Source organism: Loxodonta africana, chromosome 12, assembly GCF_030014295.1.
Source record: "Loxodonta africana isolate mLoxAfr1 chromosome 12, mLoxAfr1.hap2, whole genome shotgun sequence".
Taxonomy (NCBI): domain Eukaryota; kingdom Metazoa; phylum Chordata; class Mammalia; order Proboscidea; family Elephantidae; genus Loxodonta; species Loxodonta africana.
In genome coordinates this window covers 87,780,233-88,062,245 of record NC_087353.1, presented here as the reverse complement: position 1 = coordinate 88,062,245, position 282,013 = coordinate 87,780,233, and the positions used below count along the sequence as shown (strand labels likewise).

General features: G+C 45.3%; 13 protein-coding genes and 1 pseudogene across 44 annotated transcripts; 7 read left to right on the top strand and 7 right to left on the bottom strand.

Moving 5' to 3' along the window:
- Window positions 1–26,576: 26,576 nt before the first annotated feature.
- On the bottom strand, window positions 26,577–42,907 carry NYAP1 (neuronal tyrosine phosphorylated phosphoinositide-3-kinase adaptor 1). Of its 6 annotated transcripts, XM_064295876.1 has the most exons (7): window positions 42,799–42,907; window positions 41,490–41,641; window positions 39,608–39,963; window positions 37,647–39,170; window positions 36,429–36,794; window positions 36,221–36,330; window positions 26,577–35,687 (listed from the first exon to the last, which is right to left on the bottom strand). In XM_064295876.1, exons 2-7 carry the CDS (start codon window positions 41,555–41,557, stop codon window positions 35,418–35,420), a joined length of 2,694 nt encoding a protein of 897 aa, XP_064151946.1. In that variant the 5' UTR covers window positions 41,558–41,641; window positions 42,799–42,907; the 3' UTR covers window positions 26,577–35,417. The 6 variants fall into 6 exon arrangements, with proteins under 6 accessions (XP_064151946.1, XP_023397518.2, XP_023397521.2 ...); XM_023541750.2 differs by lacking the exon at window positions 42,799–42,907 and having other exon boundaries at window positions 41,490–42,742; XM_023541753.2 differs by lacking the exon at window positions 42,799–42,907 and having other exon boundaries at window positions 36,576–36,794; window positions 41,490–42,741.
- A 5,065-nt stretch (window positions 42,908–47,972) lies between these two features.
- TSC22D4 (TSC22 domain family member 4) lies at window positions 47,973–58,932 on the top strand. Its single transcript, XM_064295875.1, has 5 exons — window positions 47,973–48,648; window positions 49,120–50,143; window positions 52,365–52,531; window positions 57,761–57,809; window positions 58,228–58,932. Exons 2-5 carry the CDS (start codon window positions 49,382–49,384, stop codon window positions 58,435–58,437), a joined length of 1,188 nt encoding a protein of 395 aa, XP_064151945.1. The 5' UTR covers window positions 47,973–48,648; window positions 49,120–49,381; the 3' UTR covers window positions 58,438–58,932.
- A 124-nt stretch (window positions 58,933–59,056) lies between these two features.
- SPACDR (sperm acrosome developmental regulator) lies at window positions 59,057–64,690 on the top strand. Its single transcript, XM_023541731.2, has 3 exons — window positions 59,057–60,402; window positions 60,677–61,087; window positions 63,275–64,690. Exons 1-3 carry the CDS (start codon window positions 60,349–60,351, stop codon window positions 63,506–63,508), a joined length of 699 nt encoding a protein of 232 aa, XP_023397499.1. The 5' UTR covers window positions 59,057–60,348; the 3' UTR covers window positions 63,509–64,690.
- Window positions 64,691–80,833: 16,143 nt separating this feature from the next.
- PPP1R35 (protein phosphatase 1 regulatory subunit 35) lies at window positions 80,834–82,419 on the top strand. Its single transcript, XM_003422515.4, has 4 exons — window positions 80,834–81,486; window positions 81,576–81,834; window positions 81,913–82,049; window positions 82,158–82,419. The coding sequence occupies exons 1-4, from the start codon at window positions 81,262–81,264 to the stop codon at window positions 82,329–82,331; spliced, it is 795 nt and encodes a 264-aa protein (XP_003422563.1). The 5' UTR covers window positions 80,834–81,261; the 3' UTR covers window positions 82,332–82,419.
- A 1,106-nt stretch (window positions 82,420–83,525) lies between these two features.
- Window positions 83,526–89,377, bottom strand: MEPCE (methylphosphate capping enzyme). The gene is made up of 4 exons (XM_003422496.4): window positions 86,645–89,377; window positions 84,552–84,770; window positions 84,240–84,366; window positions 83,526–84,113 (listed from the first exon to the last, which is right to left on the bottom strand). The coding sequence occupies exons 1-4, from the start codon at window positions 88,328–88,330 to the stop codon at window positions 84,061–84,063; spliced, it is 2,085 nt and encodes a 694-aa protein (XP_003422544.1). The 5' UTR covers window positions 88,331–89,377; the 3' UTR covers window positions 83,526–84,060.
- An 893-nt stretch (window positions 89,378–90,270) lies between these two features.
- Window positions 90,271–114,027, top strand: ZCWPW1 (zinc finger CW-type and PWWP domain containing 1). Its single transcript, XM_023541745.2, has 16 exons — window positions 90,271–96,524; window positions 97,362–97,618; window positions 98,235–98,313; window positions 100,283–100,394; window positions 100,714–100,871; window positions 101,082–101,204; window positions 101,930–102,046; window positions 102,786–102,906; window positions 103,516–103,591; window positions 104,047–104,151; window positions 104,962–105,045; window positions 105,654–105,720; window positions 106,129–106,220; window positions 111,778–111,841; window positions 112,283–112,429; window positions 112,976–114,027. The coding sequence occupies exons 1-16, from the start codon at window positions 96,500–96,502 to the stop codon at window positions 113,293–113,295; spliced, it is 1,947 nt and encodes a 648-aa protein (XP_023397513.2). The 5' UTR covers window positions 90,271–96,499; the 3' UTR covers window positions 113,296–114,027.
- PILRA (paired immunoglobin like type 2 receptor alpha) lies at window positions 90,906–139,473 on the bottom strand. Of its 16 annotated transcripts, XR_010323667.1 has the most exons (13): window positions 139,044–139,473; window positions 138,336–138,695; window positions 120,142–120,330; window positions 119,932–119,950; window positions 115,967–116,095; window positions 114,825–114,874; window positions 114,548–114,600; window positions 114,199–114,399; window positions 106,110–106,162; window positions 100,731–104,734; window positions 98,252–98,320; window positions 94,660–94,747; window positions 90,906–91,093 (listed from the first exon to the last, which is right to left on the bottom strand). XR_010323667.1 is itself a non-coding variant. In XM_064295867.1 (8 exons), exons 1-8 carry the CDS (start codon window positions 139,093–139,095, stop codon window positions 114,025–114,027), a joined length of 1,227 nt encoding a protein of 408 aa, XP_064151937.1. In that variant the 5' UTR covers window positions 139,096–139,471; the 3' UTR covers window positions 113,683–114,024. The 16 variants fall into 16 exon arrangements, 11 of the variants coding, with proteins under 11 accessions (XP_064151937.1, XP_064151939.1, XP_064151938.1 ...); XR_010323668.1 differs by lacking the exon at window positions 106,110–106,162 and having other exon boundaries at window positions 100,731–100,820; XR_010323669.1 differs by having other exon boundaries at window positions 100,731–108,157; window positions 139,044–139,472.
- Window positions 139,474–140,004: 531 nt separating this feature from the next.
- PVRIG (PVR related immunoglobulin domain containing) lies at window positions 140,005–180,975 on the bottom strand. 4 transcript variants are annotated; one of them, XR_010323672.1, is made up of 8 exons: window positions 180,659–180,975; window positions 180,170–180,520; window positions 179,777–179,834; window positions 158,340–158,436; window positions 153,060–153,190; window positions 147,746–149,319; window positions 146,273–146,934; window positions 140,005–140,193 (listed from the first exon to the last, which is right to left on the bottom strand). XR_010323672.1 is itself a non-coding variant. In XM_010601842.3 (5 exons), the coding sequence occupies exons 1-5, from the start codon at window positions 180,777–180,779 to the stop codon at window positions 179,346–179,348; spliced, it is 975 nt and encodes a 324-aa protein (XP_010600144.2). In that variant the 5' UTR covers window positions 180,780–180,909; the 3' UTR covers window positions 179,235–179,345. The 4 variants fall into 4 exon arrangements, 2 of the variants coding, with proteins under 2 accessions (XP_064151944.1, XP_010600144.2); XR_010323673.1 differs by lacking the exons at window positions 140,005–140,193; window positions 146,273–146,934; window positions 147,746–149,319 and adding exons at window positions 155,713–155,908; window positions 179,937–180,057 and having other exon boundaries at window positions 153,097–153,190; window positions 180,659–180,912; XM_010601842.3 differs by lacking the exons at window positions 140,005–140,193; window positions 146,273–146,934; window positions 147,746–149,319; window positions 153,060–153,190; window positions 158,340–158,436 and adding exons at window positions 179,235–179,669; window positions 179,937–180,057 and having other exon boundaries at window positions 180,659–180,909.
- Window positions 180,976–186,980: 6,005 nt separating this feature from the next.
- STAG3 (STAG3 cohesin complex component) lies at window positions 186,981–223,689 on the bottom strand. 9 transcript variants are annotated; one of them, XM_023541734.2, is made up of 34 exons: window positions 222,552–223,689; window positions 220,793–220,962; window positions 218,167–218,337; window positions 217,008–217,110; window positions 216,555–216,671; window positions 213,786–213,882; window positions 212,982–213,058; window positions 212,480–212,684; window positions 211,912–212,063; window positions 208,691–208,764; window positions 207,799–207,922; window positions 207,187–207,285; window positions 206,902–206,981; window positions 206,245–206,352; window positions 205,847–205,961; window positions 205,633–205,738; window positions 205,354–205,457; window positions 204,992–205,084; window positions 204,782–204,871; window positions 204,327–204,527; window positions 204,105–204,175; window positions 203,903–203,990; window positions 203,328–203,408; window positions 203,154–203,246; window positions 202,829–202,997; window positions 202,565–202,707; window positions 201,588–201,689; window positions 200,930–201,078; window positions 200,551–200,679; window positions 200,291–200,448; window positions 194,469–194,643; window positions 194,101–194,202; window positions 193,546–193,630; window positions 186,981–192,141 (listed from the first exon to the last, which is right to left on the bottom strand). In XM_023541734.2, exons 1-34 carry the CDS (start codon window positions 222,849–222,851, stop codon window positions 192,133–192,135), a joined length of 4,140 nt encoding a protein of 1,379 aa, XP_023397502.1. In that variant the 5' UTR covers window positions 222,852–223,689; the 3' UTR covers window positions 186,981–192,132. The 9 variants fall into 9 exon arrangements, 7 of the variants coding, with proteins under 7 accessions (XP_023397502.1, XP_023397503.1, XP_064151931.1 ...); XM_023541735.2 differs by having other exon boundaries at window positions 186,982–192,141; window positions 193,546–193,627; XM_064295861.1 differs by lacking the exon at window positions 186,981–192,141 and adding an exon at window positions 192,185–192,433.
- Window positions 223,690–223,803: 114 nt separating this feature from the next.
- Window positions 223,804–226,833, top strand: GPC2 (glypican 2). Its single transcript, XM_023541746.2, has 5 exons — window positions 223,804–223,960; window positions 224,318–224,464; window positions 224,541–224,680; window positions 224,777–224,952; window positions 225,952–226,833. The coding sequence occupies exons 1-5, from the start codon at window positions 223,922–223,924 to the stop codon at window positions 226,200–226,202; spliced, it is 753 nt and encodes a 250-aa protein (XP_023397514.2). The 5' UTR covers window positions 223,804–223,921; the 3' UTR covers window positions 226,203–226,833.
- Window positions 226,834–226,948: 115 nt separating this feature from the next.
- GAL3ST4 (galactose-3-O-sulfotransferase 4) lies at window positions 226,949–233,128 on the top strand. Its single transcript, XM_064295866.1, has 4 exons — window positions 226,949–227,557; window positions 228,700–229,000; window positions 229,188–229,497; window positions 231,543–233,128. The coding sequence occupies exons 2-4, from the start codon at window positions 228,879–228,881 to the stop codon at window positions 232,566–232,568; spliced, it is 1,458 nt and encodes a 485-aa protein (XP_064151936.1). The 5' UTR covers window positions 226,949–227,557; window positions 228,700–228,878; the 3' UTR covers window positions 232,569–233,128.
- A 57-nt stretch (window positions 233,129–233,185) lies between these two features.
- LOC135233002 (glyceraldehyde-3-phosphate dehydrogenase-like) lies at window positions 233,186–234,547 on the bottom strand (annotated as a pseudogene).
- A 60-nt stretch (window positions 234,548–234,607) lies between these two features.
- TRAPPC14 (trafficking protein particle complex subunit 14) lies at window positions 234,608–238,822 on the top strand. Its single transcript, XM_003422499.4, has 11 exons — window positions 234,608–235,194; window positions 235,433–235,528; window positions 235,630–235,759; window positions 235,932–236,018; window positions 236,162–236,282; window positions 236,394–236,541; window positions 236,676–236,758; window positions 236,853–237,016; window positions 237,568–237,722; window positions 237,958–238,151; window positions 238,267–238,822. The coding sequence occupies exons 1-11, from the start codon at window positions 234,784–234,786 to the stop codon at window positions 238,418–238,420; spliced, it is 1,743 nt and encodes a 580-aa protein (XP_003422547.3). The 5' UTR covers window positions 234,608–234,783; the 3' UTR covers window positions 238,421–238,822.
- A 95-nt stretch (window positions 238,823–238,917) lies between these two features.
- LAMTOR4 (late endosomal/lysosomal adaptor, MAPK and MTOR activator 4) lies at window positions 238,918–242,514 on the bottom strand. Its single transcript, XM_010601805.3, has 4 exons — window positions 242,391–242,514; window positions 241,829–241,909; window positions 239,966–240,083; window positions 238,918–239,628 (listed from the first exon to the last, which is right to left on the bottom strand). Exons 1-4 carry the CDS (start codon window positions 242,391–242,393, stop codon window positions 239,531–239,533), a joined length of 300 nt encoding a protein of 99 aa, XP_010600107.1. The 5' UTR covers window positions 242,394–242,514; the 3' UTR covers window positions 238,918–239,530.
- Between the last annotated feature and the right edge of the window lie 39,499 nt (window positions 242,515–282,013).

Genomic DNA, 282,013 nt, shown 5'->3' with positions numbered 1-282,013 from the left:
ACCCTGTTCCCTCAAATTGGAAAGTCTTTCTGCCTCTGCATCAACAATAGTTGAAATTATACTTCCTCCACCTTCATGTAACATTTTTTTTCATCCTACTCCCTATCCTTGGAGCACATAGTCTAGTAGAGGAGATAAAGGGCACAATTGAGTTCTGTATTACAGCATGACAGTACTCTGGCTGGTGTGTGCACATTTTTCTAGGAGGACCAGGGAGGAGGGTAGAAACTATCCAGTCAGTTACCGGGTGGAAAATTCCACACTCAAGTTGACTTCCTACTTTGAGGGCTTTGAACACAATGAAGAAGCATTTATTCAATCCTAATGGATGTCCTTCCACTAATCTGCTGTTTTCTTAAGAGCAGAAGCTATGTGTTTCATGTCTCTACCGACAGCACCTAATAGGGATGCTGGCCAGAAGTGGTAACAATAAATCTTTATAGAAGGACTGGATGAATGGGAAAGGGTGTCTAGCTCACCTTGAAGAAAGGACAGAAAGTACTTCCTAGAAGAGGTGACACATGAATGGAGTTGAGATGAGCCAGGGAGGTTAGGGGAGGAAGGGTGCTTGCTTTAAGTAGAGGAAACATGGGCAAAGCTGTGGAGGTCTGAGAAACCTGGCTCCCTCAGGGAACTGGAAGGAGTTTGGTAAGGCTGAAGCAGAGGTTTTGGGTGAGGTGGCAGAAATAAGGATGAAGAGGGCCGTGAATATTGTGTTGTTGAGGTTGGACTTGATGCAAAAAGCAGTGGAGTACCACTGAAGGATTTTATGAGAGAAAATTGGATAAGTGTAAGTGATGTTAAGAAGACAGAATCTAAATCCACAGATTCCAACCTATTTGGAGGACTCTCACTTCTTAAAATTTCTATTTCATTTAGTTTTGAAAAATAGGCAAAACAGTCAGAAAATTCAAAATCTATAAGGTCCAAAAGGGTATACTGTGAAAATTCTCTCTTGTAGCCCTAATTTTCCAGACTGTATGTCCCCCAGTTCTAACCCCCCCGCCCCAACTCCCTTCTCTGGAGGAAACCAAGGTTACCAGTTTCTTTAAAAAAATGTACTGCATATTCTTTCAGCCTTTCAGTCTTATAGTTTTCTAGCTAAGGACCCCTGACCCCGTGGAGTAGAGACAAACCAATTCCACCATGCATTGAATTCCTGACCCACAGAAACTATGAGAGAATAAATGATAATTGTTGTTTTAAGCTACTCTGTCTTGAGGTGGTTTGTTATGCAGCAGTAGATAACTAATGCAATGGTGATGAGTGTACACAGAGCTTTATGGGAGCACAAAGAAGGAGTACTTGGCTCAATATGGAAGGTCTGGGAGGCATTCTGGAGGAAAAGAAACTTGAACTGAGTCTTGAAAGATGCATAAGAATTATCCAGAAAAGTAGCAAGGGTATTCCAGGGAGGGAGAACACGATAGTTAAAGGTAGGAAGGCTTAAGACAGCATGGAGTATGGGCATAAGCTGTAAGTTATTCCCTTTGAATAGGATCCCAGATGAATCTCCTTTATACCCAGTTCTACTCTAAAATAACTAATTATTCCAAGTTTCCTATTGGTGAATATACTTAGCATATGATGGAGTGTCTGAACTTTTTAATCTGTTAACCCTTTGTCATGGACTGAATTGTGTCCTCCCAAAATATGTGTCAACTTGGTTAGGCCATGATTCCCTGTATTGTGTGACTGCCCTCCATTTTATGATTGTAATTTGATGTTTAAGAGGATTAGGGTGGGATCATAACACCCTTACTAAGGTCACATCCCTGATCCAATGTAAAGGGAGTTTCCCTGGGGTGTGGTCTGCACCACCTATTATCTTACAAGACATAAAAAGGAAAGGGAAACAAGCAGAGAGTTGGGGACCTCATACCACCAAGAAAGCAGTGCTGGGAGCAGAGTGCGTCTTTTGGACCCAGGGCTCCTGCATGGAGAAGCTCCTAGTCTGGGGGAAGATTGATGAGAAGGACCTTCCTCCAGAGCCAACAGAGAGAGAAGGCCTTCCCCTGGAGCTGATGCCCTTAATTTGAACTTCTAGGCTACTGGACTGTGAGAAAATAAATTTCTCTTTGTTAAAGGTATCTACTTGTGGTATTTCTGTTATAGCAGCACTAGATGACTAAGACACCTTTCATGAAAAAAAAAATTTCAGCATTCAAGAATCTCAAGGCACATACAATTTGACACATTAATTTTTACCATTGGGACACTCTGTAAAGAGATGTCCAAACCTAGATAAGCATGAGAATCACTTGGGAACTTAAAAAAAAATCAAATTTCTGGTGCCCAATCCAGACCTACTATGAAATGGAGGTAGTAATAGTAACATCAGAACCTGTCTGACTTCAGGAGGGATAATGAGAATCAAGATCAGCCCAAGGCTGAGTCCCATGAGGTGGCAATCAGACATATCTCCACTCTTCGACCTCTTTACCAATTCCTTCAGTGCAGCTTGGTCTTCGTCCTTCGGTACCAGTGGTTCCTGCTTATGTGGTACCTCCTGAAATGATAACAGAGAAAGTATTGAAGTTGTCAGGGATTTTATTTTACTTGGATTCACAGTCAACACCCATGGAAGCAGCAGTCAAGAAATCAAAAGACACATTGCACTGGCCAAATCTGCTGCAAAAGACCTCTTTAAAGCGTTAAAAAGCAAAGATGTCACTTTGAGGACTAAGGTTCACCTGACCCAAGCCATGGTGTTTTCAGTCGCCTTATAAGCCTGTGAAAGCTTGATGGTGAATAAGGAAGACTGAAGAAGAATTGATGCCCTTGAATCCTGTTGTTGGTGAAGAATACTGAATATACCACGGACTGCGAAAAGAACAAACAAATCTGTCTTGGAAAAAGTACAACCAGAATGCTCCTTAAAAGCAAAGATGGCGAGACTATGTCTCACATACTTTGGACATGTTATCAGGAGGGATCAATCCCTGGAGAAGGACATCATGCTTGGTAAAGTAAAGGGTCAACGAAAAAGAGGAAGACCCTCAATTGGGTGGACTGACACAGTGGCTGCAAAAATGGGCTCAAGCATGACAATGATTGTTAGGATGGTGCAGGATCAGGCAGTGTTTCGTTCTGTTGTACATAGGGTTGCTGTGAGTCGGAACCAACTAGACAGCACCTAACAACAACAGCAACAATTGAATTCCTGCAAGGTGTCTACCAATCACGGTAGGCTGCAGCCCAGGGCCACAAAAAGTATCAAACCAAGGTGTTTACAGTTTACCCAGGCAAATGTAACAAACCCTCTGGGGTAGAAAACTAGGGCAAAGGTAACTCCTTAGGGTTTAAGGACAAAATCAAGCTGTTTTTCCAAAGAACAAAGGCAAAAGGCCACATTAAGGAACTAATTTCACCGCACTTACTAAATTATATCTGGGCAGGGCTCGGGAATAATCCAACCTTTTCACTTAACAGATGAGAAAAAAGATACATGGGACAGAATTGAGACTAGAATCCTGGCTTTTTCATTTCTATTTGTGGTCTTGCTGCCTTACTCTTGGTACCTACCAGCGGATCTTCCTCTCACAGGGTCATGGCCAATCCCAGCCACATGATGGTTAAAGACTGTGAACTAGAGAGGCTTAGCTTACCATGTGGACCCTGATCTTCCCCTTCTGCCTCTCCACAGTGCATTATAAAAAGACAAGTGGATATACTATTGAAGTTTTATTTCTCTTACCTTTATTTTTTTGTTCTTTCACTCTTATTCTTAATCATCTATTTTTAAATTTGAGATATGATTGACATACTATAAAATTCACCATCTTAAAATGTACAGTTCAGTGGATTCTAGTATATTCACAAGGTTATGCAACCATTAACCAAAAAAACCAAACAGTGCCGTCGAGTCAATTCCGACTCATAGCGACCCTGTATGAGAGTAGAACTGCCCCATAGAGTTTCCAAGGAGCGCCTGGCGGATTCGAACTGCCGACCCTTTGGTTAGCAGCCATAGCACTTAACCACTATGCCACCAGGGTTTCCATGCAACCATTAAAAATGCATTAAAACCATTAAAATGCAACCATTGGGGCCATCTAATTCCAGAACACTTTCATCATCCCAGAAGGAAACTCCATTCCCCTTGGCAGTCACTCCTTATTCTGCCTTCTCCCAGCCTTCTGGCAAGTACTATTTACTCTGCTTCTGTAGATTTGCCTATTCGGACGTTTCATATAAATGGAATCATACAATATGTGGCTAGTTATGTCTGGCTTCTTTCACTTAGCATAATGGTTTCAGGGTTCATCCAATGTTGTAGCATGTATCGGTACTTCATTCCTTTTTATGGCTGAATTAAATTGTATTGATAGATCACATTTCGTTTATCCATTCATCTGTTGATGGACATTTTAGTTGTTTCCACTTTTTGGCTATTTTGAATAATGCTGCTGTGAACATTTGTGTACAAGCTTTTCTGTGAAGATGTTTTCAAGTCTCATGGGTATATACCTAAGAATGTAACTGCTGTAGTCATATCATAACTCTATGTTTAGCTTTTTGAGGAACTGCCAAACTGTTATCCCCCATCACATATATTTTTACACTGAGATAATAAAACATTTTGCTTTAAAATTAAGGGCCACTTACCTACAAAAGAAAAAAAAAGTCAGAAAGTATATGTAATGCAGTGTCATGAATTGTTGAAATTCATGAGGAAAAAGAATCAGGATCAGCACAAAGCTGGTTCCTATGAGGAGGAGGTCAGGTATATCTCTGCCTTGCTACTTCTCCATAATTACTGACACCAGCGGCTTCCCCCCATGGCACCCTCTCCTTCTCTGCAGGGTTCGATAATTCATTGCAATGGCCACACAGTATTCACAAACCATACTCATAATTATATGGTTTATTAGGGAAGTAACAGGCTACATACAGCTCAGGATCAGGATCAACTTGGATGTAATAGGAATAACTCAGGATCATCATCAGGAAGCACACAGGCCTCCAGTGATCAGTGGGCGTGGCTTCTCTGCTGAGCAGCTGCCTTTTCTGCCAGGCAGCTGTCTTCTGTGCCAGGCAGGTGTCCCAACTTGGCTTGTCTGCTGGACACCTGCCTTCTCTGCCACTGGCCTCTCTGCTCTCAGCCTCTCCACCACTCACTGGTCCAGATCCTAGCCAGTGGACCAGGTCTCTCAGCTGCTGCTCTCCTAGCAGCAGCTTTCTGCTGTCAGGGCTCTCTGCTGTCAGCCTCTCTGCCGCTAACTGGCCCAGCTCATAGCCAGTGTAGCAGCTTCAGGACCACTCAGCTCCCACGTGGCTCTGCTTCTCTGCCAGACCAGCTCTTAGCCAGCATTTCGTTGGCCAATTAGGGTCTGTGCCCTGAAGCAGTTGAGCCAATGAAATGCATTCCAAGTCAGAAAGAGAAAGAAAGTTTATTAAGAGGTGATACCAGTGGAAAGTCCAATAGCAACATTGGCTGTCTTCATGAAGTCCCAAAAGGCAATTTCTACATCAGAGCTTATATATCATTTTTGCAAAGGTTACATAGTGTCTTCAGGCATGTAGCTCACAGATGGTCAGATGAGTGTACCTCTCAAGACAATTACAAGAAACTGTTTATTAGACTAAAGATATGCATGCTGGACATCTGGACTCTAATCGTGATAAAGAGCAAGAAAAAAAAAAGAAAGTTACGGAACAAAAGCACTAGGCAGCCTTCCTAGCCACCGCTTTGCAGGCTGAAGGCGTTCCCCAAGAGAACAAAGAAAAAGAGGGAGACCAAGGCCAAAAGAGCTGAGAAGGCCCCACACCCCTTTGGAAAGAGACCAGTGCAGCTGGTGTAATAAAAAAGGACGTTGAAAGTGAGAGTGTACAAAATACCAAGCAAAAAAAACTTATAGGTTACTTAGAGTATAATTATGGTGTTAGTTATGTCAAGCTCTCCATCGCCCATTTTGAAAAGGAAGAAACATGTCACGGAGTATTAGGGTCACAATCTCTCTCTCTTCCAGGAGGGCTTCCCAAAGCTTACGCAGTTTAGCCACTTATATACCTCAATCCTTATCAGTTACAAGGAAGGGACTCCCCTCACTAGACAGAGTTCAACCAATCCTCAATTACCCATGAGATGTCAATCAACTCGGGTTAATTATCAGGCAAAACTATCAAACCATCAAGGTTTTACAACTTACCCAAGAAATGTCAGTCAACCTGGGAAATCCCCCTGGGCAAAAGTAACCAACTTTCTGGGGTAGAAAACAGTCTGGGAGCCACCCCCCGCCCCTCCACACACACCAGGTTGCTTCTCCAAAGAACTAGGGCAAAGATGACAACTCCTCAGGGCTTAGGGGAAAAATCTCTGAAACTGTTGGTCTTAGGAATCTAGTGCTGCTATAACAGAAATATGACAAATGGGTGGCTTTAACAAACTTATTTGCTCACAGTTTAGGAGGCTAGAAGTCTGAATTCAGGGTGCCAACTCTAGGGGAAGGCTTTCTCTCTGTCAACTCTGAAGGAAGGTTCTTGTCTCTTCTGTGCTTCTACTCCTGGGCAATCTTCATGTGGCTTGGTATCCATCTTCCCCCATCTCTGCTTGCTAGCTTGCATTTAGTCTGTTTTATGACTCAAAAGAGATTAATTTGAGACACATTCTACACTAATCCTGTCTCATTAACAGAGCAAAGACAACCCATTCCCAAGTGGGATTATAACCACAGGCATAGAGGTTAGAATTAACAACATATTTTGGGAGACACAACTCAATTCATGACATTCTACTCGTTGGCCCCCGAAATTCATATCCTTGCCACATGCAAAACGTATTCACCCTATCACATCATCCCAAAAGTCTTAAATCAACTCCAAGTCCAAAATCTCATCTTCTGAATCATCGAAATCAAATATAGGTGAAATATTAGTCATATTCCATCCTGGGTCAAAATTCTTCTTCATCTGAGAACCTCTGAAATCTAGAATACAGGTTACCTGCTTCCAATATACAATGGTGGAACAGGCACAAGGTATACATTTCCATTATAAATAGGAGAAATTGGAGGGAAAGAAGGGATAACAAGCACCAAGCAAGTCCAAAACCCAGCAAAACAATTTACATCAGCTCTCAAGGCTTGAAAATAATCCTCTGTTCCCTGGGACCATCTGGGCAATGGCCCTGCCCTCTAGACTCTGGGTGTTGGCCATGCTCTTTGGAGTCTACGTGGAGGGACCTCAGCCTGGACTTCAGCTCCTCCTTCCAGGCCCACTGGGATGGCAACTCTGCTCCCTTGACTTCAGGCGGCCCCTTTGTCCTAGGCCACCTGAGTGGTGGCCCTACATCCTCAGTCCTGGGAGTCCCTGTTTTTCTGCCCCTTGGACATGGCACTCCCACCCCCTAAGCTTTGGGCAGTGGCCCCATCCTCTTGGTCAAGCTGAATAGCAGCCCCATACTCTGGAACAGAGTTGGTGAATATCTGACTCTTTCAAACCTGGAAAGCCTTAGTTCTACCCTTTGAGATCCCAGAGGCCATGGCCCTACTCTTTGAGACCAAGGCAGCTCTGCTTCCCCTGCTCCTTCCAATAGTCCTACTGATCTCGTGAGTTGCTCCAGGGATGGTCCTTTTCTTTTCTTGGAGGACAACATATGTAGCTCCTTTGGCCTGTTTCCTGCCTGTAGAATTCCAAGAGGCAGACAGCTTTCTTTCCTTTCATTCTTTCTCTGTCTCCTTCAGTCTTAAGATGATGGGTTTTCTGCTGTGGTAGTTGGTTAGATCCATCAGTCACAGGCTTAATATCTTTAACAAAAGATTGTGTAGCCAGGTCCTTGGTAAAAAACTAGGACACGTGTCCTTAGTTAGTCCAACAGTATTTTCCAAATCTTTAAGCTTTGTTTTCATTTTGCACAGTTCATTTTTAAGTTCATCTCATTCCTCTTGCATTTTACTGTAATCGGCAAGGAAAAACCACATGACCCTTTTAAGATCTTGTTTAGAAATCTCTCCAGCCAGACATCCAAGTTCATCACTTACAAGTTCTACCTTCCACCACACATTTGAACATAATTCAGACAAGTTCTTTTTCACTGCATAAAAAGCATCACCCTTCCACCATTGTCCAATCACGTGTTCATTATTTTATTTTAAAGCCTCGCCAGAAGCACATTTAACGGTCACATTTCTAGCAACCTTCTGTTGCTGGTCCCATATGTATTCTTTAAGACAATACTTTATAGCTCTCCTCGCTTCCTTCTGAGCCCTCACCAGAATTGCCTTTGACAACCATAATTCTACCAACAGAGTCTTCAAGGCAATCTAGGCTTTTACTATTAGACACCTTAAAACTCTTCCAGCTCTACCCACTACTCAATTCCAAAACGACTTCTACATTGTAGGTATTTGTTAGAGCAGCATCCCTACTTCTTGGGACCAAATGCTGTCTTAGTTATCTAGTGCTGGTATAATAGAGGAAACCCTGGTGGTGTAGTGGTTAAGTGCTATGGCTGCTAACCAAAATGTCGGCAGTTCGAATCCGCCAGGTGCTCCTTGGAAACGCTACGGGGCAGTTCTACTCTGTCCTATAGGGTCGCTATGAGTCGGAATCGACTTGACAGCAGTGGGTTTGGGTATGATAGAAATGCCACAAGTGGGTGGCTTTAACAAACAAATTAATTTTCTCACAGTTTAGGAACCTAGAAATCCAAATTTAAGGTGACAGCTCTAGGGGAACGCTTTCTTTCTGTTGGTTCTAGAGGAAGGTCCTTGTGTCTTCTGAGCTTCTGCTCCTGAGTAATCTTCATGTGGCTTGGCATCTCTCTTCCTCCATCTCTGCTTGCTAGCTTGCATTTAATCTCCTTTATATCTCAAAAGAGATTGACTTCGGACACACTGTATGCTAATCAGTCTCATTAACATAACAAAGACAATCCATTCTCAAATGGGATTATAACCACAGGCATAGAGGTTAGAATTTACAACATATATGGGGGGGGGGGGCACAATTCAATCCATAACACTGTTTTTTCCAAATAACCAAGGCAAAAGGTCATATAAAGGAACCCATTGTACCACACCTAATCACTCAGAAGTAACACAATTTAGAAACTTTGGGTAAGTATGGAGGATTGAACAATCACGTTTACCTCTTCTCCCTCCTGAAACCCTACTAAAATGACAGTTAAAAGATAAACGCTCAAGGACAAAGATCATAGAAAGGAGAAAACAGTAACAAAATGTTAAAAAGTGGAAAAGCAGATGGACAATGGTAACCTATTTGCATCTATTTGCAAAGGGAAAACAAAAACCTAACTAAAACCGGAAAAAACCAAACTCATTGCCGTCAAGTCAGTTCTGACTCTTTATGCCCAGAAGAAAGCTGACCAGCATCAGGACATCTCAGAAAGTCTCAGTCATTAGAGATACCAGATATACCTGAAAGTGGGAATGCAAGTAGGGGTGAACAAAAGAGATTGGATAAAAATCTATATAAAAGAAACAGATTCTGAGCTCTGCTTCCCCACCCTGGGCAAAATGAGGGTTTCTCCCCCATTCTAGATTGAAGATGGAATTCTGACTTTCTGGAGAGGTTAAACAAGATGAAGGTGAACTCTGGCTCAGGGAACATAACACAGCTGAGGGCAGAGTGCTTAGTACAGCAAATGAGACATCCAGCCAGCCGCCTTCCCTTCACTTACCTTCTAAGTTCTGGAAGCCAGGATTAGATGGTTGGTAGAGTCCTCTCTGGGGTAACTGACTGGCCCAAGAGAAAGACCTTTGGATACTGATACCAAGAGCAGAAGGTTACACTGGACTTTGGCATGAAAGACACAAATCAAAGCAACAAAGAGAAAAAATGACCGTGGAGGAAGTAGGATCAGGAACAGAAGAAAAACCTTTAAAAAATTAGTATTTTTGGATTGTTGGATAGCTAAGAATAGATATTTTATTATTGAAGTAAACACAGAAGACCATAAAAAAGGAACACTAAGAGAAAAAAAAAGCCTCTTGAGAATTAAAGATATGGTACTGAAAATCAAAAATTTAGCAGAAGGGATAGAAAATAAAGATTGAAAAAGCTCCCTGGATATTAGAACAAAATGATAAAGGTATAAAAAAATAGAGAAAAAATAAGAAAATTCACGGATCAGTTCAAGGAATCAATCCAACATCAAAAAACCAGAATTCTAATAAAGAGAAATTTCAAAGAAATAACTTGAGAAAAATTGCCAGAGTTGAAGAATCTAAATCTCTAGGTGAAGAGGCCTCATTACTATCCAATACAATGGATTAAAATAAACCAATATTAAGACAAGTTATCTTGAAACTTCAGACTACGGAGGCCAAAGAAAAGATCCTGCATGCTTATAGAGAGAAAAACAGGGAATCAGAATGACTTCAGACTTATTAACATCATTGAAAGCTGGAAGACAATAAAGCAACGCCTTCAAAATTTTCAAGAAAGATGATTGCAAACCTAGAATTCTGTACCTAACCAAACTATCGATCAGATTAGCATGATAAAGACGTTTTCAGACATGTAAGGTCTCAAAAAAATTACCTCCCAGCACCCTTTCACAAAAAGCTACTGAAAGACAGACTCCAATAAAATGAGAGGATAATCAGCCCAAGAAAGAGGGAACATGGAACTCAGTAGCAGGAGCTCCAGCTCAGGGGAGAGGGGTGAAAGGCGCTCCCAGGACAACAGCTACACTGCAGCCTACAGCAGCCATATAGAATGTTAACAGGAGGACAAAGGGCTGCAGGACAGATACCTCCAAGAAAAAGATGAAGCTGACCTGATGGGATTGAATTAGTGATAGGTACATGAGAAACTGTACTGTATGGGGCAGTTCTGCTCTGTCCTACAGGGTGGCTATAGGGTCACTATAGGGTCGTTATGAGTTGGAATCGACTGGATGGCGGTGGGTTTAGTTTTTGGTTTTGGTACATGAGAAACTAAACAGAAAATTGAGACAATTAACTCTAGGGAAAAAATTCCCAAGAAAGAAAATATAATCAGAGTCTATCACCTGGATCACTCATCGGTAAATAATATTTATATCATAATCATATTATAAACATTGAGCTCTAATAGAACCAAAAATTATGATACAAGTGTACTGGAAGGTGGAGGAGGGGGAAGATAAGTGTGTGTAGTGAGGGTGGAGTTTAGAACTTAAGCCCCCATTTTCTGTTTTAAGAAATCATAGATGTTATATCTAAAACTGAAAAATCAAGAAAGAGCTGTGCAAGCATGTCATTTAGAAACATGGAGGCACATACCAGAAAAAACAGCTGTGAAAGACTTGGAAGCAGTTGTATCTGAGAAGTGGGGATGAGAGGGCAGTGAGGTGGGGCTGCTTTTTTTCATGATAAGTCTTTTAGCACTATTTGACTGTTAAACTTAGGGGCATGTCTAACTTGATAAAAAAAAAATAAATAAATAAAAGGCCAGGAAGAAGGAGCAATAACATGGAAGAGAGATTTTTAGATGGTGAGATGGGACGTTACATTCCTTTGCATTTTCAATTAGGGGCAGGGCACACCAAACTATTTACTATGTGTAATGGATAATAAAAGATAAACTTAAAATTTATATGTGACCAATTATAGAACAGAGATATGGGGAGAGATATTAAGAAAGTAAGGAAGGGGAGCACAGAGAGAGGAAAAAAAATGCCAAGACACAGAAAGACATACCCAGTGGACTCATATAGAGAAACATGACAGAAAGAAATCCACAGGGACTCTGCCTGTGTTTACACAGAATCAAGTGATGACAGAGGGCCAAGGCTTTGTGGATAATGTCTCAAACCTTTGTTAATTAACACAGAACGAGATCGTTGCCATTGACACCTTCCCCCCACCCCAGTGAAACTAACTCTCCTCTGCTTTCAATACCCTGCTCAAAATCCCTCTTCTTGAGTGCCTCCTCAGACCACATCATCCCAGAGTCTTTTCTCCATCTCAGCTTCTAGAAAAAGAAATGTCTTGTCCAACCATTCATTTGGCAAAACATTATAGTTGGCCTTTTGATGTTCTTACGTTGTTAGGTGCCGTTGAGCAGATTCCGACTCATAGCAACCCTATGTACAACAGAACCAAACACTGCCTGGTCCTGCGCCATCCTCACAATCATTGCTATGTTTGAGCCCATCGTTCCAACCACTGTGTCAGTCCATCTCGTCGAGGGCCTGCCTCTTTTTCGCTGAAGCTCTGCTTTAGGAAGCATGATATCCTTCTCTAGGGACTAGTCCCTCCTGACAATATGTCCAAAGTATATAAAACAAAGTCTCTCCATCCTCACTTTTAAGGAGAATGCTGGCTGTACATGTTCCAAGACGGATTTGTTCGTTCTTCTGGCAGTCCATGGTATATTCAATATCCTTTGCCAACACTATAATTCAAAGGTGTCAGTTCTTCTTTGGTGTTCCTTACTCATTGTCCAACTTTCACATGCATATGAGGCGATTGAAAACACCATGGTTTGGGTCAGGTGCACCTTAGTCCTCAAAGTGACATCTTTGCTTTTTAACACTTTAAAGAGATTTTTTGCACCAGATTAGCCCAGTGCAATGCATCATTTGATTTCTTGACCTCTGCTTCTGTGGGCAATGATTGTGGATCCAAGTAAAATGAAAGCTTTGACAACTTCAGTCTCTTCTCCGATTATCACAATGTTGTTTATTGGCCCAGTTGTGAGGATTTTTGTTTTATGTTGAGGTATAATCCATACTGAAGGCTATAGTCTTTGATCTTCAGTAGGTGGTTCAAATCCTCTTCACTTTCAGCAAGCAAGGCTGTGTCATCTGCATATCGCAGGTTGTTAATGAGCCTTCCTCCAATCCTGATGCCTCCTTCTTCATAGAGCCTGGCTTCACAATTACAAATTGAATAAGTGTGGTGAAAGGATACAACCCTGACACACAGCTTTCCTGACTTTAAACCACACAGTATGCCCTTTTTCTGTTTGAACAACTGCTTCTTGGTCTATGTACAAATTCCTCATGAGCCAATTAAGTGTTCTGGAATTCTCATTCTTTGCAGTGTTATCCATAATTTGTTGTTATCCACACAGTTGAATGCTTTTGCATAGTCAATAAAACACAGGTAAACATCTTTCTGGTATTCTCAGCTTTCGCCCAAGATTCATCTGACATCAGCAATGATATCCCTCGTTCCACATCCTCTTCTGAATCTGGCTTGAATTTCTGGCAGTTCCCTATCAATGTACTGCTGCAACTGCTTTGAATGATCTTCAGCAAAATTTTAGTTGTGTGTGATATTGATGATATTGTCCAATAATTTCCACATTCTGTTGGATCACCTATCTTTAAAATGGGCACAAATATTCTTGCGTGATTGTATTAAACTGTTGTTTATCTCTTGAACTGCTATTTAGCTTTCCAATGTTCATATTTTGTGTTTCAACTAGGTTATAAGTATATGGGGGACAGAGGAACAAAGCTTTATTAATTGAAGAATCTTCCATGGGAAATTTGGCAATGGATATTGGCCATGGTGCATGATTAATGTAATTAATGTTACTAAATTGTACATGTGAAAAATGTTAGATTGGCAATGTTGTGTTATATTTATTTTTACAATGAAAATAAAAAAGACTCTTCCATGGAGCAAACTTTCAGGGAGGCTCTGGGGGCACACTCTGGATTTGAATCTCTTCTCTGCCCCTCACTTGCTGTGTGACTTTGGGTAAGTTCCTTGACTTCTCATTGTACCAGTGTTCTTATCTGTAAGTTTGAATTATATGAAGCTGTTAATATTCGACTGTATTTGACTGACAAAAATGGCAATTTCATACGGTTCAACCTAATAAAACCCCTCCCTCTTAGGTGGTGTGAGGATTAACTACAGTGCCTGTTGCACTGTAAGCAACAGGCACTGTAGTTACAATGCAACCGTGTTACGTAGTATTATTATCATTAATGGACTCCTGGATAACACCTTCCCAGACACTCCTCCCTCTCGTGCTTACACTGTACCCCAGTCAGACCTGTCCTGTGGGGCTTGCTGCTCATATGTCCAGCACCCTCACTAAGCTCTGTGGGCCCTGGGTTAGGCACTGAGGGTATAATGCATCTGATACTGACGGGCTATATGATGACATTAAAAAATTATGGTTATTCTTTTAGGTATGATATTTTAGGTATTTTGATTACGTTTGTGTTTTTGTAAAAGAGACTTTCTCTTTGAGAAATACTTACTGATATATTTACAGATGAAATGGTATGATGTCCAGGATTTCCACAAAAACTTGAGAAGAGGCTAAGTGGGTAGAGATACAGAAATAAAAAGATGGGTCCTGCATTGACAATTGTTAATGGGTGATGAGTACACGTTGTTGTTGTTGTCAGGTGCCGTTGAGTCACTTCTGACTCAGAGCCACCCTATGTACAACAGAACAAAACATTGCCTGGTCCTGTACCATCCTCATAATCATTGTTATGTTGGAGCCCATTGTTGCAGTCGCTGTGTCAATCCATCTTGTCAAGGTCTTCCTCTTTTTTGCTAACCCTCCACTTTACCAAGCATGATATCCTTCTCCAGGGACTGGTCCCTCCTGATAACATGTCCAAAGTACGTGAGACAAGTCTCGCCATCTTTGCTTCTAAGGAGCATTCTAGCTGTACTTCTTCCAAGATATAGACTTGTTCGTCCTTTTGGCAGTCCATGGTATATTCAATATTCTCCTCCAACACCACAACTCAAAGGCATCAATTCTTCATCATGTCTTCCTTATCCGTTGTCCAGCTTTCACATGCATGGGAAGCGACTGAAAACACCATGGCTTGGTCAGGCGAACCTTAGTCCTCCAAGTCACTTTAAAGAGATTTTTTTGCCATAGGTTTGTCCAGTGCAGTGCATCTTTTGATTTCTTGACTGCTGCTTCCATGGGTATTGTTTGTGGATCCAAGTAAAGTGAAATCCTTGATGACTTCAGCCTTTTCTCCATTTATTGTGATGTTGCTTATTGGTCCAGTTGCAAGGATTTTTGTTTTCTTTATGTTGAGGTGTAATCCATACTGAAGGCTGTAGTCTTTGATTTTTATCACTTTCAGTAAGCAAGGTTGTGTCATCTGTATAACGCAGGCTGTTAATGAGTCTTCCTCCAACCCGGATGCCCTGTTCTTTTTTATATAGTTCAGCTTCTCGGATCATTTGCTTAGCAAAAAGATTGAATAAATACGGTGAAAGGATACAACTCTGACGCACACCCTTCCTGAATTTAAACCATGCAGTGTCCCCTTGTTCTGTTCAAACAACTGCCTCTTGGTTTATGCACAGGTTCCTCACGAGCACAATTGTTCTGGAATTCCTATTCTTTACAATGTTATCCCTAATTTGTTATGATCCACACAGTCAAATGCCTTTGCATAATCAATAAAATATAGGTAAACATTTTTATGGTATTCTCTGCTTTCAGCTAGGCTCTATCTGACATCTGCAACGACATCTCTTGTTTTGCATCGTCTTCTGAATCCAGCTTGAATTTGTGTCAGTTCCCTGTCGATACACTGCTGCAACTGCTTTTGAATGATCTTTAGCAAAATTTTATTTGTGTGTGACCCGCTACCTGGAGTTCACTATATTATTCTCTCTGCTTTGGTGCATGTTTGAAGCTTTTCATGATAAAAACAGAATTTTAAGAATGCAAAACTTTTTAAAAAGTGCATCTGATTGACCCCTGTCTTAGTTACCTAGTGCTGTTATAATAGAAATACCATAAATAGATGCCTTTCACAAAGAGAAATTTATTCCCTCACAGTCTAGGAGCCTAGAAGTCGGAATTCAGGGTGCCAGCTCCAGGGGTAGGCTTTCTCTCTGTGTCAGCTCTGGGGGAGGGGCCTTGTCATCAATATTCCCCAGCTCTAGGAGCTTCTCAGGATGCACTCTGCCTCACTAACATAACTGCCACTAATTCCACCTCATTAATATCACAGAGGCAGGTTTTACAACACATAGGCAAATCGCATCAGATGACAAAATGGTGGACAATCACACAATACTGGGAATCATGGACTAGCCAAGTTGACACACTTTTTTTTTGGTGGGAAACAGTTCAATCCATAACAACCCCTGTCTTCATGGTGCACATATCTGGTGAAGAAGACACTCAGGTAAATTCAAGCTTATAAGGTTTAAAGGAACGGAGAAGCAGGAGCTGTGTAGGACAGTTGGAGGAGGTCTCATAGGCAGTGATCATTCATGGTTCCTCAACGCAGAAGATAGGTGAAAAGTGGGGAAGAAGATATCCCAGAAATGGAACTAGGAGGGATCAAGATTATAATGTTGAAAAGGATAGTGTGTACTTGGGGAATGATGAAATGTCCACTTTAGGGGCAGAATAAGAGAAGGCCAAGAGGTCAAAGGTCTACAGGCCAAGCTAAGGAGTTTGGATTTTATTTTTGGCAAAAGAAGCTAATGGATATTTTTATGGAAGAGAGTAATGTAATCATATTTGTCCTTTGGGAAGATCTGACAATGCTGTTGAGAAAAAAGATGAGCCAGAGCACAGTCCAGACCAGAAGATGCTAGTACCGTGAATGTGAAGACCCAAAGTAGGGAGGAGGCCAGACCACACACCCATTTGTGAGAAAAGATGAGCAGGACTAATTGGGTATAGGGTGAGTGGCAGAGAATGCTGTCTCCCAATATCCATTCTCCCCTTATGTAACAGAATTTTCATCTGGGCACATGGTTGCTCAACTTCCCTTGCAGCCAGGTGTGACCATATGACTAAGTACTGGCCAATAGGATATAAGCACAAATCATGTCCATAAACAGAGGGCATGTGTCCTCCTTCTTCCACCATCCCTGCTGTATGAAAAGTGGGCCTTGTGGTGAGCTACTCCAGCCTCATAGAACAAAGGCAATGCCCAGGGGATGGCAGAGCAACAAAAGAGAAAGGGCCTGGCACCTCTGGGTCTGCTTTGGGCTGCTTATGCCCAGGTGCTTATATGAGTGAGAAGTAACCTCCCCATTAGGTTAAACTACTGTTATTTGGGTCTGTGTTGAGGGAAACTGATGTCCTAATTGATAAAGATACGTATGAGAGAGAAAGGAATCAGGTAATTCTAGAAAGCGATTCCTGCTTCAGGAGACTTGAGCATGATGTCACCGACTGAGAGGGGCAGTCTAAGATAGGGTAGCGGCTTGGGGAAAGGAAGAGTTCAGTTGTGAACATGTTGTCTTTGAGGTGGGCCCAGGGGAAGCTGCCCGTTCTCCTGGAGCTCAAAAGAGAGTCTGAGGCTACGGATACTTGTTTGGAAATCACATGTATATATATGATTATCGTAACCTTAGGGTTTCTCAGCCTCAAAACTCAGGGTTTCTCGACCTCAACACTACTGACATTTTGGACCAACATATAGATGCAGAAAAAAGGACTCTAGTAGCCACGTGTATCATGAAATGGCAAGAACATGAATAATCATGATTTTATTACAATTGATGAAGCACTTCACCGTGTGCCTGGCAGGTGCTCTGCTAAATACTTAAAGTGTGTCATCGATTTTAACGCTCAGAATGACCCTATAGGTGGATATTATTAATCCAGTTTTACTCATGAGAAGACTGAGGCTTGGTAGATGGTAGAGCTGGGATTTGAACACAGGTTTGATTGACTTCAAAGTCCATGTTTTTAACCATTATTCCATAAATATAAACATGTTTTTTAAAACTTGCAGATGCACATGAAAGTTATAAACTACAGGCTTAAAATGGGTACATTTTATTTTATGTAAATTATGCTTTAATAAAGTTGATTTAAAATACTCAAATGGTTTCGGAGCTTTCATTGGGTATGTATCAGGGGTCAATAACCCATTGTTGACAAGAGAAATATAAACTTAAAATGTTAGCAAGTGACAAAGGTCAGAATTTAAGGAAAGTTTTGTGTGACTTCCCCCCACTTCAATCTGAATTAGCAATAAAAAGTCTCACTGGTACATTCAAAAGCAAAGACAGACTTGTGGATGGAATAAAGTTTTCAGTTTTACAATAGTCATCTAAGGGTACCATGTTCTAAGTGCTAAGATACTCTAACTCAGGAATCCTTAATCTCAAAAGTATTGACATTTTTGACCAGATATTTCTTTATTGGGGGTGGTGGGCACTGTCCTGTTTAGCAACATCTCTGGCCTCTACCCACCAGATGCCAGTAGTACCCCCTTCCTCAGTTGTGACAACCAAAAATTGCTGCTTTAATTCACCAATTACCATGTCACCTGGGTACTTTCCTCTTTGGCTGCAGTAATACCAGGGTCATGAGCAGATGGCCATGGGCTCACCCAGGACACCAAGCCTAGGTCACTTTCTAGCTACAGGGACTCATCCCATTCACCCTTATGGGAGAAACAGCTGCTGCTTGCTTCCTTTGGCAAGGAGCCTCCACTACTGCGATCCTTTTGTCCTCTCTGGGCACCTCGAGTTGTGATTCTATCTTGCTTTCTTGTTGGCAACTGGAAGTCTGTTGCTGCAGGAGCAATGGTCGACCTTTCTACTTTCCTCTTGTACTCTCCTCCACCCCACATGCACTCTGTAAAGCCCGAGTGGTCTCCCCCTCCAGGGTGTAAAGAGGTTGGTGAAAATGTCAATGTCCCTTCTCCAGCAGAGGTCCCCTTCCTCTCCTTTAGAATGTCAAAGATAGGGGAATCCTCCATCCACCATAGGATGGGTGGGATGAGGGCAGGTCTCTGTCAGAAAAGTGATTGGGACAATAAGGTTGGGAGGGGAATGTCCTATCATTCTTCAAGGGAAAAGAGTGGATGTCACTCCTCTTTTGCCCCTTTGAGGGAATTCTAGAAGCTAACTTGTCTCACCTCAGGTTTGTTTTGTTGTCAGGAGCTCTTCCCACCCCAGATGCATGGGTTTGTCTCTGTAAGAAGTTCAGATAGAAGCTTCCTTTGTTCCTTGTCTTAGGGCCTCCCAGGAGGAAAAAAAGAAAGAAAAACAAAAGAGAAGAGCAGGACTTTTCTCCATAGACTTTTCACTCATCCAGGTCCAAGCTCAAAATGGCGGGGGAAACTATACGTTTTTAAAATGACTAACCATGACGTTTTTCATGACCAAAATGCAAGAGATGCATTTTCTGTTACTAAATGAGCAAAGTGACTTCAGATCTTGAATGTGCAGTGAAATAAATACTACAAATATTTTTAAAATTTCCTCTAATTTTTCCAAGTTTCCTCTCATTACTCTGAAATTTCTGGAATGTGTACATCTCTCTGTCCCACCCATCCCTGGCTTTAAGGCAGGAATGTCAGAGACAATCAGCATAAGGTCACCAGTTTGTCAGTGGAAACTTTTTAACATGATGGTGCCTCCAGCCTGTGGTTTCTGGCTCCCAGCCATTTTTTGCAGCAAAAGATTGCACTGGGGTGTTGGCACAGAGGTCAGTGCATGGCCTGGACAAGTTGCCAGCCAACGTGCTTCTCACCCCGTTTTGGGGGAGGTTTGGGGGTGGCAATGGTGCCATGGGAGCTAGAGCCTCAGAGGAGGGCCACCACTCTGAAGATGCATGCATTAGGGGGAAGAGCACCAGGCCTGGCAGGACTGGATTGTGGGTCTGAACAGCAAGAACTGAGAGGCTCTAATTTGCAGCTTTCAGGCAGAAGCATCTTGAAGAAGAAACCAAGCATATGCAGGGAGTGTGACATTCTACAGGACCCCTGGCCCAGTCTATTCCACAAGTCAGGGTCATGAGAACAAAAGGAAGCAAAAATAACTTGCTAGATTAGAAAGGACTAAGAAACATAACAACCAGATGCAACACATTGTCTGGATAGAATCCCATTTTGAATAAATGCACTATGCCAGGACACTTTGGGGGACAATTAGGGAAATGTATATATGGCCTAGGTATTAGATATGATGAAAATCTATTGACATGTGGAGGTGGAGATCATAAACCCAGAAAAGCAGCTTACAAAACAGTAGGGTCATCTTGTTAAAAAAAAAATATATATATATATATACACACACACATATATATGTATATACATATATGTATGTACATATATATAGAAAAAGTACTATTTTAGAGTAAGCTGTTAAATGGTAAACTCGGGTGGTGGGAATGTGGTGTTTTTATTTTTGCTTTTCAGTATTTGATAACTTTCTACAAGGTGTATATATTGCTTTTGTAAAATCGAAAGGCTATTTTTAATTTGAGGGAAAGCAAGTGCACTGGGAGGGGCTTCCCAGATCATCTCTTCCCAACCCTCATTTTTTCCAAAGAAGGAAAAATTTTGACTCATCACCCTGAATTTTTCTAAACTTTTAATTGTGGAAAATTTCAAATAGATCCAAGAGCAGACAAAACAACGTAATGAAAGCCCATGTACCCATCATCCAACCTCCACAATTACCAACTCATGGCCATTCTTGTTTGTTTCTCCCATGCACTTTCTCCCTTCCTATTTCATTTTGAAGCGAATCCCAAACATCATATCATTTACTCCATTAATATTTCAGTATGTATCTCTTTAAGGACTTAAAAGTACTTAGCCATTATACATTATCACATCTAAAAAATTGATAATAATCCATTTTAAATCCTCAAATATCCATTCAGTGCTCATATTCCTAGCTGCCATGTAAATATATGATTTTTCTCTTAGTTTGATTGAATCAGGATCTGAAGTCCACAGGCCACAATTGGTTGGTATATCTTACTCCCACTCCCAGCAGCCCTATAGGACAGAGTATAACTGCCCCATAGGGTTTCCAAGGCTGTAATCTTTATGGACACAAACTGCCACATCTTTGTCCCGTAAAACAGCTAAATGGGTCAGAACCACCGACTTTTCGGTTAGAAGCTGGTTGCTTAACCACTTTGCCACCAGGGCTCCTATGTCTTAACCAGTTGTTGCCAAGTCGATTCTGACTCATGGTGACCTCATGTGTTGCAGAGTAGAACTGCTGTATAGAGTTTCCAAGGCTGTGACCTTTTGGAAGCAGACTGCCAGGCCTTTCTTCCAAGGTGCCTCTGGATGGGTTTGAACTGCCAACTTCTCAGTTAGTAGTTGAGTGCTTAAGTGTTGTTACCACCAAGGGACTCTTGATATGTTTTAGTCTTTTTAATCTACAGCTTCTTCTCCATCTTTTTACTTTTCCTTGCAGTGTATTCATTGATGAATCTAGGTTGTTTGTCCTGAGTAGTTTCCCACAGTCTTGATTTTGCCAGTTGAATCCCCTGGCATTGTTTAACATGTTCCTCTCTCCTTTGCATTTCCTGAAATTGGTAGTTGCATCAAAAGGTTTGATCACTGTTATGGGTTGAATTGTGTCCCCAAAAAATATGTGTCAACTTGGCTATGCCGTGAGTTCCAGTATTGTGTGGTTGTCCTCCATTTTGTAATCTGATGTAATTATCCTATGTGTTGTAAATCCTAACAGCTATGAGGTTAACAGAGCCCTGGTGGCACGGTTGTTAAGCCTTCAGCTGCTAACCAAAAGCTTGGTGGTTCGAACCCACCAGCTGCTCCTTGGAAAGCCTACGGGGCAGTTCTACTCTGCCCTATAGGGTCACTCTGAATAAGAATCAACTAGACTGCAATGGGTTTGGCTTTTCTTTCTTTTTTTTTTAATGATGTTAAGTAGACAGGATTAGAGGAAGAAACACAATCTACAGGATTAGATTGTACCTTGAGTCAAGTTCTTTGGAGACATAAAAGAGAGAAGCAAGCAGAAAGGAGGGGGACCTCATTATCACCAGGCAAGAAGAGCCAGGAGTGAAGTGCATCCTTTGGACTCGGGGGTCCCTGGGCCAAGAAGTTCCTAGACCCAGAAGAAGATTGATGAAAAGGACCTTCCTCCTCAGCTGATAGAGAGAGAAAGCCTTCCCCTGGAACTGGCACCCTGAATTCAGACTTCTAGCTTCCTTGACTGTAAGAGAATATATTTCTGTTTGTCAAAGCCACCCACTTGTGGTATTTCTGTTATGGCAGCACTAGGTAACTAAGACAATCATATTTCCCAGATTGTCTTTCTTTGCAAGAATACTTCATAGGTGTTGGTGTGTTCTTCTTCCATTAGGAGGCACATATTGTCTGGTTGTCTTTTGTGGTGTGATGTAATGTGTGATGTTAGCTGCAGTTTATGCTCAACTCCTGGGTCATTACTTCAGGGTGATATTTCAATTCTAAAATTCCTCCTTCATTTATTAGCTAGAATATTTCTATGAGAAGTTCCCTTTATCTACTATTTGATAAAGTCAGGCAGGTGCTTGATTCTTTACTTACCAGTTTTCAAAATGAGTTGGTCCCCTAGCATCCTTCAAAGCTGGGCAATTTTTTTTAACATTATGATTTAAACACATTTGTGTCTCAATGCATTGCAGTTATTACCCTTCTTGATGCTCAAATGATGCCATCCTTTGGCCACTGGAAGCCTCTTTAAGTTTACTCTTGAGTCTTGTTGCACCATCCTGGTAGTCTTTCATGGAAATCTTTCTTCAGAATTGAAATATGATCTAAATAGGCAAGATGGGCCATGGAAACTGAGGCAGAATATTATTTCTGAGGTCTTTTCTTTCCCCATTGATTTGGACCCTTGGCCTTCCCAGTGAAGTTCTCCTCATCCTGCTCCTGTCTTCCTCTTGACCTGAATGCTCCAGAGCCCTCTCACTTCTGGCTGTGTGTGCCCAGTTTCAAAAAGTCAGTGTTAGAAGCGCCTCAGTGACCAGCTGGATATGTCAGATCCCAGGAGGGGATACGTAGTCCCTGGTGAGCTACACTAGGTTCAGTTATGACAGGGTCTAGGCTGACTTTGAAAGAGTGTTCTTGCCTCCGTTCCTTACGTGAGGTTTATAGTTCCAACATTGCCTGAGTTCTTTAAACTCCTAACTCTTTACAGCCTCAGAGCTTGGCTAGCAGAAGGGCTGTGCAGCTCCAGCTCACAGCAACCTCAAATGCCTGCCTTTGACTTACCCTTCTCCCCTTCTTCCCTCCCTTCCTCCACTCCTCCCCTCTTACTGCAGCTCTGCTAAAGCTCTGATCTCTTTCCCGTCTCCACCCCTCTCCATCTCTATCCCTACCCCTCTCTCTTTAGCCTGTTTTATTCAATCTCAACAGTCCTCTAATCAGCCTGTTTTGTAGCTAAGGCAACAGAGAAACTTGGCTCTAAATGTAGATCTGGGATTTGAACCCACACACTTGGGCTCCATAGTGCCTGACACTACTGCTTTGGTTCCATGTCACTGAGCACAATCACCTGTCCCCTGTCTTCATTCTCCTGAATACTTTACTACTACTTTTTTGTCTTTAAAAATAAATTTTTTCCAGTATCAGAATTAAGACATACACACAAAAATTCAAGAAATATGAGCTTTTTAAAAAAGTAAATTAAGTCCCCTCTCTTCTCAGACCTCAAAATAATCATCATTATTGACAACAGCAGCTCAAAAGATTGGATAGGAGCCTTGGGGGGAAGTGAGTTTATGTTAGTAAGGGAGGAACAACTCAGAAAAGAAGGGTGGGAATGGTTTCTCAACTCGAAGAATGTAATCAATGTCACTAAATTGTACATGTACAATTCAACAAATGGATGTGGCAGTGGAAGTGCTCACTTGTCTATGCCAAGAAATTTGGAAGACAGCTACCTGGCCAACCAACTGGAAGAGATCCATATTTTTACCCATTCCAGAGAAAAGAGATCCAACAGAATGTGGAAACTATCAAATAATATCATTAATATCACAGGCAAGTAAAATTTTGCCAAAGATAATTCAAAAGCAGTTACAGCAGTACGTCAACAGGGAACTGCCAGAAATTCAAGTCAGATTCAGAAGAGGATATGAAACAAGGGATATCATTGCTGATGTCGAAGGGATCATGGCTGAAAGCAGAGAATACCAGAAAGATGTTTTATTGACTATGCAAAGGCATTCAACGCTGTGGGTCATAACAAATTATGGATAACACTGCAAAGAATGGGAATTCTAGAACATTTAATTATGCTCATAAGAAACCTGTCTTTAGACCAAGAGGCAGTCATTTAAACAGAACAAAGGGATACTTCGTGGTTTAAAGCCAGGAAAGGTGTGTGTCAGGGTTGTATCCTTTCACCACACTTATTCAATCTGTACGCTGAGCGAATAATCTGAGAAGCTGGACTATATGAAGAACAGGGCATCAGGATTGGAGGAAGACTCCTGAACAACTTTGCTTGTTGAAAGTGAAGAGGACTTGAAGCACTTATTGATGAAGATTGTAGACCACAGCCTTCAGTATGCATTATACCTCAACATAAAGAAAACAAAAATCCTCACAACTGGGCCAATAAGCAACATCGTGATAAACAAAGGAAAGACTGAAGTTGTCAAGGATTTCATTTTACTTGGATCCACAATCAACAGCCACAGAAGCAGCAGTCAAGAAATCAAACGATGCATTGCGCTGGGCAAATTTACTGCAAAAGATCTCTTTAAAGTGTTAAAAAACAAAGATGTCACTTTGAGGATTAAGGTGTGTCTGACCCAAGCCATAGTGTTTTCAGTCGCCTCATGTGCATCTGAAAACTTGACAGTGAATATGGAAGATCAAAGAAGAACTGATGCCTTTGAACTATGGTGTTGGCAAAGAATACTGAATATACTATGGACTGCCAAAAGAACGAACAAGTCTATCTTGGAAGAAGTACAGACAGAATGCTCCTTAGAAGCAAGGACGGAGAGATTTTGTCTCACATACTTTGGACATGTTATCAGGAGGGACCAGTCCCTAGAGAAGGACATATCATGTTTGGCAGAGGGTCAACGAAAAAGAGGAAAGCTCTTGATAAGATGGATTAACACCGTGACTTCAACAATGGGCTCAAACATAACGATTGAGAGGGCTGTGCAGGAACAGGCAGTGTCTTGTTGTGTTGTACATAGGGTCGCTATGAGTTGGAATAGACTCGACGGCACCTAACAACAACAACAACAAACTGTACATGTAAAAACTGTTGAATTGTTTTATGTTTTGCTGTGTATATTCTCAACACCAAAATTAATAAAATTAGAAAAAAACTCCACGGCAATTTTTTTTTTTTTTTTGGTACAGTCTTTCTGAAGGTCAGTTTAATAACATTTATTAAAAATTTTAAATGTGCATGTTTTTTGACTCAGAAATTCAATTTCCAGGAATTTATCCCCGGGAAATAGTGTGCAAAGCTAAATGTACACGGATGCTAATTGAGGCATTGTTTGAAATAATTAAAAACTGGAAACAACCCCAAAGTCCATAAGTATTTAAAAAAAAAAATAAGTATAGCCCTTGCTAAATAATTTATGGCAACAATGGAAACTGAAGCTGTTAGAATGTAGAAAATATAAACGTCCTAAAGAGAAGAGGCTGTTCGTGTAAATTAGTAAATGGGGGGATAAAAAGCAAGGTGCAGAAAAGTATATGTCAAAATAACCCATTTTTAGAAAAATTATTTCTTTGCAAATATTTATGTAGAAAAAGGCCTGGAAGGATATACACCAAATAGTTGATGATGGTTTTTAAAAAATATAGTTTATTTCATTTTTGTTGTTGTTAAGAATATACACAACAAAACATACACGAATTCAACAGTTTCCACATGTGCAATTCAGTGACGTTGATTATATTCTTCGAGTTGTGCAATCATTCTCACGCTCCTTTTTGAAGTTGTTCCTCCCCCATTAACATAAACTCACTGCCCCTTAACGTTCCTATCTAATTTTTCGAGTTGCTGTTACCACTTCGCTTCCATACAGATAGATCTTAAAAGAGCATAATGCTCAAGGCAGACATTCTTTACTAGTTAAGCTAAAGTATTGTTTGGTCTTAAGAAGACTTCAGGGGAATTTTTGGTTTAAGGTTTAAAGATTATCTCAGGACAATAGTTTAAGGGGTTCATCCAGACTCCATGGCTCCAGGAAGACTGGATTGCATGAAAATTTGAAGTTCTGTTCTACATCTTCCCCCCTTTGATCAGGATTCTCCTATAGACTGTTTCATCAAAATATCCAGTAACAGTAGCTGGGCACCATCCATTTCTGGTCTCATGGCAAAGGAGGCATTTTTTTTTAAGGCAATTAGCCACACATCCATTTCATACTCCTATACTGACTCTCCTTCCTCTTGCTCCAGGCAAATGGTCATTTCTGTTTCTTTGTTGAATTGTCTGTTCAAGTCCTTTGTTAATTTCTTTGGATAGTTTTTTCTTTCTCATATAGACTCATAAGATATATAGTATCATATGTATGTACTGTATGAGTATTAAAATTTGTTTTAGAAATATTTTCCCAGTTTAATATTTGTAGTTTAACTTTGCCATATTTTTAATTGTTTAAAAATTGTTTAATATGTTTTCATTGTTAATGTGATCAAACTTAAAAGTCTTTTGGTTTATTTTTTTCTGGTTTTCATGTCATTTTAGAAAGGCCTTCTCCATTCTAAGGCGATAAGAATGTTCACTCACTTTCCCTTTAGTGCTTTTAATATTTTATTTTTACATTTAAATATTTTGGCATAATGGATGAGATAGAGATTAGCTTCCCACACACCCCATACCCTTGTTCAAAAAAAAAAAAAAAAAAGATTAAATACATAAAATAAAGCACATAGAGGGCATAGCGATGGCTACTTCTTCCAAAAAACCAAACCAAACCCAGTCCCGTCAAGCTGATTTCCACTCACAGCAACCCTATAGGACAGAGTAGAACTGCCCCATAGAGTTTCCAAGGAGCGCCTGGCAGATTCGAACTGCCGACCTTTGGTTAGCAGCTGCAGCACTTAACCACTATACCACCAGGGTTTCCAGGCTACATCTTAGTCATAAACAAATACCTTGCAGGATTGAGTTACTGGGTTTGATAGCTGTCTTAGGCTGGGTTCCCTACAGTAACAAAACCAGTGAACCGTATAAATATACCTAGAGAGAGATTTATATCAAGGAAATGGCTCACGTGGTTGTAGAGGCTGGAAAAGTCCCAAGTCCATGGGTCAGGTTGGAGGGTTCTCCTGACTCACATAGCTGCAGGAGCTGGCAAACCCAAGATCAGCAGGCAAGATGGCAGGCTGCTGGCTCACAGGCTGCAAAGGCTGACAAATCCCAAGATTGGAAGGTAAGCTGCTAGCTCAAGTCCCAAAAACCAGAGGTGAGATGAACAGGAGCCAGCTGCAGAATTCAGAGCAAGCAAAAGCCCACGAGCCTTCCCAGAAAGTCCACCTATATTGGATGCAGGCCACACCCCCAAGGAAACTCCCTTTCAGCTGATTGGCAGCTCACAGCAGATCCCATCATGGAGATGATCCCATTACATCAGAACTTATCATGGAAGTGATTACATCATTATATGACTGCCAAACTACATCATAAATGCCAAACCACTGAGAACCATGGCCCAGCCAAGTCAACACACAACCTTAACCATCATGGTCCACCCCTTATCAATTTGGCACCTGTATACATCTAATTAAAGCATACATAATCTCTGAATAAAGACATTATAAAGTTATACTTGCACCTAACATGATACAACTAACATGCATACAACTAAAAATGCATGAGCCTTATTTACATTTTATATTTTATAAGTGAAGAAAACAAAATATTTGATGCACACCAGCCAATACAGTAACTCCCTTCTTTGCCTGTTGATCCGGAGGCATGAGGAGCCCAGAGTGGCCAAATGGCATTCTTAACTTCCAGTTCAATGGAATCAGTGTTGTGTCTCCTGGTGGGAGAATTTCTTCCTTTGGAACTAAGACCTCTAGACCTGCAGAGCATAGAGTCATAGGGACAGGAAGCAAAAACTTTGTGAGCGGGTCACCAGGGGTAATAGTGAGTGGTACCACTCCCATCTCCACCTCTTGATTCCTGGACCTATGAATCCTGGCTATGGGAGAAACAGCACTATGTATGGGATGCTGGTTTAGAGCACATATAGCCTCCTGGAGACCACTGCCCCAACCCTGCAAGTTATTGCCACCTCGCCTGCCCTGTAATTGTGTCTTTAGAAGGCCATTCCATCATTCTATCAAGCCAGCTGCTTCAGGATGATGGGGGACATGGTAAGGCCAGAGAATTCCATGACCATGGGCCCATTGCTGCACTTCATTTGCTGTGAAATGAGTCACTTGACCCAAGGCAATGTGTGGGATACCATGACAGTGGATAAGGTATTTTGTAAGTTCACAGATAGTAGACATGGCAGAAACATTGCATGCAGGGAAGGCAAATCTATATCCAGAGTGTCTATTCCAGCAAGAACAAAACGCTGTCCTTTCCATGATGGAAGTGTTACAATGTAATAAAACTGCCACCGGGTTGTTGGCTGATCACCTCAAGGAATGGTGCCATACTGGGGACCCAGTGTTGGTTTCTTCTGCTGGCACATTGGTCACTCAGCAGTGGCTGTAGCCACGTTGGCCTTGGTGAGTGGAAGTCCATGTTGCTGAGCCCATGCATAACCTCCCTCTTTGCTACCATGGCCACTTTGTTCACGAGCCCATTGGGCAATGACGGGAGTGGCTGGGGAAAGAGGGTGACTGGTTTCCACAGAACACGTCACCCTATCCACATGTTGTGAAAAGTCTCCAGTACTGAGTTTACCCTTTGGTGAACATTCACATGAGACACAAATATCTTCACATCTTTAGCCCACTCAGAGAGGTCTATCCACATACCTCTTCCCCCATACCTTCTTGTCATCAATTTTCCAATCATTTTCCTTCCAAGTCTCTGACCATTCGGCCAAACCATTGGCGACAGCCTATGAATCACTACACAGTCACACATCTGGCCATTTCGCCTTCCAAGCAAAGTGAACAACCAGGTACACTGCTCAGTGTTCTGCCCTTTGGGAGGATTTCCCTTCACCACTGTCCTTCAGGGAGGTCCCAGAAAGGGGCTGTAGTGCCGCCACTGTCCACTTTTGAGTGGTGCCTGCATATCGCTCAGCACCATCTGTAAACCAGGCATGAGTTTTCTCTTCCTCAGTCAACTGATCATAAGGAACTCCCTATGAGGCCATAGGTGCAGACTGGGAGATGGAAGGTAATGTGACAGGAGTGGAATCATGGGTATTAGGGGCGCTTCCTCATGCAACTTACTTGTATCTTCAGGTCCTGCTTGGGGCTGATCTTGTATATACCACGTCCATTTCATGAGGGAGTGCTGTTGTGCAGTCCAAATTTATGACTCTGTGGGTCAGACAACACCCAGTTCATGAAGGGCAGCTCAGGCTGCATGGTGACTTGGTGGCCCATGGTTAAATGTTCAGTCTCTAGTAAGGCCCAGTAACAACCCTAAAGTTGTTTCTCAAAAAAGTAGTTATTTTTACAGAGGATGGCAAAATCCTAAGGGTCTGTGCTGTGATTCAACGACAGAGTCCTGCCAAAGACTCCAAACAACATCTCTATCTGCCACTGACACTTCAAGCAGGATTGGCTGGGTCATATGGCCCAAGTGGCAGAGTGGCTTGCACAGCAGCCTGAACCTGTTGTAGAGCATTCTCTTGGTCTGGGCCCTACTCAAAACTAGCAGTTTTTTGAGTCATTTGATAAATAGGCCTGATAAGCATAGCCACATGAAGGATATGCTGCCTCCAAAATCCAGAGGCCTACCAGGCATTGTGACTCCTTTTTAGTTGTGGGAAGGGCTACATGCAAAAACTTATCCTTCACTTTAGAAGGAATATCTCGACATGCCCCAACCACTGGAGCCCTACAAGTTTCACTGAGATAGAAGGCGCCTGAATTTCTGTCAGACTAATTTCCCACTCTCTAGTACATTTTACCAACAAGTCCAGAGTCATTGACACTTCTTCCTTACTAGGTAGGATTAGCATAATGTCATCAATATAATGGACCAGTGTGATGTCTTGTGGAAGAGAAAGGTCCCCGAGGACTGTAGGGCTGGAGAGTTGATATACCTCTGAGGTAGAACACTGAAAGTATACTGCTAGCCTTGCCAGCTGAAGGCAAACTGCTTCTGTAGGTCCTTCAAAACAGGTATGGAGAAAAAGGCATTATCCAGATCAAGAGCTGCATACCAGGTACCAGGAGATGTATTAATTTGCTCAAGCAATGAAACCACATCTGGAACAGCAGCTGCAATTGGAATCACCACCTGGTTAAGTTTTTGATAATCCACTGTCATTCTCCAAAATCCATCTGTTTTTTGCACAGGCCAAATAGGTGAGTTGAATGGGGATGTGGTGGGAATCACCACCCCTGCATCCTTTAAGTCCTTGACGGTAGCAGTAATCCCTGCATGTACATATTAGGAAACTCAAGCAGTTCTTTTGAAGTGTAGCATATCTCCTCCTGGGTCATGCTTTGTAATTGACTTTTTGGGGCTCACTAGGACTTAGTCTAGTTATAGATCTAGAAAAAAAATGGGGGGTGGGGATTTGTTCTGCAAACATTCAGTAAGGTCTTGTAAGGCATCTGGCTCAGGTGATGCCCCAGGCAAGGACTTATACAAAGGCTCTTCAGACACAGCTGGGTTAATCTCATCAGATGACGTGGAGGAGCTAATGGTTTTACTGGGAAGGGCAGTTTAGTAGACAAAGATGGAGTAATCTCTTCAGATGGGAGTGAGAGGGTTGGTTCTATTGGAAGGAATAATTCAACGGAACTTAGGGGCTCAGTGTCCCTAGCTTCCTGATTATCTAACCATATGTCCCCATTCCAAGTTTCAGGATCCCATTTCTTCCCAATCAATGCCCTCACTTTAACTTCAGACACTATCCAAGTTTGGGAATTCAGTTAGTATTGTAATTCAGCTGTTCTTATGATAAGATTCTGGGTTTGGTTTTTGGCAATATCAGCTCTGCTACTATAAGAAACAAGGCTTTCTTTCAAGGCACAAGTGGAAACTTTGAGGTTGTTTATATGGCATTTGAGCTTTGACCCTGAAGCCCTGAGCTCATCTCTTTCTTTCACCACTTTGTTTAGCCAAATTAGGACCAACCAACCAGCTTTCTTGTACTTCTAATTATGACAAAATCGTAGAAAGTTATCAAACACATGATTACTCAGAGCCTAGCCTGTCACGAATACCTGATCTATTGGTGGCAAGGTTTTGTTTAATTTCTACTGCCTCCTAACACCATGGATTAGCAGTGCCCTCTTTACTACTTGAAGCAGAGTCATCAACATTTTTAAGACTAACCAGACTTGAGAACCAATTTAGAAAACTCATCCTTACCGTTTTGTTTCTCTGGAACCACTCTCAGCACCAAATGTCTTAGGCTGGGTTCTCTAGAGAAACAAAACCAGGAAGCATATAAATATATGTATATATATATAGAGAGAGATTTATATCAAGGAAATGGCTCACGTGGTTGTAGAGGCTGGAAAAGTCCCAAGTCTATGGATCAGGCTGGAGGCTTCTCCTGATTCACGTAGCTGTAGGAGCTGGCAAACCCAAGATCAGCAGGTAAGATGGCAGGCTGCTGGCTCACAGGCTGCAAAGGCTGACAAATCCCAAGATTGGCAGGTAAGCTGCTAGCTCAAGTCCCGAGAACCAGAGGTGAGATGAACAGGAACCTGCTGTCGGATCCAGAGTGAGCAAAAATCCCACGAGCCTTGGCAGGAAGTCCACCTATATTGGATAAGGCCACACCCCCAAGGAAACTCTCTTTCAACTGACTGGCTACTCACAGCAGATGGCATCACAGAGGTGATCGCATTATATCAGATCTCATCATGGAAGTGATTATATCAATATACGACTGCCAAACTACATCCTAACTGCCAAACCACTGAGAATCATGGGCCAGCCAAACTGACACACAACCTTAACGATCACAAGGGTTTAGGACCATAGTCTTGGGGGGCAACTCAGTCAACTGGCATAACATAGCTCATAAAGATAATGTTCTACATTATAGTTCAGTGAGTTGTTCCTGGGGTTTTTAAAGCTTGTGAGCAGCCATCTAAGATACAACTATTGGTCTCCATGCACCTGGAGCAAAAGGAAACCTAAGTCTCAAAGAAGAAACTAGTCTACAGAACTAATAGTCTGCGTGAACCATGGCATCACCTACCTTGAGGCCAGATGAACTAGATGGTGCCTGGCTACCACTACTCACTGTTCTGACCAGCGACAATAGATAGTCCCAAATAGAATGGGGAAAAATGTAGAGCAAAACTCAAATTCCTAAAAAAGGCCAGATTCACTAGACTGGTAGAGACTAGAGGCACCCCCAAGACTATTGCCCTGGGATACCCTTTAAGCTTGGAACTTAAACTATTCCAGGAAGTCACCTCTCAGCCAAAAGACAGAATGGCTCATAAAATAAATACTATCACCCAGAAGTACTGTGCTCCTCTAAACAATCATTTAAGTAAGACCTAACAGTCTACCTTTTTTCTAGACCAAAGACAAGAAGGTAAGGGGGACAAGGAAGCTAGTTTAATGGAAACAGAACCAGAATGGAAAAAATGAAAATGCTGACACCCTGTAAAAAGTGTAACCAATGTCATTGAATGTGTAGAAATTGTGAAATGAGAACTTCAGTTGCCATGTAAAATTTCTCCAAAATCACAGTAAAATAGTTTTTAAAAAATTAAATAACAATCTTTTCCCTGACAATTTAAAATAACACCTTTATCCTATACGTGCTAAATCCCCATGTGATTTGGGTCTCTTCCTGAACTCTGTATTCTGATGGATTGTGCCAGTCCTATGCCACTACCAACACTGTGGCTTTATGTCATTCAATGGCTGTGGCCTTTTGTAAATAGACTGCCAGGCCTTTCTTCCATGGCACCTCTGGAGGAATTTGAACTGCAATCTTTTGGTTAGTATAGGAGTGCTTAACCATTTGTGGTACCCAGAGACTGTTAACTGTTCAAAAAACAATGATTAACTAATTAATCTTTTCCCATTTAAAATACCACCTTTATCATATACATACTAAATTCCCATGTGATTTGAATCTCTTTACTCTCTTTTTTCTGATATATTGTGCCAGTCCTGTGCCAATATCAGTACTCTGTGGTTTTCTTTCAAGTTTTAGCATTTTTAGTAATGAGAGATATCCCCATTATTCTTCTCTTTCAGAATGCTCTGCCTTTTCTCATTAACATTCTAGATGGAATTTCAAATTATTTTCCCAAGTTTCCCAATCACTTGGGGATTTAAAAACTGCCCTGAATTTGTGGAGTTAGGGAAACTGACATCTTTTATATTATCGTGTCTTCCTATCTAAGAACAAGTTATTACTCTTTGCTTATTCAAGTCTCCCTTTTTGAAGTAATTGGAAAGCTTAGTTTTATTAATTGATTGAAAATCGCTCCTGTACATTTATTTCAGTTAATTTTAGGTATTTTATGGCTTTTGTTGCTCTTATGAATGGGATATTTCCTTCCATTAAATTTCTAACTAGTTATATAAAAGCTATTGCTCATTTATATTTTGTAAGCAGTCCCCTTTCTTATCTCTAGCCATCGTTTCCCTTATAGAGCTCTAGGTCATGTCTTCAAGTACCATTTCTATATTGATGACTACCAATGTCCACATCTTGTCTTCTCTCCCAAACTCTCATCATTTTACCTCTACCTTGGTGTTTGCTAAATTTCAGAAATTCTCATTCCTGTGTCTTAATTTTTCGTATGTGTATACCAATTCATTAGAAATAAATCTGGCTTCATCCTGACCAATAATATCCATGAAATAACAAGTCTGATGGCTAGTTATACCTTTTTCTAATATGAATGAAAATAAACAGATAACTAAGTTTAAAAAAATGTTCTTCATACCACTTATCATCTCTTGCACTGCCCACCTTTTTCTGAAACTCTATTCTAGCTGGTAACAGACCAGAACATTCATCATTGCTTCAGTGTTCTTCCTTCACTTTCAACTCACTTTCTTTACTCTGTCAAGGTGACACCATTTTCCCAATCACATGGGCTCTTCCGTCCTCATCCTGATGTTTTCCTACTCTCCCTTGCCCTCCATTCTCCGGCACACCCTCCCTATCTTCACCCCTGGTGATTTGTTCACCACCCAGCGGGATTCCTTCCGAAGACCAGCATTCTCCTTTGAGGCTCATCTTTCTGAACCAGCCTCATCATGTCCCGTCATGCTCATCAACTTGTGATGACTCTTCGTTGCCCTCTGCATTACTGAAACAAACTTCCCTTCCCTCCCCATCTCCTAGTGTTCTGCAGTCATATCGTGTGGCCTTGGGCTTTCCCTCTCCCCATCTGCTCATCCAAACCTTACCTGTCCTTTTGGGCTCACTTTCCAAGAAGCCTTCTTTGATGATTCCAGCCCTGTCCCTCTCTTATCCTGCAGTATTGTTTGTTGTCTCGGGTCTCTTCTCTCCCTGAGTAGGCTATAAGCTGCTTGAGGGCAGGCTTCACATCTGAATATTGGGCACACATCAGATGCCCAGTAAACACTTATTGAGTCACCGCTTGGTGGCACTCCCAAAGACTTACCTCAAATGCCACTGCTCCCTGATACTCGCCACAGCCACTCATCCCTCCCCAAGCAACCTTCAACTCCCACCAACCAAGGGCAAGATGGAAAAAGAAACAAATTTAAGACAAGCAGAGAACACTGTGAAATATAAGAAGCCAATTCTAGGATCAATTAGTCTTTTAATATATTATTCTGAAAAGAAAGGAATTAAAAAAAAGTTCCTGACATCTTTTTTTTTTTTAATTTAAATAAATACCCTGCCCACCCCCCACCCACTGAAATTTCCCTCCTTCCCCATCATCCCCCCCATCCCTGGCACTAGACCCTCACCCCAGAGCTAAATAAGATGCCTTTCTTTCCGAGCAGGGCACACGCACTACCAAATTCTGGCACATTGTAAATACTGTATGTAAATGAGCCTGCTGCCCTCAGCTCACCTGAGCCCCTCCCTTCATCCCACTCCACTCCCCAGGCCCTAGCATTGGAGTGGGCACAGATGGTGGGGCCTTTAGACATGGGGAGAGTGCAAACTTGGTTCCATTTAATTGCCTCAACGCCCCACTCCCTGTTTGGGAGTAGGTAAGAAGGACCCAGAATTACCCTCCAAACTAATAAATAACAAAATAAATACCCCTTCCCCCTTCCCGACTCTATAAAAAGAGCTCCACTACCTCTTACTGGCTACTCCCTCTTTCATTTGATTCATCCCCCTTCTTCCTCCCTATCCCCTCTCCCCTTCCCACCTGCTTGGACTCTGGCTTGGCCTTTGCCCTCTCAGGGGGAGGGGTATACTGCGCCCAGTGGGGACAGCAGCAGAGGGCTTCACTCCCAACCTCAAGCAAACCTTTCTCTTCCCCCAAATTTGCTGCTGGCGCCCCAAACCCAATGAGCCTGGCAGACTTCCCGTCTCTGGGGGCTGGGGTGGAGGGCAGGGGGGTCTCCCTGGCTCTCTCTCACCTAGTCTTTCAAGCGTCTTTCAAGGCAAATCTCCCAGGAGAGACCGGGCACGGCCCGCCCCACTCCCCAGTCCAGGTGCCCGCCCCGGCCTCCTCAGATGGCAGTGTCCCAGAGGACCGTGTGCTGCCGGCGGCAGGGCGGGGTGCCAGACTTGCGGGGCTCAGGCCCCCGCCGCCAGCTGGGGAGGATGGGCATGCTCTCCTGCTTGCACAGGCCTCGGTCCGGCCGGTGCCGCGCTTTGATCTCCTTGCAGACACAGCGCTTCCGCTCGATCACCTCCAGCAGCTTGCCGTCCCGCTCGCGGGCGGGCTGAGGGGGCAGGGGTAGCGGCAGCGGCAGCGGCAGCGGCAGCGCAGGGGGGGTCTGTGCCCCTTCCTCCCCACCACCGGCCACGGGCGGAGGGGAGAAAGGAAAAGGGGGGGTCAAGGACCTAGAAGTGACAGGCCCTTTGCCACTGTCTTCTTCCAGGAACAAGTCCCCTCCCCCGGCTGTGGGGGTGAACTGGGGCCGAAATCCAGCCTTTGCCCGCTCGGCCAAGCTTGTGCCTGTGTCGCCCTGAGGAGCGCCTTCTGAAAACTGTCTTCCCAGAGCGAATGCACTTTCCCAATCCGTCCACCCAGAGAGGGCGCCTTTCCCAAATTGCACAAAGGCGCACCGACAAGCAGCCGCCCAGACTGATCTCCAACCCAGACCTGGCCTCGCTCCCCCTCTTAAGCAGCCCCTTCCCGGGACCCTCCCTCGGACACCCTCACCCTCCAACCTTATCAGTCATGGTCCATGCTGGCTCAGGCCCCAGTCGGACCTCTTGCTGTCTTTCCCTCCACACCCGGGCCGTCTTCCCTAACTGCTCCTTCCCAAATAAAAGAAAAACCAAACTTTCTCCTCTTCCTCCTCACCTGGCTCGGGGCGTCCCTGGGCTGGCTGCAGGGCCGGGGTGTATGGAGCACGGCCTGCCGGACTCCAGAGGTGGAGGCAGAGCGCCCCAGGCGGTAGCCTCCCGCGAAGTCTGGGGCGAGAAGGAGGAGAGAGGAGTGAAGGGGCTCCAGGTTTCCCCTCCCCCCAGCTCCCTGAGGGGAGCCCCGCCCCAGCTGGGCCCCACCTCACCAGAGAAGGAAAGGGGATGCAGATGTGGTATTAAGATTCGGGGCCTAGGACATGCTTTTGTACAGGGCATATAGTAAGTCCAAGGACTGGACCCTCGGGGATCCTCCCAAGCCAGCCCCATCCGTGCGTCTTCAGGAAGGGTGTCACCTCCATTGCGGTGGCAGGCGGGGAAGGTCTGGCAGGGTATGGGCAGCGCTGTGCGGCTCCCTCCTCGGTCCCCTCCATGGTAGATCCTGGCCATCAGGCCCTCTGCCCCCTGGCTCCTCACTGGGATCCCTGATGCCACAGGGCTCCTGTCCTCACGCTCCACCTTGCCTGGACCCTCCACACTGCCGTTCCAGGCCCGGGCACCCTCCTCGGCTTCTGCTGAGATGACAAGGAGGGCTGAGTGCCTGTATATGGAAGGGATCCTGCTGTGCCCCCAGCCACACATACTACACCACGGACAGACCAGAACGACCTGCCCATTTGAAAGCCACAGCGTGGATGGGTGGGACCCTACTGCACGCACGCACGCACGCACGCACACACAGACACACACACACACAACCTGGTACTGCCACCTTCTTTTCTACCCATTGGTACCATTCCTGTGAGGCTGAGAGTCACATATATTTGCTGCTTCTAAACTGTTTTTCCTGGTCAGAAGAGTCTCCCCTGCCCCAGCTTTAGCTTCAGAGCCCCTGTAGCCCCAGATAGAGCCAGAATGAGCACCCCCCTGAAACTGAGACTAGGGGTGCTGTTCCTCAGGAGGGCGAGAATCCCAAATCCTGGGCCCTAGTTGGGTAGGGGGGCCACTGGGAGAAGAGTTGCCTGTGAGCTAAGATCATCTCCAGAGCAGGCCTGGCAGAGCATTGCGTTGCCAGGCAACAGTAGGGGCCTGCCGCTCTTCTCCCTCCTGTCTGGATAGGTTGTCATGGTAACTGCTGGGAGGCAGCTGTGTTTGGCTCCTAGTGTGCGCACACTCACAAACACACCCCTGCAGCCCAGGGAAGGGAGGGGCAGGGAGTAGAGCAGGACAGTTAGGAGGATACTACCCCCACCCCATGCCGCTAGACTTCCTGCCCACCCTCATCTCTGGTTTCCCAGAAAACTTCCCCATTGAGGACAATGGGCTGTGGCTTCCAAGTGACTCTGCCAACAACTCCCCCAAACCATCACCAATACCCCTCTAACTGAGCCCCCAGCTCCCGCAGCCACTCGCCACCCCTCACTCACTGTCCAGCTCCTTTGCCTTCCTCCCTCCATACAGGACCTTCCTCTGCAGAGCCCAGCTTGCCCCAAATGTGGTGGCACCCATCTCCTCCTCTTCTTCCTCCTCTGGTGTCCCTGCACTGGTGATGACGTGGGCACAGGAGATGCTGGCGAAGGCACCCCCATCGGGCCCTTGCTCCTGCAGCTGGATCTTGACCATGGGGGACGGGGCCCCCACTCCACAGCCCTTATTCAGCACCCCCCCAGCCTTGAGGCTCTCATAGGCAGGGGGTCTCTTGAGCCCAGCTACTGCAGCTGGGTAGGTCCAGAGGGGGGTCAAAGGGCCTGCAGTTGGGTCTGGAAGGCTGTGGGGAGAGGCCAGGCAACCTCGGTGGTGGAGGACCCCAGCTGCTGCCCCCATGGCACTGCTGTGGGAGCTGGACTTCCCTGGCATGGGAGGAGGCCTCGAGCTGGTGCACAGCATCCCATGGAGAACTGAGATCTCCTTCTCAGTCTTTGGTTCCCCAGCACCCAGGGGCGGACCGGCTGGCAGGACAGAGTGCGTGGTCACCTTGACTGCCGAGTACACCATGGTGTAAGACACGGCCTTGTCCTTGGGCGGCCCAGGAAGCAAGGCGGCCGGGGCAGGGGGGGCTGCCGGCGCCCCCGCCGCCTTGGGGCAGATCATGCTGTGGGAGTTGGGGAGCTCCCGCTCACCCCGGGGCTGGCCAGAGCCCTGGGGTGGCAAAGGTGTCGAGTGGCTCCGGGCCCTGCCCGACGGTCCCAGCAGCAGCAGGTTGGCAGCAGGAGGCAGAGGCAGTGGGGGAGGCGTCTCCCGCTCCCGTGCAGGCACTTGGGGAGCTGGGGTGGAGCCAGCTGGCTCCTTGGAGTGGCAGAGGACCGGTAGCCTTGAGACCCCATCGCCAGGGGTTCGGGAAGCAGACTTGGCTTGGGGGAAGGCCAGGAGTGGAGGGCGGTGCTGAAGGAGGTTGGGGAAAGGTGGGGGGATTTCACAAGGAGTGGTCTTGGTGGGTGTTCCATCCCTCCGGCTCGGGAGGGCTGAAGCTGGACGGCGGTGGGCATGGGACTGAAGGACAGGAGGCTGGTGTGGTGGGGAGGTTGCTGTCAGTGGGGGGGGCCCATTGGCCCGGCCTTCTCCTGCCTCCTCCGGCAGCGGGTATTTCATCTCCTCATATATGGCCTCACTCTCTTCAGAGTCTGAGTCGGGGCCAGCTGGAGGGGTTGGGCCTCCACCCCCAAGAGGGGGCCCAGTCAGACATCCTCCACTTCTTCCTCCTCCCCTGAAGACATCCCCCACCATCTCAATGTACACGGGCTCTTCTTCCTGGGCACCCACATCAAGGTCCCCTGTTACGTGTGACCCCCTACTGAGGCGCTGGAAGGGTAGGTTCCCTCCTCGAGGAGAAGGGGCTGGAGGGCAGGACTCATAGAAGGAAACAGAGAGCTGGGTGTTGGGACTTCGCCTGGGCTTCTGTGGAGGAACCTTCCGGCTAGATTCTCGGCTCTCTGGGGTCAGCTTCTGTGAGCCTAGACAGGATGGAAAAGAGAAAATAAATCAAGCTTTTAGTAGGGGAAGGAAAAGGGGGGACTCTTCTTAACCTCTTGACTCATCTGTAAGGACATATCTGTCTCTTCATTTTTCCTCACTCCTCAACTTTCAGCCCTTATAGGTTTCTTTTCTACCAGTCAGCCCTCCGTCCTTCTAAGGAACTCCCCAGAATCAACAACTCACACCCTAAATTCTCTCCCAACCTCGAGTCCCTCCAAGACCACCCCTTTCCCAAGAATGGACTTTTCAGGCAGTTTTCCCTGCCCTTGAATGGTTCATCTCAGGCCCACCCTCTGAGAATAGAACCTTCCACTTCCTTGGTTCTTTCCTGAATGAACCCTCCCTGGCAGGCCTCCCCTGGCCTGGAATGGATCCTCCCAGTTCCCAGCTCCACCTGAGAAGGGGGGTGGCTCACCTGCTTTTTTGGTGGGGGGCATCTCTGCCCCTGACCCCACCATGCTGAGCTTGGTGCTGGGGTGTCTCTGAGGCTTGGCTGGGGGTCTCCGGGCGCTGCTGTCCTCTGTGAGACCCCCACCGCCATCTCCAGGCCCACCCCCCACACTGTCCATACTGCCCACGGAGTGGCAGGAGAGTGAACGTGGGGCCATGGCGCTGCGGCAGGGGTGGGGGGTGTGCTCCTGGGAGGCGGGCATCGTCATGAAGCCCATCCTGAGGGAGCGGCGCAGCGAGGCAATGTCCCGCACTCGGACCCCGGGCCCTGGGCCAGTCCCGGGCCCTGCCGGGCCTGCGGGACCCACCTCCTTACTGGAGCTGGGGAGAGAAGACCCAATATGGAGCAAGGTTGGGCCTCAGACCTGGGCCTCCCCTTCCTCCACCCTAAGTGAGGTCTGCAACCCTGTGGCCCCCCAGGGATGAGGACAGGAGTCTGGGGTGGGGATGAGGAGAAGCTTGAAGGTTCAAGGCACAGATGTAGGGGGCTTCTGGCTGAATCCCTAGGCTTTAAAAAAGGCAAAGAAATCAGGGCAGGGAGGAGAGAAAGGGTGAATATGTGTGCAGGGGTGTGACCCTGGGGCTGGCAGATCCCATGCCGGGCATATCCAGTACACTGCACACATATAGGTAGAGAAATGCAAACCCAGGCAACATAGCCCCTCTGGACAGAGAGCCACACCTGCTACTACAGCTCTGCTGCCCAGATCACTCCCACACTGGCCCACACCTGACCTCTGGTCTCCGCTCTGGTCCATCTACTGTGGCTGACACCCTCACACTGCTCCTCCTCTCCCAGACCTTTGTACCGCGGCAGCATCTCCATAGCAGCCTCCCCAGCTGATCTTTTTCCTCCCTTTGTCCCTCTCCCTGGTGCTGCTGTCCTCTGTGAGACCCCCACTGCCACCCCCAGGCCTGCCCCCCCCATGTCCATGCTTCCCATCGAGTGCTGTCCTGTCTTTGTCACTCTCCCTGGCTCACCCCCATTCTCTTTCACTGTCCCTGAATGTGAGTGAAGGGGGGTGGCTGGCAGGGAAGAGGGGAAAACTGCTGTGGGTGGGCTCTCGTTAAGGCCCTGTCTACTAACCCTTCATTAGGGAGTGATTGCTACAGTGATAGCTCTGATTAATCTAATTAACAACTAGAATTAAACTCCACAGTTTTGAGGAGGAAGAAGAGAGCAAGAGGTGGCTCTGACTCAGGCTCCAAGAGGCTGTGCAGTCCATGGGAGTGAAGAGGAGAAGGGACCGAGATGGGAGAGGCCAGGCCCCAGGTCCCTGGGAGGGCAAGGAGAGGAGAGAGGGCAGCTGGGGGGAGGGAGGGCTCCCCGGCCCTAGCTCATCTGCAGAACCCAGGCTGCATGTCACCCCACAGATAACCCTGACATTTGGCCACTCACCTACCACAGCAGAGGAGACTGGGAGGGGGCCAAATGAGTCTTCTCTGATGTCCCCTCCAAGGACCAACTCCCTGGACCCTATGAGGGCAGTAGGGCCTGTCCCTTCCAAGGTCAGGTGACAGTGGAGTCAGAAAGCCAGCCCCAAATTGACAGTGAGAAGACCACATGCCAGGGTGAGTCAGGAAGGAGTGACTCGGGCCTCTGGGGAAGAGGGTGCTCCTGAGCTAGAAACCCTCTGGAGGCCAGGCCAGGCACCAGAGCTGGGAAAAGGCCTGAGACAGGGCATGTGCCATTCCAGCAACTCTGTGCTGAGCACAGGACTCTACGATCAGGGAGGCTCACTGATGACAAGACCGTTGAGACCCAGGAACGGCACAAGTGGTGCAACCCAGAAATGGGGAAGTTGAGGTGGGACAGACCGGGAGGAAGCCAGGACCCGCAGCCTTACCTCCTCTTGGCCTCCTCCTCCTTGTGCTGCCTCCACTCCAGCTTGGTTTTTCGGTAGAGGAGGTTCATGTCGTGGGGCAGGAGGTGGGGGCTGGGGGTCCCTGCTCAGCGCCACCAGGCCCGGGGGACGGCCCTCCCTGGGTCCCGGATCCACTTGATGGGGAGGGGGGAAAAAGAAAAGAAAGATGTGGGGTGGGTGGGGGGCCAGGAATGAATGAGAAAGACAAAAAGGCGAAGGGATGTGATTTGGGTCCTCAGAGAGGAAAACAAGACAGAGAGGCACAGAAAACCCAACACAGCCTTTAGGACTCACAGACAAACACTGAGTGACACCCTGACAAAGGTGTTCAGAGATACAAACACTCCAGGGAGATCATGTCAACAGAGTCTCATCCTGATACAGCACAGACAGGCCGCACACACGTAGATCAACCCCGCAGTGACAGACACGTTCAGACACACAAACCTCCGAGCCACAGACCGAGGACCGGCACAGGTAAACACTAACCTAGGAAGAGGCAGACACACACAAACACCCGCCGACACACCCACAGACACACACAGACATCCAGACACACACAAATCTGCTACACAGAACTGGACACACCTACAGACAAGGAGTTGTGCCCAGGGCCTACTTGCGTACATTGCACCCCACTGGGGAAGAGGGAGACAGACTCCCCAACCCCTCTTGGGCCCTGAGGCTTGGGGGGAGGTGACCAGGGCAGGGTGGGGGTGCTGAAGGAAGGGTAGGGGGCATTCTGGTTGAGCATCTAAAATACCATCCACCCATTCATCCACCTCTATTCCCTGCTGTCCCCCCTCCAGTCCTCTGGGCCTGGGCCTCGGTCCACCCCTATTCCAGCCCCTGGCCCCTCACTGATGGCCCAGATCACCTTCTTCCTTCTCCAGGATTTGGGAGGCTCCCGGTTTCCCTCCTCCAGTCCCGCCCCTCAATCCCACCCACGGGGTCTCCAGCCTGGCCCCAGAGCTACCCTCTGGGCTGCGGCCTCCATACCTGCTCTGGGTTCCCTTCCCCCAAACCACACTCTCCTTTTCGTCTTCAACCTCACTTCTCTCCCAGGCGCCCCTCCTCATTGCCGTCCTACCCCTTCCCCTGTTTATTTCAAACCTGGCCTGCTTCATCCCCCTCTCCATCCTAGGGCCTCAGGTTCCCGGGCATCCCTCCCCTTCCCCTTGTCCTGCTACCCTGGGTTTCTCCGCCTTTCGCCCCGCCAATCCTCCCTGTCCCTTGTCCCCCCCACCCCACCTCCCCGCACCAAGCCTCCCCAGTTTCTACATCATCGTACCTGGCCTGCCGGGCGCCGGCCCCCCCATGCCGGGCTCCGCCCGGAGCAGGAGGTGGGAGGAGGAGAGACAGAGAGAGACCGAAGGGAGCGGAGCTGGGCCCTGCCGCAGAGACAGCCCCGCCTCCGGGTCCGCCCCCAGACCCGCCCCCGGCCCCAAACCCACCCTTCCACACCCTCCAAGGACGGAGCGGGAGTGGCAACACGGGGAGGCTGGGGTGGGCGGTGCGGGGGCCGCGGAACCCGCGGGCGGAGGTTCAGAGGACGGTCCTGGAGCGCTGGGGGCCCGGCGCCAGCCCGCCCCCGCCTCAGGGAGTCCGTTCCTCGCCGCCCCTCGCCCCTGCCCCGCCGGGCCGCGCTTGCCTCTGTCTCTTAGGCCCCGGCGGAGCAGATCACGGGGCGCAGTGGCGCCCCCCAGCGGCAGCTAGGACCCGCACCCACGCGCGTACCCGGTGCGCCCGGCACTGGCCGGGTCCGCACCCGGCGTCCGGCAGGGGCCGAGGCTGCGGCTGCGGGGCCAGGGTGCAGTGAGGCAGTGAAGCCGGCAGGGGGGGGCCGCTTTCCGGCGGAGGGGCTCACAGAGTCCGAAGCCGTACGTTCCGCACCTCTGCCCAGCAGGGTGCCTGCTCCCTTGGCCGCGCCGCCTTTTCCCCTCCGCCTCCCAGGTGCGGGGGGAGGGCGCGGGAGCTGGCTCGCTTGGGCTGGGTCTCCTCCCGCTGCAGCCTCCCAGGCGCCGGGACCTTGTTTCTTCGCCTAGGCTCAAAGTCTTCCACCCGTCCTCCCATGCAATCCAAGTCATCCACCCCATAACCTTTGACTCTGCCGGCGCCCTCCGCCAGGACCTGAGCGCACCAGGGTCCGAATCCTGACTTCGACCACCGCGGCCATGGCCCAGGTGCGGTGGCGGCGGCCACTGAGGATCGCGACTTCGGCCCCCTCCCTTTCAGTCACCTTTCTCGTCAGCTCCCTGAGAAATTGCTTCCTCGGAAAGCCCTTTGGCGCAGGGCTCTTAGGGTAAATTAACTGCAAGAAGACGGGTTTTTGCATTAACTGGCTATGTGACCTTGGGCAAATCGAGCAACCTTTCTGAGGTGTCTTATCTGCTGCCTAAGTTAATAGAATTTGAGATGAGAGGGTGGTCATTAGAATAATAGCTGCAAAAGGGCTTCACACAAAAGGGCTTCACACTTTAGGGGCTATTATAAATGCCCCCAGGAGAGGTAACACATTAAAGTGTTATTAGTCTTTTCCCATTTACACTTTAGTGTGAATGAATTTATATTTATTTATTCAACAAACTTCTCAGCAGAGACCTACTGTGTCCTAGGGTCTGTAGAAATGGAGTGGAGTCCAAGAAACTGACTGCCTGAGAAAGGGTTGATGCCCAGAGCCAGAGAGTCCAAAGATTAAAAAAAATAATAATAAGTTTTAAATAATTCGTGGAGTGTCAGTGATGAAGAAAGGAGGGCCGAGGGCAGAGCAGGCAGGGTTGTGTTTTGAGTGTTGCCAGATCGGGGAGAGGTGGGGACTTGGGGGGGGGGGGCATATGGAAGGCTGCTTCCAGGACTTCACACTTGGGAGGCCTCATGACCAGGCTTAGGATTGTAGGCGTTGTTATCATGGCTAAAGGAAGAGAGGCAGGGGTCCAGATGCATTTTAATCAACAAAGAATAAATATATAAAGGAGGGTGGTATTTTATTTTTTGCTCAACCCTAAAGAGTGGTTAAGGAGCCCTGGTGGCACAGTAGTTAAAGTAATTGACTGCTAACCAAAAAGGTCGATGGTTCGAAACCACCAGATGCTCGGTGGGAGAAAGATGTGGCAGTCTGCTTTCCACAGAGATTTACAGCTTGGAAACCCTATGGGGTCACTATGAGTCAGAATCAACTCCAAGCTTGGCAGTGGGTTCTTTGGTTTGAAAGAGTGGTTAGAAATTTCCATGAGATGAAGCCGAGGGAGGAGGGATGTGGGAAAGAGAGGGATGGTGGGAAGAGCCCTGAACTGGGAGTCAGAAAGCCCAGTGCTAGTCTTAGTTATAAAATACTAGCTCCGGGACCTTGGGCAAATGACCCAATGTTTCTGAGCCTCAGTTTCCTTAGCAGAAACACTGGAGCTCAAAACCCACCCTTTCTCTTCCCAGGGCTGTTTTGAAAATCCAGTGAGATAATTATGCAAAGTAGACAAATGTGAGGAATTTTTAATGTACTTGAGACCAGTTCCCTTTGATGGAAATGAATTAGAATCCATTTTCTTTTGAACCTGGGAGTGAAGGTAGACCTAGCCGTTAGAAACTGCTTTTGTTAAAATAATCCCTTTCAGAATGTTAGTTGGGGGTGGTTTAAAAAAAAAAAAAAACAGAGAGAAGATGACAGTTGGAGGTTTATTTCTTCATGCCAAGCACACAGTAGGTCCTTAGTAAGTGTGTATGGATTCTCCTTCATAATAGTAATGGATGGGGTAGGAGAGTGTATACATTGTCTATTTGCATTGCACATGCAGACAGGTTGTGCCTCAAAATTCCAGGCAGCTGTAAGACTGCTAGGAATGAGACACATAGAACCACTGGCATCAACCATTCTTTGGGTGCTGTGTTTATCTGTGATCAAGCCAGACCCACAAGACATTTAAATCCATTGCTGTGGAATTGATTCCAACTCATAGCAACCCTATAGGACAGAGTAAAACTGCCCCAGAGGGTTTCCAACTGCTATCCTTTTGGTTGGCAACTGAGCTCTTAACCATTGCACCATCAGGGCTCCATTGTTTCCAGAATGCAAACGAAAACAACAGAATCTCCAAGGGGAAATGCTTGCCCTTCCCCAAATTACCCATATCCATTTTTTTATTCTTATGTCGCTGGGCAGGCGCTCTGTGGTTCAAGTCAGACGCTGTTTTTACATCCACCACCACACTGCCCTGCCGGAGGCTTCTGCTCTGCTGCTGGGCCTTACCTCTCTGGTGGGAAGACCCCTGCACAGGATCTCCCAAGCCTCTGCCACTGGGCCCTTCTTCTTCTTCTTTTTTTTAATGATTTTTATTGTGCTTTAAGTGAAAGTTTACAAATCAAGTCAGTCTCACATAAAAACTTACATGCACCTTGCTACATACTCCCAATTACTCTCCCCCTAATGAGACAGCCTGCTCTCTCCCTCCACTCTCTCTTTTCATGTCCATTTCGCCAGCTTCTAACCCCCTCCACCCTCTCATCTCCCCTCCAGGCAGGAGATGCCAACATAGTCTCAAGTGTCCACCTGATCCAAGAAGCTCACTCCTCACCAGCATCCCTCTCCAACCCATTGTCCAGTCCAATCCATGTCTGAAGAGTTGGCTTCAGGAATGGTTCCTGTCCTGGGCCAACAGAAGCTCTGGGGGCCATGACCACTGGGGTCCTTCCAGTCTCATACCATTAAGTCTGGTCTTTTTATGAGAATTGGGGTCATCATCCCACTGCTTTCCTGCTCCCTCAGGGGTACTCTGTTGTGTTCCCTGTCAGGGCAGTCATCAGTTGTAGCCAGGCACCATCTAGTTCTTCTGGTCTCAGGATGATGTAGTCTCTGGTTCATGTGGCGCTTTCTGTCTCTTGGGCTCGCAATTACCTGTGTCCTTGATGTTCTTCATTCTCCTTTGATCCAGGTGGCTTGAGACCAATTGATGCTTCTTAGATGGCTGCTTGCTAGCGTTTAAGACCCCAGATGGCCATTGGGCCCTTCTAAGTCTCTGCCACTGGCTCTCACCATACCACCCAGGCTTGCACTGTCTGAGGGCCTGTGTGGCTCCTGCCACACTGCTCAAGGGGGGTGGGAAGTGTGTGTAGCCCTTGTACAGGGCATACTCAGGCCTCTCTTGCCCTGCACAAGTAAGCTTTACAGTTCTTCTGGCTCCCCGGACAGGCGTCCTGCTCAAAGGCGCTCAGCTATTGCTCAGTGGGCCAGCAAGCCTACTGCCTGTCTCTCACTGTCTTCAGTGTTACAGTTCTTTCTTCTGGGTCTAGGAGGTTCTTGGTGCAAGGACCCTGGGTCCTTGGTTCAAAGGATGTACTGTGCTCCAGATTCTTCTTGAACCTCTGTGGGATTGACCCTTATATAAGCCTAAACCAGAAACCAAATCCACTGCCATCCAGTGGATTCCAAATCATAGCAACCCTACAGGACAGAGAAGAACTGCCCCATAGTGTTTCCGAGGCTGTAAACCTTCACAGAAGCAGACTACCACATTTTTCTCCCATGGAGTAGCTGGTGGCTTCAAACCTCTGACCTATCAGTTAGTAGCCAACAGCTGCCAGGGCTCTCTTTATATGAGCCTATGTCAATTTCAACAAATGACCCTCCCATCAGGACCACAAGCTGCCAATCACCTCAGTAGACCATAAATCATTCAGTTTGCAGAGTTCTAGCCAATCATTCTGTGGGATTTACAAAACCGTGCCCTTAGAAAGGCCATATAAAAGCCATTCTTTACACCTCAGAGAGGTAGGAAGGATTAGCGGTAGGGGAGGGAGTCTATGCTTCTGACCAGCCAGGGATGCATCTGTGTGGGTGACTGTGTGTATAAACACGTGTGTCCAGCAATTGGAGAGAAAGTGCAAGTCAGCACCTGCATCTGTGTGTCTGTGCATGTTTTTATATTTGGGGGCTAGCCGAGGACACACCTGAGTATGTGGTGTCCCTGCTCTACCACTGACAGCCTTTTTGAACCTCCTGGGTCTTAATTTCCACATCTAAGAAGGGCGATATATGATGTCTGGCATTTGATTTTAGATACTCGAGCCAAATACAACAAAAGATATTGGTGGGTAGACACGAAACAAAATTAGCTGTGAGTTGATAATTGTTTAAACTAGAATGATGGGAGCTCATTATACTGTTCTCTACTTTTGTACATGTTTGCAATTTTCCTTAATATACTTTTTAAAACAAGGGGGGGGCGGGGATTAATAGTACCTTCCTCATACAGTTACTGTGAAGACCAAAAAAGTTACAACTAATAACAGCTACAGCAGCATCATAAGTTTTACTAGGCACTTATGAGTTTTTTTTTTTTTTTTAATGGGGTACCAGGCACCCAATACAGTGCCTGGTGTATTCCTTCCGACTCTTATGTGTGTCTGTAGGCCAATGCCCGCACTTGCCTACAAGTAGGGGAATCCCTCGCCTCCCTGCAAACTCCTCCCCTTTCTCTCCGCCCTCCACAGCCCCTCCCTCCGAGGAAGAGCTGGGCTCGGGCCCAGCAGGTGTGGGGTTAAGGGAGCCTGTTTGGGGCCCCAAGATCAGCAGCAGCAACTGCAACAGCCGTGGCGGCTGTGGCAGGCCTGGCCCCCGGCCAAGTGGCCGGGAGCCCCAGGAAGGAGGGAAGAAGGGAGGGGGAAGAGGGAAAGGAGGCGGAGGAGAGAAGCAGTCAGCAGGCCCGAGGAGGCAGGACTTCCTGGTGTGGGGGTTGTCAACAGCCCAGAAGGGGAAAGACAGAGACCAAGAGCGAGAGGAGCTGAGGAGCAGAGACAGAACCAGCGTTGCCACGCGGGAGGAGACTTGGGACAGCCATTCGCCAAGACCACCGACGCCAACTGCCCCAGGGGGAGGCTTTCCATTTGGAAGAGCGGCGGGCGAGCCGCCCCCTCCCAAATTGGTTGGGAGACGCCTGGGGCTTCAGAGGCCGAGCCTAGGCTCCATCCTAGAGGTTCCTTGCTTTTCTGGAGAGCAAACTTTCCCCGGAGATGCCTTGTGGGGTGAGGTGCGGCCCCCGAAGAGGACTGGGCAGCCTGTGATCGCCGCCTGCTCTCGGCGCTGTGGGGGCCGGAGGCACCAGGGGAAGGACAGCCTGACACCTTAGCCAGGACCCCCAGCTCGGCCTGAGAGGTAGGACTCTGGGCTGGGCGGGGCGCTGGGGCGGGGGTAGGGGTGGGGGGCAGGGCATGCTTGGCGGCCCCAGCCCCCTGGATGTGGGAGCTGGTATGGGGTCTTGAGGCCAGGCCGAGGAGCTGCTTCACCTCTGTTCACCAGGGCCACGGAGCCCTTGCCTTAGGGACTTTCGGGCCCTGTGAGTTGTAATCCAAGGCAAGAAGTGCCAAACTTTGGGGCATGTCTGCCTCTTCCTGCTCCGTGCGCCCTCTGGGATCGCAGCCTTCCGCGCTCTGATCTCTGCCATCTCTGCCAGACTCTTTGTCTCTGGGTCTCTGGTGGTTTCCCCTTCCTCCCCACGCCCCCGCCCCACATCATGCTCCCCAGAGAGGAAGCCCCAGAGGTGGCCTGCCCACTGCTTTCTCTCTCTCACACACAATATAGGCACATACACTCCCTCACTCACTCTCTCTCTCTCTCTCTTTCCAGTTTGCAAACTCAGCTGTGGAGTTCGATAGCGACAGCAGCAGGAAAAACCTGCCCTTTCCACCCCCCCTTCCCTACCCTGTTCTCCCTTCACCAACCAGGCACCCCCAGCTCCCCAAGACCCTCCTGCCATGTCGGACCCAGATGTCCCCAGGGGCTCTGATGTCCCCGCCATGTGGCCTCCCTGTTCCAGGGGCGCCTGAGCCTCTGCGAGGAGCCCCAGCCGCCCCCGCCCACCTCGGCCTAGTCCTGAGTCCCAGGGACTATGAGTGGGGGCAAGAAGAAGAGTAGTTTCCAAATCACCAGCGTCACCACGGACTATGAGGGCCCAGGGAGCCCGGGGGGTGCAGACTCCCCTACCCCACCGGCCCCCACCAGGCCCCCACTCCGGCTGCCCAACGGGGAGCCCAACCCTGAGCCAGGGGGCAAGGGCACCCCCCGGAACGGCTCCCCACCGCCTGGGGCCCCCGCTTCCCGTTTCCGGGTGGTAAAGCTGCCCCAGGGTCTGGGAGAGCCTTATCGCCGAGGTCGGTGGACGTGTGTGGATGTTTACGATAGAGACCTGGAGCCCCCTAACTTCGGCCGCCTACTGGAGGGAATTCGAGGGGCCTCGGGGGGCACTGGAGGCAGGTCATTGGATTCCAGGTTGGAGGTGGCCAGCTTGGGCCTGGGCACCCCCACCCCACAGCCAGGCCTGTCTCAGGGCCCCACCTCCTGGCTCCGCCCGCCCCCCACCTCACCTGGACCTCAGGCCCGCTCCTTAACCAGGGGGCTGGGCCAGATGGCGGTAACCGGCAAGGCAATGGTGGAAACATCCCCCCTGTCGGCCTCCCCGCCCCAGCAGCGCCCCCCAGAGCCTGGGACCCGGGATAGCGAGGGCACATCCCGGGCCCCCACCCCCCTGCCCTCCCTGAGGATGGAAGTGGAGCCTAGGAATTCAGCAGCGGGGACTCCTCCACTGTCCCGAAGGAATGATGGAGCCCTGCAGCTGAGGATGGAGTTGGTGGCTCCAGAGGAGACAGGGCAGGTAAGAGCAGGTCCCAGGGTGAAGGAGACACCTGGGGGGCAGTGCTCATCCATCTCAGTCTTGGCCTAACCTCCATCCTGGGCCTCCTGCTTCCACCTCCATACTGCCTTCCGTCCTCACTCCATTATCCTCTATCTGCTCAGTAGCCTCTCCTTTCTCTTCCTGCCACCTCACTTTGAGGTCCATTCCTACTCCTTACGGCACTTTGTTTTCTCTCAGGTTCCCCCTCCACTGTGTTCTGCATTTTCTATCCCTTTGGTTTTAATTTGTTGCCTTTGTCCCTCATCTCTGTGGTCCAGTTCTAGCCTCTCCACCTCTCTGTGGCTTCCTCACTTTTTCCTTCACCTTATCTTGGTCTCACTCCTTCCCCCCAACTCCAGGAGTTGAGGGTGGAGGCCCCAGTAGGCCTGGGCAGTTGGGCCTCTGAGGAAGGAGCTTCCAGGGTTTTGGGGGATAGGAGCAAAAAGTAAGCATTCCACTGTAAGCCGTTTTCTCCATGGCAGCCCCATTCTGCATGTGGGGTCTTCTGCCTTCTCCACTAGCCCCCATCTGAGCCCCATTTTCATCTATGAATAAAGTCAAGTTTCTCTTCCTGAAGAATTGGGTTCGGGGGCACATTATAGGAATAGGGGGCTTGCTAGTTTCCCTTCTCCACCCCCAGTTCCGTAGGTCTCTCCAGGGGGTGGCCACCATTGAGTGCTACCTTCCTTGGGAGAAGGTGGAAAGCAGCTGAGAAAGAGTTAAGTCATCTGCTCTTTCTGCTTCCGGTCTCCAAAAGAGGAACAAACCAGGGGGAGGCCAGGATGCCTGGGTCCCTGGGAGGGGGCAACTAGGGATGTGGGGGCTGTATACTTCTCTCCTGGAGGAGAAAATAACACCTTGGGTTGCTGGAGGAAAGGCAGGGAGTGTGAAGATGAGAACTTTTCCCCCTTCCTGGCCTTGGGCACAAACCACAGTACAAAAATAACCTGAGACTGGATGTCTGGGTCCTGTCAGGACTGGTCAGGACCGGCTCCCCCCACCCCCTCCTGGCCTCAAGCGTACATCTCTCACATCCCCCCCTTACTTTTCTTGAGCTCTTCCATTCAGCTCCTACCTCAGGGGAGTCGATGCTCTTTACTGGTCCCTGTCTTCAAAATTGTTTCTTCCAAAGCAAGCCCCCTCTACCCCCAGCCTCTGCTCTCCTTTAGCTGTGCTTGAGCTTCCCTTCGGTCCTTACACCCTTTCCCTCTTTCTGAAGTGCTCCCAACTTCCAAGTCCTGATCCCTTCCTGCTGAAGCTGCGTAACTATTTTCCCGTTTAAAAGCCTGGTCTCCTTTCTACGGTCCCCCGTTCCTCTTCTCAGTCAGTTGCCACTAGCAGAGGTGGGAAGGGAGAGGAGGGCCAGAGAGCCAGGGCAGCACCTGGGCCTCCTTCCTCTGCTCTGTCCCGCTAACCACCCTGGACTCTCTGTTCTTGGCTTTTCCGAGAAGCTGGGGCCTCCCAGGGCCTCACAGAGGCGTCTTGTTCCTGTCGCCCCCGCCCTTTTGCAGCCGCCCCCATTGCCTGTTGGGCTGTGTGGGTCTACGCCCAGGCTCCACCTCTCCCTGTCTCCAAAACCACCTCCCCCCCTTACACACACACACACACACACACACACACACGTATGCATGCACAAGGTCAAGGAGAAGCAGAACTTCACGTGGGTTCTGAGAGGTTTGAGGGAAGAGGCTGAAGTGGCAGGGAGGATCAGCTTTGGAAGATTCATTCATTCTGCAAATAGATACTAAACCAACTAGAAACCCTGGTTCCCCTGAAGCTTACCTTCTATCAGGGGAAATACAATGAATACTTCAATTTCAGATAGTGTTAAAATAGTTAAGTGGACTAGCGGATGATGGGGGAAATATCTCTCTGAGGAAGGGACATTTGAGCCTCAATAAGACACCAGGTTACAAAAGACTCTCTGACTAGCTTCCAGTTAGGGGTCCTGGCTTACCTGGAGGAAGGGTGCCCTTCTCTGGTACCTGATGTAATGAATGCCACTCACCCCAGTCCTCAGGATGGACACTTTCCCTTGCTTCCAGTCACTGCCCAATGCCTTCACCCAGAGCTGGAAGAGAGGGGTTGCAGAGGCAGGACTCCTGGGTCCTTGGGAGAGAGGGAGAAAGACTATGAAGCCAGTTGTCAGGTGGCAGGTTCCTTTCTCTCAATGTGACGATCCTTATTTGTCTGCTTCCAGGTGCCCCAACTCGACTCCCACCCAAGCTCCCCAGCCCTCTATTTCTTCCCTGACTCCAGTCTGGTTCACAAGTCTCCGGACCCCTTTGGAGCAGCGGCAGCCCAGAGCCTCAGCCTGGCCCGGTCCATGCTGGCCATCAGTGGCCACCTGGACAGTGATGATGATAGGTAGGTGGCTTCATATGGTGGGATGTGAAGTTAGGCTCCCCACCCAGCACCTGGGGTAGCTGCATGAAACTGCCTGGTAAGTGTTCTTCCCCTAAGTTGAGATTGGAGAGGACTTCTTAAACAGAGAAGCCTGGCCTGGGCATAACCACTGAATTTGTTGATTTGGGACCCACTCCCTCTCTGTGGATAGAGCTGGGTGGGACTCCCTGGCTTCGGACTGTCAAGTCATAGACTTTTTTAGAGTTTGAAGGGAGTCATTGTTGTCAAATTCCAGAGCTGTTGCAGATTTGGAGATCATTTGGCCAACCCTAAGAACTTATGGGCAAATGTGCTGGAGCCAAGACTGAGGAATCAGTCTCCTCCCAGTTCCCACCTCCTTCTCCCCTTTCCAATGAAGGGAATGGGACTTCTGCCTTTAGAAGTAACACCTTATAGTCTGTATGGACTGCTTTAGGATCCTAGGATTTCTGGTACCAAGAAAGCAATTCCCTAAGATTTTGTTCCCTGAGCAAATGTGGCCAACAGGCAGAGGTAGAAACACTGTGAGGAGCTGTGGAGAGGATGGCTGTATTGGAGCAGGGAAGGAGTAGGAGAGCAGGCTGGTTGCACTTTGGGAGAGAATGTCCTGTTTGGTTGCAGGGTGGGCAGAACTTCCTTTTTCAAGGGCCAAGTTTCAACATAAGAATGTCAGCAAGCTGAAAAGGGAGGAATGAAATCTTGAGTCAGATAGTTAGGCTGCTCCTTTCTGGCTGTGGACTGATAGGAACCAGGGAGAAGGACTAGGGAGTTGCCACTTTTATTTTGGAGTGGGGAGTGGGACTTCCGGTTTGAGGCCCTCAAAGGGAGGGACTTCCTATTTGGAAGGCACTAAGGGGTGAAACTTAGCAAGTGAGTGGGTGAGTAGGTGTTGGAGGGACCTATTCCAAATGGGAGTCCCTCCTTTCTGGCTTCCCCTGATGAGGCCTCACCCCCCTAGAAACAGAGACCGAGTCCCACAAAAGAAAAGGGCCTGAGGCATTGGAGGGAGCAGGGACAGGAGAGGATAGAGAATGGGGTGGCCCAGAGACAGTGGGATGGAGGGCCAGCAGGCTGGTGGGGGGCTGTGTGGAGAATAGGCAAAGCCAAGCAGGGCCAGGCAGCTTCTGGACTCCCAGCTCTCAGGAATGTGTGAGAGGGGTAAGGTCTGCCAGGGCCTGGAGAGTCACCTGCCCCCATTGCTGCTATTCTCAGCTCTTCCCACCCTTTTCCCCTCCTACTTGGGAGGTTCCCTGGCAAGAGGGCTACTGTCCCTCCCCCACCCCTGTTGATTTCTAGCCCAACCTCCTGCTTTCTCTGTCTTAGAGGATTCTGCCTCTAGAGGCCTCATCAGCTCTATTCTTTTATTCTTTGGCATATCCCCTCCCTCCCTCTGTTCCCACCCCCTCCACACACCCCAGTCTGACCGGTCAGGCTCCCAACCTCCACTTTACCCTGCTCTCAGCTCCAGGGCTCCCACGCTCTGGCCCAGCCCAGCCCCTTCTGCCCCACCCTACTGGGCCAGCGGGTTTTGGTTGGGCTACCCCCCTCCCCAGGAATGGGGTGTGTAGACCCCACCTCATCCCTCTGGGGGCCTGCAGCTGGCAGGGGAACAAGGTCCACGTGGCATGGAAGCTCGCTTTCCTCTGGATGTTAAGTGCATGGATCCCAGACAGGGAGTTGGGGATGCTGGACCAATCCCAAAATCTGTAACTGGGGATGGGAGAACAGGGGGTACCTGGTGAACTCAGACTGCTCACCTACTTCTGGGTCGTAAGAACCTTCGTGGCCCCGAGCAGATGGCAGGCACTTGGTAAAGATCTGAATAAGCGAGTGGATGGGTGGGTGGATGAGTGAGTGGATGGGTGGGTGGACGAGTGCGTGGATGAATAGCCAACTTGCAGGATCCAGGCATTATAGAGAATGGATCCCTGGGACTTTGCGGGGTGGGGAAGGAGGTACATTTATTTATCCTTTGGAGTTCCTGAGTGGTGCAAACTGTTAACATGCTTGGCTGCTAACCAAAAGGTTAGCACAGAGGCTCCTTGGAAGAAAGTCTTGGCAATCTACTTTTGAAAAATCAGCCATTGAAAATCCTGTGGAACTCGGTTCTGCTCTGACACACATGGGGTTGCCATGAGTTAGAATCAACTTGATGGCAACTGTGGTGGGGTATTCATCCTTTAAATTAGGTGCAAACTCTCTTACCAAATCTTAAAAGCAATGTCATGATCTCCTCTTTCTAGATAAAGAAGCTGAGACTCAGAAGGAGGATTTTAGAGAAATTTGCCCAAGGTCACCCAGCTAGTAAGTGGCAGGACTAGAATGGGAGCCTGGGTCTGACCTCAAAGCCAAGGTCTCTCTACTGTCCTACTGAGATGCCTGTGGCTCACAAGGAGACAGGGAGGCAACCCAGGGGGAGTCAACTGTCTCTAGGATGCCCTTTTTCTCCAGGACAGAAGCAGGGACAGCTCTCTCAAGTGGGGCAAAGAGCCAGCCCTCCTCCCTGCCTGGCTCCACCCCAAAGGCACCACAGATCCGGGAGGGAGTGTGGACAGGACAGCCGGATGCCACTTTGTTGGCCTCAAGCCCAAGCCCTGGGGGCTCCTTAGAACACAGTGAAGGAGCAGGGCCAGCCTCTGTCCCCAAGATCAGCACCTACCCACCTCTCCCAGAGGTCTCGCTGCTTCATCTGATCCTCATTTTGAGGCTATTTCATTTGACCTTCAGAGAGGAAGGCCAGCTTCTAGGGCTGTCCTTGCCCAGGACCCAAGAGTCCTGCAGGGCTAGGTCCCATTTGTGCAGGGCACACATTGCTCAACTCTAGGGGGCACCACTCACGTTTGTAGTCACGGTCATGATGGTTTTCCAGAAGATGGCAGTTCTACTTCACACACAGTTGATTTTGGGGCTTGTGAGGACTGATCCCTTCCACCTGACCCCAAGCTTCCTGCTTCTGACCCTGCCCAGGAATTCCAACAGTGCCCATAGTCCCTGACTCAGGGGTTCTCAAAGGGAAGGCTTCATTGTTCGAGTCCCGGCCCTTTGAAGTGTGAATGTTAAAGTGTGATAGTGGAAAAGTGCTTTCAAAAACTCTAAAGAGCTAGACAAACAGGAGATAGTCATCTATCAGCCAACAAATGTTTATTGTTATATTATTCCTTTATTTCTGGCAAGAATGAACAACTTACTTGGCGTCTCTACCCGAGTGTCTACCAAAACAAGGCCAGTGTTCCTAGTCCTTTGAATGTGCCCTTCTTGGGTCTCTATCTGTCCTAGGGAACAGTGTCATAGATTGAAAGAGCTTGAAAACTGCTTCCTCTCTCCAGCTGGCTGGCTTGCCCTCTGCTCTTAAACTTGCCTTCTCCCTCCCTACCAGGAGTTGCAGGTGTCCTTTCCCCAACCACCCTGTCCTGCTCTCTCAGGCCTGGCCATCCCCCTTGGTTACTCCGGCCCCCACCTGTCAGCGCCTTCTGCACCCAGAGCTTTGGCGGGAAATGGAAAATCCCCAGCTCCCTTGTGCTCCCTTCTGGCTGCAGGGCCTCATCCAAGGGTCACCTTGAGTTGAGTGCTGGTCCCCCCACAGAGAAGGAAGTTAGAGCTGTCATCCAGGAGGGGAGCTTGACAAGGGAGCACAAGGGCAGGGGATGCAGCATGTTGGGGGCCCCCAGTATAAAAGGGGTGAAGCTGGGGGCTGGAGAACAGGATTCTGTAATACAGTGGGCCCAAAGTGGGGCAGAGGCAGAAGCTGGGGTGAGGGGGGACTGTGAGCCATGGGAAGAGAGTGGTGGGGAAAAAGAGCCATGGAGGATGGATGGGGCAGGGCGCAAAGGCCTGTGAAGGCCCTGGGGCCATGGAGAGGGTGGCTTGAAGGAGAGCCAGGCTCTAGGACTGGGAGCCCAGTGGTCTGGTGGCTGTTGTCAGGCCTGGCCGACCTCTGGTGGCCACTTAGCAAACTGCAGGCAGAACCTACTCTCCCCTGCGTATCATCCAGCTCCCAGCTTTCTTCTGCCAAAGCTCCTGCTGCTACTCCCAATGTCCCACCTCCAGCTTCGCCTTCCCACCTCCTCTCAAGCCCTGGCTCCCTCCAAGACCCCAGAGCCAGGTTCCAAGGCTGTCATTGGCTTGTAGGGCTCTGGTTTCTATTTCTGTTGCCGTGGTAACCTTTCTCATCCTCCTTATCCCCACCATGGGAGGTGGGGCACCTCATGGCCCAGGCCTCAGGTCATTCATGATACAGGCTTCGTGTTAGGTGGGGGAGTGTTCGGAGTTCAAGGAAGACCATAACCATGTCAGGAACTCCCCCACTCCTCCCCCATGATCACCCCCGCTCTGTTTCTCACACCCCAGCTGAGAAGTGCTGAGGGCAGCCAGTGTTAGTCCAGAGGTGGGGTCTCCTAGGGCCAGGTTGTCCCTCACCCTCACACCCCTCCCCAGGCTCTTGTCCCACGGCCCCTCCCCAGAGCTGGGCCACCAGCTGACTTCCCTCAGCTGTCCCCCTCCTCTCCACTCTGGGACTGGTGCCAGGGTGAGAAGGGGACACTGGCACTGACCGTGTCTGGGAATTCCCGCCCACCATGGAGCTGGTGGGGGGGGGGTCCCCGTGTCCCTGAGGAGCCAATAGCAGCCAGGCCTGGCCCTGGGGGGTGGTGTATATCTTTCAGACCAGCACCCCCAACGCACTGTCTCCTCTCTGCCTGCCTGGCATCAGCCAGGTCTTGCTCTGCCCGGGGGGCTCTGAGCCCCCCAGGCACTCCTTCTGACACAGCCTGCTCTCTTTGGGTGGCCCAAGGACCTTTTCCCCTCAGGGATGGCCCAGCTGGGTGTCTCTGTCAAGTCCCTGGTATCATCTTATGAGACCCGAGTGGTAGGGATGGCTCCAGGGCCACCCCGAAAAAGGGGCTGTGTCTCCTCCCCTTGCTCCCCTCGGGGAGCATCCCCCATCCGAGGGGCATCTGGTCCCCCACCCCACTGGGGCCTCGGGGGGCCTGGGCAGCGGCCCTCACCCCGCCGGGGGATGGACAAAACACTCCTCTCCCTGATTCTCTACTGTCACAGGTACGGGCAGGGGTGTGGGTGGGAGGCTACAGTGAAGGGGCCTTGGTGGAGGCCAGAGCCTGCTCTGAGAAGCACCTGGGTAGGCGGGGACTGAGGTGTCCTGGCCTGCTTGGTGCCTGCTCCTTCTCCTCATCTCTCACCTCCCTGTCTCTCCAGTGGTTCCGGAAGCCTGGTTGGCATTGACAACAAGATCGAACAAGCCATGGTAAGAGAAGACATCTTGGTCCCAAGAGATCGGGTTCCTTATGTGTGGATGCTCAGGCACCTGCCCTCTTTAGCTGTCCCTCTGCCTCACTGCCGCACTCTTCATTACTAGGGAATTACTAACCCCCAGCTCTTCAACCTGCTTCCAGCTGGATTCCATTGGATGCTTTCCACCAGAACCCTTGACTTCTCTTGATCTTGACCTGGCCTCTGGCCCCCTATCTCTGCCCTTGAGCCCTGACTACCTGTGTTCCTGTGTCCTTGCCCTCCTGCCCTTTTCCTGCTTTGCTTCTTCCCGAGTGTACCCTTCATCACTTGGGAGCAGGAAGTCTCTCACACACAGGCCGGGAAGGCACTGGGCAGGGGATGAGGTTGGGATGGCCTGGAGCCCGACGCTTTGCCTGTCCCTGGGTCCCCAGGACTTGGTGAAATCCCACCTCATGTTTGCGGTCCGGGAGGAGGTGGAGGTGCTGAAGGAGCAGATCCGGGAGCTGGCCGAGCGAAATGCTGCACTGGAGCAGGAGAACGGACTGCTGCGTGCCCTGGCCAGCCCCGAGCAGCTGGCCCAGCTGCCCTCCTCAGGAGTCCCACGGCTCGGGCCCCCTGCGCCTAATGGGCCTTCCGTCTGAGCGGCCTCCCTTCCCTCACAATGTGCCTTTGGGGGCTGCCACGGCTGCCAGGCCTTGTGCCAGCTGCCTGCCCCCTCTTCCTATGCAGCTTTAATGCCTCCTGATCCCTGGGGATGGGAGTTCAAGGCTCAGTATCGGCCGGTCCCCTAACCCTACCCCCATCTTCCCATAGTCCCCAGGGCCTGGGCTAGGGTGTCCACAGGCCTTGATGGAAGAGGGAAGACTACAGGATGGGGTGTTAGATGGAGCCCTCCTCCATGAGGAATCCCACCCTCCCCCCTCCCCTTCCCTTGGTGTCAGTGTTCTGGGACCCACAGCAGGAGATGGCTTGGGGGAGTTGGAGGCTCCCTGGCAGACACCCACCCCCCACCTTGTTCCTGAGCAGTGCCTCCTGTCCTTGGCTCAGGGGAGGGAGTACGGACAGTATCTGGAAGTCTGGGGTTCAGGTTGTTATTAACATAATAATTATAATTAAAAAATCTGAAGAAACTTGAATTTGGGGGCTGGCATCTCTTTGCTTGTGTCAAGACTGGGGTCCTGTGCTGGTAGTTTCCTTTCGCAGGAGAAGAGACCAAGGCTGTGAGCCCCCCTGGAGAGCTTGTCCAGACTGGGGAGGTTTAATGTGGCTGGCAGAGATGGAGATGCAGGAACAGGGAGCCAGCAGCTCCGGGTCCTGGGAAGGGACGGGAGGAGAGGCAGAGGAGGGGGGGTCTGCCCACGTGCTGAGGGGGGAGAGGGAAACAATGAGGCCTTTGGTGATTGTGCAGGATCCACCCCCAGCTTCCCAGCGTGTCCCCTCTGCGGGCTGGATCCGGGTGGCTGCTTGGGGGCGGGGCGAGGGACCCTGAATAGGCTGCTTGTCTTGGGGCTGGGTGTAGGCCAGGCTCCCTGGGCACATGGTGCCCTCGCCAGGATTGGCTGGCCCCCGTGGCTTCCACCCTCAGCTGGCTGAGGACAGGCCCTGTGGGTGAGCAGGCCCCTCCCCGGAGGGCCTTGGCTCTAGTCCCAGGACCTCCCTGCTCTCCCCTTTGCCTAGGTGGCAGTAGAGGCAGGTGGGGAGAAGGACCCCATCTAGTGGGGAAGAGGAGGAAAGCAGCAGCTCTGCCTTAGAAGGACCCTGGGAATGTGCAGAAGGGACCCATACTGGAGGGAACTGGGACAAAGCTGAACCCCTGGAGACGGACCTGTCCTATAGCTCCCTAGATTTATGACCTGGAACAGGTTTTTTTGTTTTTCCAAATCTCAGATTATCAGTAAAATGACACTGACGGTGATACCTCCCCTGAAAGGCTGTTGTGAGGATTACACGACATAAAAAAACCCAAACCAAACCTGTTGCTGTCTAGTCGATTCTGATTCATAGTGACCCTATAGGACAGAGTAGAACTGCCCCATAGAGTTTCCAAGGAGAGCCTTGTGGATTCGAACTGTCAACCTTTTGGTTAGCAGCCGTAGCTCTTAACCACTACGCCACCAGGGTTTCCATTTACATGACATAATATGTGGAAAATGCTTAGCACATAACACTCGGTAATGTTAGTTTCTCTTCTGTGAATATGGGGAAAGAAGAGTGAAAGGGCGTAAGGGATTGGCTTCCTAGGTCTTGAAAGGTCCTCGGGGGTTGGGGTCGAGGCCAAGCAGGCTCTCACAATGGTCTAGAACTCTTCTTCACTCTAGGTTCTCATCCACTTTTGACTCCTCTCCCTGTCCCAGGGAGGGGAGGAAAGGCCTAGAATGAATCATTGGAGGAAGATCTCCCCCAGATTCCCTATTTCTTTCTTCACTGCTGTGCTTGAAGCTCCTCAGTTCCTACAAGACCACTTGGGTGGTGGCCACTGACCTGAAGCCTGTGCCCCGCCTGTACCAACTGTTGGCTCTGCCCCCTATTTCGGGGTCATCATATCAGGAGAGATGGCTGTGGTCGTAAAGTTCTTCCGATGGGTTTGGCGAAAGATTTCTTGCTGGGTGAGTTTCAGAGACTCCCTTGTCCTCCTGATGTGCTGGGATGAGAGGTGGTTGTTATTGACCCCTAGGTCATAGCAGTCCGCCCCACCCCAACCTACCTTCCCACCACTCCTTGCCTCCTGTGGCTAAACAAGACAGAGAGGGAGGAAAATACAGACAGCTGGGGAAGGTGTTGTGGGGAAGAAGGCCATGAAACTCATTACCCCCAATTTCAGGTCTCTGTGTCTTCCTTTCTGTTGATTGATGTCTCTGCTCTTCATATCTTGGTTCACAGATTTTGTCTTGGAGAAAGAAAGCTAAGTTGTCCGTCCTCGAACACGCTGACTCCACGAAAAATGTGTTGAAAAGAATGGAGAAGCCCCTGAAAATGGCTGAGCCTTCTCAGATGGTTGAGACCCCCAAAGAAGTCAAGCCCCCCAAAGAGGCTAAGCCCCTCAAGATGGATGAGTTTTTCAAGATGGATGAATCCCTCAAGGTGGACGAGTTCCCCAAGAAGGATGAGTTCCCCGAGACGGATGAATCCCCCAAAGTGTCTGAGCCCTGTTTGTTGGCCGAGACAACAGGTGGAACGGAGCTGGGCCATAGGGGCCGATCCCTGCTGCGACTGCCCCAGACAGCCGCCCAGTCTGTCTCCACACTCATGGTTTCAGCTCTGCAGACTGGCTGGCAGATGTGCTCTTGGAAGGTCAGCACCGTTCCCCTTGTTCCCAACAGTTCCCTTCCCCAACCTCCAATGACTCATTCCTCCCTCCATCCACTTGTTCAATTATTTCCTGTATCTCTACTAAATGCCAAGCATTGAGGCAGGCACCAAGGATACAAGAGTGAACAAGAGTTACCCAGTCTTAGGGGACTACAGACAAGATAACATACATTGTTGGTTCAGTGTCATAAGAGTGCGACACAGGTGGTACAGGAGGCTGTGGGAGCCCAGAGTTGGGCATCTCATCCAGACCTAGAAAGTCAAGGAAAGCTTCCCTAACTGAAGACAGGGTGGAGCTGAGACCTGAAAGAGTTAGCCTGGAGTGGAGGGGTGGGAGGAGCTGTTCATGAAAAGAGAAAAGCAGCTGTGTGTGTGTAGGGGGGGAGGGGCGGGGGCACTGGCCCAAGGTGTATGGGTCGGAGTGGAAGCAATCCTGGAGCCAAGGGCATTTTGTACAAGGCAGGGTGGGTAGGCCAAATTATGGAGTTTGTATTTTTATCCTAAGAGCAACGGGAGCTCTTGAAAACATTTAAGCAGAGGAGTGAATGATCGGATTTTGACTTAGAAAGCTCACCTGTACTCCTACATTGCTGGTGGGAATGTAAAATGGTGCAGCCTCTCTGGAAGACTATTTTGTAGTTTCTCGTAAAACTAAACACGCAGCTACCATATGACTCAGCAGTTGTATTCTTGGGTATTTATCCCAGATAAATGGAAATTTATGTTTACACAAAAATCCATACACAAACGTTCTTAGCAGCTTTATTCACAATAGCCAAAAACAACCCAAATGTCCCTCAAGCTGATGAATGGCTGAATAGTTAAATTCTGGTACAGTCATACCATGGAGTACCACTCAGCAATAAAAAGGAACAAACCATTGATAAATGCAACAACTTGGATGACTCTCAAGGGGATTATCCTGAGTGAAAAGAACCAATCCCAAAAGGTTATATACTATATGATTCTATTTATATATCATTCTTGAAATGTCAAAATTATAGAAATGGAGAACAGGGGTTGGGGTGGATGGATGTGGTTATAAAAGGGCAACAGGATGGAATCCTGTGAAGATGTTCTGTATCTTGACTGTTGTAATTGGATACATGAACTTGAGCATGTAATAAAATAGATAAAGCACATACGAATGAGTACAAGTAAAACTGGGAAACCTGAAGAAAATCAGTGGATTGTATCAATGTCAATGTCTTGACTATGATACTGTACTATAGTTTTGCAAGTTTTTACCATTGGGGAAAACTTGGTAAATGTTACACAAAATCTCTATTATTTCTTACAACTGTGTGTGAATCTACAATTATCTCAAAATAAAAGTTTAAATGTCTAGGTCACTACCAAATCAGCTTATTTTGGCCTTGAACAAAGTATTATTACATTAAAAAAAAAAAAAAAATCTCATCTGGCTGCCCTGTAGGGGAGCCTCAGAAGGGACAAAAGGAGAGGGCAGCAAGATCCACTGGAGGCTGTCACAGTCCAGGCTGAGAAATAAGGGTGGCCTGGACTGGGGTGGAGCCATCAGGTAGAACAGGTTATGAATCTGAGCAATATTTAGGAGGTGGAATTGATGGGCTGGGTGGTTGATTAGATGGGGGTGATGGGAAGAAGGAGAGGGACAGAAGTCAGGGTAGGCTGGAACCCATTCACTGGGGTGGAGAATGAAAGATGAAGAGCAGACTTAGGGGAGAAGGTAATGAGTTTAGGGCATTAGGACAAGATGACTTGAGATGCTGGTAGGGCATCTATGTAGAGATGTCCTAGAGCCCATGGGATAAACAGACCTGGAGGTGAGGTCAGGAGAGAGGTTGGGCTGTCATTCTCTCCTTCATTTTCATGAAGTCCTGAGCAGGGACTCAAAGGTAGATCAGACATAGTCCCTGTTTCCCAGGAGCTTGCATTCTAGCGGAGAAAGCAGATGAGTCCATGGAACCAATCGTGTATGAGACGTAGCATGACAGGAAAAAAAAAACGAGAGTAGCACCTACTGCAGTCTGAGAAGGCTTCCTGGAGAAGGTAGTGCCTGGGCTGAGCTTGATGGAGGAGGTGGAATCAGACTGGCCCTTTGCTGTTTATCCATAGGTTATTCTGTCCAGTGGTCTCTCCCCAGACTAAGCTACTTACACGTACACTCATCTTTTCTCTTTGTTATAGTCATCTGCGAGTTCTGCCTCAGTTGCCTCCCAAATAAAGACTGGGTCCCCTTTGGAGTCACCAGAGGCTGAGATGCTTCGAGAAGTGTACCTGGTGCTGTGGGCCATTCGGAAACAACTGCGTCAGTTGGCCCGCAGGCAGGAGAGACGGAGACGGCGCCACATCCGGACCCACACAGGCCACCAACCTGACCCAGTTATGGGCCCGAAACAGGATGCCCAAAGCCCCCTCTAGGGGTCATCCCCAGACCCTCAGAAAGCCCCCACCTCACTGTCAGGTGAGGTTGATGGGAGGGATCAGGGCAGCAGGCCAAGAGATGTGGGTCAGGAGAAATTTTCATGTCTCCTCTGATCGGGAGCCCAAGGCCAGGCCTGGGGTCCCACATACTCCCCTTCATTTCATTTATTCAATTTGTAAAAAATTATCAAAAATATTGGGAAATAAATATCAGATATTTCTGAGTAGATCTGGAGTGTGTTTGTGGATGGCCAGAGGCAATGAGGGGAGCTTGCATGGGTCAAGGAATGGGACAGGAAGGGGCACCTGAGGTGGGAACCCAACTCTGTGGGAGTAACCTGTGGGTCTAGGGAAGGGGCAGGATCAACAGGTTCCAGCTCTAGGTCCCCCCACACTTCTAGGGGCTCAATTGCCTTTGGCAACTCCGCCAGGCTAATAGCTATAGCAATCAAACAAAAAAACCAAACCAGCTGCCTCTGAGTAAGTTAGGACTCATGGTGACTCCATGTGTGTCAGTACAGAACTGTGCTCCATACGGTATTCAATGGGTGATTTTTCAGAAATAGATCGACAGGCCTTTCTTCCGAAGTACCTCTGGGCCGACTCCAAGCTCCTAGTACCCACTAAAAAAACCCACTGCTGCCAGTCCATTCCGATTCATAGCGACCCCGCAGGGTTTCTAAGACTGTCAGTCTTTACTGAAACGACTGCCACATCTTTCTCCTGCGGAGCCGCTGGTGGTTTCACCTTTCTGTTAGGTTGGCAGTCGAGCGCTCTAACCACTGCACCACCAGGGCTCCAAAAGGTTAGTACCAAAAAACTAAAACAGCACCCTTTTATTGAGGACCTGCTGTGTATTAGGTCCCGAGCCAGCAGCTCTGCCTAACAATCCTACAAGGAAGGTATTTACAATGGGTCACTTGAGACTGGGAAAATTATGTGACTTATCAAAGGCTGGAAACCGCCAGCCTCCAAAAGCCAGCGCACAGCTCTGTGTCTCCCGCGCACTTGGGCTTGGTCGTCCCAAGGCTCAGTGCGACCGAAGACGCATATCAGGGTCACTAAGAAGTTAAGTGTTAGCGAGGAACTCAGACTCTGCCCACCCTCGCCTCTTCCGAGAGCGTTCGAAAACTACACCTCCCAGGGTTCACGACGCGGTGCGCGCACGGAGACTGCCCACCTTAGGCCAAGAGGTGGGGGTGAGGGGCGGAGAGGGCGGGGCTTTGGCTGACCCCACCCACTCAGAGGAGGGTACCCGGCCCTGCGGGCTGCTGGACGAACTGCCAGAGCCGAGTCTGGCGATTTGGAGGGGATAGGGGGTTGGCAAAACAGAATGACCGTGGAGCCAGGAGTCCCCTCTGCGGTTTAGCCCCTGGAAGGTGCAGAGGTGGCTCCCTCGAAAAAGACAGGAATATTTGACTAGAAATTTCACTGACAGGAAAATTCGGGAATTTGACAGTTCATAGGACTTAGAGGTGGCGGGGGTAAGGAAGGAGGTGGGGCTAGGGAAGGAGGAAGGGATGGCAGCAGGGCGCCGAGCCTAAGGAGCAGGAGGCAGGGCAGCAAAGGTCGCCGGGTAAGGGAGAGGGCACAGGGAGAAGGTAACTGTGCTCAAAGAGAAGAGAGCTTGCTCAAAGAGACGTTAGTTGTGAGCTGCAGGGAGTGGCCTGAGCAAAGCAAGGGAGTAGTGATGGAGCTACAGGGCAGGCAATTCACTCGAAAAGTCAGCCAAAATCCCCCCCTTAAGGCCCCATTGCAAGGAATCCACATAACCTTTCCCAGGAGTCCCAAGCAGCACAGCTGCCCCTCCCTACAGCTCCCTACCCTGAGCCTAGGAGGAAACGCCTGAGTTTATTAGCCATCTGCCCCTCAATACTTAAAACCACACTAACATCACCCACCATTTATTTGGTGGCGCAGTAGTTAAGAGCTTGGCTGCAAACCAAAAGGTTGGCAGTTTGAATCCACCATGTGCTCCTTGGAAACCCTGTGGGGCACTTCTACTCTGTCCTATAGGGTAGCTATGAGTCAGAATTGACTTCGAGGCAACAGGTTCATTTTTTTTTAAATGAGTATTTTCTTCTTCTTCTTCTTTTTTTTTTTTTTTAAAGAGCCCTGGTAGTACAGTGGTTAAAGCTCTTGGCTGCTAACCAAAAGGCTGGTGGTTTGAATCCACCAGCGGCTCTGCAGGATAAATATGTGGCAGCCTGCTTCCATAAAGATTACAGCCTTGGAAACTCTATGGGGCAGTTCTGCTTTGTACTATAGGGTCACTATGAGTTGGAACAGACTCCACGGCAATGTTTCTTTTTTTTTTAATGACAATTTTTAAGGAGCCATGGTAGCACAATGGTTAAAGTGCTCAGCTGCTAACTATAACCGAAAGGTTGTCAGTTAGAACCCACCAGCCACTCACCAGAGAAAAGATCTGGCAATCTGCTCCTGTTTAGATTACACCCTTGGAAACCCTACGGCAGTTCTACTCTGTCCTGTAGGGTTGCTATGAGTCAGAATGGATTTAGCGGCACAAAACATGACTATTTGTATAAGTCTTATTCTATGTAATTCTCAAGAGCTTTATGATGAAGTATTGCTTCCATTTTTCAGGGGAAAAACCGAGGGACAGAAAGGTCGTGTTTAAGGTCATGCAGCTTTTATTCCTCCAGCTAATGAGTCTAGTTCACACAGGGCATGTTGCCTTGGAGGTGTTCAATAGATGAATGAAGTGACTTCACTGGAAATCAGTTCTGGGTTTAGCCTAAAGTCAAAGCCTGTTTTCAGGTGGGGCCGCAAATCAGACTGATGTACGGTAGCTCATTTCTGGAGCTTTCAATCACCAATTATTCATCAAGTCCCCCTTATGTGCCAGGAACTGTTCTGGGACTGAACACCATTGGTGCACTCTTTGTGTCCCAGGAACTCTGAGGTTTAATAGGTTGCAGGGCTTTGGAGTGGTGCCTCACTAAGATCCAGAATCAGCCCCTCCTAGTTTTTTGGGTTTTTTTTTTATGACTCCTTAGAGACCAGCTCCTCTTCCTCCTGGGGGCCTAAGTTTTCTGTGAGAGAAGGGTATGTATGGTAGGGTGAAGGTTGGGCTTTTGAGGATCACTAGTAAATAGCCTTGCAAGTAGCTGCAGGCCCAGGCGCCAGTCCTGGCTTGAGACTATGGGCTTGTGGAATACAGCTCTCATTTTTCTTGGGCTTCTTGAGCATCTTGGGAGTGGGAAGGAGGAAAAGGAAGAAGATGAGTTCAGCCAGCAGCCAAGGGAGCTGCTGGCACATCCCACCCCTGCTTTTCTTCTCCAGACATGAAGTCCTGTTTGGGCTTGGCCTAGAGGGGGCAGGGAGATTTCCAGGAGAAGAAGGAGCAGGGGTGGGGGGTGGGGGTTGAAGGGGAAGGAAGGTCCATAGAACTTTCTTTTCCTAGAGATCTCAGTACACCCAAGTAATTCAGCCCAGAGCCCTGGAGAAGGATTGTGGTGAGACCTGAGGAGGAACTTCCCAACTTGGAAGAAGAAGCATGCAGGATCTCCTTTGGTATAGATTTAGGGAGGGGGGATTAATACCCACCCCAGCTCTCTGCTGGTAGGGAGCAGTGGGGGAGGCAACAGAGTCAGCCTTGGGCAGAAAAAAATCTGCCTCCTGATGACTCCCCCCCCCCGCAAAAACCAAACCTATAGGACAGAATAGAACTGCCCCATAGAGTTTCCAAGGAGCACCTGGTGAATTTGAACTGCTCACATTTTGGTTAGCAGACATAGCTACACCACCAGTGTTTCCTCCTGATGACAGTGTTGAGAAAAAATCCTACCTCAGATACCATCCCTCCCCTCCACATCCAACCCCAGGCACTCTGCCATCCCCTCCCCCCAAGGCTGCCCAATTTCATAAGGTAAAAGTGGTAGGGCTATGGGTGGGCCTAGCTAGGAAGGGTCTTTATTTTTAAAGACCACCCATTCTATTAGAGAGAGGGTCCTGGGAGTGTAGAGTGCAACGTGAGAGTGCTGGTCCCAGATCCGCTCTAGCTTCTCACTAGTCCTGCCCCACATACCCCTCTTCCTCCGTTAGTCATCAGATTGCCTGAAATTTTCAAATCTTTTCTCTTGCTTCTTCCCTGGGACCCCTACAATCCATTGACCACACTGCAAAACATGTCACTCTCCTGCTTAAACCAGCTGTCTTAGTTATCCTCGTTTCAGCAGTGAAACGTAGTAGTTAAGAGCATGGGAAATGGTTTAAACTAATACTTTCTGCGTGTATAAACTGTGCCTCAGTTTCCTCATCTGTAAAACAGGGATAGTAGTAGTACCTGTATCATAGGGTTGTCATGAGGATCAGAGGAGATGATGCCTGGCACAACATAAGGGCAAAATAAATGCTAGCTGCTATTGTTATGATAATGGCTATTATGAATTATGGTTTATGATTACTATCCCTATGGCCTAAAATAGTGCCTAGCACATAGAAGGTGCTGAATGAACTGGAAAGTAAACCTCACCAGAAGTGTGGAAAGCACAATCCAACCAGCGGTCCTGTGGTTCCAACCAGCAACCATTTTGGGAGTTTGTTTGTTTGTTTTTTTTTTTTTAAAGAATGCCATGTGGAGCAAGTAAGAGGAAGAGTATTTGACAAAGAGTCCAGAGAGCTGGGTGCTCGTCCCAGTGTTGCCACCACTTTGCTGTGTGAATTTGAGAGGGTCACCTTCCTCTACTGAACTTTAGTTTTTTCAAATAAAATGTTAGGGTTGAACCATCCGATTACTCTGCTTCCCTGCCAGCTTCCAGAAACTATGGTTTGAGTCCTGGGTTTCCTTTGTCCACCTCATAGTCCAGGGTTTGAGGACACACAGTCCCAACTTCCTTCAACCTTGTTCCTAGCAGTCCAAAGTGAGTTGTTTCTTAAGCTGTCTCTGAGTTTCCCTAAGTAAAACCTTTTCTGCTTAAACCTTGGAACAGTTCCTCTTCCCCGACTCAGACACAAAGTTCTAGTCCTGGAGACTAGAGCTTCTTCCTACCCATGCCTCTGCCTCCCCTTCTGCCTCATCCCACTTAGTATTTGAGCCTTGGGAGAGGGGAGCTGGGCTCAGGCAGGGTAATGCTGAGGGTTCCTATCTGGGGGTGTGGTATTTAAGGCACAACAGAGGTGTGCACAGGAATTAAGGCCTTGGCCTTGGAGTTATGCCCAGACACACAGCAGAGGTGTGCTGTGTGTATAGCTGTGTGTACATAGATGCATTTGTGGGTTTTCTGTAGTTATATTTTAACTTGTTCCCATTTTCCTCTCAGGTGTGGCACGACTGAGGTTAATGAGAGGGAAAGAGTGTAGGACTGTAGGACTGGCATTTTCTACCTGGTTGGCATCTGTTCTGGATTAAATTGTGTCCTCCAAAAATATGTGTTGTAAACCCTAACCCCTATACCTGTGGAGGAAACCCTGGTGGTGCAGTGGTTAAGAGCTACTATGGCTCCTAACCAAAAGGTTGGCAGTTTGAATCCACCAGGCGCCCTTTGGAAACCCTACGGGGGCAGTTCTACTCTGTCCTATAGCGTCACTATGAGTTGAAATTGACTCGATGGCAATGGGTTTGGCTTTTTTTTTTTTTTTTGGTTATACCTATGGAAGGAGTCCTGGTGGCAGAGTGGTTAAGAGTTTAGCTGCTAACCAAAAGGTTGGCAGTTCAAATCTATCAGCCACTCCTTGGAAAACCTATGGGGCAGCTCTACTCTGTCCTATAGGGTTGCTATGAGTTGGAATAGACTCCTGATCAATGGGTTTTTTTTTTTTTTTTTTTAATATACCTGTGGAAATAATCCCATTTGGGAATAGGGGTTTCTTTGTTGTTAGTGAGGCCATATCAGTGTAGGGTTAAGTCTTAATCAATTTTGAGACATAAAAGGAGCAGATCAGACACAGAAGCAAGGAAGCTCGAATGGGGAAAGGATGGAAGCCATGTGGAGATCTCCAAGAAATGCTGAGAAGAACGTTAGAGAAGATGAAACAAGGATTTTCCCCCAGAGCGGGGAGAGAGAGGCTTTTCTTAGAGCCAGTGCCCTGAATTCAGTCTTCTATCCTCCTCAATTGTAAGAAAATAAATTTCTGTTTGTGAAATCCACCCACTTGTGGTATTTCTGTTATAGCAGCACTAGCTAACCAAGGCAGCATTTGAAGGAAGAAGTCACAGTAGCCCGTCAAATGAAGGGTTAGTCTCTAGGACTGTTTCTGGGAGCCCAGGAAGCTGAGCTAGCCTCTTTTGTCTGTACCTCGCTCTCTGAGATATCTCCATGGTTTACCAGGGCTTGGGGATGTAGAGGCTGGAGTTTGTCCAAGACACTGGGAAGGCCTCAAGTCTGGGAGCAGGCATTCCTGGTGGCCTTATGCTGGGTTCTTTGTCCCCTGGCTGCTTACTGGAGCTGCCTATCTTCTCCTTGCTGGAGCCTGGGATGCTGTGCTCACCTGCCCCACAGCTGTCTGCTCACTTAATCAGGCATGCTGGGGTCTGTCTCCCTGCTGAAGCTGAGGCATGGCCTCTGCCTGCCTCTTTCTCCCCAGTGGCTGCAGGACAGGTTTTGGAAGACATGGCTTGTTCTTTTGTGTTGAAGGAGGAGTCTGAGTACTGGCCCAATTGGGGTGTGGCAGGACTGGCTTTGCCCAAATCTGGAACAGATGAGGATGTAAGAAGGCTGATCTGGGGGTGGCAGGGGGTGGGGGTACCATCCTTCTCTTGCTTTATCTTCCCCAAAGTTTAAAAGCCAGTTGTTTTTCCTCGACTCTAGGGTTGTGAGTCTTTTCTAGAGACTCATAGAGCTTAAGAGCCTGCATTCTGGAGCCAGACAGCCAGAGACTTTAAATGCTGGCTCTACCGCTTATTAGCTATATAGAGATGATGTAGGATTGTTGTGAAGATCTACTAAATTAATGCATGGAAGACACTTCGAACAGTGCCTGGCACATATTATGTGCTATATACATGTTTGTTTTTGCTATAATTTCTTATTGATGTCTAGAAGCTCTTTATATTTCAGGGAAATCCACCAATAAAAACCCTACGATCCACAACTGATCATAGGAATGGCGCAGGTATACAGGACTGGTCAGCATTTTATTCTGTTGTGCATCAGGTCCCTATGAGTTGGGGGTTGACTGTCTTAGTCATCTACTGCTGCTATAACAGAAATACCACAAGTAGATGGCTTTAACAAAGAGAAATTTATTCTCTCACAGTCTAGTAGGCTGCAAGTTCAAATTCAGGGCATTGGCTCCAGGGGAAGGCTTTCTCTCTCTGTCAGCTCTGGAAGAAGGTCCTTGTTATCAATCTTCCCCTGGTCAAGGAGCTTCTCAGTGCAGGGACCCTGGGTCCAAAGGATGTGGTATTCTCCTGGCTCTTGTTTCTTGGTGGTATGAGGTCCCCCCCATCTCTCTGCTTGCTACTCTCTTTTTTATCTCAAAAGAGAGTGGCTTAAAACACAATCTAATTTTGTAGATCTTATCAATATAACTGCTGCAAATCCATCTCATTAACATCATAGTGATAGGATTTACAACACATAGGAAAATCACATCAGATGACAAAATGGTGGCCAATCACACAATACTGGGAATCATGGCATAGCCAAGTTGACAGATATTTTTGGGGGACACAGTTCAATCCATGACACTGACTCAACAGCAGATAACAACATCTATGATATGAGTTGCAAATATTTAACTGAGTTAGGCCTCTATTCTTTTTTTTTTACCTTTTAACTTTGAAATAATTTAGGATTTACATACGGTTGTCAGAAACAACACAGAGATATTGTATACCCTTCATATTGTTTCCCCCAGTGGTAACAATCTTGCATAACTATAGTACAATATCACAACCAGGAAATCGATATTGATAAAATCCACAGACCTTATTCAGATGTCACCAGTTTGACATGCACTTATTTTTATGTGTGTGTACTTGTTTAGTTGTATGCATTTTATAACAGGTGTGACCAGCACCACTGTCAAGGTACAGAACAGTTCCATCATAAAGATATCTCTTGTTACACTTTTATAGCCACAGCCATCTCCCTTCTTCCCAATTCCCTAGCCTCTGGCAACTACTGATCTATTTTCTGTAATTTTGCCATTTAAGAATGTTATGTAAACAAAATCATTCAATATATAACCTTTTGGGATTGGTTGTTTTCATCCAGCACAATCCCCTTGAGATTCATCCAAGTTGTTGCATCTATCAATATTTTGTTCCTTTTTATGGCTGAGTAGTACTTCATGGTACGGATGCACTGGAGTTTAACCATTCATCAGTTGAAGGATATTTGGGCAGTTTCCAGTTTTTGGCTATTGCAAAGAATGCTCCTATGAACATTTGTGTTCAGATCTTTGTGTGAATGTAAATTTTCATTTCTCTGGGATAAATGCTCAAGAGTACAATTGCTGGGCCATATGGTAAGCACAGCTCAAGTTAATTTCTCACTCAAAAATGTATACACATGTTGTTTTGTGACATTGCTTGCAATGCCCACAATGTGACAGTACCCTCCCCTTTCCATCCTGAGTTCCTGTGTGTCCATTTGTCCCACTCCTGTCCCTTCCTGCCTTCTCATCCTGCTTTTGGACAGGAGCTGCCCATTTGGTCTCGTATATCTGATTGAACTAGGAAGCACATTCCTCACGTGTATTATTTTTTGTTTTATAGTCCTGTCTATTTTTTAAATCTTTGTCCGAAGAGTGGGCTTTGGGAATGGTTTCAGTCCTGAGTTAACAGAGCGTCCGGGTGCCATAGTTTTGGGGGCGCAATCCTTTTTTGAATGAATTTTTGTATAAGGTGTGATGTTTAAGGCAAAGTTCATTTATTTCATTATGGGTGTCTAATTGCTCCAGCACTGTTTGTTGAAAAGGCTATCCTTCCTCCATTGAATTCCTTTTGCACCTTTGTCAAAAATTGGCCGTGTTTGTGTGGGTCTATTTCTGGGTTCTCTGTTTTCTTCCGTTGATCTATATCTCTGTCCCTTCTCTAATACCACGCGGTCTTGATTACTGTAGCTATATATAAAAAGGAAACCCTGGTAGCATAGTGGTTAAGAGCTATGGCTGCTAACAAAAGGTCGGCAGTTCAAATCCACCAAGGGCCCCTTGGAAACCGTATGGGGCAGTTCTACTCTGTCCTACAGGGTCGCTATGAGTCGGAAGTGACTTGACGGCTGGGTTTAGAGTGATTCCTCACTTTATTCTTCTTCTCAAAGAATATATTTTAACTGTTATTTTATTATTTTTTTTAGCATGCAGATTTTTAAAATAATGTTTATGAGATTAGAGAGATCTTTTCATTGTAACTTTTCAGGGCATCCTGTTACAATTGGGATGGAATCCAGGCTCTCACCTCTGCTCTGGGCTGTGGTCCCTGCCTGCTTGCCCAAGCTCGTCTCTCCAGGTTTCCCCTCACTGTTACTTCTCCTGTTCTTGGCTAGTTTCAGTTTGTTTCTCTTCCCCTGTACCTTGGCAAGTTTGTTTCTCTTCCCCTGTACCTTGGCAAATGCTGATTCTTCCATTTTGAGAGTTGCCTGCCCACCACATTCTTCACCTGGCTTGTTCTTATTCTTTTTCAGATCTACTCTTCAGCTCCTCAGGGAGGCCTTCCCTAAATCCCCTCCCATGCTCTGCCCCTGGACTGTGCTCACTGCTCTGTTCCCACATGGTACCTGGCATGCAGTAGGTGCTCAATGAATGGGATAGAGAAGGATGACTCAAGGATATTTATTGCTTAGTTCTGCCATTCTCACCCAATGTGATCAGTATGGGCTTCAGGGGTGCGAGTCACTCCCTTTGAGCCCCTGACTCTCACTCCCAGGCTGTGTTCTCCCCTCCCCCACCCAAGAGGCACTTTAAGATCCAGGAGCCAATAAGAAGATGCACTAAGCCGGGGCCTGGGAAGAACAGGCAGAGGGGAATGAGCACTGTCAGGAGGGACCTCAGGCCCATACCACACAGGTGGGGAGTGGGGAGTGACAAGGGAGAATCCCGGGTCAGAGGTCACAGGTGAGGAAAGTCATGAAAGGAGGACCCTGGGCTCACCTCCCTCTTCCTCATCCCTGCTAGCCCATACAGATTTGTTATTTTCCTCACCACATTGTTTTTCATCTGAGCGTCTCATTGGGATTTGCTGCTCAACTCTCCACCCCATCCGAAGCTGTGGCCTGATCCAGCCTTTAGTGTGGTCCCTGCCCCCAAGGATATGTTTCCACCTGGGAACTGTCTGGGCAAAACCTCTGGGCAGCACTTATGAGACACCAGCCACTGCATGGCACAGCCCTCCTTTTCTCCCCACAGGACCTGCCTTCATCCTGCTCTGCCTGCAGTGCCTGAGTGCCTTTCCCTTCTCCTGGTTTCTGGTTCTCTATCCAGGAAACTCTTCCTGACACCAACCGGAGAGAAGTCAGGGGGCCTTCCATTTCCAGGCTCTTCCTCCAGAGGATGGAAGGAACTGGGGCTCAGAACTACACTAGGAGTTAGCTTCCGTCACCTTCTCATGAGCACTCTGGGCAGAGAAATTGGCTCCCTGCAAAGTCCTCTGAACCCCAGGCTGTGTGGGAAGAGGGGCTTCAGAACCCTATCCTACACCTTCTCAGGCTTCAGGGAGTGCTTAGTCGACCTCTAAAGACAAGGTAATTCCCTGTTGTTGTCATTGTGTGCTGTTGAATCTGACTCATAACAACCTTGTAGGACAGAGTGGAATTGCCCATAGGGTGTCCTAGGCTGCAGTCTTTACACAAGTAGATCTCCGGGTTATTCTACTTTGAGAGACTAGTGGATTTAAACTGCCAACCTTTTGGTTAGCTGCTGAGTGCTGATAAGCCCCTAAAAAAAAAGAAAAGCCCCTAGGAGGTGACAATTGGCAGTGCACAGGAGGCGAAACCAGTCCAGCCTTTTGGGTCAGAAAGATCTGGGTTCAAATCTTGCCTTTCCTGGCTGTATGACCTTGAGGAATTGAGTTAATCTGTCTAGATCTCACTTTCCTTATCTGAAAAATAAGCTAAATATTTATTCTATACAGCTGTATGATGTGAAGAACCTTGCAATAGGGCCTGGTACCTAATGAACTGGCATGCAGGTGAACAAGAAGTTGTAAAATGTTGAAGAAAATGGCCCTCCCCTTGTTTAAACTTAACTCAACCCTTCACAGAAACTGAAGAGTCTTGATAAAGACAGTTCTGGGAAAAGCTTAAATAATTAGATAAGCAGTAGCTAGCCTATAGAATGGAGACATGCAAACTGAATAAACCAATCCAAGCTGCCTCCTGCCAATTAAATGAATGAAAACCAATCATTTTAAATGCCCCTTTTGGGAAACCGCTTAGCAGTTTGTACTCTTTAAGCTATCAAGGTTGTAATGTGACAAGCTCATCCCTTCAGAGGGGTGATCCCTGTTTAAGCAGTTTTTTCCACCCCATGAAACCTTTGAACTCTAATTGACTTATTGCTCAGATTTTTTCTCTTTTGACAGTTCTTGAAGAAGTGGCTCTCAAAGTGGGGTCCCTAGATAAGCAGCATCAGTATCATGCCCCTTCCCGGAACTGGTAGCAATGCAAACCCTTAGGCCCCACCCCAGACCTACTGAATCAGAAACTCTGGGGGCATGGGGCCCAGCAATCTGTTTTAAGAAGGCCACTGACATTTGAGAACCACAGCCGCACTGAGTGGGAGCGTGGACTGTCATGGTTCCGGAAACTATGGGCATGTCAGAATCACCTGGGAGCTTGTTAAAGATACAGATTTGGCCTAGAAACCAGAGACCAACTCTGCATATCTGAGGTGGGGCCTGGGAGTCTATACTTAATAGGAGATGAGTTTGATGGGGAGTCCCTGCACCAGAGGCTGCACTGGGGTAAGGTCTCTGGTGACACTGAACTGGTTCCTATTGGGTAGGGGAGGGGTTATAAAACTTGAGAGAAGAGGTGGGGCCTCTAATGCCCCTGAGGAATTTGGACTTTACCCCAAGGTCACTGAGGAAGGGAGGTGTCTTAGTTATCTAGTGCTGCTATAACAGAAATACCACAAGTGGGTGGCTTTAATGAACAGAAATTTATGTTCTCACAGTTTAGGAGGCTAGGAGTCAGAATCCAGGTCACTGGTTCTAGGGGAAGGCTCTCTCTTGGCTCTGGGGAAAGGTCCTTGTCTCTTTTCAGCTTCTGTTCCTTCTTGGTTCCTTGGCCATCTTCATGTGGTGTGGCATCTGTCTTCCTCCATCTGTGCTTCCATCTCTGTGCCTAATATGCTCTTTTTATATCTCAAAGATGACTGGCTTAAAACACACGCTCTACAATGATATGGTCCCATTAACATAGCAGAGAGTCATATTCCCAAGTGGGATTACATTCATAGGTATAGGGGTTTAGGATTTACAATACATATTTTTGGGGGACACAATTCAATCCCTAACAGGGAGTGTCCAAAATGAAGGGACCGTGTGCCCACTGCCAACTGCCCCTCTCTTTAGCCCACCAGCCTAGGCCACAAGTCAAGCCCTTCTGAAGGGGCTGGGGCCTGGGGGGAAGGAGTCTCTCACGCCTCTACCCTCAGTCTAGTCAACCTTCAGGTCTGGTGGGAGAGTCCCCGGCAGAAGGCACTAGGCTCTGGGTAGGACCTGGGTGGAGATGTTAGGAGGTCAGGGGGGATGGCTGAAGAGCAGAGGAACACGGACAGTCTGTCTGCTCTAGCCCTGAGCTCTTGGTGGCGCTGCGGTACGTGGACACCTATTTCTGCCAGTGTCTCGGCCATTTTGGCCAAGCACGCCTTGGCCTCTGGCTTGGCCTTCACTTTTTCGGCAGCTCACAACGGCCTTATGGGGGTGGCTGAGGAGCTCTAGGTTGTGTCCAGGAACTGGGAAGCGTCCCTGTATGAAAGCCCTGGCCAATGGGACTTCAGCCTGAGCATTAGCTGATGGAGCCCCTGCCCCATTCCCTTAAACATTCCACCCCGTCACCATCCAGTCTTCTGTCCATGGTAACATAGGCCCTTGGTGACACTGGTTCCATGGGACAGCTAATTTCTAGTTAAAAACTTCTCAAGCTAGTGGTGTCTTGTCTGCTGCCTGGAGAACAGCCTCTCTTCCTCTTTCCCTCTCTTGTCTATTTCTGTTGTTATTTCTACCATCGTCAGGGCACTTCATGCCAAGCCAAGCTTTGCATTTATCATCTCATTTAGTCCTAAGGGTGGTCCATCAAAGTTGTGTTTCCACCACTCTCATTTTCTAAATAAGTAACTGTGGCTTTAAGAGGTTCGGTAACTCCACTGAGGTCCCAGTTAGTGGTATCAGACTAGCCATCTGTCTGCCCCGTCCGAAACCCTTGTCTCCCACCACTGCTTTCCCCACACCCCTGACTGGGCCCTGTGGGTTCCTCCTTTCCTGGAGCCCACCCTGTATCTCCATGCCTGTTCCTTAGGCCGCCTCTTACCATTGTCCAGATGGTGCCCGGCACAGCTCCATAGTCAACATAGATTCATAGAGCCATTAGGGCAATTTTCCATCAGATGGCAGTAAAGGGCTTTGAAGAAGGGGAACATTATTTAATTTGCACAAAGTAGTTTTATCCCTGTTGGGGAGAGAAAGATGAAATGTGGGGTGATGCCTGCTGGTGGGTCTGGGATCCTGATTTCACATTTCACCTGGCTTCCTACAGGGACCAAGGAGGTCTTCATAGGTCCTGATCCAGCGGATCTAATCTCCTCTGACAGGGTAACTGTACCCTGTGACAACTTGGGATACTGATTCTTGATGGGATCTGTACCTGTGGACAAGCACATGCTTACTTGTGAGTGTGTGTGTGTTGGGAGGTCACCTCTTCTGCCAGGTCATAACTACTCCATTCCCATCCCCACGCAGGTGAGTGTCTTGTGATCAAGATGAATCTTTCCAGTGGTAAGGGAGCATAGGGCAGGTGGATGAGCTGTATAATCCAGAGGCACACAGGAGACACATTTTGGTCTGTGGCATGTTGACCCTCCAAACCAATACTACTGCAAGGATCCTCCCAGCCCCATAACCACACTAGGCACCTGCCGATGTCGGGGGAAGAGAATCTGGAGAGGATAAATCTCTCAGGAACACCAGGTTCACTGCATTGATGGTTCTGGCACCAAGTGGGGCAGCAATGATTCTGGGGGTGGGGTGGTAGAAGCTGGCCTGGGGTCTGGAGAAGAGGAGGAAGATGTGGAGGACCAGTGTCCTAGAAGTGGAAGAGGCACCTATGCTGCAGTGGGTCCCACCTTGGGTTAGGACCCCTGGCCTGAGGGTGGAGAAGAGAGAGGGAGGACAGGTTGATCCCCTTGGGGAAACTTGGACTTCATGACCAGTGCCCTAGCCCAGGCCACGGCAGGGCTCTCCTGCAAGGGTGGTACTCACCCGACTTGTTCTGCCATCTCCATCTGAACCCATACCCTGTCTTCCTTCAGCCCATCTCTCACTGGATGACTTCCAAATCACATAACTCCCTTCTGGCAGGGGATGTGACCTGCCCCACTCCTCCAGCTCTCACTGTCCTCATCTTTCTGCTTCTAGGGTTTTATGTACTGCCAAGGAGCAGCTGGTCCCCAGAAGTGACCTCAAACACACCACTTTTAATCTGCATCAGAATTGCTGCTTCCTGAGGTGCCTGGCAAGCCTAGTTGCTATGCACATGCTCTGTACAGTCTTCGGAGCTGTCTCCTGGGAGTGAGGCTTGGTGGGGGCAGGATGGGGAGGCTGCCCTGGCCAATGTGGAAGGGTATGCTGAGATCTGGGGAGAAGTGGGAGTCCTTAGTAGGAGGGAGGAAGGGGCTGGGGTATTCATGGTGTCATGGTTAGTCTTAGTTACATAATACCATAAGCGGGTGGGTTTAAAGAACAGAAATTTATTTTCTCATGGTTCTGGAGGCTAAAAGTCCAAATCAGGTCTTGGTCATGTCGATTCCTTCTTTGTCAGTAGCCCTGGATGTTCCTTGGTTCCTTGGCTTTTTGGCACTCCTTGGCTTGTAGATGATCCTTACATATCATCTGTCTACTCACTCCTCCCCCCCAGTGTGGGGTCTCTGTGTCTACTCTGTTTTTTTTTTTTTTTTAGGATCCACCCTACACTGGTATGACCATTTTAACGTAACAAAAGAAACCCCTATTTCTAAACAGGATCACATCCACAGGTATAAACCAAAAACAAAACCAAACCCCTTGCCATCAAGTCGATTCCATCTCAGAGCAACCCTACAGAACAGAGAAGAACTGCCCCAATAGGGTTTCCAAGGAGCAGCTGGTGGATTTGAACTGCTGATCTTTTGTTAGTATCCGCAACTCTTAATCACTGCACCACCAGGGCTCCTCCACAGGTATAAAAGCCAGAAATTCCGCATATAGTTTTTTCGGGGAACACAATTCAATCCATAACAAATGGTATTCTACAGTATGCATGTATCATAGTTTAACTGTTCACCCATTGATGGACATCTGGGTTGTTTCCAGTACTTGGCTATTATAAATAAAGCTGTTATGAACATTCCTGCACAAGTTTTTAAAGGTCCAGGAATATGGAATTTAGAGACCACATTCTGGGGGCCAGAGATGCTGATTAAGTTTGTCATTGTTTCTGAGGGTTTTTCAGTGGACAGAGCTAGTATATATTGTAAAATTTAAGTTAAAATATACCATGAACTCATACAGACACATCCTACTCAAATTCAAGCCTATAGGGAATTTGCATAGCATCATTGATCTTAAATCTGTATCTCTTTTCTCCCACCAACATTCCAGTTCTGGTGATATCAACATTATTATTTGTTTTATCCTACACATTTTCACCTATTTCCAACAATATGACTATTGAAAACAATATAAGATATTTATAGCAGTTATTTTTGTCCTAGGATATATCCTACTAGAGATGTACAGAAAAAAATTATTGAGTTTTAAAATTATCCAGTGGCTTATTTGTTTCATTTACTTTCATCTTTTAGGGATTGATTTTTAAAATTAATTTTATCATGTAAAACATATACATGTTTCCAAAGTCAAATATACTAAACAAAGTACATTCAGAGAAGTCTAGCCTTTTTCCGACACACTAGTCTCTCCTTCCCCATATAAGTAACCGATTTATATTTTATGGCTTACGTTATGGTTTTATATTTGCACCCCTCTATTACTCGCTATGAGTTGGAATTGACACAACAGGTTTCATTTCTTTTTTTTTTTTTTTTAACTCCTTTTCACAGTATGAAAGGGTGGCACAAATAGTTAAGCACTCTGCTGTTAACTGAAAGGTCGGTGGTTCAAGTTCGCCCAGAGGTGCCTCAGAAGAAGACCCATTACCCACTACCATCAAGTCGATTCTGACTCACAGCAACCCTATAAGACAGAGTACAACTGCCCCATAGGGTTTCCAAGGCTGTAAATCTTTATGTAAGCAGACTGTCACATCTTTCTCCCTCTGAGTGGGTTCCAACCACCGACCTTTCGGTTTGCGGCCAAGAGCTTAACCATTGTACCATCAGGGCTTCTTTCCTCAGAAGACCTGGTGATCTATTTCTGAAAAATGAGATACTGAAAATCTTATGTGGTTGCCATGAGTTAGAATCGACTCAAGGGCAACGGTTTGTTTTTAACTCTTTTTTACTCCTTTTCAAAGGGTTTGGTGTTCTTTTTTTTTAACCCCCCTTTCACAGTTCAATAGCTGAGATACACTGAGCATACCTCCTTATTCTTGACTTTCGCAGGAAGGTCTCTAGTGTTTCACAATTAAGATTTGCCTTTATTATTATTATTTTCAATGGCGGAATGCTACCCATTTCATCTGGTCATCCCCTACATCTCTGGCGAAGATAAGAATCTGAAGGCTCGCAAACTGATTCACAAACATGTCTGCTGACTGAGCACCAACCCACTCTGGGAAAGCATCAGGCGTATTAAATTCTACTACATTTTATTCATGAAGAAACGAAGACCCACAGAACTGAGGGGACCTGCTCCAATGAACATAGGGAGCCGGTGGGAGTTCGAGTCACTTGTCCCGAAGTCCTAGGATGTTCAGCGACCTGGAGAAGTTTGGGACTCAAGATAAATCCACCGAAACTTTTTCATTGTATCCAACATACAGGTACTTATTTTCATACAGGTGAATATCTTACGGGTCCCTCGAAAGAAAAAATAACTCACAAAAGGCCGCGAGGATGGAAGAGGCAGTTATCCTCCGAGCAACCACCTTTGGCAGAGTCCCATGGGAGAGCCCCGCCCCGATTCACCTCTGGAAGAGGCTCCCATCCGAGTTCGAGGCGACGGAACACCCGGAGGCGCTCTGGAGGCATCGAGTGGGAACGTGCAGATGCGGGGGCACTGGACCCTTTAGTTAAAGCTGTTCTGCTTGGCACCCCGAGAGGGAGGGATGACACATTCCGGACTCCAACAGAATCCAGAGAAAATTCCGACCGCCAAACCCAAGGTCTTCAAAAGAGATTGGTCGTGATGAGGACCCGTAGGGATTCAATGTGCTTTGGCTCCGGGATTAGGGGCGGTGCCAAGGTTCCGCGGGGCGGAAGCCGGGAAACTGGACGCTGGGGGCGGAGCCGAAGAATGACACTGACGGGAGCGCCGATTGGGCGTGGCTGGGGCCGATCTCTCCGCCCTCTTGGATAAAGGCTAACGGTTTCCGGTAGCGGTGTCCGGGAGAGCAGGGGGAGTCTGTGTCTTACAATCCTCGGCCCCCCGCCCTGAGACTCCGCACCCCTGTAGCAAGGCCAAGATGATGGGCCGTGGGGAGTCAGAGCTGGAGTCGGCGGAAGAGGCCGTGGCGGCCCCGGGGCCGCCCCCCGAGCCTCGAGCCTTGGAGCCCCGAGCCCCAGTGCCCGAGCCCGGCCTGGACCTGAGCCTGAGCCCGCTCCCCGCGAGCCCCGAGCCTCCCTGCTGCAGCCCGGGGCGGCGGAAGGGGCGGGCGAACCGGCGGGGCGGGGCCCGGAAAGGGAGGCAGGTGAGCTGGGCTACGGTGTAGTCCGCGGCCCGCCTGGCCCGCCGACGACCCCGCGCCCGGCTCTTCACTGCCCTGCCCTCTGCTCCCAGGTCCGATTCCGCCTGGCGCCGACATCGACCTCGCCCAGCCGGCCCGAGCCGCTGCCGGCGGCTGCCGTACCGAGTGAGAAGCCCTCGGCGCCGCAGGAGCTGGAGGCGCCCGCGCTTCAGAGTACGCTGGCCTTGGGCCTCGAGCTGCAGGCCGCGCGGGCCGCTGCGGAGGGCCACTTCGACGCCGCGAAGGCCGTGGAGGAACAGCTGAGAAAGTCGTTCCAGACCCGCTGCGGCCTGGAGGAGAGCCTAGCCGAGGGTGAGGACGGGCTACAGACGGCCAGCCGGGAGCGGGGGTGACGGGCGCCGCTCACCTCCGTCCCCTCTGCGGTCGCAGGGCTGAACGTGCCGCGTTCCAGGCGGCTCTTCCGGGACCTGGTGAGCCTGCAGGTGCCCGAGGAACAGGTTCTGAGCGCGGCGCTGAGGGAGAAACTGGCGGTCCTGCCACCGCAGCCCCGAGCCCCGCCCCCAAAGGTGAGGGACCGGGGCTCCGCGGCTTCCTCTCTCCTACTTCCCTTCCCCGGCCGCGGCTTCGGCCCCGTCCCAGCCCTGTAACCCTACTTTGGGTTCCAACTTCCACAGGAGCCACCTGGGGCAGGGCCAGACATGACCATCCTCTGCGACCCTGAAACATTATTTTACGAATCTCCACACCTGACCCTGGAAGGCTTGCCTCCTCTCCGGCTTCAGCTCCGGCCCCGGCCTTCAGAGGATACTTTCCTCATGCATCGGACACTGAGGCGATGGGAAGTTTAGGCCTGGAAGATCCCTGAATGCCAAGTTCATATTTTTGTGTTAAAACTTGTTTTTTCCCCAGAATAAAGTCGTTTTGCTAACAAATGAACACTTTTTGGGATCCTAAGATGGCTAACGGGTTTTTTTTAAAGATGGCAGTGGGTTAAGATGGGGCTGACCCTCCAGAGATTGAAAGCTGCTTGGAAGTTGAATTTTTGGCCCTCCTTTTAGGAGATTGGTAAAGGGATGGCAAGTGGAAAACACCGTCCAAATCTGGGCTTTAAGTACCCTCCCCTCCCCACCCAACTGTTTGGGTGAGCAAAAGGTTTGGCTGTTAACCAAAAAGTCGACGGCTTGAACCCACCTAGAAGCACTCAGAAGAAAAGCCTGGTAATCTCCTTCTGAAGGATCACAGCCATTGACAACTCCAGAGTGTAGTTCTACTCTGACATACACGGCAGTGCCATGAGTTAGAATCAACTCCATGGCAACTGGTTTGGTTTTTGTTTTCACCACCCTAGTTGCCTCTTCTCCTGATTTCAGTCACAACTACCACCACCTTTCTATTTTTGATGACACTATGTGCATTCCTTTGACGTCTGGGTCTTAGCCCACTTCAGGGAGGCCTTTCCCCAACTGCCCATCTTAAGGAGGCTGTGAGGCAGCTGCTTCCCCTGAGTTACTGAAATTATCTCTGTCTTTACCTTTAAAGACCTTATTTGTCTTATTTACACTTGACCCACAAGTGCTCAGTGTTCTACAATTGTGCAGCAACACCTGACAAGCCACTGAAGAGTGTCACCTTATTGTCTATATGTCTGGTTCCCCAGTCCAAATATGGGGAGTGGGTGGGTGGCCTAGAGCCAAGTTGGTGACTCTGGTCCAACGTGCCTTTTTCCAGCTCCACTGTTAACTCTGTTCCAAGGGTTAGCCTTCTGTTCAAAGCTCCCATCAAAAAATGTCAGCAGGGATTTTTTGGGCAAGGGAAAATGAGACTCTTTCCTTGAATCTTTCCATCAAAGTTTGTATTACACCCTTTTTCCTGACTAGGGTTTGGTATACTTGTATATAGATTTGAGTAGCATTCCACAATCTTCCCAACTACTGAAAGACATGCTGTCTTCTTTAGACTAGTATGGAAGCACAGGTTCTCCTGGGAGGTGCCACTCCCTTTCCCATCAGCCAGAAAGTGCCACAGACAAGTGTGGGGGCCACTGCCTTAAACATCAAGTTTATTGTGCTGTTCTCACATTCAAAACCCAACCCCTCCTCCCAATGGGGGACAGCAGAGGAAAGGATTTTCACAGTACCTCCATGCATCCCTGCCAATCTTCCCCCTCAAACCCTCAGTCCATCTATCCGTGGTCCACTGAAACGCAGCTAGGGACAAGGGCTGAGGAGAAAGGGGACTCTCTCTCCTGGGGAGAACAGGAAGAAAGGGCTAGAGAATTTGATACCCCCACCTCCCATGCCCTAGGAGAACAGAGGTCAGCACACAGTCCATGCCATCCAGCCCAGCAGGCTGGGGGAGAAGAAGATGGTAACTCCAGCACAGCTGGGCTTGCTGCTTAGATGCCAGAGGTGTAGGGAGAAGGCTGGGGCAGCAACATAGGAAAAGCTTTCTCTGCAGATCCAAGAAAAGGTAACTATTTTTGGAGCCAGAAAGGAAAGACCTTGGAATACTTTCCTCTTTCCCCAGGTCTTTAGGAGCAGCGGGAAGCTTCTTCACTCTTTTTGTTCAAGAGGCCACTTAGTGGCTGGGGGAACGGGCCTTGTGGAACAGGTACACAGGACGCTGGAAACCTGAGGGGGAAAGTGTGCAATCAGGAAGGGTTGGCAGGACCTTCTCAGAACTCTATATAGGGTCTGCACTATCTCAGCCAATAGCTCCCTCCCTCCCTGTCCCCCAACAAAATAGGGTAGCCTTACCTTTGGAGGTGTTGTGGGGTGTGGCCACCAGCTCATAGCTGGAGAAGCCTACTTCCGGGGATGTCAGGTAGGAACTGAACTGTTCTGGCTTCAGCTGAATTCGATAGTAGTTCTTGTAGATTGTTTCCTAGAAAAGCAGGGGACCATTTCAGCTTGCTGTCTCCTCCCTTGGCCAAGAATGATGCCCACCCAGACAGCCTCTTCACCTCGTTGTTCAGAAAGTCCTTCCCTCTTTGCTTCCTTACTGTACTTCTTTTTTATAGCCTTTCTTGCTTTGCAGGAAGGTTACCATTTCCACTGAACCTAACTTACCGTGAGTGTCTTTCTCTTGCCGTAGGATGACCAGGGTTGGGGCTCAAGGACAAGGATGCCCCCAGGACGTAGGTGCCGGTAGATTCGGCGAAACATGCGCTTCAGCCCCTCGTCTCCCCAGTTCAGATGTACCCACTTGGTGAGGCTGAGGCAGAGCACCACATCATACTCGGGCGTTTGGGCCTCTACCAGCTCATCTCGATCCAGCACATAGTTACCCTGTGGACAATAATTGGAGATGAGGTCAACAGAGGGATTAAAAGAACCACTGCCCCTATACAACCCACTCTGCAGCTTCTAAGACAAAATTTTGCAGCTGCATTTTAGCCCCTGGTCACAATCTTCTCTGATACTCCTCAGACAAACTCCCATATGGTGCCCTCTGACTCTTGTTTTCTCTTTACACCTTCCTGCCCTGGCTTCCTACTGGTGGGAAACCAAACCAAACAAAAAGGGTACCTGGGTAATTTTTTAAAAAAATAGAACAAATTATGCAACAGATTTTCAAAGCGGAGGCCAAACTGCAGAGAGACAATGCCAGAGTTCTCTCCAGACCCTATCTGGTACTTATTCCCACCTTACAAACCTTAAGCAGGTGACTCAACATTATGTAAGAACACCTACCCCAGATTTGAAAAGGGGACCTTTCCTGTAGTTGGGGTCGGCAAAGCTTCAGGCCCATCCTTTCCTTTCTCCCAGAGAAATGAAAAGCCACCCTTAGGAAACCCGGGAAGTCCATTCTTTCAGGCTTTAACCCAACACAGTGCCAACTTTTCCTGCAAAATGGCCCAACCAGCCTGTCTGATGGAGGTTATGTGCAGTCAGGGAAACCCTGGTGGCACAGTGGATAAGTGCTACAGCTGCTAACCAAGAGGTCGGCAGTTTGAATCCAGGCACTCCTTGGAAACTATGGGGCAGATCTACTCTGTCCTATAGGGTCGCTATGAGTCGGAATCGACTCGACGGCAGCGGGTATGTGCAGTCAGGGGATAGGCCCTCTGTGAGAGACCATAATCTCCTTTCTGAAGTGGAGACTCTGACTCTTCCCACTACCTAGGGTCCACGTGATCTTGATCTAAATAAGGCCAAACCACTTGGATTTGACCACTGATACTCTTCACCCAGCTCTAAGGAAACAAAAGCAGCTGATGCAAAGTAGGCCAGAAACTGTAAATATTAGTCTGCCACTATCCTAAATCCTGTCACCACCCCCACCCCCCAAATGCCATGTGACGCCCACCCCTTCATGCCTCTTCAATATGTCTGAGGACAATTTTCCATCTTGATCAAATCCCCTAGTAAACCCTAAGACCAGAAGAATTAGATGGTGTCCAGCTACCAACACTCACCATTCTGACGGTGGCGGGGGGGGGGGGGGGGGGTCAGAATAGATGGTCCTGGAGAAAATGTGAGAAATATGTACAACAAAACTCGAATTCTTTTTAAAAAGTTCAGACTAATGGACCAGTTGAGACCAGAGGACCCTGAGCCTGCTGCACTGAGACGTTCTTTAAACTGTGAATCAAAACTATCCTGAGAGCACCTTTTAGCGAAATAACAAAGTGACACACAAAACATGTTACCTGTAAGATCGATGCTCTACTAAAAAAAAATCTGTATGAGACCTAAAGGTAACATTTACCGTAAAGCAAAGATAAAAAGTAAAGGGGGGCTGGGAAACTAGAGTACTGGGAATGGAACAACCAGAACACAAAGACAATGTTGACACATTGTGAAAAATGTAACTAACGTTACTGAACACTTTGTGTGGAAATTGTCAAGTGGGAACCTAAGTTGCTGTGTAACTTTAGTCAAAAACACACACACACGCAAAATCCCCTAGTGAGCAAGTAGCTACAGCCCCCAAGCGAAGGCTGGACATAGCCCAGGCTGGAAGCAGGGCAAAACGAGTCAACCACTGTCTTGGGAAAGAGAACTGCAGTCAGGAGAAAGGACCCCAGGTTAGAGACCCCACCTCTCCCAGGTTACAGGCAGGGAGAGACACCCAGTGGAGGCACTCACTCGCTAATTCAGACCCTTCTCGAGGATCTGGTTCTCCTAGTGAGGAGTTAATGCACTTAAGACCCTCTTACCGTGACGAAGACAACATTGTTGGGGAAGACTGATGTGTCCGCTCCATCCAGGGGCACTTGGGGTGCAGCAATGGGACCTCGGCTGGCTGTCAGCGAGGCTGGGAAGCAGCTTCTCTTCCGGATGGTGGTGGTCCCTTCCCCACCCTCTGCCCCTGGGTCCCCCTCGGGAGTCTGGGGTGGGAGACGCAGCTCCTCAGATAGGTAGTGTCGGATGTTCTGGCGGGCAGAGTGGATCAGCCGAGCATCGATATCCAGGCCCACCATGCGTGATGGGCCCCACTTGCAGGCAATGCTCAGGGTCAGATGGCCCACATTGCAGCCCAGATCTAGGACGTCCCGGCCCCGAAACCACTCAGGCTTCAACACCCGAAGGCGACCATCCTCACAGGAAGGATTGCGGTACCCATAGTATTTGCAATAATTCCCATACTGGAACTTGCGCTGTTGCTTTTTGAAGCCTGCTGCAGGGAGAGGGTGGTGGTGGTAGCGGCCTCCCCCACTCCCTCGGCCCTTTTCTTTGGGACCCTGGCCTCCACCCCTGGCCCCTGCCTCCGACTTGCTGGAAGTCCTGCGACGTTTGCGATGTCGAGAGGAGGAAGACGGGGGTGCAGGGGTAACTGAGGCAGCTGGAGGGACTGAAAGGGAGCCTGTGGAACCCTGTAGGGCAGTTGGAAGGGGAGACACCACCTCATCCCTGCAGTTGATGGCTGTGTTGAGTTCATAGGGCTGCGGGGCATCCCGGCTCTGGCCTCTATGCCGTTGCTGCTGCTGCTGCTGCTGCGTGGCGCCCTCCCCATGAAGTGAAGGAGTGAGGGGGGCTGGGGGAAGCACGGAGGAGTGGCTATCATTTCCTCCAGATGCCTGCTGCTGCTGATGGTGCTGTCCCCGGTGTCTATGCCGCTTCCGACCAGTCTTGAGTGGTGAGGCAAGAACTACTTGGGCCTCATCAGTGCAAATATTGAGACTGAGGGGGTCAGTAATATCTTTGGGGATGAGGATCTCCACTGGATCACGCCCCTTGGCCGGAAGTGGGGATGACTTAGGGGTCTCTGCATTGAGTGCGCGGCTCACTTCCTCATCCAGAAGACTATTCAGGTTCAGTGGATCAAAGATATTGCCCCCCAGTAGGAAGTTGGAGGGTAACACAGAGTCACAGTCCGAATTAACTCGCCTGCGCCTCTTGAAGGCCGGATGTTTGAAGCCTCCGCCACCTCCCCCCACATTACAACTATTTCTTCTCTTGCCTCCACCCCCCCCAGGGGGCCTGTGGGGCTGGTAGCCATTACGAGGCCGAGGAGGGGCAGGGGGACACAGCTCTGGCCCGCCCCCTCCCCGTCGCTCCTCCCCCACGTCCAAGTGAGCGGTCCGCCCGTGGGGATCCGACAAGCGGGCCTCCCCGTGAGACTGTGCCTGGGGGCCGCCCCCTCGCTGCTGCTGCTGCTGCGACTGGCCCGCTCGAGGGGCGGATGCAGCTCCGGGGCTCTCCCTGCCAACCCCCAAAGCCGGGGCCCCCGCCGACTGTACGCGGGGGCCCGGCCCGCGTTCTGTCCGGCCGCGGAGGTGCCCGGAGGCGGCCTCTCGGTGCGATTGCACCGTGGGGCCGCCCCCTCCGCTCGACTCATCTTTGAGCGGCGGCGGCGGGGCCGGCACCAGAAACGGCTCCTTCTCCGCTGCCATCTCGATCATTTCCTCCCCTTACTCCGTCCCAGCCGAGGGTAACGAGGGGGGATCAGGGGGCTTCACCCCCCTTCCTAGACCCTGCTCCCTTCCCCCCTTTCCCGAGTGCGCACGCAGCTCTGCTCTTCTCGCCTAGTCTCGCTCCCTGCTCGCCCGCGAGACCAAAACAAGAAGCCCGCGAGACCCGAACAACTCGAGAAACCAACCGCGCTTGCGCCGACCCCTTTCTCCTCCACCACTACCACCTAATCGCGAGCGCGCACTACTTAAGCGCGTTCCCCTGGCCCCAGAATCACGCATGCGCACACCGCCACCACCCTGGTTGCGCGCGCATCGGAGTACGAACCAACTTAACGGCTCCAGGGAGTTTAAATATAGTCTCTCCCTTAGCCCCCCAAAAACCCACCGCCCCAAGCTGACACCCTACTTCCCTTCGTGGCTATGTCCGTCCCTACTGATATCCTTTGTCTCTGCCGCGCGATCCCACCCACCGTAGGCGGGGGCCGGGGAGCTGGTGTGAAAAGGTCTCCTTCACACACGACCCTTGTTCCTGAGGAATGAGTCTCAGCGGTCTCCGCCCGGCTCTCAACCCAACAACCTCCCCACCCCGCCTCCTTCCTCCCCTAGTGAGAAGCGCCTGCGCACACCCTTTTGGGCTTGCGCGGGTAGAAGCAGCACGTGCTGGAGACGACACCCCGCCCTCCGTCCTATGGGCGGGGACTGTTACGTCGCTTCCTCAGGTTTGGGACACGCAACGTGCGTCAGCGCAGCTCGGAAAGGCGTGGCTTCTTAAGAAAAGGGGCGGGCTCATGAATTATTCATAACGAATTGCCCCCTTAGCCCATCTCCTTAGGGCTTCAGAGGGAGCCGAGGAGTGAACCTAAAGGTAGAGGAAGGGAAGGATCGGAGTGTACTGATCGCCTTCCTACGAACTGTTCTCAGTAATATGCAATAGATCATTTTAACTCACCCCCCTCCCCCGAAAATACTCTCTGCTGGACTGAAAAACAACACTAAAAAAGCCAAGGTTTTCCAACTTCCTCCTGTGCCGAAATGGCTGAGTGGTTCTCGCTCCTCCGCGTTCCCCCAATCGCGATCACCTAGGTACACCCCGCCCTCCTCTCCGCCTCCACACCCACGGCCCGGACACCAACGCCCCCGCCCGCCATCCGACGCCTGCGCACGAGCCCACCAGCCCGACGCCCACCACAGCCACCAATAGCAGTACACCCACCAATAGCAGTACACCCACCAACACCACCTCGCACGCAGTCCTTCCCAAACGCACGCTGCGGCTTCGCGCCGCCTTATATAAAAACGTGTGTGGGCGGAGAAGAGGAATCGGCCTGCTTTGGGGCCCCTTGTCTCGGCCAATGAGGGAAAGTTATTTGACGCTCTTTCCACAGGGTGATAGGTGGCCCGTTTTCTTTCCCAACAGAGTGCTTGGGGATGCAGGTCTTATGGCTGAGAAGAGGCGGAGAGTGGGGCTAAGGATAGGCTGAAAGTGTTAAAATAAGGTCGTGAAGGGGCCTAACAGGAAGAATAGGCATCAGGAAAAGAAAAGAAGAAGGACAAGGCAGAGTGGGAAGGAAAGATAATAGAAGAAAGAAGTGTTTCAGGAACAATCAGGCGCTGCTACCGCCTCCTAAAACAAGGGTGAAGCAGTGAGCATTATGGGACTTGTAGTTTTACAGGTTGGAAAATGGCGGCAATAATTCGCGCGCAAGCGCAGAAGCCGTTTTCAGCTGCGCATGCGCTTCGGCCTCGTGAGCACGCCGCTGGGGGGGTGGAGCTTGTGCGCGTCCTCGCGCCTTTTCTTCGTGGCGGGAAAACTGGATCCAGGTTGTAGGGGCTTGCATAATCGCTGCAGGTGCTCACTCTACTGCTTGCTTTTAGCTCCTCCTCGCTCTAGAAGGTATTAGACTCTTCTTAGGTTGCAGATGCAGTTGCTAGGCGCGGGCGATCCCAGTACCTGTTGTCTGAGGAGAAGCTGTCTCTTCAGGGCGACAACCAGCTCTTACCCCTCCGCTTTAGAATCTAACTTGAACCTCACCCTCAACACAAACAAAAATGCCACAGTGTAATGGGGGGCAACGACGATCTGAGCGGGAATAAGAATCCTGATACCTCAGCAGTAGGGTTAGCTGAGGAGAAATTCCCTCCTGGTAGGATTCTTGATGTGGAAGAGAGGCTAGAAAGCCACTATACAGTACTTTCTGAGGAGAGTTAAGGATATTTAACTGTGCGATATGTCAGGTCTTCATTGCTGTCCTTGAGAGAAATTGGTGAGGCGAGAGAGCAAAAATACAGATCCTTCAAAGTTGTTGTCTTTGGTTTCTCAAGGGGGAATTAGGCATTTTCGGTTCCAAACCTTGACACCCTCTGAGGGGCAATGGTGTGGGGATCTGGGAGTTTTACGGAGATGTGCTCCTTTAAGTACAACAATGCTAGTTTGAGGTCGGTACCAGTTTGGGAAATGTGTGCGTCTGTGGTAGGAAGAATATAAAAGATATCAGCAGTCCCCGAAAGATTCTTTTGGTGATAAGTGGCCATGGTAAGTGGCCATGTCTGTGCTCTCTTGCACTCTCTGAATCAGGAGGTTTTAGTTCACCATTAATTTCTTTATAAGATTCTGTACAAAGTTTAGTTCAGGCAGGTACTATTAGATGCGACAGTAAATACCTTGTTACATGTATAATGGTCAGTAAGGGTAGCTGGAATCTTTATTGTTTCTTTTTCTTTCTTGTTAAAAAGTTTTGTTTCAGATCATGCCTGTTGAGCACAAAAAGAGATAAAAACCAGTACTAGTTATCCAGGCATGAAAATAAGCAGGAGTACACATGCCATTAGACATACAGGCTGAAGAAAATTAGACTCAGGCTTAAAGAAGCTTTAAATATAGGCTTTTCTTTTTTTTTTTTTTAATGTCTTTTAGGCTCTGGAGTGTGTGTTAGAGGACAACTCTAAGGTTTACCTTTGTTCTTTTAGACCCAGGATTCCAGACATAATATAAGGAGGGAACAGTTTTATTGTTTGTAAATTTTGAGCACATTCTAAATGGGGTAGAGGAGGATTAAAGTTTTTTGAGAAATGTTGCAAGACTGAATTATTTAGCTAGAGCAATTCTCAAACTTTTTGGTCTCAGAACCTTTTTGTCCTCCTAAAAATTGTGGAGGACTCCAGAAAGCTTTTGTTTATATGGTTTATAACTATTCGTATTGAAATACTAGAAATTAAAATAGAAAATTTAAAAATATTTACTTAATAATTAATTTAAAAATAACAATCATAAGCCCATTAACCAAAAAGGAACCAAACCTGTTGCTATCGAGTTGATTCTGACTCATAGCGACCCTATAGGACAGAGTAGTGCTGCCCCATAGGGTTTCCAAGGAGCAACTGCTGGATTCGAACTGCTGGCCTTTTGGTTAGCTGCCTGGGGTTGTAACCACTGCACCACCAGGGCTCCGTAAACCCATTACATGTTACCATAATTAACATTTTTAATGAAAAATACATTTTCCAAAACAAAAGAAAATTTAGTTTGAAGAATGGCATTGTTTTATATTTTTGCAAATCTCTTTTGTGTCTGCCTTATTAGAAGACAGCTGGATTCTCATGTTTCCGTATTCAACCTGACATCTTGTTTTGGTTGAAGTATATGAGAAAATCCAACCTAACACAGATATATAACTGGAAAAGGGAGGAGTCTCCCAGGGGTCTTTGGACCGTACTTTGAGAACCGCCACGCTAGGTGATTTCATTTAGAAATGAATGTGATAATTTTTAGTGTTCTAAGTGAAAGAAAGCTGTTTCTAGTTTTTGGAGAGCCTCATTCACCCTTCTTTTATTATTTCTTTGTAAGTTCTTTCCCCCTGCTTATTCACCCTCTTTTATATGTCGAGTGGGTGAGATTGTGTTTATGGAACTATCCTGGTTCTTTTACTTTCTTACATAAAGCCTTGTTGAATTTTTTTGTTTCCTCACCTTTTCATCTAAGGTGAGAAAACAAATTAAAACCTCAAATGTTATTCCGGAGTCTAGTGCCTACAGTCATTTTGTATATTTGTCAACTGTCTATTTTTTCTCTCTCTCTCTATTAGCTTTTAATATTCGTTATTGTGGAAGAATTCGTCTGAAACAGAGGAACAGTGTCAGAAAGTGACTCTCTGGCTTTCCATTCTCTTTGGATCAGGTTAGAGCTTTTCTTTAAAAGTAATGTTCTTCATCATACCCCCAATCTAGATTAAGGGGTAGTGCAAATGGTTAATGCAGTAAGCTGCTAACCAAAAAGTTGGAAATTTGAATCCACCCCGAGGTGCCTTGGAAGAAAGGCCTGGCAATTACTTCTGGAAAACCAGCCATTGGAAACCCTATGGAACACAGTTCTACTCTGATACACATGGGGTCGCTGTGAGTTAGAATCAACTCAAGGACAACTTTTTTTTTTTTTTCGGTATAAGAAACAAAATGTTTATTGCAAGGATTCAGAAGAATCTCACAGAGACCAAAAGAAAGAGACTGAAGTGTAGTTGACCTCAAGAGAGCAGAGACCAGGGACTGGGAGCCAAAAGTGTACATTCACTCTTATTTCCTCTCATTCTGTCCCTCTTCTGTCTCTCATCCTCTCTTCCCGCATGCTCCATTCTCCTTTGCAGTTTGTCTTTCTGCCTGTTCACTTACACGTGCATGTATGGCTCCATCTCTTCTGACCCTGCATGATCTACTTGACCACACTGCTCTTCACCTGTTGCCTGGAGTTCCCAACAATAATAACTCTAGTATTCAATTTTGCAAATTCTAAATTCCCAACAAAGTACTCTAATTAGTTGTACTCATGTTTTCAATGAGTTGCCCTTGGGTCAGGTGTAGACACCCCATCTGATCAGGTAAGGCCACATGGGAGTGAGGTCACATGGAATCTAACAGGTGACCAAAAGAAACTGAAATGCCATTAACATTTCTTGTACAGTGAGAAGAAGGATTAGAGAGAGAATAGAGATGAAATAAAAACAGCAAACTAGCTGATAAAATAAATCTGCCTGTAGTCTCTGTATAGCCAACCCTCTATAGATTTTCTAAATCTAAGAAATTGGATGTCCTCAAGGGCAACTTGTTATTATTTTTTTAATTATACATCACTTCTTATAGATTTACTACATCTTATTAATTCAACAACGATCCATAATTTTATCTAGTTCGTTGGGGCTCCAGAAGCACACTTTAGCCTAGATAGGTCTGTACAGGATTAGATAAGATTTTGAGCCTAAATATTGGAAAGTTTTGCATTTTAGGTTGATTAAAATACTCTTTTTTTATTTTACTTAAAGAATTTAAAATTTAAAAAGTCATTTTTTGAAGTGGTAATGTATGTATGTTATAAAATGCCAAAGATACTTAGGGGACACAGTGAAAAGTTTCCTTCTACTCTGTCCCCAGCCACCCAGTTCCACTCCCCAGAGGCACTTTTAACAGTTTCTCATGTATTCTTCCAGTGATAGCGTATAGATATGCAAGTGTATTGCATAGGTATATATTTAAAAAATCAAATATTATAATCTCAAGCATACTAATTTTCATTTTGCTTTTCCCAGTATAGCTCTTCTAATTTAGATTACCTTCACAGGGGCTTCTTTTTCTTGGAATTCTGGAGTCCAGGATAAGATATGTTTGTCATTTGTGGAGGAGCCCTGGTGGCACAGTGATTAAAGCACTCAGCTGCTAACTGAAAGGTTGGAGGTTCAAACCCACCCAGCCACTCTACAGGAGGAAGATGTGGCAGCCATAAAGAAATACAGCCTTTGAAACCCTATGGTGGTAGTTTTTCTCTGTCATGTAGGGTTACTATGAGTCAGAATTGACGGCAATGGGTTTAGTTTGATTTTTTGCTTACTTGTGGTCAAATTAATATGCATCTTGCAGCCCTAATTTTATTCAGGTTCTAGGATTATATGGAATGTATATATGAGGGTTTATATTATAATATTTAAGATTATAATAAAGAAGGAGAAAAATTTGCTGCAGTGTTTCTCTCCTAATTTCCTACTTGTCTTTTCTGGAACAAATACTTTTGGGGCTTGGTGGTGATGAATTAAGATGGAAATAGTGAGAAAATGTGCTCCTTAATAGAAAGGAAAAGTAGTTGCTGCACAACAGCACATCTGAATTGTTCACGTTTATAGAATTTTTTTTTTTTTTTATAGAAGTATGAAACGGAACAGAAAAATGACAAAGGATAATTACTTTTAAAAACACCTTCAGCCATGCTATGGCCGCACTAAGTCAAACCCTTAACAGCTTTTGAGTTCACCTTGGGATGTAGAGAGAGGAATCCTTACCTTGAACAAGGGGATCCATTTTATGCTGCTTTTGAGTCTCTTTGGTGGGAGATGGTAGAGTTGGAAGAGTGAGTTTCCGGTACAGGGACTTCAAAATGTTCAAAATCAACAGCCAGTAATAAGATCATTGAGAAGAATAGAAGAGTTATTAGTAGAATTTAGAGGCACAAGGCCTGGGGTCATGTTGACTCTACCATGGTTACCAGGCTTGCTTTGGGCAAGCCATGTAACCTCTTCTGTAAAAAAGAGGTAGTGGAACTTTATGACCTCTAGATGCTCTCCTAGAGCTACAATGCTCCTTGTAATTCTTAGAAAACTAAGAATGGTTTATATGTTCTAAGCCTAAAGAAAACCAGGTAGAAGGTCTATAAGAAGTTCAGGTTGGTAAAACAAAAGGTATTTATCTTCTCACAACTGGGTAGAGTTATCAGTAGTGGGAAAGTGTAAATGGGAAAAATGTGCAAATTACTGGAGCTTCCCAGGACTCATCTTAGGACCCTGTAGTGCCATGAATGACTTATAGCTGTGCGGAGCTAGAACTCTTCAGCCTTTGGTGTGGTTTGAGGCCCTCTACTGCTACCTTTCAGTTGCCTATGACTGTGAGCAGCCTGGTCCTTTTACATTACAAATATCATATTCTGTGTGTGTTTCCAATGTGTACTTTTAATGAATGCTTTCTGTGTGTGCTGTAATATGAAAATGATTGTGAAGCACTGAATTAGACTGTTGGGATGCAGTGTAATATAGTTAATAGCACAAACTTCAAAATCAGAGGAACCCTAGTCCTGGTCATTTATTAGTTACTTAATATCTCTAAGCCTCAGTTTCCCCAAGTGTAAGATGTTATCTATCTCATAGATTTATTGTAAAAATTAGATGATATAATGTATTTTTTTCAAATAATGTGTCCACGTAAATTACGTGTCCACACATATAACGCACATAGCGTGCCTAGGAAAATAATACGTGAGGGGGTTGCATGGTTGGCACACACACACACATGCAAGTGTAACGTGTACATTATTTGTGTAAAATATGTAAAGGGTAAAGCATATAGTCAGTGCTCAATAAATGTTAGCTGTTACTATTAGTTGCACTATCGGTAGTATTTGAAAAAAAACATATTGGTGTACTATAGAGCATCTGTGAACAGATTACTGCAGATGAACTGTGAATATCAAGTAAAGGTGCTAAATTCTTACTGCTAGTTTCTCTGGGGACCTCTACTGGTTACCAGACATTGTAGAGCCGTGAATACAGATGGCTAGAATCCAGCACATTGGGAAATTTATTGGACTTGAAGATCTAAGTTAAAGGGAAAACCTACATTATAATGTTCTCTGTATGCATAGAGACCTCTGAATTAGGTCGGAGATTTGCCAAATTATTTGTGTCCAAGTATTTAGGAGAACCGTGTAAAATGAGGTCATCCCTCAAAGAAAACTCTCACTATTTAACTCCTAAAAAAAATATAGGACTGTCAAAACTCTACTATCATTGCTTTACTACTACCTATTCATCCATCACTACTATTACTACTTCTGCCTATGAGTGCCTATCTCACTTTGGACACGGTTCTAGGCACTTAAAACACTAAGGACCATTGCTAATTTTTAAAATAGTAACTCTATTTCCTGGTGTGTAGTTGGCATTGCTGAAGAAGTAGGAGTCTAGTCTACCTAGACTAGAAGGCAGAAAATGTAGCTCAGGGATCCTAGTCAAGGAGATCCTGAGTTCCAGAACATAAGGGGAGAAGAAAGCTTAAAATTATGTTTAATCAGTCAAAGCATTTAATTTCTTTCTTCTAACAGAGGCAAAAGAAGAGCCTTAGGGCTGAAAGATGACAACATTACAGAATAAAGAAGGTGAGTCAAGAGTGAGCGAGGTTTGCTTTGCATTTCTCTCATTTTTTTCTTTCTCAGCCATTGATTATCAGGACACCCTTGCTAAAATAAGGGCAGCTCAGCTCACATGCATTTTGTGTCTACTGTGTTCAAATGACTATACTGTTAGATACTTTGAACGATTTAATATGACTTAGAAATAGTCATACTCAAGGAGCATATGATTTAGTAGGGAGAGAAAAGACATTTAAATATCTATAACATAAGGTTGAATGTGGTAAATGTCACGAGGGACGTGCAAAGCACTATAGAAGCTCAGAAGAAAGAGATTACTTTTACTTGGGAGGATCAGTGTAGTTTTTGTGGAGAAGGTGGCATAAGAGCTGGGCCTTGAATAGTTTGACTAAAGGGTAAGGCAGGAGGAATGCTGTAAGTAGAAACTTTCTGCCATCTCTAGTTTTATTTAAAAAATATTAAAAAAATTATTTTTTGTTAACCCAGTATTCCATAAAATTTTGTCCAAAGTTAAAATTAGCATATTAAAAATTTCACATTTGAATAATTCAGTTTCCCGCTTCTTTATGTTTATCTCCTTTGAATTATTCAGTGGTTCCCAAACCTGGCAGGATACCAGAAACATCTAGATAGCCTGATAAAATTACAGATTCCTGGGCCTCACTCCAGATTACTTTATCAAAATCTTAGGGTTGGAGAGGGGAAAGAGAGGCCCAGGAATCTGAATTTGTTAAAAGCTCTTCCAGATAAACCTGATACGGACAGTCAGTGGGCAATGTTTGGAAGCATCTGTGCTGGATTATATGGTTCGTAAATTCCATGTGATGATCAAATTTGTTTCAGAATGTGGGAAGGAACCAAGGAAAACCTTTGCCCCACCTACACAAAAATTGTGTAGACTGATGCCCTCTAGCCCTAACTCACTCAAGGTGGACACCCTGAGGATCAGTTCACCAGAGGTAGAGAGCAATCCAAGCCTGCCAAAGGCCAGGTTGGAGAAGAAGAATGAGAAAGCAACCACAGAGAATGGTCAAGGCAGTGACCAAGAGAAGAAAGGAAAGGATCAATACAACAAGCAACCAAAGAAGAAAGCAGAAAAGGTATTGGTAACATGGAAGGGCTCTAGTAGGGCAGTCCCTCTTTCTCCACTCTCCACCCAAACTAGACAAACAGAATCTTTTCACATTGAGGAAATTCATCTCAAAATTTCAGTTTTTTGTTCCTTTTGGGGGTTTCTGTTTTCTTCTCAAAGAGGTAAAAATTGCTTGGATGAAAGCACTTAGCAGGAAAAAAATGGGTCGAGGTCAGATGAAGGTGGGGGTAGAAGTGGACAGAGACTTTATAAATGTTTTCCTTTTCTATGACTCCTTTATTCCCAGTAGATCTGGGATAGCCTTTATGGAATTCTTAGATATGTTGATTTCATACTCTGTCTTATGAACTTCCTGCCTTGTCTAAAGGAGGCTTCCCTGACTGGTCATAGAGGACAGCTATGGAAAGATAAGCAGTTTTAGTCTCCTATGCTTGTCTCAGGAAACCCTGGTGGCATAGTGGTTAAGTGCTATGGCTGCTACCCAAGAGGTTGGCAGTTCAAATTGCCAGGCGCTCCTTGGAAACTATGGGGGCAGTTCTACTCTGTCCTATAGGGTCGCTATGAGTCGGAATCGACTTGACGGCAGTGCGTTTTTTTTTTTTTGGTTATGCTTGTCTCTACAGGAAAGAGGAAGTCTTACCAATGCAGAATTTGAAGAGATTGTCCAGATTGTGCTACGGAAGTCCCTACAGGAGTGCTTGGGTATGGCCTGTAGTGAGAGAAACAGGGTTTCAGTTGCACAAAGTGACTGTTATTTGAGGTGTAGAGTAAGCTTGATGGCTTTTCTCCTCACCTCCTGAGTAAGGAAATATTCCATGGAACTTTGAAATATTGAAAAAAATTTAACTTGTTATCAGTGGGAGTATAGGTAAACCACCTTAGATAAAGGATACAGTCATGTGCTTCAGAACACCCGTTTGGACAACACCTGACCCCATATATGTCTGTGGTCCCATAAGGTTATATAGTGTACCTTTCTATGCATAAAAAAACACTAAAGAAACACCTCCAGATACTCTATAACATTTTTAACATAATAATACATTAAAAATAATGTTTTGATGCATGTCGTAAAGTAGCACCCATTTGTTATTATGACCATTGTATGTACCTGGATTTTTATTATAATTGGCTTTACCAGCGTTGGTTCATAACTACGGGTTCATAACCTGGGAAGTGCCTGTATATAATATGATGTTTACACAACGTCCAAATCACACAATGTCCCATTTCACTGAATGTATTGTGGACATTAAGCGATGCATGACTGTATAGACTTTTAGAAAAGTTTGTATTACACTGATTTCAGAATTTAAATATAGTCTCACCCAGATTTTTAAACTGCAATTTAAATTCATTTCTATGTGTTTACAAACCCCTTAGAAATGATAAATTGTGTTTCCCACATTTGAAGAACTCAGTCTCCATTTACTTTTGTATATTTCTGTTTCCAGTACCATTTTAGCATATGCTCAGGGAATTGATTTTTAAAGAACTCTATAGTGTAGGCCCTGAGGCTTCTCTGTACAGTCATTGAGGCTAAGGAGAATCGCCTGACATTTTTAGTCATTCTCAGGTGTACTTGTACTCCGGCAGGAGTTTGAGGAACAATTGATACAAAATGCAGTACATATAATTTCCATTATGTATACAAAATAAAAGTAACACTACCTGACTATCCTGGAATGAGGCAGATCAGTCTGGAAAGGCTTGCAAAAAGATACAGATTTGTAATTTTTTCTGAGAATTTAGTCTGTGACAAGAGGCCAAAGGGTTTTTCCAGGCAAAGGGTGGGAGGCATTTTTTTTTCTCTTTTATTTATTGTGCTTTAGGTAAAAGTTTACAGCTCCAGTTAATTTCTCATACAAAAATTTATACACATATTATGTGACCCTAGTTGCAATCCCTATAATGTGACAGCACACTCTCCTGTCCACCCCAGGTTTCCTGTGTCCATTCAGTCAGCTCCTATCCCTTTCTGCCTTCTTATCCCCCCCTCCAAACAGGAGCTGCCCATTTATCCTCATGTATCTATTTGAACTAAGAAACGTACTCTTCACGAGTATTATTTTATGTTTTATAGTCAAGTCTAATCTTTGTCTGAGGAGTTGGGTTCAGTAATGCTTTTAGTTCTGGGTTAACAGAGAGTCTGGGGGCCATGACTTCTGGGGTTCCTCTAGTTCAGTCAGACCATTAAGTCTGGTCTTTTTATGTGCATTTGAGTTCTGCACCACACTTTTCTGCTGCTGTCAGGGACTCTCTGTTGTATTCCCTGTCAGGGTGGTCATTGCTGGGCACTATCTAGTTCTTCTGGTCTCAGACTGATGGATTCTCTGGTTTATGTGGCCCTTTTGTCTCTTGGGCTAATATTTTCCTTGTATCTTTGGTGTTCTGTTCTTCATTCTTCTTTGCTCCACATGGGTTGGAACTAATTGATGCATCTTAGATCGCTGCTCGTATGCTTTTAAGACTCCAGATGCCACTCACCAAAGTGGGGTGCAAAACATTTTCTTAATAAATTTTGTTATGCCAGTTGGCCCAGATGTCCCCCGAAACCATGGTTCCCAGAGGGTGGGAGACATTTTAGTAAAAGAGACAGTTAGGAAATAATGGAGCATTTGTTTTCTTTTATTGTTTCTTTGCTTATAATATTTTGTTTTGGGAGGGGTAGGATCTGGCCTTGGTTTGGCAGAAACAGCCTGTGCCCAGCCCATAGCATGTACCCAATCAGACAAGGAACCAGAGATTGCCTCTGTGACTGTGGATAATGATAATGCTGAGGGGTAAGTTTATCTCAATGAGGTGAGTTGATCACAGGGTAGATTTAACATTGGTGAATAGTGATCTGTCTATCTGTCTGTCTCTCTATCGATTTCTCTTAGCTCTGGAAACATGCCTGTTTAAGTTGGGAAAAATAGGCAAGTAAATGGCAAGTAGATGGATAATATGACCTCAGGAGGCTCTAGAGGGCCAAGGATTCTATTGTTCCCCTAACTTTTACTCGTGAGTTGTTTCAGAAGAAGCGTGCTGCAAAGTTCTCCTTTCTACCTTTGCATTAAAAACAATGACAACAACAACACACACAAAAACTCTTATTTTCAGAGAAAGGCTTATTGTACCTCATACTCCAGAGATTTCAGCATCTCAGGAAAATGGAGTTGTCCGTGAGATAAATGCATCTAAGCCAGGCCAGCCAGATCCCCCACCTTCTGAGAAGAAATTCGATAAACTCTCATTAAACAAAAGAAAGAAGGAAGCTCGTAAGTATGGTCAGGTATACTTTGTCATTTGGCTGACGGGAAAGTGGGGTACTCTGGGAAATTGGGGTAAGGGATAGCGGGAAGGCCAAGAATTTCCAGCTGAAGGCTTGAAACTATTAGGCTATGATTCTTCTTCCATCTTTCACTGGCCTATACTATCTATACAGTTTCTCTTTTTCGACTCCCCACCCTTTTGCCTTATCGTTCTAGGAAATGAAGAACTGGAGAAATTCCGAGGTGAACATGAGCACAGACAGAAAGACCAACCAAAGAAAACAGTTCAGAATCATTCTCAGATCAGGGACCAGCAAAAAAGAGAGGGAGGTGGTTTTGGTGAGTTTGGCTATGGTTTGGAAAACCCCTGTGGGCTTGAAAATTGGAGATGGAAGAGAGAAGGGAAGCTGTGTGGGGGCACTGGATCAGCTTAGAGGATGTGGGGATACAGAGAAGTGTGGGGATTTGGAAGGTAACGGATAAAAAGAATGCTTAGCCTGTGAGCAGTGACTGAGGGTAAATAATTGATTGAGAAATGACAGACTTAGACCTGGGTCTTTTGGAAGAAGGTGAGCCTGTTGACCCCAAAGCCACAACTTGATGATTTAGTGACAAGTAAATCAGTTGTTATTTAGATAAGAACTCTGGTTGTTGTATACAAAAGAAATGCTGGTTAGCCCTTTAAAAGAACTTTTTGAAAGTGACAGAGAACCAGGTACTATGGGGAAAGAGGCCAGACAACCTTTTTATTAAAAGTACTGTCAGTACTAGAAAAACTCCTTTGTGCCTTGATGGGAGGTGAGATGATAGCTTGGTATAGGAGAAACATTGGGATGTGAAACCTGGGTCCTGAGTCCAGCTCTGTCACCAATGGATGATTTTCTTCAAGTCCATTATCTTCTCTGAGCCTTGGTTTTCCATTTTTAAGTCAGAGATTGGACTAGTTGATCTCTAAGGTCTCTGGGCCTGTGTGATTTGTTGGTGGGCAGAGGTTTATATTAATTTTAGTTATATTATAGAAGGAAGAGCATATTTTTGAGTCTTTCAGTTTTTTCCTGTCACAGGTCAATGTCTAGTCTGGGTCCAGTGTTCTTCCCCAAACTGTGAGAAATGGAGGCGGCTGCATAGGAATATTGACCCCTCTGCTCTTCCAGATAATTGGTCCTGTGACCAGAATACAGGTAGAATGGAGTGGAAATTTTTTTTCTTCCAGATTTTATTGTTCTTCTCCTTTCTTTCTCTGCATGTATCCTTTAGATTAAATATGACATAGGTGTCATTATCACACAAGTGGTCCTTGTAGTGCTTGGAAGAGAGGAAGGGGTCTTCGTATCATGTCAAGATGAATCTGGGTGCAGTGAGCTGGAGGAAGACATCCTGCAGAGTTACGTTATAGGGGAAGGCCTGGAATCTTAAACTTATGTTTTGAGTGAATTCCATTTTCTTCAGCCCTGGTCTGACCCTGTTGATCCTCATTAGATTATTGACATTGGGCTGGTGGATAGGGAGGGTAATGGGCTATATGGGGGAAAGCAGATGAGAGTGATCCAGTGAGCTTAGAATTCTAGAATGAAACTTTATTAGAAAGGATTATGGCAATGTAGTCCAGCTCAATTATTTCATAGATGAGGAAGCAGTCTCATAGAAGTTACTGTCATGGTGTTAGTTAGAGGGGAGCAGAGCCAGACAGAGTGCGATAAGAGCAGATGTTTGTAATCACTTTCCATAGAGTATACGGAGGCAGCACTTCTACTTCTCTTGGCTCTAGCTGCACTTTCCCTCTGGATCTTTATTCTTCCTCCTCCATGCCCTTCTCCCAGATGCTCTTTTGGTCCCATCTCTTGCCTCTCCCCAGCCCTCATCTGTATTTTCACTTGATGAGCCTCTTCTCTTCCCTTCATTCCATCTCTTTTTTGGCAGATTTGGAGTATAATAGCTGTGATATTCCTGAGGAGACCTGGACAGGTCATGAGAGTGATGTGGCTTATGCCTCCTACATCCCAGGATCCATCATCTGGGCCAAGCAATATGGTTACCCCTGGTAGGTCACCATGAACTAGTCCGAGCATTCTTCATGAACCTGGGAATGGTAGATTCAAGGAGGAAGGGGAGGAAATGGAAAGTGTTTATAATGGGGATGGCACTTGTCTTAGAAAGAGCATGGGGTGAGGGAGAAGATAAAAGTACTGAGCTTGGAGGCTTTGAAAGAGCATATTTTCTAGAGTTTGTAGGGTGGAGGTGGTATCTCTATATAAACAAGAGTCTGACAGTAGGTAGAAAGGGGAGGGTAGATTTAGGGCATTTTTTAACATTGGATGTGAGAGCCATACAAAGTAAAGAAAACAAGGAAGGGTAGGACAGTTTCTTCTTTGGAATTGTCCCTAGTCAGAAGATTTTGTTCTCAGGACTGAGGGAAGGTGTGGAAGGGTGAGGTATGTTTACTAGGAAGATTCTGAGCTTTTTTGTATGTGCATGGAAGTCATTTCAGTCATTTGGTAGCAGCCACTGGAGAGGGCTGAGAGGGGGTCTATCTTTGGGATCTTTTGTTTGAAAAACATATTGCCCTTTTCTGTACATATATATTGATGAGTTTTTGTTTTGCTCATTCAACCCCTTCTCTTTCTTCCCATGCACCATCCACCTTCTCCAGGTGGCCAGGCATGGTAGAATCTGATCCTGACCTGGGGGAATATTTTCTTTTTGCTTCTCATCTTGATTCTCTGCCGGTGAGTTTCCTCTCACTTAACAGTTCATCTCCCTTATGAAGCAAGAAGTTCGGGGGAGGCAGGTGCTCAGGCCAAAGTAACGAACAAATCCATTCTAACAGATGGACAGAGTTACAAACATAGATACAGCCTGCAGACATAAGCAGAAACAGACACTGAACTAGAGTAACAAATACAGACATAAGTATTCACACATAGAAACAAACTTGTATCTAATTAAGTGTTCATTACTAGGACATTTATGATTTTGATAAATATACCTTGACTATGATTCCTGAAGTCAGAGTGGAAGAACAATGGAATGAGGTAGGGTCGGTGAGTCAGGCTTAAGGGAGCAGATGAGGCCAGGTATCTCCTTCACTGTGAATTCTCAGTTCTTCCCCTGCTTTTTCTGGCTAGAAGGCCAAAGCACGGGGAAGGACAGGAGGCCCTTACAGAACCATCTTTTATTTCAGTCTAAGTACCACGTGACATTTTTTGGAGAAACAGTTTCTCGTGCTTGGATCCCAGTCAACATGCTAAAGAACTTTCAGGAGCTGTCCCTGGAGCTAGCTGGAGTGGTAAGCAACCTTCCGGAATCAGTCATGATACAGGGAACCTGAAAACTAAACCTTCCCTTTTTTTATACCTGATTTTCTCCCAGGGGAAGCTGTGTTGGGAGAAAGTCCACTGTCTGACCAAGTGTGACAAGGGTGACGTTATTCATGAGGGGCTCTTCTTTCTACCGGGATTGCAGCAGGGTATTGCTTTTTCTCAGTCTCCTTCCCTGCCTACACAGAGGGAGCCTTCTTGAAAACCCTGGTTTTAGCCAAAGCCCGTGTGGCAGAAATGAGATCATAGGTTAACTCAGTTTCTCAATCACAGCACTATTGACATTTTGGGCCCACATTGTGACAACCAAAAGAAGTGTCTCCAAATACTGCCAAATGCATCTAGGGAGCAAACCTGCCCTTGCTGAGAACCACTGGATTAGCTAAATCACGTATCCTCCCAGTAGTCACTTTGGGTTACAAATGAGCAGAGGCCCAGCAGCTCAGGCAGTAGATATATCAGGCATCCGGATCTAAACAATCTTCTGAGAAGCTTGAAAGCGAAATCACTTGAACTTCTTTCATCTTGTCTTTTCAAATTTCCATGGGATTCCTTTTAGAGAGGATACCAAAATATTGGTTGAAATGTTGCAGGGAGGATGTTTCTGACCCCAAAAGATTAAGAATGGGAGTATCATATTATTACCAGAAACTGGAAATAAATGTAGTTAAAGACAATGTATGGTGAGTAGCAGTGTACTGGGGTCACCTCCCTAATTTTTATTACTGACTTTAATCTTCAGGTCAGTATTTATCATTGACTCTTATCTTCCATTTCAGAAAAAGTGCAGGAACAAGGACTGCAGACAGAAACTGGGGGCAGCCCTAATGATGGCTCAAGCGGCAGAACAGATCAGCATTCAGGTGGGAGAGTGTTCAGACCTACATACCCTTTCCTCTCTGGGACTTGTAACACAAAACAAACCATACATGTCACACTGCAGAAAACCAGGTTGTCCTTCCCCATTATAGTCTTAGAACTACTCTTTTCTTCCCAGGCCAGATTCCCTTGACTCCTTTAATCATCCATTCCTTTCCCTGCCTTTTGACAAGTGGGGCCCTCTGTCAGCTCAGATAGAGACAGCTTGTGGTAGGGACCATTCTACCTCCCTGTTTAGCTCTGAGTCTCAGATACTCTTAAGTCCTAACCTCTGTTTTCTGCACAGTCAGTTTTTACCCTCAAACTCTGCCTTTGGGAATGGGGCAGGGTGGAAAATGACAAACTGAATTTCTCCTTCCCACTTATTTATTGAATTATAAATGAAATAAATTGGAAAAAGATATTATAATTATCTAATCTCCATGAAAATCCAGATAAGCCTAACGTGAAATTCCAAGTGAAAATGGTATAGAAAATGAAAATAAAAATCTTCATTATTAAAATCTAGAAGGCAGGACAAAAATAACCCTTGGGAGTATAGTGGACTACATTTCCCAAGGTAGATGATGCTTTCGTTTCTTGGTTTCAACAGGAGCGGGTTAACTTATTTGGTTTCCGCAGCCGGTACAACAGATTTGACAGTACTGGGGAAGGAAAAGGTAGGATAACTGGATGACCATTACAGGGTGAGGAGTGGAGAGGGAGAGAAGGGATCCCTTCATGAGGGCAGCAATTGAAGCTTTTCTTTGTTTTATATCCACCGATATCAGCCTAGTTCTGGATTCTGTAGGAGGCGTTCTGTGAATGTCATTGACCAAGTATCTCGGATGGATGAATGCACGGAGAGAAGAATAAACAAAAGGGGGTGGGGAGGGAGGGTGCATGTTGGATACTGGTGGACTTTGAAAGGGTGGAACCATGATAATCTGGGATCATGTTTTATGAAGAAAATACCACTGACATGAAGGGTGGAGTGAAAATACTGATTCTCTGGGATCAGCTTCATTAATTCACCTACTGTTTTATTGGATAAGTTATTTACCCTTACCTTCTTTTTTCTGTTCTAGACTTAATGCTTTCTGCGCCTAACAGCCCAGATTCCTGCTTGGAGAAAGAAGAGGAAGTGGAGTCAGAGATGGAAGAGGAGGAAGAAAACAAAGTAAGATTTACCTTAACTGTTGGTTTAAATAAAGATCTTGGGGTTTCCTTTTAGGAGATTCCTATAGGGCATCTGGTTATGTAGATTTAATTTTCCAAGGACTCATCCTGTCCGTGTCTCAAGGTAGCCCAGATTGACTGGTGTTATCTCTTACAGGTCTCTTCCTCAATTGTTCTAATTTCTCACATCTCTATAAACTTCTTTCTTGATGATAATCTCAGTTCTAAATGTATTTTTTTTTTTGGTTCTTAAAGGAGCAACTTCAGAGATTAGCAGGTTGCGTCCCTTCACTCTCCCTTTTTCCCTATGAGGCCACTTAGGATATTTATTCACTTGTTTCCTCAGCTTCTCTCTTCCAAGCATATGAAATATAGATTTTTACATTATCTTTTAATATGTTTATTGTGGTAAATATGTAACAAATCATTTGCCTTTTCAATGTTCTTCATGTGTATAATTCAGTGACATTAGTTATGTTTATCATGTTGGTTGACCATTATCATCATTACTCACTTCCAAATTGCCCTACCACTCTTAACAGAAGCTCTGTGTCCGCTGAGCAGTGAGTCCCTCTTTTCCCCTCCCTCTCACCAGCCCTTGGTAATTTCCAGTGGTTACTGATAGACTTTGGTTTCTATACTCTTGCTTATAAGATATTTGATGTAAGTAAAACCATACAATATTTGTCCCTTTGTGACTGATTTATTTCACTCAGCATAATGTTTTCATTCAAGTTGTAACATGTATCAGGACTTCATTTCTCTTTATGATTAAGTAGTATTCAATTGTATGTATGTACCACATTTTATTTATTCATTCATCTGTTGATGAACATTTAGGCTGTTTCCACCTTTTGGCTATTGCAGATAATGCTGCATTGAATATTGGTGTACAAGTGTCTGTTTGCATTTCTTTTTTAAATTCTTTTGGGTATATACTCAGGAGTGGAATTGCTAGATCATATGGGAACTGTATGTTTAACTTTTTGAGGAAGTGCTAAACTTTTTTCAACAGTGGTTGTACCATTTCACAATCCCACCAGCAATGGATGAGGGGTCCGATTTCTCAGCATCACCGACAACTGTTACTTTCTGAATTTCTAATCTTAGACGTTTTAGTGGGTATGAAATGATATCTCATTGTGGTTTTGATTTGCATCTCCCTAATGGAAATTTCAGGGCCCTGGTGGTGCAGTGGTTAAGAGGTAGAACTGCTAGCCAAAAGGTTGGCAGTTCGAATCCGCCAGCCGCTCCTTGGAAACCCTATGCGGCAGTTCTACTCTGTCCTATAGGGTTGCTATGAGTCAAAATCGACTCGACAGTAATGGGTTTTTTTGGTTTAATGGAGATTTCGGAGCCTTGGTGGCGAAGCAGTTAACAGCTCAGGCTGCTAACCAAAAGGTCAGAAGTTCGAATCTACCAGCTGCTCCTTGGAAACCATACGGGGCAGTTCTCCTCTGTCCTATAGGGTCGCTATGAGTCAGAATCCACTTGATGACAATGGAAGAAGAAGAAGAATGGAGATTTCAGGAGGTAGCATATGATCAAGGATCGATGGTCTTGACGGAAGCAGTCCAAGCTGCGCTGAAGGCATTGGTGAAAAACAAGGCTCCAGTAATTGATGGAATACCAGTTGCAATGTTCCAATAAATGGATGCAATGTTGAAAACGCTCACTTGTCTATGCCAAGAAATTTGGAAGACAGCTGCCTGGCCAATCAACTGGAAGAGATGCATATTTGTGCCCATTCCAAAGAAAGGTGATCCAACAGAATGGAGAAATTATCATAAATATCACACACAAGTAAAATTTTGCTGAAGATAATTAAAAAACGGTTGTAGCAGTGCATCGAAGGGAACTGCCAGAAATTCAGGCTGGATTCAGAAGAGGACTTGGCACGAGGGATATCATTCATTGCTGACGTCAGATGGATCTTGGCTGAAAGCAGGGAATACCAGAAAGATGTTTACCTGTGTTTTTTTGACTATGCAAAAGCATTTGACTGTGTGGATCATGACAAATTATGGGTAACATTGAGAAGAATGGGAATTCCAGAACACTTAATTGTGCTCATGAGGAACCTTTACATAGATCAAGAGGCAGTCCTTCGAACAGAACAAGGGGATACTGAGTGGTTTAAAATCAGGAAAGGCGTGCTTCAGGTGTGTATCCTTTCACCGTATTTATTCAATCTGTATGCTGAGCAGATAATCTGAGAAGCTAGAATGTACGAAGAACATGGCATCAAGATTGGAGGAAGGCTCATTAACAACCTGTGATATGCGAATGACACAACCTTGCTTGCTGAAAGCCAAGAGGCCTTGAAGCACTTGCTGATGAAGATCAAAGACTACACCTTTCAGTATGGATTACACCTCAACATAAAGAAAACAAAAATCCTCACGACTGGACCAATAAGCAACACTATGATAAACAGAAAATATTGAAGTTGTCAGGGATTTCATTTTACTTGTATCCACATGGAAACAGCAGTCAAGAAATCAAACAACATATTGTATTGGACAGATATGCTGCAAAAGTCCTCTTTAAAGTGTTAAAAAGCAAAGATGTCACTTTGAGGATTAAGGTACACCTGACCCAAGCTGGTATTTTCAGTCGCCTCATATGCATGTGAAAGCTGGGCAATGAATAATGAAGACTGAAGAAGAATCGATGCCTTTGAATTATGGTGTAGGCGAAGAATATTGAATATACCATAGACTTCCAGAAGAACAAACAAATCTGTCTCGGAAGAAGTACAGCTAGAATGCTCCTTAGAAATGTGATTGTGAGGATGACGCAGGACCAGACAGTGTTTTGTTCTACTGTACATAGGGTCACTATGAGTCAGAACTAACACGACAGTACCTAACAACAACAACAACAACATATACATATTTTGAATATTAAACACTTGTGAGATATATGGTTCCCAAAAACTTACCCCCAAGCTTTAGGTTGTCTCTTCACTTTGCTGATAAAATCCTTTTTTAAAAGCAATTTATTTTATTTTATGTTGTTGCTGTTGAGAATGCACACAGCAGACCATAACCAATTCGACAATTTTTACGTGAACAATTCAGTGACATTGAATAAACTCTTCAAGTTGTGCAGTCCTTCTCATCTTCCTTTTCTGAATTGTTTCTCCTCCATTAAAATAAAATCACTGCCTCCTAAGTTTCCTGTCTAATCTTAAAGTACCAATCTTTTTTTTTTTTTTTAATATCGGATGGTGTTTGTTACAACCTTCTCATGATTCAGCTTTTATGATTACCTTTTGTTGTTGTTAGTGCTGTCAAGTCTATTTTCGACTCATAGTGACCCCATTGACAGAACTCCTCCATAGGGTTTTCTCGGTTGTAATATTTATGGAAGCAGATCTCCAGGCCTTCCTCCACGGAGCCACTGAGTGGGTTTGAACTGCCAATCTTTCCATTAGCAGCTGAGCACTTAACCATGGTGCCACTGGGCTCCTAGTTGATAAAGTTCTTTGATGAGCAGAAATTTTTAATTTTGATGAGGTGCCATTTATCTATTTTATCTTTTGTGGCATGTGCTTTTTTTTTTTAAATAACTTTTATTGTGCTTTAAGTGAAAGTTTACAAATCAAGTCAGGCTCTCACACAAAAATGCATATACACCTTGCTACACACTCCCAATTACTCTCCCCCTAATGAGACAGCCTGCTCTCTCCCTCCACTCTCTCTTTTCGTGTCCTTTTCGCCAGCTTCTAACCTCCTCCACCCTCTCATCTCCCCTCCAGGCAGGAGATGCCAACATAGTCTCAAGTGTCCACCTGATCCAAGAAGCTCACTCCTCACCAGAATCCCTCTCCAACCCATTGTCCAGACCAATCCATGTCTGAAGAGTTGGTTTTGGGAGTGGTTCCTGTCCTGGGCCAACAGAAGGTCTGGGGGCCATGACTACTGGGGTCCTTCCAGTCTCAGTCAGACCATTAAGTCCGGTCTTATGAGAATTTGGGGTCTGCATCCCACTGCTCTCCTGCTTCCTCAGGGGTACTCTATTGTGTTCCCTGTCAGGGCAGTCATCGGTTGTAGCCGGGCACCATCTAGTTCTTCTGGTCTCAGGATGGTGTAGTCTCTGGTTCATGTGGCCCTTTCTGTCTCCTGGGCTCGTAATCACCTTGTGTCCTTGGTGTTCTTCATTCTTCTTTGATCCAGGTGGCTGGAGACCAATTGATGCATCTTAGATGGCTGCTTGTTGCATGTGCTTTTGATGTCATATCTATGAACCCACTGTTAAAAACTAGGTCCTGAAGTATTACCCCTGTGTTTTCTTCTAAGAGTTTTATGACTTCATTGTTACATTTAGGTCTTTGATCCACTTTGAATTAGTTTTTGTATATGGTATGAGGTCTGGGTTCAGGTTCACCTTTTGCATGTGGAAATCCAGGTGTCCCAGCACCATTTATTAAAGAGACTATTCTTTACCCATTGGATGGACTTAGTACCCATATCAGAAATGAATTGACTGTAGATGTGTGGGTTTGTTTCTGAACTGTCAATTCTATTCCATTGGGCTATGTGCCTGTCAATGTGCTAGTACCAGATTGTTTTGATTATTGTAGCTTTGTAATATGTTTTGGATTTAGGAAGTGTGAATCCTCTTGCTTTGTTGTTGTTTGGCAAGATTGCTTTGGCTATTTGTGGTCTCATGCTGTTCCATATGAATTTGAGAGTTGGCTTTCCCATTTTTGCAAAGAAGGCTGTTGGGATTTTGAGGGGAATGACATTGAATCTATAGATTGCTTTGGGTAGTGTTGACATCTTAACAATATTGAGTCTTTTGATTCATGAGCACGGAATGCCCTTCCATTTATTTAGGTCTTTCATTTCTTTCAGTAATATTTTATAGTTTTCGTTATACAAATATTTCACTTCCTTAGTTAAATTTATTCCTAGGTATTTTATTCTTTTATTGTAAATGGAATTGTTTCCTTAATTTCCTTTTCAGATTGCTCATTGCTGATGCATAGAAGCCTGACTGATTTTTGAGTGTTGATCTTTGCTGAATTTATTTATTAACTCTAGTAGTATTCTTGTGGATTCTTTGGGATTATCTATATATAGGATCATGTCATCTTCAAAAAGGGATAATTTTATTCTTCCTTCCCAATTTGGATACCTTGTAGTTCTTTACCTTACTTAATTGCTCTAGCTCAAGCTTCCAGTATCATACTAAATAGCAGTGGCAACAGTAGGCGTCCTTGTCTTGTTCCTGATCTTAAGGGGAAAGCTCTCATCTTTCTCCGTTGAGTATGATGTTATCTGTGTATCTTTAAATTTACTAATTTTTACTATGCTTGTGGCCTAGTTTTTATTTGCTGCCCTTGTGTGTAAACCCTTGCATTGACTACTATTAAATGTAAAGGGAAGATGATCACATACCTTCCTCTTTGTTGCTATCGCCTTAAACAGTATCAGGTTCACAGAACCTAATTTGACTCTTCTAAGTCCAGGCATCTTTTTGTAGCATCCCACTCTATTAAAATTATATGACTTAATTTTTAACTTTCTTATTTCCTCTCTTATTCTCAGGATCCAACTTTGCATGGTCCCAAGCCAGCCAAAATACAGAAAAAAAAACCCAAACCAAGAGGTAAGCAAGCCAGCTGAGAGTGGGCCAGGTATACTGTTCAGGCAGGGCAGAAGCAGTGAGTGTAAGGGACTGCAGGTGGCCTGACCCTCTCAATTCTCTCAGTTCCAGAACTGGAGATAACAGGCAGATGTAACTGGTAGTGTCATCTGGGGAAACTATAGGTTTTCTGGGTATCGAATTGTAAAATCTTAGGTTGAAGATGGAATGTTTTAAATTCTTAGCCAAGAAGGATGACTTCCTGGAGAAGGCAGCCTCTGAGAAGTATAAGGAGAGAAATATCCAGGAAAAAAGCACAGTCAGGAAAAAAAAGGGGATGAAAATGCTGACTAGATTGAGAATGAGAAGAAGATGTGGTGAGGGCAGAGACTTAAATGTGGGGAGGCCATAGACCCTTGCCAAGCTGTCTTTTAGAGAAAAATAAACAAATTTCCTCCATGGTTGGGGTGGGGGGTAATACAGGCCTAGCAGATGGACGATTTGGGACCCTGCAAAAGAAGACAAAGAGATCTCTGGGAGATGAATCCACAGCTCCTCCTGTGCTCATAATGGCAAGGAAAGAAGGCCAAGGGAATTCAGATCCTCACCAACCAAGTAAGGATCAAGGCCTGGGAAAAACTATGGGGTAAACAAGGTTCATATCCCTTGGTCATTTTTTAAAAAAACATTTCTGTAGCTTTTATTACTTTAAAGAAAGAACAAAAATTAAAAAGCATTTCTCAGACTGTAGTACACAGAACACACTATAAACTTAATAGTTATTGATTTGATTAACTCCAGACACAGATGAATGGTAGGGAGGAGGGAACTAACATTTGAGTATTGCCACGGGCTACATAGGTACCTCCATGCATGTTTCGTTTAGTTTTTTTAATATTTATGGCTGGTTGTTTGCCATTTTAGAGATAAGGAAACTGAGTCTCAAAGGGTCTAAAATTTCTTCAAGACCCATGTCTAGCATATGGCTGACCCATGGCTTGAATTCAGGTCTTTCTGACTCCAAAGTCCACATTCTTTTTACTGAGTTAGGTCATATTTTCCAGAAGTTCCTTGGAAATAGGAATCTTGGAGTTTCACTTGTGCAGAGATGAGGATAGACTCACTTAATAGGACTCTCAATTTTGTCACCTTTTCATATAGGCTCTAAGAAAAAATTTAAAGCTCCCCAAAGCAAGTCTTTGGTAACCAGCTTGTCTAAAGAAAGAGAAGCTAGAATGGTGCCCAAGGGCCTGGCCCCACCCACTCCTAGTGAGGTCCACCCCATGGTGGAGAAAGAAGGTCCTGGGTACATGGAACCACTGCTTCGGGATGCTGGAAGTGTCCTTCCTGAAGATGAAGCTTCCAGTGACCTGGACCTGGAGCAACTCCTGGAAGATATTGGACATGAGCCTGAGCTGAGAGAGCAGTCACAGTGTAGAGGTGAAGAAGAGGACTTCACCATGACCTTATTTGAGGAATAACTGAGTGACCTTGCCCTTCTTTCTGTTCTCTCCCGCCCCTTGCCTAGAGTGCAGGAGGGAGAGCCTCTCAGTGGGGTCCCTGAGAAGTTTAGTGGTGTTAATTGGCTACAAAGTTAAAGTCAGAGTTGTATAGTTCATGTATTAATAAAACAGGTTACTGCTTTAGTTGGCCTCATTTGTCTCTAACCACATCCTTCCGTTTTGCTTCTTTGCCTCCTCCTCAGGGTCACTGTGGCACATCACTGTTTTTGGTGGGAGACTGACCTACACAATATAGGAGGAATCTGGGGGAAGGCAATGACACCCGAGTCCTGGAAGAACATTAAGAAGGGTATGCTGGGTTCAAATCCTGGCTCAGCAACTTAGAAGCTATATGGTCTTAGGAAATTACTTTAACCATTCTTGTTCTTAGTTTTCATGCCTCAAAATGAATACATCACCTACTTAGAGGGTTGTTGAGATGTTTAAGTGATGTCATACACGTAAAGCAATTAACACCATACATGCTAGTTGTTATTGTAAGGGAAGTAGCATGGTTGGATTAGGGGTACAGACCTGGGGTTCTGGACTGGCTACCAGTATTTGGAATTTATTGTTCTCTGGCCTGAGACAGTCACTGAAAAAAAGTACTAGAGGAGGGGTCTTGGGTGTGGTATCTATTATAATTTTGCTGGGAGGGACAGAAGTTGAAGGTGATGTCAGTTTTCTCCTTAGATGCATTCGGACAAATTAACTGTGTACTTTTATTTTTATGGACAAGGGTGAGGAAGTTGAAGAGGGAATTGTAGTACATTGCTGTGTTTCTCTGGGATCCCTGGTGCCTTTTAACACCTGCTGACTTCTGAGGCACCTGAGTCTGGTCTTGGTTATTACTGGAAGCTGTGATCTCTCTGCATAGCTTACTCGAAGGAGGTTGTCATTCAGTCTTGGTTCAGGTGAGAGGACTGTCACACTCATTTGGCCTTTAAGACAGTGTAAAGGGTCTCTGCCTGGAGGCTCCCATGGTGAGGTTGGCAGGGAGGTGCTTCTGGGGAGGTCGGACTGGAGAGGACAAGGGAGGCATAGACGATGCCGTTGTCCTGGGCAAGTCCCAAAAAAAGAAAGCTGTTAGACAGTGGGGCAGAGCTGTCCCCGTCTTAAGCCAGAGATTCCACAACCTGAGCACTGGGCTGCTGCTACAGTCTGTCTACTCCAAACCCATCTTCCCCAAGCTTCCTTTTAATTCCTCCAGGCCCTCATCTGAGCTGCTTACCTTGTGGTCCAGCTTGGGATCTGTATCTTGTCCTTGGGAAGAATCAAGGTATGCTAGATTCAGGTGGGTAACAGCCAGGGTAGAGAAATGGGAAGAAGGTTTCAGAAGTAAGGTCATCTGTTAGGTCAGGCTCAGAGGTCATTTGAGATGGATGGGGTGAGGAATGGGAGAAAGAAGAATACTGAGATGGGGGCACATATATATGAAGGTAGGGAGTGTTTGGAGAATAGTAAGGGTCAAGGGTGGGAATTAGGAAAAGATGGTGGTAAGGACTTACCTTTACTCCCAATATTCTCATATTTCTCCTCAGTGTTTTGGAAGGGCTCCCTGATTGGAACGAGAGGGTTGGAAATGTATTAGAGGCTGCACAGAAAAGAGTTAAAGCATACCTCAGGGGCTAGTTCCTTTTGTGGGGTGCTCTCCAAACTGCCCTGAAATACTCAGGAGGTTTTAGGCTCTCAGAGGAAGCTGTCTGGAGAGGAGCTGAGGCCCTTTGTGGTATAGTACTGTAGGGGTCCCTGAGTGCTGGCTGAAGATTCGAGGGAAGCTGCTTTTATCAGAGAGGGACACAAAGAGGAGAAATAGGAAGGGTCAGCTCCTGTTTTCTCTGTTGGCACTGCCTTGGCTAAAACTGGGAGCAATAAAAATCAGTTAAGCTTGTTTCATGTCCTCTGGGCAGGTGCTCAGGACTTGGTCCCTGGAGGAGGCTCCCAGGGAAGGCCACTGAAGGAAGGGTACCTGGCAATAGAGGGGGAAGGAGAGAGAGAGGAAGGAGGAAGGCTGTGAGAAGGAAAATTTTGGTGATGGAAAGAAAGGACAGGAGAAAAGGAAAGAGAGATTTGAGGTTCAAGAGAAAGTGTGCCAAGGAAAGGAAGGAAGAGCTAGGGCTGGTACAGAAGAGGGAGGTCAAGGCTAGGAAGTGAAGGAGACAGGGAGAGGAGCAGAAGGTGGAAGAATCCTTCAGGCCCTTTTCTGTATTTCATCAAGGGAAAAGGAAAAATTGGACAAAGAGCAAGAAAGAAGAGGAAAAATATGGAAAAGTAGATGTGTTAGGGAAGATGGTGTTCAAAGATGAGAGAACATAGGATGGACAAAAGGAAAAGTTTAGAAATGGGGAGGAAAGAGGATACAAGAGGAAAAAGGGGAGACATTCTAGAAAAGGGAATCTGAAAGTTATGCTGGCACCCTTAGATCTATTGTTCTTGTTTTGCAGAAATAGGAGACGGAGTCTCAGGAAGTTAAGAGCATGACTCCTTAGAGGACAGATGAGGACATGGATTGGGAAATTTGGAGGATGAGAAGGGCTGTGTTGTTTCCAAACAGGAAGTTTCCTTGTAAGAATAGTTCATGTTGTGTTCTTACGAGGAAACTTCCTGTTTCCCAAACCAGTGGTCCCCCCTTGGGAAGACAAGCACTCACCTGGCAGGGGTTTTGGCTTTAGTCTGTCGACCTGTTGGAACCAAAATAGTCAATGTGGCTGTACCTCCAGGGAGACCAGCATTTCTCCATCCTGCCTGTCCCTGCTTCTTCATGCTCTGCGAGGCAGTCCTTCCAGAGATCAGTTATGTTAATAAGGCAGGACTCAGTCTATAGGGTTAGTTTGTATTTTGAGTCAATTTCTTTTGGATATAAAAGAGAGAAGTGAGCAGAGAGGAGGGGGACCTCATACCACCGCTAAAGAAGTGCTGGGAGTGAAGTGTGTCCTTTGGGGTCCCTGTGCTGAGAAGCTCCTAGACTAGGGGAAGATTGATGACAAAGATCTTCCCCCAGAACTGACAGAGAGAAAGAAAGCCTTCCCCTGGAGCGGGCACCTTGAATTCAGACTTTTAGCCTCCTAGGCTGCGAGAGAATAGATTTCTGTTTGTTAAAGCCATCCACTTGTGGTGTTTCTGTTATAACAGAGCTAGATGACTAAGGCAATAGCCAATGCCTCTATCCCTGCCCTCTCTCTTGAGCTCTAAATGCATGTATTCCGGTTTCTGCTGGGTATCTCTACCCTGATCCTACACTGGTATCTCAAACATAACATATCCCAAACTCAGCTAATCATCTTTTCCCTGCAAAGATGGTCTTCCTCCTGTTCTCTATTTTACTCAGTGATTACATCATAACTTTATTTACCCTGGAAACGCTGGTGGCATAGTGGTTAAGAGTTCGGCTGCTAAGTAAAAGGTTGGCAGTTTGAATGCACCAGGTGCTCTTGGAAACCCCATGGGGCAGTTCTACTCTGTCCTATAGGGTTGCTATGAGTCAGAATTGACTCAATGGCAATGGGTTTTTATGTGTGTGTGTGTGTTTTATTTACCCCAAGTTGAAAACATGGGACTTATTCCTACCTTCTCAAACCTACATCAATCACCAAGTCTTAGTGGTTTTGCTGTTAAATATTTCCAGGAGCTTGCCCTTTCCCTCCATCTGCTGCCATTGTATTAGATGATCCCAGTCTTGGCCTTCAGAATAGTGGATCCACAACATGAAGCTGAGGTTGTCACTTCACCAATTCACGCTGCCCCTGGGATCAGAGGCTCTTGGGTGTGATTTACAATGTCGTCTTCCATTGTCCTTTCCCTCTTTTCTCATCTCTTGCCTCCTCCACTGATACTGAGATACTTTACTGTTCCTGAAATAGTTTCTTTTGCCTCGAAGGACAGTGACCTCTCTACTATTTTCCCCATTCACCTGGCTAATTCCTTTTTACTCTTGGTGATTTTTCCCATGTGTCACTTCTTCTGGGAAGCCCTCCCTGACTACCACATCTCCTTCCTCCCAACCTTATTAAGTATTATCATATAGCTCTTTCCATATGAGGCAATTAGGCCTTGTCTTGGCTGTTCTTACCCCTTACCCCGCAGACCTCTATCCTCAGACTGGGTTCTTTAAAGGCTGTGTCAGTGCGGTACTTTGTTTCTCCAGTTACAAGCCAGGCCCAGGAGAGAGGCTCTCAAGCAGTGCTTGCTGAGCTGAGCCAATTCCCTGTCCATTCTGCTCTCTCCTTATTTTTCCAGGGCAGACCCTCATCGCCCCATGAACCAAAGGGTGAGGATTGATGGGAAATAATCATGTCAAGACAGAAGAACTGGAAAATGATCACATTGTGTGGACAGGGATAGGTTTGGGGCAGTGCTTCTTGAACATGTTAAAAATGCAGATTCCCTCTATTTGCAGAAAAAGAAACAGGATCCATACCTCACACCATATGCAAAAACTAGCTCAAAATGGATCAAAGAACCTAAATGTTAAAACTAAAACTATAAAGTTCCTGGAAGATAATAGGGAAAAAATCTAGGGGTCCTAATTTTTAGCACAAATGCACTATCAAACACAACTAAGAATGCACGAACAACAGAAGATAAACTAGATAACTGGAACCTCCTAAACATTTAATACTTGTGCTCATCAAAAGACTTTACTAAAAGAGTAAATAGAGAACCTACAGGCTAGGAAAAAATTTTTTTGGTAATGACATATCTGGCAAGGGTCTAATCTCTAAAATATATAGAAAACTTCAACAACTCAAAACAAAAAGACAAACAATCCAATCAAAAAATGGGCAAAGGACATGAACAAACACTTCACCAAAAAGGACCTTCAGGTGGCTAACAAACACATGAAGAGATGCTCGTGATCATTAGCCATTAGAGAGATGCAAATCAAAACTACAATGAGATTATCATCTCACCCCCCACAAAAATGGCACTGATCTAAAAAAAAAAAAGGAAATGCTGGTGAGGCTCTGGGTACATTGAAACTCTTATACACTGCTGGTGGGATTGTAAAATGGTACAACCACTATGGAAAATGTTATGGCACTTTCTCAAGAAGCTGGGACTAGAAACGCCTTATGATCCAGCAATCCCACCCATAGGTATATATCCTAGAGACATAAGAGCAGTGATATGAATAGACATATGCATACCTATGTTCATTGCAGCATTATTCACAATAGCAAAAAGATGGAAACAACCTAAGTGCCCATCAACAGACAATTGGATAAAAAAATTGTGGTACACACACACCATGGAATACTATGTAACGATAAAGAATAACGATGAGTCTGTGAAACATCTTAAAACATGGTTGAATCTGGAGGACATTATGCTGAATGAAATAAGTCAAACACAAAAGGATAAATATGCATGATACCACTTTTATAAACGTCAAGAATAGGTATACACACAGAAAGCAACGTTCTTTGATAGTTACCAAGGAAAGGGGGGGGATCACTTACTAAATAGTAAAAAAAAAAAAAAATTTTTTTTTTTTTTTTACACGTGTTAATTCTGGTGATGGCAAAGGCAATACAAAATATGGGGGAAGTCAGCACGACTTGACCAAAGTAAATGAAGACACGGAGAGGTATGCAAGAATAGAGGACAACTACGGTAAATGTTATAACATACACAATTTTGCAACAACAGTAATAAGCAAAAAAATACGTGAGTGGTTACATAGATATGTATACTACATGGCTGTTGGAAGGTGTATGGGAGTACATGCATGTGCATATATACGTATATTTGTGGGCATATGTATATACATGTTTGTAGGTGCTGCATATATATTCATATATACAATAAAGCACATAGGGGGCACAGTTATGGGTACTTCCTAGACATACCCAAATACCTCGTGAGATTGATTACTGTGTTTGAAGGCTCAGGACCATACTAGTCTCATGGAACAATTAGGTCAATTGGCATAACTTAGTTAATAAAGGTAATGTTGAACATCCTAATTTGGCAAGTAGTGTCTGGGGTCTTAAAACCTTCTGAGAGGCCATTAATATACAGCTATTGGTCTCTTCCTGTCTGGGGCAAAGGAGAGTGAAGGAAACCAAAGATTCAAGGAAGAAGTGAGTCCACGGAACTAATGGCCCACTCGAACCACAGCCTGTTCTAGCCTGAGACCAGAAGAACTAGATGGTGCCTGGACACCACTACGACCGACGGTTCAGACCAGGGACACAATAGAAGGTCTCGGTTAGAATGGGAGAAAAACGTAGAACAAAATTCAAATTTGTAAAAAAGACCAGACTTACTGACCAATAGAAACTAGAGGAACTGCCTGAGACTATCGCCTTAAGATACCCTTTTAACCTGGAACAGAAGCCACTCCTGGAGGTCACCTTTCAGCTAAATAATGGATTGAGTTGTAAAATAAACAATAAAGGAGCACATCCCGTGAGGAATGTGCTCCTTTAAACAATCAACTAAACAAAGTCAAACGATCAACTTTACACAAAAGCAAAGATGAGAAGGCAACGATGGGGCAGGAAAACCGGATGGATGGGGTGGAAATGTTGAGAGTGCTGACACACACATCTCAAGGATTGTACCTGATGTCAAGGAACGATTTGTGTATGAATTGTTGAAGAGGAATCTAACCTGCTGTGTAAGCTTTCACCTAAAACACAATAAAGTATTTTTTTAAAATGCAGATTCCCAAGCAATGATCCAAGAGTCTGACTCTTCCAGCAGGGATCTGCATTTTTAGCAGGCTCCTATGGTGATTCTGAGGCAGGTGGGCCGTCAGGTCACACCCCAAGCAACACCAGCTGGGAAGCTTGGAGATCGGGCGGGGTCCTGACCACATACCTTTTCTTCTCTTACACCTGAGGAATAGCATCAATCCCAACACTGCGGTTATGAATGCAGCACAGGCCACTGCCACTCCAACCTTGGCTCCCAGACTCAGAGGCCCAGACGCTGAGCTTTCATCCATCAAGAGGCTGGCTGTGGTGGTGGGGCCCTGGGTGGTGGTCCTGGCACCTGGCTGCAAATTCTCTGGAGGGGCAGAGGTATTTGGGTGAAAGGTCACATCTTGTTTGCAGAGAGACTGGATTCTCCAGTCCTTACACAAAGGGAGTAACAAGGTGAAATGCGAAAGGCTAGAATTCAGACCAACCAAACCAAACCAAACCCCTTGCTGTCAAGTCGATTCCCTCTCATAGCGACCCTATAGACAGAGTAGAACTGTCCCATAGGGTTTCCAAGGAGTTGCTGGTGGATTCAAACTGCCAAAATAAAAAAAATTTTTTTTTTTTTTTTTGGTTAGCAGCTGGTTAAAAACCATTGCACCACCAGGGCTCCAGAATTCAGACCACTCAGTTTAAATACCAGCTCTACTACTTATCAGCCAGCTGTGTGGCCTTGGAACCTCATTTTACTATCACTTAGAAATAGGGATAACCAGTTGCCATGGAGTTGATTCCTATTTGCGGCAATCCTTGTGTATAAGAGTATAACTGTACTCTATAGGGTTTTTAATGGCTCATTTTTCTGAAGTAGATCACCGGGCCTCTCTTAAGAGGTGCCTCTGGGCAGATTCAAACCATCAACCTTTGGGTTAGCATCCCAGAGCACTAACCTTTTGCATCACCCAGAGACTCCACAAAATATGGATAAAAATGGCTAAATCACAGGCTTGTTTTAATAAGTGAGAGGGCATCTGTAAAATACCTAGTGTATATTGGAAATGTTTTTAAGGTTAAATTTTAGTTCCTACAAACAGATTGTACCTTCTTTGTAAATGTATAATGGATCATTAAAACCAAATACACATTCACAGGGAGAAAAAAATTAAATTCCAATAAAATTTTCAGATCAGTGTGGACCAAACTCATTGACCACTCTTATTATAAATTAATAATAAAAGTGTAAATTGAGAATTAAAAAAATTAAAAAATTACTTAGTCAAAAAATATAATAACATGCTCTTTAGAAAATAAAAATCAGAGTAATGCATATTAGAAAAACCCCTGGGATACGACTAAAGCTATAAAAAAAAAAAAAAAAAGACTCTAAGCTAAATTCATAGTATTAAACACTTTCCTTATTTAAAATTGAAAGAGAGAAAATAAATGAACAAAACTTTCAATTTCCAAAGAAAAAATACCAAAAACAAAGAGGAGTCAGCCCTAAGGAAAATCAGAGGAAGAAAGTAATGAAAACATATGTAAGAATAAATTTATTAGAGAACAGAACAGCAGGAGGATTAATAAATGCAGAAACTGGTGTTTTAGGGAAAAAACAAAAAAGAAAACAGCCAAACCTTTAACATATCTAACAACAACAACAAAAAGAGTCTGTTGAAATCATAAGTGTACACTCAATTATGTTGTTATTGTTAGGTGCCCTCAAGTAGATTTAGACTCATAGTGACCCTACGTACAACAGAGTGGAACACTGCCTGGTCCTGCGACATCCTCACAATTGTTCCTATGCTTGAGCCCATTGTTGCAGCCACTGTGTCAGTCCACCTCACTGAGGGTCTTCTTCTTTTTAGCTGACCCTCTACTTGACTGAGCATGATGTCCTCCAGTGACTGATCCCTCCTGATAACGTGTCCAAAGTATGTGAGATGTAGTCTTGCCATTCCTGCTTCTAAGGAGCATTCTGGTTGTACTTCTTCCAAGACAGATTTGTTTGTTCTTTTGGCAGTCCATGGTATATTCAATATTCTTCACCAACATCACAGGTCAAAGATGTCAATTCTTCTTCAGTCTTTCTTATTCATCGACCAGCTTTCGCATGCATACCAGGCGATTGAAAACACCATGGCTTGGGTCAGAGGCATCTTAGTCTTCAAGGTGGTATCTTTGCTTTTCAACACTTTAAAGAGGTCTTTTGCAGCAGATTTGCCCAATGCAACGCGTCTTTTGATTTCTTGACTACAGCTTCCATGGGTGTTGATTGTCAATCCAAGTAAAACGAAATCCTTGACAACTTCAATCTTCTCTCTGTTTATTATGATCTTGCTTATTGGTCCAGTTGTGAGGATTTTTGTTTTCTTTATGTTGAGGTGTAATCCATATTGAAAGCTGTGGTCTTTGATCTTCATCAGTGACTGCTTCAAGTCCTCTTCACTTTCAGCAAGCAAGGTAGTGTCATCTGCATATCGCAGGTTGTTAATGAGTCTTCCTCCAACCCTGATGCCCCATTCTTCTTTATATAGTCCAGCTTCTCCGATTATTTGCTGAGCATACAGATCGAATAGATATGGTGAAAAGATACAACCCTGATGCACATCTTTCCTGAATTTAAACCAATCAGTATCCCCTTGTTCTGTTCCAACGATTGCCTCTTGATCTATGTACTGGCTCCTCATCAGCACAATCAAGTGTTCTGGAATTCCCGTTCTTCACAATGTTATCCATAATTTGTTAGGATCCACACAGTTCAATGCCTTTGCATAGTCAATAAAACATAGATAGACACCTTTCTGGTATTGCCTGCTTTCAGCCAGGATCCATCTGACACCAGTTATGAGATCCCTGGTTCCACATTCTCTTCTGAATCCGACTTGAATTTCTGGCAGTTCCCTGTTGATATACTGCTGCAGCCACTTTTGAATGACTGTCAGTAAAATTTTAGTTGTGTGTGGGATTAATGATATTGTTCAATAATTTCCGTGTTTGGCTGGATTTCCTTTCTTGGGAATAGGAATAAATATGGATCTTTTTCCAGTTGGTCGGTCAGGTAACTGTCTTCCAAATTTCTTGCATAGATGAGTGATCACTTCCAGTGCTGCATCCGTTTGTTGAAACAACTCAATTGGTATTCTGTCAATCCTTTGAGCCTTGTTTTTAACCAATGCCTTCAGTGCAGCTTGGACTCAATCATAGGTTAATAAATTTAAAAAAACCTTATGAAATGGATGATTTTCTGAGACAAACACTTTAAAAATTGACTTAAACCAAAGTGCCCATCAACAGATGAATGGATAAACAAATTGTGGTACACACATGCAATGGAATACTACACAACTAAAAAGAATAATGTGGAATCTATGAAACAACTTATAACATCGATGAATCTGGAGAACATTATGCTGAGTGAAATAAGTTAATCACAGAAAGACAAATGTTGTAGGGTATTACTTTTACGAAAAGTCAAGAATAGGCATACAAACAGAAAGCAACATTTTTTGATGGTTACCAGGGATGGGAGGGTAGAGGGGGATTCACTTTCTAGATAGTAGACACTTGTTATTTTTGGTGATGGGAAATGAAATATCCAATATGGGTGAAGTCTTCACAACTTGTCCAAAATAAATAAAGACACTAAGAAGTACTCAGGAATAAAGGATGATTTTGGTAAATGCTATAACGTACAATTTTGCGACAACAATAATAACAACCAAAAAAATAGGTGTGTGGTCACATAAGTAGATATATATGCATATCTATGTATAGGAAGGCACACGTGAGTGTGTGAGTGTACATGTACAGGTGTATCTGAGGGCATATGTATATACATGTTTATGTGCACTGCATGTATATTCATAATTAACCACATGGGGGCACAGTTATGGATACTTCCTAGACAGAACCAAAGACCTCGTGGGATTGCTTTACTGGGTTTAAAGGCTTGGGATCGTAGTCCCAGGGGAAACTTAGTCAGAGGATGGTGTGGGACCAGACAGTGTTTCCTTCTGTTGTACGTAGGGTCACTATGAGTTGGAACCAACAGTTCATAACGATAATGTTCTACCTTCTAGTTTGATGAGTAACATCTGGGGTCTTAAAAGCTTGTGAGTGGACATCTAAGATACATCTATTGGTTTCTACTCATCTGGAACAAAAGAGAATGAAGGAAACCAAAGACTCAAAGAAGAAACTAGTCCACAGGACTAATAGCCCACATGAACCATGGCCTCATTTAGCCTGAGACCAAAAGAACTAGATGGTGCCTGGCTGCCACTACCAACTGTTCTGACCAGGGACAAAACGGAAGGCCTCTGTTAGAATGAGAGAAAAATATGGAACAAAACTCAAATTCCTAAAAAAGACCAGACTTACTGGACTGACAGAGACTAGAAGAACCCCTGAGACAATTGCCCTAAGAAACCCTTTGAACTTTGAACTGAAGCCACTCCCAGCGGTCACCTTTCATCCAAAAAATAGATTGGCTTACAAAAAAACAATAAATAAAAACAATACCACCTATGAATACTGTGCTCCTTAAATAATCAACTATATGAGACCAAATGGTCAATATCTACCCTAAAACTAGAAGAGAAGTTAAGGAGGGCCATGGAATATAAATTAGTAGAAATAGAACAAAAAGAATGAAATAATGAGAATGTTGACACCTTGTGAAAAATGTAACCAATGTCATGGAACAAGTGTATAAAAATTGTTATTGGAAAGCTAACTTCCTATGTAAACTTTCATCTAAAACACAATAAAATATTTTTTAAAAAATGGACTTAGTAGCAGTAAACCTTAACTGATTGGTAGACAAAGAAGAAGTATAAAGTGCTATTAAAGAATTACCTTTCATAAAGCTCAGGAGGCTTTATAGATAAATTCTTATAAAAACTTAAGGAACAGATAATTCCCAGTAGAAGGTTCTGAAACACAGACAGAACTATGGAAAACTATGCAATTCTAATTTCTGCATAAAGCGATAATATAACCCTAATGCTAATATCCATTCAAATTTTTAAAAATGCAGTTTAAAACAAGAAGAGGCTTTTTTTGTTGTTGTTGTTTTGTTTTGTTTTTTGCTGATTTGGGTGGAGAAAAATACCAAGTATTGGTATAGGTTTAGGGCAAGAGGAACTCTCATAATCAGTTAGTGAAAGTATGTGAGTAATGCAGTACAACCTTTGGGAATGCAATTTGGGAATATCTATCAAAATGTAAAATACACATGCCCATTAATCCAGTAATTTAAGTACTAGGAATTTATCCTATGAAAATGCTTTCACAAATATTCAAAGGTATACATTTAAGGATCTTCTTTGTAGCATTGCTTATAAATAAATTATGATACATCCCTACAATGGAATACCACGCAGCCATTTTAAAAAAGGCATAGATGTATATCTATTGGGATGGAAAGATATTTGAGATATGTTAAATAAAAATTATAGTGCAGAATACTATGCAATTCTATACCATTTGTGTTTTATAGCTATACAAAAATAAATAAACTCATTGCCGTTCAGTTGATTCTGACTCATAGTGACCCTACAGGACAGAGCAGAACTGCCCCATAGAATTTCCAGTGCTGTAAATCTTTACAGAAGCAGACTGCCACATCTTTCTCCCCTGGAGCAGCTGATGGGTTTGAACCATCGACCTTTTGGTTACCAACTGAGTGTTTAACAACTGTTCCTCCAGAGCTCCTAATCTATATTTATCTGTACGTGAGGAAATTTCCACAGAAAAGAGTAATAGTTAGGGAGATAAAGCGAGGAGGGGACTTTTTATTTGATTCCCTTCTATATTGTTTGGACTTTTAAAAAATGATGTTTAAGTATTATCAGTACCATTATTATTTTAAAAATTTAACATTTATTTTTTATCAAAGTTATATATACACATAATTTAAAGAATCAATACATTTCACATACATTATAAAAAACAGCAGCCCCCTGCATATGGAGGCCCTTACTCACTTCCCATACCCTAGAGGCAAATGTTTTCAGTAACTTTAGCTATTTCTTTTGATATTAACCTCTGTAGCTGTGAAAGTTAAAATCAAGATGGAGTCACTTATGCCAAGCCCAGAAGAGCATGGCTGCTACCTGGTTTCACAGGGCAAAAGTTTAAGATAATGAGTAACCTAACTTTTAGAAATGGTTATTTGCTCGTTTCTGGCGATGTATGTATAATTAACAGTTCCTACTCTTTTTTTTTTCTTTTTTTTAACTCTTTAACTTCTGCATTCCAGACAGGCAGATGCCTGGCTATCTGGGAGCCTGATTAGCAGGCACTGACCCGTCGACACTTGTCTTCTTAGCCAAACACAATTCTGAGGAAGAAAAATTTGCAGAGACGTTTTGATGAATATTCAAAAGACTCATCGAAACCACTTATAACTTCCTTGACTTTCTTTGTTCCTTTTGGACTATAAAAACCCCATACTGTCTCATCTCAGGTGCAACACCTAGTCTCATACTGTATGTTGTCCAATTTGAGAATTGTATGATCGACTAATAAATCTCTAGCATTGTTTTAACTTTTTCTTTTGAGCTTTAGAAATTATTCAACATTTCTGTTGTCTGAAGAAGTGGGATCCTTAGGGTGCTGAATCCTCTGTGACAGCTCGGATTTCACTGGGCATGATTCGGTACCCGCTGAGCTGATTGGCTTTTCATCTCCACACTTGGTATACTAGCTCTCTGAGATTTATTTTTAAATTTGTGTTTGGGTTGTCAACTTCAAAAGTTTAAAACTGGGGTCATGATGGCTAGTAAAAACTCTAAGGGAGCTTGAGATGTGCCCCTGGGCACACCAGCTCATCATGTGATCAAGACCTAGGGGCCTGGGTCATGTTTGTTTTGGTCTTTCCGACTCACTCTAACAAAAAACAGTTTAGAGAATCAGTGGCCATTATGGGGAGTTTTCTCCTTGGACAAGCTTGTTTTTCTGCACAATAAATTAGAATCTTGAGGATCTAAAATTAAACAAGCTCAATGGGATGCATATTTTAATTAATACTTAAAAGCGTCTAAGAGACAAAAGAGTCTAAATTGGCTTCTTTAAAAGATACTGTCTCTAAATTAACAATAGCTTAAGAGCTACAGCTGCTAACCAAAAGGTCGGCAGTTCAAACCTACCAGCCACTCCTCGGAAACCCTGTGGGGCAGTTCTACTCATAGGGTCGTTATGAGTTGGAATTGACTCGATGGTAATGGGTTTGGTTTTCTTCGGTACCCCCCTCCCCGCCACTATTCCTTGGAACACTCCTGTGTTCCCAGTGTGAAAATCTAACAATCAAGGTTGGAGATTTATTCAATATTTAAGGACAAGAAACCAAATAGTGATACCCAGATTCCCTGTAGTCCCTAAGCCCCATTTATTATTAGCTAAAATCTCGACGGCAGTGGGTTTTTAAAATATTTGTTAAACCCACTTACTTTACAGTAATAGCTTTATACCGTACATTCTTTAACATCCTGGTACATCCAGGTAGTCAATGTTTGTTTTCACTTGGAACAATCAATAATTTACTTAGACTGTCATGACCCAAGGTTTCGCTTAGTCCCCCAGCTATTTTTTTCAGGTTCTTCATGCAGACTTACATCTGCAATTCCCTCAGAAATCAGTCCTTATACAATATATTGATGATCTTTTACTTTGCTCTACAACTCAAGCTGATTATATTTCTGACAGCATGTTTTTACTTATCCAGTTATCTCATAGGGACATACAGCATCTAAAAAAAAAAAAAAAACTCCAGCTGACCACTATTCAAGTAAAATATTTGAGTCACCTTCTTTCTGTTGAAGGTATCACATTAGACCCCGCTGGAAAACAGCAATCTTTAACTGTCCGCCTCCTAAAACCAAGAGGCAACTGAGAGGATTTTTGGGGGTTGTGTGGCTATATAGGGTCACTATGAGTCAGAATCGACTCGATGGCAAAGGGTTTGGCTTTTTTTTTTTTTTTTTGTAGTTATTGTCAGAGATTCCAAATGTCTCATTAATAGCTCAACTGTTATAAAAATTATTAAGGAAAAATACACCCAATCCCCTGATTCTGAGCTCCAATGAAAATAAAGCTATTGATAATTTAAAAGGTGCCCCGCACCCTGCTCTGGCTTTAGGATATCCCAATTATAATTCAGATTTCTCACTGTTCATTCATGAGAGACAAGGGACTAGCCTTAGAGTGCTAACACACACACACACACACACACACACAAATAACATTCAACAAAGGCCTGTAGAATATTATAGTTTGGAACTAGATCTGGTGGCTTGTGCCTATCTCCCTTGCTTGGGAGCTACCACAAGCACTGTAAAATTAATAGAAAACACAGCTGATATACAACGGGGAAAAATCTTTATATTTTTGTTCTCCAAGCAGTTGATGCTTTGTTAAATTCTGTGGCAACTTAGCACACATCCACCATGTGAATGGCTGTCTATGAAGCTATTCTATTTTCCTCTCCTCACATTCACATTCAGCATGTCAAAGCCCTAAATCCAGCCATTTTACTACCTGTCACAGACTCATCTGAGCTGATGTCCGACTGCCTAAATTTTACTGAAAAATTACTAACTCCCAGGCCTGATTTACAAGAAATGCCTTTAAGAAATCCTGACCTTGTTTTGTTTGTAGATGGGTCATATCTTAAACCTTCCCCAAACTCCTCCAAATTTTAGGCTGGCTATGCTGTAGTCTCCCCTACTAAAGTAATAAAGATGGGACCCCTCCCTAAAGCCACTTCAGCCCAGCAAGCAGAGCTATCTGCTATGACTTGAGCCTGCATAAAAAGCCAATATTTATTCAGTTGATATATGATTAGAGTTATTCATGATTTTGGACTGTTATAGGCACAAAGAGATTTTTAACATTAGCTGGAACTGAAATTAAAAATAGCCAGCTCATTAAGGAACTATGAGATACATTATTATTACCAATAGGACTGGCCATTATTAAAATACAAGCCAACTAAAAGGAACTTAAATCTATAGAAATTAAATAATTTTGCAAATTGTATGGCAAAAAAGGCAGCTACCTAAATTTGTGAAAATAGAATCCTGCTGTCAGAAATAACTGAGCCACAACTTAATAAAATTTCTCAGTTTTCAAAAGATGATTTAATAACCCAGCAAAAACACGCAGAACCTTGGGAAAAAGTTTTATGGACAAAGGAAAGGATGCACAATAGACCCAACATCTGGGTTATGGATTAGACCAAATAAGAGAATTGTCCTTTCCTCATCCTTACACTATTCAACTCTTTGTCTGTTACGTGAAGCAAGTCATTATGCTATGGATAAAATGATACAAAATATGCAAAACTCTTGGCGGGGCAAATTTAAAAAAGCCACTACGGATGTTTCCAAGACTTGTCCCACCTGTCCTTTGTTTAATCCTGGAAGAAACTTAAAAAAAATCCTTCCCCTGGTCGTTTTCTACAGCCTTCAGGGCCTACGTTACTATGATAAACATATTTCATCCAATTGCCCCCCTTCTCTGGGTTATCAGTTCGCTTTAATAATGATCTGTACGTTTTCTCACTGAGTAGAAGCTTTTCCTTGCAGAAAAGCAGCTGCTACTTTTATAGCAAAAAAGCTCTTAGAAAATATCATTCCATGTTGGGGTGTTCCTGCAGAATTGCATCGTGATCGAGCAACACACTTCACAGGGCAAAAAATTCAAGAATTATGTCAAGTCTTTCCCATTCATCAATGATTCTATTGCCCTTACCATCCTCAGTCTTCTGGGTTGGCAGACAGAACAAATGGAATTGTTAAGAATCAGATAGCTAAACTTTATAGTTCTTTAAAGCTGTCTTAGACTAATGTTCTTCCTTTAGTTTTACTGAACCTAAGGGCAACTCTCTTTAAAAAACATAAACTCACACCCTATAAAATTGTTACCAAAGCCCAACAATTTTGCCTTGTGTTAAATTTATAGGTCCAAATATAACTCAGCTAGATCTTCTTAAATCATTAATGCACTATGCTTTCTTTAGGCTCCCAGGACTCTAAGGACCTGCTGCTTGGAGAATCCATCTATTGGAAAAGACATCAATTAAAAAACAGTTTATAACCTTGCTGGAAGTGATCTTACCCTGTCCTACGTACTAAGCCTTGTACAGCCGAGCCAAAGGGGATAAAACCTTAGGTTCATTTATTTCAATTAAAAAGAGCCTTGCCTTTCCCTTGAGAAAGCAGTCCCACTGAGGATTTAAAACTATTTGTCAAGTGGCACAATGCTTAAGTGGTTGGCTGCTAACCAAAAGGTCAGCAGTTCGAATCCACCAGCCACTCCTCGGAAACCCTGCGGGGCAGTTCTACTCTGTCCTATGAGGTTCCTATGAGTAGGAAATGACTCGAGGGCAACTGGTTTGGTTTTTAACAGGTTATTTGTCAAGTTAAAAATAACTAAAATATATTATTTTAATATGGCTCTTTTCCTAACTCTACCTAAAAAAAAACTCTACCAGGTTTCTTAATTTCTATTCTTCTACAAATGACTTTTTAACCTGGGCTGATACGCTCATCGTTTTAAACGAACTGCTTGTTAGATCTGTGCAGCCCTGCCTATTTCTAGCCAGTTGGGACTTTCTTGAAGGGTGTCCCTCTTACAATGGGCAGACTAGACAGATCTTGATTTATTAATTAAAGAATTTAAGGAAGAATCAGGTGTCCTAACTAATCCTACCACACCAAAACCTTCTCTTGCTCACTGGCCTATTGAACAAAGGACACTAGTTGACATTTTATCTAAGTAGCACTCAGGCCTTAGCCTTTATGTTTGCTCAAGGAAGATTTATAACATCCTTTCAAAAATCATTAAATAGCACCTCCCGTATTAGAGCCCCCTACCGACAAGCATGGGACAATTTTGTTTGGCCGACACCTACAGCAGGGAGGTTAAGTCAAACAGTTTCTCTCTCTACTGGGAACAAGCCAACCATAACAAACAACATGATCCAAAGACTACCAGAGACATCCAGGGCTTCAAAGCTCTGACTGTAAAGCCACTATTTCTCTTTCAGCTACCATTTGGTTTGCCACTGATTGGTTGCAATGCCAAGGCTATTACCAGTTAGCTCCAAACGACAAATACTGGTTATGTGGCTCTAACCTTTGGGCTTGGCTTCCACCTGGATGGATTTGCAGATATACTATAGGATTCAGCTGGACCCAAGGTGGAGTTGCCGCTTCCAGCTAATATCCCCTTCTTAAGAGCTCAATGGTTCAAATCTGTATTTCGTTGGAATGATCATTTAGCTTCTATTTTCATACCCAGATAGGTCTAGAGAATGTTATAAGACATGTCGAGGTTCTGACTAAATATATTCAGAGTGCTTTAAATGATTCCGCCCATGGGCTCCAAGAAACGAACACTGAAATGACTACGATGAGACAGGGAGTTCTTCAAAACCAAATAGCCCTTGACATCCTTACTGCTGCACAAGGAGGCACCTGTGCCATCATTAAAACTGATGGTTGTGTTTATATTCCTGATAACAGTGCTAACATCACTCACTATGTCTCCCATATGCAATGCATAGTGTCAAACATCAATGATCCTGTTCCCTCTTTATCTGAAATTCTAAACACCTAGTTTGGTTCTTGGGGTGGGTGGTAGAAGAAAAAAAAATACTCATTTTCCTTTGTTTCTGTTCATCTTTCTATGTATCTTTATAATTATGAAATGCTAATCAAATATTATACAGTCATGTGTAGCTTAACATCCACAGTACATTCTGTGAAATAGGGCATTATGTGACTTGGACTTTGTGCAAACACCATATTATATACATACTTAGCGAAGTTATATGGGATACTGTGGTGTATCTGTACTGACTAAATAGCCAAGATACTGTACACATACAGTACTGTATTTCAGCTAATGTGTCTGCCAACATAATACATGGGCTAAGTAAGTTCATACTGCATACATAATATAATAGTACATATTATAATATAATAGTAATATGGGCTAAGTAGGTTAATACTTTATAATAATACATAATAAATACATACTACTGTGTACATGGACTAATATGTAATCTGTACTTACCACAATTGGAGCTTGCAGGGCTAACATAGTGTTGGGTGAGTCTGGAGGCTGTTGCCGTTACAGTTCTGTGTTATACAAGATACTGAACTTACACTAAATTACTGTTGTTGTTGTTGTTAGATGCCACAAAATCGGTTCCAACTCATAGTGAACCTATGTACAACAGAATGAAACATTGCCTGGTCCTGCGCCATCCCCATGACAGTTGTTAGGCTTGAGCCCGTTGTTGTTGCAACCACTGTCTCAATTCATCTCATTGAGGGTCTTCTTCTTTTTCACTGAACCTCTACCAAGCATAATATACTGTACAGCTGTATGTACAATAAATACTTTTCTATTTTATTTCTATAAACTAACCTTAGGCTACTTTATAAATTAAAAAAAAAATTTTAGAACGTAAATTTCATTTGAAACTTTTAAATTCTTTTTTCACAGTTTAAACTTTTTTCTATAATTGCTTTCTCAGCCTATGTCACACACAATTTGACAAAGAGGGTCAGGACCATCCATGTCAGTGTTCTCAACTTCCTCATAGTGTTTGTTCCACTGGAAGACTTTGAGGTCAAATAGCCTCCATTGATGAACTGTCACCAACAATGACGATATCAGCTCCTGTAATGCCTGAAGGACTTGGCTGAAGGTCTTCTCGGGGAGGTGTTGGCTTCTTCAGGAATATGTCCAGTGTTGTTTACCTAGTTTGCTTTTTCTTTTCTTCATAAATTTCTAGATATGCAGCAAACACTGCATCCCTTTCTATCAGTGCAAAGCGTTGAGTGTTTGGGTCCGTCTCTTCAGCACTTTTCAGCAAGCTTTAAGGTCTGCAAAGAATTTGGCTAACCCCTTAACACTGAACCTCTTCTGCATCTGATCTTCTCCTTCTGCAGTTTCCTTTTTTACTTGCCTCTTCTTCAGCTATTTGTTCTTGCTCTAGCTCCAGCAACTCTTCATTTGTTAGGAGGTCTTCAACATCCTCATCATCTATGCCTAGGTTCAGGTTGTTGTTTGCCATGTTGGCAACAGCTCTATTAATCCTTGCAATCTCATCATCTTTTTCAAATCTCTTAAAGTCATGAACATATCACTTCAATATTTTTTTCTATTCATGCACTCTTGGTTTACATCATCCCAGGCCCAGAAAAGGTTCTTTATGCAGTGGTAAATGGTGTGCTCCTTCCAGAACTGACTACATCAGTGTCTTGCTAGAGTCTTGGTTGCAGCAACAGCCTGAGCAAAGGATCTCCTCAGGTAATAGGCCTTGAATGTTGCAATAACCCCTTGGTCCATTGGCTGGATTAAAGAGGTGGTGTTTGGTGGGAGAAACACCATTTTGATGTTGGGGTGGAGGTCACCAGTGAAAGGGGGATACCCTGGAGCATTTTCTACAATTAGCAAAATCATGAAAGGTATGTCTTCTTCTGAGAAGTATGTCTCCAATTCACTGGCATAGCAATTGAGAAGGACAACCTGAAACAGCATTTGTGTCATCCAGGACTTTTTATTGCATCTGCCATAAACTGGTAAGGTGTGTTTGTTAATGTCCTTGAAAGCCCTGGGGTTTTCACGATGGCAAATATCAAATGGCTTTAACTTGTAGCCAGCAACGTTGCCTTCTAACAACACTGTTACTGTCTTTAAAAGCCTTAAAACCTGGCATTGACTTGGCCTCCTTATGGATGAAGGTCCTTTCAGGCAATCACTTTTGGAATAAGGAGGCTTCGTCCACATTAAAATTTTGCTGGGGCAAATAACCTCCGTAAGTATTACGGCTACTAACCAAAAGGTTGGTAGTTCAAACCCATCAGGTGCTCCTTGGAAACTCTACTGGGTAGTTCTACCCTGCCCTATAGGGTCATTAGGAGTTGGAATCGACTCAATGGCAATGGGTTTGGTTTTTGGTTTTTATAATTGGTTTATCTAAGGTTTCAACAAATTCTTCTGCTGCCTTTGCATCGGAACTCACAAATTCACCACTCATTTTCACATTATTCAGTGAAAAACATTGTCTGAAGCATTGAACCACCCAGAGCTAGCACTAAACTCAATATCATAGTCTGGTCCTGCTTTCTCTTTGAGCATCTTGAACAACCTTCATGCCTTAGCAGTGATCATCAATGAGTGGAGATGGATTCGCTTTTGTGTTTGTTTCTCAATTCACATCATTAGTAATTTCTCCACATCTGACATAGGTCCTCTTGCATTTTTGTTAGCCTTGTAACTTTCAGTGGCACCTATCCTTTAACAGTTTGGGGGATTTTTTTCTTTGTTTTTGAGAATCTTCGTGATTGTTGAGTGCGACATGCCTAAATCGCGAGCAATTGCATTCACTGCTTTTCTACCTTCATGTTGTTTAATAACCTTTCCTTTCTCTTCCAAACCCATCTTCTCATCTGCCTCTTGCTGCTGCTGTCACCAGCACTGGTTTTGCTGCGTTTGGGAAGCATGATGTACTTCACGGTAATACTTTCAAAAGAAAATCAAAAAGAGAGATAACGCTACAACACTCAAGAGATGCACGATACACGAGATTGGATGCCATTGCCTACAAGTCGAAACATGTGCTGTTACATGGTAAACTTTCTTGTAAGTAGGAAAAATTCACTTTAAAATAATGGTAGAAAGTACAGTATGTACATATACCAGTAACACAAGTGTTTATTACGACTATAAAGACATGTATTATAAGTTATGTGTGTACTGTACACCTAGCAGTGCAATCGTGTTGTATACAAGAGACTTGATATACACAGGTTGCCTGCTGGAAGCTGTTGCGTTTGCTACATCTGTTTACATCAGTTACGTCCCATTCTTCCATCAGGATTTCTGAACTCTATTATAACTTTATGGGACCATGGACATATGCAGTTGAACGTTTCCCGAATGGACGTTATGCAGTGCACGACTGTACCTCAACAGAATGTTGTGTACCTAAACCTACTCGCCCTGCAGATAAACTGAGGTTCATCACTCATACTTTTTAACAAAAAAGTTATGTGTACCTTTTTGCCCTTTGATATACAGGTATTGGTTAATGTCCTTCGGGCTGGCCAAGGAGTTCCTCATGTTTAACCTCAGCCTTCCCCTAATAAAACCCTAAAATGACTCACCTTAAAGATGAGGCCTAATAGCATGGCAAGGTGACAAAAATAAATGCAAGGTAAAGTGACAACACTAAAATAAGGTAAATGACAGAATGGTCAACAAGATGTAAAAGACCTTGCAGAAGAAAGGTTTGTCCATTGTGAGTGATCAATAAATACCTCCTAGTGGAGTGGGCTCGATCAAATGGGGGAGATGTAGTTGTGAAAGCTAAAAACAAGATGGAGTCACTTATGCCAAGGCCAGAAGAGCATGGCTGCTATCTGGTTTCCCAGGGCAAAATTTTAAGATAATGAGTAACCTAACTGTTAGAAATAGTAATTAGCTTGTTTCTGTAGATTTATGCATAATTAACAGTTCCTGGTCTTTAACACCTACATTCCAGACAGGCAGACACCTGGCTATCTGGGATCCTGCTCAGCAGGCGCTGACCTTTGGAGACCTGTGTTGTCTTAGCCAAATAAAATTTTAAAGAAGAAAGGATTTCAAGGGACAGCTTGATAAACATCCAAAAGACTCGCCAAAACCACTTAGACTTCCCTGACATTTTTTTTTGTTCCTTGGACTATAAAAACTCCATACTGTCTCATCTCAGGTATAACACCCAGTCTCATACTGTGTCTTGTCCAATTTGCAAATAATACGACTAATTAATAAAGCTCTACCATTGTTTTAACTCTTAAAAGTTATTCAACACCTTATATTTCTCAAAAACATGCTTATACTGTTGTTACTTGATTTTGCTGCTTTAAAAAAAAAAAAAATATTCACTTCCTACTATTGAAATTGAGGTTTTAGAACCCTTACACTTCCATCTTCTCCTTTTCCCCTATATAGTTCTATCATAATTTATATAAAATTATTTCAACTGTACACCATAATTTTGATTTGGACCAATGTTTGGTGTTTACATTATTTGATTAAATAGTAATTCTCAGCTGAGTTATGAGCTAGCCTCAGCCACAGGAAGTAGAGTCTATGACTACACTTCCTTTTCTGTAGGACTTCTGATTTTCACTGAAACTAAAACTAATCATTATTATTTTTTAATTTGCTTTGTTATCTGTGTACTTTTCATTCTTTCATCGTCAGATATATCAGGTGTTCTGTTACTTCATCTTCTTGAAGACATTCCTACTGAGCCCTTTGCCTGATTTCTCTCTGTGCCTTGGAAGAAATCAGATGGAAGAGATTTCTGGCATTGGTGGATGGCACCCATGATCTCTTTTGCTGTCTGGTTTCTGGTTCAGACAATGGGAGGCCCCAAAGGAGGAGGGCAAGGGGAGAGCAGGTGACCATATTCATTCCTTGGCTGCCTTCCTGATAGGCAGGGTGGGTATGCCTCTCTACGGGCCACTGCCCCTTGCTGGTGGGTACCCTCTTCTGTCGCTACAGTTCCCTCAGGGTTCTAGTAATGATTCCCTTCCCTTGTTCCTTCAGGCCTGCCGCTAGGCCCAGAGTGTCTCACCATCTTTGATTGCTTTCTCTAAACTACGCCCACTCAAAACTCTCCTCAATTACCTGTTTGAGTGGTTGTTTCCTTCAGAGGCTCTGACTAATATCCAGAGGCCTTCCCTGTTTGTCGTTGTTGTTGTTGTTAGGTGCCATTGAGTCAGTTCTGATTCATAGCGACCTTATGTATAGCAGAATGAAATGTTGCCAGTCTTGTGCTAGCCTCACAATCTTTGCTGTTTGGGCTCGTTGTTGCAGCCACTATGTCAATCCCTCTCATCGAGGGTCTTTGTCTTTTTCACTGAACCTCTACTTTAACAAGCATGGTGTCTTTCTCCAGGGATTGGTCCCTCCTGATATCATGCCCAAACTAAATGAGAGAAATTCTTGCCATACTTGCTTCTAGGGAGCATTCTGGGTATAATTTTTCCAAGATAGACTTGTTCATTCTTCTGGCACTCCATGGTATGTTCAATATTCTTTGCCAACACCATAGTACAAATGCATCAATTCTTCTTTGGTCTTCCTTATTCATTGTCCAGCTTTTGCATGCATATGAGGTGACTGAAAATACCCTGGCTGGAGTCAGACACATCTTAGTCCTGAAAGTGTCTCCTTTGCTTTTCAACACTTTAAAGAGTTCTTTTGCAGGAGATTTGCCCAATGCAATCAGGAGTCCTGGTGGGGCAGTGGTTAAGCACTTGGCTGCAGTTCGAACCCACCAGCTACTTGTAAGAAAGATGTGGGAGCCTGCCTTCATAAAGATTACAGCTTAGGAAACCCTATGGGGCAGTTCTACTCTGTTCTATAGGGTTGCTGTGAGTCAAAATCAACTTGACGGCAACTGGGTTTTGCCTTAAAAAATTCCCTTCACTGTCATTTTAGTAGATTTTGGGAAGGAGTAGAGGTTAACATGTGTATATAACCCATATTTTGGCCAGAATTTATACGTGACTTTTACAACAAAACATAACCTTGCACACTGATTACCAAACAAACAAACAAAAACTCATGAGACATTTACATGATCTTTATAAGAACACTGGCAAGTCTTACTGAGGGATGTAAAATGAGACCTGTTCCTGGAAGAGAAGGTTATATATTATGCTGATCTCAGTTTCTATCAATTGCTTTAAAGGTTTAATGCAATTCTAATTTTTTTAAAACTTATTAGAGAGTACACGCAAAAGAATAGGCAGACAGCAATAATAAAGTTTTTGATGAAGGAGTACTATGGTTGAGATGGAAATAGTCTTATCAGCCATTGAAGCACATGATAAAGTTACAATTATTAAAACAGTGTGGTACTGATATAAGAAAAGACAGATCTGTGAAACAGAATGGACAGATCAGAAATGGGTGCTATTCTACAAAAGAACTTAAAAATTAGGCCTAATGAATCGAGCCACATCCTGAAGAGGTGAACTCAACCTAAAGGACATGGGGGCTAGGGCAGAGGGAGGCAGGCTGGAGTCCCAGTCTGAAGAAGGGGGCCTGGCAGGTGCTGAGGCCTGGGGTGGTGGCAGTGAGGAAGATGGGCAGGGAAGGCAGCTCAGGTTTGGGGAAAATGAAAGTGAAGAAAAGGGTAAAGTTGGCAGAGGGCTGGATGGGGGCAGAGGAATTTGAGAGAAAGTTCAGAAGGAGTGGGGCCTGGGGTGAAGCCTAGGAGTTGAGGACACCAGTGGCCTTCAAAGCCTCAGGTGGGTGGACACAGTGGCTTCTCAGGGCAGCTGGACTCACCACTAATGATGGTGAGTGTGGTCCCGTGGATGGACTGCCACTGCTGTACACCATGCCTCTGTGTGTTTATTCGGATTCGACAGAAGTACTCATTCTCGTCCTCACTCCGCAGGTCCGAGATCCTGAGGTAGCCTTTAGTCTGACCCTTTGTCCAGTTCAGTGAGAGCCGGTCCTTGTAATCCTCATGGATGAAAAGTGGGGTCATGTTGTAGAAGAACTTCCCATGGAAGTGACCCCGCCTCCAGGATATACTCACGTCGATTGACTCCCAGTGGTGATAGAAGCTGAAGGGGATGTGGATGGTGTCACCTTTGGGGGCTGAGAGGTGTGCTGGCTGCTCAACCCCAAAGCCATAGTTATCTAAAGGAGGGAGGGAGAGAGGGGGAGAGACTTTGAAGCCACCATGGGAGACAAACAGGATAACCCCGGATGGTCTGGCACCTTCACTCACAGGAAATAGTGTGACAGATGGTCCTCTGGCCTGGGTGTCTCCTCTCCAGGTTTGGGGGAGGAGGAAGGTGAGGGGTTGGGGTAGACCTACCACTGTGAGTAGGATGAGGTAGCCTGGGATCATCCTTTTTTGGGGGTGGAGGCCTGGCTGGCTCTTTCAGCAGACCCATCACCTAGATGCCCAGCCATAGCCTCTCCCAGGGGACTTCTCCCATTGCCCCTGGCAGAGCCGCCACCAGGGATCTCCTGGCTACTCACCTGCCTGTGCAAGTGCTGGCAGCAGCACCAGCAGTAGCAGGGGCACACTCATCACCTCAGTATCTTCCAGGGGATGATGAGAAGACAAGCAGAGTTGTGGAGGCAAGAGAGGAGCTCTGAGAGGGAATACCTGGGGGACTCACAGGACTGGGGATAAAGCCCCCAGGAGAATGTGGGAGACCGAGGATCAGGCTCCTTCTCACTTCTGGAGGGGACTCTGTTATACGGAAGTGTGAGAACCTTCCCTAAACCCACCCATCCCAAGATGACCAGCACTTCCTTCAACAGTCTGGTTTCTTCTTTTCCTATACTGTATTGCAAAAGAGCTTCTCTTGGCACCAATGGCAAGACAGTTATGTTCATAGGTCCTCCAGCCTCCACCTCAGGCTGAGGGGAGTGGCCCTGGCCTTGACTGGCTGGGGTCTCTGATCACCCACCTTCATTCTCCAGCCTCTGATGGCTTCCTTAATGTCTCCTTTGGAGTCAGTCTGTCTGTCTCTCTCACAGGAGGAGGCCCAATGCAGACTTTCTCAGTGAGAGAAAGGCAGCATGAGTCTGCCAGTGGGCCCCTGATTCTGCCCTTAGAGAAAACAAGAGGGGAAGAAACTGATGGTCAGTGCCCTCAGCCCCAACTCTTGCCGCACCAGTTCCACCCAGCTTGCTCTACCCCCTCTCATTCTCCTGCAGGGGCCCCCAGGCGGGACTAGAGCCAAGCCTCAACCTCCAGTCTCTCTGAATCCACAGTACCTCCCACTCCTTTCAGATGCTTCGGCCTGCTGGTGCCATAGAACCTCTGGGCCTTGACTTCTGAGGGCAGAAGCTCTAGGGGGTGGGCCTTAGGAGCCTGTATTTTCATTAATTCCTTAGATGATTCTGTCCACAGCTGAGTCTGAGACTTCCTGGCTAATCCAAAGCCTTCCTTGGACAGAGGAGGAAATGAAGGCTCAGAACATTTAATGACTTACCCGGTGACACAGCTCTGTGGGCTGAAGATGGACCAACACGTTGTCTCAACTGTGACAGCTGTGGACAGGTCGGTGATAGTGAGACATGGGAACTGGGGGCTTTAGTAACCCACAGGGCTCATCCTGTAAGAGGCTTTGCCCAACTCCTTCTCTAGGATGAGGTTGGCATTGGCTTGTTGAGTGAACTGTAGGGAGTGGGGAAAAGGGCATGATTTCATCAGAGGAAGTGGCATCAGCTTTCTGGAGGCTGAAGCAAGCAGAGACAAACTTCCCCTCTTCTTTTCTTAGTTTCTTCCCTATTCTTAATAGTTTCTTTCCACATTTCTCCTCCACTAGCAGCCAAGTGACTCTGCCTTCTCTCTGCATCTGCTTTTCTTACCTTTCCTCATGGGCTCAGGAAATGAGGTCCACATGTTTATGAAACTCCCTCCTCTGAGTCAGGGCCTAAACGCCAATTGCCTTAATCCAGCTTACAAGACTGTGTGCACGTGTTATTATCTCCATTTTACCCATGGGTAAACTGAGTCACAGAGGCTTAATGTCCTGGTGTCCTCTGGGCTGTAAAAGGTGTCTGGAGTGAACTGATAACAGCCAGAAAGTTGGGCAGAAGAAAGGACGAGGGCCCACTGGCTGTCTGGGCAGGGCCTTGAGAGGGTGGCCTTCACTGTCTGCGGAGTGACACTTGGGATCTGTCTTCTTGCCCCACCAGATGTGGGACCTAGATGGAAAGTCACATGCTCACCGGGCTACCCAAGGAGGAGAGGGCTGGACCCATCAGGGAGCACCACGGTCCATTGCCTTGGGCCACCCAGAACTTTTACAAAATAGGCTTCAGGTGACTTCTGCAGGGTACGTGCTGTCTAGTTGCCTTCAGGCCCTGATGCTCCCACATGTGGCCTCCTTAGATGCAAATCGAACATTTTATGTCATTTTCAGGCCCCTGGACCCTATAAAATCCCCACGAGATGAGGAATTGTGGGGCGTGATTTCAGCTCAGGGACCAGATATGGTCTCCTGGGTTTGTTTGTTCATCTTCCTCTTCCCCAATAAGAATAGGAGCCTGGGAATCAGCTTTGAGCTATGACAACCATTTCTCTACTCACAGAGGGGGCTTCTAGGAGGAAGAGAGCCTGGAGTTCATGATTCAACTGTGGCTAGAGCCTAAATACAACTCTCTAGCCCAGGTGGTGACCGTGGGGGAAGGGATTCACAAGCAATGTGATCAGGAGCAGGGTCACAGTGAGGGTAAGCTATGCACCATAGTTTTAGAGCTACTGCTTTAGGTGTCCCCCTAAATTCTCTCAGGCTTCTGCTCTCATTTCCTTACTGGCTATACCCATCGTTGCCCCAGGCTGTTGCCCCTCCATGGCAACTTACCCTGTTTCTGCTTTCCTCCTAAGATCAGAAACAAGGCAAGAATGTCTTCTCTCACTACCGCTATTTATTGTACTGAAGATTCTAGCCAGTGCAATAAGAAAAAAAAAAAAAAAAAATCCAGATTGGAAAGAAAGAAGTAAAAACTCTTATTCACAGATAATTTGATTCTTTATGTAGAAATTCAATGGAATCTACCAAAAACTACTGAGCTAATAAATGAGTTAAGCAAGGTTGCAGGATACAAGATCAATATATAAAAATCAATGGCCTTTCTATATAATAGCAACAAAGAATTGGAAATAAAAATGAAAACAATACCATTTACAACAGCATCAAAAATATGAAATACTTAGGAATAAATGACAAAAATGTACAAGATCTGTACACTGAAAACTACAAAATGTTGCTGAAAGAAATTGAAGACTAATAAATGGAGAGTTCATAGATGAGAAGACTTGATATTGTTAAGATGTCAATTGTCCCCAAATTAATCTGTAGATATAACAAAATTTCAGTAAAAATCTCAGCAGGCTTCTTTGTAGAAATTGAGAAGACAATCCTAAAATCCATATCAGAATTCAAAGTACCTACAATGCCCAAAACCTACTTTTAAAATGGAGAACAAAGTTGGAGGACTTACACTGCCTAACTTTAAGACTTATTAAAAAATACTGTATTCAAGATAGTGTGGTATTGGTGTCAAGGTAGTCAGATGGATCAATGGAACAAAATAGAGAGTACAGAAACAGACCTACACACATACAGGTTCAATTAATTTCCAACAAAAGTGCAAAGGCAATTCAGTGAAGAAAAGACAATACCTTAAATAAATGGTCCTGGAACAATTGGACATCCACATGCAATGCAAAAAGAAATCAACTTTGATTCATACCTTAAACTATATACAAAATGAATCAAAGATCTATATGTAAACTCAAATTATAAAACATTAGGAAAAAAGAAACAGGAGAAAATTTCTGTGACCTTGGATTAGATGAAGATTTCTTAGATTCAACACCTGAAGCATGATTCATAAAAGAAAATACTGATAAATTGGACTTCATCAAAAAGAACAACTTCTAAGGGCCACATAAACCAGAGACTCCATCAGCCTGAGAGTGGAAGAACTAGATGGTGCCCAGCTACCACTGATCAATGCCCTGACAGGGAACACAACGGAGAAACGCCTGATGGAGATGCAGTCCTCAAATTCTCATAAGAAGACCAGACTTAATGGTCTGACTGAGACTGGAGGAACCCCAGAGGTCATGGCCCCGAACTCTCTGTTAGCCCAAGACTGGAAGCATTCCCAGAGCCAACTCTTCAGGCAGGGATTGCAGTGGACTATAAGACAGGCAATGATACTGGTGAGGAGTGAGCTTCTTGGCTCAAGGTAACACATGAGACTATGTGGGCAGCTCCTGCCTAGAGGGGAGATGAAAGGGCAGAGGGGGACAGGAGCTGGCTGAATGGTCACAGGGAATACAGGGTGGAGAGGAGGAGTGTGCTGTCACATTGGGAGGAGAGCAGCTAGGGGTACATAGTAAGATGTGTATAGGTTTTTGTATGAGAGACTCACTTGATTTATAGACTTTCACTTTGAGCACACACACACACACACACACACACAAATTAACAGCTCTGCATTTCGGGTTGTTAAAACTAAAGGAAGCCTTAAAAATGTAACTGGTCCTCTGTGGGCAACTCCTGTCTGGAGGGGAGATGAGAAGGCAGAGGGGGACAGGAGCTGGTTGAATGGGCATGGGGAATACACGGTGGAGAGAAGGAGTGTACTGTCTCATTAGGGGGAGAGCAGCTAGGAGTACATAGCAAGTTATGTGTAAGTTTTTGTATGAGAGTCTGACTTTATTTGTGAACTTTCACTTAAAGCACAATAAATTAAAAAAAAAATGTAACTGGCTTTCTAATTTAAGATTCATTAAAAATATCATTGGCAAAAAAAAATTTTTTTTCAATGTATAATTAAACTTTTCCCAGCATGTTTAAAAAAACAAAAAAGAACAACTTCTGTTCATTGAAATATACTATTAAGAAAATGAAATGACAAGCTACAGACCAGGAGAAAATATTTGCAAATCACATAACTGACAAAGGACTTGTATCCAGAATATGTAAGAACTCTAAAAACTTAGTAAGAAAACAAAATTTCAGTTTAAAAAAAGGGCAAAAGATTTGAATACTTTTATCAAAGAAGATACACAGATAAAAAATAAGTACATGCAAAGATGTTTAACATCGTTAAAAAAAAAAAATGCAAATGAAAACCACCATGAGATACCATTGTTGTTGTTAGTTCAACTCAAGTCAGCTTTGGCTCATGACTACCCCATGTGTACAACAGAACGAAAGGTTGCCCAGTCCTGCCTCTGTTCTCGATCGTTGGTACGCGTGAGTCTGTTGTTCTGACTGCTGAGGCGCTCATCTTCCAGCACTGTATCAGACAATATTCTGTTGTGATCCATAGGGTTTTCATTGGCTAATTTTCAGTAGATCACCAGGCCTTTCTTCCTTTAGTTTAGAAGCTCTGCTGAAACCTGTCCACCATGGGTGACCCTGCTGTTATTTGAAATACCAGTGGCTTATTCAGTATTCTTTGCCAGCACCACAATTTAAAGGTACGAATTCTTCATCAGTTTTCATCACTCATCGTCTGGCTTTTGCATGCATAAGAGACAATTACAATCACCGCGGCTTGGGTCAGATGCACTTTAGTGTTCAAGATGACATCTTTGCTTTTCAACACTTTAAAGAGGTCTTTTGTAGTTGATTTACCCAATGCAATGTGTCTTTTAATTTCTTAACTACTGCTTCAGTGGGTGTTAATTGTAGATCCAAAAAAAATGAAATCCTTGACAACCTCTGTCTTTATCATGAGGTTGTTTATTGGTCCCGTTGTGAGGATTTTCGTTTTCTTTATGTTAAAGTGTAGATCATACTGAAGGCTGTGGTCTTTAGTCTTCATCATATGCTTGTCCGATTCAAAATTGCCAATACCAGTCCCTTTCAGCCCACTAACGCCAAGGATATCGATGTTTATTGTGTTCCATTTAATTTTGACGATTTCCAGTTTTCCTAGATTTGTATTTCATACGTTCCACATTCTGATTATTAATGGATGTTTCCAGATGTTCCTTCTCATTTTAAGTCATGACACATCAACAAACGAAGGTCCTAAAAGCTTGACTCCATCCATGTCATTAAGGTCAACTCTGCTTTGAGGTGGCAGCTCTTCCCCAGCCGTATTTTGAGTGCCTTCCAACCTGGGGGGCTCATCTTCTAGCACTATATTAGACAATGTTCTGCTGCTATTCATAAGGTTTTCACTGGCTAATTCTTTTCAGAGGTAGACCGCTGGGTCCTTCTTCCTAGTCTGTTTTAGTCTGGAAGCTCAGCTGAAACCTGACCCTGCTGGTATTTGAAATATCGGTGGCATAGCCTCCAGCAACACAGCAACAGGGAAGCCACCACAGTAAGACAAACTGCCAGACACAGGGAAACTTGTTAGAAATGCAAATTCTTAGACTTCATCTCAGACCTGCTAACGTTTAAGGACCACTGCCTTAGGGCAAGGAAAACTTCATTCATTGAATACCTCCTGCCTTGTGCATTGCCTTTACTTTTTACAGCAACCCTGTGAGATAATGGAATGCTATTCCCAGTGGCCAGAGGAAGAAACTGAGACTCAGAGAGGTCACCTCAGTTATTCCTGGTCCCTCTGCCGGCCAGGACTGGAGATTGGACCATGCTCAAGTTTGTCTGATTTGTGAGCTGACCAGCAGTTTAATCTCCTTCTCCACCCCGTCCTCCCAAAGTCCTCCCTGGAGAGAGTGCTTCATTCAGTCAGCAGCTTATCAAGGTCTGGGGAGACAAAACAGGAGGGATGTCAGCATGCTGAGGTTGGCTACACAAGGCAAGGAAAGAGGACAAGTGATTCACTGCAGGGCAAGGAAGGGGGACAGGTCTTAGTCGTCGCCATTCCCATGGACTGTCTCTTGTTTGTAATGGTCATTGCTGGGTAGTATTCCATTGGATGGATGCTGTTTATCACTCCATTTTAATGTTGGTGGACAATTGAGCTGTCCCCAGTGTGAGGCCATTCTGAATAACGCTGCTGTGTAGATCTGAAGTAGCGAAAATGCATTTTCTTTACTGTTTTAATATTAGGGAGAATATATTTTCTCATTTGTTTTACTATAGCTGTATAAACTGTGATTAATCTCTAGTCCTTGGAAAATGGTGCAGGCTCTGTTCAAAATATAGCTGAGCAGCCAGTTCCACTCTTAAACATAACGAACGCCCTAATACCTTACAACATGTTTTTCCCTATTCAAAATAGGTGATTGAGAACTTGACATGGCTAACGCCATAATGATGCTCTACATAATCTCTAAACTTTTTTTTTAATTGCACCAGCTGCACCAGTCTCTTCCAAAGGGGTGCGGAGCTATCTCAGCTCCTGTGGCCTTGGTCTTTCTTCTTCTTTCTTTGTTCTCTTGAGAAATGGCCTTCAGCCGGCAAACTGACGGGAAGGTTTTCTTTCTTGGTCCCTATCTCAGCCACAGTGGACTTGGCAAAACAGCTCCACTAGCTGAGAGATTCTTATGAAAGCTTTTCAGCCTGTTATAAATATACTGATTAGAGTCCAGATGCCCGGCATGTTCACCTTTAGTTTAATAAAGAGGTTTTGTAGTTGTTTTGTGATGTATAAGACCATCTGTGGACTAGGTGCTCAAAACATTAGGTAACCCTGATCTTTCCCATATAAAACCCTCCCATCAACCCTTTAGGGCAGACAGAACTTGGGAGAAATTTAACCCTCTCTGTCTCTTGAATACCGGTATTCTATAAAGCCTTCTTACTGCTTACCTCCTCTTGTCTCAGTATTGGCTTTGCCACAGGCAGCTCGAACCCGCAATTTGCGGTAACAGATCTTCATCGGTTTCTGTGATGCGTTTCTACTATAGAAGCCTCTCAGTTAGTTGCTCTTGTCTCCCATCTGGAGAAAGGGGCCCAGAGATAATTCTCCTTGCCCCTGGTTGGGGACAGGCCTGGAGTGAGCCCTGTAGAAACTGGAGTTTGGCTGGGAAGAGAAGCCTCTCAATGTGAAACAATTAGAGAGAAGGCCAGTCCTAAAAAGTTAATGTCGAAACAGGCAGGGACGCTATCTGTCTCTTGCTGTGTACCAGCGCTTTGCATTTAACCCTCCCAACAACCCCACGATGTAGGCCGGCCTGTTTTTACGCAAGGGGGACCTGAGGTCCCGAGTGATGTTATAAGCCTCACTTGCTTGAGACAACCCAGCCAATAAATGGCTGCAGTGGTGTTGGGTCTGAGCCCAGAGCTCATGCTTCCAACCACTTCCTTATGCGGTGACAACAGCCAGTAGTCCTTAGGCATCATTAAAAACCAATGGTTCCCTTTTTTCTGTTGTCTTTCTTCTACACAGGGAGCTCCTTGAGGGCTGAGGTGCTGCCTTGGGTTCTTGTCACCAGTCAAACTGTGCGAGGCAGTCAATGTCGACCAAATGCCTATGGAAAGAGAAGTCTTAAAAGGATGGGTATCAAATGGTGGTAATTGGCGTAGCTTTCCAGGCACTCTGCAGTGTTTTCTGTGTGTTATCTTATTCTGTCCTCACTCAGGTCCTCTATGGGTGGTACTGTTATTATCCCCATTTTATGGATGAGGAAACTGAGGCTCAGAGAAGTTAAGTCATTTGCCCCAGCAGTCTAATTCCAGAGCCTGTCAACTGGGGTCTCTGCCTCTGTCAAACTCAGTTTCATTTGCTGTGTGACTGAGGCTTTCTCGCCTGTCCTCCACTTTCTTGAGCCATGGGCCTACATATTGACTTTTGACTACCTGGTAGGCTGATTGAGTTCTCGGAGATGGGAGCAGAGGGCTGAGAACTAGGAGGCAAAAGCTGACCCCTGACCCTGTGGAACTCCTAGAGGACAGAAAGGACACTCACACACAGTGGAAACAGATCATGGTGTTGCTGGAACTGAATAAGGTTTTTGCCTCTCACTGGTCAAGAATGAGCAGGTAAGGCATGGAGAATTTTCCACACAAGCAAAGCTTTATTGAAGAGGCTTGCAAGTCGAGACGAGGAGGACCTAGGTAATGCTTACCCCCGTCTCACAGAACAAAGGACTTGCATGGGTTTTTAAAAATTCTTGGGAGAGGGATTCATGTTTATTTAGAGGCATAGGTGGGCTTTTCCTGCAAGTAGCCGGTTTTGGGTGGGGATAGGTTAACTAAGGTGCGCACGCAACTGCTTTTTAAGATGGTTCCTATCCCGGAGGCCTCTGGGATTTGTAGCAGGCTTATTATGGGGTGTTGTACCTCTGTAATCTCTTGCTCCCCAAGTTTGGTTCTCCAGCTGTGGCTGTAGCCCATTGCTGCCCCTGGCAGAAGGTCACACAGTGGTCACAGATGGATATTCTGCGCATGTCCCTGGGGCTGGTTTCATCTAGCTGCTTCTGAAAGGCAACATTAAAGAAGATTGTGGGCTGTTTTCTGATACCCTGCCCCGTTGTTCTGGGGAATGCCTTTGTTTCTGCACCCTGGCCCATTTCCTGTTACTTTGTTGCTTTAATTTGTTCATGTGAATTGCAGATATGGGGGCCCCTCTGTTCCCTGTCTTAATGGTCCCCCTCCTATGGAGGTATGCTGGTCGATGTTTAGAAAATAGTTCTCCCAAAAAGAGCCCTGATTTGTAGCATTTGCCTATTTCCGTAGTGTAAATACTCCCACAATAACCGATTTAACTGCCAACGAAGGGTCACTGAGAGTGAAGTTGCATGTCATTGTACAGTATTCCCACCATACAGATAAAAAAACAAACAAAAAAAAACCATACAGATAATATAGGACAGGATAAATTACCTCAAGATAATAGTAACATGCGATAAAATATTTAGGGAGTGATGAGTTTTGAGAATTTATTATCATTTTTGATATAATTTATTTCAAGTTTACATTCTTAAATTTTCAATAATGGCTGTGTTTAACAACGAGCTCAACAACACTCCTGAAAATATAACAGTTGGCTCTAGCACATTCCAGCCCCTGGGGTCCTCAAGTGGTCCTCAAGCGGTTTGGCCAATTTAGGAGAAAAGGCCCTGAAATTATTTTGTTTATGTGTATTTCACAGAATGAAACCTAAGATTAGTTATGATTGACACGGAAATCCTTTTTCTTTTTTCCCTTCTTGCAACATGTTTTCAGTAACCTTTCTCTCTGAAAGGCTGAGCATTGCTTTCAAGGCCTGAACTGGCAGGTTGATCTCACCTCAGCCCATGGAACTTCAGGTCATTGTGTGTCAGTGGCTCATATTTGTCCAATGTCTGTTTTTCATTGCTCCAGTTGGGCTTCATTATATCCCTGGTTCACAAAATTGGACCAGTGGATCTAAAGCAGTTCACTGAATGGTAAGAATTGTAATGAAAATAGTTAACAGTGGAACTCAGAAAATAGTAAGTATAACGATGATGACACCCCAGGCTGAATAAAGCCTATCAGTTTGTTTCCTCACACAAGGAATCAAAGGAGAAAAAGGCTTCTCTGGAAGACAGAAATGCTATCTGGAAATTGGACTTTACTGGACCTGCTGTGTAACCTGTCTCGGAACCTTATTCGATCACGATCACGATCAAATAAGGTACAAGCACAGAACAATGCCCTTTAGCACAAATTGGTGAATTTTGTTCTATCGGTAGAGAAGATGAAGTTGCACTTCCTGTAGTAAAACAGGGTGCAAGTCCTGCTGTTGGATCTCATGCAATGTGCTGGACATCTTCAATTTTCCTTCTGGATCCACTCTCACATTTGTCTGCTCGGCTCTGGGCTCTGTGTCCTGGGAGGCTTCATGGACTGTTGTCCAGCTGTGTTTGGACAATGGGGAGCAGTGCCAGGGTCTGATGGAGGAAGGGCAGATATTGAGGTTGGCAGTGACTTCTCCTGGCCTCCTCCCTGAGGGTCCCTGCAGCTTCACGGTGGGCAGAAGTCAAAGCCAGGCTTGTCCCTACCATTTGCAAGAGCATAACTGGAGGCCCCCATCCCTTATTTCGAAATACTGGAAAGTTGTAAATCAAGCTTATAGTCTGCTAAATAAGAGATGCTCTACCTCTCTACTTTCCTAAGTACACCTTCGTAATGCAAAATTTGAACAGTATGGTTTTTATATGAATGGAAGTTGGCAAAACAAAGACAACTCTAATAACTATTGCATAACCCTGTATGTTCTGTTAATGGGCTGATGATATTTGGAGGACTTATAAAGACATTACCCAGAACCCAACTCAGTGCCGTCGAAGACATCAGCTTCTTAAATTATTATATATATATATTTTTAAATGTACTTTTTAGCCTTCTCTCAGTAAAATCACTAAATATGTTATTAGAACAAATATTTTCATATAATTTGTTTTTTAAATTGACAGTAATCAACAATAGCAATGCCAAATTAGACAACCTTTCTTGAATCATTGTAGCTCTTAGGCTGTTTATTAGTTTCCACTTCTTTCTGCTGAGGCAGTAATAGCTGGAATTGTCAATATTTAAAGCAGCACCTGTATCTAGAAACAAGTCGCGGATTTTACACAACACATTTCAGTGTTGCAGTGGGGTCACATATGATGTTATCATTATTGCAGGAAGTATTACAAAATGCCTTAATGTCAAACCCTGGTAAGGTAGTGGTTAAGAGCTATGGCTGCTAACCAAAAGGTTGGCAGTTCAAATCCACCAGGCGCTCCTTGGAAGCTCTATGGGGCAGTTCTACTCTGTCCTATAGAGTCGCTGTGAGTCGGAATCAACTCAACGGCAGTGGGTTTTAAACTGCTATCACTTTTATCATGATTTTCTCTACCTCTTAAAACAACTTGATAGTTTACTTCATGTATTATATGTCAAACCCATATATATATGGGTCGTATATACAACCCAAGGAGCCCTGGTGGTGCAGTGGTTAAAGCGCTCAGCTGCTAATCAAGAGGTCAGCAGCTTGAACCCACCAGCCGCTAGACGTGGCAGTCTGCTTCCATAAAGATCACAACCTTAGAAACCCTAGGGGGCAGTACTACTCTGTTCCGTAGGGTCTCTGTGCATTGGAATCAACTCAATGGCCATGGGTTACATACAACCCCTTGTACGTGTGTGTGTGTATAAACCAAACCCAAAACCAAATTCACTGCTGTCGAGTACACATATGTGTAGATCTCTGGGTGGTGCAAATGGTTTGTACTCAGCTGGTAACTGGAAAGTTGTTGGTTTGAACTTGCTTGGTGGCACCAAAGAAGAAAAGGCCTGGCGATCTGCTTCTCTAAAGAGCTACAGCCAAGAAAACCCGATGGAGCAGTTCTACTCTGCACACATGGGGTCTCCCTGAGTCAGAATCGACTCGATGCCAATTAACAACAAGAATTGTGATTGTTGAAAGGGCAGATGTTTTGTTACCTATATATTTAGCACAATTTTAAAAAATGTAAAAAAATTGTTCAAAGTTCTGCAGTTGCATGTACAACTGTTAAAAATAGTGTGCTAATTTGTGAGTACCTCTGGAACCATGAATTGGAACAGGAAGAAAAGAAAGGGGCTGCTTGTTATAACTGAAAGTCAGTTTTTTTGTTATTCAAGAATCTACTGCATTCGAGTCATCTGAGGGACCAAAAAAAATTTAACCCATTGCGGTGGAGGCGACTCTGACTCATAGTATAGTGACCCTTTAGGACAGAGCAGAACTGCCCATAGGGTTTCCAAGGAGCGGCTGGTGGATTCCAGCTACCGACCTTTTGGTTAGCAGCCATGGCTCCTAACCACTGTGCCACTAGGACTCTATCTGAGGGACAGGATTTAACAAGTTAATTAATTTGTCTTTTCTATTACCTAAGTACTTTCTGTGCTCAATTTCCTTGCCCAGGCGAAAGAAGAGCTAGTCTTCAATGTTACCAAGGGCACAACCCACAGGCCTTTGTGGCATTTGGGCCCAGTTCCCTATTGTGTCAAGGAATGGGAAAGCTATTGGAAAAGCACTTTTCTGGGGACCAAAGTGTGTTAGTCATGAGACCCTCTCTTCAGAAGTTACAGGCTGCACAGGGCGAGGATCGGGTGCTAGATTCCAAGTGACCCAGATGTTCTTGCGTCTTTTATAGATTCGACTGTGTATCTGTGATAAACAGGACTCCCTAGAGCCTGGGACCAGGGCAGGATCCCTCTTGCCTGAATCTAAGGGGGGTGCTGATCACAGCTCCTGTCAAGCAGCCCTCTCCACACAGCTCTTACTAGATTCTGCTAACTACAGGAGCTTGCTGTACCAGCCTTGGGCTACCTCACTGTGTCTTGCAGTGTTCCCACATGCTGCTCACTGCTTCCTCTCTAAGTATAGTCATGCACCCCATAAAGTCCGTTCAGGCCCTGTCCAACCACATATACTTCCAGGGTCCCATAAGGCTATAATACATTTCAGCGGAAGTAACCTGACATAGCGAGCACAACAGCTTCCTGCACGCAACACATGTATCTCCTGTATCTGGTATACAAAGCAATAGCTCTGCCAGGTGTATAATGGTACCAATCCCATGGCCTTCGAGTCGATTCTGACTCATAGAGACCCTATTGGAAAGAGTAGAACTGCCCTATAGGGTTTCCAAGGAGTGGCTGTTGGATTTGAATTGCTGACCTTTTGGTTAGCAGCCATAGCTCTTAACAACTGTGTCACTAAGGCTCCGTATAAGGGTACAGCACATCTATAACCTACACACGTGTCCTGATAGTCACAATAAACGCCTATGTTATGGGCTTAGTATGTACCGCATTACGCTTTCTATCGTCCCCAAGTTATGAACGTCTGACTTAACATACAACCTGTAGTTATGAACCAACCCCCATAAAGCCTATTAAAAATTTGAGGCACATACAATGGTGTAATAGCAAACAGGAGCTACTTTGCAACACCCATCCAAACATTATTATTATTATTATGTTAAAGATATTTTAGTGTATTTAGAAGTGTTTCTTTAATGCTTCTTATGCAGACAAAGGTACACTATATACTAAGACAAACATTTGACTAAATGACCTTAGATACCACTGTACCTAACTGTTCTGATTTACGTACAAATTCGATATAAAGACAGATTTAGGAATGAAATGTGTTCTTAATCCAGGGACTACTGTATATAATATGGTGTTCATACAATGTCCAAATTGCATAATTTCCTGTTTCACAGAATGAGATGTAGAGCAGGCATGAAGTGACACATGACTGTAGTTCCTTTATTACGTTCTTTTTAAATGGCCCTAATCTGAGAATGCCATCTGTTTCTAGTCTGGACCCTCACTGCTTCAGGATTGGATAGAGGTACTGCAGGGTATGCGTCAGCTCTTCGCCTATGTGTGATGGATACAAAGGGAGAAGTGCTCAGCAGCTTTTGCTTTGTTGATTGCTGAAAACCCCTGCTACAGGAGAATAAAACCATGACATAAACTGTGAAATGTGGACAGGAAGAAAAGGGGTGTACAGTCAAACAAAAGAAATTGTATCTTACTTTGTTTCATTCTTGGACAGAAAACTAAGTAAATTTTACTACTAGTCTAACGAACAAGCCCAAAAAGACAGTGGTTGAATACAATAAATGTTTAGTCCTCGTTCATATACTTTCCAGTGTAGATGTTCCTAATCAAAGGCTCTCTTGGGTGTCTCTCCTCCAGTTGGGGATTCAGGGACCCAGGCTCCTTCCATCTTGCAGTTTCACTTTCCTCTGGGTCCTCAGGATCCTCTCCAATCATCTAGTAGGTGGGGAAACAGAGTGTTATGGATTGAATTGTGTCCCCCCAAAATACGTGCGAACTTGGCTAGGCTGTGATTTCCAGTATTGTGTGATTATCCACCATTTTGTCATCTGATGTGATTTTTTCGTGTGTTGTAAATCCTACCTCTACGATGTTAATGAGGTGAGATTAGCGGCAGTTATGTTAATGAAGCAGGACTCAGTCTACAAGATTAGGTTGTGTTTTAAGTCAATCCCTCTTGAGATATAAAAGAGAGAAGCGAGTGGAGAGGCATGGGAACCTCATACCACCAAGAAACAAGAGTCAGGAGAATAGTGCATCTTTTGGACCCAGGGTCCCTGCACTGAGAAGCTCCTTGACCGGGAAGACTATGACAAGGACCTTCCCCACAACTGACGGAGAGAGAAAGCCTTCCCCTGGAGCTGACACCCTAAATCTGGACTTCTAGCCTACTAGACCGTGAGGGAGTAAATTTCTCTTTGTTAAAGCCATCCACTTGTGGTATTTCTGTTATAGCAGTAAGACAGGGAGAAAAGGCCCTGAGATCGGAGGGTGCTTGCTTGAGAAATAGCTAAGAGGCTGGTGTAGTTAGAGAAGAAGCAAGTAAAAGAGAAATAGACTCCACTATCCGGGAGGTAATAGGGGGTTAAGTGTGGAACATAGAGACTTAGTAAGACAGGGAACAGAAGGGCCCCCAAATCTGCAAACAAAGTAACAAGAAATGGGCCAGGGCACAGAAACAAAGCAATGAGGCAGGGTATCTAAAAATAGCTGCAAACGTCTTTAAAGTTGCCTTTCAGAAGCAGCCGGAGAAAACCAGGCCCAGGGACATGTGCAGAACATCCACCTGTGACCGCTATGTGGCCGCCTACCAGGAGCAGTGAGGGGCTACAGCCCCAGCCAGGGAATTGAACCCAGGGACCGAGAGACTGAGCAGGCGTGACACCCCATAATAAGTCCTGGTACGAATCCCAGAGGCCTCTGGGACAGGAGCCATCTTGGAAAGCTGCTGCACGCACACCTTAGTTAACATATCCCTGCCTGTGTCTATGGATAAACATGAATCTCTTCCTGCCCAAGAACTTTTAAAAACTTGGGCCCATCTTTTGTTCTGAGAGATGAGGGTAAGTGTTGCTCTAGGCCCTCCTCGTCTCTGCTTGCAAGCCTCTTCAATAAAGCTTTGCTTGTGTGGAAAACTAACTATGTGCCTTACCTGCTCATTCTTGACCAGTGAGAGGCAAGAACCTTATTCCGGTAACAGCAGCGCTAGATAACTAAGACGTAGAGTATGGAGGGTTGTACCAGAGGGTTTTACCTCACTTCCTCTGGAGGCAATATACATCACTTCCTCCCACACTGCTTTAGCCAAACATCAGTTGCTTGACTCCACCTATCTGCAGGAGAGGCTAGGGCCAAGATGTAGGGTGAGGCAAGTAAGACACTCACCCAGGACATAAGATTTAAGGGATGCCAAAAAAACTCAGTAGATTCTGAAAGTATTATTGATAAGTTTGGTTCCATTAAAGCCAGGAAAGTAATTATAATAAATTTTGGTTTTGGCGTAAGTAAAATACTTAAATTTTTAAATACTCCTCCAACTTTTCCATTTTTCAACTACTTTAATGTTCTGGCAAAAAATTATCCACTAAAAATTGCATAGTAACGTATACAAAGGGGCACACATTTTTATGTGCCCGGTACAAAACGAATTCTAGGTTTTAATGAGCACATAGTTGTCTCTGCCAGCACCCCACACTTTATTTTTTATCTTTATTATATTTTTCATCTTTCTTCTTTAATAATAAATGCATTTAAGATAGCATATTTTTCTCTGCATACAGCTTTCATTGTATCCCAGGGTCCTGGTGCGACATGTTTTCCTGCTCGTTGCTTTCTAAGTAGTTTGTTATTTCCCTTTTTAATTTTATTTTTATCCAAAAGTTATTTAAGAGCGTGTATCTTCTTTTCCAAGTACATATTGTTAAGATGTCTTTGGTCTCATTTTTATCATGTATTACTAAATACATTCACTTCTGATTGGAGAATATGGCTTACAATAAATTTATTTTTAGAAATTTGTTAAGATTTCTATGTGGTCAAATACGAGATTGATTTTTGTAAATGTCCTATGAATGTATGACTAGGTACCTATTTTATAGTAGGAGTCTCTGGGTGGTGCAAGCTGGTAATGCCCTAGGCTGCTAACCAAAATTTTGGAGGGTCAGTTCCATCCAGAGGCACCTTGGAAGAAAGGCCTGGCAATCTACTTCCAAAAAATGAGCAATTGAAAACCCTATCGAGCACGATTCTACTCTGACACACGTGGGGTCACCAGGTGTCAGAATAAACTTCACAGCAATTGTTTATTACATAATAATGAGTCCTCCATCCTTCCCAGCACTATGCTGTAATCCTTAAAACAACCCTAATATGTAGATATTTGTATCAGTTCTTTAGGGCTGCTGTTACAAATTCCCACAAACCAGGTGCTTTAAAGCAACAGAAATTTATTCACTCACAGTTCTGGAGGCTGTAAGTTTGAAATCAAGGTATCAGCAGGGCCACACTCCCTCTGGAGGCTCTAGGGGAAAATCTTTCCTTGACTCCTCTAACTTCTGGTGGCTCCAGGTGTCCCTTGCTTGTGGCAGCATCACTCCAATCTCTGCCTTCTTCCTTGTGTGTCAAACCTCCCTCTCCTTTCTTTTATAAGGCTACCTGTTATTGAATATAGTTGTTAGGTGCCATCAAATTGGTTCTGACTCATAGAGACCCTACGTACAACAGAACGAAACACTGCCCAGTCCTTCAACATCCTCTCAATTGTTGCTATGCTTGAGCCCATTGTCCCAGCCAGTGTGTCAATCCATCTCCTTAAGCGTCTTCATCTTTTTTTTTCTGACGCACTGCTTTACCAAGCATGACTTTCTTCTCCAGGGACTGGTCCCTCCTGATAATATGTCCAAAGTACGTGAGATGACGTCTTGTCGTCCTCGCTTCTAAAGAGCATTCTGGCTGTACTTCTTCCGAGACAGATTTGTTTCTTCTTCTGGCTGTCCATGGTATATTCAATATTCTTCACCAACACCATAATTCAAAGGCATCAGTTCTTCTTCAGTCTTCCTTATTCATCGTCCAGCTTTCACATGCATATGAGGTGATTAAAAATACCATGGCTTGGGTTAGATGGACCTCAGTGCTCAACTTGATATCATTGCTTTTTAACATTTTAAAGAGGTCTTTTGCAGCAGATTAGCCCAAAGCAATGCTATTCATAAGGTTTTCACTGGCTGATTTTTTTTAGAAGTAGATCACCAGGTCCTTCTTCCTAGTCTGTCTTAGTCTGGAAGCTCCACTGAAACCTGTCCACCACGGGTGACCTTGCTGGTATTTGAAATACCAATGGCATAGCTTCCAGCATCACGGTAGCACGCAAGTCACCACAGTATGACAAACTGTCAGACGAGTGGTGGCTTGGATATAAGGCCCACCCTAAATCAAGAATGATCTTATCTCAAGATTCTTAATCACATCTGCAAAGACCCCTTTTTCCAATTTAGATGATATTCACAGGTTCCTGGGTGGGGAGGTTAGGACTTGATCATATCTTTTTGGGGTCCACTATTTAGTCTGCTGGAGTCCTGGTGGCGTAGTGGTTGAGATATCAGCTGTTAACTAAAAGATCGTCAGTTCAAATCCCCTACTCTGTTTCGTAGGGTGGCTATGAGTCGGAATCAACTCGAAGACAGCAAGTTTTTTTGGTTATTTAGTTCACTACAATGTTACTCCCATTTCACAGATGAGGAAAACAGGGGCATGGTCAGAAGCCAGAAATTGCGTAAGGTGGAAACCTGTCAGAGAAAGAAAACTCAAATATTTTCCACTAAAACAAGTGATAGAAAAGTGGTAAGACTGCAGCTTGTCAAAGATGGAAAACTTATAAGACCTGGAAAAACAAGGCAGTCCTGTTGAGTTCCAGCTGTCAGGGTTTCATTATAGTTTGTCATCTCAAGCCTCTGAGTGAGGGGTGTGGTTCTCCTTTTAGAAAATGATCACATCCCAGAGATGGAGCTTTCCTGTTTCTTTGGAGGTTTTGTGTCTTTAGGTCTTCTGGATGCTCCTCTCACTTCTCTCCCTGCTCCACCCTCCTCTTGTTGCCCACTCTGAGACAAATCTTATCTTTTATTGCCCAACCCAAAGCTGGTTTCTTAGCAAGCTCAATCAGCCCATGGGAGAGGGGAACCTCAAACAGTGCAGCTTTCTCAGGCCTGAACCTCTCCTGGAAGCCAGTTTCATCTCTCTCCTGTGCCCCTTTGCCTACCCAAACCCATCCCCTTCTCCCACAAAGTCTCCCTGACTTTTCCAATCCAAACCGTGTTTGCCTTCTCAAAACTCTCACAATAGCAAGAGTCCGAGTTATCCCTTTACCTTCAGGATCAGAGGTCCACGGAATGATCGTCGACCTCCCCAGTCCCCAGCCCTCTGACTTCTGGGGGTCTTGAGTGTCCATGTGGCTGATGGTGCCATGCTCAGGGTTAAGTCACTTTTAGGTTTATCCCAGCTCAGCCAACCTGCTGGATCTTGCCATCCTCACAAATATTCTCCCTTGAGATCTTCACCCCCCAGCAAACTGCGTTGGCTACACTCCCCCTCCTTCCCTGGTGCCATGAGTCCACTCTGACTTAATTGTCTTCTCCAGGCCTTTGACTCTCCCTTCTCTGAGTCCATCAGCCACCTACTAGCTCTACATGAAGCCATCTGTCTTCTCCACTCCACCACAGTAGCTGCAGGACATCACTGGAGAAAACTCAGTCAATGCCCCCAGCTTGGGCAGTTCTAGAACATCTTAGATGGGCTGGGTCCTCAAAGCTGCTCCTTCAGCCTTCCTTCAGTGGCCTGTAAACCTTCACCCCCTCAATCTTCAAACCCTTGACCTTGCCTTTGCCTGTCGCCCTTCAACAAAATAATGTGATTCCTCTCTGGTGTGAGCCCCCCAACTTTCTGTCTCTACATGTAACTATATCTGTATCCACAACTCAATCTTCCCTCATGTATTAATCAGAATAGGCTAGCTATGCTGCAGTAATAAATAAACATACAACTCCAGTGGATTAACACAATACAGATTTGTTTCTTGATCATATCTTACGCCAGTGTGGATCCTCAGTGTTCCTGGGTGGCTTTCTTCCAAGCAGTGACTCAGGGTACAGGCTCTTTCCATCACGTAGTTCTGCCATCTTGGAACCCTTCATTTTCAGACATATGGGGAGAGAGAACATAAAAGCCTTTATAGGCAGCTTTATGGCCAGGCCATCACTTCTGCCCACATTCCACTGGTCAGAACTCAGCTACATGGCTTTACCTAGATGCAAGGCCTTCCTGCAGGCCTAGAAGGAAAAAGAATCATCTTAGCTGAAGACAGAACATGCTCTTCAACATTTCATCTTCAGTTGACTCCATGAGGCTGTCACTGAACATCCATCCAGCAGGTGTTTCCCTTCGGTGCTGACTGCTTTGTCCCTCAAGCTCCCCAAGGGCCTAAGAAAATGCTTTAGAACTAGAAGACAAATTATTGGCTCTGAAATACAAAAAGAAAACTATAAAATCAAAATGTGTGCTGATTTAACTGGGAACCAAGATAATGTAATGTCAATTTCAGTCTGAATGTTAGTGTCCATAAAAATTGTGTTAAGATTTTTTTCACTTCACAGAATCCCTGAGTTTGTATTTTGATTGCTTGGAAATTACAGACAACTATAAATTAAATGAGCTGCTTATTAGCCAATTTTTTTTTTAATTGATAAAAATTCTTTCAAAGATTTCTATAAGAAAAAAATTTTTTTCCTTAAACATTCAGTGTGGGAGGTAGGTACATCTTAGCACGTTTGGTAGAATACATGCAGTTCGGAGTGTCCAGGTCCGTGAAGGTTCCTTTATCAGTCAGGGTCCAGTCAGGAGGCAGAAAACACACCAATTTCAACAGGGAAAAATTAATACCAGTAAATATTAAGTAGTAAACGCTTGGTAACTACCAAAAAGAGTAAAGAAGACTTTAAGGAATACACAAACAGCAAATGCAGAAAGCAGCTACCTTGGGGGCTGAGGAAGAGTGAACAAGGAAGGAATTCAGAAGTTGGGAAAGGGCCTCTGCAGGCTGCTGTTGAGCCCTCGATGGAGGGGGTGTGGCTGCCACAGGACCATGCAGCCTGCCAGTGGCAAAGAAACTTGCCAGAGGGTGGAACCAGAGCTGGTCCATGGGAACAGCCTACTGGGTGGTTGCAGAACTCACTGGAAGGCGGGGACAGGCTGGAGCTGGCCCATAAAAGTAGACTACTAGAGGGGTGATGAAATGTTCTGGAATTGATGGTGGTGATGCTTGTACAACTGTGAATATACTAAACCCTTGAATTGGATATTTTTAAAGGACGAAACTTATGGTACATGAATTATGTCCCAATTTTAAAAACTAGAGCTGGGTTGAGAGCCACGGGGCCTCTCACAAGGTAACCTGGTAATAGCCCTGCTGAAGGAACCCAATGGAACCAGAAAAAGAAGACGAGAAGCCCCCTTCTCTTGCTATGGCCTGCAGTGTCCCTCCAGAGATCTCTGTTGACAAAGGAGCCAGTGGCAAAGACGAAATATTTACAAGGTCCAGACCAGCTCCAGTATCACAAAGTAGAGCAATGGAGGGTGGATTTGGAGCTAAGAGGCAATAAATTGATCCCTGGCATGGCCTTAAGCCCCCTTCTCTCATCCAAGGATAGTCTGGTTACCTGGGTTTGGGCCCTACCTTCCAATTTCCTCAGGCATTTTGCTGTAGCTCTCCCTCAACCTATCTCCTGTATGTACTGCCTCTCTCTCCCCATCAACACTTAAACTTGCTCAGGTAGCCCCCATACTGGAGAAAGAAAACACCTTCCCTTAATCCTGTCTCTCTCTCTAGCCTCTGTCTCTCTGCCTCAACCGTATTACTTTCTCATCTCTCATTTACTCCTCAACTCTGTGTCATCAGGTGATTCTCACCAAGGTCACCTAATTTGCAGGCACAGAAGATCCTTCTCTTTCTGTGTCCTTATCTTCTAGGTCCTACTTGCTGCATTTGGCATTGTAGGACTCATCCTCACTTTTGAAGTTTTGCTGCCCTTGGGTTCTGTGACATCCCACTCTCCGGATAGACAGTGCCCACTTCTCTGAAGTCTTTCTTCTGCTGGTCCCTTGCATGCTGGTCTTCCCCAAGAGTCCATCTGTGAGTCTTTTTCCACTTCATATACTCTCTCTGTCTGATTTCCTCCATTCTTGTGGTTATCGCTCCTCTTTCTGCTGATGACTGACAAGTCCTCATCCTTAGTACAGCTCTCTCCCCTCCTCGTCAAGCCTGTATATCTTCCTACCTGCTGGACGGCGCCATTTGAGTAACGGAATCATTACATGCACAAAATGAAACCTACCACGTTTCCCCAAACCTACTTCCTGTGTTCTAGACTTTGATCCCATCATTCATCTCATCTCGTCACATAAACCAGAAATTCAGTTTTTTTTCTTCCAGAAGGGGATCTCATGCTATTTTCTTGGAAGGCCTGAAATTTGACTTCCCCAGGCCCGAAGGTTTGTGCTCCTCTAGCATGGCCAAACCTGCAGACCCAGATTCAGCAGTGTCTCCGTCTCAGTTAATCCTAAAAACACACCTGTTCAGCGGTATTATTATTACCACTATAGATGAGAAAACAAGCTGAGAGGGTTAATGACTTGCATTAGATATTCCCACAGCAGGAAAGTAGCAGAGCTGGGGTTTAGCCCCAGGCCTTCTGCCTCCAAACTTAGAACCACTTCTACTCAATCTTACTGCTCACCCAAATTTTACTGATCTGGGTTTTAGTTGGAGAGTGAAGTTGGCCTTATTTTCTCTCTCATCTGAGATAATTTCTCTGCTTCTGACCTAAGGCTCTTGATAAATTGAAAGGTACCCCCCTGGATACCCTTTTAACTTTGTACTGAAGTCACTCCTGAGGTTCACCCTTCAGCCAAAGATTAGACAGGCACATAAAACAAAATGAGACTAAATGGGCACACCAGCTCAGGGGCAGAGACAGAAAGAGGGATGGAGCATGGGCCCTTGGAGAAGCCAGGGAGGAGTCCCAGATACAGTGGACTGGCACCCTCCACTCTGAGAAAGGTGGCCGGCATGGTCTCTTGGGTCATCCAGTGGGCTCAGAAGACTAGGAAGCCGGACCAGTTCCGACCATGAGCCAGTGGCAATGTGATAAAGGAGAGACATTATCTAAAGCTCATGTTACTTCCAGCCTGTAGTTACCTGGGGAGGCAATGAGGGGAGAATATGGCAGTCCTGCTCTCTGAGGTCCCTGGCTTCCCCATCAGCCACACAGTGGCCCTACTTACCATTCATTCGCTCAGCACATATTTACTGAACACCCACTGTGTGTCAGGCACTGTTTTGCAGAGGCCCAGCAAGGGAGATTAGAGGTGGGCATTTGCCCCTGGGTAAAAGTCCAATGGGTGGAGGTAGGCAGATGAAGTGGCAAAGTGGTTATGTGCTTGGCTGCTAACTGAAAGGTCAGCACTACAAACCCACCAACTGCTGCACGGGAGAAAGATGCAGCAGTCTGTTTCTGTAAAGGTTATAGCCTTGGAAACCCTATGGAGCAGTTCTACTATGTCCTATATGGTTGCTATGAGTTGGAATGGACTCAAAGGCAATGGGTAGGTAGGCTAAAGGCTGATGATCGCATGTTTATTGGCCACTTGAATGTCCTCTTTGTCAAAGTGTCTGTTCATGTCCTTTGCCCATTTTTTAACTGGGTTGTTTGTCTTTTTGTTGTTGAGTTGTTGAAGGTTCCTATATATTTTAGAGATTAAACCCTTATCAGATATGTTGTACCTGAAGACTTTTTCTCAGTCCGTAGTCGTCCTCTTCTTCTTTTTGATAAAATCCTTTTTTTTCTCAGTTCGTTTTTTTCCTAAATTTCATTTATTTTGTTGTTGTTGAGAATATACACAGCAAAACATGCACCAATTCAAGTTTCTACATGTACCATTCTCACCCCTCTTCTCTGAGTTGTTCCTCCCTCACTAACATAAACTCACTGCCCCCTAAGATTCCTATCTAATCTTTAAAGTTGCTGTTGTCGGTTTGATCCCACATAGATAGTTCTTAAAGGGTCATAATGCTCAAGGCAGACCTTTTTTACTAGTTAGGCTAAACTGATTTTTTTTTTTTAGGCTAAACTATTGTTCGGTTTGATCAATAAAATCTTTCGATGCACGTAAGTATTTAATTTTTTTGAGATTCCAATTATCTAATCTGATTCTCCTGTTCATGCATTAATAGTTGCATTTGATAATTTATGTATTTTTTAATTAGGTCCCGTAGCTTTGTCCCTATGTTTTCTCCCAAGAACTGTATAGTTTTAGCTTTAACATTTAGGTCTTTGATTCATTTTGAGTTAGTTTTTGTGTATGGTGTGAGGTATGGATCCTGTTTGATTTTTCTGCATGTGGATATCCAATTTTGCCAGCATCATTTGTTAAAGAAACTGCTTCTTCTCCACTGAATGGACCTTGTTGAAAATCAGATGTCCAGAGATGGATAGATTTATTTCTGGGTTCTTGATTCTAGTCCACTGGCCTATGCTTCTATCGTTGAACCAGTACCAGGCCATTTTTATTACTGTGGCCGTATAGTATGTTTTGAGATAAAAAAGTGTGAGGCCTCCTACTTTTTTCTTCTTCTTCAATAATGCTTTGACTATTAGTGGCTTCTTACCTTTCCATATAAAGTTGGTGATTAGTTTTTCCATTTCAGTAAAGAATGTTGTTGGAATTTGGATCGGGGTTGCATTGTATCTATAGGTGGTTTTGGGTAGTATCAACATTTTCACAATACTAAGTCTTCCAATCCAAGAGGGCAGATGTCCTTCCATTTCTTGTAGTAGTGTTTTATAGTTTACATTGTGTAAGTCTTTTACATCCCTGATTAGGTTTATTCCCAGGTATTTTATCATTTAGGGGACTATTGCAAGTGGTATTGTTTTCTTGTTTCCTTTTTGGAGTTCTCCCTGTTAATATAAAGGAACTCAACTGATTTTTGTGTGTTGATCTTGTAACCTGCAACATTGCTGAATTCTATTAGATCCAAAAGCTTTCTTGTGGAATCTTTGGGATTTTCTTTGTATAGGATCATGCCATCCGTGTATAGGGATGGTTTTACTTCTTCCTTTCTGATTTGGATACCCTTTATTTTATTTTTCTTGCCTGGCTAAGACTTCCAGTGCAATATTGAATATGAATGGTGACAATGTCTTATTCCCATTCTCAACGGGAAGGGTATCAGCCTTTCTCTACAGAGAAAAATGTTGGCAGTTGGTTTTGCATATATGCACTTAATATGTTGAGAATTTTTCCTTCTTTTTTGCTGAAAGTTGTTATCAGGAAAGGGTGTTGGATTTTATCAAATGCCTTTTCCGCATCAATCGAGATGATCATGTGGTTCTTTTCCTTTGTTTTATTTACATTGATTGATTTTCTGATGTTGAACCACCCTTGCATTCCTGACATGAATCCCACTTGATCATGACGTATGATTTTCTTAACATGTTGTTGAATTCTGTTCGCTAGAATTTTGCGTCTATATTCATGAGAGATATTGGTCTGTAATTTTCTTATTTGGGAGTGCCTTTACCTTCCAAATAAGGGTGATACTGGCTTTATGGAATGAATTAGGGGGTTTTCTTTCCCCTTCTATGTTTTGGAAGAGTTTCAGTAGAATTGGTGTCAACTCCTCTCCATGCCTTCCTTTTTCCATCATTTTTTCTTTCCCTGGGTGTTTAAAGCCACCACCTCCAAGAAGTCCTCCTTGACTCCTCTCTTTGGCAGTTACATTCCTTCACTCTGAGCTCCCACCTGTGCATTTTCTCTATTAGATCCCTGACTAACCTTGAAATATAGCAGGCTTCTTACCTTTTGGCCCAGAGGGTGTTTCTGCAGCTTCCTCCTCTAATGGGCAAAGAAGATGGGAGACTTACCTCATTCTTTCCTGGTGTAGCCTGGACTCTCATTGGCTACACAGGGTGTGTCCCCTGGGACATACAGTCCCTGAGGTGGAGGGAGGCATTTCTCTGATCTTAGTGCCAGTTTTGGCTCTGGCCTCTGCCCCCACCAAAACCTGGGCAAACAAATGTATGCAAAAGTCCAAAAAAGTTTCAAGGACCTCTGAGCTCAAGATTTCTAGTAATACAACCTGGGGTCACCCACCAAGTAAAGAACTGAGGGTGGCAGAGGTGCTGGAGCTAACTAGGCCTTGCTGCCCTTATTGTGGATTGAATTGTGTCCCCCTAAAATATGTGCTATAAATCCTGACCCTTATACCTGTGACTATAATCCCATTTGGGAATGGGTTTTCTTTGTTATGTTAATGATGTAGTATTAGAGCAGGGTGTGTCTTGAGTCAATCTCTTTTGATATATTAAAGGAGCAGATTCACCTAGCAAAGATGAAGGGAAGACAGATGCCAAGCCCCATGGAGGTCACCAAGGAGCCAACACAGAGAGAAGGCCTTTCCCTAAAGCTGGTGTCCTGAATTCAGACTTCTAGCCTTCTAAACTGTGAGAAAATTAATTTCTGCTTGTTAAAGCCACCCACTTGTGGTATTTCTGTTACAGCGGCACTAGATAACTAAGACAGAATTTAGTACCAGAGAGTGGGGTGCTGCTCCAACAAATATCTAAAATACGAAAGTGGTCTTGGAGTTGGGTAATTGGTGGAGGGTGGCAGAGTTTTAGGGTGCCTAATTTTTTTTAATAGTAAAAGCCTGGATTGCCTTAAAAAGACTGTTGGTAGAATTATGGCCATCAAAGGCAATTCTAGTGAGGGCTAAGAAAGAAGTGAGGAGAGCTATAGAGAAAGTCTTTATCATCTTAGAGAATACATATGGCGTCACCAACAGAATGTTGCTGGAAACGAGGATGTTAAATGTGCTTCTGGTGAAGCTTTAAAAGGAAATGATAGAAGTTACCAGGGGTGGGAGGAAAAGGGAAAGGGGGAGTTATTGCTTATGGGGTACTGAGTTTCAGTTTAAGGTGATGGACAAATTGCATGTCTATTCCTTCTCCTAGTTTTTGGTGGTTGCCATAATTCTTGGCTTTCCTTTGCTGCTTATAGATGCATTTGCCTTTGTTATCACATGGTATCTCCCTCTATGTGTCTCTTTCTATGTCTGTACTCCCCTTTATAAGATACCACTCAGAGGGGATTAGGTTTAGGACCCACCCTATCCCGACAGCACCTCAACATAACAACAACAAAACTATATTTCCAAAGAGGATCACATTCACAGGTACAGGGGTGAAGACTTCAACATATTTTGAGGGGGGACACAATTCAATCCATAACTGAGGGCCAAGAGAGCAGTTCTTGGACTACTCCTGGGCTCTTGGAAGTCACAAAATTTGCAGCTTGTTATTTACTAAAATTTCCTCCAGTGCTGCTTTGCTTCTTTCTGCTCGTGTTCATAACACAGGCAGAGAAATGATACTGATAATTACACCCCTTGCTGGGAGATTTGTGAACTCCCCACCCTGACTACCAGGGGTTGCCTGCTTCTTCTTCCTGTGGGTCAGGCCCAGTTTTGGGACCCAGTTGCAACATCATGCTTCACCAAAAAGAAAAAAAAAATTCAGTTGTTATGGGTTGAATTGTGTCCCCCAAAAGTATGTGTCAACTTGACTAGGCTATGATTCCTAGTTTTGTGTGTTGTCCTCCATTTTGTGATCTGATGTAATTATCCTATGGGTTGTAAATCCTAACCTCTATGATGTTAATGAGGCAGAATTAGAGGCAGTTATGTTAATGAGGCAGGACACAATCTACAGGATTAGGCTACATCTTGAGTCAATCTCTTTTCAGATATAAAAGAGAGAAGTGAGAAGAGAGGGTGGGAGCTCCTACCTCCAAGAAAGAAGAGCTGGGATGGAGCACCTCCTAAGGACTGGGGGGTCCCTTCCCTGAGAAACTGTTAAACCTAGGGGAATACTGAGGACAAGGACCTTCCCTCAGAGCCAACAGAGAGAGAAAGCCTTCCCCTGGAGCTAGCACCCTGAATTCGGATTTCTAGCCTCTTAAACTGTGACAGAATAAATTTCTATTTGTTAAAGCCATTCACCTGTGGCATTTCTGTTATAGCAGCACTAGATAACTAAGCGAGCCCTGGTGGTACAGTGGTTAAGTGCTATGGCTTCCAATCAAAAGGCCAGCAGTTCAAATCCACCAGTGGCTTCTTGGAAACCCCATGGGGCATTTCTACTCTGTCCTGTGGGGTTGCTATGAGTCAGAATCGACTGATGGCAATGGGTTTTGGGGTTTTTTTTAGATAACTAAGGCACCATTGCTATCCAGTCAGAAGGGCCTTAATTTCAACCACTCTCCCCAGTTGTTCTTTTTGGCTAATATTTTAGCTCTACCTTACTATTTTAATTTCCCTTGAGACTCCCTCTTTGACTCATGGATTATTTGGTAGTGTGTTGTTCAATTTCCAATTATTTGGGGGAATTTTCCAGATACATTTCTGTTATTGATTTCTAGTTTAATTCCACATAATCAGAGAACACAGTTTGTATGATTCAAATTCTTTAGACTGTGTTACTGTTTTTTGATGACCCAGGATTTGGTCTATCTTGGTGAATGTGCCACATACATTGAAAATAATGTGTATTCTGCTGGTGCTGGTAAAGCGTTCCATAAATGCCCTTTAAGTCAAGTTGGTTGATGGTGTTGTTCATCTATATCTTTGTTGATTTTTTTTGGCCTATTTGTTCTACTGATTTTTTGAGAGGAGTACTGAAGCCTGATTTTTTTTCCTATGGATTTTTTGAGAGGAGTACTGAAGCCTCTAATCTTGGGATTTGTCTATTTTTACTTTCAATTCTATCAAGTTTTTTTTTTAATTGTGGTAAAATATATATAACACAAAATTTGCCATTTTTAACCATTTGCACAATTCAGTGACATTAATTACATACATGCAACCATCACTACTATCTACTTCCGAAAGTTTTTCATCCTCCCAAATCGAAACCCAGTACTCCTTATCTGTCAATTTTTGCTTCATTTATTTTGAAGCATCTATTGTTTATTGTTTTTTTGTTGTTGTTAGGGGCACACACATTTAGGATTGTTATGTTTGGAGAACTGAGCATTTTATCATAATCTAATATCTCTCTTTATTCCTGATAATAGTCCTTGTTCTGGAGTCTATTTTTTATGATGTTAATATAGCCATTCTAGGCTTCTTATACATATTCACTATTTTAATGGTTTATCTTTTCCTATTCTTTTAATTTATCTATATCATTATACTTAAATAATGATGTAATATATGTAGAAAGTTGGCTTTCTTGTAGATAACCTAGAGTTGGGCCTTGTGTTGTTTTTATCCATTCTGACAATCTCTGTTTTTATTTGGTCTATTTAGAGCATTTATAGTTACTGTAATTATTGTTACGTCTGTTTCCCATTTCCTGACTTTCTTTGGATTATTTGAGTGTTTTTATGTTTCCCAATTTAACTTATTTATCTGTTGAAATTTTGACTATATTTCCTTGTGTAGCTTTTAACTGAGGTAAAATTCACATAACATAAAATTAGCCACATTAAAGTGTATGATTCAATGGCATTTAGTACATTGACAATGTTGTACAACTGTCACCTCTATCCAGTTCTAAAACATTTTCATCACCTTAAAACAAAACCCTAGATCCATTAGTAAGGAGCCCTGGTTGCACAGTGGCTAAAGTGCCTGGCAGCTAACTGAAATGTCAGCAGTTGGAACCCACCAGCCACTCTGTGGGAGAAAGATGTGGCAGTCCGCTTCCTTAAAGATTTACAGCCTTGGAAACCCTATGGGGCAGTTCTATTCTGTCCTAGAAGGTCACTATTGGTGCTTTAAAAAAATAATACATATATATACATACCCATTAAGTAATCACTCCCCATCACCCTTCTTCCCTTCCCCCCAGCTCCTGGCAACAAGGATTCTGCTATCTATCTTTACGGGTTTACCTATTCTGGGTATTTCATATAAATGGAATCATAAATGTGTGATCTTTTGTGTCTGGTCTTTTTTTCACTTAGCATAATGTTTTCGAAGTTCATCCACGTTGCAGCATGTATTAGTACTTCATTCCTTTTAGTGGCTGAGTGATATTCCATTGTGTGGATATAACACAATTTGTTTCTCCAATCATCTGTAGGTGGACATTTGGGTTGCTTTTACCTTTTGACTATTGTGAATAATGCTGCTATGGACATTTGCGTACAAGGATTTTTTTTGAGCACCTGTTTTTTAATTCTTTTGCATATACACCTGGGAGTAGAATTTCTGGGTCATATTTTGGTTTTTATGGTGATTCTACATTTAACTTAAGGAATGGCCAAACTTTTCTACAGTGGCTGCAACAGTTTCTATTCCCACCAACAATACGCAAGAGTTCCTATTTCTCCGTATCCTTGGCAACACTTGTTATCTGACTTTTGGATTATAGTCATCCTAGTGCGTGTAATGTGATATTGTGGCTTTGATTTGCTTTCTCTAATAACTAATGATGGTATCTTTTCATGTGCTTCTTAGCCATTTGTATACCTTCTTTAGAAAAACGTCTATTTAAATCCTTTGCTCCTTAAAAACATTCTTTTTAATTGTGGTAGAAATATACATAACAAAACACATAAAAAAAAAACTCTACAGGTACAACTCAGTGACACTGATCACATTCTTCAACTCGTGCAATTATTTTTTTTTATTGTGCTTTAGATGAAGGTTTACAGAGCAAATTAGTTTCTCGTTAAACAATTAATACACATATTATTTTGTGACACTGGTTGCCAACCCCCTGCCACGTCAACACTCTCTCCTTCTCGACCTTGGGTTCCCCATTACCAGCTTTCCTGTCCCCTCCTGCCTTCTCAACCTTGCCCCTGGTCTTGTGTGCTCATTTAGTACTGAGTTAAAGGGTATCTGGGGCCATACTCTCGGGGTTTCTCCAGGCTCTGCCACTTCAGTAAGTCTGATCTTGTTTTGCGAGTTTGAATTTTGTTCTTCATTTTTCTCCTGCTCTGTCCTAATTCTTGTTATACATATTCTTACACATTTTTAGTATTATCTCACCACCATGAACATAAACTTCACGTCCCCTAAGCAAAAACTTCCCTTTTCCTACCATCCCACTCCTGGTAACCGCTAGTAATCTTTGGCTTCTGTATATTTGCTTATTTCATCTAAGTGAAATCGTATGGTGTTTGTTCTTTTGCGACTGACCGAATTTGTTCTGCATGATGCTTTCAAGGTTTATCCATGTGTGGCAAGCCTCAGAACTTCATTTCTCTTTATGGCTGAGTAATACTCAATTGTATGTACATACCACATTTTGCTTACTTATCTGTTGATTGACATTTTGGCTATTGTGAAAAGTGCTAAAATGAATGCTGGTGTACAGGTTTCTATTTGTGTCTCTCCTTTTACTTCTTCTGGGTATATGGCTAGATTGCGATTACTGGGTCATATGGTAGTTCCATGTTCAACCTTTTGAGGAACCACCAAACTGTTTTCCAGAGTTGTACCATTTTACATAGGTTTCTTCAGAGGTTTGTTCACAACCTCTTCAATGCCTACTGTTTTTGGTTTTTATCATTGGCATTCTAATGGGAATGAGGTGGTATCTCATTGTGGTTTTGATTTGCACCTCGTGGTGCAGTGGTTAAGAGCTCAGCTGCTAACCAAAAGATCAGTAGTTTGAATTCACCAGCGCTCCTCGGACACCCTATGGGGCAGCTCTACTCTGTCCTATGGAGCCACTGCAGTCACTATGAGTCAGAACTGATTCAACAGCAACAGGTTTGTTTTTTTGGTTTTACAGGGTCGCTACAGGATTGATACAAGTCAGAACAGACTCCAAGGAAACGGACTATTTTTTTAATGGCTAGTTTTTTTTTTTTTTTTTAATGACATTGAGCATCTTTTCATGTACTTATTGGCCATTTGAGTATCCTCTTAGGTGTAATGTCTGTTCAAGTCCCTTGCCCATTTTTTCATAGGATTCTTTGTCTTTTTGTTAAGGTATAGAAGTTTTTTTGTTTAATATATGTGTATATATATTTTTGGATATTAGACCCTTATCATATATATGGTTTTCAAAATTTTTCTCCCAGTCTGTAGGTTGTTTTTTCACTTTTTTGATAAAGTTCTTTGATGAACAAATCTTTGCCCGTTTCTAAATTGGGTTTTTGTCCTTTTGTTGTTGAGATGTAAGAATTCTTTATATATTCTGGATAAAAAACCAAGCCCACCGCTGTCGAGTCGATTCCAACTCACAGCGACCCTTACAGGACAGAGTGGAACTACCCCACGGGGTTTCCGAGGAGTGGCTGGTGGATTCAAACTGCCAGACTTTTGGTTAGCAGGTAGCTCTTAATCACTGCCCTCACTAGACCGTTATCAGTTACATGATTTACAAATATTTTCTCCTGTTTTGTAGGTTGTCTTTTCACTTCCTTGATAATGTCCTTTGGTGGGCAAAGGCTTTAACTTCGATGAAATCAATTTTGCTTTTTTTGCTTGTGTTTTTGGTGTCATATCTAACCTTATCTAGCTTTTGTTCTTTAAATTATTTATATTCATTCTAGGTGCTTTGCTTTTCCAATGGGATTTTAAAACCAGTTTGTTGATTGCCATGAGGGGAAAAAAAACCTGTTAGAATATTTATTGGAATGGCATGTGTTTGTGGACTAATCTGAGGAGGACTGACATCTTTGTGATATTGAGTTTTTCTGTCCATGACTAGGGTGTGTAACTCTATTTATGCCTTTTAAAATAAATTTCAATGAAGTTTTTTTTTCCCCCCACAAAGGTCTTATATATCTTTTGTTAGATTCATTCTTATGTACCTTATAATTTGCTGTTTTAGACAATTGTATTTTTTGTTTTTATTAATTCAGGTTTAAAAAAAACGTTTACCAAACCAAAAACCCATCACTGCCAAGTCGATTCTGACTCATAGTGACACTATAGCCACGCTAGAGGACAGAGCAGAACTGCACAGTAGGGTTTCCAAGGAGCACCTGGTGGATTCGATCAGCTGACCTTTTGGTTAGCAGCCATGTTCTTAACTACTATGGCACCAGGGCTCCCTTTCCACCCTCACCCCTGGCAAGCACTGATCTGAGTTCTGTCCCTATAATTTTGCCTTTTCTGTAATGTCATGTAAATGGAATTATGCAGTATGTGGCCTTTCAGATTTAGCTTCTTTCACTTAGCAAAATGCTTTCGAGACTCCATGTTATTGCATGGATCAGTAGTTACTGCTGAGTAGCATTCCACTGTATAGATGTACCACAGCTTGTTTATTCAGTCATCAGTTGATTGGTTGATTGGCATTTGTTTCCCCCGCCCCCAGTTTTGGATGGCTATAAGTAAAGCTGCTATAAACACTAGCATACAGATTTTTGTGAGAACATATGTTTTCACTTCTCTGGCCTTCCTAGCAGTGAGATTGCTGGGCCATATGGTATGTGTATTACTTATAAGAAATTACCAAAATGTTTTCCAAAGTAATTGCACCATTTTGAATTTCCATTAGCCAACTATGAGGGTTCCAGTTGCTCTGCATCCCCGGCAGCACTTGGTATTGTCAGTTTTTGTTAAAACTGTAGCCATTCTAATAGGTGTGTAGGAGCTCTGGTGGTGCAGGGCCTTAAAAGCCCAGCTGTTAACCAAAAGGTCAGCAGTTGGAATCCACCAGCTGCTCCTTGGAAACCCTATGGGGCAGTTCTACCCTGTCCTATAGGGTCACTGTGAGCCAGAATCGACTCGACAGCAATGGGTAATAGGTGTGCAGTGGTACTTCATTGTGGTTTTCATTTGCATTTCCCTAATGACTAATGATTTTGAACATCATTTCACGTGTTTGTCATCTGTAATTCTTCCATGATGAAGTATCTGTTCAAATCTTTGTCCATTTTTTAAAAATTGGGATTTTTGTTTTGTTATTGAGTTTTGAGGATTCCTTACATAGTCCGGTTACAAATCCTTTATCAGACGTGTTTTGCAAATATTTTCTCTCAGCCTTTAGGTTGTATTTTCATTTTTAACAGTGTCTTTTGGAGAGCAGAAGTTGTTGATTTTGATGAAGTCAGATTTATTAAATTTTTCTTTTATGGATCATACTTTTGATGTCGAATCTAAGAAATCTTTGCCTAACTCAAGTCACAAAGATTTTTTTCTTCAGGAAGTTTTATAGTTTTAGGTTTAACATTAGGTATATAATCTATTTTAATATATAGTGGGAGATATAGGTTGAAGTTCTTTTCTTTTTTGCAAATGGATATCCAATTATTTCAGCATCATTTGTTAAGAAAACTATTCCTCCTTCATTGAACGACCTTGGCACTTTTGTTAGAAATCAGTTGGCTATATATGTGTGGGTCTATTCCTGGACTCTTAATCCTGTTCCACTGATCTCTATGTCCATACTTTCTCCTATACCTCACTGTCTTGATTACTGTAGCTTCATGTAAGTTTTGTACCCAATAGTATGAATCCTTAAACTTTGTTCTTCTTTTTCAAAATCGTTTTGGCTATCCTAGGTACTTTGTTTTCCATGCAAATTTTAAAGTCAGCTTGCCAGTTTCTACAAAAAGCCTGCTGGAATTTTGATTAACAATACTTTGAATCTGTAGATCCATTTGGGGAAAACTGACGTCTTAACAATAAGCTTTCCAGTATAGGAACATGGACTATCTCTCCATTAATTTTGTGTCTCAGGTATCTCAACTTAAGCTGTTTTTTATTGGCCCTGTAAAAAAATGGCATGGGGGCGGCTTCTGACCTCCTCTAACTTCACAAGGGGGAAGGAGAATCAAGATCAACAGCCCAAGGCTGATTCCTATGAGGTGGAGGTCAGACACGCCTCCTCTCTCTGCCATCTTTACCAATTCTGACACCAACTGTCTCTCTCACAGCACTCTCCACTTCTCTGCTGAGTTTGATAATTCACTGCAATGGCCACAAAGAACTCACAGACCATACTCACGATTATGGGGTTTATTGGGGGAAGTAATAGGTTACAATTCAGGCTCAAGAACACTTAAGGAATACAATTCTTCCATCAGGACAGCCTCTTCCCAGTGTGCTCTCAGGCATGCCTCTTCCTGTCCCTCAGTCTCTGCCCAAAGGCACTCAGCTTCTCTCTCCGTGGGGCTGGGAAGCCCACTGCACTGTCTCCTGCGGGTCTCTCCTTCCTTAGTGGTGGTGGGCTCTTCTCTTTCCCATCTCTGGGGTCACGTATTTCAAGCTCAACGGGATGGTAAAACTGACCAATCCCTTTGGTGGGCCACAATTATCATATCTGCACAGTTCTGCCCAATCACTTAGGTGGGGGTTACAAGACTATGGCTAGAAAGGCCACACGAAATGATCCGCAGGCCCTCTGATTGTCACTCCTTCCCTGAATCTTCCACCTAGTTGCTCAAGCTAGAAAACTGGATGTCACTCACGAGACCATCCTGATCCTCTCTCCTTACAGCCAGGAACACCTCTGCCTCCAAAACGTATTTTTAATCCATTCACTTCTTTTCATCTACATTCCATCACCTTAGGCTGGGCACCCCCATCTCCCACTTGGACTATTGCACAAGCTTCCCAACTGTTCTTCCTACTTCTACTCTTGCACCCCTTCCCTCCCCCACCCACCCACACACCCCAGATTCAAGCACATGCTCTCCAGCAAATATGTTCTCTGCCCAGCAGCAGCCAGAGTGACCTTTTTATAATGTAGATCTAATAGTTTTCCTGCTCTGCTTAAAACCCACCGTAGGGTTTCCAAGGCTGTAAATCTCTACAGAAGCAGACTGCCACATCTTTCTCCTGCAGAGCTGCTGGTGGTTTGAACAGCTGACCTTCCAGCTAGCAGTCGAGCACCTTACCCACTGTGCTACTAGGGCTCCGTAAGGTGACTACTGCCGTTATAATAAAATCCAGATCCCTTATATGGGCTCTGCCTACTGCTCTCACCTCATTCCCTACTACTTTCTCCTTTGCTCACCTTGTTTCAAACACACCGACTTTCTTTGGGCCCTGGCAATGCCAAGCACTTTTCAGCCTCAGGGCCTTTGCCCATGACTTTCCCTGCCTGGAATGGTCCCTCCACAATCTTTGCCTAGATAACGCCCACTCATTTATTTTGAATGTCATCTGATTTTGAATGTCTCATTATTCCATCTCACAACACCTGATCTTTTCCTTTTCAGATTTGTAACACGTATCAATTTATTTATATAATGATTGCTTCCCCTTCTAGAACAAATGTATCCCTAGCACCTAGCACAGTGCCTGGCACCTTGTTGGACTCAATAAATATTTATAAAGGAAGGAAATGCATAAATGAAAGGATGGAAATGCGGAGGAGGTGGAGAAGAGGGTCTGGCAGGGGCCAGGAGGGGAGCGTGGTAGGGGAAACTTGCTCTTTCCCTCTATGTATCCTGTGTGGAGAGCCTTATGGGCCAGTCCTTCACAGGGCATGGGACAGACTGGCAGCCTCTTTTTGCCCTCACCTCCTACCTCCCTGGGCATCGTCTCCCCTGGGCTGGCAAGTCCCAGCTGCAGCTTCTGTTTGGGTGTAGGTCTCCCAGGCTTGCTGTCTCAGCTATTTTGCAATCACAGGGGAGACACAGGTGCTGGCACCAGCTCTGGACAGCTATGTCCTGAACTCAAAGTTCTGCCTGCTGGACACTGTGGAGAGGTGGCAAGGGAGACGGGAGGGGGCCAGGCAGTGCCAAGGTTGCCAGGCAACTAAAATCTACCGCATCCCCACTCCATTCTTTGTTGTGGTGGTGAATTTGACTGAATTTTATTCAGAGAGCCAGGCAACTGTGGCTTCCAGCCCTGCCCCCTAGTGCCTCTCACATAGAGGGCCATCACTTAACAAGGACCAGATCCCCACTTTCCTCCAAACGGCTCACCTTTCTGTGTGAGTTGACCCATTTCACAGACCCCGACATGAAAAGTTGTCGGGAGCCCAGCTATGGAAATTCCAGGCGTCACCAGTCCCTCTCAGCAAGGGCTTGGCTGGAATCAAGCTTGGAGAGCCCTCCTCCCCCACATGCATAACTGCGCCAGCAGGATCTAGGCTCCTGTGAGCTTGTGAGAACATGCGCGCTTCTGGGAGCATGCGCTCTTTGGTGTGCGTTTGCATGTGTGTCTCTTAGGGATGGGGGGCACAGTCTGTGGTGTGTCTTCCGGGAGATATTTCCGGGATGGAGCTTGGGAAAAATCCAGGGGAGAGAGGCCGGAGGCTCTCACAGCGGCGTTCTAGGCCCCTTCAGCCACATCTCATCTTGGCCTAGGGCAAAGACAGGATGGCTGGGACAGGAGCGGGGGTCAACCTGGCGGGGACGGAAGAGGGCTCCGGCCAGGGACAAGCTGCAGGTGAAGGAGCGGGCTCCGGGGACCGCTGGGGAGGATGCTCCAGAGGCCTGGGGAGTGGGGACAATCTCCGAGCCCGGGCCTGGGAAGCGAGCCGCCGGGTGGCGGAGGGCCGGACTGGGAAGGCTGGCTCTGGGGTAGTTAAGAGAGGCACACAGTCGGGGCAGATGGGTCCTCGGGGCCTGGCGGGTGGACTGCGCTGGGGGTTGAGGGTGAGGGCGAGGGGGCAGTCTGATGGGGGGTGGTCTTGGGAGAGGCTGACAGGTCCTGAGGGCGGTGATCTGGGAGGGCAAGCTAGGGTCCAGGTTCCGAAGGGGGCTGCTGGGCCTGCCACGGGGTGGGCCACAGTCCGGGGGCTGAGGGCCCGGGTCTGGAGGGAATGGGGTAGTGGAGCCAGGTGGGATACGACTCCGTCTCCACCCGGCCTTCAGCGCCCCCGAGCGGGACCCAGCCCAGTGTGCCTGGCAACTTCTGCTGAGGGCGCCCCCTGGCGGTCAACGCCAGCCCACACAAGCCGCCGGGGCAGGGTCCCACCAGCTGGAACCGGCTGGGGATCGCCCTCCGCTCAGAGCCCGGTGCCAACCTCCGAGGGATCCTGCCAGCCTGCCTGGCCTCCCCGCACCGCCCACCAAGGCCGCGCCCCGAGCAGGGGATCCAAAGTGTCCAGGCCTGGAGCCTCCGTCTCTCATTTGTGTCGGCAGCATCTGTGACCCCGTGGGGGGAGAAGAACATTTCTGCCGACCAGCTCTGGGACCTCCGGCTGGTTTCCAAGCCTCTCTGAACCTCAGGCTACACATCTATTAAATGGACTTAATAACACCTAACTCTTAAAAAAACTCTTAGGGGTGGTGTAAATCATAAATCAGACTTTCCAAGCAAAGTCACTTAGTACGTGGGACTCTCGCTGGTTTACAGTCTTCACTGTGCCCTCACCCTAACGTACCCGATGAGCAGAGTGAGTCTGGGAGAGGCTAAGTAAGGGCTCGGGTGTCACTCAGCCAGTGGGATTCAAACCCAGGTCTGCCCTGGGCGCCTGTGGTAGCTGAAGCCGAGGGAGGTGTGGAGTTGCTGGCCTGACTCAGTTCTGTTGCCCTGGGCAAGCGGCCTCTCTCTGGGCTTCACTTTCCACACTCACTTGTCTTAGTTATCTAGTGCTGCTGTAACAGAAATACCTCAGGTGTGTGGCTTTAACAAAGAGAAATTTTTTCACAGTCTAGTAGGCTAGAAGTACAAATTCAGGGTGTCGCCTCCAGGGGAAGGCTTTCTTTGCTCTGGAGGAAGGTCCTTCTGGTCAATCTTCCCCTGAACTAGGAGCTTCTCCACCAGGGAACTCAGGGTCCAAAGGACGCACTCTGCTCCTGGTGCTTCTTTCTTGGTGGTATGAGGTCTCCAGCTCTCTGCCAGCTTCCCTTTCTTTTTATCTCTTGTAAGATAAAGAGTGGTGCAGGCCACACCCCAGGGAAACTCCCATTACAGTGGATTAGGGATGCAACCTTGGTAAAGGTGTTACAATCCCGCCCTAATCCTCTTTAACGTAAAATTACAGTTACAAAATGGAGGACAACCACCCAATAGTGGGAATCATGACTCAGCCAAATTGATACACACATTTGGGGGTGGGGGACATAATTCAATTTATGACAGCACTGAATGAACCAACAGTAGAGATTGCGTTCCGAAAAGCAGGCCTGGAGACCGGGGACTAGGGCCACTCCTGACCTATAGTCTAGCCACCACCCACCCACATACTTCCCATAAGCCACGGCCCCACCAGCACACCTCTACACTCTCCTCTCTCAGGGGCTCCCATCAGTGACTGCTGGTTCTGGCATTTGGATCTGGGCAGAGGGGATCAGGCCAACCGTGGGGAGACTTCTGGGTTCCTGAAATCTTTGGCTTTAAGTGCTACAGGGGCCAGGCTGGTCTCCTGAGCTGTGGATGAAAGGCTCAGGCCAGGGCACAACCCTCCTCTAGGCTGGGGCTGGGCTGGGGATCTGGGATCCCTCCTTATTCCTTGAACATTCTCTTCCTAGAGAAGCTAGGTTTCCTGGGGATCCCCCAAGTCTTCCCCCTGAAACCACTGCAGCTCCATCTCCTCACACCTAGTCCCTGGTCCTCACAGGGTCCCAGGGCTGCCGGACCCTGATTCACCTCTTCTCTCACTGACATCTCCCTCCCCTGAAGCTGCCTCTCTGGCCTGCCTTGGGGACCTCAGCAGCATCCTCCTCTCCCCTTTAAGCCCCCAGTCCTGCAGTGACCACTGAGTTGACTAGGCCAGAGCTGAGGGCTTCTTGGAGGATGATGGTGATCACTGGCTGAGGAAGGCAGGCCCCATGACCCCTTAACCACTCCATCCACTCTGCCTGGTGCACCTCCCCCCAGCCCAGGATAGAGCTGGTGCCTGGATAGGGCTGGGTCCACTCAGCAGCAGGCTGGATTGGATTGCCAGAGGATTCTGGTTGGACAGCCTCCGGGCAGGCACTCCCTGAACCAGGCATCACCTGGGATTTCTCACATGCAGAACCAAAGAAGGGGTCAAGTGGCAGGTGTCCCTTCCTCTCCCCCATTCTTGCCCGTATCCACCCTGATAGGGGGTATTCACTCTGCTCCAAAACCACACTGCCCTCTTGCCACCAGAATCCACCATGTTCCTGTGGAATCTTGAAGCTTACAGGGCCCTCTCACCCAAGTTGCCTCATGGGGCAAAGGCTGCTGGATGGGAAGATTGGTGGGTAGGTGAGCACATATCTGAGTGGGCCTCTCTGCCTGCCCCTTGGGTGGCCAACAGGAAGTAGTTCCTGGTACCCTCGTTACAGGAGAAGAATGGGAGGAAGTCACTGCGGACAGATGTGAGGTGAACTCCCCCCCTGATGGATGTCAATCTGTGGAAGGAGGGCATCAGGGCCCCACCCTGAGGCCATCTTAGGGATCCCTGTCAGAGAGATGTCAGGTCACACCACAGGGACCTTTCTGGGGTTGAGACTACTGCCATGGCCACATCCTGCCCGAGGAGCCCTTGCTGCTGTCCTAGAATGTGGTGAGATTTGAGTGCAGAGCATATCCTATCTGAGCCCATCAAGCCCCTGGTCCTGCCTGCCCAGCCCCTGGTGTCCCTCAGGGAAATCTGCAGAGCCAGGAAGGCTCCCTGCCTGGCACTGCTGCTCCAGCTCCAAAGGCCTAGAAAAAAACCGTTGCGGGGGCAGTGGGGAAAGACAACTGAGATTGGGATACTCTCCCCTCTCCTCCGGCCTCCACCCTGAGGTCCCCTCCACCTGGGTGTAACATGGCTCCTGAACTTGCCTCCAACCTCTTATGCACCCCTTACCCCCCTACAAAAAACAAAAAAAGCACAGCCAAGGCCCAAATCAGACAAACCATTTTGCTGACTTAATTTATCAACATCACCTGGGGAAGTGTTCAAAACAGGAAACAATTTGGGACGTGGTGTTATCATCTCACATGCACACACGTGCATACGTGCGCACACTGACCACATCCGTGGCAAATGGGCTCTGGTTGTGTATGTGTGGTGACACTTCATGGAGGCCTAAGAATAAAACATGATGTGCAAAGATGGTGGGAGCCCAGGAACACAGACTCCCACCAGATGGCAAGTTCCAGAGGCCTGGGAGGCAAGGAAGGCCAGGTGGACTTGGGGCCTCGCTCATTGAACTAAGCATTCCTCCATGGCTTGTGCTTCGGAGGGTCAGGGAAAAGGATGAGGCTGGGGCCACCTGGGCCAGAGTGAGGAGGCCTCTCTCCTGCCTGAGCATAGAGTCCATTCTCAACAAAGATGAAACTGCTGTGGGCAGAGGCAGGCAGGGGTGCCCCAGGGGCCGGTGCCTGGGGCTGGGATGCCGTGGGGGTGGGGAGCAGTGGCCACCGGGAGAGTTGCTGCTGGTGGTGGGCCATCTCCAGGGTTGCTGGGCAGAAGTAGTTAGTGTTGACGGTGGTGTAGGGAATATGGAGGGAGGCCCGGGAGGCCTGGCCAGTGGCCTGCAGGAGTAACGGGGAAAGAGGGCCAAGTGAGACTCTACCTAGCTCATGCCCCCCAACTCAAACCCCACTTGCTCCCCACTCCAAACATGATCCCCAGTCCTCACCTGAGCTCGCACTTGTGTCCGGGGGCTGGTGTGGGGCGTCTGAAGCCTAGGGACTGACCTGGGAGAAAGAGGGAGTCAGAGGCAAAGCTTGTGTTAGCTCAGCAGTGTGGGGATTTTGATTGGAGCTGGGGCTGACGCTGGGCTGGGGGCCTAGTCTTACCAATGCCTCTGCTGAAGCAGGTGCAGGAGGAAGATGCAGCCAAAGAGGAGGACCCCAGACACCCCAAAGATCCCGGCCAAGTCTGCCCTCAGAATGGAGGCTGGAGTAGGGGCAGGGGGCTCTGCCAGGGAGAGAGATGCACCAGCTGGGCAACCAGGGTCCTCGATCCTCTCCCTGCCCTCCCTGGTCCCCAAGCCCTTCCCTCCCTGGGCCCGTCTCTTCATCAGACCTACCTTGGTCTGTGCTGAGGAGGAGGTTCCCACAGGCCTCCTGAGAGCCCTCAGGGAAGGACACAAACTTGCAGCAGAAGGTGCTGTTGGGACTGGGGCTTTTCCCCTCTGACCCTCCCAGGGTGAGGGAGATGTTGGTTCTGGCTTCCCAGTGGGCCTGGTGAGCAGGGGCCCACTGCTGGGTGCCTAAGTCAGGGTGTAGCACAGCCAGCCTGGTCCCTCCGGCAACGTCCGGCCCCCCCCAGCTCACAGTCACCAGGGAAATGGAGCCCGATCCCAGGAATCCACAGCGGACAGTGAAGGATGGGACCTTAGTGGACTCCATCTGAATCTGCACCCACACCTCAGGGGTCCCTGTGGAATACGGAGATAGAAAGGTCTAAGGCTGTGTTTCCACCTCTCCCTAGGGTGGCCCCTATGTCTCTCTGACCTCTCCCCCAGGCTGTGGCCTCCAGCCTGGCTCAGCCCAGCCCAGCCGGGCCTCCTACTCACCAGCAGTGAGGCAGAGGGTCAGCAGGGTCAAGAGCAGAGCCAAGGGCTGGGGCCCGGCCATGGCTCCCCTCTGCCCAGGCTCTGGGGCTGTAGGGGACAGCACCTCTGTTTCCGTTCTCATTACGGGAAGTTTTCATGTTGGGAGCAGGTGGGGTGGGGGCGGCAGCCCAACCCCGCTTCCTGTTCTTGTTGTCGCTTCAGAGAGGGTGAATACCAGCGGTCCCCAGGCTACAAATGAGATCCGTTTTCAAGCACGTCTTTAAGAATTGTAGGTAAGAGGAAGAAACAGGTGCGTGTAGTCCTTATCTAGCCTTTAGTGCAAGAAAAGGCTGGAAGGCTTTTCAATGATTTAAAAGCCGCATGCGTGGCAAGTGAAGGTGATTGTGATGGAGAATTTGTTGTGAGTTGGGGTTTGTTCAATCATCTCAAAGTGAGGACAAATTTACATGACATTGAGGGGCAAGTAGAAGTATGAGTTGTCTGTAGGGCGTTGGTAACCCAGGGACTTACCCTCAGGAGACTTAAAGTGATAATGACAAGCTTTCCCCTGTCCACAAAGACTGTGTTTTTGTGTGAGCAGTAATGGGTTAGGGCAGTCCAGGCTCAGGTTCCTTTCACAAGCCACCTGCTGCTAGCACAGGCCCTGGGAAGGATGCTGGGATGAGGGAGGGAGACACGCTCTAGGCGAATGCTCCAAAGAATCACCTGGTTTCTCATTAGGAACGAGTCTCTGAGCCCTGCCCCTCATCCAGCTAAGGGGAAAGGATGTGAGGAATTTGGGAAGAGGAAAACTGTAAGCAGAGGCCGGCAGGGAAGCTACATAAGAACCAACCTCAGTTTGGCCCACCACGTATTTACTGAGGACACCTGAACTGGCCTTTAAACACCCTTTTTGTGCCAGTGGGAACCTTGGTGATGCAATGGTTAAGAGCTTGGCTGCTAACCAAAAGGTCAGCAGTTCAAATCCACCAGCTGCTCCTTGGAAACCCCGTGGGGTAGCTCTACTTTGTTCTATAGGGTCGCTATGAGTTGGAATCGACTTGACAGCAGCACGCTTGGTTTTTTGGTTTTGGATGTGCTAATGGGAGTCCCTTGGTGGTGCAAACAGTTAAGTGTTCAGCTGCTAACGGAAATACTGGCAGCTCAAGTCCACCCAGAGGTGCCTTGGAAGAAAGGCCTGGCAATTACTTCTGAAAAATCAGCCGTTGAAAACCCTATGGAGCACAATTCTACTCTGACGCACATGGGATCGTCATGAGTCAGAACAACTTGATGGCAGCTGGTACTGGTTATGTGCCAATGAGTCCCACATTAACCTCTCTAGCCCTGACCACACTCCTGAACTCCAATCTCGGGTATCCAGCTGCCTACTTGTCATCTTCTTGGGGGTACAAACATTGCAGACTTGACTTGCCCAGAACTGAACTCTGCTCCATCTCCAGCCGTCCCCATCCCCTCGATGACAATTTCTTCCAGTCCCCCAGGCCAAGAACATAGTCATCTTTGACTCTTCTTTCCCTTTCAACCTAACAGGAAATCCTGTGGGCTTTCCCATCCAGACCAACTGACCATGTCTCCTCACCTCCATTGCCACCTCCTGATTCAAACCACCATCACCCGGATTTCTGAATTTCTAGCTGGTCTCCCTGCTTCAACCTCTGCTTTTCTTCTATCCATTCTCAATAAAGTGGCCAGCGTGATCCTGTCAGGAAACCTGCACCAGCTGGTCACACCACTCCCTTGCTCATCCCATTCCATTCAGAGCAAGGGCCTCTAAGGCCTCACATGACCCACATCACTTGGACCTCTCCTCTTACCTCACTAGCCTACAAACGTGTTCAATTAAAACACCTGGACTTGGAGTCAGCTAGGAGAAGAGGCTGATGCTTGCTCACCAGGGCCTGGCCTCCACAGTGGTGGCTGGAGTGGAGGGCATCCTCCTGGCTATCGAGTGAATCACAAGTTCTGTTTTCTCCTCCCAAAAAGTGTTGTTCCAAATTGCTTTCTTGTTTTTGAGCATATAAGGAATGCGAACCAACTAGGACTCTGCTGTCTGTGCAGTGACCTCTGACACTTGCCAGGAATCAAAAAGCTTTGTGGTCCTGTCTTATCCTCTGGTGCTGTGAGCCTGAATCCGGGGACAGCAAGTAGCTGAGTGAGCTCAGGGTTAGAATCAAGGGCTCTGTCTTTGGGAAGAGTTTGTCCAGGGTGTGGTGAGAACTGAAGGACAGCCCTGCCCCAGGGCTGTAGTCCTCTCTGAGGCCTGGCTTGCCCATGTGCCGAGACTCAGCATTTTTAATCCTGTGATGCCAGCCATACCCCTCCAGTCTTCTGGGTAAACTCTGTCACCCCACCCACACCTTAAGCTCTGTGACATGGTCTTCACAGGAGCCTAGATCAGCAGGCTTTCCAGGTCAATCACATCACTGCTCCCACCCCAGTTAGCATTCTCTTGACCTTTAACCTTCTCTCAGGCCAATGTACCAGTCCCCAAACCCAGCTCGTGCCTGTTTTCACCACTTTCTCCATTGCTGTTCCAGGGCCAGGGTGTGAGATCTGTGCAAAACTGACCCACTTCGATTTGCCATATCACAGGGTGGGTATGGAACACTGGGGGCATCTAGGGCTGCTGGCCTCTCTCTCTCTGGTCTGGAAGACCCTTTTCTCCCACCTACTGACATCCTACCTACTTTGTAAGCCCCAGCTCCAGGAACCACTTCCAGGAAGCGCCCCAGAGTTATATATTTCCTTCTTGTACAACCATTGCACTGATGGCAGGCCACCACTAAGCCAGGCTCTCAGTAGACCCTGGGCTGTGGCTGTTGCGGTGGAAGTCAGTTTTCACAGGTTAACTCCAAGCCCTGGAGGAAAGGCCCATCTTTCTTTCAACCCCCACAAAAAGTACATAAAGGAAAATCAATAAATACGTGTTGATGGGTGGGTTAAAACCCGTGGTACAAATTTAATTATTCACCAATATTTGTATTTTTTTTTTCAATCTTGTAAGCCACATGTTCTCCCTTTTAAAAGTGTACCTTGGTAAGGTCTCATGGTATAAGATTCAAATAATGTAGAAGAATGGAAAACAGCAAAGTTCTTCTTCACCAGCCTTCTCATTCCCCTTTTAATTTTCAGGAGGTTAAAACTATCAATCCTTTATCATTTCTGGACTTTGTGTATGGCCTAGGAAGGCTGAGATTACAAAGATATTTCTATAGTTTTATTTTTATGCTTAACTCTATGAAGGGTTTATTCTTACTCCATGAAGAATTTTATTTTGGGGTTGGTATAAATTTGCAGTAACATTTTAAGTGGAGAGCTAGATGTCCCCAAACTACCTGTTGAACAGGCTCTCTCACCTTGTTTGTAAATTAAATTCCTACAGAAAATGGACCTACTTCTGGATTCTCATGTCTACTGCCTTATTTGTTTAGTCCTGTTTCAATACCACAAATCTAACTAGAATATTTTTATGTTTTAATATGTCAGGGCAAGTCTCCCTTGTCCTTTTTCAGCACTTCTTGGCTGTTCCTGAACAGTCTCCAGAATTTTGGACTCCAGAGACATAAAAGGTCATGAAACCTAGCAACATTAAGCCCTGCATCATCAAGCCTGCATTGCTGGCCTCCTCCCACTTTGTCCTGGAGGTACAAGCAAGATGACACAGGTCTGGTAATGACAACTTCCTGCCTTGACATTTACGTGAAATCTCTGCAGCAACAGCCCAAGCCCTGCTACAGTGAAAACAGTCCTTGTGGTCTCTAGAACTAGGCCCATGAGGGTTTGAACTGGTGCCACAATTTAATAGCTGTGTAAAGTTGGTGACTAACCTCTTGAAGAAGCAACATCCCAATAGGGAGAGCACTGTCTGCTTCAGAGGTAATGAAGAGGCTTCAATAAGTTTAGGTAGGCACCACACTCTGCATATGCCTGCCTTATGCCCTCAGAGAACATTGGTGAACATCTTTTTAATATGATTCGTTCCTTGAGTTTAGCCTAGTCTCTCCAGGACATTGGGATTAGTTTTCTTTGTGGCTTCTGTGGAAGAAGAGGTGACAATACAGTCATGATCTTTATTGTGCCTCCCCAAGCAGATCTCCCAGAAAAATCTAGTGGCCTTCAATTTCAGTGAGGGACTGCCCCACCTCAGGCATCACTTTCCTTGGAAGAGGCAGCCCTTCAGTCTGACCTCCTCATTGCAGCCGCCCTTTTGGGAAACCACCAGCTCCTCCCTGAGCGATCCGTTCTTTCTGTAGGCCCCTTGAGCCTAATGCAGAAAGAAGCCCAGGCAGCCGATCCTGACGTGCCTCAATTCCTGAGGCTGAAACACAAGGTCCTAGACGGGCTAGCCTTACCACACTGAGAAAGTAAAATAGCCATAAAAACTCAATTACAGATCAGAGTAGTATTTTGAGATAATAACCAATTTTGTTTTTCCCAGTACTTCCTTTTCTTTTCCTTCCTTGCAAGCAAGCTGTTTCTGAGCTTCAAAGGAGAGATGTGACAGGGCTAGGAGTGACACGGTTGTCTGTTGGTATCTCTGGTTTTTGGTCTCAAAAGCCCAACAGCCCTCTTAAAGAATCTGAGAATTTGTGGTTCAGATACAACATTTGAGAGAAGCCAGGGAAGAGAGGAGAGCTTATCCGACAAGCCAGAAAGAGCTCCACCTGTTTGGAAGAGAGAAGGTGTGGAAGTGATGAGATGCAGTTCTGAGTTCAGGGCAGAAGGGCCAGAGCTCCAAGAGAGGGCAAGACTCTGGAGAGGGGGTGGCTGCGTGGTGAGTTCAAGGACCATAGCAGGACTTGAATCATGGCACAGGAGCAATGATGGGCACATGCTGTGTGGGCAGAGCCAAACACCCCCCCTTGCATCCCCCAATGCTTTGGCACTTCACACAATTTTCCGGAAGAGGATAGATTATATTTTTCCACCAACAAGGCAGAATAAGAGCTTGAAATAGAAATTATGTTGTAGAGAAAAATGTCTCTCCTCGGTTTGTAGAATGAGACTTCTACATTTTTACATTTTTTTTAGTAGTAAGTTTTTTTTTGGAACTGTGCTTTAGGTGAAAGTTTACAGCCCAAGTTAATTTCTCATACAAAAACTTATACACGTATCATTATGTGACACCACTTGCAATCCCTATAACGTGATAGCACACTCCCCCTTTCCACCCCGGGTTTCCTGTGTCCATTCAACCAGCTCCTATCCCTTTCTGCCTTCTCATCCTGCCTCCAGACAGGAGCTGCCCATTTAATCTCGTGGATCTACTTGAACTGCACTGAAGGCACTGGCGAAAAACAAGTCTCCAGGAATTGACAGAATATCCATTGACATGTTTCAATAAACGGATGCTGCACTGCAAGTATTCACTTCCAGTGCTATGCCAAGACATTTGGAAGACAGCTACCTGGCCAAAAGACTGGAAGAGATCTGTATTTACACCTATTCCCAAGAAAGGTGATCCCACCAAATGTGGAAATTATCGAGCAATATCATTAATATCACACACAAGTGAAATCTTGCTGAAGACCATTCAAAAGCAAGTGGCTGCAGCAGTATATTGACAGGGAACTGCCACTAATTCAAGCCAGATTCGGAAGACGACACAGAACCAGGGATATTGTTGCTGATGTTAGATGGATCCTGGCTGAAAGCAGAGAATACCAAAAAGATGTTTACCTGTGTTTTGACTACGCAAAGGCATTCGACTGTGTGGATCATAACAAGTTATGCGTAACATTGCGAAGAACGGGAATTCCAGAACACTTCATTGTGCTCATGAGGAACCTGTAAATAGATCAAGTGGCAGTTGTTCGAACAGAACAGGGGATACTGTGTGGTTTAAAGTCAGGAAAGGTGTGCGTCAGGGTTGTATCCTTTCACCATACCTATTCAATCTGTGTGCTGAACAAATAATCCAAGAAGCTGGACTATATGAAGAAGAACGGGGCATCAGGATTGGAGGAAAACTCATTAACCACCGGCATTGTGCAGATGACACAATCTCGCCTGCTGAAAATGAAGAGGCTTTGAAACACCTACTAATGAAGATCAAAGACTACAGCCTTCAGTTTGGATTACATCTCAACATAAAGAAAACAAAAATCCTCACAACTGGACCAATAAACAATATCATGATCAACGGGGAAAAGATTGAAGTTGCCAAGGATTTCATTTTACTTGGATCCACAATCAACACCCATGGAAGCAGCGATCAAGAAATCAAAAGACGCATTGCATTGGGCAAATCTGCTGCGAAAGACCTCTTTAAAGTGTTGAAAAGCAAAGATGTCACCTTGAAGACTGAGGTGCACCTGACCGAAGCCATGGTGTTTTCAATTGCCTCCTATGCATGTGAAAACAGGATGATGAATAAAGGTGATGAAAAAAAGAACTGACACCTTTTAATTGTGGTGTTGGTGAAGAATATTCACTTTATCACTCACTGCCAAAAGAATGAATAAATCTGTCTTGGAAGAAGTACAACCAGAATGCTCCTTAGAAGCAAAGATGGCGAGACTACGTCTCACATCCATTGGACACATGGTCAGGACGGATCAGTGCCTGGAGAAGGACATCATGCTTGGTAGAGGGTCAGTGAAAAAGAGGAAGACCCTCAGTGAGATGGACTGACATGCGGCTGCAACAACAGGCTTAAGCACAACGATGATCGTAAGGATGGTGCAGGACCAAGCAGTGTTTTGTTCTGTTGTACACAGGGTGGCTATGAGTCGGAGTTGACTCGATGGCACCTAACAACACCTACTTGAACTAAGAAGCACACTCTTCAAGAGTATTATTTTATGTGTTATTGTCCACTCTAATCTTTGTCTCAAGAGTGGGCTTCAGGAATGGTTTCAGTTCTGGGTTAACAGAGAGTCTGGGGGCCATGTCTTCGAGAGTTCCTCTAGTCTCAGTCAGACCAATTAGCCTGGTCTTTTTACACGAATTTGAGTTCTGCACCCCACTTTTCTCCTGCTCCATCAGGGACTCTGTTGTGTTCCCTGTCAGGCCGGTCATTGAGTACCATCTAATTCTTCTGGTCTCAGGCTGATGGGGTCTCTGGTTTATGTGGCCCTTTCATCTCTTGAGCTAATATTTTCCTTGTGTCTTTGATGTTCTTCATTCTCCGTTACTCCAGTTTACATATATTTTAAGTGTTGTAAAAAAGGTTACTTTTGTTCCTGTATGCTTATTATTACATTCTACTTTTTGTCAAAATAATATAAGACCACTCACATATTAGTTCAACATTTACCATCACTTACGAGGGAAATGACTTGCCCAGGGTCACAAGGCTAATAAAAAGCTGAGCCAGGATTGGAACCCTGACAATTTTAGCTCCAAAACTCAGACTCTTGACAATTATGCTGAACTGCCTCTCCTGCACAAAGTTAAATTAAAGTTGAACTACAAGGTTTATGGTAGAAGAGAGTCCTCTGTCCCATCGGTGGAGAGCCTGGTGTGCATACACACACACACACACACAAACTCCTACAACTCAATGAACAACCCAATCAAAAAATGGACAGTTCACCAGAGGATGTTCAAATAGTCAACAAGCACATGAAAAGATGCTCACCGTCATTAGCCACTGTTACTCTGTACTGTCAATTCCAACTCACGGTGACCCTATAAGATAGAGCAGAACTGCCCCATAGGGTTTCCAGGGCTGTAATCTTTAGAGGAGCAGATTCCAAGTCTTTTCTCCTGTGGAGCTGCTGGTGCAAACCTTTTTGGTTCGGTGTCGAGTGCTTAACCATTGTGCCACCTGGGCTCCTTCATTAGCCATTAAACCAAACAAACAAAAAAACTCAAACCTGTTGCTGTCAAGTCGATTTCGACTCATAGCAACCCTGTACGACAGAGTAGAACTGCCCCATAGGGTTTCCAAGAAGCGGCTGGTGGATTCAAACTGCTGACCCTTTGGTTAGCAAATGAGCTCTTAACCACTATGCCACTAGGGATTCTTCACTGGCCATTAAGATGCAAATCAAAACCACAGTAAGATACCACCTCACCCCCTGTTAGAATGGCAATGATCAAAAAAATGAAACACGAGGTGTTGGAGAGGATGTGGAGAAACTGGAACCCTCACCCACTGCTGGTGGGAATGCAACATGGTGCAGTTGCTATGGAAAACTTTGGTGGCTCCTCAAAAGGAACATGGAACTATCCTAAGACCCAGTAATCCCAATCCTAGGTCTATGCCCACAACAGAAACCTGTACACCAATGCTCAGGTTCAGCACTTTTCTCAATAGCTAAAATCTGGAAACCTAAATGTCCATCAACAGATGAATGAATAAACAAAATGTGGTATATACATACAATGGACCATTATTCAGCCATAAAGAGAAATGAGGTCGTGACGCACCCCACAACATGGATGAACCCTGAAAACATCATGCTCAGCTACATAAGTCAGTCACAAATACTGTACAACCTCACTATATGCAATAAGCACTACAAAGAAATCAAAGCTTATTAGTGGTTACCAGGGGTGGGAGGGAAGGAGAAGTGAGTTTCTGCTTGAGGAGTGTACATTTATGTTAATGGTGGCAGGATAATTAGGAAAAAGATAGGGATGAGGGTTGCACAACATGAAGAGTATAATCAACGTTGCTGAATTACGTAGAAACTGTTAAATTGGCAAAACTGTTTTGTATTTATTTGTACCATCAAAAAACAAAACTAAGTATCAAAATAAACTGAACTTTCAACCAGAATTTCACAAAATATTAAGCCATGATTTCAACAGTGTTTACTCATCACTTTGCTCTTTATTCTCCAAGATTGCTTTTAGCTATTCCAGGTCCCCTGACCTTCCATATAAATGGGAGGATTGCCTTTTCCGTTTCTGCAAAGGCTATTGGAACGTTGATGGAGACTGCGTTGAATTTATAGATTGTTTTACGTAGCACTGACGTCTTAACTAAAAAAGTTTTTGTGGGGCAAAAAGGTATTCTGTACTACTGATAAAATATTTTAAAATGTTTACTTCATCATTAACTCATCCATTACATTTTTATATATTACAATGTGTCAAACTAGTACGTTTATAGAATCTATAAATACATTTTTTTTTACCTGATGAAGTTCCTCAAACTTCTGGAGTCTATGGCTCCACGGTTCTGTTGCAGTTACTGTTGCTACATAACAAACCACCCCAAACTTAGTGATACGGCCCACCACCTTTTTATTATGCTCGTGGATTCTACAGATCTGGAGTTTGGAAAGGGCACAGGGAAGGACTGTCTGTTTCCTGATGCCTGGGGCCTCAGCTGGGAAGGCTCAAAAGCTTGGGGTGGCAATCATCTGAAGGTTTATTCAGAAGGCTGGTGGATGACGCTGAATGCTAGCTGGGATGTCAGCTAGGCTGCTGGCTGGAACACTACACTTGGCCCCTCCATGAGGCTGCTTGGGATTTCTCACAGCAAGGTAACTGAGTTCCAAGAGGGAGCATCTCAAGAGACTGGAAGTGGAAGCTACCAGTTTCTTTCATGATTTTGGCCTGAAAACTGGCATATCATCACTTCTATCATATTCTACTGGTGAAACAATCACATAGACCAGATCCAACTGCACAATAAGGAGTTCATATAATTTGGGAAGCATGTATAAAACTTCCACAGGTTCTAAGACTGGGGTTTGATCCACCACACTGGGCTGTCTGGCTTCAAATATCCATATTTACGCGAAGCCTCCAAGTTTTTCTTTTGATCTTGTGAAGTACCCTTAGCTTGGCTAGTATTTAAATGATTCGGAATCCTTACCCTCCTGGATCCTTAGTGACCTCCATACTTAACTCCTAAATTCTCCCACTGTGTTCTCAGATCCCATGAAAAAAACTTCTCTCCTTGGCGCTGTACCACCTGAAAACAGGCTAAAGAACTCTGACCAGGCTGGCATCTCCCAGGCCACTAATGGGCTAAGTTTCCAAAAGAAGACCCACAAACCCAACTTCTAGATTTTATCTGGGAGTAGGCAGTGGGGGAGGGAGAAGAATGGCAGGAAGAGGAGATGAAGGGGAAAAAGAAGAGGAGAGAAATAGTTCTGGTTGACCAAAAAATAGACTAATGTGACATAGCCATGACATGACTTGGTTACACTAAGTAATGGTTTCTTCTGCACAGACCAGTAGGTGGATGACTGTGTTCAGCCTGTGAGACCACAGTGAGAAACTGTAATTCAGCAGATACCCAAAATGGGGAAGAACTGGAAATCATATCCATAGGGAGAGGCTGCAGGGTTACTTAAACTGCAGAAGAAAATAGTGAAAGTAGAAGTGACAACTGTTTTCTTGTGGGTGAATGCTTGTCAGAGGGAAAAGCGTGAACAGAGGTATTTTGTGCTGCTCCAAGAAGCAGAACAATAAAAAACAAGTCAAAGTTTCAAGGAGGCAGATTTCCAGAGGCTATTTTGTGGGATTCTGGGTGAGAGATGACAGTGCCTTGGAATAGGATGGTGCCAACTAGAAGAGACAGATTAGAGATATATTCTGGAGAACAACTTGAGAGGACCTGGTGAAGAATCAGATGGAGGAAGGCAGGGTTAAGGAGAAGTAGGTGTCAAGGACTTGGGTTTTGGGTTGGATGTTTAGAGTAACTTCTAAGTTTCCTCCCAACTCACAGGTATTAACAGTTCTATAAATTCCAAATTATGACAGGTGTCTTCGAGGGAATGAAATTACCCCTGCAAGGAATCCTTAGGTGAAATCTGCCAAGACAAAGACTGGCCTGGCCTAAGAGTAGGTGTTTCATAAGGTGCCCACTCCACCTTGCAGCTGGTCAGAACACTGCCTTCCCTTATTTGGGCCTAAATTGTTATCACTAGATAAACTACTCAAAAGCAACCAATCTCTCCCTAACTCCTTTGCCTCACCCAGCCATCCAGTCTCCCAATTACTGAGAAATACATCCTTGAGAGCCTGTACACAAAGCGCTGGGTGGCTTGGGTGGGGGGCCTGTCTGTGCACTGGGCCATCAGTATACAGGATACCAGCAGACAAAGAACCTGACCTCTATCAGTTTAATAATCTCAAACCAGCTCCTAGGAACCAGCTGATTTGAACATGTTTATTGAGCGAATTATTAGGGCACAAGACAGCCTGGGCAAATATGTTCTAATAATACAAGAAAACTGTGGTTTCTTTCCATTAAACACATGGAGGGAGTTCCCCCCTCCCCCCACACACACCACATTACTCCAAACATATCAGGAGATGGGTGCTCTGCTCGAACACACAGGGTCAGGGCTATGGTGCATTAGGAAGGATAGGGGTGTCAATTCCAACAAAGCCATCAGAGAGAAAGGTTAGGTTAGAAAGGCAAACTCTTCTTCCCCTCTCAGAAACCAGGGGGTTGCAGCCTGGAAGGAATGGTTCATTTTACTCCTTTCTCCTGTTTGCCTTTTCCAAGTGGTCATGTCACTGAGGTGGGGAATAGAGATGGGGAAGGGGACAGAGTCTTGTCAGAAATCCTGTAACGAGAAAAACAGAAGGAAAACACACACATGTAACCAACAGCCCAAGGGCAGACACAGCCGACCTGGTCCTCCAGATGACAATTTCGACTCCTGGCTCTCTCAATCCCTGGCCTTTCCACCTATTTGACAGGGCTCATGGGTTACCTGCCAGCATTTCCCAACCACACAAAACCCCTCTTAACCTGCCTTCCACAGTCTGTTCTGGGACACTCGCCTCAATGTTCAGCTCTGTAGAATCTAAGAGGTCCAGCCGGTGCTCACCAGGGGAAGAGTAGCTACCTGGTTGCTAGATAGAATGAGGTCAAAAGTCAGAAAGTTCTTTCTCCACTCCCATCACACCCCGAGCAATAACTAAGTTTCTTTTTCAGTCTCATAATAAGAAATGGGAAGGGGCCACAGTAGGTACCTGTAGCACAGGCAAAGGGCGAGAGAAGGACCAGCTACAGCCTGCTAGGAGTCATCAGAGAAGTGCCTCCTCTCCTGGCCTGCTCAGACAGAGCCCCTTAAGTGAGTTCAGTTTTAGAGCTAGCAAACGGGATTTTTTCTGAGGGAACCTTAGGAAAGAGCATTTTAATAGAGGCCTTGCTCCCTAGTCTCTGGTTTGGAGATGTCATCGTTTGGTTTTTCCTTCCGAGCACAAGACCTCCATTCCCCTGCCCTATCCTATCCTTTCTCCCTCCTCAAGTACAGAGAAGGGAGCAGATGAATAACAGCAGCACCCAGTGACATTAATACAGCCCTTTTCGGTTTGTAGGGCATTTTCACCTTTGCTGTTTTGTATAAATGCTCCATTTGACATATGATGAAATGGAGATTGAGAGAAGATAAGTAGCTAACTTGACAAAGGACTCAAATTCAGGTCATTTAACTCCAAATTCCATGCTTTCTACCATACTGGCAGCACTTCCTCCTGGGAGCAAGCAGGCTAAGTAGAAAAGGAGTGAGTAACATGGAACTGGGGCAGCCCTCTATAGGACAAAGGAGGGAGGAGGGAAGGTAGGTACGGAAGTGTGTGTGTGTGTGTGTGTGTGTGTGTATTTGTGTGGTGAAGAGACTTAGTGAATGGGTTGCAAGGCTGGATTAGATGAGTTCATCTCTAGCTCTAGGATTCCTTCCAATTCTTAGGGGTTCAGAGGTAACAATACTTATTTAAGGATTGGGGGTGCTATTTCAGTTCTTTCTGGTATTTTTTCTTTTCCTTATTTCTTAAACAAAAGTAAATAGCAAAGTCTGAAGCAACGTACAAACTTTTCACCTTTACTCTGATTCTTTCAAAAAGCCCTAAGCAGCTTTCAGAGACATGGGTACCATCAGGGCTACCAGAAGAGAATCACTCTAGTTTCTCTCCTCCTCTTATCTATCGTTCTAGAGGAAGAAGGGAATGCTGGGTCCTCTCACCTTGTCTGTATCTTGCCATTCTTCACTTGCGTCATCCTGAGCTGCTGGCCCTTCTTCTTCTTCCTCTTCCATGAGGCTGAGTCTGCTGGCAGTAGCAAGAGTAGAGGTTTTCAAACTGTTCTTTCGGGATTCCTGAGAGTTCCTCAGACAGAGTGGAGAACAAGTACAGCAGGGCTCTACGTCCCCACTCTTGGTTTGATCAGAGCAAAACCCAGTGCTGTCGAGTCAATTCCGACTCACAGTGACCCTGTAGGACAGAGTAGAACTGCCCCATAGAGTTTCCAAGGAGTGCCTGGTGGATTCGAACTGCTGACCCTTTGGTTAGCAGCTGTAGCACTTAACCACTACGCCACCAGGGTTTCCTTAATCAGAATAGCTCTACTTATATCTGCTATACATACCAGGGTTCCACATAACACTGGAAGAAAGTGTTCTGTGATTAAAACGAGTAAAAAAAAAAAAATCACTGGGATAGATGCGCTGGATAAGGAGAGAATCCCCTCATGGTAGAATGACAGATGCAAAATGAAGCTAGAAGATGGCAGGGAAGCTCACCGGGTCAGCCGACTGCCCAGACCAGGACCTGAAGAGTTGAGCGGTGTATGGAGATGCTGTGGACCTGAGTACCTCAGCCGCTGGATGTCTGAAAGGCGCTGGCTGTTGAGAATGAAGTAGGATCGGTGACAGGGGATAAGAGTAAAGGGTAAAACGAGGAGGTAAGGTAGTCAGTGTTAAAGTGGAGAAAAGCTCAGTGTAGGGAGAAAGACAAACTTAAAAGATTAAAAAAAAAAAAAAAGGACTTTAGAAGACTCAGAGAACCGGAGAGTGCTGTAGTAGGGAACAACAGAACAGAAACCACAAGCTGGAGATGGCAAGATGCCGAACTGGGAAGCCAGAGACCAGACTCTCTCCCTGGCCCTCACCCGTGAGTGAACTCTGATTCTGAGCCCTCTTCTTCTTCCACCTCTTCTAACCCTCCCAGGGGCTGCCTACTCTTCACAGCTGTAGAAGTGAGGGTGGGCGTGGGTGGGATGCTGTTCAGCTGTAGGCTTTCTTCCTGGAAGGGAGAGGTGTCCTCTCCGTTCGGCCTGGAGGGGCCTGCAGAGAAGCAGGTGCACATATTAACTGTAAACCAGACACTTCTACTCTTTTAAGAGCTGCCCAGGATTTGGTAAGGGAATGTTAAGAAAGGAGAGAATGGAAAATCTGTATGACCTCATTCTGTTGTATCTCAAAAGTGAGAGGAGGCTAAAGCATAGCCCCATGTGCTACAAGTAAGGCTTACAGAATCCTTTCTAGGCCTGACCAAGAAAAACTTAACAGTACAGCTTAGAAAACGAGATGGAAAGAGACATAAACATACATCTCTAAACACAAATGTGAGAGGAGGCTGGATTCCTAAGATTGAGAGGTGGGAAAGGAAGTTGGCCTGAGTTACTCAATGAAAACACGTAAGACGCTATCCATCGAAGAGATCCCTAGTGAGAAAAAGCTGGAAATTTCAATATAGCTTTGTAACTAGACATTAGGGTGGAAGGATGAGGGCTAGGGAGGAACAGAAACGAAGGATAGGATTCCCTAAAGGCCAGAAAAAAACGAGATGACTGCAACGTCTATCAAGTTTTGATACGGAAGATAAGTGGAAGATCTGGGGCTCAAAAAGTTTAAGGACCTCTCTCCTCCAGAGCTCAGAGCCCTGGTGGTACAGTGGTTAAGTACTCAGTAAGGTCTGTGGTTTGAACCCACCATTCGCTCCACAAGACAAAGATGTGGCAATCTGCTTCTGTAATGATTACAGCCTTGAAAACCCTACAGGGCAGTTCTACTCTGTCCTATAGGGTTGCTGTGAGTTGGAACAGACTCGACGGCAACAAGTTTGGGTTTTTTTGGTCTCATCCAGAGATCCGAGGAGGAGAAAGAATCCAAAGATGTCTGAGAAAATCCATGTAATACAATTTTAAGTTAAACTGATATTAACATTTGTCCACTTTAAATATTCATACCCCATTACCCTCTCTCCCCATGGATGTTTTGTACCCTAAAAACTATAACCTAAAAGTGAGCTGCTGTTGGTTTAAGCAAAGAGGGCTGCAGAAAACAGGGAAGAGCCACGCCCATTAGCCAGTATACCCAGAAAGGAAAACTGGACTCCCAGCAGATGGCAGCACTAACCTGAGGGAACCTAGGCGGGACAGGAGTGGAAAGGTGCTGGACTTGTGTTCCACTACCGCTTTAACTCTCCCCGCAACACTGTCCACAACCAGGCTGCATTTCAGAGCTCTACAACTACATCTCTAGTTGACTGATGCTTCCACTTGGATAGTTTCTGTCATCTTGAATTCATTAGTCAAAGGCTGAGCTTATCTTTTCAAAACTGGCTTCCCTTCCTGACTTTCCCTCTCCATTCTTCATTTAGTCTTTCAGGCTCCATATCAGAATCCTTTCTTCCCACTGCACCTGACTTTAATTAGTCATATTAATTCTCTTAAGGCCAGACACAATCGTCCCTTCCTCTCTATTCTGGCTGAGACATTATAATATGCTGTACATGTGAACTACTACGACAGCTTTTTAAAAAACATATATATTTTATTGTGTTCTTGGTGTAGACTTATACAGCAGGTTAGGTTCCCATTCAACAATTTCTACACAAGTCGTTCAGTGACATTGGTTACATTCTTCACTATGCATGAATATTCTCATTATTTCCATTCTGGTTGTTGTTTCCATTTATCTAGTTTCCCTGCCCCCCTTACATTCTCATCTTTGTTTTAAAGTAACTGTTGACTATTTGGTTTCCGGTAGATTTTTTAAAGGAGCACGGTACTTACGGTGATATTATTTTTTGAGTCAATCAGTTATTCAGCTACAAGGTGATCTCAGGGGTTAGTTTCTGTTCAAGGTTTGAAGAGTATCCCAGGGCAATTGTCTTGGAGAGTCCTCTAATCTCAACCAGTCCAGTAGGTCTTTTTTTTTTTTTTTTGAGGAATTTGAGGTTCTGTTCCACATTTTTCTCCCATTCTATCAGGGTCCACGTATTGTGGCCCTGAGCCGAACAGTATGATCGTTTCTTCACTCACGCTTCTACTTTCTTTTTCCTCTCATCAATTTTGCATACTGGCCCCAGATTAATCTTAGGACACTCTCTTCAATGTACCACTCCTCTGGTCAAAACTGCAAGTGGTTAATCATCATCCTGTACAGAAATGAGGTTGAAATTTCTTTCATGGAAATGCTCCTCACACTGTGGCTCCAACAAACTGTGCTTGCTCTAATCACCAGTGACCTCTACCTTACATAATAAATCCAGTGTTCAATTCTTAGTCCTCATCTTATTTAAAACCCTTTTGTTACCAAATTTTAATAAAAAATTTTTTTTTGATGGCATGTGTTTCAGTATTGGAACGCAAGCTTACTTACTGAGTATGTTTACAGTTTTTTTTTGTTAGTGTGCATTTTGAGAAATACGATCTGGCAATACAGTCTGCCAATGAGACCGATCTGTGGCATGACGGTATGCCAACAGGAACTAGGGGTATAATTTATTATGGGCACCTATCCAAAACAAACCCATCAGGGCTCCCTAACTATCACACAGGAAAGCCATAACTATGTTTACAAGCCTTATCTCACAGATATTAAGGGAAAAAAAGGCAAAAGTTTACAAAACTAACACATCCTAGATGCATCACCTAACAGAATGCTCAACCTACGCCAACAATGAGGCTCCAACTCTGCTCTACTGAGCTTCAAGCATTTCAAAACGAACCCACCTTGATGCTAAATGTATTAGAACCAGAATAATGTATGACCTACAAGGTCCAGAAGCCTAAGAAGTGGCTGGCAAACCATTTATGCCAACGGTAACGAAAGGCTTAAAAGCAGCTTTTGAGACAAATCATCACTCCTTCCTCCTTGAAACTGTCAAGGCAAATTCTTGGAGTCTTACATCCCACACCCAGTCTGTCAGGAGATCCTATTAACGACACCTCCAAAATACATCCAGAATCTGGCCACTTCTCACCAACTCTACCACTCCCACCCTAGTCTAAACCACTGTCGACTACCAACTCCTACAAGAGCCTCCTCACTGGTTTCCTTGCTTCTATCCTTGCTTCTCTACAGGCAATTCTCAACAAATCAGCCAGAAGGGTCCTTTTAAGATACCTTTTAAAACAAACATAAGGCTCAATATTCTCTGTTGGTTTCTCATCTCATTCAGAGTAAAGCCGGAGTCTTTACTCTGCCTTACACACTGTGCACGCCTATCTTTTTGGACTCATAGCCTACACACTCCCCTTCACACACACAGTACCAGCCATACTGGCCTCCTCTGCGTCACCTGACCATGTTAGGCACATCCCCCCATCATGGCCTCTGCACTGGCTGCTCCCTCTGGTATGCTATCTCATGGTAGATACCAGCTGCCCTCCCTCCTTTAGGTTTTGCCCAGCATCTATGTTCTAAGTGAGGTTTTCCCTGACCATTCTTTATAAGACTATGACCCCTACCCCCCCAGCAGTATTCTTTCACCCTCTTTCCTGATTTTTCACCATAGTATTTATCACTACTGGACACTCTCTAAAGAAACAGATTTTTATCTTTTGTGCTCACTGTTGTAGTCCCAGAACATTATGCTCAATAAATATCTGTTGCTTGACCAACTGAAGCGATCTCTGCAGTTTGTTATACCTCTTCTTAACTTCCACCTTCTTGGTAGAACTTTCATAGATTAACCAAACTTAAAGTGCCACCTTCACTCTCTGAAGTTTGTAGCCTTCATCTGTACGAACACTCTTGACAGTTACCATTTACTGTCAAATCTTCTGTAAGTGTATTTTCTCTTTCCTACTAGCTAGTAAGTTCCATGAGGATCCTCAAGGCCTTTAAAACACCTAACACAGTATTTAGGAGACCCTTAACAAATATTTATTAGTTAACTGGTTAAAGCAGAGTTTCCTGATGGTATAAGAGATCATTTTAGGTGGTACACAGACGACATTAAAAAGAAGTCACACCCTACCTCACACCATATAAAAAATTAATTCAAAAGAGATCATAGTCCTAAATATAAGAGCTAAAATTACAAAATGCCTAGGAGAAAAAATTAGAGTAAATTTTCATGACTTTGGATTGGGCAATGGTTTCTATAGATATGACACCAAAGGCACAAGAGACAAGAGAAAAGCATAAATTGGATTTTATCAAAACTAAAAACTTTTGTTCTTCAATGAACACCATCAAAAAAGTGAAAAGATAACCCACAGGATGGAAAATAACTTTTGCAAATCATATACCTGACAAGGAACTCTTATAACCCAACAATAAAAATTACCTGGTTTAAAAATGAGCAAAACATTTGAACAGACATTTCTCCAAAGAAGATATACAAATGAACCATAAGCACATGAAGATACGCTCAACATTACTAGCCAGTAGGGAAAGACAAATCAAAACCACAATGAGATACCACTTTAAAACCACTAGGATGGATAAGATAAAAAAGACAGACTTGGTTTGGCAAGGATGAGGAGAAAATGGAATGCTTATACATTGTTGGTGGGAATGTAAAATGGTGCAGCCACTTTGGAAAACTCTGGTAGTTTCTCAAAATGTTGAACACACAGAGTTACCATATGACCCAGCAATTCCACTCTTATGCATACATGTTCTAAGAAAACTGAAAACATATATCCACCTAAAAACTTGTACATGGATGTTCATAGCAGCATTATTCATCACCATCAAAAAGTGGAAACAACTCAAATGTCTATCAACCGATGAGTGGATAAAGAAAATGTGTGTATCCATACAAGGAAATATTTAGCGATAAAAATGAATGAGGTACTGATGCTTTCTACAACATGGATGAACCTTGAAAACATTATGCCTTGTGAAAGAAATCAGACATACGAGATCATATATTATACGATTCCATTTATCTGAGATGTCCAGAATAGGCAAATCCATAGAGACAGAAAGTAGGTTGTTTGCTTAGGAGTGGGGGGTGGGGAGAATGGGGACTAACAGCTATGGATAGAGTTTCTTTTCAGGTAAAGAAACTGTACTAAAATTAAACAGTGGTAATAGCTGCCCAACCTTATGAATATACTAAAAACCACTGGATTGCACACTTTAAAAAGGTAAATTTTATAGTATATGGCTATTATCTCAATAAAACTACTAAATTCACATAATTCTAATATACACTAATAAACATATACTAGCACTCCAAATTTGTGATTTCTAAGATATTACTGCTTAAGATGAGACTATGTTTAAAAAAATCAGTTTAAAGAAAAAAGCTTACATAAACAATAGCACAGGTGGTAATCTCAAAGCAAAAATCATGAAAGTTATGTAAAAATCTCTAAAATTAAAAAAAATAATGGAACACAGTTTGGCAAGGAGGGGCACTCTAAATATACATATTTCTTAGTTCATCCTTTGGTTTTATCATTAGTTTGGTTTTCATAGAAGTTTGCTATTTTTAGTTGGGTTAATATTTTTTTTTTTACTTAATATATTTCAAGATAAACAAAGAAAATGAGAACCCCTAATGCTAATTAATATTCAATTAAATATTTTTTATTTTGACTGAAAGTAAAGTTTGAAGGAGGCAACAGGCCATAACTGCTGTTTATCTAAGTAGCAGCAATAAAGGAAACAGGGCCACGTACCCTGATACCAACACACATGCATATACACAACACACACACACACACACACAGACGCTGTACTTCACCTTTAATGCGCCTCTTCTTGGAACGGGGGTAGCCCTGAATGCTGGCCTCAGCTGTGTTCTCCAGGGGGCTGAGGGAGTGCCTGTAAGTGATGACTGGACCCCAGGGATGGCCAGGTGCTTGGGGGACATGCTGCAGACACTTTTCCAGGTAGGACAAGCTAAGGAAGGGGCAGGGAATGAAGAGGCTGAAGTGGCCACTGGGCCCTCACCATCCCTTCTTCCCTAATCCACATCTCTATTCATCGCTGGCACTAACTTACAGTAACTGCTTGTCCTGATGGAAGAGTCGAGGGGAAAATTCCGAAAGGAGTTCCAGGAATGCCAGATTTGGAGGCTGACTGGAGGAGTCAGCTGCAGGAAGCTCAGACAAGGCGAACTTGATGCCTTCCCTTGGTTGGACAGAATTATTTTAGAAAAATAAGCCCTTCCTACTTCCCTCCCAGAGACAGGGAATCCTGTCCATGTACATCCTCCCCCAGCTGGTATCTCAGAGTATAGCCACCCACTGACCTGTCTCCTTCTTGACATGCTTATTATCCTCCCTCCAAGACCTCGCTCCCAGCTCTCCCTCTACCCAGCTCCTGGCTCAGCCCTCTTAAGACTATCCGAGTACTTTTACTTCAACTGATACTTCCTTACGTGTGTAACATGACCACAAGATCACGGTTCTGTAGTTGCTGGGGCCCAAAGCTCAAGGCAAACCTCCGAGCCAGGTCCCTCATCTCGATGAAGGCTGGAAGCTCATTCAGGCCTTGGGGCCCCTGTTCCTGCAGCAGTTCTGTGTACAACTGTATCCAGGAGACACAGTCCATTTGGGAAAGGGAATAACAAGATGGAAATAGAGCAGTACAGCATTCTCTTCTCTGCCCAGAAATTCTAAAAGGCCACATACTACCTTTACTTCTTTTTTCTCCCAAGACACCTGTCCCATCCTTGACCCCCTGCATCAGAGAACACCTTTACTCCTGCTCTATAACAATAAAAATAGCTGTAGTTAATCGCGAAGAAGGCTGAAAGAAAAGACTAGATAAAAAAATGCCCTATCACTTTATTATTTGTGCTCTCATGTTCTAATTGATAGTTGAATTTCCATGAGGTTGGGATGGATACTCCTCGATCAGTTAAAAAATAGTTTCTAAGTGTGTACTAGCTATGAAAGAACTTATCATATGAAGTAAATGAGTCAAAATAAACACATCAAGTCCCTGCTCTTAAGGTTGAGGGTGGAGAGAAAAGCTTGTGGACTATAGGGAGGGCCATGACAAAGGTTTGTGGTACTCTAGGCAGAAGACAGTACCTGCTTGAGGCTCAACAGCAGAATTTGGGAACAATGGCTTCGGTCAATCTGTCTTGCTCTAGTTAATGTTTCCTTGATAATGTCACCATAGTCATTGTAGAACTGAGGGAGAGGAAGCGGAGAAGGAAACGTCTGACCATAGGAAAGGGCTGGTTCCGTTTTGTTTCCTCCTTCACATCCCTAATCATGTCTCCTTCTAAAGCGCCACAAGTAGGGAAAAATGGATCTGAGCATAAAATAACTTGGACTAGATCTCATCTCTGGCCCGTAGATGCAAAGCCCAAAAGAAATCAGAGTTTAGGCAAATAAGTACAGGAAGAAACTCTGCCCTGAGCCCATTCCTTGGAGAAGAAGAGTAGTAAGCATAGCAAGCATGCCAGTGCCCACTCTCATTTGGCACAGAAGTCTTCCCTATTTGCCTCTCCCTGCCACTAGAATGAAAGCTTCACCAATGCAGTAATTTTTGTTTTCTTCACTACTGTGTCCTTGGGGCCTAGAATGATGCTTGGCACATAGCAGGTGCTCAGTAAACAGAAATAAATGCAATAATGGGCTCAGGAAACCAAGATACACATCTAGGCATCTTGTGAAGCCTGATCTCTCTTCCAGTTTTCTTCCTCCTTCTTACATTACTCCATCCCATAGAATAGGTTGAGAAAAAAAAAAAAATTTCCAGACAGGAAGAATAAAATACTTCCCCTCTAATGAACTTCTTCTTACCTAAGCGCTTTCTCTCCATATTTATTTTCTACTACGTCTCTTCTCTTTGTCCCTTCATTTAAACTCCTGGTGCCTTTTCCCTTCGACTTCTCCTTTAAACCTGATATCCCACCCTCCTTTCTGTCATGCTATTATGTTTGCTATAGGGTCACTTTGAGTCAGAATCCATGGGTTTGGTTTTTGGTCTGCAGTGTTTGAAGTCATGGCAGTGTCCAACTTGGTCCCTTTTCCTTTATTTCTATAGGGCCTCACTGTACCTTGTTGTAGTGTTTGAAAACATCCGAGGCTGCATCCATCTCCAGCACCCCGTATAGTAACAGCTTGCAAAACCCAGCCAGGAGGCGGCGCCGCTGGTGTAGCTGCTCTATCTGTAAATGATCCTCCTGGGAATCACCTGGCCCTGAGCCACCAAATATAGAAATGGAAGGTTAGAACCACAGACTTATGCCTCCTGCCCTGTATTCCTGATGCAGGCCCAAACCCCAACTCCTTCTTGAGACCCAGGTATAGAGTCCCTGTACCACTGCCCAGGTCTCCAGGCTGGATGAAGACGTGGTCCATGAGGAAGCTGGCTAGCTCAGACTGGAGAGTGGCTTCAGGAAAAAATACAAGGGGCTGAAGGAAATCACATCCCCCCACAATCATCTGAGGGCTGAAGATGAGAAGTAGATCACTTAATAAGATAAAAGCCTGTTAGGAGGAAACAAAACAAAACAAAAAACAATGCTTAAAAAAAGGAATATTTACCAAGATAGAAATTAAATAGCTAATTTCTCTTTGAATTTGGGTCTCCTCAGACCACAAGAAGATCCTTGCCTCCTTGTTCTCACTTGAGTCAACTCTTACCTGCTCCTGGATCTCAGGGTCCACATCTGAGAGGCAGCTCTGGCAGAGCTCGCAGAAGGCCACCATTCTGCCCTTCAAACTCAACAGCTGCTTCTGTGGAAACAGTGGACAGACGGAGCAATGAAGACACAGTCTCCCTCATCATTCCCTTTTGCCCTGCTCAAATCAACTCACCTGGGAAGCATCTGATCCAGAAATGTGGGTTAGTGTCCAGAGGATAGAAAAATAGACAAGAGTCAAGGCTGGAAGAATCACCTGTAACAATGAAAGAGAAAAAAAAATGTTAGAAAAAACGAGAGGCGAGCAAGGAGAGGGAGGGAAATGGAGCAATGGGAGGGGAGAGAGAAAAAGACAGGTAGACAGAAACAGAAAAGCAGTGAAAGGAGAAAAAATTAGGTTAGAGGAGACCAGCTTTCTCTTCTGGTGGAAAAGAACTGATACTCTTGACAATTTTGAGGCTTTTATTGTGGGTAGAAATTCTACCTCCCCCTAAATTTGTTTTAATTCTCCTAAAATCCTTCAATAGTATCCTTGACTCCCAGAAAAGCAGAGAAAATAGCAGTTTTCAGGCACTGGAATGTAAAGTCCATCTTCCAAGGGTGGAAGAGAAGGGTAAGCACATCGTATCTTCCTCCCTTTGTCCACGCCACACCCCTGGGATTGGAGCCACTTAGGAGAGTGGGCCGCCTAGGATACAGGGTCCTTAAAAGCTCCTCTTTTGCCTCCACGTCTCCAGCTTGTCTACTTGCCTGTCGAGGAACCTCTCCTGTATCCACAGCCTTCCGGAGGAGTTGGTAGCATGGTTCATAGAGCTCCCAGCGAGTCAGGTCATGAGCGCTTTGAGGGAGGAGGTAGGAGACGGGTAAACGTTAAGCTGGAGGAGCACGTGAGGAATCAACTCCCCAGGCTTCGGTAGAAATATTAGAGGGAGGTGGAAGGGGAGTTGCTCACTTGTAGAAGGCAGAGAGGCGCTTTAGTGTAGCCGCCAGACTATACACCTCATCCTCATCTAGGACTGAAGACTGTGGAAGGAAGAAGGCCCGCAATAGGACTTCCCCAAGAGCTCAAAGATCCAAATTCCCCTTTTTGTGGCTCTCTCCCACTCTAGTTTGAAGTGTCCGGCTCTCCCCGACTCCAGTTTGAAGTGTCCTATCATTTAGCCCCAGCTCCCACCTGCAGCAATTCTTCAACTTCCTGCTGGAAGCGGTCGGTCAGCAGATCCACCAACTGGCTGCGGGCAAAGTCTACCCGGCTGAAGAAAGTGAACTCGGGCTTACAGAGCTGGTAGAGGGCGTGAGCTCCAGCCTCGAGCACTGCTGGCTCAGCATGCTTCACCACCACCTCCTGAAGTTGCTGCAAGAGCAGCTCCAGGTGCTGGGAGACACAAAGCAGAAGGGCACAATGTTGCAGGGGGTAGGGAGGACAACTGTTCAGGGTGCGGGAGGGTAGAAAATGGGGGAGATAAAAAATAGGGTTGAAAGCATTAAACTTTAAGGGTGAGACGCCTAACAAAGGAAAGGCTTACTGATGTTTCTGGAACCCAGGTTTCTGAGAACCAGACAGAACTCTTGGCCCTGCCTGGCAAGGGAGCGACAAGGTATAGGAAATGTATTCTCCTCCCTGTTCACCTTCTCCAAGCGTCTGGTGCAGTAGATGTTGAGGTCAAAGTAGTTGAGAAGCTGCAGCAGGGGAGCAACCTTCTCTGCATCAGCTGAGAACTGTGGTGATTGGAAAATGAAACATGCTTATTAGCTATTACATTGCTGATTCCTACTTCCATTTCTCATCGAGGCCTTTTACCCGCTCACTCCTTGATGCTGGGGAGGGGGCAGCTCTACCTTGGCCAGGAGCTGAGGCAACAGTGGGATGAGGTGCTCAGTCAGCTTCACCTTGTCATCGGCTTGGATCTTACGTTCTTTAGGGGTTAAGCCCTGGAATTAGTGTGATTTGGGGGTAAGGAAAGATGTGGAGAAATTCTGGGTCAAGAGGGTAGGGTGTGTATGTGTATCACTCCTCCCCATGATCTGCCCAGGAAGGAAAAGAGAATTCAGCAGCTCCCTTTGGATTGTTTTTTCCGGAAATGCAATTTTTTGAGGGGCAAAAGAAGGGGCATCCTAACCCAAGACCTGAGGATAAGGATAGGCAGCACCTATCTGGACGTAGTATAGCTGACCTACCCAGCTTACCCCTCTTGCCGTACCTTCCTCCCAGTGACCCGCCCCACAGGCGGGTGACCCTCTGAAGCTTGCCGGACACTGGACACAAGGATTTCTACCAGTGTGCTCTCTTGCACGTCGCCCAGGTCTGGGTTGGCAGGAGGATCAAAGACAGAGAATCACAGATTAGCCACCCTCCATTTCAAGTTTCCCCCATCTCCATGGCACCTATGCTGCCTTTTATTAGTCAAGAAAGAAATCGCTTCTGGTTTCATACTAGCAGGTGAAAGGTCCCCCTGCCCCAGACTACCACTGGCACGCACTCTGATCCTTCTCCAGCAGCAGGCTTGTCAGACTCTCCCAGTCCTTCAGGTGAGGACCTGCACAGTCCCAAAGGCTATCTACTAAGTAAGCAGCATGGTTATGGAGCTGTGGAAGAGGGCAGACATTAAGTTACTGATGTCACATTAAACAATTCCACCTACAGTGCCACCCCAACCCTTCTCTACACCCAGACAAGTCCTTCCCATATGTCACCTCACTCTCCACAAAAAAGGACAGCAGAAGGTGAAAGAAAGTCCTCTGGGAGCGTGGACTTCGGCGTCGTTCTTTTCTGCCCACTGCTCTTGTCTCGCACTCAGGGTAGAAGAGCCTGGTGGGATTCACATAGGAAAAGGGTACAGCACCGGAGGAAATCTGGAGTGAAATGTTCCCCATGGAGGGGAGAAATGACCCCAAGAGAGGTATAAAGGAAAAAGAGCTACAGAGCTAAAGAAAGCCCCAAGGAACTAAGAGAAGAAGAGAGACACCGAGCGAGGCTTTAATAACAGGTTTTGTTTGTTATGGGGAGTCCTTAGGAAGAGGAGCAGCAGATGATGGAAAGAAAACCACGGAGGGTGGGGTTATAAGAACAGAAAGAAAGGAGCCCCACTCACTTCTGGTACAGAAACTCTCCTGCAGCGGAAGCCAGGGCTCGATTAGAGGCGTACACAACGGGGTAGATGCTTTCACAGTCTGTGTCTGTCAGCACCCCTTCCATGTTCCTGCCAAGAGTAAAGGAGAAAGAGGCATGTGGATATGGATGATCACCTTCTAGCACAGCTAAGGGTAAAAACAAAAGAAACAGTAACAATGGGGACATGACTCACGAAGAATTTTTAAATGAGTGGAAGAAAGGGGAGTATGGAGAGTTAGAGAAGATAGGAAAAATTTTCCCTGAAGATCTTGTAACTCAAGAATAACCTCTTATCTTTCAGCCTGTACGTATAGAAAAGCCAACTTATGACAGGTATAGGGGTACAACTTTGGAAGGGCCTGCTTGATGCTAAAGGAGCCCTGGTAGCAAAATGGTTGAAGTGCTCAGCTGCTAACTGAAACGTCAGTAGTTCAAACATACCAGCCGGTCCAAGGGACAAAGACGTGGCAGTCTGTTTCTATAAAGATTTCTGCCTTGGAAACCCTACAGGGCAATTCTACTCTGTCCTATAGGGTTGCTAGGAGCTGGAATCGACTCGACGGCAACAGGTCTGGTTGAGCTTGATGCTGGAAAGGTAAAAGCCCTAGATGCTTGCCTCCCACTTCCCAGGACTCACTGAAGGATAACTGTTAGTAGCTTGACGGCCTCCACTGCCACGTCATACTCTCTGTCCATGACCATGGAAACCATCCGCTCCTGTAGGAAGAAGAACATCGCTCAATATCTCATTCTCCCCATTCTTAAACATCATGTTTTCTTAGAATTTTAGAGATTCCTGAAGACAGCGCAGAAACAGATGTCGGGATTGCTACAGATATAGAAGTAGAAATGGGAAGTTAACGAGGTACAGAAAAGGGAACCACAGAAAGAGACAAGCAAAGGAGGACTGTCCCAATTTCACCTTGAAGCGGCTGGTGAAGAGCTCCAGGCGTGCAGTCAGGTCCCGGTTGCTGTACAGGCCTTTCAGAGCCTTCACGCACTTTAAACGGACTTCTCGATGCTATTGGGGGCGAAAAAAACAGAACAGAAATGTGACTGACTACTCCTCTCCTCACCCCCACTGGGCCTCCATACTCTCCTCTTACTCATTCTGGGCCTCCAAGTTCTCTGTACTGAGATAACGAACAAGTCTTCCTACTTAAAAAAAAAAAAAAAGGATCACAGCAGAATTTAGCAATCATGCTGAAGTGGATCGTTTAGCTACGACCCTAGCACTTCTATTACCAATCCATCAATAATTTTCTTGCTTTTTCATAGGGACAGTCTTTCTCTTCTCTACCGTAGGTTGTGAGGTATTTTATCTCCTGGATGTGTCCTTCTCCTGTCTACCTTATTCTACTCCTCCCCAGTACTGGGGGAAGTTTTAGAGATTCAGTGACGTGACGGGTGATCACTGCCTACGCCCTGTTAGGTAAAATACGTAAGTGGCAGGACCAGGAAAAGCTGGAGCAACCATCCTAGGGCAGGAAGAAGATGAGGGAAATAGGGGGAAGGGAGACAAGACAATTCCCACCTTATCATGTAGGGTCCAGCCAATGTATTTTAAATAGCTGTCAGTGAGGAAAGAGGTACTGTAGCTTTGCATCCAAGACCCAATCTCCTCGATGCAGATAGCCCGGATCTCAGGAAGCACATCCCTAGACACAGATAGATCAGCCCGTATCACCAAACTCATTTCCCTCCTGCCAGATACTTCCCTGTCACAGAAGAATCTATTTTCTTGACTAAATACCATGTACCATGCCGTTCATTTCTTCCTCCCAGTAAACATTGAAAGTTTTCTTGAACCAGCTCTGTACAACTTCATCCTCCTCTCCCCTTTTAAAAACTCATTTTGAAAGCTCATGTAACTGTTGTCTAGACTGACTATGTGTGTTTTAATTTCACTTCATAAAAAGGTACACCAGCTGAATGGTTCTGTGAAGTCAGGGTGAAATCTGGGCAAATGTAAGAAACAACTACATGCACTCTTTATTAACTTAATTCAACCAGTTCTTCAAACAGTATAAAACTCCCTTGCCCTCAGCACAAGCAACAGCAGCAGGGGCTAGAAAAAGCTTGCCAAGCTGCATGTACCCCTCAGAAAAGCTGCTCTTGTCCTACCAAGTCTCCAATCCCAGAAAGATTGGGGAGGGGGCGGAGAGCAGGTCTGGGCAGGCTTGGAGCAGGAGAACCCTCAGCAATGCCTTATCCTTACTTTCTTTCCTTAAGACCTTCAAAGAGCCTTTGTGGATGGGGATACCCTAAACCTTACTAATCTGAAAATGTGTTGCTAGTTTTTGCTCCAGGTGCATGGGGTCTGGGACTAATCACATAACTCAGGGTTAAGAGGGGGCCTTGTCACTTCTGACAGACTCCATAACCAAGGACCAGTAGCTGCCATTGACAGGAGTCAATTAACTCACCTGTACCGATGTACAAAGACACCCCTGAAGAGGGCATTCATCATTCCCTCAATCTCCTCTTGATGCTCTTGGAGCTGGAGGACAAGGAGAAAAACAGGTCAAATGCGCTGGTACCCCAATGGCATAAGGCCACAAAGATATAGGAAAATACAACTTCCACCCAGGTCCTATTCAGCACCGGATGCAGTTTGAACTGCTGGTATCCTGTGTTTCCTTTTACACCTTCTAATTCTGGAAGAAGCTGAATAATCAACTAAGACCTCAGAGGCTTCTCTGTGTCTGGTAAAATAATTACACTTTCCATGTGCGATTATTACAGCTATCTTCGGTTATTTAGAAACCTCAATAACTGGGAAAACAAATTTTTTTTTTTTTTTTTTTGCTTTAAAACAACAGAAAGTTCTGAAGACCAGAGATCCGAAATCAGCTTCACTAGGCTGAAATGAAGGTGTTAGCATAACCACACTCCCTCTGGAGACTTTAGGGGAAAATCTGTTCCTTGCCTCTTCCAAATTCTAGTGGCTGCCAGCATTCCTTGGCTTGTGGGTGCATTACTCTAATCACTACCTCAGTCACGCTGCCTTCTCCTCTTCCTTTTCTTTTTTTAAAAAATATATATTTATTTATTTATTGTGCTTCCAGTGAAAGGTAACAAATCAAGTCAGTCTCTCATACAAAAACTTATATACACCTTGCTATGTACTCCTAACTGCCCTCCCCCTAATGAGACAGCACACTCCTTTCCTCCACCCTGTATTCCCCGTGTCCATTCAACCAGCTCCTGTCCCCCTCTGCCCTCTCATCTTGCCTCCAGACAGAAGCTGCCCACATAGTCTCATGTGTCTACTTGAGGGGAAAATAAATTTTTAACAAATGCCGTTCCTTTGACAAAAGTGGAACTGGCAAAAAAGACACAGAAGGGAGAAATTAGTTTAGCAAGTTCTCAACTAGAGATGATTTTGCCTCCCAGAGGACATTTGGCAATGTCTGAAGCCAGTTTTGGTTGTCACACCTAGTGGGTAAACACCAGAGATGCTGCTGAACATCCTACAATGCACAGGACAGTTCCCCAATGCCAGGGGTGCCACTGTTGAGAAATCCTGGGTTATGTGAATAATAGATGTCAGGGAAGCAGAACTATAAAAAGAAAGGCAACATTCATTAAGACAATTGACTCCATCTCTTCAATAAATCAAAGTGCTCGGAGAAAACGTGTTTGTGTGTGTGTATGAGCGGGAGAGGTGCTGTAAAAGATTATAAGAGACTTATGAAACACAACAACCAAATGCAATCTACAGTTCTTAATTAGATCCTAGTTTAAATTAACCAGATGTAAAATACATTTTGGGGACAAATGGGGAAGTTTAAATACGAATTGGGATTAGAAAACATTAGGAATCGTTATTAATTTTGTTAGACGTGAAATGCTCTTAAGTAGAAATATGTCATTTTCTAGAGAACGTACTGAAGGCGTTAGGGGTGAAATATCAATACGTCCATAACATATTCCAAAACTGCAAAAAAAGAGATGAAATATATATGGTGAGAAATTGATTGCCAAATCTAGATGATTTGTATATTGTGTTCATTATACCAGTGTCTCTACTTTTCTGAACATTTGAAATTTTTAAAATTTAAAGAAAAAGAAAGAAAGAAAGGAAGGAGAGAATGAGGGAGGGAGGGAGGGAGGAAAAGAGGGAAGGTAAGTTATCAGTACCAAAATCTATAGAGATCTGGAAAAGAGAAATTAAGAAAAGGCTATTTGCCATTTGCCATAGAGATTAGGAAGTCACTGATTTAGAGAGAAAAGTTTCAGATGAAAAATGGAGACAAGCTAGGTAGCAAAAAAGGATTCAGTGATTTGGACAGTAAGAAAGTAAGGGAATACTACCCTAAAAGGAAGGGTAGCAATAAAGTAGCTTACAGAAGAGCAGAAACAAGATTCAAGGGCCTACATAACCAGGGATAAGAAAACTGTGGAAAGAAAAATTATACACAAAAAGGATGAGAGACAACTGGTGAAGCAAGAGCCTAGAGAAGTCCCTCACCCTCCCAGGAAAGAGTCACAGTAGTGTACATATTTTTAAAATCCAAGATAGATTTGCTGTATACAAGGTTTTAAGATTATCTGTCAGTGAAAAATGGCAAAAGAGAATAAAAACCCAACCAAACTCATTGCCGTCAAGTCGATTCCAACTCATAGTGACCCTTCAGGACAGAGCAGAACTGCCCTATAGGGTTTCCAAGGAGCGCCTAGTGGATTTGAACTGCCGACCTTTTGGTTAGCAGCCGTAACTCTTAACTACTCTGCCACCAGGGTTTTCAAAAGAGAATGAGGAAGTAAAAAGTTTATTTCTCTGATGATCCGGCATGGAAGGGACTTTTTTGAGGGCCAGGGAAATACCCAACTGGCATAGTTAGACATGACGGGTCCTGCTAACCTCATAGTGGAGGAGTTTCAGATACTGAAGCAAGAAAAAAAAAATCGGCATTGGCCCCTGACAGATGAGCTATTTTAAGGTTTAATAAGTGTAAAAGGTTCTGCTACGGTACGTGGTCCAGTGGTCTTCTTTTAAGTGAAAATGTAAACAAAGCAAACACCTACGATACACCAGGCTAGGCAATTTCCTCATCATCTCACTTAATCTTTACAAAATGGTGGACATTACTATCTCCATTCTAAAGACAAGGAAAGTGAAGCTTAGAGAGGTTTCATAAGGCCGTGGAGCTAATAGCTAATTGAAACAGAATTCAAACCCAGGAGTGACTGAAAGGCCTGAGCTTATTCCTTAAAAACCTGGCCTCCTTTGTCAGTGTTCAGCCTCCAGTATTCCTGTGGGGACCTGCGTGTGATGATACAGTTGACAGGAAAGTTGTAACTTAACTCCTTGCACTACTTGCAGGTGGGGCACTTAAACACATCTGATCATGAATGTTACATAGAAACTGAACAACAAGGGAATTATAGAGAACTCTTAAATCCACTCTAAATTAGAAAAGTTTTATCGAGCCCACATCCCAAAAATGAGATGAGCATGTGACGACCTCTGACAGGGTAGATCTTTTAAACTATTGCTAGACTCCATTATTCATCACCCTAAAGGCTGTTTGAGGGCCTGTACCTGATGGAGTGAAACACCTGGGGACTGACAGGGTGGTCTGCTGTAGCAGTAGGTAGAAGCTGGGAAAGAGGAACAGAAGGTGTAGGGTACCTTCCTCACCTCTTTGCGTTTCTCCAGCAGGCTCTCCAGCCGCTCTGGAGCTCTCTGCCCCAGCCCCTTGCTTCGTTCAGCCTCATACTGACGCTGATTGTTGTCTTTGTGCAGACTCAGTTGGAGGGCAACCTTTACTAGGGAGGTCATCAGCTTCATGGCTTTGAGTTAGAGAAAACAAGGTAAGAAAATAATTCTTTTTGTTTTTTTGGGGGGGGTTAGTTCAGAGGAGGGAGGGTGGGTTCAAAAAGAAGGAAAAAAAAGGGCAATGAAAATCTAGAGCCAGGTAATCCTAAAATTGTAAGGCTGACTGTCCTGAGGTGAACTTTTTCTTCTTCTTTCTTTTGGCCTTTTTTTAATCCTCAGCACATTCCCAATGAGGAGCTATGAGAAAGACGTTAAGGCTGGAAACTCACTGTGATCCACCCCTTTTTACAACTGTACTAGTGGGAAACTGGAGTGAGGTTTGAGATAAAAATAGCATGAACTTGAACAGCTAAGATGTAGGTAGGAAGGAAGATGCAGGACTGGAGAGTAGAGGAAAACCCTAACAACCCCAGTAAAAATGAGTGCTTACCAGCCAGGGTGCTAGTGTGACGGAAGGCACGGACTTGGGAGTCTGAAAGGCCAGTGAGCAGGGAGATGAGGTTGTCCATGGGGAAGCCATCATAAAGGAGGCTATACTGGCACTGATAAACCAAAGTCCTCACAAACTCACAGAAGCTGCCCTGGAACTTCTTCCAGGATGGACCTGGGGCTGTCAAGGGATAGTCCCCTGAGTCCTACAGAAGGGTTTATAAAGCACAGGAAAGTTATTACCGGGTCCATGAAACCATGGAACTTTGAACATCAAAACCCAATAATATAGTAAAAATATGTCTCCATTTCACCTCATTTCCTGCTATTCTCTCCACCGTTGGAGGCATATTTAGATAATACCTTTGTGTCCCTTTTACCCCCAAAAGATTAAAAACTCCTTCTAAAAAGCTACCCTATTCCCCACAATCAGAAAAAAGGAGGTAACAGGCTTTGTGCTTTGAAATGAGAGGGGCAAGAGGATCCTGGCCATCTTTTTCCACCTCATTAAACTGTTCTGTCAGATGCCGGATGATCTCAGAGTTGGACATCTTTTTGAACATCTCGAGGGTCACAGTGCCTGAGAAATGGAGAAGATGATGTAATTACATGGAAAATAACAGGGCACCACGACCTCTTACAGCTACATCTAAAGATGAACTATGGAACATATTGAAAAGAGCTTAGAGAATCAGAAGATCTGAGTCCTAGTCATAATTCTGCCACCACCCAACTGTGTATAGGCTGTCTCTATAAGGCAACCCCTAGAAAACTCAAAAGGAATCAAACAGTGGGAAAGTATGATTAAAAAAATAAGCAAACAAACAAGCAATAAAACTAGGCCAGATGCTAGGTTCTTATAATACAGCCTGCGTAAGACGATCTGCCCAAATAAACTGAGTCATGGCCTCTGGGGATCTAGGGGCCCCACAGCTTCAGAGAAAAACATGGGATGAAGTGGCTGAGAAGTAAGCATTAAAAAAAAAAAAAAGGCTTCATTTAGAGACAGGAAAACTAAAAGAGTGTCTGACAGTCTGTTTTCAAATTCGTGAACACCAAATCTATCACATTAGCATGATTAGTTATTTTTCCCCAAAGGGTCTTGCCTCCAAACCAGCATTGTTCCCTACTAGATCACTTCCCTTATTTACCAATAAAAACATAGTTAAATAAGCGCAATTGATCTTATGCTTTACCTTCTCCCTTTATTTAGGAAATACCTAATCCTACTCATCTAAATAGAAGAAGAGTTTCCTAACACAGGAGCAAAAGGCTGGGGATCTAGAAAGGGGTAGGGATTTCCTCACCTTTACAGCCACAAGAGCGAATGAAAAAGTTAATGAGCTCCAGGAATCCTGCATCCTGGTCTTGCTTGTAGCTATCCAGCCACTCATCCACCAAAGTCTAGGAAAAAAAATGTGGATGATCTCTATTTCTGGAAGTATAATGAATTAGAAATCCTGTGTGATCTTTCCAACTGAAGCATTTAAACTGATTAATACACTTAAAACATCTAAAATGTACTGAATTGGAACGAATGGTAAAATTTCACATAGGCCAAAAATGAAGTGAAAACAGGAACGCTGGGAAGTAAGCTAGCACCAAGCTAACTTTTGCCCTGAGGGTTTCTATCAAAACTTGGAGACCTTGACTTTCTGTCAAGATGACTGCACGGGGTGCAGGGCATAGGACACAGAGCCTATAACAGGGTTTTTCCAAAAGGAGATTGAGTCTTCCCAAGAAGAGTAGTCTAAGAGAAGGCACTTATATAAAGCTGGACCCTGCAAAGACTCACATCCTCATCAAAGCCAAGAGTGAGAAATAAATCTACAGAGCAAAAAGGGACAGTAAGAAAACTACTTTGTTATGACCTTAGTGTGGGGCAGAGAGAGAAAAAAGAATTCCCCCATGAGAATTCACAATAAGCCAGCCCTCAGGTGGTTTGCAGTCCAGATGTACACTACCTATACCGTAAGAATCAGAGACTTTAATTGAAAGTAGTCCTGTAGTGTTCCCAGGCAACTGGCTGAAGCAAATGCAGGTTCCTCTCTTAATGACCCACCTTCAACCCACATCCCAAAGAATTCCAACACATAGAGTTCCAAAGAAAATGAGAGGCTCACAGTAAAACACTAAAAAAAAAAAAAAAAAAGGCACTGACAGTAGGAACGAGCAGAAAAAAAGACAGCAGAATTATATCCATAAAAACAGTAGACATCAAAATTATCACAGACTATAAAATTACATTTAATATATGTAAAAAAATAAAAGGGAAGCTTGAAAGTAGATGCAAAGAACAATCAATTTTGAAAAGGGCCAAACAAAATTTGTAGAAATGGAAAATATAGTAAACAAAATTTAAAATTTCAGTGGATAGATTAAAAGCAGACTGGGCACACCAGAATAGAGGACGAGTGAACTGGAAGATAGAATTAAAGAAATATCTGAAATTCAGCACAGAAAAACAAACAGATGGAAATAATAAGAGAGAGAGAATAGAGTGAGAAGTTTCATTGTTGTTGTTAGGTACTGTGGAGTCAGTTCCGACTCATAGCAACCCTACTACAATACAGCACAATGAAACACAGTCTGGTCCTGCGTCATCCTCACAGTCATTGCTATGTTTGAGCCCATTGTTGTAGCCACTGTGTCAGTTCCATCTCGTTGAGGGTCTTCCTCTTTTTCGTTGACCCCCTAATTGAATTTCAGAAGAAGATAATGGAATGAAGAACAGGCAATATTTGAAAAGAATTTTCCATTGTTGTTGAAAGACACCAATCCTCAGAGCCAGGATGGCAATGGAACTCACGCATGACCAAAAAAAAAAAAAAAAATGAAATACCAGAATATCCTATAAAATATCGGAACACAAAAATAAAAAAAAGTCTAGAAAACAGCCAAAGTGGAAAGTAATCACTTACAAAGGATCTGCATTTAACATAAACTAAAATATTTACAAATTAGATCTGCACTGTCAAATAAGTTAATCCTAGCCACATAAACTTATGTAAATTTAAATTAATTCACACTAAATAAAAATTTAACATTCAATTCCTCAGTTGCACTAGCCACATTTTTCGGCTCAATAGCCACATGTGACTAGCGGCTACTGTACTGGACAACACTGATACAAACATTTTCATCATTACAAAATGCTCTATACTGAACACTGCTAAATTAAATGAATGGCTGACTTTCAGCAGCAATAGTGGAATAATCTAATGTGCTGAGAGAAAAGAATGCCATGTTAGAAGTTTATATCCAGCATACAATCTTTCAGGAACAAGGGTAATTAGACATTTTTATAAAAACAAAAACTGAGAAGCTCGTCAATAAAAAAAAAAAAAAGATTCAAGAAGGAATGATGAACAAAGAAAACCATAAAATTGTAGATAAATTTAAACAATGTTGACTGTATAAAGCAGTAACGTCTAACTTGAATTTATTTCTACCATCTTACATGCTTTCACGTTATCGTGCCTTTTCTGTTTCTGTTTTCCCCTTTGCATGCTTTCTTTTGGATTTCTATCTTCTACAAGAACCTAAGCAACAGCATGTAAACTGGAAGGGGTAATTGGAGTTAAAATATGCGCATTATCAATGCTTCATTTCCTTAGCTGGGATAAAGGTCTGGGTGATGATTTTATTTTTGAAACTACGATAATAAGCTTTAGGCACTTTGCCATGAAACAGAATTTCAATAAAATCATTTTTAAAATGTGAGGATGGGAAAAAAGAATAGGTGACTAGAGTGATTTATACACAAGCTGCTACACATATCCAAGCTTCTTCCCTTGCCCAACACCTCTCCTTGCTTCCTCTATCAATCAACAAAGGCAGAATCTGTCCTGTTTTGTGATACTCTTAGGAAACGAAATATTCTCTTTTATTCAAGGTTATCCTTATTTCATTGTAAGAAATTCTCTCCATGGTCTAATCAATCTCTCTTTCCTGCTACAAGTCACGTTCACTAAGATGCCCACGTCAAATCAAGTTTGTAGACACTTGTCCTTACCTTCCTACTCTTCAAAGGGTGAGATGGTATCAAGAAACTGAGGTGAGACACTTTGCTTTACCTGCATGTCACTTTTGGCAGCCTTCACAGCATCAAAGAGATCACTGGCTGGTGGCTCTGACTCTTTCTGGCGGCGATCACGTACCATTTGGGACCCCTTCTTTGGCTGTTTTGCTACCTAGTAAGTGCAAAGAGAGAAAGGATATGAAAAATAAATAAAAGTGATGTTAACAGTCTCAACACTATCACGTAAGTAGGCTTAACCTACCAATTCCACAGCAGAATTTATGCTACCGACTCCAACATAAATTATTTTTATGTTGCTGTGAACTATCATTACTTTTTCTCCTTTTAAAGTGCTCCCTAATCCCCTTCTATTCCATACCTTAATACCCTCTCCTTCTCTCTTTAAAATTTGCCTTCTTCCCACTTCCATTCCTTAACATCCTTTAAGTTTTGTCCTTTCATCAACCACATTCTAGACCAGGTTCAAAATCAAAACAGACTGACTCACTGGAGTTGTTTCAAGTGGTCGTTTTGCTCGTCTCTTCTTCACACTGCGTCTCAAGCTGTCTTCAAAGTCACTGCCTTCATCAGGTGATGAAGAGCCACCATTCCTATGAGAGAATATGGTTCTCCTTAACTACAACACCCCATATTTCCTCTTTATAAAAGTGTCAATGAATTATAATTTCTCTCTTTGTTTCTAATTACACCACTTCTCCATGAGAAAAATATACTTTCAAATTTCCTTCAAGAAAAGATGAGCTTTCTATTACCAGGACACAGAGGAATAGTCTTAAAACAAAACTTTCCCTTGAATAAAGCAAGGAGGTGAAGAATGAAAAACTGAAGTTGGTGAAGGGTAACACTTTCCCAATATTCTTTCTAAATAGGAAAAACAAATTATATTCACTTAGGCAGGCATAGGAATCTCTGCTCTGTGTGCAGAACAATCAGGATGACTCGGAAAACTAAATATTAATCATATATAAGCAAAAGATTAATGTATACTGAGAGTTAAATTTCAGCCCTTAGAACATAACCATGTCTTATTGATTAAAACACAGTTTATAACACTGATATAATCTGGTCTCCAACAGTAGCACTGAAACAAAGGATTCAGAGGAGGCCAATTAAAATGACCAGGGGATAAAAGAGATCTTGTATGAAACTACTTTTTTTCTAAAAAAAGAAAAAACAAGAGAAGATGTACTAATGGAACCCTGACAGCATAAACCCACGAACAGTAATGGATAAGGATCCACGGACCTGTTTACAAAATCCCCAAGTACGAGAACTGCAGGGCACCCACTAAAGAGCATATACTATTTGTCAGGCAACAAATAAAGAACTCTTTTTTACTCCCCTGCTCCTACCCTCCAGCAGAGGTTGTACATGCTGAGCATATAAATGTGCTCGAGAAAGGTTTAGACAAACTGGGTGACGAATTCAAAACAGGGTGTATTATTCTTGATGTCTACAACTTGCAGAGCAGCCAAAAAATACTGAACGAAGTTGGAGGGGATCACTATTTTGAACCAGTATAGTATTTTTTACATTCTCAAAGGGTAAAACACGTATCACTATCAATGCAGTAAAACGATAGAGGAGAAAGCCGCCAACGACTCAAGCCAGCACAACTGCAATAATTTCTCACTAACTCCACTCACCCCTCTGAAATATGGCCCCAGTCCCTCTCATCATGAGGCTGACTGACAGGGGAACTAGATGATGAAGACAAGCCCCTCTGTCCACTTTTCTGCAGAGAGGACACGCTGCTTGGGGAGGAGGAGCCATGGCGCCGAGAGGAGGAGGATCGCAGGGTAGGCATGGTGATCCAGCTGAGGGAAGAAAGAAAGGGCTCTTACCACACCACTTTGCCATCTCCTGCCCTGAGAAATCTCTCTCTTTCCAAAAGTTTTCTGTTCTGGTATAATGATAGCAGTAAGAGCAATAACAACAACAAAGTATTTAAAAGTAATAGTAATAACAAAGTATCAACCACCCCAGAAACTGACCATCGGGTTTGGAGCTGCTCTCCAAGAACGGAGAAACGCAGCCTGCCCAAACCAAACCCATTGCCCTCCAGTCCATTCCGACTCAGCGACCCTATAGGACAAACTAGAGCCGCCTCAAAGGATTCCCGAGAAGCGATGAAGTGGATTCGAACCGCCGACCTTTCTGCTTAGCAGCGGAGCTCTTAACCACTCCGCCACCAGAGCTTCCCAGAAAAGCACCAGAGCAGTTTAAAATAGAGCCCTATCCAGAGGCTTCAGAAGGGCAAACCCCCGGGTGTAAGGGAATTGAGCTCACACGTAAAAAGATAAAACAAAAAAAACAAACTTTCATTTCTGATTCACAGGGAAGGGAATGTGAAGCTCCTAACGATGTGAGAATGGTGCAGGCGCCATTAGGATAGTGCCTGAAACTCCGAAAGCGTAGAGGAAACCTTGCGTCCTCTGTTTTTGGGGAAGTTGGTATCTACGAGTGGCCCTGGGGTAACTCCTCGGGATTGAGGAGCCTCCTGACGGTTTGGAAGATTGGTCTCAGTCTTTCCGGGACTAAAGCTTGGAGTCACGGTGTCTGTGAAGGGGCCCTGAGGAGTGGAGGGGAGGTTCTAATTCCCAGGGCCGGGGAGTGTGGGGTAGGGGGATAATCTTGGGTCAAAGAGAAGTCTCACTGTCTGAGCCCGGAATATCGACTTCTGGCTAAGCAAGGTTGAGGAAGGGTCACCGCCTCAGGTCCCTCAGGTCTCTGTGGTCGCGCCTCCTCCGGCCCCGGCCCCGGCCCCGGCGCCCGCCGCTTCCCTGCCCGTAGCCCAAGATTCCAGAAAAACGCGGGAAGGCACGAGGCGTGCTGTGCGCAGACGCAAACCCAACGGCTCCCCCAAAGGCTAGTAACTGTCGCGAGGCTTGGGAGTCCGGAAGCTCGTGCTCCTCACGTTCCAGTCACGCCAGTCCCTCAGCCTCGTGTAGCCACGAGCTCTCAGGCGTGCCTCCCCGTCACGTGGGTTGGGTTGCGCCTGCAGCCGCGCCTTAGCCCTGCTCCACCCCGCCCCAGCCCCATCGGAACCGGAATATTAATAACCCTTCTATCCGGTTTCTCTACTGCCATAGGTTGGGTTCCACCCAGGCCCCGCCTTTCGATCACAATCGCCACGCCCCTGAGAAAGACCACGCCTCTACCTCGCCTACCTCGTTACTTTGGCTGTGTCCCGCCTCCCTGCCGAGCTTCCCCATTATATTGGCTTAATTTCTCCCTTGACCCCGCCCCTGAAGCCGGCTCTTTGCCATCATTGGCCCGGCCCAATCTCGAGCCCCGCCCCCTGTCCGGCTCCCCGCTCCCATTGTCTCCGCAGATGCCGCCTGGTCCATCTATCGTGCTCTGTGTTCAGTTTTTGGAGGGTCGCGCTCTTTCTCTGGACGGCAGAGCGGTCCCGCGGCTGAGAGCCGTATTCCCGAATTCGGGCGTCTCTTTTTTCCTCCTCTGGATCCACTTTGCCGTCCAAGGACGGCTGCGGCGATGTACGCGCTGCGACCTCTCCTGCTTCTGCTGCTGCCTCTGTGTCCCGGTTCTGGTCTCGGACCCGGGAGTGAGGCAAAGGCCACCCGGAGTTGCGCTGAGACCCGGCAGGTGCTTGGGGCTCGGGGATATAGCTTAAGCTTACTCCCTCCCGCTCTCATCTCAGGTGAGGAGAAAGAAGAGTAGAGAAATGGGGGGGGCGGGGGGGGCCAGGGGCTGGTTCTCCCCACCTCACAATAACTCTGTTCTCTTTCAGAGTAACCGTTATAATAATCTTCAATCCCATAGTAACGTCAGTTTTCTTCTTGTAACTTCATTATCAGGATCACAGTAATCCTACTATTCACACAATAGTTCTTACTCCACCCCCACACCAGGAGCCCCTTTTTAGTAATTAGCACCCCCCCACAGCCCAATAAGTTCCCCTCCCTGTCTTCATGAGGCCCTTCCATGATAATACTTTTTTGCTCACCAAGTAACTCCATCAGTCCAAACCCCATTCTTCATCCCATAGAAGCTGTTTTATGAGTTCTTAGAACCCTAGGGTGTGGGATGTTGGGGAGGGTTACCTGAGGACCCCCCGTGACTCATCTGTTCCTCAGGGCAGATGATCCCATGGCTTATGGGAGTGGATTTGGGATGGGTGAGGAGACAATAAGAAGGGGATATGGTCAGGTGGGGATGATGGGACAGACAATGGCAAAGAGACCAGACAAGTGGAAGGAAAGGGAGAACCCCCAGAGATAGGTGAGAGAAGGAGGAATTTCATGATACCACATCCCATCATTCCTGTGTGTCTCTCTGTCCAGGTGAGCACCTCCGGATCTGTCCCCAGGAGTATACTTGCTGTTCCAGTGAGACAGAGCAGAGGCTGACCAGGGAGACTGAGGACACCTTCCGAGGCTTGGTGGAGGAGAGCGGCTCCTTCCTGGTTCACACGCTGGCTGCCCGGCACAGAAAATTTGATGGTGAGGGCCTGGGATCCTCAAACCGGCCTCACACCTCTCTGCTCATGGCCCCAGCAAGCATCCTGTCCCTACTTCCTACTCCATCCCTAAGCCCCTCTCCCCTTCCCTCCCTGGCCCTGGCTTAGCTCCCCATCATCACCCCAGGCTCTCTCCAGGGCCCTGTCCCCTTATTCCCAGCCTGGCCAGGTCTCTGAGAGTTGCTTAGTTTCTAATTCACTTGTCTTTTGTCTCCCCTACCCCACCTCCTCCTGTCTCTGTCCTTTCACTTTTCCATCCTTCTCTGGCTTCACCCCCACCTCACATCCCTTCTTTGCATTTGCCACAGAGTTTTTTCGGGAGCTGCTCTCTGCATCTGAGCGCTCCCTGGCCCAGCTCTTCTCCCGCTCCTACGGCCGCCTGTATGCCCAGCACGCCCCCATTTTCAGTGGCTTGTTCTCTCGGCTGCGGGGCCACTATGGGGGGGCAAGTGGGGGGTTGGATGACACCTTGGCTGATTTCTGGGCACAGCTCCTGGAGAGAGCGTTCCCACTGCTGCACCCACAGTACAGCTTCCCCCCTGACTACCTGCTCTGCCTCACCCGCCTCGCCTCCGCTGCTGATGGCTCTCTGCAGCCCTTCGGGGACTCACCCCGCCGCCTCCGCCTGCAGGTGAGGGGCCCTGAGGCCTGAGCTTCAGCCACCTCTGACCTAGTGATCTCAGACCCCCCTTTTGTGCCCCAGTCACACCTGACCTGGTGACCCCCCATTCTGCATTGCAGCCACCTCTGCCCTCATCCTGAGCCCCAGTCACCCCTGGGCTGACCCAGTGCATCTTAGTCTCCTTCAGTTGGGTGCCTCCCACCCCCATCCTGTGCCCTAGTTTCATACAAATCACTGACCCACTCACCAGGCCTTGACCCTCAACCACTTTTACACCAACTCCCCCCTAATGATGACATTGGGACTTGTTTTGGTTTACCTAAACATGAATTAGGCACTTACTATTTAAGAAGCATTTTCATCATTAAAAAAAAAAAAAAACTTGTTGCCCTTGAGTCGATTCTGGCTCATAGCAACCCTATAGGACAGAGTAGAACTGCCCCACAGGGTTTCCAAGGAGCACCTGGTGCATCTGAACTGCTGACCTTTTGGTTAGCAGCCGAACTATTTTTCATTTGTATTAGCGCATTTAACTGTCATCCTACTTCTGCAAGATAGATAGAGATATCCCAATTTTCAGATGAGAAGACTGAGGCTCCCAGAGGTTAGGGTCTCACAGATGGTGCTAGAGTTGTGTCTCTCAGCCAGGTCTTCAAGTTCAATGTTTGTTCTGATACACCATGTTCTTATCTCTAAATGCTGCATGAGATAATTCTCCACATCTTCCCAAGTCTGGTTCCCCTTGATCCTTCTAGACTGTAATTCCTGTGGGCCTCTCAAACCTAGCTTCCTCTGCCACCTAACATTCCTAACCACTCCCTCCCTCCAGATAACCCTGCAAACCTAGCCTGTTCTTGTCATGCCCTTGGTGCAGTCTCTTGGCTTCAGTCTTGACTGACCCATGACGACTCTGTGGTTTTTCTCACCTTCTCTCCCCTTCTCCAGATAACTCGTGCTCTCGTGGCTGCCCGTGCTCTTATCCAGGGCCTGGCAACTGGAAGAGATGTGGTCAGCACAGCACTTAAGGTTAGAGGGAGCCTGAGTATGGACAGGGCCAGGGAGGGAGAGGCAGAAAAGTCAGATGAAGAAAAGTCAGATGCCAGCTGGCAGGAGAGGCCTCCAGGCCCTGGTGTCCCTGGGTAATTCAGGAAGGAAGAAGAGTCAGAATGAAGTGTCCCTTGGGTCATGATCCATGATTTCTGACCTTCTGCCCTCTGATGACTCATATCCCCATCAGCCCCCAGGGGTGCCCAAGCTTGGATTATCGACCCTCCTGGTATCCCCCAGGACCCCTCGGTGGCTCCCCTTTCCCTGCTGCTGAAGGCCAGATTCCTTGCTTGGCCTTCAAGCCCTCCTTTCTACTGCCTGTCTTCTCCCTAACCTCCCAGTCTTCTCTCTTGTTACTTCCTATATGTTTCCCCCTCCTGCCAGCCAGCCCTCCTCACTGCCTCCCACCTCCCTAACCATGATGGGCTCACTCTTGTCCTTCCACCTTTTCTCAGACCCCCCCCCCCACTGCCTCTCTAGCTCCACTACTCCCATGAAGGAGTCTCTGACTGGCCCCTAGGGCCCCCACCTTAAAGCTATGGTGGTCTTGTGGTCTTTCCCACCACCACATGGGTCACTCATCCTAGATGCTCATGTCCAGTTCTCCACATGACCAGGAGCCTGGGCAAGGTGGGGCGGTATATTTGATTTCCCTCTATGCCCAGTGCCAAGCTGGGCTGAAGGCAGCCATGGTGTTTGTGGATGACTCCACCATGCTCTCTGTCCCCAGGTGTCGGTGTCCGAAGGCTGCAGCCGGGCTGTCATGCGTCTGACTGGCTGCCCTCTTTGCCGAGGGGTCCCCTCTCTTCCACCCTGCCGGGGCTTCTGCCTCAATGTGGCCCGTGGCTGTCTCAGCGGCGGGGGACTGGATCCTGACTGGGGGGGCTATCTGGGTGAGGGGATCAGGAAAGCTTGAGAGGGAGTAAGGCAAGGAGTGTCTGCATAGGGAGCGGGTGGGAGTGGGTGGGGGTGAGTCTAAAGCCAGATTTTGGTTGGGGGGGCATAGGAAGGGAACTCTTCTCATCTCAGTTTCTCTCCACCCAACACCTTGCTGCTTCCTCTAAGGCCCGAGTGAGGGTTTGTGGGAAAAGCCTAATTCAGTGTATATCTGTGGCTGTCCCCTCATTTTACTCTTTCCCTTTTTCCCCTCCTTCAAGATGCACTCCTGCTCCTGGCTGAGAGACTCCAGGGTCCGTTTTCCTTTGAGCTGGCAGCTGAGTCCATTGGGGTGAAGATCTCTGAGGGTTTGATGTTTCTGCAGGAAAACAGCGTGGGGGTGTCAGCACAGGTACAGGGGAGAGAAGGGTAGGGGTGTCAGCCTTGGGGGGATGACAGTAGAGGGTTTCAGCCCAGGTACTGGGAGAGGAGGATGGAGATGAGAGCCTGGAAGTGTAGGGACAGTGTGGGGTGTAAGCCCAGATACAGGGAAGAGAAGGGTGGAGGTGAGAGCCTGGGGAGGTGGGGGGACCATGTGGGATGTCAGGGAGACAGTGTAGTGTATCTGGGGAGCCTGGGCTTCCAGAGGAGGCTGTGGGTGTTAGGGGAGATAGTCTGGGGGAGACTGTGGGTGGATTCAGGTGCAGTGAGAGAGACAGATGGGGCAGAGACCAGCCATGAGATGCGCTCCCTCTTCCCTGTGCCGTAGGTGTTTCAGGGGTGCGGGGGCCCCTACCCGGCGCCGGCCCGCACCCGCCGAGCCCCGGCTCCCCGGGAAGAGGCGGGCCGGCTCTGGACATCGGCGGCCGAGGAGGAGCGACCCACCACGGCAGCGGGCACTAACCTGCCCCGGCTGGTGAGTTTGGGCCGGCGGGCGGGGCGCGGTCCGCGGCAGCGCTCATCTCCAGCCCGCCCTTCTCTCACAATCCCAGGTGTGGGAGCTCCGCGACCGGCTGGGCCGGGTGAGGGGCTTCTGGGCCGGGCTGCCCCTGACGGTGTGCGGGGACCGCCGCATGGCAGCGGACATCTCGCAGGAGGCGGCGCCCTGCTGGACCGGAGCGGGGCGAGGCCGGTGAGAGTCCGCGGGCCGGCGGGCGGCGGGGCAGACCCCGGGGGAGGGCGGGCCGCGCGGGCCGAGCATGAGCCCTCGGGCCTGCTCTGCTTGCAGGTACCTGCCGCCCATCGTCGGGGGCTCCCTGGCCGAGCAGCTCAACAACCCAGAGCTGGAGGTGGATGTCTCGGGCCCCGACCTCCCGACACGCAGACGGCGGCTGCAGCTCCGGGCAGCCACAGCCAGGATGAGGGCAGCCGCCCTCGGGCACGACCTGGACCTGCAAGACGCGGGTAAGACGCCAGGGCACCCTGAGGGCCTCTCAGCGTCCCGCCCGGGGTCCTGAGCTCCACCCAACCCGGTTGGACTGGGCTAACCCCCGGACCCCAAGCGCCGCCCACAGCCTGTTGAGTCCCTCCCCCGGGCTCCCAGTTCCCAGACTCGCTTTTCTGGACTCTTCTTAGGTAAAACCAAAAAAAAAAAAAACAAGAAAAACAGTTGTCGAGTCGATTTCGACTCATAGGGACCCTCTAGAAGACGGCACTGAGTTTTAGATAGCATTCATTTATTCACTCTCTCACACATTCCTTTAACAAGCCTTTATTGAGCTCTCTCCTCAAGGGTCGGAGAATAAGCGACCAATGAGAGGATCTCTACTCTTGAGTTCACGACCCAGTGGGGAAGACACGAAAACATTCTTACTGAACAGTGGGAAGCTTCTTACAATGGGCAAAAAGGGCAGTGGGAAAATGGGGAGGGCGGGCAACCTGAGGGAGGTGGGGAAGCTGTGTGTGTGTGTGTGTGTCTGCGTGTATGTGAAGAGTCTGCCAGAGAAGCAAGGTACAGATATTCATATTTTTACTCCCTTCCTCCTTCTGTCTCTGTGTCCTTGTCCCCCCCCACACACACCCGTCTGCTCTCTGCTTCTGTCTCTGTGTGTTCTCTCTTTTCCTGTTTATCCTGTCTCCCCATCTGTTTGTCTCTCTTGTTCTGTCTGTCTCATTGTTTCTGTTCCTGCCTCTCATCACTTTCTCTCATTCCTGTGTCTGTCTGATTTCTCTCTCTTTCTCTCTCACCTGCCCTCCCTTTCTCCCTGTAATTGTCTTCCTCCCTGTAATTGTCTTCCTCCCTCCCTCACCTCTCTGTCTATATATGTTTCTCTTTGCGGTGTTTCTCTCTTTCTGTCTTTATCTTACTTTGTCTTTCTCCCTGCTTGTGTGTGTCTCCCTCCCTCTGTCTCTGTCTACTTCTTTGCTGCTTGTGTCTGTTTCTGTCCCTTTCCCTTCCTGCAGATGAGGACGGCAGTGGCTCTGGAGCTGGGCAGCACTACGCCGATGACTGGATGGCTGGGACAGCAGCTGTGGCCCCCCCAGCTCGGCCTCCTCGCCCTCCTCGAAGGGACAGCCCTGGGGGCAAAGGAGGAGGTGGTGGTTCTCGCCACAACCAGGGCAGGAGCAGGAGTGGGGGGACGCCTGTTGGTTTTCACACCCACCCCATCCTCATCCTCTTCCTCTCAGCCCTGGCCGTGCTTGGACCTCGATAACAGGGGAGGGGTGCCCTAGCATCAGAAGGGTTCATGGCCCTTTCCCCTCCTCCCCTTTCATCTGTGTCTGGGGAGGAGTCGAAGGGGGCTGCAGAGAGGGTGGAGACTGCTGGTGAATGGCTGGGGCCCCAAATCCAGGAAATTCCCATTGGTGGATAGGGAAGTGGTGTTCACAATATTTATTTCTTTTTTTTCGATTGGTAACAGGTAACGGGGTATTTATTTAGGAGAGGAGGTGTGGTCTCCATGCCCCTCAGCCTGGGGATGGTAGTCAGCCCCAACAAGGGAGAAAGGGAGGATTTTTAGAGTTGCGGTTGGGGGTGGGGTTTGAAGGACTGAAGTGGAAGTGGGGAGGGGTGGAACTCAAATGGGATGGGGTAGCTGGTCTCAAATGGATAAGAGCTGGGTGCTGATGGGGTCCAGGGAAGGAGACTGGGGGTGTGTGAGTAAGATGTCACGATCTATAGATGTGGCTTCTGTTGACTTTTCCAGTATCAATTTCTTAAACTAAAATACAAAAAAAAAAAAAAAAAAAGGCTCATTCCATGACCTCTGCCATCTACCTCCTTTCCAAGAGTCCCCATCTCACGTCTCAGTGTTTATTCTGCAAATAAATAGTTAATTTATTGGACCCTGTGTGTGGCTCTCTGTGCCTTCAGCCCGGCAGCCCTCCCTGAACCCTGACTTTGTGACGCTGTGTCTCCATGTATTTCTGCTTCTCACCTCTCTTGGAACCTGCCCTTTGGGATTGAGTTTGGGCAAGTTGCCACCCTTGAGACCTCAGTGTCCTCATCTGTAAAATGGGGGGAATTGTGAGGACCAAATACGACCTGTATGAGGAAGTACCTTGTCATTTGCTAAATTCTCTTTAAACAGGAGGTTTTATGAATATTACCACACCGCTGTCTCTGTTCTTCCGTGGCGGGGCCTTTGCTCTCTTTTGTCTGTCTCTGGCTACCTGTCACATTCTTGACAATGTCTGCTTTCATCTTATGTCAGTCACTTTCTCTTTCTGTCTTTCTGTTACTTGAAGGAGTCTTTTGTTCTGTATGAAACTGAGATAAAAAGGTATACTCGATTCCTAAGTGCAAAAGGAGGGTGGAAGTGGTGTCTTCCAAGGGCAAATGGGTGCCCTGAAGGAGAGGGAAAGATGCAGGAGGGAGGGAGAGAGGGAGAGAGATGATCAAAGCAGAAGCAGCTGCAGGGACTGGCGGGACAAAGGGAGGGAGGGGGAGGAGCCTGGGCCACGGAGAAAGTTTGTGGAGAAAGTTGAGCAAAGCAAGGAGGAGCCGGGCAGTGCCTGGGGTGGGCAGGAGGCCCAACCCCAATTTCCCTGCTGCACCCCATGTGGCCTGGTGAGTGGGCAAATGAAGCCAAGGCTGGCAGAGAGATCCTAGAATTTATGGGAGGGGAGAGTTCACGGGGAGCCAACGAGGGGCTTGCGACAGGCAAGCAGTCACCAAAGCTGTAGGGGACAGAGGACTGGGGTGGGGGAGTGGGAGGAGATAGAGCCCAATGAAAGGAAATGGGGAAATCTGGGCACCCGGCATGGGGATGGATCCTGAGGGCTGTGGTTGGGGGAAGGAATTGGGAGGTGATGTCAGAGGGGGCGGGTCGCCCGCCGGGTAGCAAGTGTGGGTTCTCTCTGTCTGGGGTCACTTCTGGCTCACTCAGGAAGGAGGCTGTCGGTCTTGGAGGGGCCAGGCCTGTAATTGTAGGTTGTAATCTGAAGGGATAGGGCTAGACTCCCCGCCAATTAGGAAACTTGGGCCTGGGAAGGAACTCGGAAACTTGTTTTCATCTTTGTCGGTATCTCAGAGTCGGTCCCTCTCTTTCTTTCTCTTCAGCTCCACCCGCTCAGTCTCTTCTGGTTGCACTGATGGGGCTGGGTAGTGGGATAGGGCGGAGCATCCAGGGATCTGAGCTTCCTAAGTAATCCAGCGCCTCCCCCAGCCTATCTCACACACTGGGAGCTCTTCAAGCCTGGAGGGATGCCTGAGTTTGCATTCCTTCTCATTAGAAAGTCCCCCCTGTTGCCTAACCTCCCTCCCTCCTACCCGGGTCCTGTCTGATCCTCATTCTCTCTGTGTGGTTTCACCTCCCAGGCTCTAAATGGGGCTCTTCATCCCCATTTGTCACAGATCGAGGGGCTCGGGAGGAAGCCACAGGGCTGGCAACGCGCAACTGCTACCTGCCTTACTCACCTGGTGATCTGCTGTGCTCTGAACTTTTCACTGGGCGTCTCCATTCATGATCAGGGCTCTGTCTTCCACCCCTTCCCGTCTAAATCTCTGGGGCTCAGGGAGGATCTGTAGGTGGGAGGTTGAGAGAATTTGAGACAAAACAGAGGCTGACAGCAGAGAGGGTAGGTTGTGGGGCCATCTAGAGAGAGCTTTCCTGCTCCCCCCTCCTTGAATTCAGTGTCAGCTGCATCAGGAAAGACAGGGTTCTATCCCTCTCCTTGGACTCCTCTCCTTCCCCCTCATTTCCCTTCTAGACGCTGACAGAGGCAAAAATCTGCTAACTCAGGGGGCAGACTCTACCAGGGCTGTGAGCAGGCCTGGGGAATGACCCCCCATCTCCAAACGGCGCCTTCAGCGGCTACGTGGCTCTCCCGGGCTATCTCTGCCTTGGTTCCTCGCCCTTGCCCTGCTCCTTTCTAGCATCACGAGCCACATGTCTCCTACCAGGACAATGCGGCCCTGGCTCTGGGGGCCTCGGAGCCTGGGCGTGGCTCTGGGAGTCTTCATGACCATCGGATTCGGCCTACAGCTCTGGGGGGGGCCCTTCCAGAGGAGGTGAGTTACCAACTTGTCTCACTTGCGATGGATGGCCCTCGTCCCACCTGGGGCTGGGTCTCTAGGGGCTCTCAGGGACTCAGAAGGGCAAGACAGAGGAGGTGTCAGGCCCGCTGTCCTTTCTTCACAAGGAGCCTACCCACCTGCTGGTGAGAGACAGGACACTTCTCCTCCCATCTCTCCACAGGCTACCTGGAGTTGGGCTCCAACTTCAACAACCCTGGGCCCCATCCCGGGGTCCAAATGTTCCATCTTGCACACCCCGGCAGCGGCTCGTGTTCTTGAAGACACATAAATCCGGGAGCAGCTCTGTGCTGAACCTGCTTCATCGCTACGGGGACCGGCACGGGCTGCGCTTTGCCCTCCCCACCCGCTACCAGTTCGGCTACCCAAGGCTTTTCCAAGCCTCCCGGGTCAAAAATTACCAGCCCCAGGATGGAGGCGCCCAGCCCCCCTTCCATGTCCTCTGCCACCACATGAGGTTCAACCTCAAAGAGGTGAGGGGTGTCGGGGGGACAGGTGGGACTGGAAAGAGATGGGCACAGGCCTGCGGTCAAGACCACTGGGGGAGGGGGCCAGAGGCCAAGGGGCTGCCCAGGCATCACCTCACCACAGAGCTGGGCATGGGAGCTACATAGGTGGGATTTCCTGCTCTCTCTACTCAAGCATCCCTTCCCCAGTAGTTTCTGGGAGCCAAAGTCCCGGAGCTCACTCCAGCCCTTTCCATGACCAATGTATTCCCCCTGCCAACCCTGGTCTCCCAAATTCTCCAAGTGTCCCTTGCCTTTTCTGGTCCCTTCCACTGTCGTCTCTAGGACCCCTGCTCAGCCACTGCCTTCTAGCCTGTCTTCCTCCCACTCCCCTCACCATGTCTGCTATAATTTGAAGACTAAGCTATATGCCAAGCCCTAGGGTGGGCCTGGCAAAATAGTTGGGCAGAAGCCCAGTTCCGACCACCCCGCCCTACACCCCCCACCCCGCCAAAAAAAAAAAAAAAAGACAAACCAAATCCATTGCCATCAAGTTGATTCCAACTCACAGCGAACCTACAGGACAGAATAGAGCTGTCACATAGGGTTTCCAAGGCTGTAAATCTTTACGGAAGCAGACTGCCACATCATTCTCCTGTGGAGCAGCTGGTGGATTCGAACCACTGACCTTTCAGTTAGCAGCCCAGCTCCTTAACCACTGCACCACCAGAGCTCCTCTGACCCCCAGGAACCTCATTTCTAATGGGGGAAATGAATGCATGCATCCACATACATACATACACAGGAAACTGAGAGCTCTCATACAGAAGAAAATCAACTTGCAAATGAAAGACACAGGGAAGGAGCTAACCTTTACGGATTACTTACTAAGTGCTGGGTACTAACCTTACCATCACTTAACAAGGAAGGCATTATAAGTTTTTATTATACAGATAAGGAGGTTGAGTCTCAGAGAAGTTAAGTGACTTGCCTCATTTAACAGAAAGTGGCAGAGCTAGAATTTGAACCCAGGTCCATCTACTCCAAAGTCAAAGCTCTTTCCATTACATCATCAAAGTACCAGGCAGGTGTGTGTGTGTGTGTGTGTAGGTGTGTCTACATTTGGAGTTGGAGAGCATTCAGTAAAGAGGTATGGCTTTCTGGAGAGGTAGGTTTTCTAGTTCACACCACTGTCCAATGGAAGTCAGGCTGCTCTCATGGAGTGTTTGCCTCCAATGATGATTCAAGGGTTTATCTCATGGTTCCATTATCTCTTCAGCTGTCCCAGTTGTCCAGTTGCTGTGGAGTGGACTCCAACTCATGGCAACCCCATATGTGTCAGAGTAGAAATGTGCTGCTCCATAGGGTTTTCAATGGCTGATTTTTTTGGAAGTAGATCGCTAGCTCTTTCTTCTGAGGTGCCTTTGGGTAGACTCAGACCATGAGAAGTGGTGTCTTTTGCTCTCCAAGATGCCCCAGCATCCTCAGTAGTGCCCTGTCCTTCAGCCATGCTGCGCCTGGCCCGCCCACCTGAGGCCTGTACCCGAGACAGCATTATTGTTACCCCCTTGTCCTCTCCTGTTGCTGCCGGTGATCCCATGAAGAGGCCTGAGGCCAGTTCCTTTATTGGAGACATAATCAAGAGTTTCAAAGCAGGCACTTAATAGGTATTTGTTGGAGAAGTGAATACAGCGTTCGGTTCCTAGAGCTTTTACTGTCCAAGGCAGACATAAGGCCCAAGGAAATTAATGTTCTCTTAGAGAAAATTATACTCCAAGCTCCTTCACATCGTTTATCTCGTGTAACCTTCACAACCACCTGGGAAGGAAAGTATGTTTATCCTCATTTTGGAGATAAGCAAATGGTGCCTCAGAGATGTTAAGTAACTTGTCCAAGATCATGCAGCTAGTAAGAGACAGCTTCGGGGGGTGGGGGGGTGGGGGGGGCGGGGGTCCCAGCAGAACTGTCAGAAGGAGGTTTGAGAAGGCTGGGGATCAGTGGGCACTTGGCTTGTGCTTAGTTTCCTCCTGACCCAGTTCTTTCTCCCTTTGTCTGCTTTCTCTCCTCTGCAGGTACTTCAAGTCATGCCTTCTGACAGCTTCTTCTTTTCCATTGTCCGAGACCCAGCAGCTCTGGCCCACTCTGCCTTCTCCTACTATAAATCCACCTCATCGGCCTTCCGCAAGGCCCCCTCTTTGGCTGCCTTTTTGGCCAATCCTCGAGCCTTCTACCGGCCTGGGGCTCGTGGGGACCACTATGCCCGCAACTTGCTGTGGTTTGACTTTGGCCTCCCCTTCCCCCCAGATATGAGGAGCAAGAGAGGGAATCCTTATCCCCTCAAAGACCCCAACCCTCCACATGTCCTGCCTTCTGGTGCTGACCCTCAAGCCCAAACCCTGGATCCCAATGGACTCTTCCATCCTGCTCCCACTGTTGCCAGTGGTCGCCACCAGACGTCCAGCCCTACCTCTTTAGTTTTGGGATCTTCGTCCTTCATCCAGTGGGGTCTGGCCTGGCTGGACTCTGTCTTTGACCTGGTTATGGTGGCTGAATACTTTGATGAGTCGTTAGTCCTTCTGGCAGATGCCCTGTGCTGGGGCCTAGACGATGTGGTGGGCTTTATGCACAATGCCCAGGCTGGAGGTGAGCAGGGCCTCAGTGCTACCAGGGAAGGTAGATTGACTGATGAGCAGCAGCAGCTGGCTGCACGAGCCCGCGCCTGGAACAATCTGGACTGGGCTCTCTATGTTCATTTCAACCGAAGTCTGTGGACACGGATAGAACAATATGGCCAGCGCCGGCTGGAGAGTGCTGTGGCTGAGCTCCGGGCTCGGCGAGAGGCCCTGGCTAAACTTTGTCTGGTGGGAGGTGAGGCTCTTGACCCCAAGTACATCACTGACAAGAGGTTTCGCCCCTTCCAGTTTGGGTCAGCTAAGGTTTTGGGCTATATACTTCGGAGTGGTCTGAGTCCCCAAGACCAGGAGGAGTGTGAACGCCTGGTTACCCCTGAGCTACAATACAAGGACAAGCTGGATGCCAAACAGTTCCCCCCACCAGTCTCGCTGCCACTCAAGGCTTCCAGGCTACTCTCCCCATAGGCACCTGACTGCAGAAGCAGACTAAAGAGCAGCTAAACTAGAAGAAAAACAACTAAACTAAGAGAAGAGCAGCTAAGCTAGGAGTAGGGTGCACTTGATAAATTCCGGGCAGTCAGATGCCATTTCTGCTTCCCTCAGAAGGGATGTCTGCCCCCTAGAGGACAAAAGGAACTCTGTCTTGATGCAGGCCCTACCTTCTGGCTTTTGCTTTGGTCATCCCAGTCCTTCAGTTCCCAGCAGCTCCTCCTCTTCCCCAACCATTTTACCCCTTCCCCTTTCCAGCCCCATGGCAGGTCTGTGTAGCACTTTTAAAAGCCCCCTAGAGTGGCGACAGATGGAATGAGCCAGAGAAAGTGTGGGGCATGGTGGATTGGAATAACATCCGTTTCTCTCTGAAATATTTGTTATTGGGCTATGGTCATTTCACTATGAAATGTTTGTCGAATGAATAAATAATTTGAAACTTCTACTTGATTTATGTAGAATGGAAAGGGAGGGCTGGGGAATCTTCCTGGGAGAAGTGGGGCTGAGGGGTTTCTTTTCAATATGGAACCACCTTTCTGTCATCTCTCCTAAATTTTTTTTTTTTTTTTTTTGGCTGGGTACAGTGTACTCTACTGATGGTACAAGACAAGGTTGGGCTCTCTAAGCCCCCCCCCCTTCAGGGGGTCTGGAATGGAAACTGTCGAGGATGGGAGATTCTCAGTGTGTTGGTGGATCGAGTTGAGACAAGGACTCCCCAGCAGCTGAAGGCCTCTCTCTTCCTTTAGTGCTATTGCTGGGGCTGGTTGTTCTAAGGACTCTTATTCCTTGGAGGCTATGTAGATAGTAAGGTCCACTATCTTGTTGCTATAGCCAAATTCATTATCATACCAGGAAATGAACTGGACAAAGTGGTCACTGAGGGCAATGCCAGCTCCAGCATCAAAGGTGGAAGAGTAGGTGTCACTGTTAAAGTCAGGAGACAACTTGGTCTTCAGTGTAGCCCAGGATGCCCTTTAGGGGACCCTCCGATGCCTCCTTCAGCACCTTCTTGATGTCATCATATTTGGCAGCTTTCTCTGGATGGCAGGTCAGATCCACGACCACTGGGAATGGGAACACGGAAGGCCATGCCAGTGAGCTTCCCATTCAGCTCTAGGATGACCTTGCCACAGTCTTGGCAGCACCAGTAGCTGCACGGATGATGTTCTGGGCAGCCCCTCATCCATCGTGCCACCGTTTCCCAGAGGGGCCATCCATAGTCTTCTAGGCGGCAATGATACTGTGGACTGTGGTCGTGAGTCCCTCTACGATGCCAAAGTTGTTATGGACGACCTTGGCTTGGGGGGGGGAAGCAGTTGGTGGTACAGGAAACATTGCTGACAATCTTGAGGGAGCTGTCATACTTCTCGTGGTTCACACCCATCACAAACACGGGGGCATCAACAGAAGGGGCAGAGATGATTACCCTTTTGGCGCCCCCTTCAAGCGAGCCCCAGCCTTCTCCAAAGTTGTGAAGACACCGGTGGACTCTACAATACTTTCAGCACCAGCATCGCCCCACTTCATGTTGGTGGGATCTTGCTGCTGGAAGATACAGGTGAGCTTCCCGTTGATGACAAGCTTCCCGTTCTCAGCCTTGAGGGTGCCACTGAACTTGCCATGGGTGGAATCACACAGGACCATGTAGACCATGTCGTTGAGGTCAATGAAGGGGTCGTTGATGACAACAACCTCCACTTTGCCGGAGTTAAAAGCAGTCCTGGTGACCAGGCGCCCAATACAGCCAAATCCGTTTCCTCCCGGCCTTCACCATCGTGTCTCAGGGGTGCGGCTGTCAGCCGAACCAACAGAAAAGCGCAGACGGAGGTTTCCTAAGTTCTCGAAGCTCCCCGGTCGCAGCCGAACCCCGCCCAGCTCCTCCATAGTCCAGTCACCCAGAGATTCCGGGGCCTCAGAGGCCACACCCCTTCCTTTCCGCTTCCGGTCTCTCGCCAGCCGTTTGTCCCGCACCGGGGTTACGGCCCCGCCGGCTCTCGGTTCCGGGTTCGTTGCCCCGGTTCCCCACTGGGCTGGTCTCTTGGGCCGCCCCGGCCGGGCGCAGCACCCTTCGGGTGTCGGACTCCTCGGATCAGCCCCAGCGGGCTCCCCCTCGTCCTCCGCGGGCCCGCCGGGGCTGGTCTCCGGTTCCTGCCCACCTCGCCCCCCGCCCGGCTCCCGGCCCCGCCGTCCCATGGAGTCCCAGTGCGACTACTCGATGTACTTTCCGGCTGTGCCGCTGCCGCCGCGCGCGGAGCTAGCGGGGGACCCGGGCCGGTACCGAGCGCTGCCCCGGCGGAACCATCTGTACCTGGGGGAGACTGTCCGCTTCCTGCTGGTGCTGCGCTGCCGGGGCAGCGCGGGGTCCGGTGCCGGGGGCGGCCCAGGCTTGGGGTCCCGGGGTGCCTGGACAGAGCTGGCAACCACCCTTGCTGCCCTGGCCTCGGTCAGTGCCGGAGGCGGGGCCTCCGGGGGCGGTGGCACTGGCGACCAGGATCACGAACCCCCAGGAGGAGGGGACCCTGGGGGTGGGGGTTTGTTCCGAGGCTGCAGTCCCCTTCTCACCCACGGCCCAGGCCCTGCTACCTCAGGGGGAGCGACCACGGTGAGGAACTTGGGGTGACACGGCACAGGGTGGGGGGCGGGGTGCTGGACTCCAGAGACTTGAGGGGAGAATGGACACTGGGGGCTTAGGCTTGGAGCTGGGAGCCCAAGGCAGGAGACATATGATGAATGAGGAGACGGAGGACAAAAAGAATCATGTACTGCAGAGCTTAAAGGGAACTGAGGTAGGCTGCCTCTTTGAACTTTTCTTGACCTGTTAACCCCTGTCACCACCCCAGCTGCCTGTGGAGGAACCAATTGTGTCCACAGATGAGGTCATCTTCCCACTCACTGTTTCACTGGATAGACTGCCCCCAGGGACACCTAAGGCTAAGGTAAGATTGGCAAAGGGGCGGAGCTGTTAATTGAGACACTTTTCTAAGTCCCTGCTGTCTTTCTCTCCTCTTGACTGTGGTCCTGTGTCCCCTGTGCCCAGATTGTAGTGACCGTGTGGAAGCGGGAGGTTGAAGCACCAGAGGTCAGAGATCAAGGCTACCTGCGCTTGCTGCAGACCCGATCTCCTGGGGAGACCTTCCGGGGCGAGCAGAGCGCTTTCAAGGCCCAAGGTGGGGAGAAGAATGCAGAGGCATAAAGGCTAGAGTCTGGAATTTGGGGGACAGAATGGAGGGATGCTACAGGAAAGTATCTGATCTGTGGAGAAGAGGAAGATTAGAACCGTGGGTTGGAGTTGAGGTGTGTGCCCAGACCATCGTTTCTTCCTTTCACCTTCTCCCGCAGTGAGCACCCTGCTGACTCTGCTGCCCCCTCCGGTTCTGAAATGCCGTCAGTTCACTGTGGCTGGAAAACACCTGACTGTGCTCAAGGGTGAGCAGATTGGCTGGCTTGATTCTTGCGGAGCAACAAGGGCCTAGATTGGGTGGCAGTTACTTTGGGCAGGCCCGTTTTGGGGGCTAAAGTGGGGACTGAGGAGTCCAGATACTCTGAGCTGAGCTGGTTACCTCCCACAGTGCTGAACAGCTCCTCCCAGGAGGAAATCTCCATCTGGGATATCCGAATTCTCCCCAACTTCAATGCTAGTTATCTACCTGTCATGCCCGATGGCTCTGTGCTGCTGGTGGACAATGTCTGGTGAGGTCCTGGGGACAGGCTGGGCTGTGAAGTCGTGGGACCAGGAATAGGGGACTGAGAGCTCTGGCATGGAGAGGTCATGCTCTGTCCCCCTCTCTTCTGAACTATTAGTCACCAGTCTGGGGAGGTCTCCATGGGCTCCTTCTGCCGGCTCCCTGGTACCTCTGGCTGCTTCCCCTGCCCACTTAGTGCCCTGGAGGAACACAACTTCCTGTTTCAGCTGAGAGGGGGTGAGCAGCCCCCTCCAGGAGCCAAGGAGGTGAGGACAGGGGCTGGTGTGTTCAAGGAAAAAGGATAAGAAAAAGCAGTGGGGGAGAAAGATGAGGGGGTTGAGGACTCAAGATGGGAGGGGGACCCTAATACATGTGATGATTCTCTGTGTCCCTACTACAGGGCCTTGAAGTTCCCTTGATTGCTGTGGTTCAGTGGTCCACTCCAAAGCTGCCCTTCACCCAGAGCATCTACACCCACTACCGGTGAGTATTTGGTATCCCCTGCTAGATACCGTCCTGTTCACCTTTGTTACTTGACACACATCCTACCCTTCCCTCTCCCTCTCACTGCTTCTAGTCTGCCCAGCATCCGCCTGGACCGCCCATGCTTTGTGATGACTGCTTCTTGCGAGTCTCCTGTTCAGACCTACGAGCGTTTCACTGTCACCTACACACTGCTCAACAATCTCCAAGACTTCTTGGCTGTGAGGCTTGTGTGGACCCCAGAGCACGCACAGGCTGGTGGGTCAGCTGTTAGGCTGGGACCTTGTCCCAAGGGCAGGGAAGGAAAGGAAGAAGTCATGGAAGTAGGACAGCGAAAACAGCTCATCACCTGGTGCCAGCCCCACAAGTGGGTGACCTGAGGCCTGCCACTTCAGCTCTCCCTGAGTAATCTCCACAGTACATGTGGAGTTGAGAGGCAGTGGTGCTGAGTGACTTTATGGGAACAGACACTGGAGTTGGGCTCCCTGGCATGTTTGATTTCTATTTCTTCCTTTTACTACCTGTGTGACTGTGGGTAAATTACTTAACCTCTCTGGGCCTCGGATTCTTCATCTCTAAAATGGGGAAAATAATACTTCCTGGGGTGGTTGTATGGATTAACTGAGTTGATATAAGTGGTAACAGACCTCAGCACACAGAACTGCTGTTATCTATAAAATGTGGTAAAAGATTACCATTTACTCAGTTTACTCCAGGGTGATTTGGAGGATCAAATGAGACAATAGGAACTGAGGAACACTGTACAGATATGTTTAGCGGCCCCCAGTTCTATCCCTTCTTCACCCCAGGAAAGCAGCTGTGTGAGGAGGAACGCCGCGCTATGCAGGCAGCCCTGGACTCCATTGTCTGCCACACGCCCCTCAACAACCTTGGCTTTTCCCGGAAGGGCAGTGCACTCACCTTCAGTGTGGCCTTCCAAGCTCTCAGGACCGGGCTCTTCGAGGTAGGCTGGGGAGGGTGGGGCTATGTGGTAGATGATGCACAATGTTGGGGTGTAAGGAATCAGACAACCAATGAGATTCTGTGGTTGAGATATAATGGGTTGCACGGAAAAGCTGAGCAGAGGGAGGTGCACTTTAGGTCTGATGTAGGCCTGTCGAGTGGGTAGGGTAATCCTGAAAGGGGGTCTGGGCCCTAGAAGCTGAGCTGACATGCTGATCTGTGTCTGCCACCCCCAGCTAAGCCAGCACATGAAACTGAAGTTGCAGTTTACTGCCAGTGTGTCTCACCCTCCACCCGAGGCCCGGCCCCTCTCCCGCAAGAGTAGCCCCAGCAGCCCTGCCGTCCGGGACTTAGTGGAGAGGCACCAGGCGAGCCTGGGCCGCTCTCAGTCCTTCTCCCACCAACAGCCCTCCCGCAGCCACCTCATGAGGTATGGAACTGGGAGGTGGGGTGGCATTGAGACTTGGTAGAGGTTGGCACCAGACAGGGAGCTGGGAGGGGTGCCTGGTGTCTGACTGGAGCCCACACCCTCTGCCCTCTCCCAGGTCGGGCAGTGTGATGGAGCGCAGGGCCATCACGCCCCCTGTAGCCTCCCCTGTCGGCCGTCCCCTCTACCTGCCCCCGGACAAGGCTGTGCTCTCTCTGGACAAGATTGCCAAGCGCGAGTGCAAGGTGCTGGTGGTGGAGCCAGTCAAGTAGCACCAAGCCGGCTCACCTCCCTCTTACACTCCCAGAAATCGGAAGCCCCAGAGGGGGTCCTCCCTCCCAGGCTGCTGCCTCCCCTGGGCTGCCTCCCACCGTGGGAGCCACCTGTCTGTGTCTGCTGATGAGGGACCAGGGAAGAAGCTGTGAAAAGGGCGGGTATGGTTGCAGCACAAGTCAACAGTATTTCCCCGAGTTCCACTGGGGGGGCTGGCCCCACCCCTAGGCCAGGGCGAAGGCTCCAGGAGCTCCCTTGCCCTGTGCCCTTTCACCGTTTACAAAGTGTTTTCCTCATTCCTCTGAAGTTGTCTTTCCCACCTCTAAGGTTCCCTCCCACCCAGCTGCAGGGCTGAACTTAGAGGGTGGTGATGGTAAAGGGGCCCCCAACAATGACCCTCCTGTCTCGGGGTCGGGGAGATAACTAGGTGACCTCTTCCCGTCCCTCATGTTTACGTTTGCAGCCTGAAGCACTTTAAGTTGTGTGTGTGTGTGTGTGGTTGGTTGGTTTTTTTTTTTTTTAAGTCTGTCCTGTAAATTATTCTCCGTCTACTGCTTCCAACTGAAATACGACTATTAAATGCCTGCCCAGGAGGGAGAAGAACGACTGCTGTTTGTGTGTTGGTGGAGGGAGCAGAGGACACAGAGTGGCCAGAGGTAGAGACCAATTCCCTTCAGCATACAGTCCAAGTAGCTCCCCCCAGCTCCCTTCTTCTCCAATTCCCATTATATAGTATTCAGAGGCGGCCCTGTCCTACCCCTCTGGGTACATGACTTTCTCCCTAGATGAAAGAGATGAAGCATGAACCACCCCCACTCCTGACACACACACACACACACACCCGTAGGCCTGGGAACATCAGATTTATGATTATTAGGAGGGAGGAAGGGAAGGAGCGAGGGAAGTGAGCAGTGCCTTCACTCTCACCTTCCTTAACATTGTACAAAGTCCCCAAGCCTTTGCCCTTCCAGATAGGGTAAGGAAGTTGGTGAGCAGAAGGTCTTGGTTCTAACTGCAAGCCGAGAAAGTGGTGGAGGACACTGTGCCTTCCTCATCGCAAGCGGCTCATGGACCCAATCCACATTCTCCGACCCTCCCCTCTGGCAGGGTCAGATGTCAATGGGCTCCCGGCCTCGGTTCTGCCTCTTCACCACAAACACCCTCTGTCCTGACACGGTCACCAGCAGCGTGTGTTCTCCAAAGACCACTGGAGGAGAGACGCCCCAGGAGAGGGAAGGGAGCACAGGGTTAGTGTGGTGCGATGGCCTCCATGGGATCACAGAAGTTGGCTGATACCAAAAGCCAAAGAAATTCTATAGTTCAAGGCTCAGAAGATGAGAGGCCTCCAATAAGTCCCCTTCTTGCTCATATCAACTCTGGTCCAGGGGAGGGGACCTCAAAGCGAAGAAAGTGGCCAGAACCAGCGACCCCAGGAGGCGATGACAGAAGAGTTGGTAGGAGATAGTCTTTTTTCCCTGAGAAGCAGCAGCCTTTGGGAGAAGCCCCCTTCCCCCCACACCACCAGGGCAGAGATGGGGGCTCACCTGACAGGCGTTTGAAGGGTATGTTCATGCCCGGGTGCAGCCGGAAACCACAAGCGGTGCTGACCAGCTCAGAAATGGCGCTGGCTGCCTGCTCGTCATTCTCTAGATCCCCAGACGACTGCACGCAGGTGGGAGGGAGGAGGGCAGAAATGAGGGAAGAGAATTGGGAAGGAATTCCAGGCAGTCACTTTGTCTCTAGTGTGTGTAACCTCTCCCTCTTCACTTTGCAAGATTCCTAGGTTACCCCAGTTCTGGAAAAACAACTAAAACCTTCCTTGGTGTTATAGCTTCCTCTTTGTGTCATCCTATTTCTCATTCTTATAATACTGGGCTTCCCCTGATGATTCTTCATCCATTTCTTTACTGACCATTCTTTCCTAACCCCTTGGAAATTGACTTTGTTCCCTGTCCCCACCTATTTGATAAAACTACATTCTCGAAAACCAATACTCAGCCCTGAAAATGACCACTGAATTGTTAGAAGATCCGTCTTTTCCGTCTTCCCATTTACTGCCCTGTTTGCAGAATCTGGAGCACAACCATCCCCTTTGTCCTGACATCTCTCCCTACTACCCAGACCTTGGGTCAGTGCTGTGACAGTGGCCTGGGCTTCCTCTTTTTCTGGTGACTATCTCAACTTCCTCTCCCACCTCCTTGATATGGGCCTCCCACTAAGTTAAGTTTACTGCACTTCGCTCCCTTGGACATTCTATACTCCAGTTCTCTCATCTGCAAACTGGGAACAATACAGTACCTTATAAACTTATTACGAAGATTAAATAATATTGGCAAGATGCTTAGAACAGCTCCTACCATTTACATTAACTGCTGTTATTCCACACCAAACTCAATGTTTAAAGTCAAAACATGGAATTCCCTGTACTTCCCACCCTCCCCAATCAACTTCCTTTCTTGATTTCCTGTTTGTTGAGGCACCATCATTCTTCCAGGTTTATGAGTTCAAAGCCTTACTAGGTGGAGAAGTATCTCCTCCATTACCTATATCTAGTCATTCCTCCTCTAAATTTATTTTCTCGCTCCTCATTGCCACCAGCCCAGTCTCATACCTAGTTTACTGCCCAGTCTTGAAAATTCATCACCCCCTACTCCATCTTCACACTGCTAACAGAACAATCTCGCTAAAGCATTTCATCAGGTAATGTTCCCGTTCAAAAGCCTTCAATAGCTCCTTACTACCTTCAAGATTAAGTCCAAATGTACAAATCTGGCTTTGAAAGTCCTCCACAATCTGGTCCTTTCTTTACAATATCCTTTTCTTCCCCCAAACCTTTCCAAATCTTCTCCATGTGACACCCACCAAATCAGACAGGTTGGTGTCACACACCTGCAAATATGTCCACTTCCCAGCCCCAAAGAACTCTCTTCCTCTTCACAACTACCCATCCTGGATTTCTACCTCCAAGACAGTTTCCTTACCATAAAACAAGTTATTACATAATATAACATGAAGGGTTGATTTCATCAGTAGTCTTTACCACTCACCCTGCTTTCAACTTTTAACCTTTTAAGGATTGTTTCTTTAGCTAAATTGAAAACTTCTAGAAAGCTAACACTATATTGTACTATGGAACAAAATACAAAGCCTAGTCAATAAATACCAAATACATACTTGAGAATAACTCAGGTAATATCAGTTACCAACAAACTTGTGACCCTTAATAGAGTTAGTAAGCCTCTTTTATCTCAGGAAAGTTGGAGACGGATTACTGAAACTTACTATACACTAGGCGTGCTACTAGGTGATAACAAAGAATAGAGACAAATTCGGGTAAAATGGGCAATACTGTAAGAGATGATGGACGATGTGTTCTTAGGGGATCCCCTCCCTTCCCCAGAACGCACCGCCAACACTGCGCCTTCACTCAGCACCAAGTAGCCAAGCTGGTCTGGGATTCGCTCCAGCCCCTGGGTCAGTGCAGAAGTCTAGTGGTTAAAGGAGCAATCAGTGAGAAGCACGCCAGGAAGGTGGCCCTCGACACCCGTGACCTGCAAACCCAAGGCCCTCTCTTGATGACAGTCCCCCAGGCCTTCTCTTCCCCAGCCAGGACCCTTCCCTCTACCTGGCCTCAAACACTGAGCTTTCCCTTGCCTTCTGTGCCTCCGTCTGTCCTCTCTATCTCCCTCTGCCCGTGGGCTCCCTCGGCCTCTCACATCCTACCTTTGATGTGATACCCCAGTATGTCTTCACAGCCCCACTGGTCCCTCACAACAGACCCTCCAACTCCCCTCGTGCCCCGCCCCTCCAGCACTCTCTGTCGCTAGTCCCTCCCGTCTCCATTCTTCCAGTCCCGGGGTGGCTTGCGGTGAAGGTGGGGTGCAGGCCCAGGAAGGGGCAACCAAGAAGGTTGGGGGACTGGAACGCGGAACCCCCAGCGCGTACTCCCGCGCATGCGTCCTCACTCACCATCGCAAGCTTTAGGTGCTGGGGGCACTCCGTACCAGAGAGGCAGCTTCCTAACCGAGTCCCAGATCACGTGCTTCCTGCGCGGCGCCGCCGCACTTCGGCCCCGCCCCCAGCATGACTGGAGCATGGGCTACATCATCAGACCGAATCTACCAGTGAGAAGCGCCGTTTTGCGAAGACGCGCGCGGATTGGTCACGTACCCTCTTTAACACCCGTATCCCGCCCCTCAGAGCTTGAACGCCAGGAGGAGGGGGAAGTGTGTGTGGGGGTTAGGGGAGCGGGGAAGGCCCTGGAGCGGGTAGGGCTGAGGTTGCGCGAAGGAGGGCTCACGGGGTAAAATCTGGGTTTGGCTTCCTAGAGTGCGACCCGAAGCGAAAACATTTATTGGGTTTCAGATTTCTTCACCCTAAACGGAGATAATAAAATCATGTTTCTGAAACCTATTCAAAATGGTATTCTTATGCCTACTCTAGGCAACTGGGACGCTCAAAGTGGTGCCCCCCCGCCCCTGACCCCCATCCAGCCAACAGAAAATACTGCATATTCTCTGCCCAGAAAAATTAGTAACAGGACCTTGGAGCGAGGTATCTTCATATATCACAAAATGCTAGGAGCCCTGGTGGTGCACTGGTTAAATAACTTGGCTGCTAATCAAAAGTTTGCTGTTCAAACCCACCTGCCATTCTGCAGCAGAAAGATGTGGCAGTCTGCTTCCAAAGATTTACAGCCTTGGAGACCCTATGAGGCAGTTCTACTCTATGCTATAGGGTCGCTATGTGTTGGAATGGACTAAACAGCAACGGGTGTTTTGGTTTTATCACAAGATATGTGTAAACATAGGAATAGACACTTTCCAGAGCTGCTGCAATACTAAAGGGACTAAGGCAGTGTTGGTGAGGTAAAATAAAGATAATTCCAGAGACAATAAGTACTTGTAAAGAAATCGGAACCTTCATACACTGCTGGTGGGAATGTAAAATGGTGCAGCCACTGTGGAAAACAGTCTGTCAACTCCTCAAAATGTTAAAAATATAATTATAATATTGTTACATCCCACTGAGTCGAATTCTACTCACAGTGACCCTATATGACAGAGTCGAACTGCCCCCATAGGATTTCCTAGCCTATAATCTTTATGGGAGCAGATCGACAGTTATTTTCTCCCGTGAACTTGTTGGCGGGCTCAAGCCACTTACCCTTTGCTTTTATCAGCCAAATGTTTAACCATTGTGCCACGAGGGCTCCTCATCAAACCACACCAAACTTACTGCCTTCCAGTTGTTTATGACTCAACGCGAACCTATAGGACAGAGTAGAGCTGCCCCATAGGGTTCCCAAGGCTGTAAATCTTTAGGAAAGCAGACTGCCACATCTTTCTCCCTCAGAGCTGCTGGTGGGTTTGAATCACTGACCTTTTGGTTAGCAGCAAAGCACTTTAACCACTACACCACGAGGACTCCTTAGGGCTCCTCATAGGACCCAGCAATTCTGTTCTTAGGTATATCTCAGGAGAATTTGAAAACATGTTCACGCAAAAACTTACACATGAGTGTTCATAGCAGCATTATTCATACTAGCCAAAAAGTAGAAGCAATCCAAATAGCCATTTACTTATGAAAGAATAAATAAAATGTGGTATATGCATACAATTGAATATTGTTTAGCCATAAAAAAGAATGAAAGGATCCTGAGGTTCACCCTTCAGCCAAAGATTAGACAGGCCTATAAAACAAAACAAGACTAAAGGGTCACATCAACCCAGAGGCAAGGACTAGAAGGCAGGAGACACGAAAGCTGGTAATAAGGAACCCAAGGTCAAGAAGGGAGAGTGTTGACATGTCGTGGGGTTGGTAACCAACATCACAAAACAATATGTGTACTAGTTGCTTAATGAGAAGCAAGTTTGTTCTGTAAACCTTCATTTAAATACGATAATTAAAAAAAAAAGAGAGAGAGAAAAGAATGGAAGGAGCCCTGGCGGTACAAATGGTTAAGCACTCGACTGCTAACCATAAAGGTTGGAAGTTCAAACCCACTCAGCAGCTCTGAAGGAGAAAGACCTGGCAATCTGCTTCAGTAAAGATGACAGCCAAGAACACCCTATGGGGCAGTTCTACTCATCACATGGGGTGGCTATGAGTTGGAATTGACTGGACAGCACCTAACAATAACAACAACAAAAGAAGTGAAGTACTGATATATGCTACAATGTGGTCGAACCTTGAAAACATGCTAAATGAAAGAAACCAGACAAAGGAAGCCATGTGATTCCGTTTATACGAAATACCCAGAATAAGCAAATACATAGAGACAGAAAGCAGATTAGTGGTTTCCAGGGGCTGGTGACTGCTCTTTGGGAAAAAGAAGTGGCTGTCTGCTTCCGCAAAGATTTATAGCCTTGGAAATCTTATGGGGTAGTTCTAGTCTGTCCTGTAGTGTGGCTATGAGTCAAAATTGACTAGATAACAATGGGTAGGGATTGATGGGACAGAGAATGGGGAGTGACTGTTAATGGGTACAGGGCTTTTTTGGGAGGTGATAAAAATGTTCTGGGATTATAGACTGGTAATGGTTGCATAGCCTAGTGAACATACTAAAATCCACTGAATTGTACACTTTGAAATGGCAAATTATATCTCAATAAAAAAAAATAAGTACTGTTGCTTGAGGAGCAACAGCTAATTAGAGAAGGTGGATGCCTTTACAAAAATGAGAGAAGATCTAAATTTAAATTATAAAATTTAAACTGGAAGGGGATGTAGAGAGAGAAAATTCCGTGGAGACGCTTAATTTACAAGACCTTCCTGGCCTTAAAAATCACTGGGTGGCACCAGGGTTGGATTACCTAATAAGCAAGGTAAACACGTGCTTAGGGCATCAACAAAACAGGGGTACCTGTTGTCCAAAGCAAAGATCTGTAATGCTAAGCAGACAGGGCACAAGGAAAAGCAAGTGCTGCAGTGGAAGGGAACTGGCAGTGCACTAAATGAAATTGATACCATTTTATAAATTTTGTGTACAATAACAATCATATTTTCTTTTCATTTCGCATCAATTGGGTATAACCCCATATTCGATTCTCGTGGACCACATAAGAACGTGTCAGTCGCACAATAATCACGTGACTCATGACGTATCCAGTCCCGCAAAGTTAACCAAAACACTTCTTCAGATTGAGCATACCCTTGTAGTTGTATCATGCTCTTTGCGATTGCTCTCGCCCTGGTTGGGTATCAGTAGTAGTCCAATGAACATGAAGACGCAGCATCAAAGTAGAAAAAGTAAGCATGCACGTTTTTAAGTGTTATTTCAAGGGGAAAACACTTGTGGAGATCTGGAGAGGGCCTGCCAACAAACATTGTATGACAAACGAATGAAATTACTTCCTATTGCCTTGTAAGTACTATTTCTTTTGACTCAGACCTGAAGAACAAAATTACATCTTCCGAATCAATTGTTTTACCTATTTTCAAATATAAATTTTTGTGTTAATGTCCAAATTCGTATGTAAAATTTATTTTATAAATAAATATAAATTTCACTTGTTTTATAAGTTTTATTTATTGTCAGTTATTCATATTTATTTGCTGTGTTAGAACCAAATTTCAAAAGTGACATAATTTTATATCCAGGTAAAATGAAATGGCAACAACTAAGTGGGGTGCAAAAATGAAAGCTCACAGATGATAGAAAGAAAAGGATTTGTGAATCCCTAAAAACAAGTCCAAAATTAACTTCCTTTTAAAAATGTAATGAATTAGTAGAGACTTCTTCTGTTGAATACTCAAGCTTAATGGGTGCAAATCATTGTAGTAGTACCGGCAGTGCTGAAATTACTAATAGCAATATGAATATGAAAGAGTTTGTTCCAAATTCTGCATCCATTCCCTCTCACCTTGGCCCTGCACCCCTTCCTGATGGGCTGTGCTGTGCTACCTGGTGAAAGAGACATCAGTTTGCTGCCACCCAATTCTGCTCCATCTCCAACTGCCACCACCACCACCATCATATTTTTTGTTGTTGTTCTTTTTATTTATTTATTATATTTGTTTCTCTGATTGTTGGTGTCTTCTGTCTCCTTCCCCTCTTTCCATTCCTTTCTCCCATCCACCTAGCCCCATGTGCCACCCACACCACTTCTCAACAGGTTGAGCCATACTACTCAGGTAGAGCGCCACCAGCACATAGCCTCGCTGGGTCTGCCCCACCCCCAGCCACTGAATCCTACTGCACCACCATTTTATTTACTTTTACTTAAATTTTTGCCTTTTTTTTTTTTTTGCCTTTGTTTCTCCCTCTTCTTTCACTCACCCATTTAGCTCTGCACATCACATCTTCTCCTTTCCCTCTGCCTATCTTCACCATGCACTGAGTGCCACATTCTGAGCAGTACTAACACAGTCCCTTAGACCCCGCCCTGCACTGCCCCACAGCCCTGCTCCGTTGCCCCAACTGGATCTGCGCTGCTGCACCACAGCTGAGTGACCAGCCCTGCCCACCTGAACAAGGTTATGAGAAGTATCATCCCCACAAGTGAGCAAGCAACAAAACACATGCAGCCCATCTGCCCAGACATAACCAAATAAAACAAAGAAGCAGGATGAAACAATCAAATCTACAATCATTAAATAAAGAAAATAGTTCCTGACTGTCCCGAAGACAATAGACAATATCAAAACATAGTAAAGAACAGGAGAGGATGGCTCCAGAAAGTGACCAAAATAAAACACCAGATGACCTTCTGCTAGAAGAAAAGGCACTGTAACTACCTAATAGGGAATTCAGAACTCTAATATTCAGGGTTCGCCAACAGATGAAGGAAAATGCAGACAACCGTAATGGAAAAAATAGACAAAATCATGGAAAATACAGACAAAATCATAAAGACAGACAAAACAATGGAAGAAGTCAGGAAAATAATACAGGAACAAAATGTCAAAATAAATAAACAACTAGAAATCATAAAAAAAAAAAAAAACCCAGCAATTAGAATCCAAAAGATAAACAACAAGATTTGAGAAGTGGACAGTGCAATAGAAGGTTTTAGGAACAAATTTGAAACAATGGAAGACAGGATCAGCAAAATTGAAGACAAACCCTTGGATGCCACTTTGTCTGATGAGAAATCAGAGAATAGAATGAAGAAAAATTAAGAAACTCTGAGAATGATGTGGCATACAATCAAAAGCAAAAATTTGTGTGTGATGGAGTTCCAGAACAGGGGGAGAAAACTGAAAACACAGAGAGGATCATTGAAGACTTGCTGACAGAAAATTTCTCTACTATCATGAAAGACAAAAAGCCGACTATCCAAGAAGCTGAACGAACCCTGTATAGGATAGACCCCAAAAGAAAAACACCAAGATATAACATAATTACACTCTCTAAAATTTTTTTTTGTTTTAAACCAAAGACAAAGAAAGAATCCTGAGAGCAACTGGAAAAAAAAGAAAAGTCACATACAAAGGGGAAACAATAAGACTAATAAGCTCTGATCTCTTGGCAGAAACCATGCAGGCAAGAAGTCAATGGGATGACATATATAAAATCTTGAAAGAAAAAAACTACCAACCAAGAATAACATATCCTGCAAAACCCTCACTCAAATATGATGGCAAAATTAGGACATTTCCAGAAATTAATGGGATATGTAAAAACCAAACCAAATCTACAAACTTATTAAAGGGAGTCCTTCAGTTAGAGAACCGACTGCATCAGACAACAATCTGAACCTAGCACATAAGACAGCATCAGCCAGATACCAACCTAGATAATGAACTCTCAGGGATAAAACAAAACTAAAAAATTTACAACAGGGAACCAGAGACGTCAATCTGTAAATGAAAACAACATCAGAAAAATAAAAGAGAGAATAAACAGTGTAGGTATAGAATATTCAAATGGAGAGGAAGTCAGGCATTATCAAGTAATAAAAGACTGGTTTAAACTTAGCAAGACAGGGGTAAATTTCAAGGTAGCCACAAAGAAAGTTAACAAACCTACTCATCAAAATAAAGAAGAGAACCATAAAATCTCAGTAAACATAAAATCTACAAAAATGAAAGACAAAGAAAAAACCAAAAAACTCCACAAAGAAAAGGAACTCAACACAGGAGAGTAAGGGGAACAAGGAAAATGTCAGCACCACACACACACACACAAAACTCCACAAAATGACAGCAATATAGTCACACCTATCAATAATCACACTGGACATAAATGACTTAAATACACCCCTAAAGAGACAGAGGGTAACAGAATGGATAAAAAACAGGACCAATCAATATGTTGCCTACAAGAGATGCACCTTAGAAACAAAAAAACCCAAACACATAAATTTATGAAAGGATGGAAAAAAACACATCCAGCAAACGGCAACCAAAAAAGAGCAGGAGGAGCAATACTAATGTCAGATAAAATAGATTTTAAAGCAAAATCCACCATAAAAGGCAAAGAAGGACATTATATAATGATTAAAGGGACAATCCACCATGAAGACATAACCATAATAAATACGTACTTGCCCAATGACAGGGCTCCAAAATATGTAAAACAAACTCTAACAGCACTGAAAAAAGGAATTGATTGTTGCATAATAATAGTAGGAGACTTCAACATGGAACTCTCAGTAACTCAGAGACTCAACAAAGATACAGAAGATCTAAAGACCACAATCAACCAACTTAATCTCATGGACATATATAGAACACTCCACCTAACAGTGGCAAAGTACACATTCTTTCCTAATGCAAAAGGAAAGTTCTCCAGAATAGATCATATCTTAGGCACAAAGTAGCCCTCAACAAAATCCAAAACACTGAGATAATACAAATTATCTTCTCTGATTACAATGCAATCAAAGTAGAAATTAATAACAGGAAGAACAGGAAAAAAAATCAAATACACGGAATGACACCCTGGTTAAAAATCACTGGGTAATAGAAGAAATCAAAAATAGAGTAAAAAAATTCCTAGAATCAAATGACAATGAAAGCACATCATACCAAAAACCTCTGGGAAATAGCAAAGGCAGTGCTCAGAAGTCAATTTATAGCAGTAGATGTACACATCAAAAAAGAAGAAAGGGACAAAATAAAAACATTGACTACACAACTCTAACAAAATGAGAGCAGCAAAAGAAACCCACAGCCACCAGAAGAAAGGAAATAATAAAGATCAGAGCAGAAATAAATGAAGTAGAGAATAGAAAAACAATAGGAAGAATTAACAAAGCCAAAAGTTGGTTATTTGAAAAGATCAACAAAATTGACAAACCATTGGCCAAATTGACAAAAGAAAAACAAGAGAGGATGCAAATAACCCATAAAAGAAATGAAATGGGGGACATTATAACAGGCCCAACTGAAATAAAAAGGATCATAATGGTGTACTATGAAAAACTATACTCCAACAAATTTGAAAACCTAGAGCAAATGGACAAATTTCTAGAAACACAGTACCTACCCAAACTAACACAAATTGAAGTTGAAAATCTGAACAGACCCATAACAAGAGAAGAGATCGAAAAGGTAATTAAAAAAAAAAAAAAAACTCCCAACAACAACAAAAAAGCCATGCCCTAGATGGCTTCACCGGAGAATTCCACCAAACATTCAGAGAAGAGCTTACACCAGTACTACCCAAACTATTTCAGAACATGGAAATAGAAGGGATACTTCCAAATTCACTCTGTGAAGGCAGCATAACCCTGATACCAAAACCAGGCAAAGACACCACAAAAAAAAAATTGCAGACCTAAACGCTAACAAGTGGCCATCTAAGATGCATCAATTGGTCTCAACCCACCTGGATCAATGGTGAATGAAGAACACACCAAGGTCACAAGGTAATTATGAGCCCAGGAGACAGAAAGGGCCACATGAACTAGAGAGTACATCATCCTGAGACCAGAAGAACTAGATGGTGCCTGGCCACAACTGATGACTACCCTGACAGGGAGCACAACAGAAGAACCCCTGAGTGAGCAGGAGAACAGTGGGATGCAGACCCCAAATTCTCATAAAAAGACCAGACTTAATGGTCTGACTAAGACTAGAAGAATCCCAGCAGTCATGGTCCCCAAACCTTTTGTTGGCCCAGGACAGGAACCATTCCCGAAGCCAACTCATCAGACATGGATTGGACTGGACAATGGGTTGGAGAGAGATGCTGATGAGGAGTGAACTACTTGCATCAGGTGGACACTTGAGACTATGTTGGCATCTCCTGTCTGGAGGGGAGATGGGAGGGTAGAGGGGGTTAGAAACTGGCCAAACGGTCACAAAAAGACAGACTGGAAGGAGGGAGCGGGCTGACTCATTAGAGGGAGAGTAAGTGGGAGTATGTAGTAAGGTGTATATAAGTTTATATGTGAGAGACTGACTTCATTTGTAAACTTTAGCTTAAAGTACAATCAAAATTATTAAAGAAAAAATTACAGACCAATGTATCTCATGAATATAGATGCAAAAATTCCCAACGAAATTCTACCCAGTAGAATTTAGCACCATATCAAAAAAATAATACACCATGACCAAGTGAGAGTCATATCAGGTATGCAAGTGTCATGGATTAAATTGTGTCCCCCAGAAATGTGTGTCAACTTGGTTAGGCCATGATTCCCAGTATTGTGTGGTTATCCTCCAATTTGATTGTAATTTTATGTTAAAGAGGATTAGGGTAGGATTGTAACACCTTTACCAAGGTCAGATCCCTGATCCAATATAAAGGGAGTTTCCCTGGGGTGTGGCCTGCACCACCTTTTATCTCGCAAGACATAAAAGGAAACGGAAGCAAGCAGGGAGTAGGGGACCCAATACCACCAAGAAAGCAGTGCCAGGAGCAGAGTGCATCCTTTGGACCCAGTGTTTCTGAATGGAAAATTTCCTAGCCCAGGGGAAGATTGATGACAAGTATCTTCCTCCAGAGCCAATAGAGAAAGCCTTCCCCTGGAACTGATGCCCTGAATTTGGATGTGTAATTCTCTCACTGGACGGTGAGAGAATTAATATCTCTTTGTTAAAGCCATTCACTTGTGGTATTTCTGTTATAGCAGCACTAGATGACTAAGACAGTGAGGATGGTTCAACCTAAGAAAATCAATCAACATAATCCACCACATAAATGAAAATGAACACATGATTATCTCAATCAATGCAGAAAAGGCATTCGGTAGTCCAAAACTCATTCCTGATAAAAAAAACTTTTGATAAAATAGGTATAGAAGGAAAATATCTCAAAAAAAAAAATTTTTTTTTTTTCTTTTTTTTTGTGATGGTTAAAACTGCGTGTCAACTTGGCTGGGCCTTGATTCTTAGTATTTATATGTGATCACATCCATGATGGGATCTGCTGTGAGTAGCCAATCAGCTGAAAGGGGGTTTCCTTGGGTGTGTAGTCTGCATCCAAATATAAGTGGAAGTTCTGGTCTTTGCCCTCTCTGGATCCTGCAGATGGGTCCTGTTCACCTGACCTCCAGTTCTTGGGACTTGAGCTAGCAGCTTACCTTCTGATCTTGGGACTCATTGATCTTCATGGCCTGTGAGCAAGAGTCCTGCTTTCCGACCTGGCGATATCGGGTTCACCAACCCCTGCAGCTACGTGAATCAGGAGAAGCCTCTACCCTGATCCATGCACTTGGGATGTTCCACCCTCTACAATCACATGAGCTGTTTCCTTGCTATAAATCTCTCTCTCTGTCTCTCTGTCTATGTATATATATATGCTTTACTGGTTTTGCTTCTCTAGAGAACCCAGCCTAAGACAGCATCTGTACAAAACCAATAGCTAACATCATTCTTAATGAAGAGAGGCTGAAAACTTTCCCCTTGAGAATAGGAACAAAACAAGAGTGCCCTTTATCACCACTCCTATTTAACATTGTGCTGGAACTCCTAGCTAGAGCAATAAGGCAAGAAAAAGAAACACAGGGCATCCAAATTGGCAAGGAAGAAATAAAACTCTCCCTATTTACAGATGATGTGATACTATACACAGAAAAACCAAAAGAGTCCGTGAGAAAAGTACTGGAACTAATAGAAAGATTCAGCAGGGCAGCACGATACAAGATAAACATACAAAAATCAGTTGGATTTCTATACAGCAATAAAGGGAGCTATGAAAAAGAAATCAGGAAAACACTACCATTTATAATAGCCCCTAAAAAAATAAAAATACTTAGGAATAAGTCTAATCAGGGATGTAAAACACATATACAAAGAAAACTACAAAACACTACTGTAAGAAACCAAAAGGGATCTACATAAATGGAAAAACATACTATGCTCATGAATAGGTAGACTTAACATTGTGAAAATGTCAATTCTACCCAAAGCAATCTACAAGTACAATGCAATCTTGATCCAAATACCAACAGCATTCTTCAAAGAGATGGAAAAACTAATCATTAACTTTATATGGAAAGGGGAGAGGCCCCGGGTAAGTAAAGCATTGTCTTAGTCATCTAGTGCTGCTATAACAGAAATACTACAAGCGGACGGCTTTAACAAACAGAAGTTTATTCTCTCACAGTCTAGTAGGCTAGAAGTCTGAATTCAGGGTGCTGGCTACAGGGGAAGGCTTTCTGTGTCTGTTGGGTCTGGAGGAAGGTCCTTGTCATCAGTCTTCCCTTGGTCTGGGAGCATCTCAGCACAGGAACCTCAGGTCCAAAGGACGCGCTCTACTCCCGGCACTGCTTTCATGGTGGTATGAGGTCCCCCCATCTCTCTGCTCACTTTTTTCTTTATATCTCAAAACAGATTGGCTTAAGACACTACCTAGTCTTGTGGACCTCATCAATACAACTGCTGCTAATCCATCTTATTACATCATAGTAATAGGATTTAAGACATATAGGAAAATCACATAAAATGGTGGATAATCACACAATACTGAGAATCACGACCTAGCCAAGTTGACAGATATTTTTAGGGGACACAATTCAATCCATAACAAGTACTATTGAAGAAGAGGAACAAAATAGGAGGACTCGCATTACCTGACCTCAGAACCTACTATACAGCTATGGTACCCAAAATAGCCTGGTACTGGCACAACAACAGACACATTGACCAATGAAACAGAATTGAGAACTCAGATGTAAATCCACCCACCTACGGTCACCTGATATTTGACAAAGGCCCAAAGTCCATCAAAAGGGGAAAAGACAGTCTTTTTAACAAACGATGCTGGCAAAACTGAATGTCCATCTGCAAAAACATGAAACATACCTCACACCATACACAAAAACTAATTCAAACTGGATCAAAGACCTAAATATAAAACCAAAAATTACAAAGATCATAGAAGAAAAAATAGGGTCAACTCTACAGGCCCTAATACACACCATTAACAGGATATAAACTATAACTAACAATACGCAAACACCAGAAGATAAGCTAGATAACTGGGATCTTCTAAAAATTAAACACTTAGGCTCATCAAAAGACTTCACCAAAGGAGCAAAAAGAAAACCTACGGACTGGGAAAAAAGTTTTGGCTATGACAAATCTGACAAAAACCCAAACTCTAAAATCTACAGAAAAATCCAACACCTCTACAGCAGAAAGACAAATAATCCAATTAAAAAATGGGCAAAGGATATGAACTTCACCAAAGAAGACATTCAAGACATTAACAGATACATGAGGAAATGCTCGAGATCACTAGCCATTAGAGAAATCAAAACCACAGTGAAATACCACCTCACCCCAACATTACTGGTATGGATTTAAAAAAAAAAAAAACAGAAAATAACAAAAGTTGAAGAAGCTGCAGGGGGGGATCAGAACTCTTATTGTCATGGATTGAATTGTGTCCCCAAAAATATCTGTCAGCTTGGCTGGGCCGTGAGTCCCAGTATTGTGTGATTGTTCACCATTTTATGTGATTTCCATACATGTTGTAAATCCTATCATTATGATGAAATGAGATGGATTAGCGGCAGTTATATCAATGAGATAATCAATATTAAACAGTGTCTTAAGCCAATCTCTTTGAGGTATAAAAGAGAGAAGCAAAAAGAGAGACAGGGGACCTTGTGCCACCAAGAAAGCAGCGCCGGGAGCACAGTGCATCCTTTGGACCTGAGGTTCCTGCACTGAGATGCTCCCAGACCAAGGAAAGACTAATGACAAGGACCTTCCTCCAGAGCCAACAGAGAGAGAAAGACTTCCCCTGGAGCTGACGCCCTGAATTTGGACTTGTAGCCTACTAGACAGTGAGAAAATAAATTTCTTTTTGTTAAAGCCATCCACTTGTGGTATTTCTGTTACAGCAGTGCTAGATGACTAAGACACTTATGCACTGCTGGTGGGAATGCAAAATGGCACAACCATTTTGGAAAATGATATGGCGCTTCCTTAGAAAGCTAGAAATAGAAATACCATATGATTCAACGATCCCACTCCTGGGAATATACCCTAGAGAAACAAGAGCCGTCACAGGACTAGACACATGCACACCCATGTTCATCACAGCGTTTGTTAACAATAGCAAAAATATGGAAACAACCTAGGTGCCCATCAACAGGTGAATGGATAGACAAACAATGGTACGTACATACAATGGAATACTCCACAATGATAAAGAACAATGATGAATCTGCAAAGCATCTCACGATATGGGTGAATCTGGAGGGGATTATGCTGAGTGAAATGAGTCAATCACAAAAGGACAAATATTGTATAAGACCACTACTATAAAAACTCATGAAAATATTTACACATAAAAAGAATCAATCTTTGATGGTTACAAGGGGGAAGTGGGGTGCGAGGGAAAAATACCAAATAGGCAATAGAGAAATGGTAACTTTGATGAAGGGTACACAATACTGGGGAAGCCAGCACAACTTGTCCAAGGCAAGGTCATGGAAGCCCCTGAGGGACCAAATTACTGGGCTGAGGGCTGTGGGAACCAGAGTCAAAGGGAACATCTAGCGCAATTGGCATAACATAGTTTATAAAGAATATGTTCTATATTCTACTTTGACAAGTAGCATCTGGATCTTAAAAGCCTGTGAGGGGCCATCTAAGATACTCCACTGACCTCATCCCATCTGGAGCGAGGGAGAATGAAGAAAACCAAAGACACAAGGGAAAGATTAGTCCAAAGGACTAACGGACCACAACTAACACAGCCTCCACCAGACTGAGCGCAGTATAACTAGATGGCACCCGGCTGACTGTTCTGACAGGCATCACAGCAGAGGGTCCTGGACAGAACTGAAGAAAAATGTAGAGCAAAATTCTAACTCATACACACACAGAAAGCCCAGACTTACTGGTTTGACAGACACTGGAGAAACTCCAAAAGTATGGCTCCTGGACACCCTTATATCTTTGTAATGAAGTCACTCCTGAGGATCACCCTTCAGCCAAAGATTAGACAGGCCCATAAAACAAACCAAGACTAAAAGGGCACACCAACCCAGGGACAAGGTCGAGAAGGCAGGAGGGAACAGGAAAGCTGGTAATGCAGAACCCAACATCAAGAAAGGGAGAGTGTTGACATGTCATGGGGTTGGCAACCAATGTCACAAAACAACGCGTATTAATTGTTTAATGAGAAACTAGTTTGCTCTGTAAACTTTCATCTAAACTACAATAAAAATAAAATAAAAGGAAGTTACATCATAGATAACTAAGAAACACACACACATATATGCATGTATATATATATAACTCACATACCCCATTCAAATGGTGAGTAAGTAGAGGAGGGGCACTACAGATTACCAGTGTTTAGGGCCCTCACATGCCTTAATCAGGGCCTGGTTGGTGCGAATGGTTTGTTCTCGTCTATTAACCGAAATTTTGTCAGTTTGAATCCAGCCGGGGATACCATGAAAGAAAGTCCTGGCAATCTGCTTCTGCAACGATTACAATCAAGAAAACCCTGTGGAGCAGTTCTGTTCTGCAACATATGGGGGTTTGGCTTGCTTTTGGTTTCCCTGGTCTTAGATATTGATGACATTTTGTAGTACCATTTCATTGCACTTATATTTCACAGTGTTTTCATCCATACACTCACCTAACGCTCTCATCAACAACCTTGTAGTATTACCCCGATTTTGCAGATAAAAAGTGGAAACCCAGAGAGACTGAGCCTTGCTCACCGGTACACCACTCGCAAGTGGCAGGGCCAGATTCCAGTCAAAGTTTCCTGACGTTGAAGCCGAAGGTTTTTTTCATTGCTCCATGGGCCAACTACATTTCGCTTTACCTCAGAACTTCCTGTTTTCATTTTCTTGACACAGAGGAACCCTTAGCAAGACAATGCTCATCAACCATCATTAGAATTGCTTCATTTTCACAAGCAGCTCAAATCACACTACTCAAGTAGAGAGCAAAGCTTCTCATTCCTTCATTCAGCAAATGTTTATCAAGCACCTTGTCTGTACTAGGCACTCATCTTGGATTTGAGGGTTCAGCAGTGAATAAAAACATGTTTTTTTTATTGTTGTCAAGAGGCTGTGAGGGAGAGGGTGAGCCACACAATAAACAAAAAGAAAATAGATCTATTAAGTGGTGAGAAGTACTATGAAGAAAAATAAAGCCAAGTTCCATTTACACCAAGTTCAAAAACATGCAAAAGTATATCACTCATTGCTTAGAGATGTATGTACATGTGGCAAAATGATAAAGATTGAGGGAATGATGAACACAAAATTTAGAATAATAGTCACTTTTGGGCTAGAGAGGGCAAGAGGATCAGGGAGAGACACAAAGGGCTTCAGAGTATTGGTAATATTCTATTTCTTAAGCTCTAAAAGTTTCTCCCTCCCTTTCTCTCAACGCACACACACACACTCTCTCTCCCTCTGTCTGTTTAACATAAGAAAGACTTATAATTTAAAAAGTCTTTAAAATATCAAGTCGATCTTGTGACTCAGCAGTTTCACCCCAAGGTATGCACCCAACAGAAATGTGTCCATATGTTCGCCAAAAAGACCTGTACTGGACTGTTCATAGCAGCATTATTCTTAATAACAGAAAATTGGAAACTTCCACATAATGGACCCTACAAAGCAATAAGAATGAATTAACTAAAACTATACACGATGACTTGAATGAGTCTCACAAACCTGATGTTGAATGAAAGACGTCAGTCACAAGAGAGTTCACTCTGTGAGATTCAATTTATATAAAGTACAAAAGCAGAGAAAGCTAATCTATACTGTTTGAAATCAAAATAGCAGTTATCCATGGGGGAGGGGTTGAGACTGGAAGAAAACAAGAGTTGGGGGCCTTAGGGGGCTGGGAAAACTTTGTTTCTAGATGGATGCTAGTAGTGCGTGCATGCGTTCAGTTTGTAAAAAATTAGCGAGCTGATACCGAGTCCCTGAGTGGCACAAATGGTTAAGCACTTGACCACTAGCTGAAGGGTTGATGGTTCAAACCCACCCAGAGATGCCTCAGAAAATAGGCCTGGCAATCTTCTGAAGGGCTACAGCCTTGAAAACCCCATAGAGCAGTTCTACTCTGCACATGTGGGGTCGCCATGAGTAAGAATTGACTTGATATCTACTAAGGACAACAGTTTTGATATGTGAGCTTTTTCTGAATGTATATTGTACTTTGATCAAAAGTTAAAAAACAAAACAAAGTTGAGTAGGAACATATAGGACACCGGGGTGGTGGTGAGCTTGCTATTTTATATCAAGTGGCCAAGATAGCCCTCTCTGATGAGGTGATAACTGTGCAGAGCCTGAGGGAGTGAGCTATGCAGGTACCTATTTATCTGGAGGAAGAACCTTCTGGTGAGTGCTTGTTGTTCATTGAAGATAAGGACCTGGTCTACCTTTGAAATGCTAGGGCCTACCTTAGTACCTACCCCACTGCTAACCTACAGATTAAATTATTTTTTTCTGTTTTGTACTTCCAGTCTGTCCCAGGGTTTCCTTTTGATTTTTCATGGTCTTCCTTTTTGGTCTCACAGTCTCTATAACTCTCCTCTTTGCTCTTCCACATTCCTTCTTTTGAAAAGGAAGAAACACATTCTGATAGGTGAAATAACTTGTTTTAAGTCTATCTCAGTAGCAAAGATGGCCTCCTTATTTCTGCCCACGTCATTTCCAAACGATTCCAACACCCTCTCTCAGCCTATACCTAGTAGTGCAGTGGGACTGGAGCTCAAGCATTCATTTATTTACCCCTTTTTACCCGACCCCCCAACATGTACCTTGTTCCACAAAGATTTCAGGGACTCATATCTCTTCCCTGATACTTGCTACACCTTACCTGTTACAACTTTTTGTTTGCCTGCCTACCTCGCTTAAAAGCTGAGCAGCTTGTGGGTCAGGGCTGTGACACCTTCAACATTTTATTCCCAAAGCACATTATTGTTTCACAGTTGTCTTCAATAAATGCTGGTTGAATGAACACGTCAGAGTTAAGAGAACCAGGAAAGAGAGGGTTGGAGTTGGAAGTCTGTTGATGACCATTTGATGGGGTAATAGAATGGGTTGGAGGAAAAGGAGAGAGAAGGAGATTGTATGTGAGAAGAGATCTAGTTTCAAAGCACACACACGCACAAAAAACTGGATTGAAGAGAAGAGTGTTAAGGGAGGCAGCAAAGATATACAACCAGCTGAAACAATCCATGAGCTAATCACAAAACCCAAAGAAGGTAGATGCCTCTTTACTGCGGGGCATTTCATACCTGTACTCCTAGGCAACACTTCCCACTGATTCTTCTTCTTTCTCCTTCCTTGAGCAAAGGGGAAGGACTGTGCTTTGCAAGTACACGTCTTGGCGAAGCCCTTTATAAACTAGAAGGTGAGGGGGCCCTTGGGTACCTGGTGCCCAGTAGCCTCTGAGCCCACTGGCAGCCTGTGTAATGCTGCAGGCTCTACTTCCTTGGTGGTGTATGGCCAAGGGAGTACAAGGCCCATCTGATATACTTAGTTTCCCTAAAAAACCAGGCCACCTCGATTTTTCAAATCTAGCAGTGTGTGAAAAAAATAAAGGAGAAGCAAAAGCAAGGTTCTAACATTGTTGCATAATTTAAAATATGTACATTTAACAAATGAATGCTTTTAACACAGAGACATTAAAAAAACAAAAAAAAAAAATTTTGATAGTCACACACTATAGGACAGGGTTTATAAAGTTAATCCATAGAGCAGAATGCTACAACAAGGCATTGGTTTAAATCGTAAACTGAAAATCTTGGAAGAAGACTTTCGTGGGTGTGTCTCTGGGCAAATGTACAACCAACCCACTTCAAAGGGAATGTTCAAAGTTTACATTTGTGGTTCTTGGTGAATGTGAGGCCCAGGACAAATGTCTCCCCTCCCTGGTATAGGCTCCAGATACAGCTTTAAAACGCCTCAATTTCTCATTATTCCTTAAGGAGGGAAGTCCCAGGCAGAATAAATAATGTGGTCGTGTGTCACACCCTCAGGCCCTGGCCTCAAACTTCTCTTCTAGTTATAGATTCATACTTGACTGAATTTATAGGTCCTTTTGTCCATCATTGAGAGCTACTTGGTGCCAGGCACTGTTCTAAGGGCTGTAGGTATATCAGTGATCAAAATGGACAAAGGTCACTAGATCTTATATTCTAGTGAATGAAGATAGAAAACAAGCAATAAACATAATAAGTAAGTTAAGTAGTATGCTAAAAGACTATACATACTGTCAAAGAGAGAAATTGAGAGCAGATATCTTGCTTTGATTTTGAGATTTCCTTACTCAGGAAACCAAATATTCACTCTAAAGAAATTTCTGACCAAAATTAATACAAAATTAATTCACCCAAAGTTGCAAATTCTTTCTTTCCTGTTTGAAGCTAAAACCCCCTGCCGTCAGTTGACTCCAACTCATAGCCACCCTATAGGACAGAGTAGAACTGCCCCACAGGGTTTCCAAGGCTGTAAATCTTTACAATAGAAATCTTTCTCCTGCAGAGTGGCTGGTGGGTTCAAAGCCAAACTTTCAGGGTAGGAGAGTGCTTAACCACTGTACCACCAGGGCTCCTTGTTTGAAGCCAGGCTTACTAAATTTGAATTTCAAAAGATATGGCTGAATGGAGGGGTAGAGACCATTTTGTGACCTGATATCAGTTTGATCTCAATAAAAGGAGAAGGGCAGGGTTCAATCATATTGTCACTGCCTTAAAAAAACCAAACCTGTCTGAGATAAAATCAAAGATGTTTATTCCAAACAAAGATTGCAGTGTGAACTGGGAACAACACCGCTCATTAAGATGAGAGAGTTGTGTCCAAACAGGGGTCTGAATCGGGGAGAGTTACACTACTGAAGCAGGCATCAGGGCAGGTTACTCTTGATTGGTCCATCTATGATTAGGAAAGTCAGAGGTGGGATCCTGTTGAGGCAAGGGAAGGATACCTTATTGGTTCAGAGGGTATAACTACAAGATAGTGATTGGTTATTAATTACTAATGGTTAAAATTAGGGGTTACACATAGTTTCACAAGATCCTTAGGTAATGGTCACAAGATGCTTACAGGCAGTTTGTCTATCTTGCAAAAAAGAAAAAAATACCTTGCTGGCAACAGCACTCAGCACTCTTCCAGAGTATGGGTATTTTGAGAGGTACAAATGGTTACTTGGTCAAGATACCCTGGGGCATATGGTTTCACATCCTGGTTTTGACCACTGAGGAAAAACATGTTTTCAGAGAAAAAAAAAACGAATAGCTATGCCTCTGTCCTGCTGACTGGACTGAAAGTTGTCTTTTCCTGAGATAAAGTTAAGATTAGCCAATGGTTGATCTTCTATGTTTATCCCTCCTCTTCTCTTTATAAGCCTCATTGTAGCTAGCTTCCTCTAGCTGTTTGCTTTCTGCAGAATCAAAATGGTTTCCCTATTATGAGTCGGAATTGACTCAACAGCAACAGGTTTGGTTTTGGTTTTTTTGTATGCATATAGAATAACCACTGAGACTACACCTTGTGTTCAAATTTTGCTGAATTTTGATTATTTTTAACAAGATTTTGAATAGAAAAACAGATGAGTCTGGAGTTCAGGAATGAATTCTGAGTTAAACCCAAAACCAAAACCAAACCCACTGCCACCAAGTCAATTCTGACTCATAGCGACCCTATAGGACAGAGTAGAACTGCCCCCATAGAGTTTCCAAGGAGCGCCTGGCAGATTTCAACTGCCGACCTCTTGGTTAGCCGCCATAGCACTTAACGACTACTCGACCAGGGTTTCCGAATTAGCAATATAAAAATGGGAGTTACTGGTATGCAAAAAAAAAAAAAAAAAATCCATTGCCATCAAGTCGATTCTGACTCATAGCAACCCTATAGGGCAGGGTAGAACAGCCCCAGAGGGGTTTCCAAGGAGCAGCTGGTGGATTCAAACTGCCAGCCTTTGGGTTAGCAGGCATAGAGCTTGACCACTGCACCACCAGGGCTCCGTTGGTATATACATGGTATTTAAAGCCTTGAGACTCAGTGAGTTTACCAAGGGAATCTAAGTGCAAATAAAGAAGAGTAGCAGGGACTGATCCTTAGGGTATTTCAACATTAAGAGGTTAGGGGAAGAGGAAGAATCAGCAAAGGAGTTGGAGAAGGAGCCATCAGTGAGGTAAGAGGAAACCAGGAAAGTGAGCTGTTTTAGAAACCAAGTGAAGAGCTTGGATTAGGAAGGAGAGAGACATCAGCTGAGTCAGATGCTGCGGATAGGTCTTGAGAACTGATTGTTGGATTTAGCAATATAAAGGTCATTGGTAATTTTGAGAACAGCCATTTTATTGACTGGTGGAAACAGAAGCCTGATTGGAATAAAACTGAGAGACAATGAGAGGAGAGAAATTAATGACACTGAGGAAATGCACTTGTTTTCTATATGGGCTGCTGAAGCAAACACAAAGGCATTTGCTCTGAAGAGTTTTACTGCAAAGAGGGTTTGGGGAAAAGTTACCAAAAAAAAAAATCTACTCCCAATCCAGAAAATCTCTCCACAAAAATAGAAGAAAAAGAAAAATTTTATTATTGAATAAGCATTAAACCAAAATGTGGTTCATCACAGGCAATCTGCTAAGACATTGCAAAGACAGAAAGGAATTTTAACCATTATATAGCTAAGGGAATACAATTCATTACATTCACATTTTCAAGGTAATTGTTAATTTTCTAATCTTTCTGGAGGAGAGATAGGGCTGGGCCACCTGAGTTTATGCTAATCTCCTTCCAGGAAACAGGAAGGTAGGAGAAGCTCACCCGAAGTTACATTTCAAAGAGGTAGCTGCTAGATCTTTGAGGAGATCTCTTAGATTATATACATTTCAAAGAGACAAAGAAATAATTTACAGGTTATCTAAAATGAATTCTGAAAGAATAGAGGAGGAAGGGAGTTTTTCCCTCACTCTCAACAGGGAAAAATAAATGTGTATTTTTCCTTACACAGGCCAAAGAAATGAGACATAGTCAGTAGTGGAAGTGAGGGTTTTGTTAAGATGGGAGAATAAAAGCATGGCTGTGTACTTATGGGAATAACTCAGAAAACAGAAAAAAAATTGGCGATGCAGGAGATAGATGGGAGAATTGCTGGGGCAATGGCCTTGTGAAGGTGAGAAAGGAGGGGGTCAAGTAGAGGGGCTGGCTTTAGGTAATGCGGCCAGGTGGAAACCCCAGATTCTGCTTGGCACTACTCATCTCAGCCAATAAATGAAAGATCAAGGTGGGAGGGTGGAAATGCGACTTTATTTTGTTGTGCAAGGAAAGGAAACAGTTGGGGTTTCTGTCGCCAAAACTGCTCAGTGAGGGTGAGGGGGAAGGTTACTTGTAAGGGGTTTACAAGTAGGAAGTTGCAGTGGCTTAATTACTTTTTTTGTGGCATTTCTAGCTATGATCTTGTAACTCCTGCCCAGGTGGTTGTGTGATAGGGCATTTGTGGCCTACCAATGGGATTGGTCAGTTTTGCCTTGAAAGAGAGCCAATTGCAGAGCAGAGAGGAAGAACCCACCACCAACAAGGAAGGAGAGACCCTGTCACCTGGAGACCCCGTCAGCAGGAGACGGCGTGGTGGGCTTCCTAGTCCATGGAGAGAGTGGCTTTGGGCAGAGATTGAGGGCCAGGGAGAGGTGTGCCTGCATGCACAACTGAGGAGGGGCTATCCTGATCGAAGAACTGTGTTCTTGAGCCTGAATTATAACTATTACTTCCCTAATAAACTCCATAATTGTGAGTATGGTCTGTGAGTTCTGTGTGGCCATTGCAATGAATTATTGAACCTAGTAGAGAGTGCTGGGGGAGGGATGGGAAGTGTCAAAACTAGTAAAGAAGGCAGAGAGAGGAGGAATGGCTGACCTCTGCCTCACAGGACTCAGCCTTGGGCTGTTGATCTTGATTCTCCTTTCCCCTTGTGAAGAGGAAGTCAGACACTACCCTCAAGTCATTTTTACAGAAGTTCTTACAAGTTACATCAGCAATATTTTTAACCATACTACGCAGGTGCAATGGGGTTTACATATAACTTCATGTGTCACATGTTCATAAAATGGCAGTTAAACTCCACTCAGAGGCAAGGAAGTTACTATGTATGAGGTCTAAATATCATCCTAAACGTCAACATGGCACCTAAACCAGTTTCTGCCAATTTCCTTTAGTTTGGGGCAGCAGTTAAGGAGAGGGGAACCAGGATTTTAAGGTAAAGCTACTGGGCATGCCAAGCAACCTGCTTCAGGCAGTGGAATTTTCTGCAGCCTGGGGACCTCTTTCTTAGTAAGAGGATAGACAGTATGCAGGTCCCTGGGTGGCTGAAAAGGCTTGCTATTACATGCTAACCTAAAGCTTGGCAGTTCAAACCTATCAGTGCCACTGAGAAAGAAAGGCCTGGTGATCTGCTTCTGTGAAGATTACAGCCAAGAAAACCCTATGGACAGTTCTACTCTGTTATGCCAACTCATAGCGATTTTTATTTTTTTTATAGACAGCGTATAGATATAGAGAGACAGAGCCCTGGTGGCACAGTGGTTAAGAGCTTGGCTCCTAACCAAAAGGTTGGCAGTTTGAATCCACAAGCCACTCCTTGGAAACCCTATTGGGCAGTTCTGCTCTGTCCTATAGGGTTGCTATGAGTCAAAATCAACTAAATGGCAATGGGTTTGGGGGTTTTTTTGTTTGATATAGAGACAGACAATTGGTAGAAAAGGACATCATGTTTGATAAAGTAGAGGGCTAACAAAAATGAGGGAACCCGTAATGAGATAGATTGACACAACAGCTGAAACAATGGACTCAAAGATGCCAGTGATCATGAAAATGGTGCAGGACTGGGCAATGGTTGTTATACATAAGGTTGCCGTGGGTTGGAGCCAACCTGACAGCAACTAACAACAGCCCATTTACATTTATACCCACTCCTCACGTATCAACATGGTTAGGTTCCAAAGACCAGGTCATTCTGTGAATATTGGCATTATGTGAGAGTCAGGGCTGTGCCCTGTCTTTGGCGCTGGGGTCCCCCTGTTGCTCACTGCCCATCAGGCACCCTCAGTGCATCTCCGAACGTGCATCGTATGGCTGGCCCCACTTCCCCACCATGCCTTCTCTACCACCACAGAGCTCATGGGGGATAGGGGTGGTAGTGGTGGTGGTTGGGGGTTGCCCACTGCCTCTGGAGGAGCGGGGGCCCACCATCACACGGCTACACTCCAGGCCTCTGTGCAGGTCCCGGCACCTCACTGCTCCACCTTCCCATTTTGCCTGCCCCAGAGATGTGCCTCGGTGGTAGGTGGCTTCCGGGCCTGCAGGCAGGCGAAGGCTGGCTACCTGAGCCTGGCAAAGGCTGCAGAGATGGCAAAAAAAGAGACTTCCGAGTCCCCTGCCCAACTCCCGTTGCCCCTACCTCTACTGCCTCTTCATGGCCTGGTTGCCCCCACCTCTTATGCAGCTTGCCCACCCCACACTTGCTGCGCAGCTCCTCCACCTAATACAGGTAATATGAACCACTGGAAGCCCATGTGGCCTCACTCCCTCTCACATAGCTCACTCTCCTCCTCCTCCTTCCCCTCTCACCTTGGCTCCACATTAAAGCACATAAGTGTCGGATAGTAGATTTTTTACTATTGTCGTAAATGTGAAATGTCCAATAACAATCTAGTCAATAAGTGAGGAGTAGGTGTATTGATTTTGATGGTACATAGCAACAAAAACAAGGTTGGAATGAGCAGTGGGTTCTGAAAGGGCCTGAAAAATTTCAGGGCTTCAAACCGGTTTAGAACAGTTCAGTAATTGCTGACGTAAACAAGGGCGGTGCATTGCATAGCAACCAAATCTGTTGCCCACTGGAGTTTGAAGCCAGTAGGAAACAAACAGTGGTGCCCTACTCAAAGATGGTGGCCAGACTCACCACTTTGAATGTGTGTCATTCTGTATAGTCCTGCGAATAATCCAATCTCCCTCATCAGGCTCTTGAAGCTTCCAGGATCCTTACAGGAGATTGAATTATTTGCAGGACTGTGGCACAAAGCGGAGTGGTTGATGGCTATCTTTGAGCTGGGCACCACTGTTTGTTTCCTACTCAGGTCAAAATCTGACAGGTGAGAGGCGGAGCCAAGGTGGCAAATTTGTCAGACACTTCCTGTGGCCCCTCTTACAACAAAGATCCCAAAAAACAAGTGAATCGAGTATATATGACAAGCTAGGAACCCTGAACATCAAAGTTAAAGTTGAGGAATTGGACTGAGTGGCAGGGGAGGGAGAAATGGTTCAGAAGCAGCGAGGAGTTGCCAAACCTGACCTGGCAGGAACCAGCACCCCGCAGGCTGATTCCTCTGGTGCCAGCATGGTGAGGCAAGCAGTGGCATTTTGGGACATGTTTTCCACATCGGGAAAGAACAAGCAGCAGAGAGTCTGCTCAGCCCTCCAGAATAAGCGAGAAGCAGCCCTCAATCAGCAAAAGATAAGTACATGAGTTTAACCTACCTCGTGGATCCAAAAATACCCCAACAGGAAAAACCTCTCTCCCACTTACCTCCTCCCTTCCTGCTCTGCACCAGGTCCCAGCCGGCTGCATCCCTTGGGCCAAAAGAAGGACGCTGCACTCGCCTTGAGCCATTCTCTCAGCCTTGGAGAGAGGACAAATTAACAAACAGTGAAAAAAAAAAAAAAATGCCAGCTCCCCTAAGCTGGAAACTTAGGACAGAAACAGCTCCTTTGCCCAGGCACAGGCATAAGGGGTCCATGGACTTTGAATGCCTTTCATCCCTGCATAGACCTGTATGGGCCCATTTCAACAACATAGGCCCTCATTAGCACAGTACAACAGGGTATATACTTGAAGTCTAAATTCATCTGTTTCAGCTACATGGTGGAGAGGTAGGTTCATGACATTTGACACCACTCTGCCTATTAAGCAGGGTCCTCACCTACCTGCATCAGGGGTCTGAGGGCTGGTGGCTCCACCCATGACACCTAGCCACCCATGACAGGGGTCCAGGAATAGGTGGTGCCTCCTAGTCCCTACAGCCAACAGCATTGGATGCCCATAGTCCAGCTGCAAAACCCATCCACCTACATGCTCTAGGGAACAGAGATACACTCTCCTCACAGACACTCACAGGTGGTTGTCAGCCCCCTGCCTTGCTCAGAGCATGAACCCCTACTGCAGCTGGATGCCTGCGCCTATGCCAATCAACCCTGCTCGTCTAGGACTACAGGTGAGAGCCTGCACCACACATCTGGTGACTGACTACCTGAACACCTGAGCTGAATCCATACAAGAAAAGTGAATGGACTCCTGGGCTTACATACCTACTGATAGTTTTAACCATCTGGTAACAGGATGTTAGAGCTTCAAAGGTACCAATAATCAAACTAGTTCACTTGAGCAGCCTATTTGGGCATATCAAAACAAAACAAGAAGCTAGGATACAGTAACCAAACATAAAATAAACTAATACAATAACTTATTGATGGCTCAGAGACAACAGTCAATATCAAATCACATAAAGAGGCAGACCATGATGGTTTCAACAAGCTCCCAAAACAAAGAATCAAGAAATCTTCCAGATGAAGATAACTTCCTGAAATCACCTGAAGTAGAATACAAAAGAAGATTAATGTACAGAACTCTTCAGGAGATCTGGCAAAATGCAGAATAAGCCAAGCAGCACAGAGACAAAGCATTACATAAACTTAGGGAGATTAGACAAGAGCATAAAGACAAATTTAATAGGCTGCAAGAATCCATACAGAGACAACAAACAGAAATTCAGAAGATTAACAATAAAATTTCAGAATTAGACAATTCAATAGAAAGTCATAAGAGCAGAATTGAGGCAATTGAAGTCTGAATTGTTGAGTTTGAAGATAAAGCACTTGGCACCAATGTATTTGAGGAAAAAATCAGATAAAAGAATTAAAAAAAAATGAAGAAACCCTAAGAATTATGTGGGATTCTATCAAGAGGAATAACCTATGAGTGATTGGAGTACCAGAAAGGTGGGGGTCGGGGGGATAACAGAAAATCCAGAGAGAATTATTGGCAAAAAACTTCCCTGATATCATGAAAGATGAGAAGATATCTATCCAAGATGCTCACGAAACCCCACACAAGGCAGATCCCAAAAGAACTTCGCCAAGACCTATTATTATAATCAAACTTGCCAAAACCACAGAGAATTTTAAGAGCAGCTAGGGATAAATGAAAAGTCACCTACAAAGGAGAGTCAATAAGACTAAGCTTGGACTACTCAGCAGAAACCATGCAGGCAAGAAGGCAATGGGATGACACATATAAAGCCTTGAAGGAAAAAAAATTGCCAGCAAAGAACTATATATCCAGCAAAACTGTCTCTCAAATATGATGGTGAAATTAGGACATTTCCAGACAAACAGAAGTTTCAGGAATTTGCAAAAATCAAACCAAAATTACAAGAAATACTAAAGGGAGTCCTCTAGTCAGAAAGTCAGTAACATCAGATAACAACCCAAAACTGGAACACAGGACAGAGCAACCAGATATATACCCAAGTAGGGAAATCACAAAAATAAATCAAAGCTAAAATGCTCAAAACAGGGAAACAGAGATGTCGTTACGTAAAAGATGACAACACTAAAACAAAAAAGAGGGACTAAAAAATGTAGTCATAGATCTTTCACATGGAAAGGAAGCCCAGGCAATATAAAAAATAAAAGATTGGTTTAAACTTAGAAAAATAAGGGTAAATATCAAGATAACCACAAAGGAAACTAACAATCCTACACATCAAAATAAAAAAACAGAAACACACTCAGCAAATACAAAATCAACAACTATGAAAAAGAGGAAAAGAAAATGTATAAAGAAAAACGACTCAGCACAGAAAATTAAGTGGAACAAAGAAACTGTCACACACACACACACACACACACACACACACACAAATCTGACAGGCAACAGATTTGATTGCTATGCAACACATATGACGCCCTCTTTTACATTGGCAGTTACTGAACTGTTCAAAACTGGTTTAAAGCCTTGCTTTCAATCTGGGCCAAAGAAATGGAGCTGAGAATGGGGCAGGAGAGGGTGGGCGAATATGCCCTCAGAGGGGCAACGTGATGACCCAGGTGGCCAAGGCCCAGGGCCAACCGGTCAGCAACAGCCAAAAGACGAGCCAACTGGGAATCTAGGGTAAGGAGGGACTCCTCTTGTGCCTGCATTAGCAGGTGAATTTGAATTAGCTAGGGTATTTGTATTTAAAGGATCCTGATAGTAAGACAAAACCAGTTGCCTTCAGTTCTGACTCATGGTGACCCCATGCATGTCAGAGTAGAACTGTGCTTCTTAGTATTTTCTATTCTTTTTTAATAATATTTTATTGTGTTTTTGGTGAGAGTTTACAGAGCAAATTATGTTCCCATTTAACAATTTCCACACAAATTTTTCAGTGATATTGGTTACATTTTTCACAACGTGTCAACATTCTCATTACTTCTGTTCTGGTTGTTGCATTTCCAGTAATCTAGTTTTCCTGCCCCCTTACCTTTTCACTTTTGCTTTAGGGTAATTGTTGACCATTTGGTTTTATATAGATGATTTTTTAAAAGAGTGCAGTACTCACACAGGTGATATTCCTTATTTTATAAGCCACTCTGTTATTTAGCTAAAAGTTGACTACAGGGAATAGTTTCAACTCAAGGTTTAAAGAATATCTCAGGGTGATGGTCTTGGGGAGTCCTGCAGACTGGACTTTTTAAGAATTTAAGTTCTGTTCCACATTCTTCTCTCATTCTGTCTGGATCCATCTATTGTGGCCCTGATCAGAATGATCGGTTGTAGTAGCTGGGCACCATCTAGTTCTTCTGGTCTCAAGGTAGATGAGGCCATGTTGTGTAGACTAATAGTCTTGTAGACCAGTTTCTTTGAGTCTTTGATTTCTTTCTTTATCTTTTGCTCTGGATGAGTGGAGACCAACAGTTATATCTTCGATGGCAGCTCTCAAGCTTTTAAGACCCCAGACCCTACTCATCAAACTAAGATGGAGAACATAAACTTTATGAACTATATTATGGCCAATTGACTGAGTTGTCCCATGAGCCTATGGCCTGAAGACTTCAAACCCAGAAAAACAATGTTACGAGGTGTTTGCTTATGTTTAAAGCATTCGTAACTGTGCCCTCTATATGGCTTATTATATATATGAATACATATGCATACACACACATACCTGTATATACATATAAAAAAGTTGAAGCCAAACCCATTGCCATTGAGTCGATTCTGTCTCATAGCCACCCTACAGGACAGAGTACAACTGCCCCACAGGGTTTCCAAGGAGTGGCTGGTGGATTCAAACAGCTGACCTTTTGGTTAGCAGCTGAGCTCTTAACCACTGCACCACCAGGGGTTCATGCACATACATATATATATATATACATACATACATATGTAACTACACATATTTTTTTTTGGTTGTTTTTGGTGTTGTTGCAAAATTATATGTCTTATCCTTTACCAAAAATTTCCTTTTCTCTTGTGTATTTCTTAGTGGCATCATTTACCTTGGTCAAGCTGCGTGCATTTCACCCATGTTCGGTGCCACCTTTCCCACAAACAAAAATACCATGTGTCTACTGAGGTATTGGCCATTTTGAATTGGACAATCATATAGTCTACTACGCTGGAATGACAACTTGAAGAGGAATGGTGTTGCATTCATCGTCAAAAAGAACATTTCAAGATCTATCCTGAAGTACAGCGCTATCAGTGATAGGATAATACCCATACGTCTACAAGGAATACGACTATTATTCAAGTTTACGCACCAACTGCTAGGGCCAAAGATGAAGAAACAGAAGATTTTTATCAGCTGCTGCAGTCTGAAATTGATCGAACATGCAATCAAGATGCATTGATAATTACTGGTGATTGGAATGTGAAAGTTGGAAACAAAGAAGAATGATCAGTAGTTGGAAAATATGGCCTTGGTGATAGAAAAAATGCCAGAGATCGAATGATAGAATTTTGCAAGACCAACGACTTCTGCATCGCAAATACCTTCTTTCACCAGCAAAAATGGTGATTACACTCATGGACCTCACCAGATGGAACACACAGAAATCAAATTGACTACATTTGTGGAAAGAGACGATGGAAAAGCTCAATATCATCAGTCAGAACAAGGCCAGGGGCTGACTGTGGAACAGACCATCAATTGCTCATAAGCAAGTTCAAGCTGACACTGAAGAAAATCAGAGCAAGTCCACGAGAGCCAAAATATGACCTTGAGTATATTCCACCTGAATTTAGAGACCATCTGAAGAATAGATTTGACGCACTGAACACTAGTGACTGAAGACCAGACGAGTTGTAGAATGACATCAAGGACATCATCCATGAAGAAAGCAAGAGGTCATTGAAAAGACAGGAAAGAAAGAAAAGACCAAGATGGATGTCAGAGGAGACTCTGAAACTTGCTGTTGAGCGTCGAGCAGCTAAAGCAAAAGGAAGAATTGATGAAGTAAAAGAACTGAACAGAAGATTTCAAAGGGCCTCTGGAGAAGACAAAGTAAAGTATTACAATGACATGTGCAAAGAGCTGGAGGTGGAAAACCAAAAGGGAAGAACATGCTCAGTGTTTCTCAACATGAAAGAACTGAAGAAAAACTTCAAGCCTCGAGTTGCAGTAGTGAAGGATTCCATGCGGAAAATATTAAACGACGCAGGAAGCATCAAAAGAAGATGGAAGGAATACACAGAGTCATTATACCAAAAAGAATTAGTCAATGTTGAACCATCTCAAGAGGTAGCATATGATTAGGAACCGATGGTACTGAAGGAAGGAGCCCAAGCTGCTCTGAAGGCATTGGTGAAAAATAAGGCTCCAGGAATTGATGGATTATCAATTGAGATGTTTCAACAAAGAGATGCAGTACTGGAGGTGCTCACTCATCTATGCCAAGAAATATGGAAGACAGCTTCCTGGCCAACTGACTAGAACAGATCCATATTTATGCCTATTCCCAAGAAAGGCAATCCAACTGAATGTGGAAATTATAGAACAATATCATTAATATCACACGCAAGCAAAATTTTGCTGAAGATCATTCAAAAACGGCTGCAGCAGTATATCCACAGGGAACAGCCAGGAATTCAGGCTGGTTTCAGAAGAGGACGTGGAACCAGGGATATCATTGCTGATGTCAGATGGATTCTGGCTGAAAGCAGAGAATACCAGAAGGATGTTTACCTGTGTTTTATTGACTATGCAAAGGTATTTGACTGTGTGGATCATAACAAATTATGGATAACACTGCGAAGAATGGGATTTCCAGAACACTTAATTGTGCTCATGAGGAACCTTTGCATAGATCAAGAGGCAGTTGTTTGGACAGAACAAGGGAATACTGATTGGTTTAAAGTCAGGAAAGGTGTGCGTCAGGGTTGTATTCTTTCACCATACCTACTCAATCTGTATGCTGAGCAAATAATCCGAGAAGCCAGACTATATGAAGAAGAATTGGGCATCAGGATTGGAGGAAGACTCATTAACAACCTGCATTATGCAGATGACACAACCTTCCTTGCTGAAAGTGAAAAGGACTTGAAGCATTTACTGATGAAGATCAAAGACCACAGCCTTCAGTATGGATTACACCTTAACATAAAGAAAACAAAAATCCTCACAACTGGACCAATGAGCAACATGATGATAAACGGAGAAAAGATGGAAGTTGTCAAGGATTTTGTTTTACTTGGATCCACAATCAACAGCCAAGGAAGCAGCGGTCAAGAAATCAAAAGATGCATTGCATTGGGTAAATCTGCTGCAAAGGACCTCTTCAAAGTGTTGAAGAGCAAAGATGTCGCCTTGAAGACTAAGGGGCGCCTGACCCAAGCCATGGTATTTTCAATCGTGTCATATGCATGTGAAAGCTGGACAGTGAATAAGGAAGACCGAAGAAGAATTGACACCTTTGAATTGTGGTGTTGGCGAAGAATATTGAATATACCACGGACTGCCAAAAGAACAAACAAATCTGTCTTAGAAGTACAACCAGAATGCTCCTTAGAAGCAAGGATGGCGAGACTGCGTCTTACATACTTTGTACATGTTGTCAGGAGGGATCAGTCCCTGGAGAACGACATCGTGCTTGGCAAAGTACAGGGTCAGTGGAAAAGAGGAAGACCCTCAACAAGGTGGATTGACACAGTGGCTGCAACAATGAGCTCAAGCATAACAACAATTGTAAGGAAGGTGCAGGACCGGGCAGTGCTTCGTTCTATTGTGCATAGAGTTACTGTGGGTCGAAACTGACTTGACAGCACCTAACAACAACAACAACAACACTGAGTCAAAATTGACTTGACAGCAATAAGTTTGGTTTTTGTTTTGTTTTGGTTACTATCTTGCCTATGCTGAGAAATTTTGAAAGACAGCTACCTGACAAGCTGACTGGAAGAGATTCATAACCGTGCTTATTCCAAAGAAAGGTGATCCAACCGAATGCAGACATTATCGAGCAATATCATTAATATGACACAGGAGTAAAATTTTGCTGAAGATAATTTAAAAATGGTTGCAGCATTACATCATTAGGGAGCTGCCAAAAATTCAAGCTGGATTTAGAAGAAGATGTGGAACAAGGAATATCATTGCTGATGTCAGATGAATCTTGCCTGAAAGCAGAAAATACCAGAAAGATGTTCACCTGTGTTTTATCAACTGCGCACAGGCATTCAAGTGTGTGAAAGATAACAAATTATGGATAACACTGCAAAGAATGGGAATTTCAGAACAATTAATTGTGCTCATGCAAAACCTGTACATAGACCAATAGGCGGTCTTACAAACAGTAAAGGGGATAATGAGTGGTTTAAAATCAGGAAAGTTGTGCATCAGGATTGTATCCTTTCACCATATTTATTCAATGTGTATGCTGAACAAATAATCGGAGAAGCTGGAGTATATGAAGAAGGAAGACTCATTAACAACCTGGGTTATGCAGGTGACATAACAAGTGACGAGGACTTGAAGCACTTACTGATGAAGATCAAAAACTACAGCTTTCAGTACGAATTACACCTCAACATAAAGAAAACAAAAATCCTCACACCTGGACCAATAAGAAACATCATGATAGGTGGAAAAAATATTGAAGTTGTCAAGGGTTTCATTTACTTGGATCCACAATCAGCACCCGAGAAATCGGCAGCCAAGAGATCAAAAGACACATTGGATTAGGCAAATCTGCTGCAAAAGACCTCTTTAAAGTGTTAAAAAGCAAAGATGCCACCTTGAGGACTAAGATGTCCCTGATCCAAGCCATGATATTTTCAATTGCCTCGTATGCACGCAAAAGCCAGACAATGAAAAAGGAAGACCAAACAAGAATTGATGTCTTTGAATTATGGTGTTGGTGAAGAATATTGAATATACAATTACCATGGACTGCCAGAAGAATGAACAAATCTATCTTGGAAGAAGTAGAGCCAGAATCCTCCTTAGAAGCAAGGATGGTGAGACTTTGTTTCATGTACTTTGGATATGTTATCAGGAGGGAGCAGTGCCTGTAGAAGGACATCATGCTTGGTAAAGTAGATGGTCAGCAAAAAAAAAAAGAAGACCCTCCATGAGATGCATTGATACAGTGTTTGCAACAATGGGCTCAAACATAGCAACGATTTTAAGATGGCACAGGACTGGGCAGTGTTTCTTTCTATCGTACTATGAGTTGGAACAGGCTCAATAGCACCTAACAACAACAACAATTAAGGAAAATTTCGTTATTTTAACAGTGAGAAATCTAATTCTTTGTTTTATATGTTGGTACAACTTGACATCTACATGCAAAACAATGAAGTTGAACCATTACCTCACATCACATACAAAAATTAACTCAAAATAGATCAATGACAAACATAAGAGCTAAAACCACAATATTCTTAGAAGAAAACATATGAGCCAATTTTTATGACTTTGGATTTGGTAATGGTTTCTTACATATGACACCCAAAGCATGAACAACCAAAGAAAAATAGATAAATTGGACTTCATAAAAATAGAAATCTTTTTGTGCATCAAAAGACACTGTCAAGAAAGTAAAAAGGCAACCCACAGAATGGGAGAAAATATTTGCAAGTCATATAGTTGTTACGAGTCAGAATATATAAAGGATTCTTACTACGCAACAATAAAAAGACAAACAACCCAATTAAATCATGGGCATTTTTCCAAAGGAGATACGCAAATGGCCAACAAGTTCATGAAAAGACGTTCAACATCATTAGACTTTAGAGAAATGCAAATCAAAACCACCAGAAAGCTGGACAAATGGAAATGGGGAACTCAAGGTCAAGAAGGGGAGAGTGTTCACACATCGCAGGGTTGGCAACAAATGTCACAAAACGGTATGTGTATTAAACGCTTAATGAGAAACTAATTTACTCTTTAAACCTTCATCTAAAGCATTAAAAATAAAACAAGGTACCACTAACAATAGAAAATAGCAAATGTTGGAGAGGGTGTAAAGAAACTGGAACCCTCACATATTGCTGGCGAGAACGCTTGCTGTGTGTGAAAACCGTCGATATATCGGCTTTCCCGATAAATAGCTTATTGTGCAATACTGCCATCTTGTGGTCGTATATTTTCCCTTGATTAGCGTTGAACTCAACTACAACCTGTTAAGCATTTCTGGGCAATTGTACATTTCTTTTCCCAGCTGAACCCAATTATTATTTTGTCAAATTAACAGTATTCTTTGTAATTTTACTTATAATTGAAATTAAATTTCTAAATTAATTTGGAGAAAATTAACATCTTTACAATACTAAATCTTCCTGTCTAGGAACGCGGTATACCAAAACAAAAAAACCAAACCCAGTGCCATCGAGTCAATTCCAACTCATAGCGACCTGGTGGCTTAGTGGTTAAGTGCTACAGCTGCTAACCAAAGGGTCGGCAGTTTGAATCCACCAGGCTCTCCTTGGAAACTCTCTGGGGCAGTTCTACTCTGTCCTATAGGGTCGCTATGAGGAACACGGTGTATCTCTTCATTTATTGAACTCTTCTTCAATGTCATTTAGTAAAGTTTTCATGTTGATTTCATATAGGTGTTATACTTTTATTAATTTATTCCCGGAAAATCTAAAATGTTGGCTTCTTTTAAAACTTCATATAGAGGGAAACTACTGGTTTTTGTTTAAATATTTTATAACCAGCCACCTGACCTAATTAAAATTAATTATAATAGTATTTCAGGTGCTTACCTTGGGTTTTTAGGCAATCACGTCATCTGTGAATAACTGTAACTTTGTTTATGCCGTATTTACTGCGATCTTGGGCATAGTTCCATGGTGGGTTTTTTTTTTTTTTTGAGTATTTAACTAATTAATATAAAGTTCTTAGCATATTGTCTGGTACATAGTAAGTGCTTGTTATTGATTATGAAATTTTTTGGTGTTTTACCTTTTACTTATTGATGTTAGCTGTTAGTTTGACGTGGATTTTTAAAATGTTATAGGATTATTTCTCTGTTTTCTGAAATGTTTGTTTTTAAAATATTGAATGTTTGATTTTGTAGAGTATTGTTTTTGTATTTACGGAGATGATAATTTATTTTTTGCCCTTTCTTATAATTCTATGATAAATTAGTTATATGATATTATTACTAGACTTCCTAATACTTAACTAGTCCTATTCTCCTATAATAAATTTGAACTGATTACAATATTATTATGATCCTTTAAAAATGTTCTAAAATTTAATTTACTTACATTTTGCTTATGATCCTTACATCTATGTTTCTAAATGAGATTGAGATGAAGTTTTATTTTTTCTGTATTGTGTATCTTGGTCAGAGATTGGTGTCTAGGTTTTACTAATTTCATAAAATGGATTAGAAAATGGTCAATCTTTTCCAAGGTGCTGAGGCAGTTCATACAGTATAGGAATGATTTATTTCTAGAATGTTTGAAATCATTTATCCTCCAAGTCAATTCAGCCTGACATCTTTCTTGGTAGTATATCTTTAATAACTTTAAAAAATATCCTCTGTAGTTTTTAATCAGTTTGGATTTTAGCTTTTCTTCTAAAATTAATTGTGGAAATTTCCTAGAAAATCACCTATTTCATGAAGATTTTCAAATAGCCTGGAGTTGTATGTACAGTCAGTTCTGCTATAGCATGACATGTGCACTCCTAAAAATGACTGACATCACACAATAAAAACTACAGGGTTTATTGGGAAAATGGGATTGGGGTATAATACTCAAAAACTTTGCCAGTGACACAGTAAAAAAAGGGATATCTATACCCGTTGCCACTGAGCTGATTTCAACTCACGGCGATCCCATGTGTTACAGAGTAGATCTGCTCCATAAGGTTTTCTTGGCTGTAATCCTTATGGAAGCAGATCTCCAGGCCTTTCTTCTGTGGCACTGCTGGATGGGTTCAAACCACCAATCTTTCGTCTAATAGCTGAGTGCACACCATTTGCACACCCAGGGACCATATGAGAGTCTAAATAAATATCAGCATACTTTTACACATCCCACCTGTTTATGAAATACATAAATGCTACAAAAAAATGTGGCACTTTATATTCTAAGCAAGTACAGGCTACTGTGATCCCATTCATCAGGCAGCTCAGATGGTACAAGATTCTGGTTGTGGTATCAGTCTTTGCATTTTGGTGTTACCCATTTCTTCTGTCTCTCTCCTATGTGTTCTTTGTCACTGAATACTAGCAGGGTTTGAATCAGCTACTCTGTAGAGAGGAGCTCCCAATTTCCTTATTGCCCCCTCCTAGTTGAAGAGTTGGGCCACACACGTCCACTTGGAACTTCCATAGTGCCAGAAGAACCAGACCTATGACCATAATCTACCAGTCCCAATAAGAAGATAGACTGGAGAGTGGAGAGGAAGTGGTGATCGTCAGGCTTGCGGGGAAGGAGGGGCATGGAAAGAGGGTCCCCCTTCTCTCCCCCCGGTGAAGGGATTGTTTAATCCTCTCCAATGCAAGAACAATGGCTCCAGGAATCACCCTTAGAAATTGGAGGTACCTGCAAGAAAAGGAGACTGGCTTCTCATCCCCCTGCCAAGCCGGCTGAGTTAGAGCTGAACATGGCGAAGGAGTTACTCCAGAGACCTTTACAGGTATCCTCTGGAGCCTGGAGGTATTTGTGAAATTGGAGACTGAAATTCACTTCTGATCTAGAGACTGACAAAGGCAGTAGGTCTTCTGAAATAGCTCTGCCAGCAAGGCTTGAAGGGATCGTAACAGTGTCCTTGGAAACTAACTCCCTTTTAGCTCAGTTCTCTGCCACCTTTGGAGAAGGTATGGAAGAGGACCCAAATGGTTCTCGTAATTTTGCATGGAGGACTAGGGGTTGGAAGAGGAGTAGAAGCCAATGGCTTCTCAAGGAGCCTCTGGGCCAAGTGGTGGTTTGCCCAGTCTAAGGGAATGGACCTGTAGTAGAGGCTTAAGGAAGACAGCTGGAGCAGTTCTCTATAACGGAGCAGTCCCCTAAGTAGCAATAAGACCACCATATCAACAGAAGCCATAAGCTTTGGAACCAGACCAAATCAGAGGGAGAGTGGGACACCTTCCACTACTAACCTAAACATATGTGCATAGACAGATTTCTGCCTTTCCATGCCCCCTCCCTTCAATATCATAGAAGTCAGGCCATTGGAAGGGAGAGGAGGAGGTACCATGCTCTCCTCCCCTTCCAAGCCCTTTGAAATCCCTGATCTAGCCAGTGAGGAGAGAGGGGAAGGGCTTTGAAATGGCTATAAGTTTGCATTGTAAACTGCACTGGGCCAAATTTTTATAAATTCAAATGGCCTAAAGGTTGTGAAAGCTTTTCCAGATAGTGATTAGGGACTGGAAAAGGAGAGTTGAACGTCGTGTGCATAACTGACGGTACCATAACTGATAGTAAGACTCGTGATGTGTAATCAACGTTATATTTACCCCCTACTGTCTCTTTATGAGGAGGCCTGGTGGTGCAATGGTTAAGAGTTCAGCTGCCAATCAGAAGGTTGGCAGTTCAAATCCACCAGCCGCTCCTTGGAAATCCTATGGGGGCAGTTCTACTCTGTCCTACAGGATCACTATGAGTCGGAATCAACTGGAGGGCAACGGGTTTGTTTTGTTTTGTTTTGCTTTGTCTCTTTATGTCTCTTTTCAGTGGGGTTGGTTATGTCTTGCTTCTGGATAAAATTTAAAGCAATACTTTTCTTTGATTTTCTGTTTACTCGTAGGTTAAAAAAGGTCCTCTGGCCCAGTTCATTGTAGTAGTGAAATATTTATATATTAACCTTCATTCAAACCTTCCTTTCCCAAATTGAGCCTGTCTCAGGTGAGTTGCCTGCAACAGGTGGTGCAGAATTTGAGGAGTGTGGTTAGCTTTTTTTTTTTTTTAACCCTCTAAGCTTTTTGCTAATGGTAGGTTCCCTCCAAGGGAGTAGACTGGGTAGGGGAGGAGGCAAAAGGACAGCAAATATTTTGCTTTAACTGGCCTTTGTTGAAAATCAATTTGTCACCCAAAGCAGGTCCTGCTCGGTGCGTCTTCTTGCCAATAAAGACACACAGAGGTGAGGAGTGAGAAAGCCTTTATTGCAAGCGTGCAGGGAAGGAGCAAGGAGGTTGTATACCTCAAATCAAGCTCCCTGAACAAAGGGAGGCAGAACATTTTATACTGTCTTTCACAAGGACATACATACAAATATTATGGACTACGTAGGTTATCACGGCATGCAGGCTCAGTAAGACAATTTTAATTTTTTCCCTTTGGCATGTAGGCTAGTTAACTGGGTTTGACTGGACTGAGCCACACTGCTTTGAGGACAATGGACAGGAGGGGGCAGGTTCCTCTTTGTCAGAGCTGCTCCCAATTAAGCCACACCCAGTGTTATCATTTAAGGGTTTCTTTGATAATGGCTAAGCAGCTCCTGGCTGCGTTGGCTATCAAATTGACTGTAGATGTATGGGTTTATTACTCAGGGTCTTAGGATACTGGGAGGGAAAAACTTGAAAGAGGAAGGAAGCTGGAGGCATGGGGGTTGAGTTTAGGCCTCTACATCTGTCTTGTGACAGTGGGAATATGTATATTTTAGGGGGAAACAGGCTGTGGGGAACAAGAAGCTATGGAAAAGGAGACAGACATATTATTCTCTTGCACTTAGCAAATAACAAACATACGCTTCTTCCTAAACATGAGATGCTATTTCAGATGAATGTGGTAGTATCTCAGACACCATGCATCTAATTAAAATAGTTAAGGAAAAAGAGGTTAAAGATCCCATTCTCTCACCAAAGTCCGATGAGCTTACCATTCCCATCAACTCAGTTCTGACTCATAGTGACAGAGTAGAACTGCCCCATAGGGTTTTCAAGGAGCAGCTGGTGGATTCAAACTGCCAGCCTTTTGGTTAGCAGCCAAGCTGTTTAACCACTACACCATCAGGGCCTCAATGAGCTCAAGGTTCCCACAAACTGAGTCAAGAAAGAAAGGCATGGGAGTGAGAAAATAAACAAACAAAAAGCAAATATAAGAATTATATCTTAAAAGGAACTGTGTGCCTGTAAAATGGTGGTAGTAATAATAATAGCATCAATAGTAGTAGCATCAGAAGAACCTATCTAACTTCAGGAGGGGTAATGACCAGGGTCAGCCCATAGCTGATTCCCACGAGGTGGAGGTCAGACATACCTCCATCTTCTAATCTTTTTACCAGTTCGGACACCAGCTGTCCCTCCATGGCATTCTCTACTTCCCTTCTGGGTTTGATAATCCATTTCAATGGCCATACAGAACTCACAGACTATACTTACAGTTAAGTGGTTTATTAAAGAACAGCGTACAGCTAGGAATAAGGATCTACAGGGTACAACTCGGACTCAAGATCAGGAAACATGTAGGCAAAGTCCCCCTTCTTCAGTGCAGGACAGCTCTCCCAACTCCTCTTGGTTGTACAGGCCTCCTCTTGGCCCCCTGAGGACAGGCTCCTCTTGGCCCCGTCACCTGTCACCGCTGGCTCTGTCACTGGGCTATTTCCAGGCCTGTTGCCATATTCAGTATTACAGCCCTTGATCCATGTTGCTGTTCTTTTAGGAGGTTCTTTGCCTTCTCTATCTCTCTCTCTGCTTCTTCTTTCTTCCTGTTGCTTCTATTCCTGCTTCTTTCTATCTTAAAAACCTCTGAGGGGCTGGCTGCTTAAATACACCAACTCCTTGTCAACTTCAAGCCATGGCACGCCCACCAGGTCCACAAGCTGACCAATCACCTTTTGGTAGGCCACAGACACTTCGTTTGCACAGTAGGCTACAATTCACCTCATTTTCATAGTCTATTGACCAATCCCTGTAAGGTGCATACCAATCACAGGGCAGGTTGCAGCCCAGGACCAGACGAAAAATATCAAACCAAGTTGTTCACAGCTTACCCAGGAAATGCCAATCAAAAGTAACAAACCCTCTGGGACAGAAAACTAGGGCAAAGGTAACTCCTCAGGGGTTAGGGGAAAAAATTCTCAAGCTGTTTTTCCAAAGAACCAAGGCGAAAGGGTACATCAAGGAACTGAGTTCACCACAGTGGCCATTAGGTACATGAAGCTGACTGGAATCAGCTGGATAAGAGGGTGAGTAAGTTTTTTACTTAGCCAAAGTTTAGTCAAAAATTCTCTTTTGGAGCCAGAAGAAATCTGGATTAAAAGAGGCTGTGAATGTCTAAAATTTTAAATGACCCTTGGGCACCCAACCATCCATGGGCAGGAAGTGAGCTGAGAAGGCTTATCAGCCCCCAAGGAAGAGACATATTCTTCAATGCTTGTATCAGATGTGTCCAAGGAGGATAATGGACAAAGGAAGAATCTCCCAGAGGACAGAACCAGGGGCCACAGAGAAAACTTGAACTTCATATATATGAATTTTTCAAGATTATTTCCTGCCTATAAAATACTGGAGGTCTGTTTTACTTATTTGTTGCCTCAGTATTGCTGTGTAACAAATCACCCCAAATCTCAATGGCTTAAAACAACTGTTTATTATCTAGTTGTGTTAATTTCATGAGGCTGTCATAACAAATTGCCACAAGCTGGGTGACTTAAAACAACAGAAATTTATTCTGTCCCAGTTGTGGAGGCCAGAAGTTCAAAATCAAAGTGTCATTGGGGCCACGCTCTTTCCAAAAGCTCTAAGAGAGAATCTTTC

Coding starts and splice junctions, on each gene's coding strand:
- NYAP1 (XM_064295876.1), bottom strand. CDS start 41,557: ATGAACCTCCTCTACCGAAAAACCAAGCTGGAGTGGAGGCAGCACAAG. Junction 39,171..39,607: donor GCCCCCCACCAAAAAAGCAG/GTGAGCCACCCC, acceptor CATCCTGTCTAG/GCTCACAGAAGCTGACCCCA. Junction 35,688..36,220: donor CCAGGGACGCCCCGAGCCAG/GTGAGGAGGAAG, acceptor GAAGGGGCACAG/ACCCCCCCTGCGCTGCCGCT.
- TSC22D4 (XM_064295875.1), top strand. CDS start 49,382: ATGAGTGGGGGCAAGAAGAAGAGTAGTTTCCAAATCACCAGCGTCACC. Junction 50,144..52,364: donor CTCCAGAGGAGACAGGGCAG/GTAAGAGCAGGT, acceptor GTCTGCTTCCAG/GTGCCCCAACTCGACTCCCA. Junction 52,532..57,760: donor CTGGACAGTGATGATGATAG/GTAGGTGGCTTC, acceptor CTGTCTCTCCAG/TGGTTCCGGAAGCCTGGTTG.
- SPACDR (XM_023541731.2), top strand. CDS start 60,349: ATGGCTGTGGTCGTAAAGTTCTTCCGATGGGTTTGGCGAAAGATTTCT. Junction 60,403..60,676: donor GGCGAAAGATTTCTTGCTGG/GTGAGTTTCAGA, acceptor CTTGGTTCACAG/ATTTTGTCTTGGAGAAAGAA. Junction 61,088..63,274: donor GGCAGATGTGCTCTTGGAAG/GTCAGCACCGTT, acceptor TCTTTGTTATAG/TCATCTGCGAGTTCTGCCTC.
- PPP1R35 (XM_003422515.4), top strand. CDS start 81,262: ATGATGGGCCGTGGGGAGTCAGAGCTGGAGTCGGCGGAAGAGGCCGTG. Junction 81,835..81,912: donor GGAGGAGAGCCTAGCCGAGG/GTGAGGACGGGC, acceptor CTGCGGTCGCAG/GGCTGAACGTGCCGCGTTCC. Junction 82,050..82,157: donor CCCGAGCCCCGCCCCCAAAG/GTGAGGGACCGG, acceptor CAACTTCCACAG/GAGCCACCTGGGGCAGGGCC.
- MEPCE (XM_003422496.4), bottom strand. CDS start 88,330: ATGATCGAGATGGCAGCGGAGAAGGAGCCGTTTCTGGTGCCGGCCCCG. Junction 84,367..84,551: donor GCAAGAGAAAGACACTCACG/GTAAGTTAGGTT, acceptor CTGCTTTTCTAG/GAAACAATCTACAAGAACTA. Junction 84,114..84,239: donor ACCCCACAACACCTCCAAAG/GTAAGGCTACCC, acceptor TTTCCCCCTCAG/GTTTCCAGCGTCCTGTGTAC.
- ZCWPW1 (XM_023541745.2), top strand. CDS start 96,500: ATGACAACATTACAGAATAAAGAAG. Junction 100,872..101,081: donor CAAAAGAAAGAAGGAAGCTC/GTAAGTATGGTC, acceptor TTATCGTTCTAG/GAAATGAAGAACTGGAGAAA. Junction 102,047..102,785: donor GTCCTGTGACCAGAATACAG/GTAGAATGGAGT, acceptor CTTTTTTGGCAG/ATTTGGAGTATAATAGCTGT.
- PILRA (XM_064295867.1), bottom strand. CDS start 139,095: ATGAGTGTGCCCCTGCTACTGCTGGTGCTGCTGCCAGCACTTGCACAG. Junction 120,331..138,335: donor CACACTCACCATCATTAGTG/GTGAGTCCAGCT, acceptor CTGCCCCTCCAG/AGAATTTGCAGCCAGGTGCC. Junction 114,875..115,966: donor AAAGCCAAAACCCCTGCCAG/GTGAGTGCTTGT, acceptor CGTTCCAATCAG/GGAGCCCTTCCAAAACACTG.
- PVRIG (XM_064295874.1), bottom strand. CDS start 180,779: ATGAGAACGGAAACAGAGGTGCTGTCCCCTACAGCCCCAGAGCCTGGG. Junction 180,521..180,658: donor GACCCTCTGCCTCACTGCTG/GTGAGTAGGAGG, acceptor CGTATTCCACAG/GGACCCCTGAGGTGTGGGTG. Junction 179,835..180,169: donor CCTCCTCAGCACAGACCAAG/GTAGGTCTGATG, acceptor TCTTTCTCCCAG/GTCAGTCCCTAGGCTTCAGA.
- STAG3 (XM_064295861.1), bottom strand. CDS start 222,851: ATGAGTCATCAGAGGGCAGAAGGTCAGAAATCATGGATCATGACCCAA. Junction 220,963..222,551: donor TCTGGAGAAGGGGAGAGAAG/GTGAGAAAAACC, acceptor TGTGCCGGGCAG/CCAGCGTGTGAACCAGGAAG. Junction 203,247..203,327: donor CTGGATCAGATGCTTCCCAG/GTGAGTTGATTT, acceptor CTGTTTCCACAG/AAGCAGCTGTTGAGTTTGAA.
- GPC2 (XM_023541746.2), top strand. CDS start 223,922: ATGTTTCTGCAGGAAAACAGCGTGGGGGTGTCAGCACAG. Junction 223,961..224,317: donor GCGTGGGGGTGTCAGCACAG/GTACAGGGGAGA, acceptor CCTGTGCCGTAG/GTGTTTCAGGGGTGCGGGGG. Junction 224,681..224,776: donor ACCGGAGCGGGGCGAGGCCG/GTGAGAGTCCGC, acceptor CTCTGCTTGCAG/GTACCTGCCGCCCATCGTCG.
- GAL3ST4 (XM_064295866.1), top strand. CDS start 228,879: ATGTCTCCTACCAGGACAATGCGGCCCTGGCTCTGGGGGCCTCGGAGC. Junction 229,001..229,187: donor GGGGGGCCCTTCCAGAGGAG/GTGAGTTACCAA, acceptor ATCTCTCCACAG/GCTACCTGGAGTTGGGCTCC. Junction 229,498..231,542: donor TGAGGTTCAACCTCAAAGAG/GTGAGGGGTGTC, acceptor TCTCCTCTGCAG/GTACTTCAAGTCATGCCTTC.
- TRAPPC14 (XM_003422499.4), top strand. CDS start 234,784: ATGGAGTCCCAGTGCGACTACTCGATGTACTTTCCGGCTGTGCCGCTG. Junction 236,283..236,393: donor CTGCTGGTGGACAATGTCTG/GTGAGGTCCTGG, acceptor CTGAACTATTAG/TCACCAGTCTGGGGAGGTCT. Junction 236,759..236,852: donor AGCATCTACACCCACTACCG/GTGAGTATTTGG, acceptor CACTGCTTCTAG/TCTGCCCAGCATCCGCCTGG.
- LAMTOR4 (XM_010601805.3), bottom strand. Junction 240,084..241,828: donor GTGAAGGCGCAGTGTTGGCG/GTGCGTTCTGGG, acceptor ACCTGCGTGCAG/TCGTCTGGGGATCTAGAGAA. Junction 239,629..239,965: donor ACCCTTCAAACGCCTGTCAG/GTGAGCCCCCAT, acceptor TCTCTCCTCCAG/TGGTCTTTGGAGAACACACG.